The sequence below is a fragment of the Triplophysa rosa genome, linkage group LG18 (genome assembly GCF_024868665.1).
Source record: "Triplophysa rosa linkage group LG18, Trosa_1v2, whole genome shotgun sequence".
NCBI lineage: Eukaryota > Metazoa > Chordata > Actinopteri > Cypriniformes > Nemacheilidae > Triplophysa > Triplophysa rosa.
Window position 1 is genome coordinate 11,317,721 of NC_079907.1, and position 219,822 is coordinate 11,537,542.

The 219,822-nt window shown below is 38.6% G+C and overlaps 8 protein-coding genes across 29 annotated transcripts; 2 read left to right on the forward strand and 6 right to left on the reverse strand.

The window, feature by feature from the left end:
* Nucleotides 1-8,047: 8,047 nt before the first annotated feature.
* mkxa (mohawk homeobox a) lies at nt 8,048-36,494 on the forward strand. 2 transcript variants are annotated; one of them, XM_057359059.1, is made up of 8 exons: nt 8,048-8,184; nt 8,884-8,933; nt 9,031-9,310; nt 11,291-11,450; nt 12,839-12,992; nt 17,057-17,386; nt 34,061-34,094; nt 34,367-36,494. In XM_057359059.1, the coding sequence occupies exons 3-8, from the start codon at nt 9,135-9,137 to the stop codon at nt 34,557-34,559; spliced, it is 1,047 nt and encodes a 348-aa protein (XP_057215042.1). In that variant the 5' UTR covers nt 8,048-8,184; nt 8,884-8,933; nt 9,031-9,134; the 3' UTR covers nt 34,560-36,494. The 2 variants fall into 2 exon arrangements, with proteins under 2 accessions (XP_057215042.1, XP_057215041.1); XM_057359058.1 differs by lacking the exon at nt 8,884-8,933.
* A 20,708-nt stretch (nt 36,495-57,202) lies between these two features.
* On the reverse strand, nt 57,203-69,854 carry rab18a (RAB18A, member RAS oncogene family). 2 transcript variants are annotated; one of them, XR_008964796.1, is made up of 8 exons: nt 69,655-69,854; nt 69,213-69,268; nt 67,926-67,987; nt 67,467-67,539; nt 66,684-66,802; nt 64,950-65,016; nt 58,452-63,834; nt 57,203-58,355 (listed from the first exon to the last, which is right to left on the reverse strand). XR_008964796.1 is itself a non-coding variant. In XM_057358690.1 (7 exons), the coding sequence occupies exons 1-7, from the start codon at nt 69,720-69,722 to the stop codon at nt 63,662-63,664; spliced, it is 618 nt and encodes a 205-aa protein (XP_057214673.1). In that variant the 5' UTR covers nt 69,723-69,854; the 3' UTR covers nt 57,203-63,661. The 2 variants fall into 2 exon arrangements, 1 of the variants encoding a protein (XP_057214673.1); XM_057358690.1 differs by having other exon boundaries at nt 57,203-63,834.
* A 2,274-nt stretch (nt 69,855-72,128) lies between these two features.
* On the reverse strand, nt 72,129-137,193 carry afap1 (actin filament associated protein 1). Of its 4 annotated transcripts, none has more exons than XM_057359177.1 (18): nt 137,037-137,193; nt 99,535-99,663; nt 98,940-99,022; nt 89,736-89,844; nt 89,436-89,647; nt 88,138-88,317; nt 84,268-84,360; nt 83,536-83,611; nt 80,456-80,605; nt 78,445-78,656; nt 78,079-78,224; nt 77,803-77,920; nt 77,399-77,596; nt 75,763-75,883; nt 75,145-75,309; nt 74,357-74,547; nt 74,063-74,230; nt 72,129-73,954 (listed from the first exon to the last, which is right to left on the reverse strand). In XM_057359177.1, exons 1-18 carry the CDS (start codon nt 137,056-137,058, stop codon nt 73,928-73,930), a joined length of 2,400 nt encoding a protein of 799 aa, XP_057215160.1. In that variant the 5' UTR covers nt 137,059-137,193; the 3' UTR covers nt 72,129-73,927. The 4 variants fall into 4 exon arrangements, with proteins under 4 accessions (XP_057215160.1, XP_057215161.1, XP_057215159.1 ...); XM_057359178.1 differs by lacking the exon at nt 137,037-137,193 and adding an exon at nt 115,717-115,806; XM_057359176.1 differs by lacking the exon at nt 137,037-137,193 and adding an exon at nt 115,353-115,703.
* Nucleotides 137,194-137,320: 127 nt separating this feature from the next.
* ablim2 (actin binding LIM protein family, member 2) lies at nt 137,321-198,760 on the reverse strand. 14 transcript variants are annotated; one of them, XM_057359193.1, is made up of 24 exons: nt 186,950-187,220; nt 178,613-178,768; nt 164,609-164,792; nt 162,181-162,293; nt 161,926-162,052; nt 161,322-161,415; nt 159,748-159,835; nt 159,400-159,458; nt 158,857-158,907; nt 158,197-158,274; nt 157,558-157,701; nt 155,231-155,263; nt 154,753-154,870; nt 154,201-154,392; nt 152,509-152,589; nt 150,566-150,667; nt 149,540-149,593; nt 146,326-146,369; nt 146,107-146,212; nt 145,322-145,380; nt 143,679-143,736; nt 143,527-143,534; nt 142,575-142,655; nt 137,321-140,681 (listed from the first exon to the last, which is right to left on the reverse strand). In XM_057359193.1, the coding sequence occupies exons 1-24, from the start codon at nt 186,975-186,977 to the stop codon at nt 140,568-140,570; spliced, it is 2,172 nt and encodes a 723-aa protein (XP_057215176.1). In that variant the 5' UTR covers nt 186,978-187,220; the 3' UTR covers nt 137,321-140,567. The 14 variants fall into 14 exon arrangements, 13 of the variants coding, with proteins under 13 accessions (XP_057215176.1, XP_057215165.1, XP_057215164.1 ...); XM_057359182.1 differs by lacking the exons at nt 143,527-143,534; nt 143,679-143,736; nt 186,950-187,220 and adding an exon at nt 198,410-198,760; XM_057359181.1 differs by lacking the exons at nt 143,527-143,534; nt 143,679-143,736.
* A 475-nt stretch (nt 198,761-199,235) lies between these two features.
* On the reverse strand, nt 199,236-200,911 carry cdca9 (cell division cycle associated 9). 2 transcript variants are annotated; one of them, XM_057359084.1, is made up of 10 exons: nt 200,687-200,911; nt 200,465-200,596; nt 200,337-200,377; nt 200,204-200,255; nt 200,078-200,125; nt 199,935-199,995; nt 199,775-199,846; nt 199,627-199,693; nt 199,454-199,540; nt 199,236-199,364 (listed from the first exon to the last, which is right to left on the reverse strand). In XM_057359084.1, the coding sequence occupies exons 1-10, from the start codon at nt 200,814-200,816 to the stop codon at nt 199,314-199,316; spliced, it is 741 nt and encodes a 246-aa protein (XP_057215067.1). In that variant the 5' UTR covers nt 200,817-200,911; the 3' UTR covers nt 199,236-199,313. The 2 variants fall into 2 exon arrangements, with proteins under 2 accessions (XP_057215067.1, XP_057215066.1); XM_057359083.1 differs by having other exon boundaries at nt 199,935-199,984; nt 200,058-200,125.
* Nucleotides 200,912-201,019: 108 nt separating this feature from the next.
* zcchc4 (zinc finger, CCHC domain containing 4) lies at nt 201,020-211,032 on the forward strand. 2 transcript variants are annotated; one of them, XM_057358403.1, is made up of 13 exons: nt 201,020-201,177; nt 201,284-201,393; nt 202,431-202,513; nt 202,673-202,951; nt 203,179-203,259; nt 207,924-207,993; nt 208,070-208,220; nt 208,770-208,870; nt 208,951-209,072; nt 209,188-209,263; nt 209,416-209,467; nt 209,565-209,697; nt 210,377-211,032. In XM_057358403.1, the coding sequence occupies exons 1-13, from the start codon at nt 201,093-201,095 to the stop codon at nt 210,471-210,473; spliced, it is 1,440 nt and encodes a 479-aa protein (XP_057214386.1). In that variant the 5' UTR covers nt 201,020-201,092; the 3' UTR covers nt 210,474-211,032. The 2 variants fall into 2 exon arrangements, with proteins under 2 accessions (XP_057214386.1, XP_057214387.1); XM_057358404.1 differs by lacking the exon at nt 201,020-201,177 and adding an exon at nt 201,578-201,700 and having other exon boundaries at nt 201,283-201,393.
* On the reverse strand, nt 203,206-207,899 carry si:dkey-219e21.4 (E3 ubiquitin-protein ligase TRIM7). Its single transcript, XM_057358405.1, has 7 exons — nt 207,589-207,899; nt 206,975-207,138; nt 206,204-206,293; nt 205,733-205,963; nt 205,579-205,598; nt 204,150-204,292; nt 203,206-204,040 (listed from the first exon to the last, which is right to left on the reverse strand). The coding sequence occupies exons 2-7, from the start codon at nt 207,125-207,127 to the stop codon at nt 203,442-203,444; spliced, it is 1,236 nt and encodes a 411-aa protein (XP_057214388.1). The 5' UTR covers nt 207,128-207,138; nt 207,589-207,899; the 3' UTR covers nt 203,206-203,441.
* mfsd8 (major facilitator superfamily domain containing 8) lies at nt 209,567-218,877 on the reverse strand. 2 transcript variants are annotated; one of them, XR_008964780.1, is made up of 14 exons: nt 218,569-218,877; nt 218,065-218,138; nt 217,733-217,776; nt 217,292-217,532; nt 215,941-216,054; nt 215,663-215,807; nt 215,489-215,547; nt 215,276-215,384; nt 215,055-215,189; nt 214,397-214,500; nt 214,085-214,311; nt 213,506-213,762; nt 210,348-210,438; nt 209,567-209,678 (listed from the first exon to the last, which is right to left on the reverse strand). XR_008964780.1 is itself a non-coding variant. In XM_057358401.1 (12 exons), exons 1-12 carry the CDS (start codon nt 218,622-218,624, stop codon nt 213,556-213,558), a joined length of 1,515 nt encoding a protein of 504 aa, XP_057214384.1. In that variant the 5' UTR covers nt 218,625-218,877; the 3' UTR covers nt 212,897-213,555. The 2 variants fall into 2 exon arrangements, 1 of the variants encoding a protein (XP_057214384.1); XM_057358401.1 differs by lacking the exons at nt 209,567-209,678; nt 210,348-210,438 and having other exon boundaries at nt 212,897-213,762.
* Between the last annotated feature and the right edge of the window lie 945 nt (nt 218,878-219,822).

Here is a 219,822-nt window from a genome sequence, read left to right on the forward strand (position 1 = left end):
TCGTCACAGCAACTAATTTAACAATAACAATAAACGCTTTCTTCTCCCATGTGTGTACACGCCAAACGTTCCACACTTTGGACGGACTGAATTGGTTTAGAACATTGACACAATGCACTTACAACTGCAGCAGGTACTGATGTCCACACATCCGAATAACAGACACATCTGGTGATGTGGCTTTTGTTTAAAAAGCTCATGCAACCCTGTAATTGAAGGCTTTGTACAGATATAAAGCAGAAGCATTCACCATATTTTCCTTTCTCTCAGTTTATCTTTCATACTCACAAATACAGTTGCAATGCAGACATACAAGAGCATATACGCAAAAAATAAAATGGACAAAACAAACACATGGTTTTGGTTTCGTATTGCAAACAAAAACATTTCCATTAGTATTAAATTTTGGTCATAAATTCAATCAATTCTGACATATATGGACACAGTTTAAGTATACTTGGAAGTCCGCAGCACCAGGTCCCCTCTGAGCTACAAACATGAGTAAATATGATTGTGTACATAATTGACATAAACAGTCTCTGATGAGATATTATGCATTATTATTTGTTATTGCAAAAAATATAGTAATGGCTCCTTTCAATGTCCTCATTCATTTTGCCTGTTAAAAGTAGGCGCGTGTACGAGCGGGACCACCTGAACCGCACGGCAGCAGTGTGCCCACTGCTCAGACGGGCCTATAAAATACAATCTTTAAAAATAATCATCTTTTATATTCTCATCATTAATCCAATGTCCAGTATTTTCCAAACAAAACAAGCAAAAATACAATTACACAAACAGTGGACCAGGGGATGGAAATTTGATTTGTTAAACATTTGTAACTTTTTCTAAACCTGATGTGCTTCTAAAAATGACATTATCTTTTGTGTGATAGTTTTAAATATTATTTTGGCTGGAATGTAATTATTTAGATGTTATCACATGAAGCAGGTTTTTAGGTTGCGTAACAAATGTTTTTTTTAAAGTACAAAACATTTTCTCCTCTTTGGTCAATTTCAGAAGTTACCTTTAGATGATACATATTCAATACATCTATCCTTGCTGTGTCTTATTTTCATTATATATCATTTTGCTAAGCATTCAAAGACCGCTGAAGACATTGACACCGGGGTGAAATCATTTGTGATAAAAAAAGCAGTTCACCTTAAATGAAACATCTTGGCTCACATAATACAAGAAATCACATTCACAGTCTTTTAATGTCATTAAAAGATGTGAACTAGGAGACGAGCAAAACCTAATATTTGGAATCAATATCATGCTGCATGACAACGACTGACTTCCTGTGACTGTGCATACTTGATTCTCCTGTGTTGAGTCTATCATACAGTATATGGTTAAGTGCAGTTTTCTTCAACAGACCATAAACTAAAGGACTCTAAATGAGAATCATTGTCTTCCTAGTATACGACTCTAGTCCTCAAAAATAAATATGAGCTTTTTAAACACGAGCAGTGCAGATGTTAATAACCTTCTCTTTTTCTCTCCTCATCTCTCCACCTCTCTCTCTCTCCCTCTCTCTGAGGTTGAGGGCTAGTAGGACATGCCTAAGTAACATCATTAAACAAATGTTGCATGTTTGACTGAAGGACAGGAATTTATGGGATGGTCAGTTGAGGACAGCGGGCATGTTCTAGCAGTTGGGATAAGAATTAGTCTTACTGACCATTGCAGAGAGTAGCACTGCCTACGCTTTTTCAAACCCTATTTCACCTTATATATAAAAGCACTAATATAATCATATTTTTAGGACTGTGTAAGAGCTACTAAGATGATGATGTAAGTGTTGCTTACATCCCCTGTTTTCGCTGTGGCTCATTGAAGAGCTTTAAAGGCGTGCGCATATGTATCCACATACTTACACAAATGCCTTGAGGGTTTCTTATCTGATCAAGGAAATTATTCAAAGCTAATGAGAAGATTTGTCACCACATTATGGCAAACACTTTGTAGGAATGTAGGCCTTGATACTTGGAAAATATGTGGGGAGAGAAATATGTGGAGAAATATTGTGGTCGGAGTACATCATGCCTCACCTAAACCTCCATCTCCGCCCTCACCCAGTAATACTGCCCCATCACAACAACCAGAAAGTGTTTCCTTGTTAGATTTTGATTGAATTACATTAAATATAACATCATTTGTTTAAAATCATAATTCAGTGTGTTTACTTAAGGTCATGGAGGGAGGGAGGGATTTAAAGCAAGTGTGTGTGCATGTTGTATTTTCTTGTGAAAATGAAACTCGACGGTTTGAAGTGGAGAGATCCCGCAACTCCCCAGGCAGTTGGTTAAAATATTTCATAAGAAACTAATGACTAGTAAAATTCTCTTCCAAATATCAGAAGTGGCTTTGCTTTCCCTCAACGGGGCAAGAGGCTGTCTTTTAAGATAATGCCAAAAGGAGACCCCAGCATCAATGAAAGCGTGTGTTTTTATTTTCCTAGACAGACCAAAGATCCACCGGCTCAATGCACAAAATTTCCTTGTTCTCTTTTTTCCTATGTTTCCTCACACACACACGTCTGAATATGTGAAGGACTTGAGTTTGCTCAGTATGTTGCAACTAAGTGTTAAGTTTCCGTACTTTTGTGGTCGCAAACCCTCAAAATGTAATACGCTCTCAAAGGTTAAAAATGTCTTGTAATGCCCTTGCATAAGTAGATGGTTTGGTTTGCTTTCTCTCTCTCTTCTCTTTTCTGCTCCTTGCCTCTAATTCCCTCCCTCTGTCTCTTTTTCCTCTTAAATGGTTTCATTGCCTTAAATGAATTCTGACGTTCCCATCCATAAAGTGTAAATAACTAGCTGGCTTAACAATAAATAAACAGAGAAATGAGTGTGCAAATACCACAGTGTCTGGGTCGGCTTACAGACCTGTCCCCTATAAAGACCTCAGCAATTTTAAAAAACACTGCATTGGTCCTGACAGGCTATATGCTCATGGTGGAATACTTTACTGAGGACACAGAGATTACTTCAGAATGGGCAAATCGCTTGGAATACACAAAGATATCAAAATATAATGAGGATGTTAAAGTGATAGTTCACCCAAAACCAGCTAACTTAAGATATCTTACATTTGATTTAACAGCACTGAGACGTCTTACTGTTGCAACAGAAGTTAGTCACTTCACCTTAAAGGGATAGTTCACCCAAAACTAAAATTTCTGTCATCATTTATTCACCCTCTTGTCACTTCAAACCTGTATGAATTTCTTCCACAGAGCACAAAAGAAGATATTTTGAAGAATGTTGTTAACTGGCCCCCATTCACTTGCATTGTCCATACAATAGAAGTGAATGGGGGCCAGTGCTGTTCGGTTACCAACTTTCTTCAAAATAACTTATTTTGTGTTCTGCAAAAGAAAGAAAGTCCTACAGGTTTGAAATGAAAAGAGAGTGAGTAAATGATGACAGAAATTTCATTTTGGGGTGAACTATCACTTTAAAGCAGTGGTCACCAACCCTGTTCCTGGAGATCGACCGTCCTGCAGACTGCAGCTCCAACCCTGCTTCAGCACACCTGTCTGTAATTATCAAGCAAACCTGAACACCTTGATTAGATAGTTCAGGTGTGTTTGATTGGGGTTAGAGCTGAAATCTTCAGGACGGTCGATCTCCAGGAGCAGGGTTGGTGACCACTGCTTTAAAGGAACAATACGGCATTTTTAGGAGGATCTATTGACAGAAATGCAATATAATATACAAAACTATTTCTTCAGAGGTGTATAAAGACCTTACGTAATGAACCATTAAGTTTGTAATACCTTAGAATAAGCTATTTATATCTACATACAGAGCGGGCCTACATACATTGAATTCGCCGCCATGTTACGTACAGCAGCCCTAAATGGACAAACAACTCTACAACGCGCGTTTCCTCTCCCTCTCCCCTGCGGTATAGTAGTGAAACGGATCACAGATCGTTCTCTACGGTTCGGAATGCATGTGACCCGCGGATTAACTGAAAGTTTAAGAGTAAAACGCACTCTCGCTTGCTCTCCAGTTTCAGCTCCAACACGCTCTCTCTCTCTCTCTCTCTCTCTCTCTCTCTCTCCAGTTTCAGCTCCAACACGCTCTCGCTCTCTCTCTCTCTTTCTCCAGTATCTTTAATAACAATATTAAAGCGGTTCCAAATAAACAATGACACTCAAAACTGCTCCGTCACACAGCTAATATTACAACAACAACATATCTTGGTATGTTAATATGTTACTCACATACTGATCTGAATCAAAGCAACCTCCTCGGAGGTGATTTTTAGATGATCTTTCGCTCCAACGTCTCTCTGCTGGAAAGTATCTCCATAGATATCTATGAGTATCTCTGCTAAAAGCCTTAGTACCGCGGGTCCTAACGCGTCTCTGCTGGAAAGACGTTATTAACGCAGGTCCTAGCTCCTGCCTGACTTTTATCCTTCTTTTTATACTTAAAATCAAGACCTTTTATTTTATGTAATAAGACAGCTCTTTCTACAGTCTTTCTAATGCCCGCAAAATCTCTTCCCTGCGTCAACATGAGAACGACATCTTTTTGTACTGTGGTGGCCACCGTCGTGTTTGGACGGAGCGATTCGTTGCAAATATATAATACAACGCTAGTGGCCGCTGTAAATCAAAAACTGCGCCTTTAAGTGAAGTGACTGTAACTTCTGTTGCAATAGTAAGACGTCCCAGTGCTGTAATACTAAATGTAAGCAATCTTAAAGCACTCTGCCAATCAAACTCAAGGGCCGGAACCAACTGTTGAATACAATAAATGAGTCTGCTATAACACCATCCAGATGCATAGGTATATAAGTATTCCTCCTCTTATCTACCTCCCGCACACTTATCAAACGCACAGACATATTTAAGATCTGAAGCAGCATAGGCCTTCTCCTTTCTGGGTTCTAAACCTGCCTGGGAGGTTTGTGGCTCGAGACCAAGAATGATATTATCCTTGACTTTTCATCAGGATGTGTTCATCAAGCTCTCAGCACCCAACATGGGTGAGAGAAAGCGAGAGGGAGTGAGGTTTAAAGCAAAGAGACTGAGACGGAAAAAGACAGACAGAGGGAGTAAAGCACCAGGCCAACTGCTGATGATTATCTGTTTTTTTTCTTCTTAATATGTTTCGAGACTGTGTAATAGGAGCTTTTTGCTGTGGATTTTTACACAGCGGGAGAAGGAGGTGGTAACCGATCAGTCCCGATATATCAAAGCGTAACCAAAGCGCTGCCAATCATCTTTTATGGGTTTAAAATATTTAATGTACTGCTATTTTGCTTATAGCGCTATCTGTAAATCACATAATAACGGCGTGTCTAAGTGTGTGCTATCTGTAATGTTATATTGAAGTTCCTTTCTTCTCAAATCTAAAATAAAACCGGGCCTTTCAATGTGCACACTAGCCTGTTAATATGAGGTCACAAAGCGTCCAACCTCAATACGCCAACCACACGAATAAGCACCCACTTCAAAAAAGGAACAGTATTACTTCTCAAAACACTGCAACCTGAAAAGATAACGCCATGCCAAAACACTGAGCCGGCGACCTAGTAGATTACTAAACAAAACACAACAGGCATACTTCACAGGCATTGATGTATTTTAGGAAGCCGTCTTTAAAAGAAAAAGGAGAGGTGGGGAAAAGGAAAAATGTACCAACAGCTCAACACAATTATTCTCCAAGATGTTCTTTTTGCCAGGTTGAAAGACATTAATGCCATTCAGATTGGACACAGTTAGGTATGTGTGGAAATACTGTTGAGGATAAAGTGTCACGGATTGAATCATTTTAAGAGTTTCTAATATGTAATTGTTCAACGGTCATCAAATGTATATTTTCCACAGAAATCTCCATGATTTTCACAAATCTAATCTGTAGCTTCTTTAAATGGCCCTATATCAATAACGGCGGCTCAACTCCAATTTAAGGCCTGTGGCCGTTGTGAAAATGTCAGTTTAAATGTGGAATATATATTAATGACACCAGAAAAAGCCGTCAGAACGGGCAGTCAAGAGGAATTTAAGGTTTTAATGAGAAGACATGTTGACACGGAGGTAATTTCAGGAAATGAGAACCCTTTAACCTTAATGTGTGTGCGTGCACGGGTGTGAGTGCGCCCTGCGTCTGCGTGCCATGACAAACTGCAAAAGAACTACCTGTTAAATTCAACCCTGATCCATCGCTTTCTGATTATTATGTTACTTTGGATAAGCAGAGTTACAGAGATCTTGTCTGACACTAGGACACATGCTAAAACTATCCAGTTTCTCACCATTAAGTTAAATTAAACATCTTGGTTTGTCATCAAACCTCTGTCTGTCCTCTAAGAGGAGTTTGGGTTATTTCACATAAACACTTAATTGTTGTTTTATGCAGATATTGTTGCGGCAACTTGGCACATAAAACACCAGTATGGTGCTTTGGCAGAAAAGGAAAGAGCAGAATAGGAAAGTAGGCTAATGGAAAACACTTGTTCTGATTTAGTTAAAACCTTTAGATTTTCTAAATTTATTGTCAAAGCCCATTTACAGATAAACAATCGCACACTTTTCCCCAAAAGAGAAAAAGGTCCTTGGATAAAGCATCAGTACATTTTAGAATGGCACGTGAGCTGTTAGAGTCTTCCTGGCATTTGACGTGCCTATAGCTTGCTCACTAAGGATTTAGACACTCTTTTTTGCTTTGTGACAATTTCCACTGTAAAATGTGTTACACAAATAGAGCTGAACCGAATTAAATGATGCTTAAATAAGACCGAGTTTAACACCCAAAAACACCAGACGAGTTGGTCAAGTGCACTTAAAGGTCATTACCATGAGGTTCACCCTGCACATTATCTCTCCCTCTGACCACACTGGGCATCCCATGGTATAAACCACAGTTTGATATGACTATACCTGCCTGCCGCATTAAACAGATATCGGCTATCACGTGGAGATCGCACTGCTTTTGCGGGCACGCGGTAAGCTTCTGATAGACGAGGGACAGTAAGAGAGAGGACATAATTTCTCTGGTCGTTAGTGGTCGAGCAACACTTTCTTTTTCTCTCCATGAATTAAATTCACGAGGAGAGTGAGTCACCCTGGTGATGTCCGGGCGAGTTTCTTCATTAAATAGGTAAAAATACACCCAAATAAAAGCAACGCGCCAATTATACGAGGCGTAAGGAGCGCACATGTGCATTCGAGCTTAGTCACTTCACCTCCAAACACTACCCTGAATAAACCAAAAAGACACAGTCAATGGCGTTCAATGTGATGTGTAAGTAGTGTAATTTAAGAAAATGAGAGGGTATGTATCGATGCTCGCGAGGGAGCTCACGCAAACACGCGAAGTCTCCAGATAAAGCGTCGCACATGGCGTTGAAATAATTAATTTGTTTATATATTGGTTTATAGGGGTTCTTAAAGTGAACTGGAATAGAAAGTAATTGTAGACCTCGGTAACGCTGTTCGGAAAAGAGTTCGCTTGTTCAATGAAGTGATTCCGCTCTCAAATGTTAAGACAATAAAATGAGGTCTCTGGGGATTTGCTGTCCTAGAACAGTAAGCGTTTTTGGTGAAAGAGAGGAAATCAGACTTCCCCGCTATTATAGGGAACCAAACCACCTTGTGACAAGAAAAAATCATGAATTTACAAAGAAACTAGTTTATGTCGTTTACTGTATCGAAAACATTCCATTTTAGGCGTTTATTTGCTAAATAATGTTCTTTGAACATCTCAATTCAAGATCCTCAGATCGGAGGTCGTGTGTTTTCCACATCAGAGTCCAGTCAAGCTGCTTCTGATAAACTGCGTCCAATCACACCAGCTCTGGCTAATATTAGTAACTCTATACAACTATCGTGCAGTAGGGTGATGGAAGCGATCCAGACGTGGACTCGCACAAGGGAATACACTGTTGCACTGGCTGTCTCCCGGTAGCCTCCCCCTGCCGGTCCCCGGAACCGGCATAAAACAATCACGTTATGTTCGCCGTCTGAGCGGCTTAGCTGGGAAACACGAGACGAGTCGTTTATTCATGTTCCCGGGCGAGCTTGGATAAAGCGCAGAGGCGAAAGCGGTTCGTGCGGTTTGCGCACAGGATATTAGAGCAGGGAACATGTGAGAGGGGAATGGGAAACTGGAAACTGGATTACACTTTACAGAAAGACGCAGAAAGGGAGCTTGTGAGGTACCGTCAATTACCCTACATTTCACTCTTATTTTCAGTAAGCCTATGACTTTTGCGTGTTTTCACTTAATGCAATCGTGTCGTGTCACCTTCAATTAACTATTTTGCACTGGGTCGGTGAATTGTAGTTCAGTCCGTGTGTGAAAGAGATGATTTTTACAGCTAGATTTTTTTAGGTTAATTTCCACCACTCTCTACACTGTTTCAAGGATGCCGTGGATTTTACAGCCTTTTCCTAAATCTTTTTACTTATATTACTCTTTACTTCTTTTCATGTGGATGTAAGAGGTTACAAGTTATGTAAAAATACTAAATAAAAATATTTTAATTGAATTTTAAGTGTGGAAATTAAAGTAAAGTAAAATGGGCGATCAAGCATTATTATAGGCTAGTAGTAAAATCTTATTTTCGTGCAAATGCATTGTTTGCTCGTGTTTGGTTTGTCTTTAAGCACTTATGTTTCATTGACGTTGGGTCATAAGCGCTATAATAAAGCGTAGGCTATTGGGTCAAAAACGTATCATTCATAATTCTCATTCTGAGTTTATGCAGGTTTGTATGACCACATAATAAGCTATAGTTTACAGTAGTTTAAAAGTTGTCAGAGTTAAATACGGTTCATTCAGTTATGCTATCCTTACTCAGACATGCTTCACGCGCTCTCTGAGTTCTGAGTTTCTGTTTTGTTTTGGTGCGCAGTCTGACAGTTACAAGGGAGCGTTTGGACGCATTTCACAGTATATTATAAGGTACAGAGAAGATCCCTAAAATTATGGTTTCCACGAGTATGTTGGGGATAACTCGAGGGTGACAGTCAACAAAATTTCATCTTATTCTGTTTCACAGGACTTTGACAAGAACTCTGCGCAACGGCTCCATTGAATAGGACATATATTGTGGCCAAGGCGCTTTCAGCGGACACAGGGGAAAGAAGGACTAATAAACCAAAGATGAACACAATTGTGTTTAATAAGCTAACCAGCCAGGTTTTATTCGAGGAGAAGGCGAATGAGGTCGAGAGAAGCAGTAGAAATTATTTAGAAGTGATCGATGGACAGCATCCGGACCTGCTCGCCAGCAGCCAAGTCATCAAAGACAGCTCAGCTATCCGACACAGAAGACCTGGGTATGTCTGAAGCTGAAGTGTGTCTTTTGACAAATGTATTGCAAGCCTCTTAGAACAGTTTTGTTTATCTCAAATGAATAAGCTTAGATGTGAGGCAGATTTGATAACGTTGCGCATCTATGGTTTTTATTAATGGAATAATTATTTTGACAATAATTAACTGGAAAAAGTCAGAATTGCGTATATAATGCTGATAGTCTGTGCACTCAACAATTTAATGTAACCAACATTGTAGCAGTACAGAGAACATTGTTAAAGATAAACATCAAGTTGATCATTTTAGTGCTGACGAAAACTGTCCAACTGTTGATTGAATTTTTTCTAACAGTGGCGCTCATTTGTGGTTAGAAATCATGTGCTTTAAATTAACGACCCCTTCGCTTTTTTATGATCTACGATAGCCTTCGTTGTGATTTTAAAAAGAGATTCGCAGGAAATTAATATTCACAATTCAATTAAGTCGCTGTCGATGGTGCTGAATTAAGACAGTCTTGCGGTTCGGGTACGTCAGGTCATTCGTGTTCGGTAGCAAATTTAAAACACGTCCAGGTCTGTTTCTAATAAATAAACATTGTCTTCAACTTTATGTGTGGTCCAGTCAATCATGAATATTTTCTGCAGTGAGGAAGCAAAAGATCATCCCCTTTTTGCCCTCCTCCTCTCCAGATCCGAACCCAGCGCGTTTAGTGCGCACCGCCTCATCCGCCTCAAACTGTTTACCCCTAACCTGCGTTTTATTTACAGACGACACAGTGGTCCCTTATTTTACTACGATGTACAGCTACTCGAACCTAAAAGTGATGTCTTGTGAACTGCAAGAAACCTGTGCAAACATCCTCCGCTGCGGGCGCGTCTGGCTCGCGCCTATTGAAGGTCCGTTTGCGCGTGTAAGGAGAGCCAGTAGGATAACACTACAGCCGAGCCGGGTCTCCTCAAGGGGAATATCAGTGCTAATGAAAATTATTAATACAAATACAGAGGTGTGTTTCGCCGATATCAAGAACAGGGAGAAAAAACGTTTAAGGCTGTTGATACAGATCTGGGTTACAAGGAAAATATTTGCTGAACATGAACCACGGACGGACGCGAGAAAATATGTTAAATGTGCAGTCAGATTTTTGGAAGATAACAAGGTGATATAACAGCGCCATACTGACATCTACAGGTTTAAATAACCAGCTTCTGTATGTGCGCTTTAACTTGTGTTGAGAGGAAAGCTCAATGTTACCAGTTTTGGGGGTTTTAGCCTCTCAGCATCTTCATGAGATTACAGATGTTTACTATTATTTCAATGGAGTATGCAAAAATATGTTGTATTGATTAATTAATTGTGTTGGTGTGGATGTCAAGTTTTGTTTAATTAATCATTATTTACAATTGTCTGGTAAATTAAAATAAGCAAATAATTGACAAGCAAAAGGAAAAGTGTGAATCGAACATCCCTGATTAAGAGAGTTAATAATAAATACTTAATTTTAGTGAAGAAGACAGTAAAAACTAAAGACTATTGCAATGACCTTTCCTTCACCAATAGCAGTGTTTTACACTCTTTTTATTTATTTCAACCTTTAAAAAAGAATGACAATTAAAAAAAGCAATTTTACCTTGGAGATGAAGAGGGAAATAAAAAGGGGTGAAATGAAGGCTCTTGCTACAGGTAATCTCTAACATATATTAGAATATTAAATTATGAATACTATTTATAATACATATTAATAAAGAGTAATAACAAACAGTTATTGTTTTTTACTTCCTCATCGAGTCATTTTCTGACCATTTTACCAATAAAGAGCAAATACCAGATGCTCAAAAGAATTCAAATATAATTTAAGACCTCTGGAAAATATTTAATAAATGAATCGCATGAAATGTCGAATTTTGGAACAGTCCTCCACACGACTGCCCATTCTAGTCTTTTGTAATTGTGACCAGGCTACTTTGAAAATGTTATTTGTCGGCTTACAGTATGTTTCTCCGCAGGTCTCGTCAGAGCTCTGGAAAAGTACGACACAAACGGCAAGCTCTGCAGGACATGGCCCGGCCCTTGAAACAGTGGCTATACAAGCACCGGGACAACCCTTACCCCACGAAAACAGAGAAAATCCTCCTCGCACTTGGCTCACAAATGACACTTGTGCAGGTGAGCAAGTTCATTTTTCACAGCTGTTCCATAAGCTGTGCATCTGCTTCTACTAGCCTCAAGTAGAAATCATGCTGAAGTGACAATTCATTTTCTTTATAAATAAAAATGCCGGTGTTCAGTGCAAAAGCACATGCGGTATAAGGCTAAAATACTTTTTATCCATATTCCTGACACTCGGTAGTGACAGGGTTTTTTTTGTTGCAAAATTTATTTAAATTCCTTGTCTTTATGGCTTGTCTTCAGCTCTTTGTATGTGTGTCTTCCTGTCTGTGTGTAAGTATCAGTTTCTGTGTACATATCTGTCACAGGCTCTGTCTCTGTATACACAAAGACATAAACATGTTCTCTAAATTTGTTAAGGATGGGTCCAGCCTGAAGATGCTATTCTGGATGACCCTAGAAAACATAATCTGGTTTTAATATTCATGAAAAGGAGCCATTTATTTATTTAAAATGGTGAACAGGCTGCAATGCAATATAGAAAAAGGGCTCACATATACAAGCTATACCTGGTACTGAAGTTTAATTACTAAAATTACGATTGTCATTGCTAGAGTATTATTTCTTATTTAACCAGAAATGCTGTTGAGACTCTAAACCACACACATTCTCTAACTGCAGATGATAACCATACACATCCTCTATTATCTCAATGTCCCATCAGATTGTGTATGTTTCAACTGAACGTCTTCCAACGGAAAGTATGGTTGTTGGTTTTTGAGGACTTTATATTCTTTATATAAACCAGACGTCAGAAAGTTCAGGTCTTAATGTCTTTAAACGAATGGCACAGAACAGCGCCTGTCACAAGTGGCTTGGAGTCTATCAGGCATGAACTTTTTTCTACTGTAACATCAAATGGTCTCTGTGAAATGGAGAAGGCTGGGTTGAATATTGTTTTTATTGCAAAAACACAGACATTGTGCAGAGGAAAAAGAACATTATTAGGTGTGAGAGGCAGAAGCCAGAATAAGCTACCAAGTCGTCACCGTCTCAGTTGGAAAAGAATTAATGCAATGTTTCATTCACAATGTTCCCAACAGGGATATCTGTGTGTGGTAAACATTCGCCTACTAGTTTTTCTCTGGTTTCATAGTGTCCTGATAAATAATACAAATAATATCTGGGTCATTTAGTTCATGCACAAGTGTCTGTGTGTGGGCTTGTTTTTGTATTCATCTCAGGCGTTTTAGACAGAAAAACAGATGAATGAAACAAAAAAAGATACAACAGTTTTGTTTCATGTAGATACCACCAGTGCCTGCTTTGTCATTTTGTTCAGCTACTACAGGTTACAAAGACATGACCTGTATGTTTCGTGCTGTCTTTGGTATTTATTAGTCAAAATTTCCTCATTTCCATTCCAACATTCTTCCTCTTTCCAGGTATCAAACTGGTTTGCAAATGCTCGACGGCGACTGAAGAATACCGTCAGGCAGCCTGATTTAAGTTGGGCTCTAAGAATCAAACTCTACAACAAATACGTCCAAGGCAATGCGGAAAGATTGAGTGTCAGTAGCGACGACTCTTGCTCCGAAGGTAAGACTCACATACATGCTTGTCAAAAAAACACACAAATATTCACAGAGGTGCCATTCAAGACTGGGGGCGGGGCCAATGTGAACATTTAAAGGTAAAGTGTGTGTTTATGCACCTCTAGAGTCTGCAGTACAGTTTTTTAGACAAAAATTGGTCCCACTCCAAACTCGCGCTATAGGTTGAGCCAGTTTGGCCTTGTTGGAATGCTCAAACAAAGTGTTGATCAACAAAAAACGGTATTTATCAATGCTGGAGTTGAGGACACATCCTTTTTAAGGTCTGTTGTGGTTATGACAGGTTCAACATGCATTTACAAGAATGGCACAAATATTATACATATTTAATAAACACTGTCACTGTGAGAATATACACACTATGAATGAAACTTCTATTAAAACAATTAAACACAATTTTTTTTAATGAAGAGACCATTTCAAAGACCCTTTTCAGTTTTTCTGAATTTAATATTTATAGGTATGTGTTTAGGTAAAAGGATCATTTAATATATCATTTCAATTCATATTCAATATATAATTTTAATAATATTCAGTATAATTTTGTGAACTACTTACAATGTTTCTCTCAAATTTCAAATCAAAATATTAAAAACATTGTTTCGATTTGCAGAAAATGAAAACTGGAGAAACAGATCAAAATACTGTAACAGAAAAGATGCTCTGTATTTTTCAGACCTCAAATATTGCAATGAATGCAGGTTCATGTTCACTTACAGCAATACAACAGTAATATTTGGACATATATTTATATCTAAATTTTTTTCACAATTTTCATGTGTCTTGTCATGCTGTCATTGCTGTTGGATGACTTTGTCACTCCTGAGGTTTGATTTTGAGACACTGGACTGCAATGGCCACAATATATCTTGAAATGCTGATTAAATGAAAATGTGGGGTGGTCTCCTAATTTTTTCTGTGGCTGTATAATATAATATTAAATTAAATGTCTAATATTATTCCGCATGTAGCTGAGACAGGGTGCTTAGACATGGATGTTTTATTACAAAGCATTAAGTGCAACACTCTAAACATTTTTATAACTCCAGAGCTGTAAATCAGGGTGGGGGTGTGTTGAGCATAATGCTTGTGTGTGCATCCTCCCCTGTGTTTAACTTCACCAGACAGACTCACAGACAGTCATCCATGCTGTGATTAACACTCCCCAATGAGGCGTCAAGACTCCACCACAATACACTAACGTGCACTTAAAACACACACACACGCACACACACACACACGCACACACACACAAATTCTAGCTAACTATTTGCAGGCACCGTAATACATTCATAAGAACACTTATCATATCATTGTGCTAACCGGTGATCTCCAAACATGTACACAAAACACATACAGGCAGGTTCGTTTTACTATGTTAGTGATCTCCTTAACTTCCTTTCATACCAGTCTAATAATATTGTCTATCTCTTAACATTAACCCTTATACAAACCTGCTGACATTATTCACTATAAAAACTATTAAAAAAAACATGAATTAGCTGCGTGTCTATGACCAATTGAAACAAAACAGTTTGTGACATGTTTCATGATATTTCTAAGCATGTTAAAAAAATTATGCCACATAAGTATAGCCATAGCTGCACAAACAAACACACACCCTGTATTTGGTTCTTTGATAAGGTGTTTTGGAAGAGGACACATACACAGGTTAGAAAAAGAAAAAAACGTCTGTGCCTCTCACATGTGTCTCATTCTAGAAATAACTTGTCTAACACTGTAGAACATCATAGACAAGCTTAACCTTTGACCCCTGACTCCATAACCTCCTGGTCAACTCTAAACTTCCCATGGAAAAAAATATGCTAAATAAACCACCGGGAGACTGCATTTATTAGATATTAGTTACTAAAATAATCTTGATTGTTCTATAAACACCATGCACTGTGCTGTTTTGTACTTTTTTTGTGTTTTTCAGTTTTTCTTATTTTCTCCTGTAAAGCTGCTTTGGAACAATGCACATTGTGAAAAGCGCTATATAAATAAAATAAAATTGAATTGAATTGAAACGTTTCTTCGGGAAGTCTTAATTTTACATGCCAGTATCACTGCATCTTTGTCAGAAAGCATGTTGATATTTTATGGTTTTGGTGCAGTTTGCCATTCAGCCAACTCTAAAACAATACAGATAACAAACAATATAAAGATATAGTTTGAAATATCATTTTAAATCGAAGGGGATAGCTGATTGGACACCACAACTATAGCGATTTTTCCAGTTTATGAAAAAATATGAAACTGCAGCATTCAAGCTTAAACAATACTTTATCTATTGTCTTATTTACAGATTAAACAACTGTATCTTCTGTTGGTGTGGATGCTTATATAGTTATCATTATAGTTTATAGTCACTCAAATAAAGTGTGCTTTTGTTATACTACCTATCATGTCATACAAGTTGTCTCCTACTACAGGTATACATATCAACTGTAATACTCATATTTCAGTCACAAAAAATAACAAGTATGTTCTCATAGTTGTTTAGAGGAAGAGTTTTGTTATGCAGACGTTTCATCAGGTCTGTCATTCCCGTGTCTGGCCTCAGTAATTATGTGCTACACAGAAGATCTGAGCTTCAGACACACTCTTCACACCTCTGAGCCAAGATAGAGCATTGCTGTGAAATCCCAGCTCACTTAAGAGGCATTCACTCGCACAATCCTGACCTCGTATCCTAGGAAATATTGCGTTCGTGTGAACTGCAGTGTGTTTACTTTTGTTTCCTACATTATAGCATGGTCGTCAGGGCAATGTACGAAAAGAACGCTCTAAAGAGATCTTAAAAAAAGTTTTAGTTTTGGTTATGAAGAGGACAAAGTGGTGGTTCTAATTTGATTTAACCCACAAACTCACAAATTAATTCACGAATTCAAAAACACAAATGCAGGATCAGTGATCAGATAGATTTGATCAGATAGAATTTAATGAAAGGATATAAACAAATGATAAACCAAATACAAAGTGCAGAAAAGAAAAAGCAACCATTTCATTTTACATACAACGAGCATAATATTTTTACTTATTATAAGCAGTGTATAAACAGGCTACATCATAAGCAAAGCCAGATGGATCAAAATAAACCAGTGAACTGAATTTTTGTATACAAGCACCACTCCTGTTGTTAACATTCACACATCCACACACACGGTGAAATAGGAGGACAGAAATAATACCTTTTGGAAATCAAAAATATCATTTTTTTATATAATTATTACTTCTGTTTTTGAATACAGTACAAAAACCGGTTTTATGTTTCTTATTGTGGATCTTGAACTCAAATTTTCATGTTTTACCCCAAAAACCAAAAATGTTGTCATAGTTTACTCGCCTTCTTGGCATTTTAAACCTGTATGACATTCTTTCCTCCGCAAAACACAAAAGAAGGTATTTTGAAGAATGTTGGTAACCAAAAACCATTGGTCCCCATTCACTTCTATTGTATGGACACAAAACCAATACAAGTCGATGGGGACCAGCGGTTTTTGTTTACCAACATTCTTCAAAAATGTTTGTGTTCTGCAGAAGAAGGAAAGTCAAACAGATTTGAAATGTCAAGAACGTGAGTAAATGATGACAGAGTTTTCATTTTGGGGTAGACTACTACTTTAAGTATGCAGATTGCCCTCATTCATTCTTGATTTACTTGTTTTGAATTGACACTCTTAATTACCACAAACCTTTTCTTATTATATTAAAAGTTTTATTTGGAAATGTCAAGCAAAGCCATTCAAGCTGCTTTGCTTCATCCTCTGCAGTAGTGATGAGTCTGTCAGCGCCAAATTTGATCCAACACACTCACTTGCCGCAGGTGGAAGGCCTGTGTTTTCAATCCCTGTAATCCAATCAAGAGTTTTCAGTCTGCTCCAGAAAAATATGACCGTGTCTCTCCCTGCTGTGAGGGGCGAAGGGCAGGAGATCAAAACATTGACTCATATAGTTCAGTTCTATTATTAATCTGATCTCTATCTTTAACGTGTTCTCAAATGTGTATTGACACATTTTTACCCATCTGCTCTGCGTCACATCCAGATGGCGACCCGGCAGCACGCGCCCCGAGCGGAGAATTCAGCAAGCCCATGTACCAGAGCGTCATCAAGAAGGAGGGCGGGGCTGTGGGGGTGGGTCTTCGAGCGGCCGCGGAAGCCTCGTTATCAGACGATTACGTGTCTCCGCCCAAATATAAGAGCAGCCTGTTGCATCGTTACCTCAACGACTCGCTCCGTCACGTGATGGTGGCCAACGGCGTAATGGACGGGAGGAGGAGGAACCACTCGGGCTCCTTTAGCTCTAATGAGTATGATGAAGATCTGCTGTCACCGTCATCATCAGAGGCGGAGGCCAATTTTATCTACAGGACTGGTGAGTTTTTCATTCTTTCCCAGAGTTCTTGTGTTCTTGTGTGTGTTCATGTTTGTATATCCCGGTGGGGACCTAAACCTGAATGCACACCAACTCATGGGGACTCGTGTCACCGTGGGGACCAAAATTGAGGTCCCCACGGGCAAAAAAGTGAATAAATTGTACAGAACAATTTTTTTTTTAAATCTAAAAATGCAAAAGTGTTCTATGATCTTTAGGTTTAGGGGTAGGGTTAGGGATAGGGGATAGAATATACAGTTTGTACAGTATAAAAAAACATTACGCCTATGGACTGTCCCCACGGAGATAATAAACCAGACATGTGTGTGTGTGTGTGTGTGTGTGTGTGTGTGTGTTCATGTTTGTATATCCCGGTGGGGACCTAAACCTGAATGCACACCAACACATGGGGACTCGTGTCACTGTGGGGACCAAAATTGAGGTCCTCATGGGCACAAAAGCTTATAAATTGTACAGAACAATATTTTTTTTAAATCTAAAAATGCAAAAATTGTTCTATGATCTTTAGGTTTAGGGGTTGGGTTAGGGATAGGGGATAGAATATACAGTTTGTACAGTATACAACTCATTACGCCTATGGACTGTCCCCACGGAGATAGTAAACCAGACATGTGTGTGTGTGTGTGTGTGTGTGTGTGTGTGTGTGTGTGTGTGTGTGTGTGTGTGTGTGTGTGTGGTGCGCGCGTGTGTGTGTGTGTTGTTTTATCTCTTTTGTTTTGGTGTGGACGATGGGCATCTTGAAGCTGTTTCATGAGCCCAGTATCAGCTGTGTTTGTGTCCAGGATTTTGGCTGCTTGTTTCGCAACTAGAAGAGTATGTTTTCTCTGTGACACACACAACATTTCATAAAGCATTACATTTAACTTGGCACGTATGTATTCAGAAATATGTTTTTAATAATATGAAAATAGTGCTAGGTTAAAATATAGTGTATAGTCAATAGTTCAAACAATGTGCACTTTTGATAAAAAGTTGAAGGTTATGCGAGTTGAAATTTGTTCTTGCAATGACACAGAACAACGGTAAACATAGTCCTTGTTTAGTCTCCAGCATATGAATCAAACAGAATAAATCCCTCTTTAGTTATTAGGACAATTACTCTCTCTCCCGCATATTAAATATGTTATTTTCTCGCATATCACGTATGTCCCTTACGTTTTTTTTGCAAGTGTGAAGGTATACATCAGGGGTGGTGTACAGTGTGTAACAGGCACGTGCGTGTGTCGTTGTGAAACTACGTGTTTGTGTGTATGAAGCATAACTCTCTGCGGCGTCAAGCTTTGACCTGAAGAATTTCCTCCTGAGGTCCCACAGAGACATTAGATGTATTTAACCCCAAACTACATTACTCATCTCAAACACAGGCATGTTTCATCTGTCAGAGATGCAGATAAACCTCAGGGTGGCCTGAAGTGACTCGCTAGACAGAATCTGCAGACTTAGTTTGCATTGTTTTGTAATGATTTTGTTTCAGTTCTGTGGAATGAAATGTGTTAAATAAGTCTGAAAGCACTACATTGTTATTGGCAGATGGAAAATGATAAAATATTTATGCATTTAGCAGGCACTTATCTAGAAAGAGATATAGCTTGCATATCAGTATTTGTGTATAAGATCAAATACACATCTTTGCTAATGCAATGCTCGACAAAGTGAGCCACAGAAACACTAAAATCAAAAAAATTCTCAATGTTCTCAATGTGTGAAGGCTCCTTACTGGCCTACTTATAGGTCACTTTAGGACGTTAAAATACTTATCGAGTGGTTCCAGCTTTTAAAGAATTAGTGTTATATAGTAGATAAAGAGATCTTTTTGTATATTTTATCTTGATTCAGGACTCTTCATTTATGTGCATTTATTTGCTTGGAGTCACTCAGCAAAGAGCGTCTGCTGCAGTCGTCTGCATGTGCTGTTCAATATAAAATGATGATCAGTATAAAAATGATGGATATGTTTCAGGAGAGTGCTGGCAATTATCTAAGCCCTGTTCATCCTCATGTGCAAGAAGGTCAGGCCCTATTGATCATTTGTATAGGAGTTTATGTGAGATGTTGTTCAGTCGACTTGAGGCCGTAGAGTGCGTCTCTCTCTTTTCTTCAGAGCTGGTTTCTTCAGGTCAGAACATTGTGTCTTTGTTCTAACAGAATTCATAACTGATAACAATGTTTGCTCCTCACTTCTTTACTCAAATATTGTTGTTCACATCAAAGCCTCGGGGATATCGCTGCGCAATCTTTGTTTTACTTTGTTTCTCCTTTCATTTCATTTTGCCATTTCTTACTGACAAACGTGGCTTGCATTATCTGTAAATGAAAGAGTTTGGTGTTTTGGTTGTTTGTTTGTGTGCGTTTGCGCTTGAATCAGTTCTTCTTATAAAACGCTGTTCTAGTCTTAATGAATATTTATGTGGATTTTGTTATGTTTGAATAGACACTATCTTCACTTTGCTCTACTTCCATGGTAAATACCATTTCCTGGCTGAGGATTGTGACGGGCCCGTCAGGTAGTTGAAGTGTCTGTTTGTTATTTTGTGCATGAGTATATGCCACACGAAAGGTTTTCCACAGTTAGAGCTCACAATATCGCACACAGCGATCAACATTTGCGCAACATAATAAGGGATCAATCAGAACAAAATACAACAATAAACATTGAATTAAATTGATATTAAATTTGTCACTCAGTCGTTGGCGGAGATATGGCGTATCTTCAAGGGGTTTACATCATTTCCTCCTACGGTTTTAATCTCTCTTTTTGTGCAATGTTCTCTTTTCTTCCATTTGCTTTGTTATTGCATTCCAGAATATTTTCATACAGACATTCCTCAAGTTGTCATTGTAGAACACTGAGACCTTCGGTTAAATGTTACTTGGCAAATTGGAACTAAAGGGTTTCTCTACGTGCTATTGCTACTCACAGATCAGACGTGGCAACCTTCAGGCCAGCTCAACCTTTGATGGAAAACTAAAGAAGTTATTGTGTTAGAAAAAAACGTGAATGAAATGCAGTTGTAACCCTGATAGGAGTTTCATTGAAAACAAGAAAAACATTCCAAGGTACATGCCATGGTTTTTATATCAAATTGCTCTTTAATAGGATATTTAAGGGCAGGAATCTCGCTCAGTGCGTTTAGGTCTGTCCTGTATGATATAGATCACTATGCAGCGCTGTCAGAGCGGATAAGGGCTCACAGTGGACTGAGAACGTGATGGAAAATATTTCGGAGAACAATGTTGCTTCACGTGTATTTTAGCGGGTTGCATCAGAGGTTGGTTGTGGAGGAATCTCATGAGCCACATAGAAATGGGTCATGTGGGATATAAACTGCTGCTGTTGGACAGTTTACTCTGGTTATCTGTTATTTGTTATATCGCTTTTAAGATGAACAGGTTCTTTGTGATGCATTAAGCTGGAAATTATGTGTCATTCAGAGTATTTATTAATACAGGGCTGTATTCTAACAGTGTGATTACTTATTAAAATAATAATGATAATAAGATCTGTGCAATTAATCATGAACTTTAACCCATATGTGAACTCAAGAATAAATTCCTTGTTTGTGTGCCAATAATTAAAACAAATGTGTCCCTGAAAACAGTCCCTACTGTAAATGTACTTCTGACAGACTGACATGCTTTTTAAGCCTTTTTTAACTATTAAAGTATTTACTTTATTATATATTTATATATAATGTATTAATTATATATACATATATGAAGAGTTTGGTTCCAAAACTGATTCAAAAATCATGTTTTGTATTGTGTTATCATGTTTCTGTGTTTTATTGTGTTAGCTGTATTTTTTGAGTTATTGTAGCTTAAATAAAAACAAACCAACTGCAGTTTCATTGATATTAATTGTAAAACAATAAAAACAATAAAAAACATGATTTTTGAAAATTTTTACATTTTTAAAAAGAGTTTTCTCATTTTGGAACCAAACTATTCATATATATGTATTAATTGTAGTTAATTTCATAAATTATTCAGCATAATATTACAGTAATTATCATTAACATGTTTTAAGCTATTTGACAAATCTAACATTATACTTCAGTGAGCTGAAATAAATAAGATAAACATGACGTGTGGCACACATTTCTTTCATATTATTGTAATATTGAAATCTGATTTTGAGGTTTTTGAAAACTACCTCCTGCTGGATTTGACCACTAACATCTACTGCGTATTATTTTGTAATGAGGACAATGATTTCTTTTCAATGAGATGATCGGGGCCACAGTAGTGAAATGACTCCGGCTGTCTTCACGCAGTCTTGCTCTTTTATAGTTTGAAAGTTACTTTTCCATTGTTAAGAATTTTCTTCCATTGCCCAGAAATATAAAAAAGCAGAAATTCTTTATATGTTTGTGATCTGTAATGAGAGTAAAAATAACAGCCTAGAAATTTAGCCAAAGACAAAAAATTTGGTACACTTCTCTTTTTCCAAGCAATCCTCTGGCTGTGCTCGAGCGTGTCAGGCGTGCGCTGTGAGACACGGTTCTTCAGAGAAACGAGAGCGTCACCTGTGTTTTACGACATGAAAAGACCTTCTCATTCAAGGTCAGTGGACATTAAACAGAGACAGGAGTCAGAAATATGTTAAATGAAAACAGAGACGTTTGACAAGGCCGTGGGGGACTATAGGTGCCACTGCCAGTCACTTTAGTCCTGCAGAATCACTGGACTAATGCCACCAAGAGGAAATGCTTTAAAAGTCATTGTGAGAGAAACATCGAATATCTCAACCGAAAGCCATCAGGGCGACTTTTTAGCCCAGTCCCGCTGCAAAACTACGCGATTCATTCAAATCTCAATGCAATTGGTTATTTAACAGGCTAAAATAGGAGTGCATAAATTTGCCTGTTTTAATGTGCAGTCCGTGTGGTGTTCATCTTATGATTGACAAGCCTGTGTGTGTACAGCTGGAAACATATACAGTACACTTTTATTGCTGTTTTTGCACTTATCCTACCCCACACACAGTACATAAAAACATCTGAAGTCCAAAGCAATTAAAAGTTTAAGAAAATCTCTCTCTCTGAGCACTACAGGCTTTCACTTACATGTAATTTTAGGGTTGTTTGACAGTGAGTTACAGTAGAGGGAGAGGGATGTATAATTGAGAGGAGATGCCTGGCAGGAATGTGTCGTTTAAAGAGTACACGCTGAACTGCCTGATTTACGGTAGCTGACTGCTCGCTGACCACACAGAGCAGCAGGACCATGTCTGACACAGCTCAGCTGTGAAAATCTCACATTTATGGAAAAAAAAGTCTCTTTCCCTTTTCTGTCTCTCAATGCTTTGTTTGTTCAAAATGACTGTCTGTGAATCAAAATAATAAAGGAAAGAAACAAGGATTCACAAACGGAGGGTACCTTTAGAAGATGTACTGAAAACTAAAAAGATTTTCCTTTGCATGTTTAGAAAAGTTTTACGTAGAGATGACACTGTTGTCAAAATGATCCGCGACTGGTGATGTCACACTACAGTTTTTGTCGCCTATAGACGGTTTTAGCGGCAACAACATGAATGTTATGTGTCCCAAACGTAACTTCTGGTAGACCTCCCCAAAGAATCAATACCTGTTCAGTAGTTTTGATTTAATTGAATACAATTCATATACAATATTAATATTAATTTAATCGTGCAGCACGTGCGTCCGATGAAGACTATACACATAATTTGCATGTGTATGATGTCATTGTTTCCACAAATGCATATCATTTTTGACAACATGCACTTCAAATTCTTTACATTTCCAGGTCTTCAAAATGCTGTTGAATAAATAAATGGCCAAAACATTTGAAATCGGTGTTGTGTAAGTGCCTGGACTGTGTGGTTAGTGAATAAAGATTTGTACTGTAAGTATAGTATGTTTGACTTAGAATCATAGTTTTTATTTAAGTAATATTTCTCTCCTCACAAGGGACATAAAACTACACCAGTAAAAGACAAGCTGCATGAAAAGAAAGCTTTCATATATAGTTTTAGGGTCATTATAAATGACAACAGAATGCCTCCATTGACATCAAACTGTATTCCAGAGAGACGTGTAATAAATGACTTTAGTAGACATATAACACACTTTTCATACATACAAATGTGCTGAAAAACAGCAAGATTTCCCTCCGAGGACTGGCCTCTCGGAACAGCCCCTATTTCCCCTCTCCATCCTTCAGTAAGCAGGGAGGAGTAACTGAACGGTCCAAAAGAAAGAAGAGACTGAGGCCAAGACTCAGGCTGCTGTTGTCAAGTTGAGGTCTCATCATCCATCACCATAGGGAGAGAAGAGAGAATGTTGAGAGGAGAAAGGTGGAAAACAGAGAGATGAGGGATGAGCTGGAAATGAAGGGATGAAAGCTGAACTATTGTGAAAGAGGGAAAAAGGTGAATAATGCAGAGTTAAAGCCAAGGTAACCTGGGATGAGAAAATACATGACTCGTGTTGTCACCTACAAAAAATACAGTTTGATGTGATGCGGTACTTATACAATATTAAGAGAACAACTAGCATTATACTGCAGATTGTTTTTGAGGCTTTGTAGTATAAATAAATGGATATACTGCAAGTATATAAAATGCACATTTAGATATATTGTTTGACCACCTTTCATCATTTTCCTGAGCCACGAAAAAATGTTCAAGGTAAAAAATGCATTCACTACTGCTGTGTATAAACTGTACATCACATATTTCTGAATTGCAAATAATCAGACTCTAAAAGTGTGTGTGTAAGGTGAATTGTGTCAGCGGTAACCGTGAGGGCTGAGGTGTAAACAGACTGGCTGTATATAAGAGTGAATAGCTGACAGGAGAACAGAAAAAAGTGAATGAATGATGGAGTTTGAGATGAGTGTAATGGCTTTTAAATGGACTCCTACAGTACAATCAAATCATAAAAGAGTCTATGCTCGTGCGTATGTGTCTACAGCATGTTTTTGCCTTACTTGGAAAGCGTATTTGTGTTTGTAGGGGGAACACAAAAAAGAGGGAGTTTTCATAAAGATAGATTAACAGATGAAAATACAAATCAGTGAAAGAGCGAGAGCGATAAAAAAAGAGCCGACGTGCGTGTGAGCGAGCTCTGTTCAAACGTCACCGAAGTGAATTTAAAGACCAGTCCAGAATTATTATTTAGTCCAGAAAACAATTACAAACCCCTGACAAACGCTGTTTACTTTTCACTCACTGTTCTTTCACTAAGGTCGCGGTCGAAAGCTTTTCTGTATTTATCTCTCTGGGCAGAATTAACTCGCACACAAACCCACACTCGCTCGTAACGCGAGATCAAAACAAGATTTTCCATTCTGCTTTTAGAAAAACGGCAAAATCATTTGCAATGATTACCAAGTTGTTTGCTTTTTATCACATCAGACATTTTCCATTTGGAATGACACAAAAGCTCAGCCAAAACTGAATTTTATTGCAGTCGAAAAAAGGCTTGTGATGCGTTCTAGATGCGGTCGTATCTACGTCTGATAACACTTTAGTAAAATGCTTTCAACATGAGTCGCTCTCTCGCGCGAGCGCACTGTTTCTCTAAGTCTCTTGTCCTAATATACGTTGATACCGGTCTGTAATACCTCAGTGGTGAGCTATGGCAAGTAGCTACCGTGTTTGAAGTCTGTTCTTGGGACTACGGTACTGATACAGTACAGATTTAAATCTTTCGTCTAGCCATTAGCAAATGGCACATCCTGCCAATAACAGCTCCATGCCAAAAACATAAAGTCAATGGATGACCTCTGTGTTATTCTGTGGTCAAATATTTGGACTCCTCGCTGTGGCACCCTTGGCATTATAACAAAGAAACTAAAGAGGATCTTTGCAGTGTACTCTTGATCACTTTTGGAGACATTTTTGTCCCAAGCCCTGGTTCATTTCTGAACGGTCCAGCTCTGTTATTTGGCTGTGTTGTAATGCTTTGTGTGTTTACTTTCACCGGTAAATACAAGATTTAAAGGAAAGATGTAGCACATCCATACTCACTCGTGGATATGGTCACAATGTCATAAAATATAATCTGCTGTACAGACCCACATAAACCATGGAGATGTGTGCTTTTCTGTTTACAAGTGTGTCAATAGAAATTTATGCTTTATGACCTTAAAGTGACAGTTCACCCAAAAATGAAAATAATGTCAACATTTACTCACCCTCATGTCATTTCGTACCTGTTCTGATGAACACAGAGAAAGATATTTGGAAGAATGTCAGCATTTTTCAATTCTGTTACATCATTAACTACTGTTTTAAATTAGATTTATTAGAAAATTAATTAGCATATTATATGGTAGTCAAAGGTGCCCCAGAACTGTTTGTGTTACTAAATTCTTCAAAATATCTCACTTTGTGTTCAACAGAACAAAGAAAAAGATACAATATTTTTTTCCTACTATGGTAGTGGATGATGTCACAGAACTGAAAATTGCTAACATTCTTCCAAATCTTTGTGTTTAACAGAAAGAAATTTATACAGGTTTGTAACAACTTGAGGGTGAGTAAATGATGACAGAATTTTCATTTTTGAGTGAACTAGCCTTTTAATGCTCAAATATCACAGTATAACAAATTTTAGTTTCGCCCGACCTTTTTATAGTATACAAATCTGTGGTGCTAATTATTGTGGTTATATTTATTTTCATGTAGCATCGATGTTTTAGTGTATAGTTAGCTCAAGTAAATTTTGAGCTTATATACAGTAAATAATTACGATATATCGGTATATTGTAAATTAACAAAAAAACTGTACAAATATTGAAGATGTTTTAAAAATTATTTCCCAATTGTCACTGTCAGGGAAGGAGGGATGAAGCGATGATGGGTGACTACGTCTGGAACATTCAAATTTACTCTTCTGAAGTTTTGGACAACTCATTTTTAATAACTGCTATGTTAAACTGTTGTTTTGAGCTCAGTGTTATACCAGTACCTTGTAATTTCTGCGTACGAGTTCTCAAAAATGTATAAAGGTGTGAAAATATTTTTTTGTTTTTTCCGTCGATGGTAAAAAAATAATAATGTGATTTTCATAGTCAGCGTGTTAAACTTCATAAAGAAACAGTACAAAATCAAGCGAAACACAACTTTTAAAAAATAATTGTTACATTGTGTATTCTATAGCCACAATTGATAATAAGTGTGTGTATTTGGGCAGATAATGAACATATTGGCCATTCACTTGGTATTGGCAGCTCCGCCATGCACTATTGCTCTCTCTGTCTACCCCATACAATATTGCCACTGTTAGCTCCTTCGGCCCACCGGTCAGATCCATTGCCCAGAACATGTCAACACCCTCAACACAGTTTGATCCATCATAGATTAATGTGCTGGGATTCAAAGGCAGTCTGCTGCTGTGCTACTCACTCAGTGGAGTTTGTGATGCTTTAAAAGAACACCAGAAAACATGTGCCGAATCAAGATCTCATTCTTCACTCGTCTGTTGGGTCTCGTGGCTCTTCCGACCACACTGACCCAGGAACAGAAGATATCGTGGATATTTATAGCATAGCGATTACAGATAAAGCGGAATTGAGCGGAGAGGATGGAAGAATGAAGTCAGTCATGCGGCTGAGGATCTGATCTATGAAGACATTCAAATGAATGAAACCTCGACCGAAATTATGATGGGAAAGCAAGAACCCAGATATTATTTTTAAAAAACTGTGAACGTCAGAGATGAAGAGGGGAACAGAACCGAAATTATGATCACAGTCAGAAAACTGGAAGCAAACCAAAAGACAAACTCAGACAGCTTGAGATGGATTTATGTGACCAGGAGAGACAGACACTGAAAAGCGAGAGAGACGTTATAGGATGTTGAACTGGAGTGGAGCTAGTGAGGGTAGCATTGGCAACTCTTGAGAGACGGGTGCCAAATTCATCTTAACGTCATTCACAGACCTGCAGTGACATTATTAAAGAACGACATCTAGTTTTCTAAGGCAAAAAGTCAGCGACCAACAGTTGATGTCTGTCTGCTTGGGTAGAATCCAGTTTCTGTGAAAGACTGTGATATTGAATAAACCGGTAATAACAGACTGAGAATAGAGTCAGGGGTTTGAGGAACAAACAGAGCTGTTGCAACAATCTTTTCTCCAGTTATTTTTATGTGTGTTTTAAATGTAACAAATTTATTGACTGCCATGTTTTGCTCTTCACTAATTCTTGTAAGCTGAAGTGACAATAATGACTCCTAAACGCGACAGCTTTTCTTTGTTCTACATGGTTGGCTGTATCTCGAGAGCTTGGAAGCAGCGCGTCACACTCAGTCAAACACGTTACGGCGGATGAAAGTTGACGGCTTTTCCATTCTCGTCTGGATGGCAGCTCCAAAGCCAAAAAAGCATGACATGTTTCCCAGATTCCATTTGTCAGTTCTCTTCATGCAGCTGATAGATGGAAGATCAAATGAAAGAATGAACGGATGGATGGAGGTATATTTCCAGTTCTGACATGCATCTGAAGTGGATTCCAACCATGATGCCATTCTGACTCGGTTGTGATTGAGAGTTTGCACGGAAACAGATCTGTCGGCAGGTGTTTCCTTAGAAGAGAAATGGAGAGGCAGCGCCTCAAAACATTTGGATGAGAAGATAATCCGTAAAACAAAACAAACATAACAAAATATCAGATAAAACAGTGTGTAAATCACAGGTTTTCTGTGACACAAGGAGATACAGTACATTTTCAGACATTTTGGCTACATCAGTCTGCGGCGTAGCCAGAACTTTTTTTTAGAGGTGGCCAGGTAACACCCAGTGATTTTATTAGGGTGACCAAGAAATTCTTTAACTTCTACTGTAATTTACACCAATTCTTCATTACACATAGTTTGCTGGTCAAAAACATACACAAAAAACGTAAAGTAAACAATGTATTTGCAATGCTTTCATGTGCTAACATTATTTTAAAATAATTTGCTAGCTATCATTTGCAGTAAGTTAGCATTTTTTTTAGAAAATAAACATTGCAGTACCCCAACTTAAACTTTTGCGAAAATGTAATTAATGAATGAAATCCAGTTAAACAAGATGGTACACAGACAGTACACTGTCACGAAGAGGTTAGCAGCTGTTCAGCTGTAGCGCTCAGACTGTTTGCGTCAGTGCGTCAGCGTATGACATCATATTAACGCGAGAGTAATGTTCTCGTGTTACTTTCAGTGCATACCCTAAATGATCTTCGCAGCACTCCGTAAACTCCGACACACATCTTAAAACTGCTTCGCACAACAGAGGTGGCCAGATAGGTGGCCATCCATCATGTAAGGGTAGCCGTGGCCACCATGTAGCTACGCACCTGGTCTACATTCACATATCAAAGCTATCGGACTAAAACCTTGTATCTCCAAGACTGGCACTTTACAGGAAATAAAAAAGCACTATTTTCAATAAAAATTCTTGTGAATATGTTTATTATATGTGTTTTCTGACCTTATTTAATTACTTTAAAAATATGTTTGCAGAAACACAATTTTCTCGAAAATAAAAGCATGCGCATGCATGCTGCTTGTATATTATTATAGCACAGTTTGTGCTGAATACAGTGCAATGTGCAATTCATAATAAACTGATAAAATTACAAATGTCAGGGCATGTCAAATTTTCTGAAGGGCCCCAAAACACCTTCAGACCCAAGAGGGTTAAACATTAAATATTAAATGAAATATCTGCAAACCCCACAACCAAAAGTAATTAAAAACATGATAAATGGAGATACAACACTTTAGTCTGACAGCCACGATATACAAAATAAATTAAAAAACAGTAAAAATAAATTAAGATAATAATGGTACTGTAACACTCTACAATAAGGTTGTATTTGTTACAGTAAATGCTAATAAACTATGTTGCTTATTATTAGTTCATGTTACCTAATGCATTCACTTATGTTATTACGCGGCTCGTTGGAATGCTTGATTCTGATTGGCCACTCGCGACATTTGCAGGTTCGTTATTCCCAGATAACAACCGCTCAAAACTAAAAACACACCGTAACCCGGATGCAGCAAATCATTTTGACAGGTTTTTTTGACAAATTAAATATATGTTATTTAAAGACATATTTACATGACATTATATTTACAAATCATTAAACCAAATTGCCTGTTCGTGACATAAGTCCTTTCTTACCTTAAAACCGAAAGTAAATGGCTTTTCCTCGCGGAAGGTCTGCATTCGGTAAAAATGAGCTTATAAAAGATTTCAAATTCACATGTCATGTTCAGTTTTTTTCCTCATGTGGCAAGTAGCCGTGTAATAAGCGGGATAATATACAAGCAGCCGGTTCTTAACGCAGAAATAAGAAATATCTTATTTTGCGATAAGAACCGGCTGCCTGTACATTATCCCTTACTTAACAAATACTACCTTATTGTAAAGTGTTACCAAAATAATTTGAAAAACATAAGTTTACATTAAACTACAGGTTAAGAAACACACCAGTCAGTGCCTGTAGAGTTTTCTACTATATTCTGTATTTGACAAGCACACATCCAGCATGTAAAACAGCAACTGAACACTGTTTTAATTCATCTTAAATATTTAATAATGATTAAAAAGGTTTATCCAGACAATAGCTGTCCTTGTACTCTAGTATTTTTTTAGCTAAATTCCTGTTTTGTTCATCGAGCAAACAGAGAACAGAAAGATCAATGTGTTCTTCATGTTAGACAATGAGAAGGCCATTTTCTTTATCGGAGTAATCTCTGCAGCAGATACACTTGATTACGGTACTGACCCCAGTTCAGGGTGAAAGTCCTGGCTAGATAAACTTTTGAAAAGCGTTAGGAACAAAGTCTTGTGTTATTTCTGCTTAAAAGAGGAGCAGATGCTGAGATCATTGGACTTTTTGTGTCTTGGCAGATCTCGTTCATGCAATATTTGTGCGTGTGGATGTGTATCTCGAAGCATTTATTTCTTCCTTGTGCATCAGATCAATTATCCGTCAGCGGTTGCTGCGCTTGTGTGTAATGTTATGTCTGTTTGTAGCACCGTGTGCGTGTTTATTTGTCTGTCTAATTGAAAGCAGTTGTGCAGCGGTGAGCAGAGATGTTGCTGACCGTGCAGCTGCCGTGCAGCTTATTGAACCGGGCAGGTGCTCTCTGCTCGACGTCTCTCAGTACCTGGCGGCGACAGACAAATATTGTATTGTTTTTAGCACTTTCTTCTTTCGGTCCACATTTCCTGTGGTGTTGCTAAGTGCGCTGAGGCCTTTTCAGTCCATTGGACTTCTTTTACTCTGCAGCGCAGCAGTTTTATGAAGCATCGCACGAGTCCCACAGCTAACAGCCAATAGAGACGTTCAGTAGCAAAGAACACAGAGCTTTGAAAAATATAGAAAAATCCTCCAGAAAAATAGTAACCGCTAGCACATGGAGATTTATAGAGGATTTATAATTTCTTTGGCACAGCGATTGTTTTTAAAAATCTGAGTTTTAGATGTTTTAGGCAGCCGCATTTGGAAATTGTAGTGGGTCTGCATCCAATTTATAGCTGCGAGTTCTCCTGAGGGATTGGAGGGGGGGTAGAGTCTCGGTGTGCATCCAAGAGCTGTGTCGCCTGATGAAACGTGCAAATACTGTAGCATACTAGCATGAGCTTTGCGAGTGACAGTTTTAGCCACAGATGCCACGCCCATGGCCCGCCCATGAGTCATTGGAGGCTTATTGCATCCAAAACGGCAATATGCTTTTTAAACTTGTAAGCTCTATTCTGATTGGCTCAAAGTTTTGTTTTAGTACCACTGTTGATACAACATGCTAGGATAAAATAATAACAGGAACATATAAAAACAGCTTGATAGATTTACATTTCGGTCAGCAGTCTCTTAGATAAGTCTAAATAGATACTGAATAATCTACAGGGTTGCCAGGTGTACAGCTTTTTCCTGTTTATGTTGCCATGGGTTGTTTTGATTTCTACAGATTAAAAAGGATTTAACAGTGGTCATTTTTAAGGTAAAATGATTTTGATCATTTGTATGATCAAAATTATTTGTAAAAACATTCTATATTTTTGATTACTGCTATACGTTGATTTTCAATAAGAAATTGCGTCTAATGCGTGACTGTAAATTATGTATTTTATGTATAGGAGTGGCATATTTTTTGTTGTTGGGGTAGTTTTGATTTGGCCATTGAGCTGGTTTTGTGATGCAGATCTGGCAACCCAGACCTCCACCGTGTCAAAGGAGACATTGACAGTAATGATCAAGTTTCTGCCAGATATCAGAGAGCTGCGGGAATTCTTTTTATTTCTCTTTATCATTCTTTTATTTCCGTTTCTAATGAGTCCATCCGTGTCTCTTCTCACCTCTTCTCCTCCCTCTCCCATACATTTCTCCTGTTACTAACCATCAGGAGATTCATTCGTTATTTAAATAATTATAAGTGATTATAGATCATGATTTAGGAATGAGGAACTGGGGGATTTTGTTGTCTTTTTTGTTAGGGTTGTGGTCGTCATTAGAAACCAGTTCTGCATCTGCCAAGAATGTAAACATTGAGCTACTATCGCTACAGTAATAATGTCAAGCCAAAACATTTATTACAGTAGCTCAATCACACAATCTGAATAGTGTCCAATTTAAATTCATATTTGGCACCGGAGATGGTATTTCTTGGACTGTGAACTTACATTTTTTACAGTAGCAGTTTCTAAGCAGTCTTTTTTGTTTGTATTTATTATTATACAGCTGATAAATTAACATGTCCGAAGCCGAACGAGACAGTTACGAGAAGGTGGAAAGAGCAAAATTGGAAACGTGGACTATTGGAAAAGCACCAGTGTAATAATTTCAAGGTTTAATGGCATGTGAGGCTAAGGACTATACGCTTTTGACAAAAAGCAGATCTAGATGTTTAATTTGTATCGAGTGTACTGAGATCAGCAAATCACACACTGCTGAGAGAAACAGCTTATCTATCAGGGAACTGACAACCACAAAACCATATCCTGTATATGAAAAGATATGAGGTGGGGACAGACAGATATTGTTTAATATTGTGGTATTGTGGGATGATTTGGACAGACACAGATATTGACTGAAATCAAACACTAACTACACAAAAAATATCTTGATGAGGGACAGTATTATGATTATTAAACAGACAGTTTGCCCCAAAAAGAAAATTCTCTCATAATTTACTCACCCTCAAGTTGTTTTAAACATGTAAAAATGTATTTGTTTTGTTTAACACAAAAGAAGATATTTTAACAATGTGGGAAACAAAAAGTTCTGGGGCACTATTGACTACCATAGTAGTAGTTTTCTACTATGGTAGTCAATAGTGCCCCACAACTGTTGAGTTGCAAACATTCTTCCAATTATCTTTTTTGTGTTCAACAAAACTATAACAATTTATACAGATGTGAAACAACTTGAGGATAAGTAAATAATGAAAGAATTTTCATATTTGGGTGAACTATTCCTTTAACACGGATTTTAAACAGGGGCACCACAGCGGTATTGTAGGGGCTCTGTCAATAATATCATACAAAAATATATGAACTTAAATGCTTTAAAGCTAAAATTCAACTTGAAGTGTCATTGTCCTGCATTGAGTCTCTTGTCACAAAAGAGCCCTTATACTAGTTCAGGGCACCTGTACCCCCAACCTTTTCAATGCTCTCTCTGTTCATTCAATCTTCACATGAACTACATGTTTCCTCCCAATCACACACTTCATTTCTCACTGAACCCAGAACAGATCAGTGAGTATTGAGTGTGGATGAGGGTCACTGTTATTCTGGATTAGTGCTCATTCTCAGCGATATAAAACTATTACCGAACACACCGAGCACAACAGGATATTTCCTAATCAGACTCACGGCAGCCTGGGGCGGTACTGGCCCGCTGCTGCATCGCCTCAACACCCAATTGCCATTTGCCGCACATGTGAACGGTTTTTAAGGAAAAACAAGTTTAACACTGGCTCAGACGAGCCACTGGGGATGATTAGGTGCTGTTTGGCCCCGCAGGTGTCCGGGCGGTGCTCCAATGTCTGTTCCGGATCCGATGGGTGCATGGGAGCAGCAGGGTTTGGGTTGGGATGAGGTAAATGCATGAGAGAGGCCACCCTCAGGGGGAGAGCCGAGACATCGAGAATAAGACGTAAAGGGTTTTACTCACTGGACAAGCGACACTGTTGAGAATGATTGAGAATGATTCAGCATCTGTAAAAGACATAAAAATGAGACGGTCCTTCAAAATTCAGATTTAGGTGTTTTTATGTTATTAAACAGGTACATCTGTGTGTGTGTGGATATGCATGTGTGGTAGAGGAAATCATTACCATTAAGTACTTAGTCTTAAATGTGTGTAGTTGACCTCCGCATTCAACAAATAACATATTATCATTGTGCCAAGCATCTGGATGAAAAACATTCCACCGTTTTCAGTGTAAATGGAAACGTGAAGCTTCTCTCTCTTCCTGTCTGTTAGTGGACCATTTCTCCCCATATACACACAAAAAAAACTCGGTAGCACAGACCTACTGTGCACATAAACAATTCTTTTGGATGTTTACTTACTGTCTTTCTCGCCCTCTCTCTCTCTTTCCCTGCCTGTCACATCTGTCAGTATTAAGATTGTGAAAGTGTTCTGTTATTGACACTGACTTTGTTCTGTGCTTGTATTTACAGAGACTGTGGATCATGGATCAAATAAATGTGACAGGTGCGTATGACTGCGGCTGGCAAGCAGGGATCTTGTTTGTTTCACCAGAAAATCATTTTCCAAAGCCCCTCTAAAACTTGCTTCCATGTGACATTTGCCATCATTCATCATAGAATCAAGTAACACAATAGCAAACGTTAAGTAGTCAGATGACTTTTTTGAGTAATGCGTAGAGTGTTGCTTGTCAGATTTACTCTATAATTCAAATATAAATATTAATTAAACATAATAATAGTAATAATAAACTTTTTTATGCATTTGTATGTTTGCAGCGGTACACAGAAAGAGAAGGGACAGAGAAAAGACGAGACGTACTGGAGGGAGATCAACGCGGCCATGGCCCTCACTAACCTGGCGCAGCCCAAGGCCGCGGTCACCGCGGCGACCACCAGCTGCATCATTCAGAAATCTTCGCACATAGCCGAAATCAAGACTGTTAAAGTGCCTTTTCTGCACAAATACTAACACACGAAAATCTCCCTCTTCTACCTTTGGAATTTATTTGTTATTTTGAATATTGTTTATTAATTTGTGGTACTGATCAAAAATGTTTTCCGTTTGTTTTTATTGTTATTACGAGTACGATCGAGTGCCCTTAAATGCAGCACTTGTTTAGTTCATTCGTTTGTGCGTTCCTTTTGCGTCGCACAAACATTTTTGATAAGTGTTGATGAATTGTCTGTATGTCTGAACGAGACACTTTTTTGCTATGTTAACTTATTTTGATATTAATCAGAAATTTGTATTGTATCGCACCAAAGTGCCTTCATGTATTCTCGATAGAGATGGGTGAGTTTGTACAGTTAAAGTCCGCTCTGTCTTAAAACAGTTGAAATGACAAGAGAGAGAACAAGAATAGGTGGGCGTATTGCAAGGCGAAAAGTTGATGACCTTACAAAAACCAGCGCCCTCATAATTCACAAAGACACGCATGCCAACGTGAGGCCGGCTCTGAATGTTTTGTCTTGATATATCATGTGGCCATGACTACAACAATGTTATGTCTCTAAAATGGTACATTTCAACTGTCACCTGCCAACAACAGCCATGAGCGGATAGATAAGTTCAGTCAGCCAACAATCTATCTGCAGCAGAAAGAAAACTCCATTGACCCCTTCACCGTCTCAATCGATCACTCCACCCCGTTTTCTTCTCTCACTCATGACACTCTGCTCACAAGACAGCAAGCAGAGAGAGAGAGTAAGAGAGTGTAAGATAGAAAAGCGCCTTCAAGGTTTCGTCTGGATCTGTTTGAGACTAAGAGGACTGTGACCCAAAGGGATATTTATGACTTCACTATCAGTGCTAAATAAAACGTGTGCCTTCTCACAGTTCTACACAGAACAAGGTACTTTATGGAAGTAGATGAGTTGCCGAGCATTGTTGTACCCCATTCTCTTTCAGCTGGTTACAATTACTCGTAAATAGCTGTTTACAAGAAGTACTAGAGATACTTCCATGTCCATGTTTCAGAAACCATTACAGTATTACCACATCGCTGATTCAGTGATTGTTCAATTTTTTCTATCTCCATTTGTTTGTCCTGCGGTTTTAACTGTTTTAGTTAATGTTTTTGGTTTAACCAAGTTGTTTTACTCAGTCTTGTATTGACTGAATGGAAAGAGTTCAATGCAAACACCATCTATATATTAGTTTTACAGAAGAATTTGAAGAAACTGACTATTGTGTTGATTATTGTACTGTTTGTGCCAGAACAAACACTTTTATACTTTATGCTGTTTGGTCTTTTGTTTAAAAAATCTTCACTCGTTTATGGTTAGAAAGGCCAAAGAGATTTATTCAAACAAGCTGCTCTTATCCGACTGCCCAGTTTGCAGATCTGCACCCTTCTCTCTCTCTCGAATGCCTGAAAACAATTTAAAAATCAGTATTCAGAAACACTGATTGAGATGGAAACATACATGTCCCTGCTTTCCTGATCAACCGAGGAGCGTGGTCATTTTTTAAGACTATTTCCCAACTAAACGTGGAAAATGTACAGTCACAGCTGATGCGCTTTTGAATTTTCCTTTTGTTTTCTTGCTTTGATCCCTTCAAATCTCATTTGGCCTTTGCAATGAACAAAAAGAAGGATATCAACTTAAGTTTAATAAATGCTCGTGTTTTTTACTTTTGTTCCCTTGCACAATCTGCTCATGACAAGATGTGTCTGACAAAAAGACAAAACATTTTGTGCACACTTTAGAACATCTTTAAATGGTTAAAGACTGTCAAACAGAAACTTGTAATAATAGTCTGAATTTTGTTAAGTTATATTTGTGTGTTTTTTTTAGAGACTGGATGTTTATCCAATGAAGGAATGCATATCTCATTTATTATCGGATTGTTTTTTTCAGGAACCTTGTTTACTTTCACAGAACATTAAATAAAAACATTTGAAGATGATGTTACTTGGCGTTTCATTAAAGTCTGCAGTTCAGCGCAATCTTTTCTGATAAAACATGATCTGAGACATAATTGCTAACATTTAAACATGGTGTATTCATTTGGCTTTTAACTTCAGCACAGATTTGTTTTACTCTATTCATGAATAAACCCAACAGTTTGTCATTATTTCACAATGACAAAATTCCACAGAGAAATGGTTTCGGGCCAACATAAGATGAATAATTCACAGCGTTCAGACGAGCAAATTAAATTTCACTAATTCATCTTTGTGGTTTGACCCAAGTTCAGTTGACATGCTTCTCTCCGATTTTAGCCTCTGCATCTTTTGGAAAGAGGGCCTTGTTTGCCTTCACGCTGGTTACAGCGCAGTACATTCAAAGATGCCGCACGACACAAACAGAGCTGGAAATGCATGATGAGAATGGAGGTCTGTGTGATCTTGTCTTTCCTTAAAAGGCTTAATCCCAAACAAATGCTGGGAATGGACACATGATGCTTACTGTGGCACTAAGGTATTCACTGTGTACAGCATTGAGAGGCAGTGAGCTACGCCATTCCTTCAGCTAAACAAATCAGTCAATCAAACCCTCAACAACATCATTCTGAGACATTCTACTGGTACTTCACTCACCACAACCCCCCCCCCCCCAAAAACTAAGCATTAAGACGCATTTCATTTGAACCGTTTGCCCACATGTGTAAAGAGTTGATCTTAGCATGATGGTGATAGCATCAGGTTAGAGATGTGAAAGAGATGGAAATGTTTTAAACTTCCGTGGGGTTTTTTGTTGCATTTTTAGCTGTTTGCAAACTAAAGCAGACTGATTCTGCATAACGGTTCAATTTGAACTGCCCCCCGATGGTTGAAGCTGGAACTACCATTGATTCAATTGATTCATTGATTGTGTGTCACTCAGCTGTGCAAGATCAATGGAAACATGGGCGTTTTTTTATTTGTTCCAGAAGGACAGTTCGAAATCTCAGAAACCAGCGCCTGACTTCAGGAGACACAGAATTCAACCTAATGTTGATTTCCCAGAGACTGTGTTTAACTGAAGTGAAATATCTAACCAAATTGGGTACATTGGCATTAGGTGCAAATGCACACTATACACTCACAAACACGAGTATGTAAACACACTCATGTGTTTTTAGGCTTCAATACAATGCCCACACACATAATAAACCGTCCGCCAAAAAGAATATCAAACAATGAATGGCACACTGATAAAAAAACAAGCAACACGAAGAGTCCAAGAGTTTCTGACTGTTTAGGCTAAAAAATGTTTCACTGATTTATCTCTTCATCTTCTCATCTTTCTCGTGCCCCTCCAGCTTCTCTTTTTCACATTAATGGTTTTAGCATGCTGCTTGGCATGCTTCTAAATAATGTGGAATCTGTGGTTAAATATGCCAGTCAGGCAAAATACGGGTGAGACAAGATAGAGAAGATACCCAGAAATGTGATATTGGTTAAAGGCTTTATGTTTAATACACACAAACAAGAATTTAAAATCGTTGCTAAAGTGCTGTTGTTTGAAGGGATAATTCACCCAAAAATGAAAATTCTGTCATCATTTACTCACCCTCTTGTCCTTTCAAACCTGTATGACTTTCTTTCTTCAGCAGAACACAAAATAAGATATTTTCAAGAATGTTGGTCATCTAACAACAGCGGTACCCATTCACGGACACAAAACCGATGCAAGTCAATAGGTACCGCTGTTGTTCGGTTAACGACATTCTTCAAAATATCTTCTTTTGTTGTTCTGCAGAAGAAAGAAAGTCATACAGGTTTGAATTTTTGGGTGACTATCACTTTAAACAAAAAAAATGCAGAACGCTTTGCTACAGTATGTTCGATGTCTGGAATATCTTTAAGAGAAAAAATGATCATCATCACTGATTAATAATGATCAGCAATGGGTTTTGCAAAATGATACTAACAGTAGCTCAGTGAAGAAGTCATGACTGTGCTTTATCATGAAAAATGATTTCTGCTGACCAATCAGCACCAAGAATTAAAATTGGCATCCATTATGTCAAATGTTAATAGAGTGGTTACAATATAAGGGGATGCTGATGGAGAGAAACATCAAAGGTGGAAGAAAAGCTCTCGTCACAGCATTAAGTTCTGCCTCTGCATTAAAGGAAAATAATTTCCAAAGTGATCTCCGCCAAAAAGGACATCAGTATATAACAGACACTCTCCTCTATACCTGCCCTAATATTCTCTTCTCTCATCCCCATTTCTGTCTAAGCAGGCTGGCATAGGTCCGCAATCTGAGCAAGTATTTCCAGTAAGAACAAAACTATTTTTCTTTGCCATTTTGGTCCTGAAGCTCACCATTTGCTGAAAGGTTTGAGAAGGCTTTGTGAATCTTACCCATTATCTAGCTGTGGGACATGAACAGGTTGGGATGCTGGGCTGGCTAGTCGAGTGACACACTCCAGATGTTTCTCCACCCCTCTCATCAGGCACAGGGTCCAAATTACTGTCAAAAAAACTACACACACACACACGAAACCTTAGCGCAAAGAATTTCCAAAATCATCCGAACAGGGAAAAACTTATCCAGTCAGATGAGGAAATCTGACCCATGTTCCATATTGGAATAATTGGTTACCTTGCCTAGATGGTCTGTTGGTTCATTAATTAGCAATGGACCGTATGCAGTCTGCTGGATTTATATTCCAGAATGTGAGCACTGATTAGCCACTGGGATCGCCATTTGAGCCCCATAATGATCATAAATGCGTAATTATCATGCAATAATACATTTATTACATTTTTTTCATCTGTGCCTTTAGTGCAACCTAACAGAGCAAATAAGTCTTTAAAAGACTTACACCACCTAAGTCAGACAATAGATTAATTAATTTTTATACCACGGGGCTGTTGAATGCTTCAATCTGATTGGTTGACAAACGTTCTATGGGTATGCATTAACTTTCAGTTAAATGCACACCTATGAAGGTGTTCCAGGTCTGCTGACCGCATTACAGTTCTATATCACTTCGCCAAGTTTAAACAACAGAAAGGTTATAGTGTAGCCTACAGGCCATCACCGCACACTGACGTTTATAATGTCAAACTTGACTGTTAATGGAAACGCGTGCACAGTTTCGTTTCAATAAACAAAGCATTTAAAAAACAATATAGAAATACATATACTGAAATCGAATAAATAAAACCGATAGCCTACTGGTTCGTTTCCTCTTTCTGCTGATGATAGAAACAATACGAGGAATAAAGGCCTAATTTATTATCACCGGCTTTTCTGTCACATTAGCCTACTGCACGGTCTCTCACACACGCACACACACACACACACACACACACACACACACGCACACGCACACACGCACATAGCAGTGGCTCAAGCTTCCGAATCCGTTCGCTCTAACGGATGCTTGGAATGAGATGCTTAAGAAAGTAGTCCTACCATCAACAGGATTGTATAGGCGATAACTTGACTAATGTTGAAATTAAACATTTGAACAATGTCCTATGGTGTGGTAACCGTGTTATAAGCGGAATAATTATTCCTTACGTCGTTTATTGCATGTATTTAGCCTGTAAAATTATTTTTATGCCATCTCTTTTTCATTTCAAAATCATATAGTTATGGCATTTCCTAACCATATCACTCGGCTTTTAAGTAGGTACTTGGTCATTTTTCAAAACCAAACGAGAAATTTTTCCTTAACCACAGACTGATAGAATGTAGACGTCCTCTAATATATTCGTTAAAATCTTTTTATGTGTTTAAATGGTGCAAATACTACCACAGTCTGAGTCACAGATAATAAATCTGATTTATTACGATATCTTTCCTAATGGATTATTTCCTTTAGATCTTTTTTGTTTTGACTGCACAAAGCACAAATTGGTAGTCGCCATTGTCCTCTAGTAGTTTTCCTGTACTTTTGTTATTCTAAAGTCACAGATGTTTCACAAAGTCACACTCCTTGCTGTATCCTGGCGTAGACGCCACTCTTCAAGCCCTGCACACCAGGGAGACAAATGGGTTTCTGAGGAGCTACTCCAGTGAGCTAACCTGAGGTGCTCAATACATTTCCTGCCTTTCAGTTTTTCACTGTAAACCTCCAAGAAACCACCAAAAATCTAAACAGAAAAAAATCTGTGGTTTTAGGGGCATGTTATTAAAACATGTATGCACAATACACTGCTTTGTGCGCAGCTCGGTGAAGACATTTAACAGAGATGTTTGAAGGAAAAGGAGGCACTTTAATCAGAGAAATTTCTGAAATTTCCAGTCACACTGAATGTAAGATGTTGTTGTTCACTAAGGAGGGGAGAAGCACATATGACTATAAAACTGAGCTCAAGCCATAAGAGCAGACATTTAAATTATATACATTTAATAGCCTTATAGTTAAAATACATGTATAAGAAAGTTGGGAATGGTACATTTTACCATATGTGCTTGGTTGTACTGCGTCTCAATATGTTTTAATATTGCAATTATATACAATTTACTGTCAGGGTAGTGAAACACACGGATTCAAAAGCAGGTACAATGAGTTTATTGTGAGTATTGAATCTTACAGTGCATCTGCCTGTGTGTCTAGAGTCTTGAACTGGGAACTGCAGGCAGATGTCCACTGGTGAGAGTCGGCAGATCACATATGAGCTGGCGGCCAGGAAATCCAGAGTCCGAAGAGCCGGCAGCGCCGGCCGCGGGTGACGCAACATGGTGGAGAACAACTCCCAAGGGGCGCTAACAAAACCGAAGCAAAACCAAAGAAAACAAAGACTGGAGCCTGGGCAAAAATATAAGAACACGAGGGTTAAATGGTCCAACTAAACTGCAGAGTCTTAATTAAATCCAAGGGAAAAAATAATCCAATAGCAAAGGGTATCCACAAAAAGTCATACACACGACAAGACAAGATAATCTGTAATCAGGGCAAAAACTTGACTAGACAAGGAGAATAGGACAAAGCCAGGTACGGTCCAAACTAAAACAACAATCGCACAAAGATGGTGAGAAGTGGCTGTGAGAACCACGGTGTTGCCGCCAGAGGGAGGAAGCCCAGTAACAAAATCAAGGGCAATATGTGACCAGGGGCAGGGAGGGATGAGGAGGCTGGTGAAGCAGACCAGCGGCAGGGCGAATACTGGGTTTGGACTGGGCGCATGTCGAATCCCTGGATGGCAAACCAGCATGGCCGAGTGTCCCCACTGGAGGACCTCAGGACGCAGCGCAGCCAGAACAAACAATCTACCCACTGGGCACTCGGTTGGCACTTGCACCCCTCGGCCGGCCTCCTTTACCCCCCGTGGGGAGGATGGCGTCGGCCGAAAGCCTCTCGACTGGGGACTCAAACAGGCGGGAAAGGGTGTCGGGTTTGGTGTTCTTAGACCCAGGACGGAACGAGAGGGTGAAGTTAAAGCAGCCAAAAAAAAAGAGTGCCCAGCAGGCCTGACGAGAACTCAACCTCCTGGCTGAACGGACGTACTCAAAGTTCTTGTGGTCCGTCCAGACCAGGAAGGGCTGCGCTGCTCCCTCCAACCAGAGACGTCACTCTCCCAGTGCTAACTTGACCGCCAACAACTCCCTATTGCCGACGTCATACTTGCATTCTGCCGGGCTGAGACGATGTGAGAAATAGGCACAGGGGAGAAATAGGCACAGGGATGAACCTTCCCATCGTGAGCAGACCACTGAGATAAGACTGCGCCTACCCCGACGTCTAAGGCGTCGACCTCAAGAATAAATTGGCGATCAGGATCTGGAACAGACAAGACAGGAGCAGAGATAAAACGGCACTTTAATTTATCAAAGGCAACCTGAGCATTCTGATTGCACCTGAACGACAACTTGGTGGAGGTTAACGCAGTAAGAGGTGCAGCGATCTGACCAAAGTTCCTGATGAAGCGCCGGTAAAAGTTGGCGAACCCCAATAATAATAATAATAATACCCGTGGTGGATATTATGTGGCCAAGGAATGTCACAGACTCGGCGTGGATCTCGCACTTCTCCGCTTTGACAAACAGCCGATTCTCTAACAGGCGCTAGAGGACCCGTCTAATGTGCTGGGTGGAGAGAGGGAGAAAAAAAAAAAAATCGTCCAGATACACAAAGACAAACTGGTTGATCATGTCACCCAGAACGCTATTGACCAGGCTCTGGGAGACAGCCGGAGCTTTGGTGAGACCAAAAGGAAGCACCAAATACTCGTAGTGTCCCATGGGTGTGTTACACGCTGTCTTCCACTCATCCCCCTCTTGAATGCGGACGAGGTGATTGAATGCGGACGAGGCGTTACGGAGGCCTAATTTGGTTAAGACCTTGGCTCCCTGCAACAATTCAAAGGCAGAAGACAAGAGCGGTAGGGGAAACCTGTTCTTAATGGTAATGTCATTCAAACCACGATAATCAATACAAGGACGTAGGGAGCCATCCTTCTTCTGTACGAAGAAGAAGCCGGCGCCAGCAGGAGCGGAGGAGTGGAGAATGAGCCCAGACTGAAGAGAATCACAAATGTACTGGTCCATGGCCTCTCTCTCAGGACCAGACAGGTAAAATAACCAACCCCTGGGGGGAGAAGTGCCGGGAAGGAGGTCGATGGCACAGTCGTAGGGGCGATGAGGAGGCAGAGAGGTGGCCCGAGACTTGCAGAAGGCCACGCCGAGTTCGTAGTACTCCGCAGTGAGTGACCATGAGGAGGTGTGCGCCACCCAGTGACCAGGCCGAAACTGGACTGGAGAGAGGAACGGAAGGGAGCTGCCTCCACCAGGCCGTATCCAAGTCGATAAAGTTGCCCTCAGCCCCCGAATCCAATAGGGCTAGACCAGATTGCATGACCCCCTGGAACTCAAGTTTAAAAGACAGCTGGGTGTGGGATGAAGCAGAGGGAGGACAGAGAATTTGGCCCACCAGAATCCTCCATTCTACTGGTGGGCGTTGGCTTTTAACGGACACTTGATGGTGAAATGTCCGAGTTTCCCACAATAGAGGCAGAGTCCCTGAGACAGTCGCTGCTGCTTCTGTAGAGGGGTGAGGCGGAGCCGCCCCAGCTGCATAGGCTCGGACTCCATGGGAACAGGAGGATGCGGATTGGGAACCGGGGACTCAACTCGATGCCAGGGGTTGGATGCTTGTCACCGTCGGCGGCGGATATCCAGACGAGCCTCCATGCGCAGAGCCAGAGAAATCAGCTTGTCCAGTTCTGCAGGAATATCCATGACCGCCAGCTCATCTGCGATGGAGTCGTTGAGGCCCTCCAGGAACCGAGCTCTCAAGTTTTGAGAGTCTGAAGCTTGATGGCGTAGTCCGTGATGGACACTCGACCCTGTGTCAATCGAGACATCTTAGCAGCAGCTTCGTCACCCCGAACAGAACGGTCAAACAGCCTCTCCATCTACTTGCGAAATGCCGAAAACGTAGAACAGGGAGCCTGCGCATCCCAGACACCCATACCCCATTCTCTGGCTTGACCAGACAGGAGGGTGAGGACAAAGTTCACTTTTGGACACTTCAGAAGCGTAGCGACGGGGTCGGAGGTTAAACACCAAAGCACACTGGGACAAGAACGCATGGCAGGAATTCGGGTCGCCGTTGTAGACTGGAGGGCTGCTGACGTGAGGTTCAGAGTTGCGAGTGGTTAGATCCTGGGAAGGAGCCGGTCGGGCAGCCACCTCAGCTTGCATGGACTGAAGACGGGTAGCGAGCTCGGAAACCTGGGCATTCAACACTTCGACCTCATGAGAGGTGGTGTTGAGTCGGGTCACCTGTTGTCCCAGCAGGACTCCTTGTTGTGTAAGAACCACACGAAATTGGTCAGGTCCCGCTGAATCCATATGTGCAAAAAAAGCGGGTACAATGAGTTTATTGTGAATAGACACACAGGCAGATGCACTGTAAGATACAATAGAGTCTTGAACTGGGAACAGCAGGCAGATGTCCACTGGTGAGGGTTAAATGGTCCAACTAAACTGCAAAGTAAGGGAAAAAAGGGAAAAAATAATCCAATAGAAAAGGGTATCCACAAAAAGTAATATACACGACAACACAAAATAATCCATAATCCATAATCATGGCAAAAACTTGACTAGACAAGGAGAAAAGGCCAATGCCAAGTACAGTCCAAACTAAAGCAAGGATTGCACAAAGATGGTGAGAAGTGGCAGTGACTAAATGAGGAACTAATAAGCACCAGGTGAAAACACTAAGACTAAGGAGGGAATGATAGGTGGCAGCTGGCGGGGCACACTAACACGCAAACATTGAGCACGTGGATCTTTCAAACCATTCCTATGTGCTCAGGACATTCACACTCTAACAACAGACGGAACAAAACAGACATGTGTTAACCCTGGTCCCAACAATTTACAGACTCTTTTTAAAATTATAATTTTGGTCTACTTTCAAAATTACTTATACTGGACTAGCAAATACATTTGTCCTGTATTTTATTTGTATTCAGTTTTATCTGCTACTTTTATTTTAAAGGTCCAGTGTATGAAATTTAGCTGCATCTAGCGGTGATGTTGAGAATTGCAACCAAAGGCTCACTCCACCCCTCCCTTTCAAAGCACTACGGCGGCTGACACAGGACTAAGATGTCGTCACGTATTCGCTTCTTTGCCGAAGGAGATAAAGTATTTACAAAACACGCTCTGTAGAGCAGTTTGTCTGTTTAGGGCTACTGTAGAAACAACATGGCGAATTTCATGCAAGGGGACCCGCGGTGTATGTAGATAGAAATAGCTCATTCAAAGGTAATAAAAACATATCGCTTCATTATGTAAGGTCTTTATATACCTCTGACAGTTATGTATGTTATGTTGCATCCCTGTCACTAGATCCTCCAAAAAATTACACATTGAACCTTTAAATGTTTCCTATACGTTCACCTAAACATTTGATTATCTGTCTAAATCAGAAAATCACCTAAAATGCAAATAATAAAGAACGTTTTAATGTTGTTTATAAACTGCCTCCATGTAGCAGATACATATTGGTACAGTATTAAATCAAAGATTAAGACAAAGTCTCTGTATCTCCGTGTCTTGTGTTCTTCAGCATAAAAATAATTGCAAAATGAGGGTCCTGTAGCCCATAGCCCACGATGACAAGATCAGACACAGAGGCACGGGGTGTGAAGCCACAGGATGTGTGTTTCTCTGTCTAATATTCATAAAGTTGAATAAATTCCTCAGTGCAGTAAAGTGGAAGCCAGTCAGGATGGACGAAAGAATCTGGAATATGATCAGGAGAGACAGCCTAATAAAAGCAACGTCCTTACATGAACATACCTTTCATATTCTCCTCTAAAGAGTTCTGTATTTGTGTATTGTGTGTGTGTATGTGTATATTGGTGGGATGGATTTTTTTAAAAAACACTTAAAATTTTAAAGGTAACTTCTTCACGTTGGATAAACCCACTGTCAATAAACAAAACGTCTAGACGCCAGCTCAAAATATTGGTCTTTGGGTATGTTTTCTGACGTATTCTAGACTATACAATGATATATACAAAGAAATCACTTTAGATGCCTAGGTCCATTTGCCAAATGTTTTCAGGCAGACGATATTTACAGCATATTAGGGTATCATATCACAATGAAAAATTACAGACAAAAGTTTCCATCCGCCTAGGCCTTGCAGTGTTTCAGAACTGACCTCTGAATGGGGCTTATGATTTACAAATTACCATCTGTAATACATAACCTCAGTTCGCTTTGCTCCCAGCATCTTTTTTCCTTTCCCGAGCTGCCATTAGTTCAAGCATCTCTGTATCTGTAGTAGATCAGTAGCAAATGCTTCCCTCTAAGTTCTTCTCATTGTGTAACCTTTGTGATGTTTTAACAATTATTGTACACACACACACTTACCCCTAACGTGATATATTTTCTCTGAGGGAATCCACAATTGCAGTAAATTTGGCAGGCTGTGTGGCATCACTACGGTCGCCAACGGACGGTGCTATTTGGTATTTAAGGGCAGCGATGACACAAGCCAGCGCTATGACGCCTTTATAAATCCCAACGCTGATGGACACTTTCCACTGGAAGGCCCCGGGCCCTTCATACGCTGGTTTTCTCTCTAAGTCATTCATTTCTAAACATGTCTTAGTGTGTTTGTATTTTTGATATAAGCCCGATGTCTGGATTTACACTCCGCGGCGGGAGACTTGTGGTGAGCAGGAGTCACTTTACAACACATTAAGAGTGCTGAATGCTCTTTAAGAAATGGGAAACTTAACACGCAGGGAGACATTTCAAATATCAACAGCACGGCGGGTCCAAAGAAAAGTACAAGAGTTTAGTAAAGGCCTTATCGCTGAAGGAGACTTTTTGACAGTCAAACCATTTTTTTCAATTACGCAGTCACTCATCAAACAAAAGAGTTCAGTTCTCCAGGGAAAAAGAAAAGTCAGGCCAGACTGCAACTTTTCCGCTTTCTTTGTTTTGCTCCTGGAAAATGATTGATCGGCCAACATAACTGAATCAACATTGAATCTTTTTGCACATGCACATCACATTACAAACAGGGCTCTTGCTTTTTGTCGTCTAACCAAGGCAATAAAAAGACAATAAAAAAGTGCGATGTGCCTGGGAATCGTTGTATGTATTTCTGGATTCTCTGGAGTCCAGTTCACAAAAATCCTCCACTCTCCATTTGAATAATTATTAAATATCAAAGGTTATGTGAGATGTACACTATAACAGACAGCCTAATCCACACCTGACAACATCACAGACAGCTCTAAATCCTCATTGTGTACAGCCTCATTGATGGGAGGACTGATATTATTTATCTGAACACAACACTCTCAGCTATACACACAACAGTCCCACACACAAGAAAAACAACTGTTAAAATCCTTAAAGCCCTAAAATATAAGCATTGTGATTTATTTATACCAACACTAAATTTCTCCACCGATAGACGATTATTCAGAGTGATATTGGCCGATGCCGATAATTTGGTGATTATATTAACTAGCATTAACTAAATTCTGAAAATTTAAATTCTGAATGTTATTCATTCTTATTACACGGCTTGTTGGAATAGGCCTATTTGATTCTGATTGGCCAGTCGCGACTTTCCAAAGCTTTGTTATTCCAGATAACAACCACTCAAACTAATGACATTTAATTGACACTAATGACACTAATTTGACAAATTAAATATAAATATGTCTTTTAATAACATATATGACATTATATTTACAAATGATTAAACCAAATTGAATGTTCGTGACATTTGAATGTCGTTTCTTACCTTAAAACCGAAAGGAAACAGCTTTTCATTAATTTTATTAAACATACATTTTTAATAAGGTAAAACAATTAAAACTGTTCCTATTTATTGAATGCGCGCGCTTTAACACATATTTTAGTGATTTTCGATCGATTTGGCGCGTTTAAATGAACGGACCCTAATTTATGCGAGTGTGACTGAAGAAGCTTTTGATAGTTGTAATTAAAAAAACGGACATCCTGCTAAATTTGCGGTAAGACAAGAATATAATATTAAGTTTAAAGATAATATTTATTAATCTCTGTCAATAAATATCTTTAAATCCTCTACATTGTATTGAAGTCTTTGGTTATTTGTGTCATTTACTTCATTATCTGAATAAAGTGTCTGATGCTGATGTACAGTGCTCTGTGAAGTTTTATTAATCGTCATATACTTTGTATACATATTTACTATAGAAAATTATTTAAATTATGCATAAAATTGACTCAGATTACATCACAAATTAATTTAATCCTCCATGTGACGGACGATGTGTTTAAATACAGTTATAAATACGATTTTAACTGTTTGGTTTTTTGGATGTACACCTCACGTCCCATAAACGTTATTTGGTACGTTGCTGCGACGAATATGGTCCGTTCCATTTACGTCTTCAGGAGGAAATCATCAAGTCCCAGCAATGTCCAGTGTTATATCATTCCGACGAATATGGGAGTCACAAAGTTAAATCGCTGGAACGTTATTTGGTAAATCGTGGCAACGTGGTCCGGTTTTGTGCCGAGAAATGCACCCCTGCCAGATTATGCACCCCCTTCAATAACACGATGTCCGATTGGCTAATTCTAACCCCTACCCTAACACCTAATCCTCACCCTAACCCTAACCATTGTGGGGAGGGTGGGTGCATAATCTGGCAGGGGTGCATTTCTCGGCATTACACCGGTCGTCACTGTGGTAGCTGGGCGGATCCATTCAAGTGGCATTATTCCTTGTTGATGACCTAGACCGTTATAGGAAGCTTCATGGATATAAACTACTACATCTGAAATGTATTCAGGCTGGATTTGTTGTCAGTCAAACATTTATTAAATATGCTGGATCCGTAAATGCAACTCAGAAGAGAAATCGCTGTCTTGATTTTGGCTACACTGTAAAAAAGAAATCCCGTAAAAAACGGATAAAGTACTGGTAGAAAATTACCAGTACATTTTCCTTTATTTTATGGACATTTCCGTTAATGCTAAAATGCAATTTAATGCAGTGCAAAATGTAAAATACAGGTAAAACAACTGTAAAAATGAATTCAGAAAATTCCTTCATATTAAAACAGTATATTGTGCCCTATTTTTACGTATTTTTTTAGAGTGTAGCCTACCGTACAGCGGGCCGTGGTTCGAAAACATTACATTTTACCTATGTCCATCTAAAACATACGTCGCTTTCACGTACAGGTTAATGTGTAATTATTATGAGACGTCATATTATCCTTTTACAACAAGAAAATGATTTCGTTTTCAGTGTTGGGAGTAATGCGTTACAAAAGTAATGCATTACAGTAACATATTACTTTTTGCTGCAACGCAGTAGTGTAAGGCATTACTAATCAATTTTCAGTAATTTTACTCGGTACATGTTCAGTAATGCTTGCGTTACAACAAACTTTTCGCCCGCGAGACATTAACAAATCAAAAATCCCGCAAGTAAATTCTATTTTCTGTTGGTGAATAGACGCGTGTGGTGTCATTCATCTCCCTCTGGCTGGTGGAACTTTATTGTATTTTGTATCGTAACGCGGCATGATTTCAGCCTCTGAGTTAAAGGTCCGAGGCTATTGGCCCCGCCCGGTTCGCTGTTAGCGCCAGTGTTGCCAGGATCGCATTTTCCCGCACAATTGGGCTATTTTGAAAATAAAGTTGCGGTAAAAATTATGGAGTTGCGGGTTTTTGGGATACTTTAATAATGTACTGCGTCCGCCAAAATATTTATTTATAATCTAAGGATAAATGTTGATGAGATTCTTAATGTGTATTCATACTCAGATGAATACCTGGCAACTCCAGGACCGGCCCGTTCTCAAAAGTGTGGGGAACGAGCGTCTGTCAGGCAGGCTACAGTACAGGGAGGGACGCGGGAGCTCAGCTCAACCAAAGAGGAAAATATAGCGGTGGTATTAGACAATGCATCCGAATGATGTTTTTACCCAATGTTTCGTAAGGTGCATGTCACGTTGCACAATGAAAGAAATCACGCGTGAGTGTACATCAGTTGATTCTTCCGGCTGACAAATATCACGTTTGAGCAGCTATACGCAGTCTAGAACAACTAAAACATTGACGTGCTTGTACACATTATACATATGCAATACATTTAACCATGCTTATTTCTTAAGCAAGTTTTTGCATGTCTTACGAAGAGAAAGCACGTTTCTCATCCATTTCCGTGCGTGGCCTCGAGCACACATGGGATCTTTTTTAAAGGGACACTCCACCCAAAAACGAAAATTCTTCACTCTCTAGTTGTTCCAAACCTGTATACATTTCTTTGTTCGGTTGAACACAAAGATATTTGGTAGAATGTTAGCAACTGAAAATTCTTTGGCATCATTGACTACCATAGCAGAAAAAATTATAACGGTAGTCAAAGGTGACCCAGAATTGTTTGCTTTCCTAAATCCCCCAAAACATATTTTGAGTTCATCAGAACAAAAATATATACAATACCCAGGAAACCATTCAGATAAGTAAATATAGCAATAGAAACGTCTTTTGGCAGTTGTTAACGTTGATTTGACACCGGAAAATAATTGGGCTAGTTTTCATTCCCTTTGGGCGTGTTTTGAGGGGTCATTGGGCTGCTTTCAGGAAGCTAGTTAGCAAGATCCCTGTGACCAGCAGCAATGACAAGGTATGCTAACGTTTACATGATGACTAGCTAGAATTCTATATAATCTAGTTCAGTGATGAGATGGGACTATTTTGTATTTAAATACCTTTGAAAAAAATGTATTGTCTTTTGTATTTAAATGTGTTTACTCTTAGTATTTTTGTATTTTGAAACTTAAATACTTTTTGCCAATCAACCTCCTTATTAGACTGCATGGATGGGCAGTGTATTCAAATACATCCATTTGAAATACAAAATACTATTATTTTGTTATAGTATTTTGAATTTGAATGCATGATTTAATCTAGTATTTTTTTGTATTTATTTGTGTATAGCCTAGTTAATTCAAGAAATCAGCAGTCTAAAGAGGTTGATTGGCAAAAAGTATTTTGTATTTTGAAAATACAAAGACTTATTTTAGAATGTTAAGTTCTACTTCTGTAGTTATTTTGGTGAAAGTAACTCAAAAGTAATACAGGAGTCATGTAACGTATTACAATTCTGAGACAGTAATATTGTAAAGTAAGGAATTACTTTTAAATAACAGTAACAAGTAATCTGTAATGTATTACAGTTTGGAAGTAACTTGCACAACACTGTTCGTTTTAACGACATATTATCTCGTTTTAACAACATATTTTCTCGTTTTAATGACATATTATCTCGTTATTATGACATAATTCAGTGGAAAAAATAAAATGTACGTGGCAGCAATACGCCACCATAAAGGTGAGTTAGCAGCAGCAGTAAATTATTGTTCTTATAACCAACCGGTTAGAAAGCAAGGATTTCATAAATGTTTACTTTGTCCCTTTTTGATGAAAACGGAAAAACTGACATTTAAATAATAGAAAATTAGATAAAATAATTAGAAAATCCAATATAATATGTAAATAATTAAACACAAAGACACTGTGGCCTGGCAATAAAATGAAGGGGCCATTGGGTTTGCTATAGCCCCAGGGCCCATTGCGTTCTTAATCCGGCCCTGCATGCACATGTTGTACATAGGGTATGAAACATTGTTTGATCTGATCACTGGAATTACATTTGAAAGTATAGTTGAATAGCCTACAGCACATGTACAGTAGTGTCAACACCAATGTCTTCCTAAGTGTGCTGGATAATATTGAATGTCTTACTGTACTGACATCAATCAATCAATCAAGCATTAAGATGCAAATTCTCTTTGTAATAAAATGTTTACTATTGAAAAAATTAAAATAAATTGCATCAAGAGATGCTTTTGAGCTACATGCTACTACAGTATATCAGGTGTAAACATCTGTCTCGGCTGAGCACTTGTGTTTGGATCAACTGAAATGTGTTAATGCGAGGTATAAACAGGCCCTTCGAGTGACTTGTATGGAGGACTAAACCTGCAAAAATTATAAATAAATGAATGTATAAATAAATAAATATATAAATGTAATAATATGAAAATAAATACAGGAATGAATGGTTTGATAAAACAAAATAATTCGTTTTAGCTATTATTGATCCTAGCTTTAACTTTTCTTTTCATTTTTTAAATTGATTTATTATTTTTTGTGTCCATTTTTAATTATTTTTAATTATTATTATTTTTTATTTTTAGATTATTTTATTTATCCTTTCCTTTTATTTTTACATTTATTTATTTATACGTTTATTTATTTTTATATTTATTTATTATCGCATGTATTTATTTCCACTTTTATTTATTTATTCTTGTATTTATTCTTACTTTTCTGTGTCTTGTATGATAATTAGATGGGTTGGTCTTGCCTACTATTGGTTCAGCGTAGATTGAAGCGTTCGATCGATTACTCTTGACTTGTTTTGGACTAACGTCACGTCACTCACTGATCGTTTGCTTCGTGTATAACGTTAAGTAACTATGTCGGGCGCACAATTAGCTAGAGAGTTACAGCATTTAGCCAATGAAGTCGATAACCATGCATCAAATGACTGTGTGTCATTCAGATTAGATGCACTTATTGATGATTTATTACAGATTGACGGCGAGATAAATGACAAAGTTCTCCCTCGTTTGTTAGCCTCTTTGCAGCACATTCAAAGTCTGTGCGAGTCAGAGGGTGCTATGCTATGGTGGCGTTACAGTTCAACTGGTGAAAATCATAAAGCACAAAATGTAATAAGGTTTAACTACACAGATGAGCTTGTAAACCGAAGTCGCAAGCTAACGCTTTGTCAAAGTGATAGTTATAAGCAGCCTTTCGGTTAGAAAAAGCGTAAAGATTTAATGTAACATGATGTAACAATGTAAATGAATTGAGACATAGTGAACTTAAGTCACAAGTTAACACGGTAATGAGCATCGTTCTTTCACTACAGGGGCCATCAAATGGAAACCATTCCTTCTAAAAAGACGTGGTTACTAAACGGTACTCGTAAACTACATTACATAAGAGATAAATAACACAGAGGTCACAAGTTAAAACGGGCATATTCCCTTGATTCATCCAGCTGCATATTGTTGTGTGACATCTTGATATTATTGCAAAGATCCGCAGCAGCATTGCGAAATAGCTTAGTGTGATTGTTACCGTAGTGACACGCTGCCTCACTTTATTGTATGGGCACGAATCCCGTGTCAAATCGCTTTATTTATTTTTTCACCTCGCTTCAGCCGTTACGGGCGATCATACCAATAATTTTCAATATTAACAAGAATGTCAAAATCATGTAACAAGAAAGTCTGTGTTTATTAGGCATCTTAATATCAAGTCGTCTTGTGCTTTCAGAATCGACGAATCTGCTGAGGTCGTTCATGCACCTCTTTGGCAGAGGACCTGTAACCGGAACTTGGTCACCACCTTAGCACCCCCTGACTCGCACAGATTTTGAAGAACTTTGTCATTTATCTCTCCGTCAATCTGTAATAAATCCTCAATAAGTGCATCTAATCTGAATGACACATAGTCATTTGATGCATGGTTATCGACTTCATTGGCTAAATGCTGTAACTCTCTAGCTAATTGTGCGCACGCCATAAACGTTATACACGAAGCAAACAATCAGTGAGTGACGTGACGTTAGTCCAAAACAAGTCAAGAGTAATCGATCAAACGCTTCAATCTACGCTGAACCAATAGTAGGCAAGACCAACCCATCTAATTATCATACAAGACACAGAAAAGTAAGAATAAATACAAGAATAAATAAATAAAAGTGGAAATAAATACATGCGATAATAAATAAATATAAAAATAAATAAACGTATAAATAAATAAATGTAAAAATAAAAGGAAAGGATAAATAAAATAATCTAAAAATAAAAAATAATAATAATTAAAAATAATTAAAAATGGACACAAAAAATAATAAATCAATTTAAAAAATGAAAAGAAAAGTTAAAGCTAAGATCAATAATAGCTAAAACGAATTATTTTGTTTTATCAAACCATTCATTCCTGTATTTTTTTTCATATTATTACATTTATTCGTTTATATATTTATTTATTTATACATTAATTTATTTATAATTTTTGCAGGTTTAGTCCTCCATAGACTTGCAGGTAAAACCTTACTCAAGCAGAGATAGATGAAGTGGGTGAGTGCAGGTACAGCGTGGTGTAACCTGCTGTAGCCTCATAATGTTGTTGTCAGCGGCAGCACTATTTGAGCCGAGAGCACTTATGACCTCACTCTTGTGTAGGCGCTACTGTCTGGATCTTGATTGGCCGAATGTAAACATTTTAACGCTGAACTTTGCCAAGGGTGAAATCAGACTGCAGACCTCCAGCGGTGTAGGAACACTTCTAAAGCCAGAGGTATACGAAAAAATTACTTTCAATCGTAACACAGACTAGAATGCATTAATCACACTCAGTAGTTTCTTGTATTTTTATACAGCGTAAAAGATGAAAATGAGTCAACATATTACAGAATGCCCATTAATGACTTCACTGCGGTGAATGGTGTTGAATTCTGATGTGGTTTAATCAGAATAGGCTGTTAGTGACGGGAAGTAAAAACAGACAGGTAATCCACAACCTGGGCCAGACAAGTAAAAACAAAACATATAGTGATTTACTTCTTCATTCAAGCTCACCAAATATAGTGCCAGCATTACGCAATACGATGAGTTACACGGTATATTCCAGCAGAAGCAATTAAAAACACAGAAGAGATTCAACCGACCTCCGTATTACTGACTATAGAAACATCCGCCTTTTAAATTTCAGGCGGATCTCTGTGTGTTTAGTTCACCGGCACGTATAAATCCGTTCAAGATCAGACAGTCGAAGACAAATAAATAAAACAATTATTTTGCAAGGCAAGATTATTTGCACTGAATAAAGAATCTGTTACAGCGTCTGCCAGTCATCTCGTTCGTACGACCACCAAACTGCTTTTATCTTCTTTCCTTTCATTCCTTACGAACACAAATGTAAAACATGCGGTTTTTCCATGACACTGGCTCTCCATGCTTGAGGAAAGCTTACACCTTCTGCGTGTTGATACAATGTGATTAGTTTATTATAGAAGCCTGTGGCTACAGCACTCTATACTGTAGTAGTCAATCTGGTAGTCTTTATGGAGTGGAGTGAATGACAGAATGCTGCAGGAATTCCAGTCAAAAGAGCCGGGCCAAAGGTATTTCATACGGGACCCGAGTGAAGCCCGCAGACCTGCCGAAGATGAATGAAGCCACTAATTCATACTCTCGCATCCCATGCGCCCACTTTGCTTTCGGCTAAAAACTGACTTCTGAAGAGACGGACTTTTTCCGTTCCTTGTAGGGTCTTTTATTATTTTATCACTAAATCAATACGCAAGGACTAGAAGACGGATGGTCACGGTCACGTCGACAACCATGTGGTAGACATTGCGTTGTGGAATTTAGACAGCGTTATTAATTTCTAGTTCGTTTTTATTGATGAGGAAAGCACGGCTGCCCATCAGAAACAAAGCGGAGAGAGCGAGGCAAGAAGAGATGTGTGACAGGACATCAGAATTCTGTCAAATATAGAAATGGGAGCTTGAGAGAGTGGACAGCATGGAGGAATCTAAACTGTGTGCAACATATTTCACAGCCAGAACTGTCATAGGTCTAGAGCTGAAAATAAAAATCTAAAAGTGTGTTTTAAAGATTGAAGTCAGGGAGCAGCTGACGTATAGCTGAGTAGAGGCAAAGACCAGACCACAACCAGAAAAGACTGGTTAAGTCTGAAACCAAGTGCAGTTTTCTTTCCTGTGTTAACATACTTAAACCAAGGAAATGCGTGTGGTAAATACACAAGAATGTTGTTTTTAGAAATGGTCGATGGTCTTTAGTTACATCACAGTTTCTAGTCAGTTGGGTCTGGTACTAGGGCACACTGTATAAAATAAATAGTTGAGAAAACATCAAACGTAAGACAACCTGATTCGGCTATCAGTTGTCTCAGCGATTGTTTTACTTTTAATGCTTAGCCAACTTAAAGGGATAGTTCACACCAAAATGAAAATTCTGTCATCATTTACTCACCCTCTTGTCATTTCAAACCTGTATGACTTTCTTTCTTCTGCAGAACACAAAAGATATTTTCAAAAAAATATTTCCTGTGTTGAAAGAGCATTTTGCAAGTTGGATTTTTTTAAGTGGGGAACAGTTTTTACTAATAAAAAGCGGTGTAATGCCAAATAAGCTATGTTCCCAGAAAAAAATTTACATTTGTAATGCATACAGTATATAAACCACTTTGCAAGATGTAAACAAGATCAGATTCCAGTTACATTTTCTATCTTACGTATATAATTAAATCTTTAAGATATTTGCTTAACATTTTGATTTGGTTATAAATGTTTTGTTGGATGTATTCTGTTCCAATGTTTGTGCAGTGTTAAAAAAATGAAACAGGAAGTTCTTCTCAACTAGCGTTAGACCACCATTGTTTATGTCTTCCGAAGTGGTCTATAGGTCAGGTTTACTTTGATTTGAAGTTTAACTATTAAGATGCGTTCAGACCGCCAGCGACCATGTGACCATGTCGCTGTGTCTCCAGTCTCTCGCTTCGAGGCCGTAAGAGGGTGTTCTTAGCTTTGATTGTCCTAGAAACATTTATAGACAAACCCTGCAGTAACAGACGAGACGAATGACGTGAGCTCCGCTGCTGTCAACCTAATGGCAGTCGATCCCGAAAGTCACTTATCATTTGCATAAAGTTGAGCAAATCTCAAAATGTCGAGTCGCTAGACATGCCCACTTCCGTTTGCCAATGGTCGCGATCGTGTTGCTGGATGTCACCAGGCTACCATTGAAATGAATGAAATCGCCTTGCTTTGTCGCTGGGTGTCACTGGCGGTCTGAACGGGGCTTTAGAAGTATACTATAATGTAAAAACAAAAATTCAACTCAACTCAAAAACATTTCGACTGATTGCATCTAAATGTTTTCATTGGCTTAGTTAAAGTTTTGTAATTTAAGGAACAGTTTGTTGCCACAAGCAATAATTTCCAAATGTGTTTAAAAATGTTGATAACCAGTTACTACAAAATTTTAAATTGAAATATAACCCAAAATATTTTTTTACAGTGATATAGATGACCTCAAAGCTGTAGACATCAAAGACTTAAACCAAAAAGCCACAAAACGTAATTTTACTTTTTTAACATGTCACAAATCAGATGCAAAATCAAATAAAAATTAATCAGACTTCTCTGACATTTAAGATGAAGCATTTAACCAAGACCTAGCTTAATTCTGATTGGTTGCTCAGTAGAGTAGTGCCACAGTATATCAAGTTTTTCCTAATGAAACTAAAACTTATTACAACTGACAAGCATTGGACAAGAACTTGTTACCATTTGGGGGAAGTGAGACTTCACACAACAATGTCATTAAAAAGCTGCACAAAGCTTGCGAGTTGTGGATTGAGTATCAAAGCTCTGGACTATGACCAACACAACCTCAGATGTCAACGGTATGAATCCAACCTTTCAGAAAAGCTAATCATCTGGTAATAATAAGTGGTTATGATTGCAGTCTATGTACAGTATTTCCAAACCCTGGCAACAACTGATTGTGAAAGTTGCCCAGGATTATTACAAAAGATTGCCCATTACCCCAGACACTGCTAATCAACTTAAATAGCAAATCCCTCAGATCCAGACTTAAGAAGGATTGGAAATGGATTTCAGCCAAGCAAATTGCTATTCAGACCAATATTACAGTTAACCGTGGCTTTAACACCAGCCAAATGTGGCATTAAATGCTACAGAATGTGATGTACAAGAAACCCTGCATGCCAAGCGGCAGTTACTGTATAACGCTAATGAAAATGTTCCTTTGAATCTATACTTGTTGCACTGAAAAAAATTCTCTAGTGTAAAATACAGATTTAGAAATCATAGCTAAACCTGACCCTCAGGCGTTTTTTGTAGGCTATGTGCCCACCCACAACTGCTTGGCTCCGTTCCTTCGGCCGACACAGCAAATCAGTCAGACTGATAATGAGAGCGGTGATGTCTGGAGAACTTGACACCTTCTGAAAGCACCACCACCGTGTCAAAATGATCTCATGCAGGACAGTGTGATGAGTCCACAGAGAGGTCGTCCACGCACTGTTGGGGGAGACAGGGTTAATGGGACATGGGCTGATGACCTATGCAGAAATGGACAGATATAAAGCCCTCAGTTTGATGCATCAAAGAAAATGGATGAAAGAAGTGAGCAGGGTCAGGAAACCAGAATCCACAAGCCTTCATCATTCGATCATTAGTAGGCCCACAAGGAATCTGTGGTTGCAGAACAAGAAGAGAATAAGAAAATACTGCAGATACCTGCAGATTTCGCTAATATTCTGGTAAAGTATGTAATGTGATTGAACTTACCTGACTCCACTCATGACGTGATCAAAATAAATAATTTGATGAAAACTTCTGTCGATTAAGAACAAACAAACAAACAAAAATAGATTTGTGCACCTACAGACCAGCATATTTTTCTAGCGCTAAAACTAGCCTTCATAACCATTGGTCAACCAGTTTACTAGCAAGAACTGAAGCAAGTTTTGCTGGTGAACAAGTGCAGAGTCAATCAGTTTTGATGGTGTAAATGGAGAAATGCTTTTAGCGCATATATTTGTGAGGAATGGGGATGTACAAGAGTGAAAAGCTTTTTGGGCAAGATAATATGTTAAATTACTAGTAACTAAATATTTTTTGATCCCAAATGTGTATATTACATATTTATCTACTGAATTATAAAATCGTCAAATATAAAGGATCATTATTAAATTATTTTCTGCCGGAAACCTGCCTGTTCATAAAAAAGGAAGACAGTCTCGCAAGTTTCTCAATGGCTATCCGAGATGATCTCATGTCTTGGCTTAGAAAAGATAAGCTAACAAACTTCGTAGATTTTGGTCCATTTATGTTTTAATGCCTTTTCAAAAAACCTTGATGGAAACTCTTTTATGAACATAATAAATAACAAGACAACATAGACATACACTCACCTAAAGGATTATTAGGAACACCTGTTCAATTTCTCATTAATGCAATTATCTAATCAACCAATCACATGGCAGTTGCTTCAATGCATTTAGGGGTGTGGTCCTGGTCAAGACAATCTCCTGAACTCCAAACTGAATGTCAGAATGGGAAAGAAAGGTGATTTAAGCAATTTTGAGCGTGGCATGGTTGTTGGTGCCAGACGGGCCGGTCTGAATATTTCACAATCTGCTCAGTTACTGGGATTTTCACGCACAACCATTTCTAGGGTTTACAAAGAATGGTGTGAAAAGGGAAAAACATCCAGTATGCGGCAGTCCTGTGGGCGAAAATGCCTTGTTGATGCTAGAGGTCAGAGGAGAATGGGCCGACTGATTCAAGCTGATAGAAGAGCAACTTTGACTGAAATAACCACTCGTTACAACCGAGGTATGCAGCAAAGCATTTGTGAAGCCACAACACGCACAACCTTGAGGCAGATGGGCTACAACAGCAGAAGACCCCACCGGGTACCACTCATCTCCACTACAAATAGGAAAAAGAGGCTACAATTTGCACGAGCTCACCAAAATTGGACAGTTGAAGACTGGAAAAATGTTGCCTGGTCTGATGAGTCTCGATTTCTGTTGAGACATTCAAATGGTAGAGTCAGAATTTGGCGTAAACAGAATGAGAACATGGATCCATCATGCCTTGTTACCACTGTGCAGGCTGGTGGTGGTGGTGTAATGGTGTGGGGGATGTTTTCTTGGCACACTTTAGGCCCCTTAGTGCCAATTGGGCATCGTTTAAATGCCACGGCCTACCTGAGCATTGTTTCTGACCATGTCCATCCCTTTATGACCACCATGTACCCATCCTCTAATGGCTACTTCCAGCAGGATAATGCACCATGTCACAAAGCTCGAATCATTTCAAATTGGTTTCTTGAACATGACAATGAGTTCACTGTACTAGAATGGCCCCCACAGTCACCAGATCTCAACCCGATAGAACATCTTTGGGATGTGGTGGAACGGGAGCTTCGTGCCCTGGATGTGCATCCCACAAATCTCCATCAACTGCAAGATGCTATCCTATCAATATGGGCCAACATTTCTAAAGAATGCTTTCAGCACCTTGTTGAATCAATGCCACGTAGAATTAAGGCAGTTCTGAAGGCGAAAGGGGGTCAAACACCGTATTAGTATGGTGTTCCTAATAATCCTTTAGGTGAGTGTATACTCTGTACATGGAGGTGTTTTTTATTTACTTTTACTTATTATTTTATTATTATTTTAATATATTTTGTTTGTTTTATTTTTGGTGCTGTTGTTGCAATGGAAACTTCCCATTATTGCTCACACTTTGTCTTAATAATGTTTGACCAATAAAATCTTGTTACAAAGAATTTACATTTATCAGGCACTTTTATTCCAAGCATCTTACAAGAATTAGGAAACAATAAGCGATAGTGGCAATAATACGCGATGTGCTGAGGTTTTACAATGCTGGAATGGTTAGAAGGGTTTTTTTTAATAAAAAGAGCATTCAGTGTCTTCCCTGTGTATTCCAGTATATTTGCAGAAAATACATTTGTAATTGTTTTTTGAATGTCATGAGAGATGTGGCTGAACGGTTATGTGGGAAATGTTGTTTTTTTTGCTATTGGATGTTACCGGCTCTTGACTAAAGGTCTTGCCTCTTTTTAGCGTTGTGTAGCGCAAGCACTACAGCAAATTCATAGTCTTACGGTGCTCTAGTGTGAGCTTACCTTAAACCAGACTGAAAGTTTATGCTGGCCTAAGCTGTTTTTTACAACAGGTAATTATTGCTCCGTTAGTATATTATGTAATATAATATTGCATCTGGAATATCTGTTCCTGAGCCAGTACTGAAGACAGACACTCTGTTTGGCAGGTGGGAATATTTAGGAAAGACTCTTGTGGAAATAGCTTACAGAATGACATGACTAGCATGGAAAGTCATATAAGGATAACATTATAAACACTGCCGTTCATGTTTGATTGAGACATACTTTCTTCGAACAACTCTGTACTTGTAGATACCAATGTAGACTTCATTTGTCAACTAGGAATTACGCACTTCCTGGTCAAGCAGCCGTGGAGACATATCTATAGTGGAAACCCTGAACGATCGCTATGGTTTCCGCACCTGCATGTCTGTCCAAATGCAATAATTTGGATTCATCGCATCGGACAGGTGCGGAAACCGTACAATGCCGTTTGAACACACGAATAAGCAAACACTGCGCTCTGCTCACAACAGCATTCACACTGAAATGTAACGGGAAACGGCGAAATCACAGAGGCCTGGAGATGCATTCCTGTGGTGGGTCATATTTAACAAGAACTCATTGCTGGAAAAGGTACAAGAAAGAATAAAACGAGAAAGAGAGAGAGAATTATGAGACAAGAAATATTGTCATTTTAAGAGCAACATTATAACAGAGTCAGTGGAACATTAACATCAATATTACAATATATTAACATACAACCATTAATGTGCAATTAAAGCATGCAATATTGTTTAACACATTCTGGTGAATTGTAGTCATTATTCAGCACAACTGATGTGATGAATAGTAAGTAAAAGTAAGTAAATAAATGTGATTAAAGAATATTAAAGAACAACCCCATATAACTCCCATATAACAACACAAGTCATCAGATCATATGGAATGATTCTGCTATGCGGTGAACGGTCCAAAAATACACAATGTCATCTGACTGCTCTAAACACTGCTGAAGCACAAGATTCTTAAAGCAACAGAAAACACAACGGCAGACAAAACTGCATGCAACAGATAATAAGGTAAATATTTGATTTTCTAAACTAATGTATTCACAGATGAAAAGGAGTGTGTGAACTCTTGTGTGTCTTGCTTATGTACCATACACTTTCTGAAAGATTACCACTCAAAATGATTTTGCCACCCAATGCAGTCAATATAAGGCTTAAAAGGATGTTCACATGAAAATAAAAATTCTGTCATCATTTATTCTTTCGTCTGTAAAACAGAAAAGAAGATACTTTGAGAAATGTCTTAGTGGTTTTGTGTATACACAATAGAATTCAATGTTCTGCAGAAGAAAAAAATCATACAGTTTTGAAATGATTAGTAGGTGAATAAATGATTACAGAATTTTCATTTTTGGGTGAACTAGCCCTTTAATTAACTGGCACCCCGTGGATATCTAAAGTAAACATTAAAGGGATAGTTCACCCGAAAATAAAAACTCTTGTCATCATTTACTCAGCCTCTTGTCATTTCAAACCTGTATGGCTTTCTTTCTTCCGCAGAACACAAAAGAAGATATTTGGAAGAATGTTGTTAGCTGGCCCCCATTCACTCGCACTGGTTTTGTGTCCATACAATAGAAGCGAATGGGGTCCAGTGTTGTTCAGTTACCAACATTCTTCAAAATATCTTCTTTCGTGTTCTGCGGAACAAAGAAAGTCTGAAGGTTTGATATGACAAGAGTGTGAGTAAATAATGACAGAATTTTCATTTTTGGTGAACTATCACTTTAAACCACTAAATATTCCAGATTCAACACTCAAGACTGGAACTCAAGGAACTGATTTATTTTGCATCACTATTAGTTTGATTTGTCTAAATTTGTCTTTTTCTTCTATTTCGATATGTGTGAAAACAAGCTGTCTATGTCACACCCTGATAACTCACTTTAAGACTTTCATTTAAAGTCTTTCCTTCTTCCGAGACAAACTGACGGTACAGTGAGCATAGGCTGTGCATAAGGCTGCAGGCGAAAGATTTTCATCCCAGTTAAAGTAACTATAAAGAAGAAAACCCTGTTTTTATCTATTCTCTTATTTTGACCCTCTTTTTATGTACAATAGAGACTCGTTGTGCCAGTCGGCTTGATTTATAAACCTTTCAAAAGCGTGTTTTCAAGTGGGCGGTCCAAGTCAATAAAAGCAGTAAAACGCCAATCCAAAATCTTGGTAATTCTATTATTCTGCAAAGGGAGAGAAGGCTGATGTGGCGCACAGGGTGAAAACACAGAGATAGAAGCGAATTGAACGCAGATTCGTGTAGCGGGAGAGGAAAGTGAATTAACGTAAGTGACTGACAGGAAGAATAAGTGGAATCCAGAGATGGGCTGATAGTGAAAGAACACACACTGCAGACATCAAGCGAGGGCATGTTGATGGAAATCTGTGTTGTACTGAGGTCTCATTCCAGGAGTTTGAAAGGTTCAGTTGGGCTGATGACTGTTTACCTCTCCCTTAATATGAAACACAGGCACTAGGACAAAAAGTAAAACGCTACAAGAAGTACAGTACACAAACTGGTGAGCAAACCTATCTGAGGTGTAATTTTTGTCTAAATAATACGCATGTTTTCAATAGGTTTTGAATTGGAGAAGGTTTGTCTGATGTTCCAGAGGTCTCCCTAAAATGATAAATGATTTAAGCGATCATCACTGTCCAGGAAACATGTAATAGAACTTTTCCCTTATGGCAACTTGTGCACAGGTACATAAAGAAAAACAAAAAAGTTCACGTACCCTCTGTGTTTCTAAACTACTCTAACCTGTTCTGTTTAAATGCTGGTCTTTGTGTTAAAGAAGTGAGCAGTACGCTCCACAGCCTCCGTCAGAGGTTCCAGAGAGTTCAGACAGTTGGACTCCTCTGGTTTTGTGTACACTTTCCCATAAACCTGGAGTTTGTAGGATCTTCTCCACCAGCTCCTCGAACGTACACTGAACACCGTCCCTCGTCTTAGCGCTGGCCTCTGATGAAAGAAAGAGATCAAACAAATCATTTTAGCTACACAAGCAATGTGTTTACCCAGGAATGTGTCAGAGCTTAATTCGTAGCTAAATGCGATGTGAATTACATTTTGAGAGTTTCGCAAAAAGCGTAGCGGACATTACTCTTGATCTCTTCATCTGTGACTAGTTTTCTTGTAAGACAACAACTGCCATGGTGGAGTAACAGTTTTAAGAGAATCGTGCTGAGAAAATACACTTGTAAATGAGAATGTATGCAATGCATCGGCCAAGAATGTACGTCTGTGTACTTGCGCAAAAAACAATCCCAGGCTAAAAAGATTTAAGCCCAGCGTAACACATGCATTCAAACCATTTGACCTCAAAGCTAAATGCAATCTGGAGGTACGGATGAATACTGATGAAACTATGTCAGTATGGCATGCCGCAAAGACCCATCGTTCACCTAAAGTATCCATGTGGTGCATAAAAGACTTGGCCTTGAATATTAAGGAGTACGGAGCAAAGCAAAAGGGAATAGGAAACATAAAATCTGAAGAAAGAGAAAAGCAGCGTCGGCCCACAGCGTGCCGTCCATCTGCTGATTTCATTTGGTGTGAGGACTTAGCGGCTAATTCAGACAGATGGCTGCTTACATACCCACTCATGAGGCATGTCACATGACTTACAAACCAAACCCACAGCTCCGAAAAATGCAGGACGTCACCGGTAAATACATATACAGGACCGTTACGATTACACAACCACAAATGAGAAATAAATTAGAACCATTGTAAAGTCTGACTTGAATTTGCTGTCATAATAAATAAATGCTCAACTAGAATAAATAATCCATCTCCGTTAAATAACATAATGATTGCTTTTAACAAATGGGCCCAAGTGTTTAAAAATAGTAGCCTCTGTGTATTATGGCAGAAGAATAAACTAGCTTACGTCAAAAGTCAGATTTTTCATGTGTGAAGGTGATGAATCTTGAAAAGAAAAATGGGAACGAAAAAAAAACTGAAACCAAAGTAAAAGGGCAATGTATTTTTATGTCAGGCTCTTGTGTTATTAGACAGAATAATAAGGGCTCAGGCTCTTCTGCACAGGATAAAGAGAACAAGTGACAGGTCACCTATGAACAGCATGGAATGTTTCCTAGCAAACTTCAGGCCCACGTCTCGCTCAACCTCACGGTCTTCCTGCACAAAAAGAGAGAAAATGATTTCAAGTGACTGTCCTGAGAAACAGTCACGAATCACACATGGTGTCAGAGGAGCTAAATGTAGCTCTTTACGATGTAAAATAGTAATAGTAAGAAATAGGAAAATTGTTTTGAACTTCTTTAAAAAAGTAGTTAGCTACACTTCAAGCTACTAAATAAAATTATTATTTAATAAAAAGTTAAGAATATTATTAACATAAACAATAATATCCCAAGTATGTAGATAATGATTTAATTGTACAAAAACAAGAATGTTTGAAAGAAAATACAATCAAAGTGCGAGCTTTATTTATAGCGGAGGTAACATGCTATTTCATGCATCCTGACTTCTTTACACTGTTAAACGTGCTGGCTTCTCATGCTTAACATGGTCAACTTGTCAAAAAACGAGCTGAACCTATGACGTAGTATTTCTGTGCTCGATTCACTCCGCCAGCGTTCGTACAGGTTTTGGAAAGTTTTTTTTGAACATGGATTCCCGTTTCGTAACAAGGGTTCTTAGTCCCTTATTGGACAACTCTCCCTGAAAAGCACGCCCACGCGTCATCCAGCGAGCGACAGAGCACGCCCACGCACGAGCGTGAGAGAAAGAGCACGCCCACGCATCAACCAGCCAGCATGAGAAAGAGCCCATCAGTGCCGCTTCACTCAGCTGATGGAAGTTTAGCTGTGTTTGTTTGCTCACTGCATTTCGGTGATGAATGTTATATAAATGGTGGATATAACAAAGATGCTGGACATGGACCGCACATGGGAAGTCAAACTAAGTCATATGTCTGTGTTTTGTTGGCAATCAGCGTGTGTGTGCATAATGTAAACAACACACACTTATAGTGAATCAACAGTTATGCAGGGATAATGCAATGATGTATGCATTATCCCCTCCCGCACGCCTCCAGGAGCTCGACTTTTTTTTAATCGTACAGCTGTATCTGTCTTTTATAAATTTGATCAAACTAAATACTCTTCGAAGATACGAAGAATGCAATACTACTGTAGAGGTACTCAAGATTAATATGAGATTGGCAGAAACTGCGTGTGTTACCTCATCTTTAAAAAAAAAACAAATGATAAAATTACAACACAACATTTTATCAATTTATATAGACAGTTTCAGCTGGAACAACATAAACGTTATCTGGCCCAAACTTATCTTCCGGTAGACCTCCACGAAGAATCGATAGGCCCTACTGTTGAGTAGTTTTAATTTAATTTAAAACAATTAATGAACAACAATATAAGTTAAATATAAAATAAATTGTTATAATATAGCCAAACACAGACCGGAAGTTAACTTTAGGCCAGGCGTGTGCGTCTGAGGAAACCGTCTATAACCAAGCCAAAAACACAATAACAAATGGCAGAAGCGAATAAATAATGTGAATGTTTTTTGTTCAGGTGTGTGATTTACTTGAATGAAACTAATTTTCCAATGCTAAACATAAGACAGAGACAGGAGACCAATAGACATTTGACCATTGCTTCTCTGACAACAGTAATGTGTGCTATTACACTGTTACTTAACTTTTATTAATACAGAGTTAGCAATACCAGATTATTCTTCAATGCCTGCAAAAACATATTGTATACACAAGGACTAAGGTAGAGATAAATCTAAAATAGCAAACAGACAGAAGATCTTACCTGATCTATTTTGTTTCCCACCAGCATCTTGACAAGGTCATTTCTTGTACAGTATGTATCTAGCTCAGTCAACCAATTGTCCAACTTGGCAAAGGTCTCTTGCCTAGTGACGTCATATACTAGAAAAACAATACAAATGTGACTATATTAGGGATGTAACGATTCACCGTGAGCCGGTTGAAAATCGGTTATAATGAGTGACGATTCAAATCGGTTGAGGTGTGAACTGAATCGTAATACATTTTTTGAACAGCAGGGGCCGCTATTTTCACTGCAAACCTAAACGTGGACATGCTGATATTTCTTAAATGCAAAAAAATCCAAGAAAAGCTCAGACAGTATTAGTTTGTTTATATTAAAGAGAGTTTTTCTATTATTAATTTGTTATAAAATTGCAGTTTAGTTTTGTTATTTGAAATAAAACATTATTTTATTATACAAAGAAACGTGAAGCATTTAAGAAATAATGCAAGGGAAGTTGTTCATTTCTAACTCATTTTGTAAAAATAAATCATGAGTAAATCGTGAATAAATCGCATCGTGAGATCAGAATCGTGACTCGCATCGCATCGTGAGCTGAGTGAATCGTTACATCCCTAGACTATATGTCAACATAACAGCACATGATTTAATGTTCGAAAAAGGCTCAAATCAGTTCATCTCCTGTCTGATATTGTACTAGTTACATAAACAGATTGGTTTAACAAGGCCCAGAAGTGTTTTTAATGGCAAAGTGGCAACATAGTTGTGAAAACCTGTTGTGTTTGTTCGTGACTCACTCACCCAGTATAACACCCTGAGCTCCTCTGTAGTAACTGGGTGTCAAAGTTCGAAAGCGTTCCTGACCTGCTGTGTCCTGTAAACACAACAAAATTCATATTACATATAACATTGAAAATATAAGTAATAATGTATTTAATATTTGGTATTAAAAAAAGACAAAAAAGCATTTTAAAAGAGAATCAAAAACAGCTTTCAAACAGAATGACCGTCTTTGAGGGAAATCAACTAAAAGGATCAACACTCCCATCTACTGGTGTTTTAATGTAATAACACAAAAACGTCACTTGTAGTACGGTGCATTCGGTAATGTCTAAACTATTACACAAATGCCCCGGAGACCAGTGTAACTAACGAACAAACAAAAAACTCAGAAGACTGAAAACAGTATTCACATTTTCAAGCCACACTGCTCTGAACCAAATTTGTAAGAAAAAAAGATAAACGTAGTTGACTCCTCACCCAGATTGCTAGCTTTGCTTTGTTTCCATCCACAGCAAGGGTCTTCACTTTAAAATCTACTCCTAATGGCGAATAAACAATGAGCTTAGTAAATATACAACTCTTAACTCTTTAATAATAACAATATATTTTTAGTCTTTACATTGTCTCTTCCATATTTTTTCATGTGTTCATACATGTACTGTTTTAATCAATACGATTAAAAAGGATGTTTGTTTTTATGAGGATTATGGTAAAACCATAAATACACAGATACAATTTTTATTTTTGCAGGACCCAGACATTTATCAGGCAACAAGCCCAGAGTGCCTAAAGTTAGAAACGCCTGAATTTACAACTACACAGGGAATTGTGGGTTTATTACGAACAGATACATTTTAAAAATAGGATGACTCAACCGCCTGTCTCTTCACTCCACAAAGCCACATCACTTACAAACATAAGTGATTTATGTTTTCCAAAGAAAAATGATGAAAAAAAAGCATTTGTAAAGATGACAGAGGAAGACTTAGGAAATAAATCACTCAGCACTCTGTGTATGAAAGATCTAGAGGCACAGACTATTCCTCGATTTCAGCACAGCACTGACAGATTTACCAGAGGAGACCAGGGAGGAAGATATGGCCTTGTTTGATTTGGAATGGGGGTGCTGAGGAAAGAATATGTCCGGTACATAAACTCTCAGTCCGTACATCAACTATAAGTCCATAAGAGGCGATTTTGTCTGTCATTCCCACATGATGGCCACTGTTTTGACAACTGATGGTTCTTAACTATAGGAAGGTATATCAATCGATCATAAACACACAGAAACAAATCACTGACTTCAATTGAAAGGACACTTGACATATTTATCGTTGTACCCTTTGGATGTCTAGAATGGTAGAAAAGCTCTTTTCATATGAGACCAACACTATAGCAGCATGTGTGACTGATACCTTACTGTGTGGCCACAATCTTGAATCTTTTTTTTAAGAAGGTTATTAGAAATTTCACAAAATGAGTGACCCATGAAAGACCACACGTAAACAATTTAAAGATAACCTGTACACACAACTGGGTGGCTTTATCCATCCAGGCTTATAATAAAGAACATAGAGGCTTTCAATGAAGAACATGCGGTAGGTATTGTAGCTGTTTAGATGTCCTTGATAGTAAATTCTCACATCAAATTGATTAAAAAAAACCTGCTGGTTGCATTTTGTTCTTAAACCCAAAACAATATTTTTATGTTTTCTAGTTTAGGGGCTGAAAATACTACTGCCATACATGGTTTTCTAGACTTACCGATGGTTGCACCAATTTCTGGATCAAATGTATCATCCGTAAATCTCAAAAGAAGACTAAGAGACAGAGACAGAGAGAGAGAGAGAGAGAGAGAGAGAGAGAGAGAGAGAGAACATGATGACAAACAGGCACCCCTTCCTACGAGGGGAATGTAAATACTTAAAAATGCTTCAGCAATACTCATTCATTATTTGTCATGCAACTAATGCACATTAAACTGAAACTGAAAGAGTAAGATAATTTCTCTGAATATAAATGGTACTATTTATTGATAATATAATGTGAATGTAATAACGATCAATAATAAACACACCAAAATCACACTGAAAAAATAAAACACAGATCTAAACTGGTCTCTTAACAGCTATGCTTTTAATAAACGTGCTCTTTCAGCATGTGTTATTGTTCCATTAACTGGAATGCGAAAACTTCAGTGTCATACCTGGATTTGCCCACTCCACTTTCTCCAATAATTAATATTTTCAGAGTGGTGAGAATATCCTCATTCATCTTTACGAAGTGATGTCACTATGTGCGAATACTGTCGACTGGAAGTAAAAATCGTAAACAAACATAAAAGGCGAAAGTACTTATCGAGGTCTAAACGTTGCTGTCTTCTTCTGTAAAAAAACACACGATCGTGATAAACAATTGAAAAATATAGTTCTGCCCTCTACCGGTTTAAAGAGACATGGCAGTCTAGCTAATAATTGCTTTACATGCAAATTTAAAATCTGTTAATTCCCAGAACGTGAATGTAATTGCAGTCATATATTCCCTAAAATATACAATCGTTAAAATATATCAAAACCCACCACAGATCACTTAAAATGTAATAAAACCTAACCACAATGGACGATTGGACCATTCTGGCCATCGATGAAAAAAAGTAACAGAAACCACGTGACATGTCTAGGAAATTCTTTCACAGCAGCCTCCTAAATAATAATTTACATTTTATATATAATATGACATCATATAGAATTTATATATTTATTTTTACCCTGATAAACTTTAATAACGGGTGAAATGTTAATATATATTTAATATATTATCAAATAAAAAGTCCGCAGAAGAACTATGGCATAATGCGTCTATTCACAGACGTTTTGATAATTTAATAAATTACGAAATTGAAATCGGAAAATCATAAGACTACATCAACCTAAACCCAAAACTGTCAGTAACTGACAGTAAAATCCCACAGCTCTTTTCCGCAGGAGGTCGCCATTTTTCTATTTCAATAACTAATTTGAAAGGGCCGATATTACTTAAAGGGATGGTTCACTTCTCAGGGATTCTTCAACTTAGTTTGTTGAAGAGTGTTTTTAACCAAACAACATTGGCCCTTGATGTCCATTGTAAAGACACAAAACCATAGACAACGCCAAAATATCTTCTTTTGTGTTCCACTGAAGAGTTGCATATCTGTTTTATGTGACTTTAAAGGGATACTTAACCAAAAAATGAAAATTCTGTCATCAATGTCAAATTATCAAACTTAAACAAAACACTATTGACCGTTATTTGTCCAAATTTCATAAGATGAATTAAAATGGCATTATTATCTGAAAGATCCATGCATGTTCAAGCGCGCCACACAGTGTTCAATGAAGACATGTACAGACAGAGATGTCGCGCTGAGTGACACTTGCAGCGTGCGGATCCTCTCACATTGAAAGCGTTTATCTTAAAACTCAACAGTAACTTTCATTTTGATTTTAAGTCTTTCTTTATGTAGGATGTTTTCTCACATTGTCAAAACAGATGCAGCGCGGTGCTGAGCCACTAAGGGACATACCGGTGATGAAAAAAATAGGAAAGGGAGCGAAAATATTTTAAATCGTTTGCTCTCATTAAGAACATTGCATACCTTTAATTTTGCGTTTCCTTCGCAAGAATATTTTTCTTTCCCTCAGAAAACGTTCGCATTCCTCAGAGATTATTTTGCGCTCCATTCTGCAAACATGAGTTCCGACTTTGATGAGAAGGGTACCCATCAGCTCTCACCCATAGGAATGGCATTAGTTTTTTTTAATTATTATTCTGCATTAATGGTTCATATGGTTTATTTTCATATGCTTGATCTACATTACATGGAGATGAATCACGTTTAAAACGCCCATACGCTTATGCATTTAGCAGCACTGTACAGACAGCCACATATTGACTTTAATGCGTCCTCTCCCTCACTCGCTCCAAGGAATTTTTTATTAATATTCCATAAAATTGAACAGCACTGCATAACAATAAAATATAGGACAAGAATCAAAGGACAAGAAAATAAATAAATAAAAAAGGAAAATAAAAGGAAAGGAAAATCTCAATAAGTAAAAATTTTTTATCATAAATTTTGAAAAACTTGTTATTTGTTGTCTTTCTGGGGCACTTTTGACTACCATTGTATTTTTTCCTACTATGGGAGTCAATGGGGGGCAAAATCTTTCTTGTTATAAGCATTCTTCCAAATATCTTTCTCTGTGTTCATCAGAACAAAGACATTTATACAGATTTGGAACAACTCGAAGGTGAGTAAATGATGATAGAATTTTCCTTTTTGGCTGAAGTATCCCTTTAAAGTGAATAAATAATGACAGATTATATTTTTGGGTGAACTATATCCCTTAAGAGTGGAAGTTGTTGATAACATTACGTTTTGTATGTTATCTAAATCAAAGATAATGTTTTTTATCTTTTCATAACAGCTTTGGCTAGAACAAAATATCGGCAAAAATCATATATAATTCTATGTAATGTAATGCAATAGAGAATTGAACTGAACATCAGGACTAAGATTTACCATGAGAAGCATCATTTCTCCTTTTATCATTGTAGTTTTACAAACGCAATGTAAATGGTGCCAATAAAGCAGCATTCACATCGGATTACAGACACTGAAGCATAGACAGTCAGAGGCAGAAATCACTTTAAAAGCAGTTTAATTATTTCTATGTACAGTCCTTTAGTTGCCAAGCTGACAACAGTCAAGAGAAAAATAAAACTGGATATTAACCATAAGGTGCAAAACAAACAATAGTGTCTTTGAAAGTCCATGCTTCCATCATTTTCCCACCTACAAAGCCAAACAACAATATTTACATTCCACAACATTTGACCCTTATTTCTGCAATGACAGACAACTGCTTGGACCTAAAGGATTTAACTGTTTCAAATAAGAAATGTAAGTAAAAATAAAAATTCATTATCCGGTGCTGACTTGTACAAAATGACTGGACAAATATTAGCTCCTAAAAGTTATTGGTTCAGAATCTGTTAAATGTCTGAAGAATGGCATAAGCCTTCATATAGCATAGTTTAAAGATGTGTAGCATCCATACATGATAAACACGTTATAAATGTTTCTTGCACATGCATATGAAAGTATAGTCACATCCATGTCTATACTAAGCACCAAAACTCCATAATCTGTCTGAATTAGGAGTTAACAGTTAAAGCACTAAAAGCACCATTTTAGTATTTAAATTAGAAGTACTGTAACAGAGGTATGGAATGGGTTTTTGACTTTTACAGACATTCTTTCTTTCGACCAAATATTCGGTAACAAGGGCTTACAACACCTGCATATGAATTCAGTCTGAAAATTATAATGCAATATCACATACAGATGTTTCTGTTTTACCAAACAGTATGACTACAGTATAATTGTTAGTGTATTGATGTATTGCAGTGTTCTTGACGTGAGGATGTACTGTCTCTCACAGAAGTGAGTACACCCCTCACATTTTTGTAAATATTTTATTAATCTTTTCATGTGACAACACTGAAGAAATGACACTTTGCTTCAATGTAAAGGAGTGAGTGTACAGCTTGTATAACAGTGTAAATTTGCTGTCCCCTGTAGCAAAGTTTCATTTCTTCAGTGTTGTCACATGAAAGGATATAATAAAATATGTACTAAACTGTGAGGGGTGTACTCACTTCTGTGAGATACTGTATATATTCACACACACACACACGGTTGTTTCCATTGCAGCGTGTATGATGGGGGGGGGAGCATTAAGGGAAAGTGTAGCAGTATTTTCAGGCCCAGTTTCCAGAGCAGCCAGCCAACAGAGGGCCACACCCTGCCTAAACTGCCCTGTTCCCTATGGACTGCTGTTGCTATAGGAACTGCTCCAGCCAAACGTCTGGACAGATCTTCGTTTTCAAAGTAAAACGTCTCGTACAAAACTTTCATACGGATTACACTTTTTCTTTAAAGAAACTGAAATGTACATTTTTTTGTGATGTACATTTGATTATATTTATCTCATTCCCAATAGAAGCTGCTCTCTTTAACTAGCACGAAGCTGAATTAAAGAAAAACATTACTAAATGTCAACACAAACAAACACAGAGAGGCTTATATTTACTTAAACATTTACAAATAAATACTTGGAGATTTGTCTTCCATTGACGGCTTCTCGTTGAAGAACAGACTTTTCTAGACGTAGTGATTCCAGACCATAATCTGAGACATGAAGTGTATGAGTTACAAAATAATAATAAAATGATTTTGTCTCTTTTATCTATTTGCATGAATTAAAACAGCAAGCAGGTAATTTGGGTACTGGACTCGGTCAAATTCTGTCAGAACTTAATTTCTATTCTGACAGCTTGTGTCTATGGTTCAGTCAATTCGATTTCAACATCCCTCCGATATGGACAAAAATTAAATAAATAGATACGATGAAAGTAAAAACATGGTAAGGAACTTATGTGCCAGATTTCATCTCCCATTCCTGCAAAGAAAAGAAAACATGGGAATGACATCATGCCCTTAAATATACTGCATAAAAATAAACCTCAGTTTATCAGGTACGTGCTGTGATGGTAAAAATGTTACTGACCTTGGCTTTCCTGAGCACATGTCCTCGCACAGGTGAGGGTTTCGTTTGTTGCGTGTGTCTGCGCAGCAGAGAGGCGCTGTTGATGGGCAGAGAGCAGGTCTCAGTGTCACTGGTTTCACAGCTGGACATGGGCGAGTTGTCCACCGTCCTCCTCAATAACACCGGAGACTACAAACAGACGAGACACAGTTTGACTTTCTATGTCTTTCATCTCCAAAAACTGAAGGTGATCTAAACCTACTGTACAGTTAGTATTGCATCATTTCTCTGTAAATAGCTGCTGTTTTTACAGACCTGTGGGCTGGAGCTGCTGGTTTTGGGTTCAATGGTCAAGCCCAAAGTGACGCCTCCATTCAGGGCTTTCTTCAGACTTTCCTTTACCTCCGTCAGCTCCAGCTCCAGATTCACTCGCTCGTCCTCTTTCAGTTTGCATTCTTCCTCCACCTTCTTAAGTCTCTCCGTCAGAGAGGCTTGAGAACGCTTAGCTAGATGAAAAACTTACATATAAATTCACAGTGGTCATCTAAAACACTTTTTGATGTTATTTAGAGAGGATGCCAGACAGATCAAAGCCAATCGAAACATAACAAAGAACACATGACTTGTGTTTTTCACATGTGCATCTAATTTCTGTAGAAAACAGATTTAAAGGAGCAATGTCAAGATTTTAGTGGCATCTAGTGGTGAGGTTGCGAATTGCAACCAACTGCAAACTCCACCGCTCACCCCTCCCTTTTGAAGCACTACGGTGGCTGAAACAGGACAAAGATGTCATCAATTTTTCGCTTCTTTGCAGTAAGAGTTAATGTATTTACGTAACACGCTCTGTAGAGCAGTTTGTCTGTTTAGGGCTACTATAGAAACGACATGGCGAATTCAATGCAAGGGGACCCGCGGTGTATGCAGATAGAAATAGCTCATTCTAAGGTAATAAAAACAAAACGCTTCATTATGTAAGGTCTTTATACACCTCTGAAGACATATTTAGGTGGATCCATTGACAGAAATGCAATATAATATACATAACTATCACTAACAGCACCTTTTAAAGGTTAATGCAATAGTATTGCTCATATCCTCACCTGTATTGTTCTCTATAGCAGTGCGGAGATCTTTTTTGTCTTTCTTCAACTGGGTCAGGCGGTTTCGAATTTCCTGCTTCTTCTTCATCAACTCCTCCTCTTTCGATTGAAGCTTCTTGGCATCAGCCTCCACTCTGTTTTTCCCATACTTATACTGATCCACACCTGTGAAGGTTACAAGTAAACCATTACTAAATCTAACAATTTCTAACCTTTTAGTCACATTAAAGGCCTTTGAGATCACAAATGAGATTAAAAGACATGCAGAATATGTACCACATCTTAATATTTGGTAGTACGTGTAAATAGGCCATTGAATGGTTAGAAAGTCTGTGCGTGGACAGGCCGGGAATCAAATGGAATTTGGGGTGAGCGAGTTTACAAAGGAGCATGTCAACAGAGCCACTGCTGTCAAACAGCACTGCAATTTCCACATACCGGCATTCTCCGCAAATCTGTGTGGCTTTTTTTCCTTGAAACAAATTAGTGGTGTAATAGCCAGGATAACGAATGCAGACTTAATGTCTGCTTAGTTTAGTTTCAGCTGAACGTCCACTTGTAAAAAAGGAAGAGCTCATTTTGAGATTATCTGTTAGATACGGTTTCAAGATCTCTTACTAGAATTGTTGCGTTTTACTGGAAGAGTGCTGCTGGTTCCATTGGCCTTTTTGGGCTGGTTCTTGTCCAGTTTCTGCTTCGCAGCGATCCCATTGGTGACCAGGGATTTCTTTCCTTTCAGCTGATTAGCAGAAAGAAACAGCTGTGAGTGCAAAAGTAGCAGATAGTTGAGATTTATTGCACACACGAAAATTATATGAACCCCTGATAAGGACCACTAACAAATATTTGAAGACTTTCACTGTTAGCACCTGTTAACACTAAGAGTATTGTGATTTGTGAAGGTTAACACTTCATGCAATTACTTTCACAGACATATCAAAGGTTACTTCAGCAAACCACACTCACCACATGTGGCTTGACTAGCAGGGACATTTGTTGTAGTTATGCTTTAGCTGGCAGTGGCCCTTTTTGTGACTGAATGTCTGGGCCATAAAATTGAATCCACAGTAAATTAAGGCTTTATTACCCCATACAAGGTCATGCCACCCTAACCCCCCCCCCAAACTCACATACATGGTTAATATACGTATACTGTAGATCAAACGCAGTCATTATTGCAGCTGGGTGGTCCGTAACTCATACATTTAACATTGCAATACTTGTAAAATTAGAGCCAGAAGTAGCTTTGTAGTGTAAGTCAGAAAAAAGGACATATGTCCCATGCTGCCAAACGTTTAACATGTGCATCAGCACAAGCATTAATAGTTACGTTTGCAATTTACCACAGTTTTACAGAAACTACAAGCTTAGTAGTTTAGCTTTAATAATGACACATTAGCCATATAGAGTGGGTTGTACAATCGATAAAAACAGTAATAATATGAAATATAGAGACATAAAGTAGTGAAGTCTGTTAGACGATGAATACAGTTAAAGTGTAACACTTATGTTTTTGTAGGGCTGGGTAAAAAATATATATAAATCGATTTGATTTTAATAGGTCTTCAATTTAACGAAATAATATTGATTCGGGAAATGCCTAAATTGTGCTCTACTGTTAGTGTGAATGTGTATTTCATTAATGTAGCTTAGTAGGAGGGTTTCAGTGACCAGCATATATATTTAAATATGGATTCCATGTCTGCAAAACTAGCATTTTAATCTAAGTACTGATAACTAATCGATATTGAATCGAAACTAATCGAAATCGAATTGAAACCATATAAATAAGAATCGAATCAAATCGGCAATTTGGTCGCAAAACCCAGCCCTATGTTTTTGTATTTAATGATTTTACATCTATTTAAAATCTATGCACATTTTTTAAAAGCTGTATAAACTTAGTTTGTGGTTTGCTGAGCAATTAGGGCTCGTATTTTAACCCCCGCAAACAGGAAACGCTCTTAAAGCTTTGGCTAACATATAATGTTGCTAAAAATGTTGCTATATTAAATGAATCATTGCTAAAAGTTCTAAAAACGTTGGTATTAAACATTATTCGTACATTGTTGGTGGAACGTTTAAAAACACTCAGAATAATGTTTTTGTAATATAACGGGAATGTTAGCGAAACATTCTTATAATACAGTTTTGTTAACTAGGACAACTATAATGACAATTATATTCATAAGACAGTTTCCCATTTTAACTGTATTCACCCAACAGCATTAGACAAACAGTCCAGGTTAGTCACCTGATTAGTGTTAGTATTAGAAGATAAGGAAGAAGAGAGAGATTTAGTGGAAGTTGGTGTCTTGTAATGGCCCGAAGATGAGAGGCGCTTAGATTTGGGGGAGGGCATGTTTTCGTAAAGTTCTGTATTCTCATAATGAGCCTCCTCACTCCAAAGGTGGTCCCTTGAAGTTGGGGAAGAGTACTCAACACCTGGTGCCTTCCGTATCGCAAGCGTGCAAGCAAGAGAAGAGCAATTATGAGAGGAGATCGGAAGAGAGGGGAGGTAGAAAGCTAGACAGGACCAGAGTTGAGAAATTGTTAATGGTTTCAACACGTATATGAGTTCTATAAGCAAAATATTTTTGTATGGTTTTGGAAGCACTTTTAATAACGGTATTGATTTGATATGTGAATCTTATGTACCGTTCCATTGATGCAGGGTACATCATCATAATGCAGAGCAACACCTGATGGATAGGCATAACCATTGACCGGGTTATCCAGGTATGGGTTTGGAGAAACTGCACGCTTGCTGGTGAAACTGAGGATACAACACATATATACCATTATTTATTAGTAAATACACAAATGCGACACAAAAGCTTAAAACAATGCTCAAAACTACTGTAAAATTTCAATATAGAAAAGTTGCTAAATGATTTTTTTATGGTTTATGAAGATATCTGCAGCAGCACTCACCAAAACGACTGCTTGGCCAGCTGAATGACATTAGCAGTGGTTTCCACGTCAATGTAATCATAGTGCAGTGCAGCAGGATCTGTCGTGGAGCCCGTTTCTGCCAGCAACACCCCCAACCACCTCCCCATACTCTCCGAGGAGGACGCCTGATGGGAAAAACGAGCGAGGAAAGACGCAATGAAGGAGCGTCATCGGAATATGAGACAAGTGAAACTAATCTATGCAAACTCTGCAAATCTACTCTAAACATGATACGGCAATGACATCATCACGTGAGCCAGCCAACCAAACCATCCATCTAATCCCTTCCCAGAGGTCCCGTCTCAAACGCATTAATTGGCAAAAACTGGGATAGTTGGCTCGTACCTCCAGAACGGCTACCTCCTGTCCGTTGCGCAGCAGACGGAAGGCAAAGGGATGTTTGGAGTCCAGCCCTGGAATGACCTCACACCCCCGCAGGGGCAGAGAGGCCATGTGTGTCTTCAGATCTGCCCGGTCCTTGTGCAGAAACAACTGGTTGTCTTTCAGCTGGCACCAACGCTCTCTCCAGCGGTTGTTGGATAGCACGTTCAGATAGCCTGGAAATAAAGAGTTTCAGAGATTTATATAGCCTTCACAGACAGAGCCACACACAATCAGACCTAAATGAAAAAGTGTTTCAGAAGACTCTTGAACAGTAGATTGCACTTCATGTCCCCCCATTTTCCCCAAGTGTCCACTCAGACTTTCTCCTCAATAAACGATTTCAAAAACAACATAAATAGATGTATTTTCCTAAAACTAACCCAACATTTTTTATTGTTTTGCCTTATTTGAACGCCTATTTTGTCAAATCTTTGTCTTGAGAGCTACAATGAACATTGAGAATATGTTTTTGTAGCATAACTTTACATGTAAATATGCTCACATTGCATACCATGCTAAAGAGACAGTATGAGAGTATGTTTACGCAATAAAAAACGGAAAAAGTTTTCCTTTGCGTTTTTGAAAAGTTTCACGTACACATGACAGCATTATAAAAATGATCTGCATTTACATGGATCCGAGAAAACGAATAAAAACCCTGTATTATGCATGCCAGGCCTGTAAAGAAACACTACGCAAAACCTGTTTTAATCTAAAAGCGTTTTAAATACACTTTGTTGGCGTGTATGTGTGTTTATAGATATATAAATACTATATCTCAGCTGGTTGTAGGGGTGCAGTAAATCTGCTTTTTGCTGGAGAAATGATAATGAGTATGTCACGTGGCACAAATGTGCAGCATGGAGGCCGCCATTATTGTTTGGGGAATACTCGCACATGCCTACAGACTGAAGGCATCATTTTTGGAAAATGGCACCTTTACAAGGAGTTTACAAGGAAATGATAATGTCGTCGTTTTCAAAAACTGGCAATTTGAGACCCATTTTCAAAAGTTTGTGTTTTCAGTCCCCCAAAACGCCGTTTTCGTGTAAATGAACAGCCAAAACGCATAAAAAGTTTCTTGTGTAAACGTCCTCTAAATTGAATTGAACCAAACTTAATTGAATTTTATTCTAATTTTAAAGCAATTTCAGCTGGTGTGTGCTTTAAAAACAACAGTTAGGCCGGATTCACATTTCGCGTCTTTTCCGCACGCATATTCGTTATTTTAAATGCAGCCGCGCGGAAATAGGGGGCGACGCGGTCGCGATGCGCATGCGGTGCGACGCGCTCTTTTTTTCAGGCGTGTCGGCGTCGCATCGAGATGAAAAAATCTCAACTTTTCAGAAAGGCGCAAGAGCACCGCAGGTCATGTGACAACAACCAAGCAGTCAATATAGACAAGCTCAATGAAAATGAAGACACAGATGATCACAGCATAACTAAATCAATTAGCAGAGTTATTGCAAGGTATTTTCAGTGCATATAATCCAAATATCCTTTGTTTATACCTCCTCGTCTCAATAGCTATCGTGGCCCATGGTTGCTTAGCAACGGCAGACGCTCTGCGTGCGCAACTGCCGGAGCGCTTTGTAAAAAAGGAGAAAGCAGCGCATCTCGCGTTTTGCAAGCGATTTTAGATGCGAAATGTGAATCGAGCCTTTGATAGAATAAAAAATACCTTCAATAAAAACTAAAAACTCACAAAAAAAACTTCAATTCAAAGAAAGTTAGTGAAACAAAAAGGTTTTTTTATGGCCATTGTGTAGCACTTTTAGAGTGGCAAAACAAAATAAAACTGAACATACAAATTAAAACTAAAAATTACATTCAAATGTATTAACACCTTGGTTTATGCAGGACAATTTAAGACCCACACTTCTTAGTAAATATGTGCTCACACTGCTTGTAACCATTTGTGAAGCCAAAGTTATCACTAAACACATCAAAAACTGTGTTTGCAACTGCTCACCACATGTTGGGACATCCTCTTCTGCAGATGATGTCTGTTCATCAGTGGAAGGCTTCTTCTTGCCCAGACTTATGATTTTTGTGATTTTCTTTCCAGTCACCCGCCCCACGGTGCCTTTCTGCTCTGATTTAGAGTTCTTCTTCCCTTTGGCTGCAAAAAAAAAGGCAAATTAGCGTCAAGAGTATGAAATATATTTATGGGATTTCATAATGTGATATATTATAAAGTGATGCTAGATGTCAAGGGACGTGTTGGTAATGCAACTTTAACGGGATGGGATTGGAAAACATTTTGTGGATGATGGAAAATGATAAATCCACACATCTAATGGAATTTAACGAGAAGAAAATAATGTCGGTGATGTCCCCAGTTCTAATGGACCAGAGAGAAAGACATCCAACGATGTCTTTAGTGTGAGAAATCCAGTTCACTTCTCGCCACAATGTTTTGATGATCTTTTCTGATCGAGTGAGGAGTGTGGTCTGTGGTGCTTAATGGTTTTGTAAGAAAAAAAATCCCCTTTAGCTTTAGAGAGGAAACATTGTAAAAAAAACGTCTAGAAATCCAATTCCAAACCAGTGGAGACCATGGTGAGCAAACCAGAAGTTTCTGGCCTGTGATAAAATGTGTAAAACAACAAATTACTTCTTCTTTCTCTAAGAAGTCTGTACTACAAAGGGATGCAAAGATGAAGTATACATAACAGACAGTGAAACTTTTGCCCTTCAGAGGGTTTGAAGAGAGCTCCATTGCAGAAGATTACATTTTAGTTTGTGAATCCTTTAATTAAAGTTAAGCCCATGTGAAGTCAGAGGCCTCTACAGTTTCTCTGTCTCTGCACAGCCGCCTCAGGCATGAAAGCCAGAGCCACAGATGCTAAAACCATTGGCCCTTTTAAAGGGTCCATATGTACACAGTTCATTTTATCATGAGGGAAAATTCTCTGATCAGGCAATTTGATTTCACACAGTCTCCGCACTTACGAGAGCTGGAAAGAATGTAACTAATTTGATAAATCTGCATGGTTTCTTTGGGTTTTCTCTTTTCTTTCTTCAAAGAGGTACAGCAGTTGGGTGCTGGTGTGATGTAACAACATCTCAGGTACTTGTTACAGATTCAATGGGGATGGTTTGTGTTTTTATTGCCATTAAAACATGTTGGGGGGTATGGCTGTAATTACACTGTTCAGCCACAGGTGGCCAAATCTGGATTCATATGCGAGTTAGTCATGCATGGCCAGACCTATAAGGCTTGTTCGACATCATGCAGTGTCACTCATACCAATCGGTGTGTGACACCACAGAGAGTCAAGAGTCGACTGCTTCTTATGCTTCTGAATCATTCTTGGGGTACTTTGATGTCACACGCCAATTGGTTAAACATGAAAGTATGATGTCGGATGAAAGTATACTCCCTATCAGTTTTTATTCACCAAGGACCACCTAAAATGTGTCTGACTGACAGTGTTGGGTAAGTTACTCTGAAAAAGTAATTAATTACTAGTTACTAATTACACATTCTATAATGTAATTCGATTACTGTACAAGTTACTCTCTTCAAAAGGTATTTAATTACTTATTACTAATTACTTTCTATATCCTATATCAACCTTGATGAGTTAAGTGATTCAAGGATAGACATGAAACGGCTCTTTTAATTCATTCAAATAAAGAATATAAAACTACATAAAGTAGTATTATTAATTACAAATGTGAGAAATATACATTAAAGCACGGATTTTTAAGTTAGACTTTGAATTTTGATGTACATTCCTCTTCTGCACACACACATATTACACAAAGTATTTACTTTAATTACATCAGAAGTAACTGTAATTAATTACAAAAAATAAGAGTAATCCCTTACTTTACTTTTTCAAGGGAAAAGTAATTAAATTACAGTAACTAATTACTTAGTAACTAGTAACACCCAACACTGCTGACTGACACATAAAGCAACTAATCACACTTCAGCTTTTTTCCAGTTGGACCATTAAAGAACGCAGTACATCACAGAAATCCTGTAGCACTGAACCAGTGTGATGATTCTGTACCTTCACTGAAAAAAATGACTTCTTCCATAGTATTTTTATCTTGTTTCCAGTATAAATATCCGAATATTCCTAAATCAAAGCACATTTATTTAAGTAAAATGACATAAGATATAAAGAAACAAAATACTTCAACTTAATTCAATAAACTTAATAAAATTCAATCCTACCTACTGGCAAATATTTTTCTTGTTTTAAGCATAAAGTTAAATAATTTTTAAATAGACTTAATACCTTGTCATTTTGCTTCTCCAATAAGTGTTTCTCGATTTAAGATATTTTTAGATATTTGTACAGGAAAACAAGACAAAACACTTAGAAATTCATTTTCTGACACTTATATTATATATCATGACAAACACAAGTCTTTATTTTTAGGTTAACTCCCTCTTAAAAAAAGCGCACCAGTTATTGTGATTTGTGGTGTTGAAGCAGAGCTACTACTCATTAAAACATGCAGAAACAACAGGTTTGGAATCAGGTCAAATTAGGCAACATGTCTTGGGCAAGACCGTGCTGTGTCTCAAACCGTAAGAAAGAAAAATAATAGGGCAAAAAGGAATTCCACAGACCTGAAACAGATGTCCTGAAAAATTCAATCCCAGAGCGAGACAGCACAGTGTAAATACTGGATAAATAATCCTATTAGATTATTGAAGAAGATTCTTCTTGTCTAGTGTTTGGCATTGTTCGAACGATGCAATCTTTCAGATCAAATAAACATCAACATAATGGGATTAAATTTCCTGATGAGTGTTTTTCAACACGGTTCTTACGTACAAATGTAGATACTTAAAAGTTCAATAAAAACTGACATTTTGGCTGGTAACTGAAAGATATAGCACAAACACTGCCAAACATTTCATCCTTAATTAAAAGTGGTTCTTGATCTCGGTTGTGAACATTTTAGAACTACTAAAGTGCATTTAGTGGTTAGTAAATCAGATGCAGATTCTAGTGAATTCACCCCCAAGTCTTTTCATTGATACAGAGAAAACTGAAAAAAATATAAACAAGAAAACGGGCTCACCTGGATCTTTTCCATCTGAAATTCCATTCTCGTGGCAGGGCTCTCCATCTGAACTGGGTCTATCATAGGACAGTTTCTGCAAAATAAGTAAAGTTATGTACAGTATAAGCTTGGCGTACTACAGCAACCACTCATTACATCAGGAAAACAGACCCTGAAATCGAAACAATGTCATCGATTTTTAAATTCATGACAAAAGAACGCAGGCCCAGACACACAATGCATACAAGTACATAAGTCCATAGGCTTCCTCAGTCTACCCAAACAAAACTCAGAGAGAGCATCTGTTTGGAATTAAGTGTGAATAATTACAATAGGCTCACGCATGCTGTGCCAGTTTAAGAGGGTTGAGATCTGTCTTAAAAACGTCACAAGCGCGTGTAAACACACTATGCGGACCATAGCCACACTAACGTGATAGCATATCGTACGCTGAAGAATGTGTTGTTAAAAATATGATAAGATCACATTTCTTCCCACACCTTCTTAACCTTGCCAGCAGCACATATCCGTGGCAAGATGGAATTTGGTGCATTTTAATAGCTCTTCACGTCCTGGCAGCAAAGCCACCGTGGTCACAGAAAAACAGGAGGAAGGCATGCAGGGAACTAAGGTGTGGTGAAGCTGGCACACAGAGTCACAAACCTGCATGTAGGTAGACCGGCATATATTCTTTACGCATAGTAACTACACGCACACATATTATTAATTATTTTTGCTATGGATTCGAACCTTTTCCAGCTCTGATTTGTGAACAGTAGAACCAGATCCGGCTCCGTCACAGTCCAGTGCTCCGTTTCCATTAACACAGACTTCCTTCATCACCTTAAAGGAACCAGAGAACATGCATTAGTGCAAAATAAATCATTTAGACATAAATATTCTGCATTTATATGAAGCGGCATTTTATTAAGCCTAAAGCATAAATTGTGTTTCTTAGGTGTTACATTTTTCGAACATTAAATGTAAAATAATTACGAATACTGTTTTTTACGTAAACCTCACACAGGAGTATCACAAATAACAGTGTTTATACAGCATTACATTTTTCCCATGATTTACCTTTTCTATGGTTTTAAAGTCTTAAGTCCAGAAAAAAATCATTCCCTATAGACATTTTCTTTACAGTCTTATGGCCTTTTAACTCATTTCCAAAACTTTCCCTGGGATTGGAATTCACACATTTAAAATACCTTGTTATGCCCAGGTTGTCCATGACTACCTGGGCATCCAAATTTTTTCTTGCACCCATTCAGATGCCACAAAACACTCCATCACCTCCATGTTCTGCCATGCACATGCACTCGAAAGGATTCTGCACGTCACATGCAGTTGGAACTGCAAAAGGCAGCTGAAGGCTGTTACATGGCGTTGTAACACCTAGCTTTTTAGTGCTGCATAAAAGATTAAGGGACCAGACAGAGATTGCTTCAACACTCATGCGTCGTATGTATTAAATGCATATGGTGATATTTAACATTATACATGATCAAACTTAGCACACAAGAATAACAGTTCATAGATGCCAGAGTACATCCATCAGTTCTTAGATACCGCAGTGAGTATCATCCAAACTCTGGTGTCTTGGCCTTTCCGAGTAGAACGTGTGAAGTAGAAATATATTCCTCAATAGAAGTGGCAAAGTGTCCATATTAGCAAACAATTCCTTAGCTGTGCTGACCATGGCTTAGAGATGAATAATAGATGGTTGTTGGATGAACAAAGTCTCTAAGTCCTTAAGGCTTCAGCCTTGCTTATAATCGTGTTGTTCATTGCACACAAGAAACCCTCTGCATACAAAAACAAACAATAAGCGTGTGCTGAAATATACATACAAAGTCCATCAAATGCTAAACCTTAACAAACACTACATATGTACAAAGATAAATGCTTACTTGCATTTATGAGTAAGAACAAATTGTTCCTCAAATTAAGGCATCCACAAACAGAACAGTACAGTACACAAAGGTAACTGGTTACTTCCTTCCTAATGCTTATTATCTGCCATCTTTTATGCTATCAGACACTCCATTAGAGTGCCCTCTAATGACAGAGTTATAACACCTAAATTTACAGGTGAAAATGTGACAGTAAACTGTTACAGCGTCATTGCTCTCGTGGCTGTCTATGTGCTGAGCAGTGACTCTCGCTCTGAATGAGATATCCAGAGATCTCCTGACTGCACAGACTCCTCGCCGCCACATACGAGCGTGACCTCGGATGACCCATAGGTTACGTCCTAGAAAACCAAAACTAGTGGTGTAGAGTTGACCAGACGGCTACTTTAGGCCGTCACAGACACACATACAAACTCCACACACACCATCGCCATGTCTATCTTCCCCATGCCAAAAAGACCAAAATATATCCAAATATTCCCTTTGAGTTCCTCTAAGCGTCAAAACTTGACGCAGCACGCTGGGGTTTGGCACCCGGTTGACATAATTGGGCTCACAGGAAAATTGCAGGCTGTGGCCTCACTCTTTGGCTTTGACTGCAATGAAGTGGGTTTCTGGGATACGCTTAGTCAAAAAATCTTTAGCGAGAGATGTCAGGAGCTTTTCTAAGCATTCTCATTAACACATACTTTAAGCGAAGCATACTTATGTAGAAGTACATGTTCCAACAAAATGACTTGTTGAACAAACTGTGAATGTTTAAAATATGTTTGAGGAAAGGCAACAGAAATCAAAGTGGATCTTGGTGAAAGGAGAATCAGACAGCAGTTATATCATTAGGTCAAAAATGCACAAACCATTGGGTTAAACTGTTGGGTTAAATTAACCCAGAGAATGTCTATATTTGACCCAACAATGGGTTAAAACAGACAGGTGAAAAGGAAAATTCTGTCATCATTTACTCACCCTCTCGTGATTTCAAACCTTAATGACTTTCTTTCTTCTGCAGAACACAAAAGAAGATATTTTGAAGAAAGTTGGTAATCGAACAGCACTGGCTCCCATTCACTTCTATTGTATGGAAACAAAACCAGTGCAAGTGAAAGGGGGCGAGTTAACATCAGTCTTCAAAATATCTTCTTTTGTGTTCTGCAGAAGAAAGAAAGTCATACATGTTTGAATTGACAAGAGGCTGAGTAAATGATGACAGAGTTTTCATTTTTGGGAGAACTATCACTTTCACTTATAACCCAACAGATAGGTTTGTCCATTTTTGACCCAATGCTGGGTTGAAATAACCCAACATTATTAAGAGTGATCAGCAAACAGTCACCGGACAAAACATCTACCACAAACGATCAGAGAAACCTCTGGACGTCTCTACTGTTTCTTGAAAAAGGTTTCTTCTTGCCGTTTTCCCATCATTAATAGTGTCTGTCTTGCATATGAAACTGCAGTGCAGGAAAGGTGACAATGAAGCCTAAGCAACAGAGCAAAAGTGAGCGAGAATTACAGAGAGAAAGAAAAGGGAAAGACTTATAACACCAACTCAATATCCAAACACACTCCCTAAACATTTCAACTAAAAATATTCTAACACAACATCACGCTCTTCAAATTCTGAAATGTTTCAGGAACAACAAAACGTTTACTAGGTTATTAATCATCCAGATTGTAGAGGGAATGTGAGCCTTCGAAACTAATACGGAAAATAGCTTGGATATGGCCGTCCCTGCCCACCCTTGATTGAAAGAGTGGTTGTGTGTGTGAATAAAACACAATTCAACAAAGCACTTTTGGGGAGGGAGGTTTCTGTTTATCCCAAGCCAAAATCAATTACTCCTGTATGTTTTAGTAGACACGAGACAAAACCAAACAGCTCGGAGCTCTGCCCTTTCCTAAACAGCAATTACAGTTGTTGTTGCTTTCCAGGACAGTCTGATGTCCACACCCATTCAATGGTTTTGTGAAGCTAACTGCACTTGCCATAGTGCTCACGGATCAATACACAGAAGCTCATTACCTCATGGAAACAAGTAACGGATTCAGAAAATGTGCAAATGGCATTCTTATTTGGGATGTTGCCTGTCTTTATAAATCCAAGAGGGGTGCACCTCTGTTTATAAATGGAGCGTGATGGACAGTAATGAGGAAACAGCATCAGTCGATGTTGACTGCAGATGGTCTTTGTTGAAGTTTAAGTTGGCATAAACTCAAAGACTCATAAGAGAACACAGGGATGCTATGAATTTTTCTCTGTTTGTGAAAACTAAATGTGGAGGAAGAGATATAAATAGACACGCAACAGAGTAACAGGTTATCATTGAGTTCAAACTCCTGAGCCAATTTCAAATCCTTTGAACTTAGACCAAGAAACACGTGTTCACAAGAGACGTGCAGGAACTGTGGGTGGACATCACATTTAGAAATATGTAAATATATTTCTGCCACTGTTTATATAACTTCGTGAGCTGATAGTAAGCGTCTCAAAATCTTTTTTTAAACAAAGCTTCTCCCGCTCCTGCTATAAAGACCAGCAGTTGAATTGAAATGCTGATTCAGGCAGGTTTATGCGGTTTAGGTGGTGTACCAGTATAGCCATTTAAAAAACGTTGGCCAACCTGCACGGTCTTTATTGTGAACACTGACTGAGTATGTCTTGCTGGTTAATACAGAAGTATTGCGTAACCCTGTCTTAGTTTACCTTAAGCCACTCTTCGGCCTGTTCTTTGCTCTGGACGGCCAGCACCAGCGCATCGGCGCCCTGATGGACAATCTTCAATTCGTGCTTCTTCTTCTTGCCATCTTTGGGAATGTGTGTGATACTGCAGCCAGATAAAAGGAGCTCCATTTGTGGAGTCTGGTCTTTAGAGGACTTATAGCACTAAGAGAAAGACACAATCAAGGTTACGTCTGCACTACTAACAATGCAAAAAAAACTGTTTTCAAACATTTCCCACTCTCGCGTCTGTAATTGTTTGGAGAAAATGGTCTGGTTTGGATGTTCAAACAGAGCAATGTTTTGCGACGATCAATTTGACGATCAATCACATCAGACTAGACCATCTGACCAATCACATCAGACTAGACCATCTGACCAATCACAGCAGACTACACAATCTGACCAATCACAGCAGACTAGACAATCTGACCAATCACAGCAGACTAGGCTAGCGGGAAGGAGGGGATTGCAGGAATCAAGGACAGATGAATCGCAGAACGAATCATTTGAGAGTCAGGCAAGAAGTAAGGTAAAAGTAACTAGCGATTATTACGAAATAATAGTGTTTTTACACCTATGTGATTACATCGACCAATGATATTTACACCTCCTCGCCACAGCAGTGCAGTGTTGGCTTGCTCACCGGGAGACTGCATTTATTTATTTATTCATTTATTTATTAGATATAATTTATTAAAATGATCTTGCTTGGTCTATAAACACCATGCACTGTGCTGTGTTTTACCTTTCTGTGTTTTTCTTATTTGCTCCTGTAAAGCTGCTTTGGAACAATGCACATTGTGAAAAGCGCTATATAAATAAAATTGAATTGAATTGAATTGAATATGGACTTTTTATGGGAAATAGCCTAATAAGAGAAAAGTTTTAAGATCTAATTTATGATACACTTCAGGTCTTTTTAGGATAGTTCTCTTAAAAATAGAAATTTGTCATCATTTATTCACTTCTGTTCATGACTGTGACTGTTCTGTGGAACAAAAAAGAAGATATTCTGATAAATGTCTCAATGGTTGTCCGTACAATGTCAAAGTCAATGGGGGTCAATGTTGTTTGGTTCCCAACGTTCTTCAAAATACCTTCTTTTGTGTTCTGCAGAAGAAAGTCCTACAGGTTTGTAATGACATGACGGTAAGTAAATGATTTCGTTTTCATTTTTGAGTGAACTATGCTTATCTCAAAAGTCATTTTTACACACTACAACAAAAGCAAATACTGAGTCATAAACAAAGCAGTCTGTGTTTATATCCGCGTGTGCTCACCGCCAGTTTGTTGTCCTTTATAACACACAGCAGTTTGGTCCACTGTCCAAAGCGTTTCTTTCGCAACAGGAAGGCGCAGATACGTGCATCCTTCACCAGGTCCATGGAGGCCTCCTCAGACGGCCATTGGTGACGCATCTTTTGTCCTTTCCCATCCTCCTCTTCCTCGTCATATGACTCGTATGAGCTGCTCATCGCATCAGAGTCATAATCTGACAACATAGTGTAGATTAATATAAAGGTCAAATCACATCTTTATGTATCCAACAGGATGTTCAAAATGTATGTGTGTGTACTCACTAGAGGTGATGTACTCGGGGGCTTTCCCAGGACCCAGAGGTACGGCTTCCTCATAGTAACCTTCAGGAAGAGAGGAGCTTGGCAAGGGTGGAGGATCATTGTCTGGAGGCTTTGGAGAAGAGGGAGAAAGAGGAAGAATGGTCAAGTCAGTCACATACTGTAACTTGCGCTAACCCTAATCTTACATACGAGAGAACAAAAAATGTAATCTAGCAGCTCAATTGAATGTATGCAGTCGTATAACATCAAAGGCTAGTAATATAAAAACAAGCAATCTGCCATCATCCATTTTATTTAAAGTGTATCTTGGAGGTCAGCTGTTGAGATCTCTGTAATTTAAAAGAAAACAAAGCACCTTAGAGTGGGACCAACACAAACCCGTCACAGGCATCTTTAAAAGACGATATGAAATAACTGTGTGAAAAGCAGGATTTCAAAACAAACTTCTTAATCTGTGAATTAAGTCTCTTGTGTACTTTACACAAAGTGTACTATTTGTATGTTTTATTTATGAGTTATTCAATAGGAGGTTCTGTTTGCTGCCTACAAGGCTATTTTTATGCAGACTGCTCACTATGTTTTGGCACATAACCTGTATGTGAGCTTTTGATTTAATTCTCTCCATGCCTTTAAGTGACTTTACTCATACACACACATGCTCTGAGTTAAACTCCTGGTGTCTGTAGAGCACACTACAGAACCTTGTTATACTGTATGGAACTGTTTGAAAGAGAGATAAAATAAAGATTGTGTGTATATGTGCAAATGAGCGTGTCTGTGTGTTACAATGTGTTTAAGACTCTGATATGGGCTTTGGCTTGTTGGGCCCCACTGGCAACACATGTGACAGCCTGTGGTGGTCATGACAACTCGGGTCCTCCAGTGCCTCACTTATTTCACAGGCTGCATGCAAACAATTATGGCTGATGACAAACTCATATAAACGCATTTACAGCCCATGGAAAGTCTGACTTTATTTCTTTTTCTTTCATTTTAGTTCACAGAAAGTGCTTTTATGACAGTGGGCTTCTATGACCGACAGTTGTAATGCAGGACATATAGAATTATATGACACACACATGCCGCAGGACAGCTGCTTATAGAACAAAAGAGCAAAAGTAAAATACCAATTCATTTTCTGCATGGAGAAATAATGTATGAACCTTTCAAAACAGGACTATGAGCTACAAGATTTGTAAAGTGATAGATCACAGACAATAATTAAAGGGGATGTGCAACGATGTTTCATCTATTCTGACTTCTGGTTTCTCATGCTTGACATGGTCAACTTGTCAAAAAACGAGTTGGACTTATGACGTAGTATTTCTGTGCTCGATACACTTCCCCAGCATCCGTTTAGGTTTCGTAAAGTTTTTTTCGAACATGAAAATCCGTTTCGTAAAAACTTTTCTTAGTCCCTTATAGGGCTGTCACGATTATTAAACAATCGGCTCATCGCGATTGTTTGACCTCATCACGATGGTTTCAGATCATCACAATTATTGCACCTCTCTATAGAAGACACTAGGGGAAGCTGTAGTGCATTGCATATTTTAATGTATATATTGTAACTAAAGCATGGTAATACTTGTAAAATGTACCACCACAACACAATCACACAAAAAACTAAAACATATACCATAAAAATAACCTGAAGTACAATTTAATATTATTTCAGTGTGAAATCCAGTCTACCAAAATCTCATTAACATAGAAGTAAACTTTTATTGTAGTCTTGCAAGTGAGAAAAAAACAGACTAGAAGCTTTTCTATGACTGACAGCATTTTAATGGTGGCTTCAATTCACACCTGATCAATTTAAAAGTATTTGGCAGTTGTATTATTGACAGGTAAAAGCCTAAACCTTAAGTATGATGACCCAATTTTTTCCTATGTATTTCCAAGAAAAAGAATATAGTCTTTATATTCAGAACAATATGGTCGTTTAAAGCTGAATAAAAAATGTATGAGAATTAAAAGTCAAAGCTCTAAGACAGACAATTAATAGTCATAATCGCAATGATTTATTAGACAATTAATCGTCAGCCAAATTTCATAATCGTGACAGCCCTAGTCCCTTATTGGACAATTCTTCCAGAAAAGCACACCCACGCGTCAACTCGCCAGAGCGAAAAGAGAGAGCACACCCACGCGTCAACCAAGGAGAGCGGGAGAAGGAGGATGTGCACACGTCAACCAGCTGGAGCAAGAGAGAGAGAGCACTGCGTTCGCGAAGTTCAGCTGTGTTTGTTTGTTCATTGCAGTTCGGTGAGGAATGTTATATAAATGGTGGATATAATGCTGGATTTGGAGATCATTTGAATCTGATAGATGGAGCGGATTTTAGATCGAGCAGTACTTCCTACTGATCAAAGAGCTGTAGTTCATGGAAGAGCTGTGCATAAAACCTATGGGTTTTGGCAATGGCGCACGTGCTTTAGTTCTAGTTTGAGCCGCTTCAGCAAGAGTCTTCACATCGCACTTTCTGACTGGAATTCTGTCCTCCCTGCGGGCTCAGATGCCCTGATGACCCGCAACCATAACAGGCATAACATAGCCTTAGTCTGTGTTTAGCTGAACAGCTCATGCTTTGATAGGAAATTATTGATGCTAGGAAGGAACTGATAAATAGGGCTTCTGTTTTCAAAGAAATATTAGACTGTAAATGTTTACCATAAAAGAAAAACACTACAGTTTCTACTGTACCACAGCATTGAACATTTTTGGGGCTCTCATGCTGTTGGCTTTCCATGTTACAGTCTCTATTGCGCTGCGTCCTCCATGTCTTTAAGTTTACATCCTTCCTTGACCATGCCTCTTTCCATATGTTTTCAAAGCATGTGTGTCCCAGAATCTCAGGAGAAATCTGCTCTTGGTATGATTCCATTGTGTGAGTTATAAATATAGGATGAAATATACAGTATAGGGAACGTGGGGAGGGTTTTTTAAAAGGGAAAACTCTGGCAAGGAGCCAAATAGCATCAGTGAAGAAGGGTTTTTGTTATTTCTTGGTAAATACAAACATAGAAGGTCTCATCACAATTACCTCCGGAAAGGAAAATGGAGCAAAGTGCTCAGCACAAGTAAAAGTTGAAGGAAACCTTGTTTCCACTGTTATTTTCCTGTCTTATTTAACTTTTTTAAGTTAATCTTTAGGTTTTAAACCACCCCTGAGTAGAATTAAAGATAGCATATCATTGGGATATTTCACCCCAAAAAATTATCAGATGAGATGTTGCAAACATAAAGAAAACTAAAGAAACTAAACGGAACTAGAGCAGCTTGTGTATTCTTAGGCTCAGTTCCACGTCTGGTCCAAGCTGAATGCAGATCTGATCTTAGAAAAAAACTTACTTCCACCCATTCATGCAACATCAGCATGTCAACATTAACACATTAATATAGATATACTAGTCCAGTAGATGTATTGGATATATCTTTGCTGTCCTTCCGAAACCTTGGATGTCCAAATTCGATGTTTTCCCAGAAATGGAAAATGCACTGCATATTTAAAATGTTTAAATACTATGTTGTCATAATTGAAAAGCACCTTTTAATACTTTTTATTGGTTAGATATTTGGAAAACCCAGTGACAAATATAAATGGTGATTCATAATAACAATTTATGGCAAAAAAATAAAAATCACAAAATATGGAGATACAAGGGTTTAAAAGGACAGCAACGATATTCTGTATATAACCACAGTATAGACCCAGTATGTATGTATGTTGTATGTATACAGCATACATACTGGGTCTATGAACGTCATTTTTTTTTCAGACACTTTTTCTCAGACCATTTCACCTCATACAATTATATACTGCAAAAGCTTACATGTTGTGACTGTGCTGTTTGTGATAAAATGTGAGTGTAAACGCATGGACGTCTGGGCCTGTCTGGGATTATCGTATCAGAACTTTTACAGGGTAGCCAGGAAAACACACTTAAACACACTTACTTAATCTTTCAACCTCCACATTTCCTCTCTTGGCCACCTTGATTTGCTGTGTATTCATGCATTCACATGAAAACTATTCATCCACTGCAACTTGACTTCCTCCCCCACACACACACAAACACACATACTATAGACATACCTGTATTATTGCACCATTGTGTCAACTAACCTGACAAAAACTTTTGGCTTTGTATGTGTGTGAAGTAACAAATGCTGTTTTACTTTCAACAATATTTTCTTTCCTGACTAGTTCTTTTAAAAATGTCCAGCAGTACCACACTTAAAGCAGATGAACATCTGACAGCTCATTTTCCTGAATCCCAGTCTATATAAACTGTGACTTGCTATAACCTATAAAAGATGTTCCCATAACCATATGTATTGGTTTTCCATGGCAACGAATGAAATGCATTGTTGTGCATGAATCATAATTCATTTTCCTCCTTTTGTCCATGACACAATAAGAGATTAGGTCATTGCATTCCAGACTGCGGTTAACCCTCCACAAAAGGGAGGGGGTGGGGGTACAGTTGAGCCCTTTTGCTTTAGCACAACTGGATCTTGAGAAATAAATCTCCACCATCTGCCACTGTGGGCATAGAAAATGAAAATATTGATACAAAAGTAACTGATTCTCCTACACTGCTGGACTCTTGCCATAAGGGGTGACCTGTTCTTAAATTTTGGCAGGATTCAAGTATCAGTATGAAAAAAGCACAAAGTAACGAAGGATAAAAATTACTAAGGGAAATCTAAAATGGCTTTGATTAAAGGAAGGGAGATTCCTTGGTCCCTATGAAACAGACTCCACTTTGGGTTAACTTTTCACAAAAGCAGATAGCTAATGCGTTTGTGTGTGTTCATTAATTTGATATTGTGTGTTTGTGGTGCACATTTGAAGGCTGATGGGGAGGAGCAGAAGCCAACATCAACACAGATGGAAGTCATCATAGTCCCAGTGGAGTCTGCTATGGCTTCCCCATATTCTCTTACACACACTCTCGCTTTCGCTTCAGCTGTGAACGGCATGGAAGTCACTTATTGTGACAAACCAGGAACGTGCTCACACCACGACACAATCCACGAGGGTTATTGATACATGGCTAAATCATCTTCTCTATGCTTGAAGTACACTAAACACCCTCACAGGAAAGCACACAACACCACAAATGAAAGCACACACTCCAAAGCTCCATCAAATATGCAACAAAGTATATCATTGCACCCATGCATTAGGCAGACAAATGAAACTACAGCGCATTTAAGGTACACATTTGTGACACTGTCTGTGAAAATTCATTTTTTGTGATTTACTGTTTTCTATATAAAATCATTCTACATAATGTTAAGATAATTCTGTGAATATATATAAAATATATTGATACAACTACAAACATAATGAAGCAAATTTTTTAATTTTTTTGTATATACTTATGTTATTTGTGAATAAGATTAGCCTAAACATGCTGCTAGCAAAGATTTTGTTGACTGGACTTCAACACTTAAGTGTTTGGCCAAAAGATTGGCCAACTTTCTAAACTATGCAACCTGAAAAAAACAATTTTACATTAAACAATGAACTCAACGTCCCCAGCATGCACTGCAGCATGGTAAATTTGTTGGTTAATATTTTTAGACTATATTTAGACTATTGTTTGCTTGCTGTTTTTGTTGTCAGTGTTGTTTTTGAATGAATGATGTTTGATGATTGTTATGATTGAGGTTTGTGTGTTCAGTGTTGAGGTCTATGTGCATGACACAGCGCTGCTACTAGAGGAAATGCATGAATGTGCATCCAACACAAACGGCATGAGCACTTACTTGAAAAATGAGTAAAGGCCTGAAGAAAAGTGTGTATATAATGTGTAAGAAAATAAACAAATGATAATCTATGGAGTGGGATTAAGTCCTTTGTTGTGGAAATTCATAAATTACTTTGTTGCCTATTAATGTAAATTGGTTCAACTGTTTTTTTCTTTGTTTAGTTATTTAATAAACTGAGTTGGGTAAACTGCTTGGCCCAATGAGTACTCTCAAGCAGGTTGCCTTGAAAGTTAAGTTTTATTTTCTTAATACTTAATAAGGAAATGTCAAATATTGAAATTAACGTTTAGGAAGCCAACTTTCTGCATTTCTTGTGCAAAATAATAAAACATATATATCGATAGAGTCATTAATTGTTAACTTTTGCATACTGTATCTCAAAATCTATCATACATTTTATAATTTACAGAGATAAACACACAATACCTATTTTCACCATTTCATGGATATGACTACCTTGATGCTCCTAATCTCATAATTAGATTTTAAGACTTTTCCCTGGATTTCACTGCTCCTTCATCAGTATGTGTGTTCCCTGAGATTCAAGCCTACAACCTTGCCGTTGAGAGCACTATGATATGCCAGATGCACCAAAGAAACACACAAATAAAAACAGTTTTGTATTTTCCATGCATAAATACTGCTGTACATAAAATGTTAAAGGATAAAAAGAAATCCCCAACAAGACTACACAGCATTCAAAGTACACACATGTAAAATATTACAAGCACAGAGCAAACTTTGTGCATTTGTGTGTGTGTGTCTCTGTATGCTTAGCTTTAAATGATCTTTAACTTGTCTCTCAGTTATAGTCACTATTTGATGAAAGAAGTAGGTTAGCCCTTAATAAGCTATGCATCAACAGCAAGTCAAAATTTCCTCTCCTGGGGTCATTGTAGTACATGTACAAGATGCTTTACAGTTGTTTTACTGGCAAACTTCGAGCAAACCCAAAGCCAAAAAGTTCAGTTCAACACAAACACACACATCCAAAGAAAGTCTCCAGACATGATTCTTGTCCTTCTGTACTGTGGCGTCTGTTGTCCTGTCCATGGCCCTATCTCACCACCCACATGCCCAGCTTCTCCTATTATTCTTTTCTCCAATCCCTCTGGTTCTCCAGCTCTGTGGTTTTGACCACTCTTTTAGTAAGGACCATAGAAGGCTTTAGTCAGACACGCACACACTTTAAACGCGCAGTATTTGGTCTGGCAGTAACATGACTTGGAGTTTATAAAACTGGCTTGCCGATACAATACTAAATCACATAGCTAGAGAGAACGAAAGAGAATGACAGAAAGCACAGGGTGTGGTTGATGGAGAGCAGGAGTTAGAAAAACTAAACAGTGTAATGGAAAAGAAAAAAATACGGCGAATTTCGTGTTCTACCTTTTCCGACATTTTGCAGAGGTTAGACCTTGGACTGTTGTAAATGGATTTTTATTCTGTCCTTCCCTTCCTGATCTCCACATTCTGTCCCACAACGCCCCCCCCCCCACCCACACCATAGCTTCCTGGAAATAGGAACAACCACCCCCTTGCACACATACGCTGGGGTTATGCATGGATGACTGAAGTAGGAAAGGATGTTTCTAATTATCCCGTGTGCTGTAAAGTGCTGAGTGTGTATTGAAGAGTGGACTGTAAAACAAGGTCTTGGGACGTGTGTGTGTGTGTTTGTGTCGAGACCGACCAACCACGGTCCATGAACACCTGCTGTTTATCACAAACATCAGCATCTGCTGTTGCCTTAAACCAAAGATGATTATTACTTTAATTCTCACACAGATGTGTACACACACACACAAACGGTAATCTGTTTCACGTGTGACAGATGAGACCAAATCAGGGTCGTGTGTCGGCATCTATTCGGTCATATGACAGAGAGCGAACTCATGTGAACACTTCCTGCTGCTGTTTTACAGAGCTTGTAAAAAAACACTGAACACTTCACAAAAACAGACCATCAAACCGGCAGCCAGTGGTAGTTACACTTAACACAATATCCCAATTTAACAACACTGTTTTTGTTTCAGGACTAAGAGGAATTTCTGAAAAAAACTGCAAACGACCCTAAACCAACCGTAAAAAAAACACAGGTTTTCTCTGTTGACTGTTAGTTGTAGCAGTGTTTCCCACAGGATTTTGAAAGACTTGTGGCGCTCATGATGTCACACCCTTATTAGCATATATGTGACATCATCACGTCATGTTTGCATTTGTTCTAGTGTTGGCACTTGAAATCTGCTTCGCTTCTAGTCTCTGCTCTGACACATTATACTGTATTTTAATACAACTGAATGCTTCTCTCACATATTATCTGCTCTGTTGTCAGACATGAAACGAATATAAAATAGTGACTAAACACGACCCAATAACACCTCGTATTTAATACAACCAGTTGTCACTTTAACTGCTGCTAAAATCCTCATTTATAAACACAACATCGTCTGACAAAATAGTATTTATATTATATATTACTTATTTGCCTTATGTTGTTGTTGCTCCACTCATCAATGTGTTGCTATATTATGAGCGCTTCTTTGATTTTAAATGCGAGTGATAATTTTATTGTAGATCGCGTATAGCGCAGACAATTTGGAGCAAATTCAGAAATATGGGAAAATACACTGTTACATGGAGTTACAACTACACACCGCACCAAACTGACTGGTAGAGGGCAAGAAGAGCTCGCACACAGACACACCGAGCACATAGAGAAAGGGTGTGTGGGAGATGTGTTGGAAACACTGCTAACCTTTCGTCAAGTCCTGATAAACTCGGTCAGCCGTCATCTCTGTCAGTAACATCTGTGACTGTTGATGTTTACGTGGAAAGGCAAGTACAAGGAGGAACCCATATTGAAAACACCGCCACATTTTAATTCGTTCACTGTCATGTGAGAGAGTGGTGTTTAACGTCGAGGGCGGAGCTGCACGCAACATGAGAGAGAGGCGCTGAGCATCAACACGCTGCTCGCAACTGCAGCATGTTTAAACTGTTTTAAATAGTAAAATAAACATTTAAAGGGGAATCATGAAAAATCTATTTGTGGCAGCCAGTGTTGATAGTGTGGCGGGCCGCCACGAATATATCAATGTAAAGGTGTGAAAAACCAGACTGCAAACACAAGGAAAAGGTTTAAAAGAAAAAACATTGCAGTTGTTATGCAAAATTCACCTCTATAATAAGTAAAAATAATAAACTGTAATGTAATTAAAACTGAAGTGTTTCTGCTCCACTAGCTATACCAAATGGAATTGCAAAAAGTATATTTGTATGTGTTGTCTGTAATAACACTGGCTCAACCAATGGCATGAGTTTGGGTGGGACAACCAGTTCGGGAGACCGGCGAAGTGTTTGAAACTTGGTACAGAAATCACACACTGCACCTTTAAGATGGTATGATGCATGTCTTACCATCCAAGGATGAGGAATCTCTGGCAGGGGCATCTGGGGAGGAGCCGGGAGAGAGGTGTGTATCGCTGTCTTACAGGAAGGCTCTGCGATAACAAAATACAAATAAACTGATGCTATTATATTCAGAAGATTTAAAGGGACAGTTCCCCAAAAAATAGAAATTCTGTCATCTTTTACTCGCCCTGCAGGGTTGTCCCAAATCTGTATAAATTTCTTTGTTCTGATGAACACAGAGAAAGATATTAGAAGGAATGCTTGTAACCAAACAGTTCCTGGCCACCATTGACTACCACAGTAGAAAAAAATACTTTGGTAGTCAAAAGTGCCCCAAAATTGTTTGCTTTCCTACATTCTTCAAAATATCTACCTTTGTGTTCAACAGAACAAAGAAATTTATAAACCAAGTTTTCCAATGGTGGCCTTGGTTACAAGCATTCTTCCAAATATCTTTCTCTGTTCATCAGAACAAAGAAATGTATACAGATTTATAACAACTTGAGGGTGAGTAAATGAAGAGTGTATTTGTTTTTGGGTGAACTGTTCCTTTAAGATGGGAAGAAAGGAAGTAAAGGAGCTAAAGGAAACCTGTGCTTACCTTTAGTGGCCAGAACTCTGTGCAGGATGTTTAAAATTTGCTGTTTCTTTTCCCTTACTCCAGCTGTTAAATATTCTCTGTCCAACAGCTCCAGAAAGACCCGCAACTCTGCCAACAACTCCTCCATCGCTGTAAAAACACAATTTGATATTCAGTAAACGCTACATGCTATACGGTGTCAACCTCGGGTGGCACACCCACCGGTCCATTTACCGACTGTCTCATGCATGTAATAGAAAATGCCTGACTGCTAGTCTTTCTTCCCAGAGTTTGAGTCTGAAGGCTGACATTTGTGAGTTTAGCGGCATCAAATCACAAGAGGATAAAAGTCAACTGTGGTTGGTCGCTTTACACGTCAGTCAGTAAGTCTTTTTGTAGGTGGCCGGCCACAATAAGCTGCAAAGTGGACCTGATGGATCAAACTTTATGTGAACATTCAAAAGTCTGGCTTTGTGAGACTATCTGTGATATATCACATACGTCAATCCTGCAAGGCTGTGTTTTCTTTGTTTTGTTGACTCGCTCACATTGACATTCTACAGAGAAGTTGTGTGCCTTGCTCTACCCTCAAAATGTTGGCTGGTATGTGGCAAAAACAGTGAATTATGGGTATCTGTTGGCCAGGCACCTGAGGAATATCGAAGGCTATCAAATGTGAATTGCAGCCCTGGAAAATCAGATGACTATAAAACAGCATTACAATGGTCTCGAGCCCATACAAACACATAGCTGAGGGTTTACATAAGAAGGTTGGAGGGGGAGGACGACTGCTGGAGGGATGGTTTCTTGATGCAGGGCAGAGAATTGAGCTCACTGATTACAGCGTGCTTTAAAATTAACTGTAGCATAGCAAATTGAGTGTGTCACCGTTGTACGACTGCTGCTCTTGATTTCAGCCATCACGAGTGCTGTACTGACATCTGGTTGGTTGCAGTTCATTTCAATGCAGGTGTTACCCTCTAGTGCAGTGGTTCTCAAACTGGGGGCCATGGCCTCCTGGGGGGCCCCAAGATGGTTCCAGGGGGCCACAGATTTTGTGGCATTTTAAAAATATAGATATCTATCATACATTTTGTGCAATCAAACATCAGAAAAACAATGCCACCAACCAAAATAATTGATGTTTTAAAAGTGAAATTGAAGTGAAAATGACCTATTAGTCAGATATGGTGACCCATACCCGAAATGTGACCTCTGCATTTAACCCATCCTGAGAGTAGTGAACACACGTACACCCGGAGCAGTGGGCAGCTATTACTGCAGCGCCCGGGGAGCAAGCAGGGGTAAGGTGCCTTGCTCAAGGGCACCTCAGTCATTACCCGCCGGCCCTGAGAATCGAATCGGCAACCTTCTGGTCACGAGTCCAACTCTCTAACCATTAGGCCACGACTGCCCCTAGCATTAGCATTGTTTAACTGAATATTTTCTTGTTTTAATTAAAATTTTAAATTTAAGATTATAAATCTTTATAATCCGCAAAGCAAAGCAAATGCACTCTACACAAAGGGAGCCTTACAACAAAGAAGTTTGAGAACCACTGCTCTAGTGTCCCTTCTTCGTATGCTTCTTAGTTTAAAAAAATGCACTGGTGTCCATCCCTCTAACATGAAGTATGAGAAAGTACATAAACTATAACTGTTCTCCTAATACCAGAGTTATTCAGATTGCCACTGATTGATTTTAGAGGACAGTATGTTGTTCTTACTTGAAGACATTTCATTTCAATGGAGTTCTCTTGTTGATTTGCTGGATAATTCAATCACATGTTCTTGTTCTCGACTAAATAGACATTTTCCGGTTGTATGTGCTTGAGCTGCTTCTCTGTTCCTTTTCCCTTACAAAAAAAATAAATTTATTCAAGTGTGCTATGAGTGTTCTACTAACAATAAGAAAGCATACTTTTAGTCTACTATGCTGGTTTATATTAACATAGTTGTGCATTTAATACGCCATATATTGTATGGATTTTTTCCTCAAGGTTCAAAAACACTGTAGTGTCTAGGTGTCTTACAATAGTTAATGAATAAATGCTATACTGAAGTGTTTTTCATGTGGGAAAAAATATTACTATTGTATCGTAAAAAAACGGATTTCATATGGCCCTAAGAATGTTCCAATCACTATAGCTAATTTAATTTTTATATTTAATAAACAAACTGGCAAGGAATGGACGCTGTGCAGAACTTTATGAATAAGGGATTCTTTGCATGCAGATTCCGTGTGGGCCTGCTCATAAGAACTCTATTGCCTATACTATTTCCAGTTGTTGCTGTATCATTCCCTGTCCAACAGCTTGCACATGTCTGAGTGAATAAAGCTAATGAAGCACTTTCAGTGATGGTGGCCAAACAACATGAAAGAAAATACACTTTTAAAACCAACTGAGCAAACCAAATCGCTGCAGAGCACCAAGTGCCACGATGAAATGAGGACCACCTTTAAACAATGCTTGGGGGTAAAGTTGAGGGAGGGAGAGAGAAGGGGAAACCTTTAAACAATCACAACCAGCCACGTACACAACACTCTAGTCATTTAGAGGCCGTTTACACAAGACCGTTTTCAACTAAAAACATAAAACTTTTTATGCGTTTTGGCTGTTCATTTAGACGAAAACGGGTCTCAAAGTGCAACTTTTTGAAAACGACGGCATTATCGTTTCCGTGTAAACTCTGAAAGCGGCGTTTAACTATGACGTCATACGCATGCGTATTACGTTGTCAGTCTGTAGGCATGCACGAGTAAACAATACGCCCTTTTCACAATGACGTGAAAACTTCCGCCTTTTTGCAAAGCAGTGTATCATAACATCCGTCTTGCAACAAACAAGAAGAAGAAGAAGAAGAACTTCCGTTTTGCCGTCGCACTGGAATTTATCAACAGTGAGAAAAAAAACTGACAGAACACGTATTCAAGTACTTATCCTAGCACCTTCGCTAACACAAAAAGAAAACAAAACACTTACCTTCATAATCAAACAGGTACTGTTCAACGAAGAATTTGTATCCTTTCTCTAGCTTTGATCTTGTCGTTAGCGAAAATTTGTCTGCAAGACGTTGTACATGATCTAGACGTATTTGTGGCAGATGTGCAAGCCACTTGGTAAACTCCATTCTGAGGCGCTAGCGGAAGTAACTTCTTCTTCTTGAGTTTTACTGGCGGTTGGCAAATTAGCTTATAGGTGCATTAGCGCCACCTTATGAACTGGAGTGCTAGCGGAAGTAATGATACACTGCTTTTTTTTTGTAATGATACACTGCTTCACAGCAGAACAGAAGATGCGTGACGTCATGTGAAAAGGGCGTATTATGGCGGCCGCCATGCGGCATGATTTTGTCGCGGGACATATTTACTATACTTTCTCTGCATAATTTACTGCACCACTACAACCAGACATAGTATTTACATGCACACTACTATAAACACACATACACGGCGAGTCGCCGACAAAGTGTATTAAAAGCGCTTTTAGATCAAAACTTTTAGATGTGTGCAAGCACATAGGGTTTTCTTTATAGCGCAACAGCGCCATCCACTGGCCTGGCATGTATAATACAGCATTTTTATTCGTTTTCCCGGATCCATTTAAATGCAGATCGTTTTGATAACTCTGTCGTGTACGTGAAACTTTTCAAAAACGCGAAGGAAAAACTTTTATTGTGTAACGTGTAAGTTTTTCCTTTGGCAGTTTGTCCATGCCACGCCAGTGGATGGCGCTGTTGCGTTATACAGAAACCCTACATGCTTGCGCACATCCGCATATACTGTTTTAATCTAAAAGCGCTTTGTTAAGTATGTTTGTTTATTGTAGTGTGCATATAAATACTATGTCTCGCTGGTTGTAGTAAATCTACTTTTTCCTGGAGAAATGATAATATGTATGTCACGCGGCACAAACATGCAGCATGGATGCCGCCATTATTGTTTGGGGATTGTATGTTCACATACAGGTAACGTTAATAAAAATAAATTGTTCACATACAGGTAAAACTTAAGTAAACATTTTCATATGCAAAGTATACAATGCATACAGGATGTAAAAAGTATGTTCCATATCATCACCATAGAACATAGAAAAAGATTGAAATGCACAAAAGTAAAAGAGAAGAAAAAAGTAAAATAAATAAAAATTAAAACAAACCAAATATGAGGGTAAGAAATTAAGTTATACATCAGTTACAGTATATAAATTAAAGTGTTTACAAACTGAAGTCGATTTAATGGCTTTCTTATTTAAAGAAGGTGAAATAGAATCCAGGTATAACTTAAAGGGATCATATTGCATTGCTAAAACGAGGATTATTGTTTGTTTTAGATGTAACGCAATGTGTATACACCATTTAAAGTTTAAAAAACGTTGTATTTTACACATACCGTGCATGTTTGTATCTCCTCTTTGCCCCGCCTCTCTGAAACGCGCTGATTTTTTACAAAGCTCATCGCTCTGAAAAGCGAGGTGTGCCAGTTCACTCAACCATGATTGGCCAGTTCACCAGTGCATAGTGATTGGTCAAATACTGCAAGCATTTCACGGAAATGTAACGCATCTTACCATATTCGGAACATCAGGTTCCAAAGCAATTGTACTGACAGACGATACAATGAGATTTACAATTACGCCCACCTTAACTACGTGTAGATTTGGGCGGTCTTAGTCAAATCATGTTACGATGTCATGGCTCTGCTTCATTTAGTCATGTTTTTCTTGGTCCTGTAGCAGAGTCATGACAAAGCCTTTGGTTATGTGTGGAGAGAAACATATTATTGTCCTTTTGACAATAATATACGTTCTCTCCAGTGTCTTGTCATTGGCCCCGCTCCTCTCGTTTCCTTGTTATCTTTCCCTGAGTGTTTGATTTCCCACACCTGCCCCGTGTCGTTATCCCTCGTTTGTCTTTCCTTTAAATACCCTCATGTTTCTTTGTCTTGTGCTGTTGGATTGTTCATTGCGTTCTGTTTGTCCTGTAATTCTGCGTGTGATTATTCCTCGAGTTTCCTGCCTTGTCTTGCCCGTGTTTGTAAGTTTGAGTTTTGGATTTTTTAGTTCTTGGTCTGTCCCATTGTGGGAAGTTTTTGTTTCATGTTTACACTGCGTTCCAAATTATTATGCAAATTGGATTTAAGTGTCGTAAACATTTAATTTTATATTGTTCAATTAAACTTATGGATGGTATTGTGTCTCAGTGCTCTTTGGATCACTGAAATCAATCTCAGACACCTGTGATAAGTAGTTTGCCAGGTGAGCCCAATTAAAGGAAAACTACTTAAGAAGGACGTTCCACATTATTAAGCAGGCCACAGGTTTCAAGCAATATGGGAAAGAAAAAGGATCTGTCTGCTGCCGAAAAGCGTCAAATAGTGCAATGTCTTGGACAAGGTATGAAAACATTAGATATTTCACGAAAACTTAAGCGAGATCATCGTACTGTGAAGAGATTTGTGGCTGATTCAGAGCACAGAAGGGTTCGTGCAGATAAAGGCAGAATGAGGAAGGTTTCTTCCAGACAAATTCATCGGATTAAGAGAGCAGCTGCAAAAATGCCATTGCAAAGCAGCAAACAGGTATTTGAAGCTGCTGGTGCCTCGGGAGTCCCGAAAACCTCAAGGTGTAGGATCCTCCAGATGCTTGCAGTTGTGCATAAACCTACTATTCGGCCACCCCTAACCAATGCTCACAAGCAGAAACGGTTGCAGTGGGCCCACACATACATGAAGACTAATTTTCAAACAGTCTTGTTTACTGATGAGTGCCGTGCAACCCTGGATGGTCCAGATGGATGGAGTAGTGGATGGTTGGTGGATGGCCACCATGTCCCAACAAGGCTGCGACGTCAGCAAGGAGGTGGCGGAGTCATGTTTTGGGCTGGAATCATGGGGAGACAGCTGGTGGGCCCCTTTAGGGTCCCTGAAGGTGTGAAAATGAACTCTGCAAGGTATGTAGAGTTTCTGACTGAGCACTTTCTTCCATGGTACAAAAAGAAGAACCATGCCTTCCGTAGCAAAATCATCTTCATGCATGACAATGCACCATCTCATGCTGCAAAGAATACCTCTGTGTCATTGGCTGCTATGGGCATAAAAGGAGAGAAACTCATGGTGTGGCCACCATCCTCCCCTGACCTCAACCCTATTGAGAACCTTTGGAGCATCCTCAAGCGAAAGATCTATGATGGTGGGAGGCAGTTAGCATCAAAACAGCAGCTCTGGGAGGCTATTCTGACATCCTGCAAAGAAATTCAATCAGAAACTATCCAAAAACTCACAAGTTCAATGGATGCAAGAATTGTGAAGGTGATATCAAAGAAGGGGTCCTATGTTAACATGTAACTTGCCCTGTTAGGATGTTTTTGATTGAAATAGCTTTTGATTTCAGTAAATATGACCTCCTAATGCTGCAAATTCAACAAATGACCATTTTCAGTTTTTTACAACCTATGAAATGTTTTCAAACTCTGTTGTGCATAATAATTTGGAACAGTGCATTTTGAGTTTTTCATTTTTTAAATAAATACTGTTGTCAGTGGGAGGTTTGTTCAATAAAATTCCAAATGTACCCTAACTGTTGATTACTTGAAAATTATACTGACTGTCATTTGCATCGACAAATTAGGAAAACCAGAGAAAGATATCATTTGCATAATAATTTGGAACCCAGTGTATATCTTAGTTCTTTATTTGTTTATACCCCCTCGTGGGTTTTTTGTTTCTGTGTGTTGTTTGTCAAATAAAATCTTGTGTGTTAACCCCGTTCATTGCCGCTGCCTGCGACTTGGGTTCTTTCCTCCACCTTCCGTGACAGAATCCGAACCACAACTGAACCCAGCAGGCAGCCCATGGACAGACATCAAACCAGCCGGTGGCCGTGTACCGGCAATCCGGTATGGTGGGAGGCATATAGCTTCCCAGTCACACGCCGGAGGGGCCCGTTCCCGCCCAGTGCATCGGCCTTACTGGACTATGCTCGGGAGGTCGGAGGCCAAAGGGCATCCGTCCCCAGGTGCTGGTGAGTGCTACCTCATGGCCGGGATGGACTGACCCAACACTTTTCCGGAGCGGGAGGAGTTGGTTTACCAGCCGTTCCCACATTAGTGGAACGGTTGCAGCTTCGAGAGGAGTGTGGCAAAGACTCCCCCCCCAGCAATCATCCAATCTCCTCTCGTCCCGGTCTGGCGTCCATCCCGGAGGACCGTGTGGTGGGTACTCTCACCTTGGGGAACTCCACGCCATCATCCTCCTTCACCTCCTGCAGCCTCCCTACCACCAGTCAGCCTCGGTGGGAAGCGGGGAAGGCGAGAGTCCTGGGGGTCATCCTCGGAGGACTCCAACCCGGAGCCAACCGTACCGTTTGCCTTCTACTTGCAGCCGGCCACCGGGCGGGTGGCTAGACTCAAGAGAAAGAGGCAACTGGCGAGCAGCGAAGGTCGGGCCAGTCCGGTGTCCAGTCCGTTGTGTCCATCCGGCGTCCAGTCCGGCGATCCAGTCGATGCCAGTCATGGGTCCAGTCCGGTGCAGCCGGTGTCCCAGCCGTTGTGCAGCCGTCAGTCGGTCCAGCTGTCGTGTCTCAGTCCGGTGATCCAGCCGTCCTCCAGCCGGCGTCAAGCCCTGTCCAGCCGGCCTTCCAGCCGGCTGTCAAGCCTCTGTCCAGCCGGCCTTCCAGCCGGCCACCCTTATCCGGCAGCCGCCCCAGCGCACCCGCCTCGCCGGCTAGCCCCGGAACCCCCAGGGTCCAAGGACTGTCCCCCCACGGGACTCCCCCTAAGTCCCCTAGGACTACGCGCCCTCGAGCGCAGCCGGGGACTGGGACTTCTCCCCACCCCCATGGACTGCCCCCTATGGGCCCTGGTTTGGCCCTCCCCCCTCCCATGTTTGTTATTTTTGATGTCCCACCCTAGTCCTGTTGTTTTGTGTCTTGTCTGCCTTGATTTTGTTTTCTTTGTTTTGCCTTGTCCTGTCTGTCTCCCAGTCTGTCTTGTCTCGTCCGTCTACCCCTTGGTGAGCACCTGGAGGTGCTCATTAAAGGGGGGGCTTCTGTCATGGCTCTGCTTCATTTAGTCATGTTTTTCTTGGTCCTGTAGCAGAGTCATGACAAAGCCTTTGGTTATGTGTGGAGAGAAACATATTATTGTCCTTTTGACAATAATATACGTTCTCTCCAGTGTCTTGTCATTGGCCCCGCTCCTCTCGTTTCCTTGTTATCTTTCCCTGAGTGTTTGATTTCCCACACCTGCCCCGTGTCGTTATCCCTCGTTTGTCTTTCCTTTAAATACCCTCATGTTTCTTTGTCTTGTGCTGTTGGATTGTTCATTGCGTTCTGTTTGTCCTGTAATTCTGCGTGTGATTATTCCTCGAGTTTCCTGCCTTGTCTTGCCCGTGTTTGTAAGTTTGAGTTTTGGATTTTTTAGTTCTTGTTCTGTCCCATTGTGGGAAGTTTTTGTTTCATGTTTAGATCTTAGTTCTGTATCTGTTTAACACCCCCTCGTGGGTTTTTGTGTTGTGTTTAATAAAGTATTTGTTTTGTTAACCCCGTCACTACCGCTGCCTGCGCTTGGGTTCTCTTCCACGCACACATTGTGACATACGAACTGACGTAGATTTGTTGGGGTGTGGTTACACGAGGCGTTTCAGGCAAGTCTGGTTGAGCATTCGCTTTTAGATAGAATGCATCTTTTGTTCCCACACTTTCATTTGTGCAATTTTACGTGTCTAATCCATGCATGGGCAACTTATAACACACCAAAAACACGTACTTCCGCCATATGACCCCTTTAAGATCTTTTTGGAAGACCAGAAATAATGGCTTATTATAGGCGAATTTACATTTATGTATGTAAAATTGACAAAGAAAAAAAATTAAATTAACAATAAAACAAACATTGTTCAAGTCAGACTCATAATATCCCAAAATAATATCCTTAAAAGTTATTGAGAACCCACTCTCAATATTCTCTTTAAGAAATTAGCTAATATCTTTCCAAAAATTTTCAGTATAATGGCATGACCAAAATAAACGATACACTGTTTCTTTGCCAACTTTACAAAATGAACATCTTGTATCAATATCACTTTTATATTTCAACAAGAAGGCTTGACTGGGTAAAATGTATTAATTATTTTGAATGACACTTCCTTTACTTTATTAGTAAGAAAATATTTATGTTGCAAAGACCAAATCTTTTTCCAGTTCAAATTTATTGTTTGGGGAATACTCGAGCATGCATACAGACTGAACGCGTAATACGCATGCATATGACGTCATCGTTTTTGGAAAACGGCACCTTCAGACTTTACATGGAAACGATAATGCCGTCGTTTTCAAAAACTTGCACTTTGAGACCCGTTTTCAAAAGTTTGCATTTTCAGTCCCCCAAAATGCCGTTTTCGTGTAAATAAACAGCCAAAACGCATTAAGAAGTTTTCAGTTTTTAGTTGAAAACGGTCTTGTGTAAACGGCCTCTTACACACTCCCCATTGACAAACCATGGCGTACAGCAGTGTCATTTTCACGTACCACGTATCTTCTCTGGATCTGTTCCACAGTTGTGGAATGATCTGCCTGTTGCTACAAGATTAGCAGATTCTGTAGCCATCTTTAATGAATCGGTTAAAAACACACCCCAACACCTGACCTCACCTTTTCTACTTCTTATCCTATCCTTACCAAAAAAGGACTTTTTTGTGTACTGTGGTAGTCTTACTGAGACCAGTTTTATTGCACTTATGCTTTGTTGTCCTTGTGTTGTACTAATTGCTTCTTTTTTTACCTCATTTGTAAGTCGCTTTGGATAAAAGCGTCTCCGCTCCCCACTCACGTGGGTGTTCGCTCCTCCCGCTCAAAGTCGCACCAGACCGCTCCGCTCAATTCTGCTCCCCACTCACCTATAATTTCATCCCGCTCCGGTGAAATCGCTCCACGCTCGCTCAAATTTTAAATTCCCCTGCATGCCTAACACCTGCCGTTTTCAACCAAAGCCTTACCCCTCGTTTACACCGCACGTATCTGCGGCACATTACGGCTCCGACGAGGAGTCGCGGATCGCCACTGCTATGCTTGTATTTACACCAGATATCTCTCCTTCACAACGAACGATTTTTGAAGTGTAGGCTGACAGTTTTGTTAATTGTTGAAGGCACAGGTGAATTCTGGGTGGATTTGTGCATGCCCTAGACTCTTGGTGTGAGCGGTATCGGAGCGGAACTGGAGCAAGACAGAGCGATCGCTCCGGCCTTTGGATAAAAACCCGCTCCGCGCTCTGACTATATTTTGCACACTCTGCTCCCCGCTCGCTTCCCGCTCCGTTCCACTCACATGCTCTGTTTCAAATACGGTAGAACAGCACTTCTATATACCACTGCGGTGTGCAGTGTACAGCATCTGCTAAATTTAACTATTTTCTCAGTTTCCCATTTCTCTCTGCTTTAAGTCTCCCCAACCGGAAACTGCTGAGGGCTCTTCCTGTGAAACGTGGAAGTAACACGTGCATATAAGGCTGTGACGATAACCGCATCACCGCAGTAATGAGATGCCGACCGCGGTATTGAGGTCATCACCGCGCATTTTTTGTATTGTAGTGCACAGAAATGGATACCTAATGTTGATTTGGTGCACTGAGTGTTTTTTTCCATGCGCTGCTAGAAGTAACGTTAGTGAGGTTACGGTAGTTTGGATCCCCGGAAAAAAAGGATGAGCAGTTTTAGTTCAGACGGACGTGGATGTGTTTTACATTGCTCTTAGTTCAGAGTAACCTAAAAGTGAGTCAAAAAAGACTTTTGTCTGTCGTTCTTCAGACGCTTCAGTATTTTATTTATTTGCTGGTTAAAGTTACAGAAGTGCATATGGTGTGGGATATGAACTATAAACGCAATAATTAATTGTTAATCATAAATCTTTGGAAGCTCTTGCTAACTTGCTCAGTTACTCCTCTGTAAAATCAAAGTAATGATCAACTTTTGGAGAGAGCCGTTGTTGTTCTCCCACAGCTATGATGAAAAAAGATCAACAGAAAACAATAGTCTGAATGGTTTATGAAGTTAAATAGAGTACATCTGATAAGGTAATACTGATGCCATTTTTGTACACTTACAGCTTCTTTGTTTACAAAAACCTTCCTGAGATAAGAACTGTGGTAATGGGCGTTTCGTTTCCGACACGCAGTGTATGAAGAAAGACCAATCACAACTGATTGGGCCAGTTGGCCAATCGGCGCACACTGGACTCGCAGTAGGGAGGAGCTTAGAGAAGCGGAAAATTTGAACAGCTTCGGAGGAATCGTTTAGGGATCTTTGAGAAATGGATAGATGCTAAATGCTTATTTTACGAAAATAGCACTGTTTTTTACCTTTGATGCATTTAAACATGTTGTTGGGGACTCTAATACAACATTAGGACAGACATCTGCCCAGTTAACCGAAAATATATATCACGTGATTTATGCACAACTTGTGAGTGAAGTACGGTAAAATGCTGCTGCATCCGAAAGCCAGAGGGCGCTCTCGTGTAGAAACTCAAAATACGTACTACAGAAGAAGACCATAACACACGTAGCTCTAGGAAATGCCTATGGACATCTTTTTATCACTGTTACTCAAGCCTCATCAGGTATTTTTATGATAATAAAGTATATTTATAATGATCATGTTTGACAGGTGTTGCTTTTTTAAATGCACGTTATAAGCGACTCGAACTCGCACTGCTTTTAGATCGAGCAGCATTTCCTGATCCCAGAGCCGTGCTTCACGGACAAGCTACGCATTAAAAAAATATTTGATACCTTGCATTATCGCAGCCAGCTCGGTTTCAGTAGGATTTAGTGGTGACCGCGGTTAACCGTGCACATGTCTATAAGACACTTACAAAAACCTTTAAACCTGCTCTTTAAGTAATGTTCAGTATCGGTTTCAGCCAAGTGCATCCTGAAATTTCGGTATCGGTTTCGGCCCAGAATTTTCATTTCGGTGTATCACTATGATATACATAACTATGTCTTCAGAGGTGTATAAAGACCTTACATAATGACAATTTGCAACCTCACACCGCTAAATACCACTAAAATGTCCACATTGCTCCTTCAAGGGTATGTTAACACATTGCGATTAAAGAAACAAAGCCCACAAAGTAAGAACAGAGGTACTTTGTTGGTGGACCTTAGACTTGTTTTGCAAATGCCAGCCAAAAAGAAACTAATGCCATGCTAAAGGTCCAGTTTCAATGGCAAAGCTGATTTTAATTTAGTGTTGATGGAAAAGGAAAGCAAGAAAGAGAGAGAAAGAATGGTCTTCAGCTTCATGGTTGTCTAGGACCAGTTTGACAAGGTGACCCAGTAAACTCTGAGAATAAACATCCTTCACAGAACAAAAAAGCACATTATCCACCATTCCTCCCCAAATTCAATAACAAAGAGGGATGTGGTCTATAAAACCAATTGTAATGCTGCCAGCACGCAGGAACTAGTATTATCCGCTGATGCAGTGTGTGTGTGTGTGTGCGTTTGTGTAAGTGTATATGTACTGTATAAGTGGTTACGGTCTACCACCCAGGCTGCTGAGAAGCAACAACATCCTTGAAATTCACCGCCGCTAAGTACCAAAGGAAATATGTGAGCAGATTACAGAGTATCTTTCTCTCTCCACAATGTCATCCTACCCGCCTCTTACGTCAGAATTTAGACCGATTCTCTTTAATGAACTGTTCGAATCCATATGCACACGCATGATCTATGACCTACAGTACTGTATATACAATCAGACGGCTTTTTTTTTGGTTTCAAACCCATGCCAAGTTTCTGTGGCGTGCCCACCATCCAACATCTCTCTCTCACCCTTTTCTCTGCTTTCATCTCTCTCTCTTATACGCTCTTCTCGGTTGCTTTTTCAATTTCAGCTCAAGATGCCATTTCTTCACTGACAATTAACCTATGAAAAAAGAAGATAAACAGCTCTTTTGCACTGGTATGAAACCAAGAACATACACATGAACCTTTCTCTCTATCTCTCTCTTCTGAAGAATTAAGACTGCTCATCAAGCATGCTGCTGCTCTTTGAAGTCTGCTGACAGGATCCAGACAGAAAGCTGGTGATGACTGAGGCACACCACAATCTCCTCTAAGCTTCAGTCCAGTCTTACACATCGAGAGACCTTGGTGAAGAACACATGGAGGAATAAAGGAATGTACAAAGAAAAGATACAGATACAAAGATACAGCATAAATTGTCCAATATTTGTGTGTAACTTATGTAACAGCTTCTGAGCAGAGTTTGCACAAAACAAAACTCTTCTGTAGGTAACTGCATTATAAAAACATTATGAAAATGTTTGCATCATTCCTACAGTTACTGTACAGTGTTTGTCTTCTCCTCCTTATACTCCATCTAGATCAATCTCAACTTAGCTGACACTTATGAACATAACAATGTATATTTTATCAAATCTGTCTTGCTTTATCTAAAGTATCTGTTTCCCAGAAGAAAATAGCTGTTTGGAAGCTGGGCAAAGCGATGGGCAGCTAACTAGTCTGTGGTTTGTGAAATTAGCCTGCTTTACGGTTTGGCCTCATCATGGTTACCCCTTGCTACCACAGACTTGGGCACATGAGCACCACTTTCTAGTCGTTTTACACATGCCTGGAAAATAGTAGAAAACTACAGGGGAGCAAAAATATTAAACAGATGCTCCACTGTCCCACTAATGATGGGCTTCTATACCAGCATTCGAGTGGCTGCGTATATCAAACGCACTGGTCCTCATCAATGAAAGAGAATATCTTGCATACAGTATTTGATCTGTGTGTTTGATTATATGTGTGAAGTATGTGTCTGCTCCATGTATCCACATGAACATATAAGAAAAACACTGAGGTTTTGGTTATGAAAGGACTCTTCGAAATATACATCCATATATGTATACTTTTGTGCTTATGAGTGTATGGGTAATGACAGAGAACTAACTCTAAAACCGCAGTGGGCAGAGGGGTGGGAGAGAGGGGCCTGATCAAGAATGATCCTTCTAGAAGGCGGAGGAGACTCGACGGTGCCTGAAATACTGTGCAGAACAGTGTGTCCGTGCGTATGAATTTGTGTTTGCATACAACATGCATCAATTTGTTTTTGTGCAAACTTACAAACGTTATTATGTAAATATTCTGCACACAGAGATTCAATTATTGTAAAATATTTAGTTTTTACTTTTGAAATTAAAATGTCTGCAACACAAAGTCAGTAAGTGATGAGATACAGTCTAATTCATATTGCATTGTGGGAAAAGCAAGACAAGTTCACATCTAAAAATCTGTAGTCTAGACAGTCCCGTCCCTCTAGGACCACAGTTAACCTTTCCATCCCCCACCCCCCCCCACTTATCTCCATACTTAAAAATCTGGCTAATTCATGAATAATTCAACGCATGTTAATGTAATCCTTAAATTAAGCAAAAAGTAAACTGATATGCTTTACTGTCCATAAAGGAGTGTTTGGGCACTTTCCCTTAGGGACAATATGAAAGAAGGGCATTAACTCTATTATGATTGTAAATGTTTATGGCAGCCACTAAGAGAGGAAAAATGAGAACAAAAATGATAAATGACTCCAGCGGTGCCAAACGGATGACAGGGTGGGGGGAAAAGATGGAGGAGGGCACAGAAGTTAAGTTTTCTTCTTCCATGCCGTCTTATTTTGGGTCAGACATCTCTAGCTGGAAGGGAAGTGAGGTTTGGGGGGTTTCTGGCATGTGTAAGCCTTTAAAAAGTCATCAGCGTGGTATCTGTCATAAAGGAGACCCCCTTAAGCAAGGCCAAGTACGCTAACAGGCCAGTGCCCACATCACACACGGTAATAGACTGGCAATTTTGACTTGTTTGACAACACCGTGCCATTTGCATGAATGCCAATAAACACATTAACCACCACTGCAGCCTAGCATAAAAGTTCAAAGCCAAAGGAACAACTGGATTCATATCAACACATTTTAATGCAAAAAACTAAAAAAAGAATGCTCATACTACATATAACGACAAATAATGCGCAATGCCTTGGCACAACAACACTTGGCCCTTGACATATAAAGCCAAAGCTACACCCTTCGCCCAGATACCGTTAAACCACTGTGGACAATAGGGCTCTGTCATTGCCAACCCAGTGTGATGCACATACAGGATACCTGACACCTCACAGCTGCCTGCCAGCCAACCAATTACAGAGACCCTGCCTATACAGCTTATGTTGTTTTTTTTAAGTGCACACTTGTGTGACAGAAGATAAGAGGGCACCTGTATCACCCACCCTTGTAGATTTATGGGTGACTTAAATGTCTCTTTTCAAACTGTTTATAACTTAGTAAATACTATTATATTATTCGTATACTGTTTAAATTGTATTAAATAAAAATATACATAATATAAAAATGACTATAATTGCATTTCAATTTGCACTGTACACAAATAGCTGTCCATGACGTCTTTTCAACCCCGTGCCATAACATTTACCGCCTCCGCATTTACATTTTAACGTTAACTGACCTCAGAGGAGCGGAGAAAAGGGTGAGTTCAGTTTTTGAAACCAATCGAAACAATATTGCTGTTTAGTCATGCTAAATATAACATGTTTAGTCAAATTTAGCAATCTTCTTTACTCGCGGAATGCAAGCTCTCTATTAGAAATGCAAAGCTGGTTATCGTTATCACTATTGTCATACATTCACTGTTTGCAATATCTCACTATATGTACATTGTCCGATCAAATTCACTTTTGGACAAGGTTATATATGCTTATATTGATCGAAGGTCTCAAAGCATTGAACAATGAAACCAGCCATGCAGACACTGGACACTCACCCCTCGAGGCGAACAGTATGGGGTCGCTCCGCATCTTAAAGTCAAGCGCATCTAACTCGAGATCGCTAGGGGTGGCAGGCGTGTGTCAGACAGCTGCTGTATTTCATTAAAAATCCGCAGAACAGAGCCGTCTCTGTTTCCCCTCTTCCCCCTGTGCGAACACCGCTCGCAACCGCCCGGCAAAGCTTTCCAGTTAAATCTCTCTTCAAGATCCTGACTCGGCGCGGTTTAGTTCGTTCTCAGTCTATCGCGATCCCGACCAGCAGCCAACGGCTGTGCTTTCTAAGGGGAGCTGCGTAAAGACCGTAAAGAAAATATTTAACTTTCTCTCCATGTCGTGCTCCGCAAACGTGGGACCTCCTACCTTTTCTATGTAGTTTCCTCTCCCTCTTTTCTCCGCCCCGTAGCAACACATCTCCAATTCCACAGCTGGAAACAGCGCATGGGTGCGGGGAAGGACGAATAGCGAGGACGTGTTTAGTAAAATATATATGCATCACACACAGACACGCACGCACGCACAGTGAGAGCACACATTTAAGATAAAGGAGAGAGAAGCACAGGTCAAATATAACAGACTATAAATTCCTATATGCAATATTAGCTAAGTAAAACTTTAAACTTCTAAAATTCTAGAATTCTAATTCTATTACATCGAATAAAGAAGAGAAAAAGTTGTTAAAACCTGTTAGTATTGTGGAATATTTTTTCTACTATTACACAGCTGGGATCTTACACAGTTTTACTGAAAAAAATGTTGGAGAAAAGTAATGTCATCCTTTCCAGCTTCAAAATGTATTCTGTAAATCACTCGTCTATTACAAGTCATTAATCTAGAACGGTCCCCCAAAAGTCTGAAACTATATTCACAGCGTGCTGGACGTGTGATGAAAACAACAGGTCACTGACCTGGAGATGTGTCCACGGTGCATTGTGATACAGCTAAAGAATGCGTGTGCACAACTACAAGTCAAGGTAAACCCATTTCTAGACTGAAGAATGTGTGTATGCATGTGTGGGTGGCCAAGCAAACTAGTGTATGTCAGAAGGATATTGTATCTGGAGACTGATCCATTTATTTGGCCTTGGTGCAAAAACAACAGTATACTGACATCATATTTGGGAGAGAATCAAATTGATATGCAGACGTCCAGTCCACCCAAAGCCTGAAGCACAGCAGCTTGCAACAGTGTTGTTGCTTCAGACTAAGGTTTCAACACAGCCTACACTCCTCACAGTATCAGATTCAACACTATATCAGATTGAAAACATTTTTGAGATACTGAACTTATCTTAACTTATCTGTTAACATTCTCTATTGGGCTAAACCTCAAACCTAGTTTACAGATGTACTGTATATGCTGACATGCAGAGGCGATGAGAGAAAACAAGGTTATACTGCCACAGAGCTACATCCTTAAGGTCATTTTAACAGCATACAGTCACAAGGAGGATGTCTTTAGCGAGATATCCAGAAAAGATGAAATCTATTTAAAACAAAAAATAAACTCAGTAAAAAAGACACAACAGGGCTACGCCTGTGAATTGTGAAACACTCCAGCTCTGTCAAAAAATGAAATATCTCAAATATCTGCCAAACGCAAACTCATCTGAAGGAGACACCAATAAGTTAATTGACTCCTGGCAGGCAAATGAGTTATTAAGCTCCATTGAAAGATACATAAAATACACAAACAGAGTAGAAAAGAAAAAAATTAAAAATATTTTGTCTGAAGTTAACCACAGTTAAGTAAATGTATGTTATCCTTGATTAGTATATCCATCTCTCTCCAGCTCCAGACACGCCAGTCAAAACACAAAGTAATTCAGTGATACCCCTCTAACATGATTTAGCCCGCACACCACGTGCAAAGGTTCCTGGGAGTATGGCAGAGGCCCCATGCTGGCAAACAAGAAATTGTGAAAAAACTGCCTTAAAAAAACAGAACTGTAATGAAGCATTAAATAGCTTGGTAGCTGGCGTAGACTGCTTCCTCTTATGAGTATGGCATTCATAACGGCAAAGACAGGGCGTTTGTGGGGCAACACATACAGTAAAATGAAATCAAGGTCTTTGCAAGTGAATCTTACAGTATATATATATATATATATATATATATATATATACACACACACCTTTATTTAACCAGGTAAGTCAATTGAGAACCAGTTCTCATTTACAATGACGCACTATGTGCCTGTGTCAATCATCAGTTTTCTTTCGTTTTCAATGGGAATGTATGGTTTGCAGCAAACCTCAATGAAACACCTCATTACTAAATCGGTTTGCCTCATTGGCAAACTACAAAAATCAAAACAGGTCTGGTGCTGTTCTGCACACCACCTGCGAGACAAAGGGAAACATGTAAATGTAGCTCTCTGGAACAGATGTAATCAATTGAATTTCATGGGTAAATTAATGTGAACGCTCGAGAGGCCTGACTCACCAGTTTGTGTAGTCTCTTAAAAACTAGCATTTCTATTCAGTGCCCTGAATGAACTCTTCGATTTATTTCCAGCCCTTAGAATCTAAGGACTTGCAGAACCTTTATAATTGCTGGTCAGCGTTTCCAGCGTTTTTGAAAGCCTGCTGAGTATTTTTGATTCATTTAAAACCACCGAATATCAGCTCTGCGATCTGCACCCCCTGCTGCTCTCAGAATCTAAACAAAGACATTTGGCTGGACTGTGCCTTATTGCTACATGTACATAATCAGGCCAAAGCCTTCTTATGGAATTAAAAAAAAAGTAGACAGACAGGATTTAGGATCACGGGAGACAATCGTTCTAGTAAATACATTTACACAGTTTATGTTTATGCCCCAAAAGCATAAGACCAATGGATATCTCATATGACATCTTGAGATAAGCCTGCAGACAGGATTGATTGATTGATTAAGGAATGAATACTGTTAGCTTCAAAAATGTAAACAAAACATAGAATATTAAATGCAAAATAAAATTAATTCATTTTGTAGCCTTGTGTCAACGAGTAAATGAACAGTTCAGATGCAAAATGCGACATTTTGCTTCAATTTTTTTTATCAGAATCCAATGTTTATTAAATTTTATAATTTATATTGTATTCATTGCTAATAAAGTGAAATCATTGAACCTAAACAGGAGCCTGATAAAAACGGCAATTATAAAAGAAAATTTCAAATGGCACCAGTGTAACTTTTTAAATATGTACATATAATATACACAAAATTATGCCAGTTCTGCTGCTTAAAGGTCTTTGCACATACAGTCCGAAATTTTCGTATACGTTTTTTCTTATTTGCCTCTCGTTTGTACGGTGTCTCTGAATTGTTATAAATGGCCACTCAAAAATCTTGCTACGGATGCGAAAACGCAGAAAATCGAACCCGGTCCGAATTTTTTTATGACGGACGAAAATAACGGAGGCAGTGTGTAAATGTGATCGACACAACGCGAGGTCGTATTTATCTTTTAACGTGCGGAAATTTCGGACGCAAATTTCGGACACAATGTGCAATGGGCTTAAGAGTAACATGTATTTATTGAACTGCAATGCGTCCAATTCATAAAACAGTAAAACTAGGCTGTCAAATAAATGTTGTGAGAAAACATCTCTGTATCTCTGTATCTTCCAAAAAAAATATGGAACTCACTCATACACATTAATATTTATTTAGGATGTGAAAGTTGTCTCAATGCTGAATTGAGCATTGTCTGTTCAGTGACAATGACTCTGTCTTAGTTCAAACCTAAATCAATGGCAAAACCCTTGCTAGGCATCATTTCATTGGTTGTTCTTCAGCTTTACTGTTCTCCCCTGATAAGATGTTATCCCATGTACACATGTGGGAAGTAAAGCTAAACAGTGCAAAACACGCACGCACACGCACACATGCACGCACAGCACACACACACGCACACGCACACACACAGATGGACTTATAGGACATAGGCAGTAAATGTGCATAATGGAAACGTTGTGAGCTGGTACAGTACACTGCATCACATGCGGGAAATAAAGTAACCCAAACTGGTCTGGAGAAGTCATCACAAGCAATCAGACTTCATAGTCTGTTTCAGTTCTCATATGACTAAGAGATAAAGGTTGCTCAGCCACAGTTGCATAATTTGACACCAGAGTTTTATAGTGCTGCAAGACCAGAAAGCTGTAGCACATATGGACAGACAGTATGGAGCACTGGCTGTGGTCCAGTGAAGGAAAGCCTTGATGGAGGGAGAATAGAGCAATACTAAGGAAACTAGGTCAGAACCAGGGGTGCCTCACATGTCCTGAAAAGTGAAGCTGTGGGCTCTTTGAATGTCCCCTGGTGGCTGGCTGCAGTACAGGTCATAAACCCCGCCCTCACCATGTAAACAAATGGGACAGGAGCCAAACTATAAAATCCAATTACACTTCAAAGATTTTCCCCAAAGATTTTTTGTCGGTTTTTATCATGTTGATGTATGTCCAAGTGTTAGTTTTTTTTTAATAAGTTTGGTTTTAGTAAGTTTATAAAAAAGGGGTGTGGTAACATTATTACTTCGTTTACGATTGAGTCATCATGGGCAGGACCTTGATACCGGGCTCCACTTCGTGCTCACTACTGCACAGACTCTGGTTCCACTGACGATTCATTCTGCACATGCCCAGGCTCCAAACTGACGTTTGTAAAAAAACATGTCAGCGCCCATCGTCAGATTTTTACGCTCAATTCATTACAATGGAAGAAAGCGCCGTCACGCTGTCCATCTTTTTTACAGTCTATGGTCAGAACCATGACTGTGAGCATGACTGCCTTTTGACACATTGCTCACATGTAATATCCTGGCTGTGATTCACACATACATTAGTAGTGTGTTTGGGTTGGGCAGGGTCAGCTGAATAGCGCACTTAAAACCGGTCCAACGAGGGGGTCTTGGAGAGATACACAATCATATATCCTTGAACCCCCCTAAAGGGGCTTTGACAAAAAACAGCTCAACATTCCATATTAGATACACGGGAATGGTACAGATGAGGTCATGCTATGTTCTCTGTCTGCTTCCTTAGTCATCAGGGCATCTATCAATGACTACTGCACATATAAAATAAAATACACCTGGTTTGAAGGCTAAAACAATGGCAAAAACACTGTACAGTTATAAAAACAGTCCTGAGATAAATTCTCTCACGCTACTATTGGGGACTCAAAGTGACCCCCTTAATATTTTTTTATATCTTGCCTCAACAATAAATGTTTAATTCACTTGTTTATACAAACTAAATGTTTGTATACCGATCTTAACAACATAAACTGAGACTAAGTACATTTACAGTGTTGGCCAGTCAAGTCAATCCAGTGTTTACATCGCTGGCAATGGCATCTCCATGTTGTAGTAATGGGTAATGGAGCAGTCATTGGAGACAATAGACATTGGAGAATTTGGTGAAGGCCAATCTGCAAGTTAACAACAGCAATAAGAAGCCAAACGGCGTTTATCCATATATATTCTTTTATTGATTTATTGGTGAGCCCACTACTGCATTGATTCCCATTTCCCCATTGGTCACACTCTTCATAAATGTTCTGGGTTCTTGCTTTCCTCCAACCATCAATGAAGACCTCCTACTTCCCCTTGTTGTGTGTTTTATAAATCAAGTATCATTAACACCCCCACCCCCCAATCCACAACAAACAGATGGATGGATACATGTATGAAGGGGAGGATGACCCAGCAAGACAAATAATCACAATGACCAATACACACTTATGCCACCCCACCACGTTCAGCTCACTTCACCATCTGTCCAGGTCTTGGCCACAGACACTGTTGTTGGTTATGGCTGGAGTCAGCTGGGGGCCCTTTGGGGGGAGGAGACCCAATTAAGAAACCAATCTGCTTTAATACAAAATGCATGAGCCCTCCATCCCACAGTTTTTTCCACAGATTTTTCTCTGGCTCTTGTTCAATCGCTGAACACAGCAATCAAATACAAATCCTTGCAGCACATAGGCTACATCAGGGGTTCCCAAACTTTTCAGCCTGCGACCCCCAAAATAACAGTGCCAGTGACCCCCACTATCCTCGGAGGTGGTTAAAGTATACAAACGTTGTGCACAAATGCGCACATTCACATATTCTACCCAAACGCGCATAATGACAACACAAAAGAGCACAGTCTAACATAATATTATTTTATAGTTATTTACTCATTACTTTACTTGTTTTTATGCATAAACTATGAACTATTACTACAGATGGTCGAATTTCATCAAACTGATTCGAGTGCTGATGGATGTGCCTCTTTTCGTACCTGAGGACGATGGCCTCTCTGACTGAGGCGCTTCTCCACCCTCCCTGTGTTGTCTTTGTTATATTAATCAACGTTTCATTTCGACAAATAAGAATATCCTAAACTTAAAGCCTGAAAAATTATCTGCGTGCACATGGGACTGTTTAACGTGGTGCTGTAAATGGACTTGCTGCACCTAACCTAATGCGGTTGCTAATGTCGTTAATGTGACGTAATCACCACAGGTGTCATGATCGAGGGGGAGGAAATTCCTAAGGCTGATGGCTTTTTATTTGCATGGTTTTATTTTTAACTTAACTAATATTTTCATATTTTGTTACACTTATTGATTACATACGCTTTTTCTAATATAAAAAAAAGATTTCTGGAAATCATCTTGCAACCCCGCCCTCGTGGCCTTGCGACCCCCTAGGTTTCCTAGGATCAAGGCACTTTCCATCAGATGATTTTGATCAATGTTTCAGCCAGAACCACAGACATTGATTTTCGAGGAAGTCCACCCCCAGAGATCTAACAGCATGTATGTGTGCAGAGTGCTGATTTAGGATCAGATTTTCACATTGTTTAATGGGGTTTAAGCCAGTGCTGAGGAGAAGCTCTGATCCAGAAACAGCATTCCTGAGATGTGATTTTGTACGTATACATGGGCCTTGGCAAGGGCGTCGATTTGGGTAGGGACGGTAGAGAATATTCAGGGAACACTAAATTGTCCCCAATAATTTCGACTGAACAATCTATGTTTATATATAACCACTGATGTCCATCTGTGTCTTGTGTTTTTTACTTATTACTTCCAGGAATCATTTAATTGAAAGTTAAAAATCTCTTACAACTGCGTTCTGGAAAAATAATGCCGTCTGTGATACACAAATGGTTAAGTTTCGTTCTCTGCAAATGATGCAGGCGTGTCGTAAGTTCCGGTGACAAATGCGGCATTTTTCATTTTGATCCAATAGGATACAATCATCTCTGTGAGGGGGCTTTCATCACTGTCATTAGCAGGAAAAACAAGCCTCAGGTTCACGGGTAACCGCGGGATAACGGAAGCTAGACATCAACGTTAATAGCGCTGTCAATATGGATATTTACAGTATCTTAAACAAATGCATCGATTCGCTTTAGAAGACATTTGTTAAGACCACAGAGCCGTGTCGAGCAGTTCTTTGATCGATGGATGCACTTTTTGGAGCTTCAAACAGTTGACGCCCATTCACTCCCATTCTACCGCTTGGAAGTATAAGGATACGTGGTATTATAACTTCGATTGCATTATTCTTCAAGAAGAACACCTTATTCAGTTAGGATGCCTGCCTTGAGGGTGAGTAAAACATGGGGGAAATTTTGATTTGCTGGTGAAATAGGTTGAACTGTTACTGGGGTCTATTAAGCACTCAGTCATACATACAGTAGTTTTAATAATGTAGGCAGGCATAAATATATATGTACATAAAAAGTTGTTTTTATCCAGACTGTAGATGCGGTTGGACATACAGTAGTTAATACTGAGTGGCTAATTGTACATTCTGGTGTATTTCTAAGGAAACTGATCTTGCTGTAGTCAGCAATAGACAGTGTATCAATGACAACAATGAAGAACAGTGTAGAAAACTATTTCAAATAAAACTAATTTACGTATTGTTAAATTATTATATTGTTTAAGTCAACAAAAGTTGTATAAGTCAACTAAACGGCGCTAAACTTTAGTGACAATGCGGCTCTGCAGACCAATGTCCCCACGAATGTCAAAATCAAACTTACGCCCTTGGGCCCTGGCCTCTTAAAAAGGTTACTGACCATAGAAATTAACACAGATTTGATATAGAATAGTTGAAAAGGGACAATACAAGAATAGGAGAGAGGGAATGAAAGGAAGAGACACAAATTACCTAGCCCCGCCCCGCCCCTATTTTCAGGTAGCTGACCAATCAGGTTTTAACTGCCAGCAGTCCCTTGCAGGTTGAACTTTGACACAAATGAAAAAAGATGGATGATGAAACATTTTGGTCTTACAGAGATGTGTTTTTCTAACCCATAAAATGCTGATAACAAGAACCACTATTTTGAATCCAATTGAATTCAGTCAGCTGTAAACACCTGCTTGGACAAATAGGAAAAACTATTTTTCATTGATTTCTTTAATCAGTGTAGGGTGACAAGAATCTCTATTCATTGATCTTTGAGTTTTATAGGTCATTTTATTGAGCTTGAATATGTTTTCAACCCGTACTTTTTTGTATTTTGTAAACTAAGAAAACTTAGACTTAATCGCTGTGAAAATAGTACAGAATGTGGGGACTCAACAAGCAGCCAATAGCAGTGCTCGATAACACCATTGAGAAGAGAGGAATTACGGGAAAAGCATTCCAAAGAAACATCTGCAAAGCTTCAAGTGCAAGAGCACTGAATGACAGCAACAACAAACAGTTATCATACACACACTAAAAAGAAAGGGAGGATAAAGAAGAAGGTGAGACATGGAGGAGAGGAGATAGATAACCTTGTGTGTGATTTAAAGTGTGTTGATATAACTCTCCATCGACAAAGCTCTCACACACATACTTAAGGCAACACACACATGAACTGTCCACACAAATGGAAACACTTACAAAATAGATAAAGTGACATCTTATCTCTATCACATTCTTATTAATATTGGTTGAGTCAGTGGTTATTCATCGCTACCTCTGAAGTGTGGATATTATATGTAGAAGAAGGGAGTGTGACTGTGTGTATGATGCTTTGTCAAAAGGTCATTTCATATTTTTGATGGTTTTCATTTTTAGCATTAAATCGCGATCAAGTACACGTTTCACTAACAGTGTCTCTCAGCTGCAGTGGTCAACACAGTACTAAAATTGTTTATCATACAAATGATAACAAAAATATTAGCATTACGTTCTTAGTGGAAATTATGCAAAACTATTAACAAGACATATTGGTCTAAATAAAACATTGACTATATTGGTTTTGAATTTCAATGGTTTCCTGCTTTCAACAGCTAATTCTTCACTACACAAAACACATTATGGTTGGCTCAAACTATGTTTATCCTCGCTATAAGTGAGCTTAATGTAGTCTGGTTCATTTTTTGTGCCCTGCATAGTTTTGAAGATGAGCTAGTGTCACGCAACCTTGTCTGTGGTTGGCATCTACTTCATTTGCCAGATGAATTGCCACCAGTACCAATGGATGTTTGATTGGATATAGACTTTGACCGCAAAGCATATGTGAAGCGTTTTCTTGCCTTTTTACCATTCTGTGTTTCTGTGTAGGTTTACATAGTTTGGTTTGGTCCTTGAAATATGTACTGTAGAAGCTGCTAAAGGTTACATTGAGCACATGCAGTCACACAAACACACACATTCAGACACTGAAAATTGACTTTTGATGGAATTTCCTATGGATCAAATAAACCACCTATTTCAACACAAGATATAACACTGAGGACTGCTGTTTTTGGAACAGACATCATTTAAACTACACAAGCGGAGTGGAAATAATGGCCATGTGAATTTATTATGGTGAAACGTGGCTGTACCATGCTGTGTTTTCCACAATCTTGGATTAGGTGCTGCTATGGGTATGAACCAACCTGTTGTGTTTCTGCAGTACTGCTAATGAAATGCAGTAAAAATGACTTAATTGTAAAACATTACAACCGCAAAGTGTTCAAAGGCATTCTGAAGTTTCTCTAATACAAGCTTTTTCATATTTACAAAAATGTTACATGATCCTCTCTTTAAATGTGCCTAAAAACACATGTACACCTTGATTTCATCATGCATTTGAACCTTCAGACCTCATATGAAAGGCTCAACTTCTTCCTGATCTTAGATATTATAAAAAGTCAACACTGAAAGAACAACACTGGGCAGTGTCTGGACATTTTAGACGACATAAGATGATAGACACAAAAAGAAACAGATTTTCACATAAAATATGTAATACATATTTCAATTAGATGATTCTTCCTGTTTAACTATAGGCTATACATAATGTATTATATAATATTATGTAAGACAACTTAAAGCTGTTAAATTAAAGATACAGTACATATAAAATGTTTTTGTATTATGAACAGAACTCACCAGACGATCTAAGCAACCTGAAGATATAAGCAGTGTTGGATACAGGGAAAGGAAAAAGTATAAACCATAACACCTTTGCATTTGCTTAAATGTCTAGGGTAAATTTAGAAGTATGTCACTTCTAGAAAAGGTGTGCAATCAAAATGTAAATGGACCCAAATGCTAGTCTAAACACATTATCCGAAATATGACCAGAATTGTGCTACACCTTAAAAGCACATGGCATTGAACACCTGGTTATTTTTTACCAAAAGATCTATTCAGCAACATACACATAAGCAGCCGTTTAACTACAGAAAACCCTGAAACCACTATTCCAAAAACATGTGCTAACAAGCCTGTACTCTTGGCTATAATCCAAACTAAGCATTTTACCCAAATACCCAAAGGGCAGACCCAAAGTTGCCTTCATCATCACCCAAATCTCACACGCCCCGACCAAAAATAAATTTCAATCGATGGAAAGAGGGTTAAAATAACATAAGTGGGTGGAACAGCTTAAAACAGAAAAAGATGTATGAGTTTATTTCTAAGTGTGTGACACTCAAGCACACAATTGTTATACATTCTAAAATATATGCACTTTCTTAGGAATTAAAAGCTCAAACCCTGACTCGCTCTTACTCCTTCTTTGACATCAAAAATCAGGATGTGACATCATCTATTAGTCACTGTCACTCTTCACATGGACTGTAATGTGAGCGCCTTAAAAATGCATCACTATTGCATTGCATCATTGCATTGGGATTTTGTGCAGTTGGTGAATGTGTGTTCTTTACTTCCTGTCTCTATTTATTTAGCAAGTCAAAAAGAAGCCAAGAAATTGGTAACGGAAAGTAGAAAATAGGCAAGAAAAAGAGAGTCAGAGATAGAAAGTAAGAAATAAGGAAGATGAGAGGGCTGCCTCAGGCCCCAAATACCACAGCTTCAAAATACACCTGCAAGATCAAAAAACTCAAAACACAGATGGTGCTTTCCAGAACAGGAGGAATGTGACGAAAAAGAATGCGCATATTGTCGCTGTCGGGCGGAAACCTCCTATGTCCAAATTTGGTCAATTTCATATTTTTTCACAAATCGATGCTATTGGTCAGTCCCCATGTGGGTCTGTATTTTTACAAATTATTAACCAATCTAAAGTGTTGAAAATAGCTTGAGAGCAAATCTCTTAACTCCATTGGACATTTCAACTGTCTGAGAAGTCTCGTAACTCCACCTCTTCTTCACTCCGCGGGAGCCTCTCGGCATTACGTCTCCTGATTGAAAGTTTTTTAGACAATAACGAGTGAAAATAGTTAGGTTAGATACATTTGAGTAGGTCTGTTTTGTTAAAAATCGATAGCTGTAATGCTTCGGTGCAGAAGGAAGCCCGTGAGCCACGAAGGTAGGGTTTGCGAGCAGATTCGGCTAATTTCCGCCTATTAGACAGCCTAGTCAGCTCATCAATTTTTATATTACATCACTTATAGTTCTTAAACCTTTAAAATAGAGTTTAGGAAGATGTATGTAACCACAGTCATTAGCTTTGGTTAACAATTGAAGCCTTTTCTCTTGTCAAGAGGCTCAACGCGACCGCCGACTTTATTTGCGTGCAGATTAATTTCCGCCTATATTAGACAGCCTGTTTAACGTTTTATTTTGGTATTGCATCACTCATAGCTCTAACGTTTAAAATAGAGTTTAGGAAAATGTATGTAACCACAATCATTTGCTTTCATTAGCTCTTAAAGCCTCGTCTCTTGTCAAAGGCTCAACGCGAACGCAGACTTTGATGAACACTGCTGGCAGCAGCGACGTCTGTGTCCGTAACATTCTTATCAATGACAGCGTAATCTCGTATCTCCCTGCTCCCAAGTCATAAACCTTGTATCTCCGATTTAACATGGTTTTGGGGAAATGTTGTGTTAATGTTGGTACACAACAGTATATGATAGCAATATAAGGTATAATAGCAACTTTAACGAAACAATGTTTAATAACTCAAAAAATATGCAGTTTTTTTAATTTCCTGAAAAATAATGGTTTTGGAGATGCGAGGATTCTGCCCGACAGCGACGATATGTTCTTGTGGCTGTGTCATTTGTCATATTGGTGATTTTTGTACCTCAGGGCTTTAAGACGACAGTCCATACCTTATCTCTCTCACTTCCACATTTACAGCAGAATCCATACATCCACCCACTGACATTTACAATTACTGATGGTGGATTGCTGAGGAAATTGTAAGTGAAACAGAAAAGTGTGCTGTGGAATGGTGAAGGGGTTTATGTCACAAATGTATCTCTGTATAAATACTGAAATACACTACAGCTGAAGTAAATTTCAGTACACATGCATGTTAATTATTTATGCTACATTCTAGCATCTGCTAACTATAAAACAACTTTACAGAAAGACTGTTACCTTGGTTACAACAACATGTACTAAACATGAAATACTTATCCAGAGTTTCCACCCCATGAAAATAAAAGCACCAACCACATCAGTCTAATCAGATTTCTCTCTGCTTGTAATGTGGTCAGGAGTGTTAAGAACCACAACCACTTTCATCTTCACTTTATCATATGCTTCTTTGCCACAATTTCCACATCCTCATAATTCAACCGCTTTCCCCTACCTCTCTTTCTATATCACACACACATAAGGAGAAAGTGTAAACAGAGAATGATTGAAATCAAAATTACAGTAATGCTGTACTTTTAGATAACAGTGATTATTCATTAACGAAAGAGAGAGAGAGAGAGAGAGAGAACTATGATAAACGCTTTCTAAAGAGCCGGAGGCATCCGCGTACCCATTCATTGATTCTGGGGTCTAGAGTTCATCTTGGTTTACATCAGAGACACTTGAAGTCTGTGTTCTCTGTTGGGGGATTTGAAGTACGAGCAGCTCCTTCATGAACACAGACAAACTTGAGTGTATAACACAAGGGAAAAAAGCAAAGTCTATATCTCCCCCGGATGTCTCTATATGAAGCCCTGATGGGAGAACATACTCAAAGGCAAAAAAGAGCCGTTGGCACGCACCACCACCTTTTCATGGTTTTCTTAAAGATTTACAACTCCAATCATGTTTCTGAGCCTCAGGGAGCATGGATGACTGACAGCTCAGGAGAGACAAATCGCACAGCTCATGTGTGTGTAGTAAATACAGTGTGTGACTGTGCAACTTTATAAAAAAGGAATATAAAATCCAGTTTAAACACTTGTCTTAAGTGTTGATCTTCAAAAATACCCGGGGCGAGATTATAGATCGTCCTGGGACATCCCCAAGACTGCCAATGGAAGCTGGACCTTGGGAATCTTAGTGCCTACAGTGTTAACTAACAACTAGGACCCGCAGGACTTTCACCAGAAAAAAAACTGTTGGGATGTCATAAATGTTTTACTGTACAGTCAAAACTCTGCAATAGTCCTGAGGAAATGTGGACTGAAGAAGAAATCTGTTCAATTTAGGGTTTCTATTACTGTAAGTGAACATTTTTGTTTAACATCCTTTCAAATTCAAAGAATATAAGTATGTTTGTGAGTTTAAACAATTTCATACTCAACATTTTCAAAATATTACAACAAACATTCCAAGATTAACATAAGAACCCTCAAAAGAAAGGTTTGTGGGGTATGCGGATGATCCAGCACTGATTTTGCCTACCCATCAAAGCCTGCATTCAAGGCGCTTCAAACATTAAGCATCAGCCAGAGCCGTGGTCTCAGTACACATGTTCTGACAATGAGTTGTGGTACTCATGTGAGTGATTATGTATTTAAACCTGGCTTATTACAATACAAGAACATATTCCCACCATAGTTTACTGTGTCCTCTGTAAATCTTTTTGTCTTTCTTTATGTATCACTAGATGTAATGGAGGATGTGGTTTGGTATTCATTATGACAAAGAATTTCAGTAGCAGCTGTTTACAGCTGTGTCTGACATACACACACAGACATACAGCATCCTGAGGCGAACTAATACAAACTTGAGACTCTGAATATCTGTCTGTAAAAACTATCCTAAGGCACAGACTGCTAGACTATGTCCACAAGAGAGGAAAGGCAGCTTGGATGGTAATGAAAGTCAGGCTAAAATTAAAGAGAAAGCTGTAATGTATTAACACTATATTAGCGGGCACATTTATTCTAATAACTTTTTAAACAGATGTCATTTACTCACCCTCTTGTCATTTCAAACCTTTATGACTTTCTTTCCTATGCAGAACACAAAAGAAGATATTTTGAAGAAAGTTGGTAACCGAACAGCACTAGACCCCATTCACTTTTATCCCTTACAGAAAAGACACACGAAATTCACATGTGCAAAAAACACATGTGATCACATGTGAAATGTGTGTTTTTGGAACATTTTGGTGTGAATTCCATGTGAATTCCCACGTGAAACCCATGGGATAACATGTAAAAACCCATGGGATAACATATGCGACATGTCTCCACATGTGATCACATGTTCTTCACGTCACCACATGTTGCACATGTCATCCCATGGGTTTTTACATGTTATCCCATGGGTTTCACACCAAAATGTTCCAAAAACACACATTTCACATGTGATCACATGTGTTTTTTGCACATGTTAAACACATGTTATCACATGCGAAAAACATGTAAAAAACATGTGAAATTCATGTGTCTTTTCTGTAAGGGATTGTATGGACACAAAACCAATGCAAGTGAATGGGGTCCAGTTAACAACATTCTTCAAAATATCTTCTTTTGTGTTATGCAGAAGAAAAAAGGTCATACAGGTTTGGAATGACAAGACGGTGAATAAATTATGACAGAAGTTTTATTTTGGGGTGAACTATCACTTTAAGCTTAATACTTACAGATGTGTTGTTTTACCGTTGCCCATGTGCATAAAGTTATATGGATTTAGCAGTTAGTTAAGATTATGTCATATGTATAACTTATATTAAAATATAAGTACTGTATAAACATTAATAAAACATGTATAGACCGTTTCATTGGACCCGCGCGCACCTGACCCCTAGTTACCTTCTGGTTTGTGTTCGGCTAGTGTCTAATAATACAACTATTTATATTTAATTTAATTAATGTTAATATAAATTTGTATTATTGTTTTAACTAAATAAACTATTTGTTTATAACAAATAAAAATAAATGATTTGTTGAATTTTGTTGTATGTTCATTTTATTAAATAAACAATTTATTTAATAAAGGAGTACACAGCATCAGTGACCAGCTACATCAGCAAGTGCATCGATGATGTCACTTTTTCCTAGATCCATCACCACACGCCCCAACCAGAAACCGTGGATGACTGCAGAGGTGCGTGCACTTAAAGACTCGTGACTCCGCCTTCAGAGCAGGGGACAAGGTAGCCCTAAGAACATCAAGGGCTAAACTGTCAAAAGAGGCAAAGTTCGCGCACGCCCAGAAAATCCATAATCACTTCATGGACAGCGGTGACACACGGCGCATGTGGCAGGGCATCCAAGCCATCACCAAATACAGGACATCATCACCTACCTGCAACAGTGATGGCTCCCTTGCAGACGCGCTGAACAGCATTTATGCTTGGTTCGATATGCAGAATGACATGACACCAAGAAAAACCACCCCCCCTCCAAGCGACCAGGTACACGGCTGATGTGAGGATAGCTCTACTCAAAGTTAACCCACGGAAAGCTGCTGGACCAGACAACATTCCTGGCAGGGTGCTCACTTTTCTGCCTTCTGGGAAAAGGTTTCGGAGCATTCGTGCCCTCACCTCCAGACTGTGCAACAGCTTCATTCTACAAGCCAGACGACTACTAATTAAAAAGACTCAGGACTAACACATATACAATGTAACACCCTGTTTGCACATTTGCACCAATAACAATAACTTCACATATTTTTACACCAACACTGCTGCTAGTTCCTCATTGAATGTTTACATTTACAGTAGTATGATTACATGGAAAATGTTTCACTACTTATTTGCAGTCTGTTGTTTAACGCTGTGTACTGTGGTTTATGGTGTCACGTTTGCTGTCACGATTCTCGTGGCTGAAGAACCCAAATGCAGGCAGGCAGTGAAGGGGTTAACAAACAAGACTTTTATTTCAAACAAAAACAGAAACAAAAAAACCCACGAGGGGGTAAAACACAACGACACGGGGAATATAATAACACAAACTAAACAGGAACACTCACTAAATAAACTAAACTAAGACAACACTAGACAAAGATACACTGACTAAACTTACTTGATCAAAAGACACGGGCAGGAACACGAAGCAATCAAACACAGTACACAGAACAAAACGCAATCCACGAACACAAGACAATGAAACATGAGGACTATTTAAAGGGTAAGACAAACGAGGGATAACGAACGAAGGCAGGTGTGGAACATAAAACACTCAGGGAAAGATAACAAGGAAACGAGAGGGGCGGGGCCAATGACGAGACACTGGAGAGAACGTATATTATTGTCAAAAGGACAATAATATGTTTCTCTCCACACATAACCAAAAGCTTTGTCATGGCTCTGCTACAGGACCAAGAAAAACATGACTAAATGAAGCAGAGCCATGACAGTTTGCACTAAATGTCTGGGGTTTCTTGCATTAAATGTTGTACTTGCACAGATTTGCATATGTGCATGTTATGTAGTCTGTGTGATTATGTCTTAAGTATGTATAGCACCTTGGTGGGAATGTTTCGTTTCACTGTGTTCTGTACTGTATATTGTTGAAATGACAATAAAAGCCACCTGAACTTGAACTTGGAAGGGGTCCTGTAGTTTGGTCGCATTTAAACAAACCATATGGTACATTGACATAGCAGTTGAGCTTGGTATCGGAGTCTAAATATAAAATATTGGAAAGACAAGTTAAGCCAAGTAAAGGTTCTTCTCGGCTTCTTTTGATTGTTATCAGAAATAATCTACAGGCACTCTATTGTTTTTGAATTTGTGCCGGAAGTTCAGTTGGGGTCACAAAAGTGCGCATGGGCACTTTTATGTTGTTAAGATGAAACTGTCAATAATCATATGTATTCTTATTATATATAATATAGAGAAAGTATTCACATATGCATAAATGTACAGTCAAATACATAACTTGTATACCACTGGATATGTCAAATCAAATGTAGATAACATGTTACAGGTGTACAGTAGTTTAAAAGAAAATTCTCTCATCATGTCCTAAATTTTCATTTTGGTTGAACTGTTTCTTTAAAGTGATGATAATTAAGTCTGTTTTGAGTTAGGTNGACTGGACACCGGACTGGACGTTGGCTGCACCGGACTGGACGCCGGCTGCACCGGACTGGATACCGGCTGCACCGGACTGGACACAGGACTGGACACAAGACTGGACATCGGACTGGACACCGGACTGGACGTTGGCTGCACCGGACTGGACGCCGGCTGCACCAAACTGGATACCGGCTGCACCGGACTGGACACAGGACTGGACACAAGACTGGACATCGGACTGGACATCGGCTGCACCGGACTGGATGCCGGCTGCACCGGACTGGACGCCGGCTGCACCGGCCGGGTTGGAGTCCACACTGCCCGCCGCTGCCTCTTCTTCTTCCGCCGAGCCACCCGGCTGGTGGTCGGGTGAAGGAAGGAGGTAAAAGGCACGGCTGGCTCCGGCTGGGACTCCTCGGAGGTGGATCCCCAATACTCACGTCTCCCCCGCTTCCCGCTGAGGCTTGCTGGCGGCGGAGAGGACGGTGTGGCGACGCCCACAACCCCGATCTGCAAAGGGACCGTCCTCGAGGATAGCCGCCAGCCCCGTGAGAGGCTCCGCCATGGACACTCCCCTGGGCTCCTCACGATTCATCGCGAGTTCGACCTGGTCCGCGAAGCCCAGGTGTCTCAACCGGCGCATCTCAGCTGGCTCGAAGGGTTCATCGAGGCAGCTGTTGAAGATTACCTTCAACTCTGCCTCGGTGAACCCCGAGTAGAGCGCGGTGGACAGGAAGTCCATGGCGAAGTCCTTCACAGGGGTCCCCCTCTGGCGGAAGCCGAACAGGACGTGAGCCTGGCGGCTCCTGTACGCCTCGTCCGACTCCATGCCTGCTGGGTTCGGTGGTGGTTCGTGGATTCTGTCACGATTCTCGTGGCTGAAGAACCCAAATGCAGGCAGGCAGTGAAGGGGTTAACAAACAAGACTTTTATTTCAAACAAAAACAGAAACAAAAAAACCCACGAGGGGGTAAAACACAACGACACGGGGAATATAATAACACAAACTAATCAGGAACACTCACTAAATAAACTAAACTAAGACAACACTAGACAAAGATACACTGACTAAACTTACTTGATCAAAAGACACGGGCAGGAACACGAAGCAATCAAACACAGTACACAGAACAAAACGCAATCCACGAACACAAGACAATGAAACATGAGGACTATTTAAAGCAGTGGTCACCAACCCTGCTCCTGGAGATCGACCGTCCTGAAGATTTCAGCTCCAACCCCAATCAAACACACCTGAACTATCTAATCAAGGTGTTCAGGTTTGCTTGATAATTACAGACAGGTGTGCTGAAGCAGGGTTGGAGCTGCAGTCTGCAGGACGGTCGATCTCCAGGAGCAGGGTTGGTGACCACTGATTTAAAGGGTAAGACAAACGAGGGATAACGAACGAAGGCAGGTGTGGAACATAAAACACTCAGGGAAAGATAACAAGGAAACGAGAGGGGTGGGGCCAATGACGAGACACTGGAGAGAACGTATATTATTGTCAAAAGGACAATAATATGTTTCTCTCCACACATAACCAAAAGCTTTGTCATGGCTCTGCTACAGGACCAAGAAAAACATGACTAAATGAAGCAGAGCCATGACAGTTTGCACTAAATGTCTGGGGTTTCTTGCATTAAATGTTGTACTTGCACAGATTTGCATATGTGCATGTTATGTAGTCTGTGTGATTATGTCTTAAGTATGTATAGCACCTTGGTGGGAATGTTTCGTTTCACTGTGTTCTGTACTGTATATTGTTGAAATGACAATAAAAGCCACCTGAACTTGAACTTGGAAGGGGTCCTGTAGTTTGGTCGCATTTAAACAAACCATATGGTACATTGACATAGCAGTTGAGCTTGGTATCGGAGTCTAAATATAAAATATTGGAAAGACAAGTTAAGCCAAGTAAAGGTTCTTCTCGGCTTCTTTTGATTGTTATCAGAAATAATCTACAGGCACTCTATTGTTTTTGAATTTGTGCCGGAAGTTCAGTTGGGGTCACAAAAGTGCGCATGGGCACTTTTATGTTGTTAAGATGAAACTGTCAATAATCATATGTATTCTTATTATATATAATATAGAGAAAGTATTCACATATGCATAAATGTACAGTCAAATACATAACTTGTATACCACTGGATATGTCAAATCAAATGTAGATAACATGTTACAGGTGTACAGTAGTTTAAAAGAAAATTCTCTCATCATGTCCTAAATTTTCATTTTGGTTGAACTGTTTCTTTAAAGTGATGATAATTAAGTCTGTTTTGAGTTAGGTCTATCCCTCTTAACTTTCTATTAGGCACTCACTTTTACTGCTGCTACTGTTGTTTTTCAATTCTTTCTCAAGGTGGATTGTGGGACCGACATGCATCGTGATCATTTAATAAAGGTATATGAATTCATCCGGCATTTCGCCATTAGATGACCCCACCTTATGGTTTTGTCACAGAATTCTTGAAATAGCCTAAAGCAGAACCAAACAGACTAACACAGAACATACTATATAAAGAGGGTGCAACATGCATGCTTTTTCACTTTGGAAACACAACCTGCCAATTTCATATCAAACAATTTTGTTCATGGTTTTCATTGGTGTCTTTGCCAGATCGATATAAAATAGCCAGTAACATCAGCATTTACTTAAGAATTGAAGGAAATTATATTTTTAAAGGGTGGGATTCGATAAAGCAAATAAGGGGTTTTGTTTGTGCTTTGGTTAGGAAGCAAAACACTCTGACTTGAACCGCCTGCTTGTATGACCAATTGTGCGGTGAAAGTTCAACTGAGGCTCTATCGCTTATTTTCCCAGACGGTGCCTCACCAACATCCACGGACACAGAGAAGCACAAAATGTTAAGTCACACCCATCTAAACACTAAACTGGCTATTGATCAAAGACGCTACCAAAGCTTTGTCCACATGCTTATCCAAACGATCACATTCCTGGCCATGCCTTTGGCCCACCACAACCTGTTCCAGTAGATACTTATTATCTTTACCTGTTTCAACTGTTTTGAGACAGTCTGAACACTGACATATGAGATGTAGAAGGCTTCTTTGGTGGCTTTTTATGTTTCTTATTTTCTCTTCTCAGTGCCAAGAGTTAGAAAAGGCTACAATGCACAGGATGAAAGCTATTGTCCACTCCATTGTCAGTTGTTCTCAGAGGAATACGGTGGAGTAAACTGGAGATGGAACAGACACTTCACATGGTTCAAGACTCTACAAATAAACTTCCGTTTTCAGCAAACTTCCTCTGAATTTGCAAAACATTTCCACATAAGAATAACAGGACTAGGGTCAACTAAGGAACTGTACTTCAAAGGGACCTTTTCCACTGACCAGCTTCGACTGGGACTCGAATCATGCCGGTAGCACGCCGCATATACCAGCGAAATAGAAATCAATACCGTTGCCACTGACAACGTTTCATAAAAAAATATCGCACAAAAACTTAACGTGATCCATCTACACTTTTCCAGCTTAGAGGTATTCACTCCATAAACTCAAATCAAATAAACTGATTTTTTCCCCATACTTCAGCTACAGTATGCACCCCTCCCCCCTCAGCATCATCTGTGGACCGGGCTCGAGACGCCAGCTGATGCCTCAAGGATCGCGCTATTCAACACAAGACCCCCACGAGCGCTCCACATCATCACGTCAGCTTATCAAGATGCCTCGTGCGTCTTTGTGCTCACACACAGTTTAAAAACAATAAAAAAAACCTCATGGCAACACCAAAAAGTGCCTAATATCAACACAGAAAGATATCAATGCAGAACTACACGGCTGTGGTGTGTTGTTTATTTAGCATTTATTGTAAAAACAACAATGAAAAGCAAACCGAGCACACTTACATTTACAAGGAAGAATTCGGCCTATACTGTTATAAACAGGTTCTTATAACAATTTTGCAAAGTTCTCGAGGAATGTTGATTTGAAAGACGCACGTCCTATTTAAATAAATCCCCATGCATGTTGAAATAGATATATTTTACAGATGACGAAGACTCACAAACCTTTCATAACGGATTCATAGAAATAGCTGAGAAATATTTGTAATAGCAACATCTTACCTTCCCCGTTATTTTCTGCCATAGCCTTGTTACAAGACAATGGGACTGTCCTGTTTTCGCCACCGTTGTTCCTCTGCCCCGTCCAGCTTCCTCAGATTCATATCTCCGCTCAGGGGACCGCTATCCTGCTGTCAAAACTACTTGTGATTGACAAGCACGCCAGCCAATCAGGCAGCGTCCTGCAAAAACGGCCAGCCAATAGAGCTAGGAGGCGTGATATTTAAAGTGTCTTCCATCTATCTCGTTTTTACGATCTGCGTGACTAGCGTAGTTACACCTTTTCTTTGCAGAACAACACTTATGTTAAAGTAGTTGTATTTATTGAGATGAATATCAGGTTTTTTTGCAAAGCAAGTGAAAGCCATTGTGGGTGAAAGGCTGCATTTACATTTCCCCCAATTCATACAGTACACAGTCACATAATAACAGTTATATTTACTTAGCATACAAACACAAAATCAAGCACACAAATAGGAAACTCAACAAAAGTACTTAATGTTACCACAAATACAACTTCTCAAACATTCCATATACGTAGATAATAAAATAAAAGTATTTTATATCTAAACAGAAGTAAAAACTGGAAAGCAGGTTTGAAAACTTTTGGGTCAGCGTTCTCTCAGGTCACAGTAATATATCTGCACAAAGGTATATTTACAGAACACAAAGAAAAACACAGGATTTTTAAATATACTATTTTTAAAGAAATAATAAAAGAACGAATGCAGATGCGGTTACACATAAGGTTCTTCCAAGCGATGCCATACAAGAACAATTTACTCATATGTCCTAAAGCACTGTTTCCACTACAAAGAAACTTTTGTAAAACAGTAAGGTTCTTCTGATGCTAAAAGTTCTTCATGGAAACATTCAGCCAAAAATAGTTCTTCTATGGCATCACTTTTATCAAAGGTGCATGACCTCCTGTCTTGTTTAATTCTGACTTAGGTCTGCTTTTAAGGTTATAATAATGCTGTAATATATAATGAATAAGATGACAGAGCACACACTCCTCTGAACTCACCCAGTCTGAACTATTGGACCGCTGAACTGACAGCTAATACCATACACGCCCACATGCGTTCCCTTTTCTCCAGCTGTTTAAATAAAACTAACACATTCGTCCTACGCAGCTCAACATTGTTCATCAGGGAAGGTTTCCTCATACGCATTCAGACACAGTCAATGCATACACTACAGACCAAAACACAATGTGTTGAAGACAAGCTTTACTGTATGTTTCCCAGAACAGTGGATTTTGGGATGACCGGTGATTGCTAATTGAACTGCATGAAAATGTTTACATTATGGTCTAACAGAAAAACAGATTCTATGTGCACACAAGTTCACATACTTTTACAATCAACAATGAAGAAAAACAATCTAGCGATTTGTGCAGTTCAAAAAAGATGCCATGATTTTATACAAGATAAAGGCATGTTATACATTTTTGTTAGTCAAAAGAGTTAAGTCAATGGTTTTTTTGCTGAAAGTTCATCTTTTACTAATATATTTGTATAATTGAACGAAAAATACTTTCAATTTGTCTTGAGCAAAGGAAAAAAAAAGAAAATCTTGAACGAAAACAAACACTGATTTCAGTCTCAATTACCAAAAGATCTCAAGAAATGAAACGTCATAATTTAACTCTGAAGTTCAATTCCATATTAAGCCATTACAAGATGCTCCTACTATATTCTGTGCATGCTCAACAAGGTGACAAGATCAGAGTAACAAACATTTATTATACTGCACACACATTAAAGAATTTAAAAAAAGTTGAACACATTCAATCGTATTTGGGTGTAAAATGAAGCGCCACTGAACTGCATGCTTTATTAAGTCTTGTGTTATATCAGCGTTGCTAATTGCTACAGAATATTTCACCTTTGGCATGGCTCCATGCTAAAGTCAATGCTTCAATTATTTGCAAAGAGCAAATAAAATATCCAGCAAACCTCAGTATCAAATAAAAAAGGTACAAAAATATTCTGAAGGGTTTGCTTTGCTGTGAGCACTCTGAATTGTGTAGAATAATGTCAAAGATGAATGCATTGTCCAATGCCTGATGCGTTTGATTAGATGATGCTAATATTATACTGCACAACGCATAGAGAGAATATGTTTTATTGTCTTATTGATAACCTTGGATTAACTGTCATATAAATCGAATAATGTATCTCACATAGACCTGAAAAACGAAACGAATACATATTGTAACACAGTAACGTTTACGTATTTTTCCAGCTATCAGCGCTCGCAGGAACAGTATTATTAAACGCATCAACTATAAGGTGCTTTGATCACAAGATAGTTGACTCCTTGCTCTGACTGAGTCTTTGGTCATGCTAAAGCAATGAATGAAAAAGCTTCTGTAAAGCTGATATTACATGATCGATATTACAGTCCAAGCAGTGACTGGATATTTGGAGGACTGGAGAGAAACAAGCGAGACAGAGTGACAGAAAGACGAAGCAAACTGAATATGAGGTGAATTCACGAAACGCTCACAACCCGGGTGCTAAACACGGTGGAACAGCATTGCACTGCATTTACGTTAGGTCTCTTTATACTGTATGTAAATAACAAATGGTGCAATTTATTCACAAAACAGAAGCAATTTGCACTACTAAATCACAAATGAATTTAATTTAAAAAAGAGGTGTTGTATCGATCATAGCAGAAATTATTTGTTCAATTATGATGAAAAGCAAGCATTTAGATTTTTTAATAGCAAACTTAGATCCTGGAATTACAGTTGGTGGAGTAATGCTGTACATTTCTAGTACAGTACGACAGAGTAGGGTGTGCCACACCCCCTAAAAGTCCCAAATGAGAATTGTGGCATGCAAACTGTGTTAAGCACAGATTTTTTGTTTGTGTTTGAGCGATTGCCCAATCTCCATAATTGATGCATCTGGTGCTAAATCAAGAGAAAAACCGGGCACTATGAGGCATACACATATCATTCAGTGAATTCCCACCCTATGAGCAGACAAAGACTTTAAATAACATTCATAGCAGTCAAAAAAAGGCAAACAATGACACATACAAGGAGACCTCTATATGGGCAGACAGACAGTATTACACAGCTTAAAGACAGACTTTTAAGCATAGCTGAACGGCCACATTTGTCAGCAGTAGAAAATGTAAAGAAGGGGTTTATATCAATATAGAGTGCGAGAACAACGCAGTAGTCACAAAGACAGGAGGGGGAAGACAACCCAAGAGGAGAAACTAGGAGAGCCGTGGAGAACTCAGTTCAGTTCTGACTCCAGTCTCTCTGACATCAAAGTGGCATTCAGATCGCGTGGTGAGGCGTTCACACACGAAGCTAGGTGACAAACATCGTCAGCGTTGTGAAAGCGGTTCAACGTACTCCGTCTTACTCGGCGTGAGATGGGATGACAGCAGTTATGCAGCAGAATGGAGGTGCATATATATTTCTCACTCTCATCCCTCCTTGCACACAGGGCGCGAGAGACTGGGCTTTCTCTTTATTTTTGCTTTCCTTCGAGAAATTCGGCACGTTTAAAATAAGCGGGCTTTCTTCTTCAGGTCATTTTTCTTCCATAGGGCCAAACGGTCAAACTGTTCAATGGTCATCCTAAACACTTTGTAGAAGTCCTCTGGTGACAGGTGTTTCTGAAAAGAGAATTTGAAAACGTTTTACTTACTTTACATTAGGGGTGTCACAATATACCAGTATTGTCAATAATTGTGATATTAAAAACCATGCCTATTGATCCTGTGTTAAATCCACAAGTGATAATATTGTAAATAATGCATCACCTGTTTAAAGTTTTGCCTTAAGATGGATACACAATGGTTACAAAAGGAGAAAACTTAAAACAAGCTATTAAAGTTGAATTTGACTATAGCATTATTTGATCATTTAATAAAAATGTAAATGAATATCGTGATAATATCTCACTGTGAATTCTTTTGACCACAAAACAGTGAAGTTAACTTCTGAAACTGAGACCATATTTTGAGATTTCTGGGTCTTTTTCTCAGGAGAAATATCTGAGACACAGGGGGGGAAAAATGTGCTCCATTTAATCTCATTGATTTCTAATATAATTAGATCTCACCTGTGATTTTACAATATAAATTATTAAAATTCTATGACCACATATTGAAGAAAAAAATTGGCTATAATAAGAGAAGTAATCCACCTGCTTTAGCCCTGTCTGTAATACGATTTACCATGACATTTTGGTATAAAATGTTGATGGCACCATTGCCATAACCATCAACTAGGCCCTATATTTAGACACATTATACCCTGCAAAATGGCAAAAAATGATAGTACTTTGCAAAGTACGTAGAATAGCTCCATGCTAATGCAACAAACTAGACCTAAAATAACCCTGTCAAAGGGCTACAGAAACCTCTATCAGAACAAACCCAGTGGACATCTGCCAGACTTCTAAGCACTTTGTTTATTCTGATAACAATATCTGCATGGAGCCAACATCAATATAAATTCAAGACAGAGGGAAAAGTGACATAATTTCAAAATAATTACAACCATCTATATGCATGTGTCAATAAGCTTTGCGATTGTTGAGGACACTTTTTACACAATCACGGTTATGAGAAGCACTGTTGTTGCCAGGCTTTAAAGCCTGTGACCTCAATTTGGTTTTAAAGCATTCCAGAATGGATTTGTATAAATCTTTATTCTTTCAGGCCCTTACGTACACGGTACTGTAACACTTGCAGATGTGTGGGTATCTTGCACTTTTCAGATGCTGAAATCACTCATTGGAAAGTTTACATCCCCCGCTGTGAAACTGTCTCTAATCACGCTCAATTCAAACAGACGTGACAATGGGGTTATATAATAGACTAACGCTCGCATGCATTTTGTGATATTGCATTTTCGACCACAGCACTTCCAAACGAAGAGTTATAGGGAGTGGGTTCTATAAATCAGCATCTCCCGTAACTCACACTGAAGGTAAATGCGGGCCAGACATATCTCCTCCCTTTTCCATTTAAACTAAACCCACTAAAGCAGTGACACAATGTTCAGGAACACAGAAGATATATTATGTGTTGGCCGTGGGCATGTGGACTGTGGTCCAACAAAGCCAAAGCATCTGCAAAATAACCTCACCAGCATCCACACACACAGGCAGATGTGCATTCATGCATACACGCAAACATACACTAAGAACTCCACGTCTGGCTGCCTTCTGCTGTTCTTTGACCCAGTTACAGATGAATGTTGACAAAATTATAATGAAACACCTGATCAACTTAAATCCAAGAATGGGAAGAGAACGTGTGCTCCATAATGAAGAAGGTAGCGCAGCTTATTTTATACGGAAATATCATAACATAAGTGTCATCAATCATACAGTAAATATAATTTTAGTTTGGGATGGTGCTGGTGTGCTTCAAAGTGCCAATGTTGTCACACTAGTAAACAAAACCTACCAAACATAAACTAGCGACGTAATTCATCTGTTTTGCTTAAGAGCCAGTCTCAAACAGGCACATAGATAAAAACACATATGTTTTACCTACCTCCAGTCTGGTGCGGTCCACATCACGTGGTAGTTTTAGACGGACCCGGTGAGTCACACCCAGCATCTCATAGGGGTAAACCTGCAACACACAGATGTACAAGAAACTCAACAACACAGCAATATCGGCAATTTTATTAACAATGATCAATTATCCAGGTTATATGCTTTCATAAAACACAAACGTACAATAAGTGTTAAAAATCTTTCCAAATTGAAGTCCACTTCACAAATATACATTGAATGATATAATTGGATTCACTTTAAAGGGGTCATATGGCGGAAGTACGTGTTTTTCTGTGTTTTTGGTGTGTTATAAGTTGCCCATGCATGTATTAGACACGTAAAATTGCACAAATGTAAGTGTGGGAACAAAATATGCATTCTATCTAAAAGCGAATGCTCAACCAGACTTGCCAGAAACGCCTCGTGTAACCACACCCCGGCGAATCTACGTAACTTCGTAACATGATTTGACTAAGACTCATATCTCATTGTATCGCCTGTCAGTACAATTGCATTGGAACCTGATGTTCCGAATATGGTAAGAGGCGTTACATTTCCGTGAAATGCTTGCAGTATTTGACCAATCACTACGCACTGGTGAACTGGCCAATCATAGCACACCTCGCTTTTCAGAGCGATGAGCTTTGTAAAACATCCGCGCGTTTCAGAGAGGCGGGGCAAAGAGGAGATACAAACATGCACAGTATGTGGAAAATACAATGTTTTTAAACTTTAAATGGTGTATACACATTGCGTTACATCTAAAACAAACAATAATATTCGTTTTAGCCGTGCAATATGACTCCTTTAAGAGCAATTTTTTTTCCAACTGATGACTGCTAAAACATTGACAGCTAATCAAATTCGATTTTAAAGTCACACATTTAAAAAGTGCACAAGCTTAGAAAAAGCATAAAAAAACATTATCGTCTATTATTGTTGCTTACCTTGTACTCTGAGAAGGAGCAGAAAACAGGAATGAGATCGACGAAAACAAATGAAAAGAGGACCATAGAAAATATTACCATTAACTCTTTGTATATGAAACAAATGTAATCTCATCTTCTGTTAATATACAGTAAATTCAATTCACACTCACCTCTCATTCCACTCCACGTGGAGTCCTGATCTACATCATCCTCACCAAGATCTGCTGCCTAAAAATGACCAAGACATGACGACAGTATTTAATGGTCAGGTTAAGGCTGCATTTTATGTTCACACTGACGATAAAGCAATTGTTCAGTATTTAATGCCACATAGCTCCCGCTATTGAGTATAAACAGCAGCTATTAGGAGTGTATGCAAAACCGTGGGAGTAACAAAATCATGTCTAAACAGAGTTCTTAAAGGGGTCATATGACACGGCTAAAACGAATATTATCGTTTGTTTTAGATGTAGTGTAATGTGTATACACGATTTAAGGTTCAAAAACGCTGTATTTTCCACATACCGTGCATGTTTGTATCTCCTCTTTGTCCCGCCTCTCTGAAACGGGCAGATTTTGAACAAAGCTCATCGCTCAAAAAAGCGAGGTGTGCTATGATTGGCCAGTTAACCAGTGCGTAGTGATTGGTCGAATACTGCAAGCGTGTGATGGAAATGTAACGCCTCTTACCATATTTGGAACATCAGGTTCCAAAGCAATTGTGCTGACAGGTACGCCCACCTTACTTGCGTATACATTTGGGCGGTCATAGTCAAATCATACCACCAACTGATGTAGATTTGTGGGGGTGTGGCTACACGAGGCGTTTCAGGCAGGTCTGGGTGAGCATTCGCTTTTAGATGGAATGCATCTTTTGTTCCGACACTTTAATTTTTGAAATTTTACGTGTCTAATACATGCATGGACAACTTACAACACACCAAAGACACAGAAAAACACGTGCTCGCGCCATACGACCCCTTTAACACAGAAACTGGCTGCAGTGACCTTTAACCTGAGGAAATGAAAGAAAAACCTTCACAGCTAACGTAGACAGCAGCTTGAGTCTTTAGGGCTGGAGCCTGCTGGTGTGTCTGGTTACAAATATTGATCGACGAACCACTCCTTTCACATGACTCGTAGGTAAAGTAAGGGTGAAGAAATGTGACAGAGTCCAGATTAGAAATAAAGAATATTTTAGTTTTCAAGTAGTTTATTTTCCTGGGGCGACAACAGGTTACACACTGCCACCTAGTGCACAGGAGAGACTTGCAGAACACAAGCATCAGAGATAAAAGATCTGAATTTGATTTGTTAATGAATGAGTGTGTCAGGGCTTTCTGCAATGGAAACGGATCTAGTTCTTCTTTGCAGTGGATACGCTAATGAGCCATCCTGTATAAGGGGCCAGATTTCAATTTCAAGATCAAAGTGAAACATGGAAAACAGCCAAAGGGTGGGAAACTAGATGTGCTCCTTAAAGCACGCGAGCACACGCGCATTGACATTGGCTTTATGCATCAAGACATCCTCAGCTAAATCTTCAAACTGTCTGAGATGTAATGTGTGTCATGATCCATGTGTGTGATTAGACCACCATATTGTGTCCCAAAAGCTAGATTTGACAACTCCAACTAGGATCAAATATTAGGATTCTCTATTGCGGAGAGAGGGAGTGACAGCATGTGACCACAGCTCACGTACGTTCCAAAACACGCAGAACGAAAGATCACAAACAGATGCACAGTCGGAAGGGTTTGCAGAGTGTGTTCCTGTGTAATTATCCTGATTGAGTATTTATAGACAGATTTACCTTAAATATGCCATTCCGGCCGTATCCTGGCAATGAAGCAGACTTGTTGTATGGAAAGTCTGTAAAGAAGAGTTTGGTTACACAGTTTACATTATACAGTAGGCCTATATACAGAAAAAATTAAGAGACCATTTCAAAGACCATTTTCAGTTTTTCTGAATTTACTTTTTATAGGTATGTGTTTAGGTAAAATGATCATTTTTGTTTCATTCTGTGAACTACTAACAATATTTTTCCCAAATTTCAAACACAAATATTGTTTCTGTTTGCATTCATTTGCAGAAAATGAAAACTGGAAAAACAGGTCAATATAACAGAAAAGATGCTCTGTGTGGAAAACAAGCTCATATTCACTTTTAAGCAATACAACAGTACTATTTGTACATGTATTTGGGAAAAGTTCAACATTTATTTTTATCGATTTTTATCACAGTTTTCATGTCTCTTGTCACTTGAGTCTTTCATATTGCTTTATGTCACTCCTGAGGTTTGATTTAGTTGAAATTCAACAGACACTGGACTGAAATGGCCACAGTTCATCTAGAAATGGTGAATAAATAAAAATTTGGAATGGACTCTTCATGTTTCTATGCGGCTGTATATACTGTATATATTTTTCTCTAACTAATTTCTATTAAACAATTTGTCAGAGTAATATTTCTTCTTTTTGCCATTTTTCAAATCTCCCAGAGCTAAACTTTCATTCGTAAGATAAATATGAATCTAATGTATTACATTTCGATTGTGACGTTATGTTTTATCACTAATCACTTATGTTTACTTACTGGGCTGGGATATATCAGTGGGCAAGCTATGGGTGGAGGTTCTGGGGTCCATGTCTGGAGACTGTCCATCAATGTCTCCTTTTAGGTTCATCCAACTTGTTCTGGTCTATTGACAAACAAACAACAGGCAGATATATAAAGCCAGAGAAATACAACTTTTAAAATAATTACTTAATTTGGCAGTCTAGACACAGATGTTTGCATAAATTTATAAATCACCTTTCTGTCTACGTCATCGCCATCTTGCCAGGAGGTTCTCGAAGCTGCAGCAAAGTAAAAAGGTTTAAATAAGCCCTAATGGAAGTTTTCAGTGTTTTTGAGTGACACTGACACATATTACACCATGCAAGATACAACACAACATCGGGCAAGGACTCACAACAAAAATGTGAATTAACATACTGTATAAATCCCATAAATCATATGTCACTTGATTTTATCGCAGTAGCCTGATTTGAAATGATCAACAGATCTCAGAAGTCATTAAGGGAGAAACAGAAATCAACAAGCAAGTGAAGTTACACAACTGAACGTAATGTCGTAAGGATGAAGGTGCAAGTTCAGGAAAAAAGATCAAAAGAACCGATTATGTGATTAATACCTCCACCACCTAATCACAATGAGCTACAGAGATGCCTTCAAACCAATCACAATGAGTTACACAAAAGCCTTTGACTTTGCACTGAACCATTGAGTTACATAGACACCAAACGTTGTTTAACATCTAAATCACAAGACCAGAGACAAATGAGACACTGTGGGCTGCAACTGACAAATGAGTATGTTTGGATGAAGAGAGGCACAAAACGAAAATAAAGAACATGTCTGACTGCTGTTTCCATGTCAGGCTAAACCAGTACTAGAAATTTACAAAAGAAATGTACAGATTTAGATCTTGTTGATGGAAACATATCAAAGGCATAATTTACAGTACATGTAACAACTGAAAATTCATCCAAAACAACTATGTGAAATAGTTCTCATAATAATTCTAGAATTATTATTTACTTGCCTTTAAACAAATAAGACATTTTATTGACGTAGTTGTCCTTTTCTATGCACGTACAATGAATCAAAGTATGAAAGTATGCAAAATGCATCAACAAGGAATCATAAAAGTGGTCCATAAGAATCATAGGCTATATTCCAAGACTTTTTAAGTCTTACATAGCTGTGTGTGAAAAGACCAAAATTTAAATTGTTATTCACTATTGTTGTATATAATTCACTGTTAATGCAATATAATCAGTGTTGGAAATGGTCGAGATTCACTGGGGGGACTCTAGTTGGGGACATTTATATAATTTTTTAACCTCAAATGCAGAAAATCTATATGTACCCTTTATGTATGTGTGAAAAGCTGGTCTGAATGATCCAGTCACAATGGGTAGAAGCAATAGGACCTGCGAATAACACCTTAAAATTGGTCCGTTCCTCACACAAAGCCATTGTACGACTTCAGAGGTTGGAATACTTTGAGAATACTTTTGCATGCTTTTTAAAGGCAAGAGGGCAAGTATCATTATTAATATCATTTAAATTTTTAGGTGAGCTATTTCTTTTAAAATCAACTTAATAAAGTTAAATATGAGTTTTTATGAACTATGAGATTCGCATGTTGTCAAACTATTTGTATATGTATAATCATTACTGTAATAGTATAGTGCACCAAAAAAAATAAAATTCTGTCATCAAATACTCACCTTCGAGTTGTTCCAAATCTGTATAAATTTCTTTGTTCTGATAAACACAGAGAAATATATTTTGAAGAATGCTTATAACCAAACAGTTCTTTGACACCATTGACTACCATTGTCACAGTCACCAGCTGGAGTGCCCTCTCAAATCCACTAGAGGGCACTCACACTACATTACCCATAAACCATTGCCCGGACTCATTATCCATCATTACTTTCACCTGTGTCCTGTTAACTGTTCTTTGTCTGCCTATTTAAACCTGGTCTTCTCAGTTACTCATGGCTAAGACTTATTTTGTGTCACACTGTAATTATAAGCGTTCTCTGTCTGGATTTCTAGTTTTGTCTTGCCTTGTCGTGTTTTGGATTACTCTTAGCCTTTGCCCTGTGGATATGTTTGTTTGTGTTTGGACTGACCACCTGTGTTTGGATTTATGCCTGTTGTTTGGATTTTGTCTTTGGATTACCCCCTAATAAACTGCACTTGGATCCCAATCCGTGTGTCTTCGTACAGTTCGTGACAGACGACTTAGCCTCAACATGGATCCAGCAGTTCATTTACCCCGCCTTCACCAAGGTAATAATTCCCACGAGGACCATATACAGACTTTCCTGGACATTGCCCATTTCTCTAAATACCCGGACTGTATTCTCATAGAACTATTTTTGGACAGTTGAAATAATCATAACAAACACAGCATATCCCGTTATGGTCCTCGAGGGTCCCTTGCTCAATTCATGGACTATGCATTATTGTCTTGTGGGTCTCCCTTCACTGTGGGAGAGGTGGAGGACGAGGCTGCCCCTAAATGTTTTTTGGGGGAGGGCAGCAGACCTTAGACTCCGGGGGCCATGGAATCTGGCCAATCGCGGAGGCTTGCATGCTCCACGATAATGGTGGCCACGCCGTTCATCAGGGCCACCTCACCAGAGCCTGCTCGCAAGATGGCCGCCAAGCCAGAGTCTCCAGCCGTCGCGGCCGCCAAGCCAGAGTCTCCGGCCGTCGCGGCCGCCAAGCCAGAGTCTCCGGCCATCAATCCCAGCGCCTCTGTGCCTTCCAGCCCTGCCAGCGCCTCCGCTCCGCGGCCCAGGTCCACCTCTGCTCCACAGCCCTCCTGTTCCCCTTCACGGGCCTGGCCCGCCAACCCTCCCCCGGTTTTGCCTTCTCTCCACCGCCCTCCTGGACTTTATTTTTGGGGGCGTCTGGAATCCGGATCTTTGGATTACCCCCTAATAAACGGCATTTGGATCCTAATCCGCGTGTCTTCGTGCAGTTCGTGACAACCATATTGGGAATGATAACTTTATATATACTTTGAAGAATGTAGGACAGCAAACAGTTCTGGGGCACTTTTGACTACCATTGTAATTTTTCCTCTATGGTAGTCAATGGGGTCCAAGAACTGTTTGCTTACTAGCGTGCTAATATCTTTCTCTGTGTTCAACCAAACAAAGAAATGTATACAGATTTGGAACAACCTGAAAGTGAGTAATTCATGACAGAATTTTAATTTTGGGGTGAACTATCCCTTTATTTCTATACTGATTTCTGCATGAAAAGTACCTTGTCAAATCCAAACCTTTTGTGGGGATTTGTAATGTTTACAAGGAGCTGAAATGGAAACCAGCAGACAGAAGAAATGTCAAAGGTAACACGGTTCCATGGTAACAGGTACCAATGGTGACATGCATATGAGCATGCAAAGAGACACTGATGTACGAAGACTGGACTGTACCATGCTGTTTGTAGATAGGGGGTTTTCTATAGATATTATCTTTGACTTTATTCTCTGAGAATGGAAGACAGAGAGAGAGAAAATGTGAGCGGAAATGAGAGGAAAAGCAAGAGAATAAGAAAGAAAACATGAAGATATATAAAAAAGCATGAGTTATCATAGAATGGAATTGAATTGAAAATGCTGTATATGATCTCATTTCATTATCATGTCCGGAGATTTTCACGGTCAGCATGCAACCATCAAGCAAATTCCTGGGCTTGGATTTTAAACGTGGATTTGTCTTCAGTCTAAATTCAAGTTACAGTATATATATAATAAACGCTTCTTCTTCATTGAGAACATGCTATGCCAGAGACTCCAGCACTGTGCGTACGTAAATGTCACCCTAAAATAAACCGAAGCCAAAAGGAAAACGGGCAGATAAATGGTGTAATTGCAATGACACAATATCTTAACAATTAACTCAGTGTGTGTATCTCTGCAGCTTGTTTAGGTCATCCCAACCTCACGTCTAGCTTCTAAGCCATTACTGCTAGGAAAAATTAGTCACGTAATGAAACACATGTGGGTCATTTTAAGAGCCGTTTCAGCTTGTGCCAGCACTGGAAACAATAGACGTCATTAAAATATAGGGAAAAAATGGACAGAAAACACATGACAATGACAATTAGGTTTATTTGAATCAACTCCAGGACCAATGAGAATAACAGTGTCATAAAAATAGGGCTTTGCTTCCAACAATAAATAACAATTGCATACTACTGACGCAAATCATGCAATGGATGCAGGGTACAAACATGGCCGTGATCTTTAGAAATAGATTTGACAGAACACGGCTTAGAATTTTTATTCTCACACAAATAAACGGCATATATGTCATCAAAAAAGAGAGGATTTAGCATTATTCAGGACAATGAAAAGGTCAGAGGAGGATGTGGAAAGGATCAAATTAGGTTTCACAGCACATAATACAAATGCTGCTTTAAACAAACAGCTGAGGAACAAGGACTAAAGCAGACCTACCTGGGACATGGAAATGTCGTGGGGCAGCCACATACGCAGTTGATGGAGATTTGCCATCAGAGTAGGTGGAGAGACTGGGGGTGCTCCGCCCACTTTCACTGCCTCGGGTGGGTAAAGGTCACAGCAGACACAGAAGAAGAAGAAAAAGAAGAGTGGAAAGGGTTGCTAATAATTTGACTTCTGTTCAAATCACAAACCTCAATAAACCTCACAGTGCAGCCTGAAATGCACAAATGTATCTTTGCATTTGAGCTTAAAATAATTTGTGTTTGTAGTACTGATGGCATGTGTTCCAGTTTTGAGAGCCACATGCAACTCAGCATCGGGAATCGCTGTAGATTCAATCTTGTGAAAGAGCCGTCTGGGTGCATGTAAACATAGCTAATGACTGTCACTGGCAGGCTGAACTGTGAAGTTATCTGCACCTTAGGGAAAGAGATCAAATATTGATAACACACAATATTTTATACCGATATTTTAATATATTTATACAAAGAGAAAAAGAAAGGGAGAGAGAGAATCTCTCATTCAACTCTATATAGCCAAATTCTATTTGTTAAATGGTGCAAATTGGCAATTTCAGTACATAAAATAATTATAATCATATACTGTATAAAATAAAATATTACACAAATATTAAACTTATTCTCTGTCTAGTTATTCTTTTCCTCCATTTCTTTCACGCACGCACACACACACACACACACACACACACACAGTTTCATTTAGAAACATGCACACACCATTAAATACACAAAGTGCTGTTAGTCAAATTTCACCCTGGATTATGGGAAAACCATACTTTCAAAAAGAGAGCCTATAAAAATAGTGAATAGAGATACACATCCGTCTCAATACCAACACTGCATTGCATGTGTCGAGTTCTGCTAGCAGTAATGCAGCATGTTGCATCTGCAGTATTCCTTGTTTTTCTTCCTTCCCATGATAAGATCCGAGTGCCAACTTCACAAATGACTATGCTGGTCCTTAGCCAAAAAGAAGTCAATTAGACGGTAAGTCAATCATAAACAGAACTCTCCAAATACAACCTCAACCCTGGGTTTAAACAAGACCGAAGCTTCTGCCGCCGAGACCGGCAAACCAGCCTAAAATTACAGCTCCTCAGTTTACCCCTTTAATCTTTTCCTGCGAACTTTATTCCTGCTCTGTCTACTTACAACAGAGAAACCACAAAACCGAAATCTCAAGTCTGATTTATAGTCAGTGAATGTAAAGAATTCTCTAAGACTGCGTTTTCTTGTTTTTTTCCAGAAAAGTTATCTGGCATTATAGGCTATGTTAAGTTTAAAATTATTAGTGTCACAGTTTAGAGAGAGTGATCTCTCATACAGTTTATTTTTGCTGGAGGAATGATTACATTACTTTCTGAATGAAACTTAAAGTTGTTATGCTGATAATATCATTGCAAAAAATACATTATCGCAGACTTCCGAACCTCAGTGTATCTCCACTTCTAAACAAATACCAGTCTGAGTAGTTTTTTTGTTGTAAACATTGATGGAAAGAGCGTGCAAACGTTATGTTTGATAAAACATTCCAAAAATAGAGAATAATAAATGGAGAAATGACAAACTGAATGGCAACACTAGCACAAACATACAAACAGTAACTCTCAACATCAAATGCATTGTGAGAAATTGCACCTTCCACAACATCAAATACCACAAAAAAGTGCATTCTGATTCTCATCTTACACCTTTGTTCATAAAGTTACTCTTTCTACTAAAATATGAATATCCACAAACTACAGTATACATGCAAAATCACTTGACGTACTGTACAAACTATTTATAACCACAATAACAACAAACATAAACAACAGTGGAATCAAGACTGAACCTTGCAGTACACCTACAATCTTACGTCACTGTAACACATTGGTGATACACAGCGAAAGAGAGACTGGGACTAGAGGGGTTTACCGTGAGAAGGCAAATTGAGGTGCAGGGCTGTCCTAGGCCTACATTCAGACTTTCCCTCCTGTTTGAATCCTGTCTCAACTCCTGTTCAGGAAAGGTGATGAAGGATACGGTAGTGATTTAAACTCAAAATAGCGCACGCAAACAGTTGCAGAGTTTTAATTGTTAAAGGAGACATCAGATGAAAACCCCACTTTTTCTGTGTTTAAGTGCTATAATTCGGTCCCCGGTGCATCTAGCAGCCCAGAAAACGTGAACAATAAGAACCCAGTAAGTTTGTTTTGGTGTGCCTTTCCCTGCAAGCATGTGACAAATCGAGCCGTTCAGATTTCGCTCCGATTGTGACGTCCAAAGCGGATTTTATTATAATGTTACCGCCCCTTAATCTACACAGTTGCACCCACCGCGCTCCGCCATTGTTGTTTTCACAAGTGACAGCGGTGTACGTGACGCCATGGCTAAAGTTCGTGGACAACATGCAATGTAGTCGCTGCACAGAGTCCAAACCTAGGAAGAGACAGGAGTGGATTTATTTTAATTTTAGTGGAAATCCATCAGAAACCACAAGTAAAAACCTGCTTGTTTGCGCAGATCCCTTCAAACCGGAGTGTATTTTCAACCTGGGACAGTACAAGCAGGATTAGCTTCAAAGTTGTTCCTCAAGACGGATCGAGACCGACTGAATGAGACAAAACTGCCGATGTAAGTAATATTTATCAACAGTCTGAATTGACGTAAATGTACCGTATATATAGGAGGATAACGTTAGCATATGATAGCGAAGGGAGCTTAGTCAGTCACGGGCTAAATAGAACATTCAAAGCCAGTGTTAAACTTACTGTATATAAGTGTAGATGGGCACTTGGAGTTTAGCTGTATGAATGTTAATACATTATGTGTGTTAATATGTTTAGCTGCGGCAAGCTGTTTGTTTTGCTAATGAACAGGGGCGAACACTGGGGTTAGTTTCGTTTTAAACGTCTCAAATCATTCGTGTTTAGGCTGAAAAATCTGTCACAGAAAACTAGCTCTCACATTGTGTGTGTAACGTTATAACTTGTCAATGACAAGCGCTAAAATCCATGTAATTCAGCTGAGATCTGCAGTGGATTCCGTGGATTTTAGCGCATTAGCTGTTTGCTGTGACTGATTATTTTGTCTCCGGACGAATGATTTGAGATGTTTAAGATGAAACTAACCGCAGAGGAATTCAGGAAATATAATTTAGCTAAACCATTGCCATTACACGCGTGTTGTGTTGACATGCCGGACAGAAGGGGGTGGGGTTCGCTGTAACTCATTATCAGTTAAAGAGACATGCACCAAAACGGGTTGCTGTGAGCATAGCTGTTTTTGACGAGGCAAGAAGGGTTTCGTTTACACAGCCATTGAGTGTTTTTAAGCAAAATGTGTTCCAGACATTTCATGAAGACCCTAATAAATCATACCAACTTGTTGAAAGTGCTCGTCTGAGGAGACCTTTAAGGGACTCGATCTGTGGCTCAGTGTTTCAATCCAGAGAACTTCATGCACTTTGTGACGTTAGTTGTTTTGCTAAAACACCCTCATTTGCAAACAAGGGAAGTTGTACCAATCAAAAAATTCCAAGCACTCATTTAAGTACACTGCACTAAATTTCACACAGGTGCAGCACTCGTTGGATTGGTACAAAGCCTTCGAGCAAAGATGTGGTACCTCTGAAATAAGGCATGTAGTTGTGCTGTGGGAGAAAAGCCAGGGTAGTGGGGTTGAGGGGCGGGGCAACACCACAGCTCCCCGCCTGTGGAGTGTTTCTACCACTGCTAGGAGGGAGTGGGGAGGAGTCTCTGGCAATGCCACGGGCGCTATTCCTACCCGAAGTCGGTACGTGCAGGGTGTTGGAATAATCTGGAATGGTAGTATATTTGATGCTCAGACAGTGCCCTGAGCAAGAGACCCAACCGGAAAAAAAACAGCCGTAATACAAGATAAGCAACTACACTAAAACTGTGATGATGCTCAAAACATTTTGTTCGGCGAATCACTGCCGAGTTGCTGCAAAAAGCATCATTTGATACAATCTGCATCATATAAGTGATTTAATTTCAGAATACAACACTTTTGATGTTTGATGGTGTAGGAAAACAGTTCATGATTTAAGATCCATTACACCAAACACACTGAATAGATTCGCATGTAGTTACACAATTAGATAGAATCACATTCTGGAGTGTCTGAGTGAGCATCAGTGTGTGCGTGGAGGGATACCTGGTCTGCTATAGGTCTGTGGTGAGCGGGAAGGTGTATATCGGCCGTATCCTCCTAAAGAACTGGTGGAACTTGGGCTGGAGGGCCTTCTCTGACGGGGAGACCTTTCCCCCTCTCCCTACAAACAAAGGGAAAGAATTTTAGCCTGCAATTACAAGACTCAATTTACTCACAAAATGAAATTAAATGGTGATCACAAAGGCACTGGGGCATACGGGTGAAAACTAAACGCCTGGAAAGGAAACAAAGACTAATCACTACATAAAACCACTACCTGGCTATAATCAGTCCTCTATTACTTCACTTGTAATAGCCTGATCGTTGGGTGACCACAAAACAGAGATTTCAAACTGAGGATAATGACAAACATACACCACTGTGTTGTTCATGACATCGAACAACAACAATGTTCACAAAGGACACAAGGAATCACAGAGACAATAATAGAGCCTGGTTCTTCGTGTCAATTCTACTGTACCTCACTTGGTGTAGGGGTAGGTTGCTGGGGTGACTGTAAACAAAGAGAGCAAATGAGTAAGATGGACTGGAATGCAGTGACAGAATGTTCATGAAAAAACACTAAAGCCTGCATGACTGTAACTACTGTAATGTAAAGTGAGTTTAAAAAAATCAATGCTTTTGTTAGGGATAATTATGAATAACTGACCACCAGTCAGGTGTAACACCAACTAGTTGACTGGTTAAAAATGAAAAGTGAAAGCAGTGCAAAAAGTTTTATACTGTATAAATACAGAGATAAATAGATATGTTTTTATGTGCCCTGATGGTCTTGGTCACAGTTACTTTTAAAATGCATACTGTTATTTTTTTTGACATGGTTACTGATGTAAGTTTAAACAAAACTAATTATTCACATACTAGATGTACTTTGATGTGCTTTATACATCTTTTGTGTAAGCTCTTTTGTCACAGTTTTATTTATAATACTAAGATATAATAAAGTGTTGTTATCCATGCATTTTCTAATGTACTTTTTTACAAGCAGGCAGAAAAAAATAGTAAAGCACTTAATTTTTTTATTTAGATGCCCACTTACAGTTATTTACTTGCAGTCCTTAATAGAAAAATAAGTTTAAATGGGTGAATTATGCTTGATTCATTTCTGACTTTTTAAATTAAGGTATAAAAACTTTCATAGTTGTTTCAGTTTGTTATTTGCCTAATAAATGATCAAATCTTTAATTTTAAAAACATTTTTGACAGATTCCTAAAATATTTTTGTTTCTGTTTACTATGATAGGTAGGTGGTCTACCACATTTGTTAAGGAATGTATGTTCTATTTAAACTTTTTTTTCCTTTAATTTTGCAAGGTAATCAATTTCACTTGTTTTTATGTGTTACTTAACTAAAAAAATACTCATGTCCATCTCTACTTTTTGGCAAAGCCATGCTGGAATGATGCTGGATGATAGTTAGAGATTAAAGATGATGAGATTTAAAAATGATGTGGTTGTAACAGCCAGGCGCAACGCACAGGCTTGCCTAGGGGCCCCACCTGTTTAGGGGCCTCTGATTGGCAAGATCTTTTTTATTTTAAATTTACTTCAGCGTGAACAAAAAATAGACTCTCATTGGCCCTTAAGAAATAAAACAAAAAATAAGCCAGTGATTGGACAGATGTGACATTTGGGTCACATTTGTCCAATCAGCTGCTGGTGAAATCATGTCAATCATTTTCATTTACGTCACTGCTATTGCTAGACGGCATAGCGGCAAAATGTCCAAAAGAAAGTACAATAGTAGAGCACAAAAACAGATTTTTTTTTAAATAAAAAAATTATATTTTACGCATATTATACAGGTTGGTTTTTAATCATGGCTTTGTTTTATACACAGTTTATGTAATGCACAGTGGTTTGTGTCTCAGTAAAGATCCACCAAGGTGTTTTTATGGGCTGTTCATATTTTGCGTATACTTGTATAAAACTGGAGCTTGCCCTCTCCTGGTGTTTGCCGTTGCTAAGCTACCAGGAATGTAGAGGAAACACTGTAGTATTTGCTGTCTCAATGTGTGTATATCCGAGTGCGATTGTTCCCGACGCCCCTCGCAGCGTTGGTTTGGTGTCTCAACCTGATTCTATCAAACCCTGGTGCGTTTACATTCAACTTACGTGCATGACACATGATAGTAAACAGAACACGGGTCAATACATTGTTTTTTATTCACTTGATGCTATTATGCGCAACCAGAGTAAACAGCGCTTAGTCTTACTGTATGTTCACTTACAGAGCTTTCTGCTGCTTGCAAACAGACTATTTATCAGGACTATTTTTAAATCTGGAAACATACCATTCATTTGCCGCTCTGATTCCTCTCGCAAAGCGCAAAAAATGCAATCTCACTCTCGCTCAAATCTAAGGTAAATTACCAAAGCTTTCATCTCTTAGATGTGTTTTATTGAAGTAAATACATTGTAATCGGCTAAAGCGCATGCGCAGGGTTCGGTACCCTGGTGCGCACCTGAGTTTGCGTGACAGCTTTTACATTAGCGATTTTTCATGCAAACCGTGCCCCGTTCCGAACTAAACTGCAAGCGTGAAAGGCACCTGAAAGCCACCTAAGGGGTGGGCCTCACCCACAGAGCAGCCTAGGGGCCCCTGACCACCTTAATCCGCCCCTGGTAATAGCACATACAGTAAGTACAAAAATGCTGTCGCTGTCAACAGCATATTATGCTATCGTGCATGATTTATTCTCTCACCTGTAAAAACGAAACACACCAGCAAAAAACCTGAAAGTTACTCCCACTTATATGAAAATGCATAAGAGTGTGTGTTCGTACCTCCCCAAAGGTTCTGTCCTCCACAGGGTAGCTCACATAGGGAGAGTATGAGAGCATGTCTGGCCTGTCAATGTTGTAAATCGCTTTGATTTTAGGAAGAGCGGCCAGGTCCTTGTAGTCCAAAAATTCATCACCCAGTTTTGCCTTCAGAAAGAGAATATAAAGCAGACAGTTGCCAAACATACAATTATTTGCAGGCTTGTGTGTTGCTGCCCACTGGTGGTGCTTCCATTCAAATGAAAAGCAACAACCAGCATATAGCATGATGCATGCATATAACAATAATGAACAGTAAAGACAGGAAAACAAATATTTTTAAAGGGAGAATAAAACACCTCTCTACTGTATTTTGGTGCAAATTTGTGTTATTTGTTAGCTATCTAACCAAATTGTCATGCTTGTCGTCCTCAAAATCCATGAAAAACTATGCAAAAAAATACTTATTATCACTTTTATTATAGAAATCATTTATAATAATGTAATAATAATCTTTTTTAAAGATTTACCTTTGTTCATTTTAGTACAATATGTGTTTTTGTGTTCGGTATGCTTGATATTCAATATAAAATCTGTCCTGAAGCAAAACCACTTCAAAACCACCGTTCCGCAGAATAAAATAGCTGTCAGAAAAGCACTTACATAGATAATTCTGCTCGGGGAGCCTGACGTGCTGGATGCAGGAGCAGAGGTGATGCTCTCTGAGGACGTTCTGGTCACCTGGAAACAAATGCAAAGTGAGAATAAACCAAAAAGACATTAAAGCATAAAAGGGCAGCAAACAAGTAAAAAAGTATGCTTTATTCACCTGAATTCAACTGAGTTCATATACTCATGTATCAAGTGACCATCATGTTATGATCACCACTGGTGAGTTTTTAGAGATTCCTTTGGGGCTGTTACTTTTGTGTAAATGTAACAACAGTTTTCACTGAAGAATAGTCAGCAAAGTAGACTTGTTTAGTGTTTTGCCATACACGGCTTGTTATATATCGAGAAGTACAGAAATACACTTACACTTCTGCAAGTCTGACTTTTTAAAAACAGCAACAAACACTGTACAGAGACAGTGTTGTGATATTATGAGTTCATTAGTAATGCAATCATTGCTGATCAAAGTATATTTAGATCACTGCATCAGTCCGCAGCATGTAGAGATTCTTTAATTAGGATCAGGTGGGTGTGGCAGTAGTCTACGGTGGCCCGCGAGACCCCAGTGAGCGTTCTACAGTATTAAAGCTGAAAGCAGGTTGGGAGGTACAGTAAGCCCATGCAAAGAGAGAGGGGCCGCATGTCACACACCTGCTCAGGTACATTGGAATGGAGATCACTAAGCCGAATCTGCACCTGTTTCTGCAGGGAAAGGGTTATTATATTGAAGGGATAGCTCATACTGCATATCACCTTAGTATGCAACTGTCTAGATTTTCTGTTAAAAGTCTAAACTTTTGCATGTTTCTGAGCATGTCAGGCACCTAAACTAGTACCATTTTCATTCGAAACAACTGTGTGTGTGTTTGAATTGCCACTGTAAGCTATTATTAAATCCTACAGCTGTGCTGACTATCGCTCTACCTGCGATTATAGATCAAAATAATCTTCATGTGCATTAAAGACTTTCAAGTGTCTAGGGGGGATTCAATAAGAATAAACTGCACTGACTACTGTTGTCTTTTATTTGCATACAAAATCTGGGTTGTTAATGCTCGATTCACTAAAGGAACTATACAAATGGTTCCACACCAACACGGCCAAAATCTATTGTCAAATTTCTATTTTGTCCAATAGATTTAAATTAGGCTAATTCTTCCCTCTGTTTTCAGCCAGTGGTTTTATTTTTTTTACCTTGCTCTTTTCCTCCACGCGTGCTGCCTGTCTGCAAAGTGGATGCCAAATTGAAGAACCTGTGTAAAAAAAAGATTAAGAGAGCCAAATACATTAAAATAAACACGTACATTTCCCTGTCGTGTTATCCCATTAAAACTCTCATGCACAAACTAGCACGATCAATCATGCCTTGTGCTATATGAGTCAGCAGTCTTTTATTTTAGTCCAATACTAACAATAAATATCCTCTGAAACACTGCAGTGCACTTAGTAAATCACTGGGTGCAGTCTCAGGAGACACTGAATTATTTAAACGTTCTAGGTGTCACACAAGAAAAATATATATTTAAGTGATATTTAAGTTACCTTGAAGGTACATCTCCTCCCCTTCCCCAAACATCTTATCACAGCGTGCACATCTGGCACATGTGGGATGGTAGTGCTTCTCTCCAGCCTTCAAAACAGAAATACTGCCTTGATACCAATGCTGAATATGCAATAGCGGTGTTTGAACAGTAGGGGGAGCACAGACAGAGCCAATACTCTCATATTTCATTTCTGGTGCGAATCAAAATATCTTTAAAATGTCATATGACTGGATTAAAATATTTTTAATTATTTTTCACTCATATACAAAGACAACTCCTATCCTAGATATGTACTATTTTGATATGTACTATTTAATGAATCTAATGATGAATAATCTTGCACATCAGGCTGTATTGCGGCACAAATCTGGGAACTAAATCATGTGTTCCATATTCACATAAAATTTATTTAATCTTTTATGTTTTCCTCACAAGGTCAGCCATATTTTATGACCTTCATTAAGTACTAAAGGCTTTGATATTTGACTATCTGAAATCTTCAGCATGGTTTGTCACAACACCTTTTACTGTAAATTTAATTTCACATCCATGAAATGGAAAATCCATGCCTTCCCTCCTTCCTAAAGCTCATCCCTCTACATAGACATCGTCACTGAACACATTTAAAGTCTTGCCACTCTAAATGTCATGACATTCCAGCCTCGCAGGTACGAGTAAATTAAACACAAAAGTTGAATCTTAGAAATCATTCTGCGCTGCTAGAACAAATACAAAAGATGGTACAGGAGTACTTTAAGTATTTAACTATAAGTTTAACTATTCAAAACCATAAAATAATATGACCTCTGATTACCCCAATACCCCTGATGCTGTCTAGGCTTGTAAAGTGACATTAATCTAGGATGAAAATTCAGCTAGTGTCAGCAAGACTGCATTCATCTTATATCTGCTTTGTGTTTCTCAAAGTTCATTATCAGGCTGCAGACATGATGTCTGTCTGTCATTAATATAGGCAGAAAGCCCATGTTACTCAAAAGACAGAGACACTATGTCACTTCCTGAAATATCACAGCGCATGGTGGCTTGATCTAATTTTGGCAGTAAAATGGGACAGAGTCGCCATAGCAACAGCGTGCCACTCCTGACAAAGACCTGGCATAAACGCACAGATACACACATTCTATAAAGCTTTGATATGCACCTAGATATACAAAAAAGAATTTGAGTAAAAGAGAACAAAACAAGTGAGAGGTAGAAATGAGGCAATATGAGAGGATATAATGTTCTATACTGTAACTATGCTTCATTGGTGAGGTTGTGAACACCCACAATCCTCTGCACCCACTGTCCCCCAGTTTGTACCATCTCATTACAAACTGAAATACGTAGAACCAATTATTTGGGGCACGGGTGAAGTCAACATGAAACACTATTTGTTACTCATTTCACAATGAGAATAGAACATTGAGCAAAGAATAGTTCATTAAGGTAAGAACTAGGATACAATAATGAATGTGTATAAAGAAAGTAAAAAGAGTACTATCTTGACTTTAATGTTATTAATAGTCTTTCATCTATACAAACTAACTAGTATTAAAATAACACACAAACCTCAAGTACTTTTCCGGTAATGTATTTCTTGCAGGTTTCACACTGGATGCCAAACATGGCATGGTAGTCTGCTTCACAGTAAGGAATACCATCCCTGCAGAGCATCAAGCCACATGAAATGTAAGTCAATTTACTGGAATCAAAGATGACAAGATGGGGACAAACATCTTGTTTACCCTCCGGCCCTGATTTCACCCAATAATGCAGAGTCAATCCATGCTTCAGCAGGCTTGCATTGGGTTTCCATGTTTTATGGGGACTTTACATAGACATAATATAACTATAGATTTGAATTGAAACTAAAAATGTAAATAAATAATGTTTCAAATGAATAATAAATAAATACTTCAATATTATATACCTTTACACTACCGTTCTATTCATTATTATTTATAAATATTATCTTCTAATATTAACATGAATATGATTTTTTTGTTAACTGAAAAAATGAAAACACATGAGGATAGCCTCAACATCTCCAATAATAAACATAAAAATTATTATGACATGGTATCCTGATACTGTTCTTCAGCTGGTTTTGTACCATAAGACATAACCAAGCACTTATCAACACATTCATGCACTTAGTAAAACTGGGACTGACTTGCTGATATACTCTGCATTAAGCACTTTATTGCACACTTTGCATTTGAAGCAGCCAAGGTGCCAGTGCTTGTCCAACGCCACCAGAGATTGTTCATTTTCAAACTCCTTTCCACACCCACAGCAATCTGCACAGAGAGAGAATGTGTAGAAACAGTGTATTTCAGTGTAAGACGCACAGAGGTTTCATTGCAAGCATTTAGAAAGAAGAATAACATGAACAGGACAGATACGAGCAGGAAAACAGAGCACTCACTGTGCACAGCCTGCGGGGGTGCCTTGCTGTTGACCGGCACGGGCTGAGTGCATTTCTCACAAATACACTCTTTCCCATTAAAAGTCACGCGGCCCCCAGCTGGAAACGGCTGTCTGCCAGAAACACACACACGACTGTCGGCTCATCACTGAGTATTACCAAGGTCATAAAGTCAGTTACATAGAAGGATGGACTTTGATCATCCACTTTCAATTAAACTTGAAAAACTTAAGAAAGGATGAATCACCAAAGCATTATACACAGTTAAATAATACATAAATAATACAAATATATTTGTATTAAAAGTAAAATAAACGTATGAAACAACATAAGGGTGACTATTTGTTTTTGTGTTCCTTTAACAATTATTTTCTTGCACTTAACAATAAATAGGGCCATGGCAAGAAAAACCCATCTTTGGCTTTGATCATCAGGCCATCATTGGTCTGGATTGATGGCACATGTCCAGTCGTCTCTGTGGCTGACATTCAGCATGAGAGCTGTTGATCTCATGGTATGTTGATTAACCAATGGAAGAGTGAAGCACACTTTTCACTTTTGAGAATACACAAGGAGAAGAATAAGTCTACATAAATGCTGGATCCAAACTTCTAAGACCACTGGCATAAGTGTTTTCATTTTTAAACTTTCATGACAAATTGTATTATTATCATAACTGTTGAAGTATTAAAGTTTAATAAAATAAAATTAATCTTAGTGTATAACTTGGAATATAAACCATATTTCTGCAAAAATTACCTGATGTGCTTTATTGGAAAAAAGGGAATTTGACCTTCTGTACAAAGTAACAAACATTCTTTCAACGTCACAAATTTGCTTACATTTGGTTAGCAACCTCAAAGCAGTGCAAAAGTTCATATCTATTTTACACTGTAACTTTGTTAAATTTTTGATCATTTTTACTATTTTATGATTATTGAACTGTTAAAATAGGTTAAAGTATACATATAGTATAAATAAATATAATGCTAACTGCTAATATACTAAATCATCACTGTTCTTCCGAAACCTCGAATGTCCAAAATGTTTTTCAGGAAATGAAAAAAAAACACTGTAATTTGTAAATGATTAAATACTGTGTTGTAAAAGTTGACAAGCACTTTTTAATACTTTTAAGAGTCAGATATTTACAAAACCCAGTGACAAACATAAAGGGAGACCAATAATAATGATTCATGGCAAAAAAATAAAATTCATGAAATACTGTATGGAGACATACAAAGTTTCAGAAGGACAGCAGTGAAATATAACATCATTCAATTTGTGTGATATTGCTTAAACGAAGACGTTGTTTTCACCTTACTTCTGCGTTTACACTGTGGTCCTAAACATAAAAAACAGATCATTGTTGACTGTGTTCCAGTTTATGTTGTGGCCTCGCTCTCCAATAGACCTGGGTCATCACACAAAGTCCTGGCATGCTTGGACTAATTTAGCTGATCAAAATATGACCCACTGTGTCAGTTAATAGGCATGCAGTCTCTGAAGTGTGAATTCAGTCATAGCGCCAGAGAGACTGTGAGATTTGCAACAAGTACGTGCTGAATGCTTTCTGTGTTTAAAGTCATACAAACCCAAATCTGATTGTAAATACTGCTTGGTTTTGTAAATAAAATGCAATCTATAATAAATCTAAATAGCACTGCAGGCGTGTTTGCACTGAAAACACAACAAAACAATAGCATTTAAGCACCTGGTTAAACTGGATTTAAGGTGGTAAGTGAAAAAGAAACAGATTTTTGTGCTGAAATGTCTAGTGACTGTCTCGTCATTTATAATATGTAATAGGAGAAACTGGATAGAGTCACCCTGAATAACTACTAGTGAGATATTTACGATGTGATTTAAGCTCCAGTCGCACCCAAGAGATCAGATCGGGTACACCGTGTGCAAAGAAACATGGGCATCGCTATGGAAATACAGGAGGGACTCATCGTGAGCAACATGTCACATGCACACACACACAGCATCCATTCAGAGACTAAGGGTCACCCTACACCACTCTGAAAATAAGTGGCCTGGGAGCAGAACGTACACTTAACATTCTTACTGAGAGTTGATGGGTCTCCTTTCCTTACTCTGCCAGAGGAACAAGAGTGTTTCCCATAAGATTCACTCACACATTCAGAGGCAGAAGATTTTGAAGTAAAGCAAAAGGGTAGGCTGCTACACAAGCTTTCATGAATGCAAACACCGACACTCTTATGTAGACTTTTCTAGGCCATTTTTTTCAGACTACAGTCTTTATCTCAGATATGGACTGCACTTCATTCTATTATATCACTTTTAAGTGCACAAATGCCTTAAATATTCCTTCAAATGTATTGAAAGCTAATAATAAGTCTGGTTACATTTCATACTCCAAAGAAACCACTTAACACTCTCAACACAAACATGTTTGTCTTACTTGCAGGCGGCACAGACAAAGCAGCGAGGGTGGTAAGTCTTGCCCAGGGCGGATACAACTTCCCCTTCAATAAACTCTTCGCAACTGAAGCAGCGGGTCCCATAGAGACGCTGATAATCCAGAGTGCAGATAAACTCGCCCTGTCGCACGAAAAAGCCTCCCTGTGCCAAGTCACAACCACAAACTGCAGAGAAAAACAAATGGAAGAGTTACAGCTTCATTGGCAATACACTTTCATCAAGGCAGAAACAACCAATGACAACATTCACTGAAATCATTTACTGTACACAGCTGTGGAAAAAAGAAACCATTCCAAATTTTCATTTAAACAGCATTTCTAGATGTATAGTGTACATTCCCATCCAGCGTCTGTTGAATTTCAACAAAATCAAACCTCAGGAGAGACAACAGCAATGTGAAAGACTGACAGCATGACCAGACACATAAAAACTGTGCTAAAAAACGAGGTTATCACATAAAAAACAACTTCTAAACATTTCCTAAGTACATTAAAAAGGTATATGAACCGGTTTTCTTAGCAGTATTTGAGGTCTGAAAAAACAGAGCATCTTTTCTGTTATTTTGACCCGTTTCTCCAGTTTTCATTTTCTGCAAATAAATTAGGTCTCCTATAATTTTTGCCATGGTGGTATGTTTAACATATCTCCAAATTTAGTCATTCAGGTGAGGTTTATGGTGCTTCAGTGTGTGGTTACTGTACTGTGAGTCCGCTGATCAAGTGGATAATCCTCAAATAAGCCAATTATTTTCAATAAAAACAGATAATGACAACCACAAAAACAGTAGTCAAACCACATATTTTGGTGCGTGTATTTGTTAATGAGTGATTCTTGTGTGTGTCCTGATCATTATCGCCACACCATCATCAAGAGCATAGAGGACGGAGATGGGCAGGTGCATGACTGGATTTATTATCCACTTGATAAACACAAAACTGAAACTTGCACAAATTCTCCTCCCTCCTTCCTGTTCTCACAGCCCTTTTCCATTTAAACAGGAACCATGCAAGAACACAGTGCACACACATACAGAAATGCTCCGATGACATCATCCTCAGGGCCGATCCATTTTCCACCTCCTCTGAGGTAAACGATAAACTGTGGAATGTCCTTCTTTCCCATGCTTTTCTTTTTTTATTCAGAGCTGAGATGATAAAATGTTATACTGCAGTAAAGAGTAGCTTATGTTGTAGGAAAACACTAAGATAGACAGTAAGAGAGATTTTTACCCAAGTCTCAAGTCTGAGACGAATCCAAATACAACCACGAACGTGCACACACACAATTGATTGATATGCAATGTTCAGCTCATAGTAAAACAATAACATAGGAATGTTTTTAAGAAAATGGCAGACCTTTTTCCATGGCTGCTGAGGTGCGATTGGTTGGTGTGTTAAATTATTATAGTCAGTTGCATGAGATGCTTCTAGGAAATATGATTTGCACCATCAGCTTCCACTAATGTGGCACACTTTTGACTTAACTAGAGATGAAACATTCACCTTATACATTTCGCAGAGACTTTTATCCAAAACGACTATCCAATATTCGCTATCAGACGTATACCTGTAACTGAACCAAAGAATGTAACAAAACCCCCAGTGATAAGAAGTCGTCTATGCTAGATTGTAAACAACACCTAGTAAGAGGGGTAAGGAATGATTCCAAGCAAGCCTCTCATCACACACATGCTGAAATCTAACCATCAACCTATACTACAAATACAAGTCATAATGATTCTCAATTTTGTTATTCAAAGGATGTTTTCATCCAAAACAACACGCACTATAACAATTCCAGGATGTGTCCGTTCTGAGCAACATTGGGTTAAGTGCTCCTAAGGGACACGCCATCAGCACCTTGGGAATAAAACTTTTGCTTTGGTAGCTCCATGTCAAACCTACTGGGGGGGTTCAAATAAGGAATGTGTTTAAACACAGAAAAATTATACAAGCATCACTTGACTAACAGCAATAAAACATGGGAAATGATGTGTATAGATTTTGTGTATAGAGAAATTGGGAGGGTCAGTGGAGTGATGTTGTAACTGTTTCAGATCACTGGATGGATGTTATTACCTCTGAAACCTAAACTAAGATAGCAATTCAAGAAGCACATGTAAACATGTTCCTACATTTCAGTGCAAGATTATGAAACATGTTCCAATGAGGCTTGCAGGTGGCGTTCCAAAGTAATTTCTTGACACATTCTTGGCCCATTTCTGTTATAAAATATTGCTGCTGTCCTTCTGGAACCTTATATCTCCTTATTTTATGGATTTTTTAATAAATCATTATTATTATTCACCCTTTATGTTTGACACCGGGTTTTGGAAATATCTAACCAATAAAAAGTATTAGAAAGTGCTTGTCAACTTTGACAACACACTATTTCATAATTTAAAAGATACAATGTTTTTTTTTCATTTTCTGAAAAAGCAAATTTAGACATTGAATACCCTTATTCTATTTGTTATCATAATATATTGATAAAATGTTTTGATATCTTGTGCCAGATTCTGTTTCCTTTCTATAATCAAATAGTATCAATAGTTTATCTCACTCTAAAACATCAACAAAACATTACAACAAAAAAACTAAAGCTCTTTCCATCCTGTTGAATCCTGGTAATTTTCTTTGTATTTTGTAAATAGTCGTGTTATAATTAAAGGCTTAAGTGCCTAAACCTAAAAATCCTTTTATCAAATTACTTTCTTAAACCACACAAGCTTATTCATTGGTTAAAAAAGGGATTGAAATAATGTGCATAACAGGATTAAGAACACATCTTCACATAGTTGACCAAATTAAAATGTATTTTTATATTGCATAACAGTAGAGTTTCAAATAATCAAAGCTGCATCAGTCAAATAATAAATACAAGCATAAACAAAAGTTAAGATTAGATGCATGATGTGTGTTACGTTTATGTATACTTCTTTTAAATTTAAGAGTAAAGTTACAATATTTATTTATATTATAATCTGTGCAACCGTGCCGTTGGCGCTGCCTTTCTTTAGAGACGTTGCAGGGCATTCCAATTGAGCGTTTTTTGTCAGCGAAGTCCACTTCAACAGATATCCCGTGCTCAGGGAGTAGGGAGCAAAAATCAAATGGAACGCAGCTACTATCTGTGTTTTCCTCAAGGTCAAGACTAGCACCACCGACATGAAATTATCTGGTCTCACATCAACAGAAAACAGCACTGTATTCCTTAAGGGTAATATAACCCTTCTGCACACTGTTTAAGCCAACACAAGCTAGCTGCAGTGTTCTCTGGCAATGTAAAATGGTGCTGGATTGCATGTTTTGAGGGAGTTGGCTGGACAGCAGTCAGGGTCTGCACATTCTCCACATGAGAGGATCTGCATTTTCTTTGCCTGAGATCACACTTTCATCAAAGATCAAGCGGTCAGGCTACTGCCTTAGATAAAACAATTAATATCATATGCAATCCTCTATAATCATATTAAGTACTCTATATAAATGCATTAACTCTGATCCTGATCATGTCACATAAAATTTGCACAAGCATGAGTTTCCTGCTGTATACTGTTATTAGCTAAATTGGTTTACACATTTATTAATATGAATGGGAGCATTTCTTTAAAAAAAGGGAAAAAAATAAAAATACATTTAATAAAAAATAACCAGAAACAAACAATAAATAAATAAATATTTGCTGATATTGTAAAAACAACCAAAAATAAACTTAAAATAAAAATTGCTGATGATATTGTTCAAATTAATTATGTATTGTTTGTTTGTTTCTGGGTGTTTTTCCCTCTCCAGCATGAGTGGGTGCTCTAAGTCACACCTCTGGCACAGGAGTAGATCCAGATTCATTGCAGAATCTTGCCTGGGCAGATACAGCACAAACAGAACATCATGTGCTACCACTCTCACAGCCTCATAGTCTTAACAACTTTTTCAGGAAGTAGTTAATAATACAGCAGATAGATAGACAGACAGACATACAGATAAACAGATAGATGGCACTGTTTGTAGGTAATACTGAGACTATGAACCTCTCGTCTATTGCCTGATGAACAGAAAAACACCTGCATCATCATCACCTCCATCTGGCAGAGGATCACGTGTGACACCCAGCTGTGACATTCACCTTGATAGCCCTGGTCCTTCAATTGCCTACAGCACACACGGTTCTGTCTCTAATGACTGTGGAAATACACACTGACTCATTAACTATTTCACAATCATAGGGCTCTATTTTAACGATCTAAGCGCATGGTCTAAAGCGCAGGGCGCAAGAGCACATCTGCTAGTTAAAGGACAGGATAAATAGTCAGCACGCCAGGCGCATGGTCTAAACGGGTTGCCCCTATTCTCTTAATGAGTCATGGGTGTGTTTTGGGCAAAACGTGCAGTAAACCAATCAGAATCTCATCTCCTATTCCATTTAAGAGCCAGTTGCGTTCGCGCCATGGTGGATTTGCTATTTACACCACAGAATTTGCAAGAGCAAAGACTGGGCGCATCTGCTTGTGCACGAGGTCAAAGCACGCGAGCAGACCATCTACAGGACAAGCCGAATTTTTTTATCTTTATGTACACAATAATAATCTTTTACATTTTAATCCATTTATTTTTAATATTTGGGCATGTTTGTGTGCTGTGTGCGTCCCTCTCTGTGTAATAAGCAAAATGTACGCCATTGTGCACCCGCCTATAGGCGCATTTACTAACGCGCTCTTTAAATAACCAAAAACATATTAGACCGGGTGTGAGTTGGTCTATGGCGCAGTCTATTTTCAATTCCTCAAAATAGCAATGCGCCAATAATGCGCAATTTTTTAGACTAGCACGCCCATGGGCGCATAAATGGGCGCAAATGCATTTGCTATTTAAACAACGCGGCGCAGGGTGGGAAAATGAGAACTACGTCGGGCTGAAACAAGCAAAAACACTTGCGCTGCTCCTTGCGCCGCAGTGCTCTAGGTGTACGATAGGGCCCATTGTGTAGTAATGTAATAAAAGGAAGACAGACATGTAACTACATGGCTATCTGCACGGCACAGAGATTAGGGTATGTTGAGTTAACACAACTCAAGCACAAGAAAGAATATCCAAACCACTGCACATGAAAGGTCTGGGCTACTGGCCAAACAGGACTGGTGCAGTGAATATAAACTGAGAACTTCTGAAACAGCATAAAAGGCAAACAGACACCCACACATTTCACAAAAAATACCTATAGACCATTTTTATTATAAAATGCATATTTTCCATACTGGATGCTGACTGGTCAACAGTTGATAAAGTCAAAGTAGATCTTTGTCTATATATGTTAATGTTGTTACGTAGATTATTTGTTTAACCCTCATATGATCCTTCTCTGTCTATTGCTGTATTATTGTTATACAATATGTTGTCATGGCTCTGCTTCCTTAGTCATGTTTTTCTTGGTCCTGTAGCAGAGCCATGACAAAGTCTTTGGTTATGTGTGGAGAGAAACATATTGTTGTCCGTTTGACTATAATATACGTTCTCTCCAGTGTCTTGTCATTGGCCCTATTCCTCTCGTTTCCTCGTTATGTTTCCCTGAGTGTTTAATGTCCCACACCTGTCCCATGTCGTTATCCCTCGTTTGTGTTTCCTATAAATACCCTCTTGTTTCTTTGTCTTGTGCTCGTGCATTGTATGTATGTGGTTGTTCTCGTGTCCTACGGTCCTTGTTCCTGTGCTACTGTGTTTGCTGATGTTCCTCGTTTCCTCCCGTGTCTCTTGTTCCTGTTATCATTTGTTGTAGTAAGTGTTAGTTTAGTTTGTCAAGTGTTTATTCAGTCTTGTGTTTAGTCAGTCTTCGTTCTGTGCTTGTTTATTATTTCTTGTTGCTGTTTTACCCCATCGTGGGTCCTTGTTTTGTGTTGTTTAATAAATATCTTGTTTAACCCCTTCATTGCCATTGCCTGCCTGCATTTGGGTTCCTCTGCCAGACCGTGACAATATGTTATGTAGAATGTGCGCTTAAGATCAGCTGCAGGCTGTGAAATAAGATAACAAAACAAACAATATACCCATTTATTATGTGGAACAGAAGACAGGTGCGTGAGAGTGTGCATTGTCTGAGATGTAAGGTTGTCCCATCACTATGGTTGTGGCACCAGCATAGCCAAGAACACATATAATAAAAATGGGAGAAATCTAAGACTGTCATTTAATTACATACAGTACATTTTGAAAGACAAATTCTGAATGTACTATTAGTGGGACAATTAGTTATTAGTGGAACATAATGAATAGATTTCCCCTATGGGTACTAGAAAATGGGAACTAAATAAAGTGTGTCATTTATTAAATCTGGGCATTTATACTGCAGGGTTCTTTATGAGGTCAAAACTAAAACTACACAGGGAAACTCTGTACACTTAACATATCTTTCTGCACACAAACACATTGTGCTTTGTCCTTCAGTTGGAAACAATTTATTGTTTGCGTGTCGTTCAGATGCAGCCTGGCATGATTTAATTTAACTGTGAAATATGTGCTTGGAAGCTTACTAAAACAAAAAACTGAAAACTACTGAAACGAAATATGTAATTACATGCTTGTTTATATACTTGCTGTATATATACTTACACTGCTATATGTGAGCATGTCTATGCATATTTTAGGCCTATAAGCAAAGGTTTACCTGTCAAATACAAGATAGACCCCCTGGTCCCTACGCTGATTTTCTGAAAGAGTTCGCGGACTTCTTATCGGACCTATTGGTTAACGCTGATAAAGTACTGATTGTCGGAGATTTTAATATCCACGTACATAGTGCTAACAATGCATTAGCAGTGGCGTTTACAGAGCTATTACACTCTTTTGGAGTAGCACAACACATCAATGGACCCACTCATCGATTTAATCATACACTAGACTTGATTATATCTCACGGAGCCGATCTAACCAATATAGATATAATACCTCAAAGCGACGATGTCACAGATCACAATCTTATAACATGTACACTGCGCACTGCAGAAATAAGCCGTTTAACTCGTTATCGACAGGGTAGAACAATTACCTCGACTACTAAAGATAGTTTCGCAAAGAGCTTGCCAGATCTGACTCCTTTAATAACCATACCAATAAATACAGAATCGCTCGATGACATGACCAGCAAATTGGGCACTATTTTCTCTAATACATTAGAAGCTGTCGCACCTATGAAGTCAAAAAAGATTAATGAGAAAAACATAGCACCATGGTACAATAGCACCACTCGCGCCCTTAAAAGAGAAACACGTAAACTGGAGCGCAAATGGAAACAAACCCAATTAGAGGTCTTTAAAATTGCATGGAAAGAGAGTGTTAACTGTTATAAAAAGGCACTAAAAGCAGCAAAGGCTGAGCACCTCCGTAACCTCATAGAAACTAACAAAAACAATCCAAGGTTTTTATTTAGTACAGTTGCTAAATTAACAAATAAACAGACATCACCTGTCCTGGTTATTCCGCCGCACCTTGGTAGCAATGAATTCATGATTTATTTTACAGAGAAAATCGAAAACATACGAGACAAAATAGTAAAAACTCAACCTCCAAGTCTGTCCTATGAATTAGTACCAACCATAGCCCCAAAAGAAAGGCTACAGTGTTTTTCACCTATAAAACAGGAAGATTTAATTAAACTTATTGCAACATCTAAACCTACAACTTGCTTATTATACCCCATAACAACTAAATTATTAAAAGAGTTATTACCCGTTGCAATTGAGCCCATTTATAACATTATCAACTCGTCAATTAATCTAGGCCATGTCCCAGGACCCTTTAAGATGGCCGTCATTAAGCCTCTTATCAAGAAACCAAACTTAGACCCCAATGAACTAGGAAACTATAGACCGATTTCAAATCTCCCTTACCTGTCTAAAATACTAGAAAAAGTAGTGTCCACTCAGTTGTGCTCTTTCTTACAAAATAATGACATACACGAAAAATTCCAGTCAGGCTTTAGACCGCATCATAGTACTGAAACTGCGCTCGTTAAAATTACAAACGACCTGCTTATAGCATCAGATAAAGGTAACATCTCACTCCTAGTCCTGCTCGACCTTAGTGCTGCGTTCGATACTGTAGACCATAAAATACTTCTAGATCGCTTACACAATTATACCGGTATTCAGGGACAGGCACTACAATGGTTCAGATCTTACTTATCAGACAGACATCAATTTGTCCATTTAAATGGGGAATCATCAAATCTAACGCAAGTAAATTATGGATTACCTCAGGGATCGGTTTTAGGACCCTTGCTATTCTCCATATACATGCTGCCCCTTGGAAACATTATTAGAAAACATGGAATTAGCTTCCACTGTTATGCAGATGATACTCAGCTATATATCTCATCAAGACCAGATGATTCCTTCCAACTATCCAAATTGGCAGAGTGCATCGAAGATATAAAACATTGGATGACTTGTAATTTCCTTCCTTTAAATTCTAATAAAACAGAAATATTACTTATCGGACCAAAGACACGTGAGCAGAATATTTCGGATTATAACCTGCAAATTGAAGGCTGCAGCGTTACTCCAACAAATACAGTTAAAGACCTAGGCGTTATATTAGACAGCAACCTGTCATTTAAAAATCACATCTCAAATGTCACAAAACAGCCTTCTTCCACCTTAGAAATGTTGCCAAATTACGAAATATTCTATGTGTTGCTGACGCAGAGAAGCTTATTCATGCATTTGTGACCTCAAGACTTGACTACTGTAATGCACTACTTAGTGGTTGTCCTGCACTATCAATCAACAAACTAAAGTTAGTTCAGAATGCAGCTGCCAGAGTTCTAACCAGGTCCAGAAAATACGATCACATAACCCCAATGTTATCATCCCTTCACTGGCTACCCATTAAGTATCGTATTGACTTTAAACTTCTTTTAATCACTTATGAAGCCTTAAACGGTTTAGCCCCTACCTACATAACAGAGCTTCTACCACACTACAACCCATCACGCTCTCCAAGATCTCAAAACTCCAGACTTTTGATAACACCTCGAATAACTAAATCAACCAAAGGGGGTAGAGCTTTCTCATACGTAGCACCAAAACTCTGGAATAGCCTTCCCGATACTATTCGAGGGTCAGACACACTCTCCCAATTTAAATCTAGATTAAAGACACATCTATTCAGCCAAGCTTTCACTTAATGCAAAATATGCTAAATAAACCACCGGGAGACTGCATTTATTAGATATTATTTACTAGAATAATCTTGCTTGTTCTATAAACACCATGCACTGTGCTGTGTTTTACCTTTTTTGTGTTTTTCAGTTTTTCTTATTTTCTCCTGTAAAGCTGCTTTGGAACAATGCACATTGTGAAAAGGGCTATATAAATACAATTGAATCGAATTGAATTGAAATACAAGATGTGCCAATGCCAAATTAAAGGATAATATGGATAATATATGCAAAAATATAGCATACATTTTTCTAATTTGTCTTTTTGTAGTAACTTTATGTTAGTCATTGAGTCAATAAAAGTGTAATTTTGTAGTAACTAAATTATTATGTTTTTATGTTTGTATGTTTTCTATTATTCTAAAATGTGGACAAAATATTAAAAAAGGATAAGTAAATGACCAAAAACTTTTAAATAGTATTATATACTGTATGTCCTAATAATATGCACTGACATGCGCACATATGGTACAAGCAGTGTATTAGCTGTATTTTAATAGTATACAATGTATACTATACTACAACTGTACTTGTTCTGATATCACCTCTTAGAAAGTCTATTCTGATTTTGTCTAACAACATATAAACATACAAATACATGTGAACATTACATTAAGTCATTAACATTTAGTCATTTAGCAGACGCTTTTATCCAAAGTGACTTACAAATGAGGTAAGCAATAGAAGCAATTGGAACAACATAAGGACAACAAAAATCATACAGTAAGTGCAGTAAAACTGGTCTCATATAGCCTATCACAGTATACAAAGCTAAGGTTTATTTTTCTTTAAGGATAGAAAGAGTAGAAGTCAGAAGTCAGAACTAATCGGTCAGGTGCATGTTGAATAATCAAAATATCACTATGGCATTCAGGCAAACAAAAGACAGCTGTGTAGAGTGCTTTCAGCAGGGTGTAGGACACACATTTTAGGAGGGGTGAACTCACACACAAGCACTCACACATACAAAATGTGTATATTTTAGGTCTTTAAATTACTGATATTTGATATGCAAAGCTTTATAACTATTCAGTTTGAGCAATTAAAACGGATATATCTCTTCCATTTATACGTTGCAAAATTCAGGTGATAGTTCAGTTATGTACCAAAAGTCCATTAAGTTGCCTTTAAAGGAGAAATGTGTAGATTTTAGAGGCATCTAGTGGTGAGGTTGTGAATTACAACCAACGGCTCACTCCACCCCTCCCTTTCAAAGCACTACAGTGGCTGCACAGAACTAAGATGTCATCACATTTTCGCTTCTTTGCAGAAGGAGATCATGTATTTACGAAACATGCTCTGTAGAGCAGTTTGTCTGTTTAGGGCTACTGTAGAAACTACATGGCGAATTCCATGTAAGGGGACCCGCGGTGTATGTAGCTCATTCTAAGGTAATAAAAACATAACGCTTCATTATGTAAGGTCTTTGTATACATCTAAAGACATAGTTATGTATATATTCCATTTCTGCCGATAGATCATCAAAAAAAAAAACACACACACACTGGACCTTTAAAATACTGGGGTACAAAAATCTGTGACGATTGACGACTAGTGAAAATAATTATATTTTGCATTTTCAAATATAGTAATACAAAAGCTGGCTATATGTTTTTTTAACATAATTTGATAATGTTTGTCTACAAAGCACCATATGGGATTCATTGGAACGAAGCACAAAGAAATTACCATGATCAATGTAAAAAATATAGAAGAAGCGCTGCATTTTTTTTAAAGCATATTTTCAGTGATTTATTAGAATGTTTTATCCTAGTCTCACATATTTGAAACAGGTTTTGGGCGTGCTCAGTCCAGACTTCATGGAGAAATGAACTCCCCACTGTGTTAAATATTATCACAATGTTGTCATGGTGTGCAGGAAACAAATACAGGCGGTTCTGTGATAACCATATTTCCCCACGAGTCCCTGCATTTCTCCAGACCGCCATACGAAGGCTCCCAAACATCTTGGACTGATGCAATATCATCTGGTTTGTTTGATGTTTTACTTAACAAATGAGTTGAAGGGGGTGTGATGGCACACTGAGGGTTGGAAAGACACACACCCACACTTCCTGTAAAAACACACATACACACACACACACACACACACACACACACACACACACACACACACACACACACACGCACACACACATACTAAATGTTCCTCCTATAACTTAACATTATAAAGCTAATTATTTATGTTAGTATATAAGAACAGCTTTAGAATGTGACTAAATTGCAAGCCTGTTTTGTTATGTTCTTCTAATCTCAACATTTGTATAATTTTATAAAATATGTAAGGTGTAATAAACACTACAAATGCAAAGTGTTTTGTCGGTCACTTATACTGTAGGTTAAAATCTGGGAACAATTTTAGGTGCCCCAATGGTTTAAGAGGCCCCCTATAATTCCAGTAGGATGTAAGTGAGAAAGATTGACCATGTGTTTTACATTATAATAAAAAACACAAATCGCACTCTACATGATGTAAGTAGTTCAATACTTCAATCTATATTTTCTAAGAAATGTGATTTTATCAAACAAATCATATCAACAGTAACAGCCAGTAGGTTATAGGAATTTCAGAAACAGCAGACATGCCATTGCCCATCTAATCTAATTTAGCCCGGCCACGAATATAACATAACAGTCCAATTAAATCAGCATTTTCTGAGATAGCCACCACCATTGTGTGCTTGACATTCCAATCATGTATTGCAATCAAATTAAGAAGATTTTGAGGAAATAAAGAAATGTCTTGAAATGTGCATTTCTATGTTTTTGTCAGCACAGTAATGCGTTATGTGAGTGCTCCAGACCGCCTCAGACAGCTCTGTAGGAGTTTTCAGTGTGACTCATGAGAATCCATAGTACAGGTCACATTAAACCTGCACTGACATTGCAAAGCACTCCGGTTCCATTTTTTAATGTATGCATAATTCTAAAACAATGCAGTATATTTCAACTAGACACAGATTCTTTCATGCAAAATGTGTTTGAGCCATATGTAAGGATGACGCATAGACTAATGCTGCACTGCTGTTTCAGCTCTGCTTCTGCAATGTGAGCATGCGCTGATAACACATACATTGTAAATGCTCTCTAACCTGTTTACATCAGCGGTGGAAAAAAATAACGTGCTGCTAACATGCGCTCCGCTAACACGCAGCTCACATGTGCATTGAGAAACCGGCTTCAGCAGCGTCTGGAACTGCCCAATTTGGTATCTATGTTCTTATGTAGCCTACAGTACTATCTATGGTCCGAGCTGACACGAATTAGTGTTATTATTACTTAATTAAAACAACCCAACTGTAGTTTGATTGAAATTACTTGGAATGCACAACAAAATTTGTTCTGTTTTTGATAATGAACTCATATACTATTAAGATGTTCAAAGATGAGTGGGACTATAATAATAAGTTACACTATAGTAGAACTTATTAGGTCCCTGCACAAAACCATGTTCCCACATCGATGTCCCCAAGTAGGTTGCCTTACTTCAAGCTAATATATAAATATTGTAAAAAGATAGAACGGAGTCTTCTTTACTCTGCATTTACCCCTCTTATACAGGTACATCTAAAAAAATTAGAATATCGTGCAAAAGATCAATATTTTTTGTCACTCATTTCATTAAGTGAAACCCATATATTATATAGATTCATTACACATTGATTATGGATTATGATTATTACATTGATTAAAATCTAAATTGTGTTACATGAAGCTCAACACTTTTTAAGACCTCCTGGCGTCTTCGGAACACAAATAAAGATATTTTAGGTGACATTCGGGGGGTCCTATGAGCGGATGGACCAATCTGACGATGTCTTTAGTACTTTTCTGGACCTTGACAACAGCTATAACCGTGATGTCTATGAGGAGGACTGGAAATCTCTCGGATGTCACCTAAATATCTTTATTTGTGTTCCGAAGACGCCGAGAGGTTTTAAAACATGTTGAAAGTCATGTGGGTGAGTAAAAAAATAACACAATTTTGATTTTGAGATGAACTTTTCCTTTTAGTAAAGTTGGATTTACCTTAAATTGCCCTCTGATTACTGTGTGATAGATACATTTCAAAACATATCATGACAACAAACAACCCGAAACTAAAAAAATACACACCCACTCACAAAATTAAGGCATACCAGAACCCTCTGTTCTAGCCTTAACAAGCCTGCATTAAATCCAAAATCCTTACTAAACCGCCCTAAACCGTGACGTAAATACAGACAATAAGAGTTAGATGTAATTTGACTAGCGGTACCACACTGACTGGCGCTCTGAGTCAAGAATAAATGTAAAACTCTAAAAAGAAGCTCATAATGTCTGAACCCAGAGGTCACCTAGCAACTGCTGTCTGTATTTACAACATTATCAAACTGAAAACAGCCGGTGGGAGGTACACACAAGCCAACAAACACATTAACACACACACTCGCAGACAAAACAGGAAACAGCGGTCACCACCTTGCCATTAACTTTAGCTAACTTGTTGAAATCACATAGCAAACAAATCAAACAGTCACTTCTATGTTGTTATGCGGTTAGAATTTGCACCCCACCCTTCACGACCACAACAAATGATTTGGTTTATTAGTGTGACACCAGTGCTGTGCTTGACAATACTGTTCTAGTGTTCACTCTCCTCAGATTTGACCTTGACATTGTCATCACCTTTGTTCGAGATTCGTAAAAGGCATTATAAAAGTTTCAGCAAACACAATATGAATGCAGCTGAATGGACTGGGTCTTGACGCTTTACCTTTGCAAACAAAGCACTTGATGTGGAAGTGTTTGTTCTGCACTCGCAGGACTTCGCCTTTGCACGGTTTGCCACAGTTCTGACATGGGGTGGGGCCGCTCTGCCGCTTGCCCTTCTGCTGGTCAAGGGGACTGTGAACAGCCTGCTGGTGAAACGCTGTGGAGAGAGAGAGAGAGGTGTCAGATTCATACAGAAGAATTCACGCACGCACACACACATATACAGTATATATATTGAAGCTGTGAAATCTCTAAATTGGTATGGTTGTAACTACATCATATATTACAAGTCCGTGTTCTAAGCAAAACACATCACTTCTAATTTCAGATGTGAACTTTCACCCTTTTAACTACTGAGAAGTTGAACAACAACGCTGTTCGCACGATCCTCACAGGATGTTCACAAAAGACGTGAATGACGGCAGAAGTCTCCTTTGTCATATGTTTAATCCGTCATTTGCGGCTGTTTGTACCCAGCCTTCACACCTACTCCATTACAAAGGCATGCAAACTTTTCATAATACAGCCCAAGACACAGCTAGAGAAAGACCTGCAACCTCTTGTTTTAAAAGGGCGGGTAAAACTGGTTTCTGTTGGACATCCCATTCCATTCTGAAGCGGGATTTACACAACAGGTGTATACGATGTAAATAGTGCACGGGATTAAGTGCCATACAGTGTTTCCCATTATATTATTGTTTCCCAGCTGCCCGCCATAGTCTAATTTGTTCCGCCATCGTTTCAAAACGAACCAAATTTTTTTTATACTTCTCATAACAACATATCATTGTGTTGTCTGTATCCCATTCATTGATTTATGCGTCAAGGCTTGCCACACTATCAACACTGGCCGCCACAAATAGATTTTTCATGATTCCCTTTTACATTTTTAGTTTACTATTTAAAACAGCTTAATTCATGTTGTGTGCAGCGCCTCGACAGCGCCTCTCTCTCACATGACAGTGTACAAATTAAAATGTGGCGGTGTTTTCAATTTGCAGTCCTCCGCGTACTTGCCTTTCCATGTAAACGTCAACAGTTAAAGATGTTATTGACAGAGAAGACAGCTGATCGAGTTTATCACGACTTAATGAAAGGTTTCCCACACGCCTTTTTCTCTATGTGCTTGGTGTGAGTCTGTGTGCGAGCTCTGGCCATAGCCCTCCCAGGTCAATGTGGTGTGCGCGCGTGCATGTGTTCTGTATTTATAACTCTGTGTAACAGCAACAGTCCATTCTCCCATATTTCTGAATTTGCGCCGAATTGTCTGCGCTATAACATTACGAACTCTACAATAAAACTATCACTCGCGTTTAAAATCAAAGAAGCGCTCTAAAACATCAACACATTGATGAGAGGAGCAACAGCAATAAAGGCTGTGTGCTGCATGAGAATTGATGAGACACATAAGTAGCCTAATGTAGCCAAAATCAGTGCATATAGCCGCTCTTTAAAGTATATGTATGGTGATTTTGTCAGACGATGTCGCGTTTACAAATCAGGATTTTAGCAGCACGAGGTGTTATTGGGTCGTGTTTAGTCACTATTTTAAACTCGTTTTATGTCTGACTACAGAACAGATAATATGTAAGAATAGCATTCAATTGTATTAAAATACAATATAATGTAGACAGAGAGTAGAAGCTAAACAAATTTCAAGTGCCAACACTAGACCAAATGCAAACACGTGATGACTGTAACAAGCTCTCCACTGCCGCCAGCCACGCCCCCCGCATCAGCGTCTTCACCCAGCTTCACCCGTTCTCATTCACCGGACTTTTAACATTACGGACTACACTTCCAAGTTCCCATAATGTCTTGCACCCGATTACCACCATGACTGCACTCACACCTGTACCTCATTTCCAGAACACTATACATGCCATGTCTTTTGTTGTGTTATGCTTTGCACTAGTTAGACCCTTTTTTGATACCTGTGGATGGTACCTGTCGAATTATACTTACCCGTGGATGTTACCTGTTATTTGTACTTACCTGTGGATGTTACCTGTTGTTTATTTTCTTACCTGTGGATGTTACCTGTTACCTGGGTTGTTTCACCTGTCTTCTGTGCAGCTGTTCTCCCTGCAATAAACCAGTCAACTTCAGCTCTCCATGTGGCATCATCCCTCAGCCTGTAATTGTTGCAATGACGTCACAAATTAGTCTCTCAAAATCCTGTGGGAAACACTGGCCATATAGAGAAATTTTTGCTTGTTCTCGTAGCCTAGGACCTGTATCTGTCCCTCATTCATTAAAAATAAATGTTTTTTTACCATTCATCCAACATTAAACATTCACAATTGACGCAAATGTGCTACACTCTGTAAACTCACACCACACCGACATGTTTTTATAGACCCTTTGAGAGAAGTTTTCACTTCTAGAAAAGCATGCAGGGAATGTTTAAGGCTCCTTTGAAGCTAAAACTATTTCCTGCTCTTTCTGGCAAAGTCAAACACTTGTACTATAATCCAACCTTAAAACACACAATGGCCGTCGCCACCCTAAAGTCAGTAAATCAATGTGGAGACTGGCAGCTTCCACAGCTCAGTTCAGATGAGGCAAAACATTTAGCAGATGGACAATTCCAGCGTTATGGATGTGACATTTTCAGGCAAAACTTGAAATCTAAATACTCAGAGAATGTATTTTTTACAAATATATTTACCCTTGATGATAGAATCCAGACATCTGAAAAATATCAGTCTATCTATGCACAAGTTTTCTATTTTAAAAGAGAGAAAAATGTATGAGCTATGGAGGTGACAAAAAAGGACACACGTTTTTGTGGAACAACATTGTAGGATTTCTGTGAATTAAAATGTATAAAACAGAAGCAATAATACCCAACAAATGGAGAAGGGATGCCTCTTCACAGACCACAAAATAGTTTTATGTTAATTTTCGTTAAAATAATGAAAGAGGAATATAAGGAATATGAGGAATATGGACTGTTATGGATGACAGTTCCGTTATGAGTGTTACAATTCACTTTGGAAAACTATGCTTTAGAAACTTTAACAAAGACTTCACGTGGGTATTTAAACCACCAAATATTGACATCTGACTTATAAGTATTGTGAAAACCTTTGGTAAAAACTTTTCATCTTAGAGGGGAATTTCACCCAAAAATCAATTTTGTGTCATTTTTTACTCACCCACATGACGTTAAACATGTTTAGAGAACTTCCGGCGACTTCGGAGCACAAATAGAGATATTTAGGTGACATCCGAGAGATTTCCAGGCCTCCTCATAGACATCATGGTGTCAGTTTTTGCCAAGGTCCAGAAAGTGCTAAAGACATTGTTAAATTGGTCCATCCGCTCATAGTGGCTCAGTTGAATTTTTTCGAAGCGACGAGAATGCTTTATGTGCTAAAAACAAACCCAAAAAAATACTGACTACTGACTAATCGATATATTCTCCTCTGTCTTGTCAGTGTACAGTATGGCGCGCGTTCACAATAGCACTTCGTCGTCTTCTTGGACGAGGGCACTTCAAAAGTAGACAGGTTTGTGCGCCGAACGCCGCATGGGGCTTGCCCCTATTGGATGCCGGCGCTCTGACTCACAACGCGGAAGCGCAACTCTGTGTTTACACGCAGAAGACGAAGAAATGTTCTTGTGAACACGCACCATACACTGACAAGACAGAGGAGAATATATCGATTAAAGTCAGTAGTTTGGTTTGTTTTTAGCACATAAAGCATTCTCGTCACTTCAAAAAAATTTAACTGAGCCACTATGAGCGGATGGACCAATTTAACGATGCCTTTAGTACTTTCTGGACCTTGGCAAAAACTGACACCATGATGTCTATGAGGAGGCCTGGAAATCTCTCGGATGTCACCTAAATATCTCTATTTGTGCTCCGAAGACGCCGGAAGTTCTCTAAACATGTTTAACGTCATGTGGGTGAGTAAAAAATCACACAAAGTTGATTTTTGGGTGAACTTCCACTTTAAGGTTGACATTTGCATGGAATTGCCCACATGATTATGCATTGTGAGGTTATAGTCATGTGAGACTAGTATTTTCATAAACAGTACAGTGAATGTAACCCACAGCCTTCAGATAGCTTGAGGAAAGTTTGATAGGTGCTCTACAGGTGTTTAGCAGAAAGGTTGTTTTCAATAAAGAAAAGATTGCTTGAAGGGCCATCAAGCCTCAAAGAGATCAATGAGATCCAGGTTCACTATAAGACAACACTGCAGTGCTGTTATCAGTTTCTATAAGAAAAGCCAAGACAGACCAATGGTGACAAGACCAGTGGACTCATCTATAAGGCTTTTCTTACTTGGTTAATGTATGAAAATATGAAATGGATAAATACATGTTTTTCATTAATGCAGCGCTAGAATGTAATGCGAGTTGCTAATCATAAACTAATACAACGGTTATATCATTGAATATTAATGCACATTTTACAATCATAGACACTTTTATTTATGTTCTGGCATATAGGGCAAAGTTACACTTGTTGAAAAGTAATGGTATGTGCATGAAATGTATTGATAAAAAGGTATTAAAGGAATAGTTCCTATTAGTTTTTTTTTTGCTCAGCTGAATAAAATAAGTCATACACATCTGGGAAGGCATGAGAGTGAATATGACATTTCAACAGATGGACAAGCAGGCATTGCTTGCCTGTTCAAACAGGACAAGACTTTTATAGGCTAACAAACTATAATCGTAAACCTAAGAAAATAATTTATGTATATTTATAGGCCTAACCACAATCTTTCTGCTAAGCTCCAAACAAAGGTTGAATCACTGAAGCTCTCATAAAATACGATATAAAAACAATCCACCTTGTTCCTTTAATCACGAGCCAAAGATTTGTGGTTAGGAAATGGAGGAATAAATAATGAAGCCGTACTGTAGTAGTAAGTTCCCTATCACTCTCATAACCTGTTCGGTTCATGCTTTAGATGTCCACATCATATATCACCAAATCCCTTACGATCCCGACCAGCTAAAGGTCAATGCAAGGGAGGGGTTTGTTCCACGTGTCCCTAAACACACATACACTACCCTTTGCGTTTGTAGAGACAGTGTCATCCATATTTAAGCAGGTTTTCCATAAATAGAGCATCCACTGAACCCGTGGGGATTCCATCATGCCCTGCTACATTCTGCTTGAGGTCCATGTGAATGCTTGACATGTCTGTGTGTTAAAGCATCTCGGATTTCCACCCGAAAGACCTTCAGCCACTCATTTGACCACATCATTTGAAATTCACCATTTTTGCAATAAAGCAGATTTTGGGGTGAGATTGTCATATAGGAATTCTCATTAATGCTAAAACATTCGACCCAAACAGCAAGTTATGTTAGTTATATAAGACCCCTGGTAACTCAAATATCACACGGTGCATATCAAAGCTGTTTGTCGTTCCTTCCATACGGTGAAGTTTACATTTGCACCTGTCTGCATTCATCCACTGTTCACTACACATTAACTGAAGCATACCAGTTCACGCGTACAAGTCAAGTCTTCTATTTGACCTCAATGTGAACTGATACTTCTGCTGACATCACTCAAAAAGATGGCAAGAGCCAATGAACAGCATAGACAAATGAGAAAAATGTAGAAAGAAAAGTAAAAAAATAGAGAGAAATAGTTAAATGAATGCAACAAAAGATTCTAGAAAAACCTGTTCACATACAACATGCCATATGTAAGTATGTGGGTACCCAAACAACACACCCACACAGCATGCATTTAGAAAGTGGTCCCTTCCTTTGTAGCTGTATCAGAAAGGTTTATTAAAATGTTGGAATATAATGGCAGGCGTTTCATCCCATTCAGTCACAAGAGAATCAGTGAAGTCAGACACTTGTGCTGAGTGATGAGGTCTGACTCAGTTGGCGTTCATCCCAAAGGTGTTCAGTAGGGTTAATGTGCAGTTTTCATGCAGGCCAGACAAAAAAAGGTGCAAGCACACTGCATGGTTGTCGAAAATGCTTCATTTTAAGCAAATTCTTGGGTGTAGCTAGGATTGCCAAGCCCGTTACTTAGAAGGGAGATACCTTCATTTCGAGACATCATAATAATAATAATTCAAAGAAACAATGACACCAGATTTCAGAACTGCACCAACACAACAGCAATTACTCAAAAAGCCAAGTCGAGTTGGTAAATGTCTAAAAGAATAACCAGAAGAACCAAAAACATGCATTCCATGCAGCTCTTTGTAATTATCTGTCAGTAAATGTCTACAACAATGTCACAGTTGTCCGTACAGACTTTTTTCTGTCTGGAGATAAACGTCTTTTCACAAAAATCCCAAATGATTGTAGATGAAGTTGTTAATTCATCATCAGTACAACGGGGAGGGAAAAAATCATGTCCATGAAAAGATGCTGGGGGTAAAAGTCACAGCAAATATGCACTCCAGAAGAAACTTCACGCAGATGTGCATGTGGGTGAGGATGATCCTCAACCATGGCAGGCCGATTAAAGGACTTTGAAGCAAATTACACAGTCGTAAGCATGGAGTGCCCATTTCGAGGCAATCAGAGTTAAGTCTATTTCACCAGCTATCTGTCTGGGAGGACTAAAACAGGAAGAACAGTAATGGATTCAAAGCCACCCATAGTGGAAGTGTAAAGGCGAGCTGAACAACAAGACTCAATGCTGCATATTATATTTGCGCACTTATGTTTATTGATCTCCTAGTTTTGCACTTTGAAACAACATTATTCTCTGTGCGTTCAAATGTACCTCGGAGGCACCGTTCAATTATGCACAGTAGAACTTAAACTTTAAAAATCCTTTCATTACAGTTTAAATCTGCTTAGAGCCAGAAAACCATTGGATGTCGTATTTCATTTCTCCATCACATCGAGATCTGTTGTCCTGCATTAGAGTAGGCTGAAAGTTTGTTTACTGTCGCAACGATCCGTGCTAGAGGCATTTCAGCATCTACTGAGACTTCCAGCAGTTATATCATGGATGTGTTTGCCCTTGTGGATGTGTGACAGCAATACGATCTGCTTCGTGATCTCATAGACAGAGAGGTGCCAATGGTTCTCTGCTACTGTATGTGATGGGCTCACAGGCCTCACATACATACAAAAAATGTGACAGTGCCTTTGAAAACCCAGCCAAAGACTTATTTTGTGATTTACTGTTTTCTACCAAAATGCATCATAATGTAAAGAACACTCTGTGGAAAATAACCTTGATATATTTTATATTGTCTGTCTAAAGCCATGTCAAAGACTGAAATCTATAATGACTGAAATCAAACTTTAATGCGTATTATATCATGATTCGATTTTAAGACTTTAGCCTGGATTTCCCGTATAGGGTCACAATTTTACATTTCTGACTGGCATATCAACTACAAGGGCAAAAGTCTGGAGATGCTTGGCTGTTTGAAGATTTTGTTTCTGTTCGTTTTGGCTAATTAAGAAAAACTAATTGTACCAACAGCCTTGTTTTTTATTTCTACCGCATCATGCTCATAAATTAAAGTCTAATGTATTTTATAACCAATTATTTATATTAAAAGTTATACTACATGTTGAATCATTCAAAAGCAATTAACTGTCTGCTCTCACAGCCAGACTTCATTGTGTAGAAACATGACAATTAAAACAGCTGACACGTTCTTTTAACCTCAGTATTAAGCATGCAAACTGCAAACATATATCACATTTTTTAATTGTCACCCAAGAAAAAATAATGTTAGCATCTCTACCCCTCCCCCCTTGTTTCTCACAAGCACAAAAGTCTATACTGTGGTCCAAAGAGACAGATTGCATGTATGCTCCCTGTGCGCAACAGTGTGTCTTTCTGCCAGAATATTATTCACTAGGGTGGCAGTTGTTGAAATAATAATAAATAATCATAATAATGTTTGCTTCGGTGCCTTAACTAACAAAAGGCAAAATCACAAAAAGCATCATATTTTAATATATGAAATACAATATGACATATGACATAAAATATACAAGTTGCAGTTGTGATTTCTCATACTGTTAGGAAAGTTAACCATGGTTTTATTATAGTAAAACTGTAGTAACCATGATATTTAGGCGGATTATTATTTATATTACAACCGTTTCACTAGCTAAACATATAAATATAAACTATGTTCACTACAGTGAGACAATTATGGTAACTTTGTGGGTTTATGGATTCACTATAAATGGCATAAACGAATCTGTAGCAAAAACATGGATCATTTTCAAACAATAAACCGACAACACCGCAAATACTATTATAAATGGATAATATTACACCAGTAAATGTACCCACTGACAAAAACACCCACCCGTCATAATAAAATCTACGACCTGAACGCCAAAGCAAACATTAACGTACCTTTCTCTTCAGGCATCGTATCGCGCATTTAAAGTCACTGTCGTCTGTTCTGAAGATATCGACTGAAGTGAATACTCTCTGAATAGATACCCGATGGTATTTCAGTGAAGGGTCTGATTCATGTTAAGGTTGAGCTCCTCTCGCTGAGAGCGACGGAGAAATACGTCGTACAGAGGTAGCGCGCTCGCGCCCGTGTGTCAAGAGATACTACAGGAATGAGCAGCAGCGGGTCATATGATTCCCGCCTCAATGTCTGACAGAGCGCACGCTCGTGCTATTGCAACAGTCTATTATAAATAGAAGCGTCTCCATCAAAAACATGACACCCCTGCCCAAATATCCGAGGGCGTTCACCGTATTTTCTCTATGTGAGGTGCGCAGCAGGATTATCACGGAGTCCAGTTGGAACGCATGTGGAAACAGTCTATCAACTTATAAAATATATTACATAGATTTAAATGTGTCCTTCTAACTGCATCAATGGTTTGGTTTTATTTAAAGCACATTTGATGTAGCTTTCATTTTATTTGTTATCTATTACTGTATCAACGCCACTTGTTGCAAACCGGATGCTCATATTACAGGAAGACTAATGCACAAGCTCTCCGTAATGACAAAACGTTGCATTAACTACTGTATGTGATATGAAAAATGTTCATGAAATCCCGAATGTCTTGTTTTAACTTGTGTTAGGCCAGACTCACATTTCGCGTCTAAAACAGTGCGTTCTCTTTTTTTTCCAACTTTGCGCTCTCCTGGCGTCTGTCGTCGCTAAGCAACCATGGGCCACGATAGCCGTTGAGACGAGGAGGTATTAACAAAGGATATAGGGATTATGTGCACTGAAAATACCTCGCAATAACTCCGCTACTAGATTTAGTTATGCTGTGATCATCTGTGTCTCCATCTTCATTGCGCTCGTCTATATTGGCTGGTTGGTTCTTGTCGCATGACATGCGGTGCGCTTGCGGATTTCTGAAAAGTTGAGATTTTTTAATGAAAAAAAAGAGCGCGTCGCCCCCTATTCCCCTATAAAATAACGAATATGCGCGCGGAAAGACGCGAAATGTGAATCGGGCATTAAGTTTTCTTCAATTTTCCATCCCCTTTTTCTTTGTGGTGGTTTGAACATCTGTAAAAACAGTTACGAGTTTTACATGATGTCATCAGACCTTCACACTCCAGTGCTGATGTTGTAATGAAAGTTACGAAATATGAACCAAGACTTTTTACAGGTCAAGGAGGTATTTATGAACCGAAGAACATTTCACACACCCAGTCAATTTCATAAATGCATTTATAATGGCCTGAAGAGGTCAGAAGTGCCCATCTTCACTTCAAAAGCCGCTTACAGTAACTCTGGTTCTCTGTAGCACACTTCACTCTTTGAAGTCTAATCAAAGAACGTTAGGCAATGTCATAATTGGCTCTCGCTCTCTTTCGCATGCCCTTCATAAGTCTTGAATAATGATCAGGCATGTGGACAGTCAGCTAGCACCTGTCTGAAGGGTTGCGTGGTCCAATTTTCTCATTAAACTAAACTTACAAAAGGGTGTAGAATTGATTTCTCTCAAAATGTAAAAAAAAAAAAACACAGAGACTCAGAGGTGGACAGTAACGAAGTAAATTTGCCTGAGTACTGTACTTAAGTACACTTTTTGAGTATCTGTACTTTACTTGAGTATTATTTTTTCTGAGTACTTGTACTTTAACTTGACTACATTTGAAAGACAAATATCATACTTTTTACTCCACTACATTTATAAAAAGGTCCAAAAGTAGAAAATGGTTTCTATGCAGCGGGGTTTCCTGTGTGCGCAATTTATCTGGCTTGCGATCTGCCAGGACCTTTTACTGTTGCCAAGTATTTCAGTTTTTCTAAGCTCGCGGTTTTCCGGCAAGCTTTGAATGGCCATTTGGCAGATTTTTTTAACGCAAATCTGGCAACTCTGGGATCTTCCCCGCTAAACTAATGTAAACGTAGGCGCTGCTACATCGTTGATAGCGCTCTGAAAAGGCAAATAGAACATTAAAAGAGGAAAAAGGCACATGTTAAAGTGTGGTGTAATCATCTGTGGGTTACGATCAGTCAAAGATCGTAGAAACATTGTCATGAAAATGATCGGCATAACGGCTAAACGGTAAATAAGCATCACATACACCTTGAGCTACACGTGCGTGTTAACTTCTGATCTGCTGCTATATCATTTAAAGCGATTTGGAAAATGAATGATGTTTTTACTGAAGTAACTATAGTTGAAGTATTCCTGTTGAAATAAAAACAATAGAACCCTGCCCAAAATACAACATAAAATGTAATGGATTTAATGGTTATAATGGGAATTGTACTGTGGATACTATGTTGTCTACTTGTATGTGATGGATTCTATTGCTGGGATGGTAAATCCTATTGGAATAAAACCCAAAACACACTACAAAGAGGAATTTAATTTAAAAATCTCATTCTAATTAAAAAATTCATTGTTTTTTTCAGCAGGGATGGTATTTGCATTAAAACCACAGTATCCACAAATTTACCATTTTCTAAATATAGGAACCATACTCCAATTAATAATCTTTAGTAAAACCACAGCAACTAAACATACCATAGTTTCATTATATTCATTATTATACTAGCTATAGTTTATGTTTGTAGTTAAATTATGGTAATAAGTCCAACAAACACATGGCTTCTACACTTTACTATTTACAAGAACCTTACTACTTACTGGTAAATTGCTGCTAAAACTGGTAAAGGGAATATACAAAATAAAAGAACACTGCTCATAAATACATATAGGCCTAGGGGGCTAATGAGGATAATTAGGCTAAATGATCATACAGGATTATATCTAAACTAAACATATATGTGCTAAACATATAAAGCTCTTAAAGGAGTTGCTCACTGCAAAATTTGCCCCCATTGACTTTCCATAGTAGGAATAAAAACGACTATGGAAAGTCAATGGGGGCAAATTTTGAAGTGAACTACTCCTTTAATACCACTGATTCTGTGAGCTACTCGGTGTATTCAGTAGGGTGCTTCAGAGGCACAAGGTATACGACAATAAAACAATATACAACTGACATAAAGGAAATTTACTTTTAATACTTGAGTACTTTTAAAAGCACGTACTTCTGTACTTTTACTTAAGTAAGAATCTGTCTTTACAACTTTTACTTGTAGTGGAGTAATATTTGACCAGTAGTATCTGTACTTTCACTCAAGTAAGGAAGTTGTGTACTTCGTCCACCTCTGCAGAGACTTTCACACGATATGCGAGTACAAATAAATAATCCACTTATATGATTTGTCAACTGTTCCACTGCATATTCCCTGCTGTATGCATCGAGTTTCAGTTTATGTCAACATCGTTAAACTTTGTTGTTAAGCAACTGCTAAAAATGTGCCGGCAAACAACGGAAAAAAATATGATGAAAGACCCATTGTTCTGAAGTGAGAGATGGGAAGAGAGTAAAAGAGAGCCAAGCTTGGCTTTCAAAGAAAAAACATTACATAATTTCCTTTGTATGGATTTGCAAGATAGAGAACATCTGCCAGACTAATCTAAACTCATTTTGCTGTCCATATGGATGATTTAATATTCAAGTTTTGACACCTTGCGGGCGTTGTCCTCTGCATGTACCGACATCTGCTTTTACAACTTTGCGTGCAGAAATACATACAGCATGTTTTCAGGGTATTTATTAACTATATGTCACATTAATTGAGACGGAATTGAGACACACATAAGGGAAAGCTTATGTTCTCGCATGCTCTGTAGGTAACGCACTACACAGAGCTGACACAGCATAGCCTGGCCTGCACTCTTCAGCGTCCAAGAAAGCGCACACACTTTATTCCGAGAACATTATTACCTATATTTCATCATACAGTATAACCTCTTCGGTGGGCCTTTGATGAGCTAATGGAGAGAGGAACAGAGGCTGGGAAAGAGTAGTGATAACACTGTGATATGTACTCTGCTCGCTCTGCACAAGATTCAAGTTATGAATAATTTATGTTATAAGTGTCCTCTACTCTCACCACGTAACCGGAGACTCGTCTAAAGCACAGCGGAGGTGCTCAGGTGTCAAATCTCAGCGCTCTCTAAAACACACACACACAGTTATGGGTGACTGGATCATGTAAATCCATGCAGGACCATGAGACACATATACTGTATTTACTGTACTGTAAGTGATGAGTATGTTATCAGTGCTATGTCAAATTAACGTTAGATGACTCAAAAATGTCTTAAAAATGTTAAATGTAGTTTGAAATAAAGCCATGAATTGTTGAATCATTTGTTTAGGCAGTTTCACTGATGCTCAGCAAAACATATAGATGATCTGGAAAAAACAACAGTTCCCTTTGCTTATTTACAGCTCCTAAGTTTAGAACACTGACGGCCATAACTCCAGACCTGACCTATCAGTTTAACACAAGGATGCTACATTCTGGATGTGTTCCAATAACCTCGGCTCTTTTCTAGTTGCCATGGCAGGATGAGAGCGGTGATGGGAAGACGTTCATGACACTCTTCTGTTACATTCCCTTTCCAGACCAAAGATACTACACATCAACGCACACCGCAACACTAAGAACTTTTTATCGCAAAGACAAATCAAGAACCATATAATATTGGTTCTTGAGCTGTTTTTTTCTAAACGTGAGGTATTTTAAGTAACAGCTAATATCACTTTGAAGGTAATACTGTGACAGTTCAAACAGTTTGGATATTTCTAAACACTAAATACTTGATACTAATTCTAAATGCATTCTTTTACTCTCCTCATGTTACTTGCTAAATGTTTATAGACTAGCTAGCAGTCTTTTCATACATTTAGATCAATTGTATTATTTCTTACTATCATTGGGTTCGTGTAAATAATATTTATAATATGCATTACACACGCAGCAATTGCAGGAAGTGCAGCACAAAATATTCGGCTGGACAGTACATTAAGTGCTGACTTGCTCAATAATATTAACCCGTACATGCTCTAGCGTGAAAAATGCCAAAAGTTTATAGGAATGAGTGTACACAGATGCGGTTCCTGACATGCCCTTGTAAAAACACACCTGCTGCTGATAAAATAGCATTTCCTCAGCATGCATCCAAGAAAGGCTCGATTAACATAAGCAGCAGGGTTGATGCACACGTCAAAGATAAAGATTTCAAACACAAAACACACAAAATTTGTTTATACTGCATATTGTAACCGCCCATTGTGCAGATACTATGGCACTATGGAATATTATTCATTAAGTCTCACTTTCTGGAGATCATCATAACTTCAGTTCACCAAAGCATCTTCAGACTTATCTGAAAGATAGGCCATTCAGACTATTGCCATAAAAACCTCAACAAAAAAGCGACCTTAAATGACATTATTTTTAGGCCACTCATTATGGCTCATGCTCAGTGGGTAAACTGGAGGCCATTTCAGTCCTTATAAAACCAGGACAAAGAAAATGTCACAAGACCACTCTAGATTTCAGGACAATTTGCTAGTGCCTCTTTCCCACACAGCAGCAGTGATATAATCAGCTTTTTCTCTAATTCCAACAGCTGTGAATCATTTAATTCACAATAAACCCACCATTGTCTCTAATAGTGCAGCTAATAAAGTCTCTATCAACTGGTGGGTCAAAAGCCAAATAATCTGTCAAAAGTTAAAATAACCACTAGGGCTGTCACGATTATGAAATTTGATTGACGATTAATTGTCTAATAAATCGTTGCGATTATGGCGATTAATTGTCTAATAAATCGTTGCGGTTGTGGCGATTAATTGTCTGTTTTAGGGCTTTGTCGATTATGACGATTAATTGTCTGTTTTTGAGCTTTGACATTTAATTCTCATTCATTTTTGATTCAGCGATTGAAACGACCATATTGTTCTGAATACAAGACTATGTTTTTTTCTTGGAAATACATAGGAAAAAATTGGGTCATCATATATTTAAGGTTTAGGCTTTTACCTGTCAATGATACAACCGCCAAATACTTGTAAATTAAGTAAATTGATCAGGTGTGAATTGAAGCCACCATTAAAATACTATCAGTCATAGAAAAGCTTCTAGTCTGTTTTTTTCTCACTTGCAAGACTACAGTAAAATTTTACTTGTGTGTTAATGAAATTTTGGTAGACTGGTTTTCACACTGAGATTTGCTTAAATAATATTAAATTGAACTAATTCAGAAGGAACCCTCCATCACTTCCTCCCCTCACCATCCTGGACAGCACTGTGGATACTGTGGAGTCATTCAGGTTCCTGGGCTCCACCATCTCTCAGGACCTGAAGTGGGAGTCCCACATAGACTCCATTGTAAAGAAGGCCCAGCAGAGGTTATACTTCCTCCGTCAATTGAGGAAGTTCAACCTACCACAGGAGCTACTGACCCAGTTCTACTCAGTGGTCATCGAATCTGTTCTGTGCACTTCAATTACTGTTTGGTATGGCTCGGCCACCAAATCAGACCTACGAAGACTACAACGGACAGTTCGTAGTGCTGAGAAAATTATTGGTGCTCCTCTGCCCACACTTCAGGACCTGTACGATTCCAGAGTGAAAAACAGGGCAAGAAAAATCATCATTGACTCCACACACCCAGCACACAAACTCTTTGATCTGCTGCCCTCTGGCCGGCGCTTTAGAGCACCAAACACCAGGACTTCCAGACACAGAAGCAGCTTCTTCCCCCAGGCAATCTCCCTCCTAAACAGATAACTGCTCCTTAAGAGCAATATTCCACTTCCACTACTCCTATAGTGTGCACTACTGTGCCTTATTATATCTACATCTTATGTATACATGTATATAACACTACCTCTACTTACTAAATTATCCATTTGCACAAGTGTACATACAATCTGTTAATATGTTTATTCTACTATATACTACCCGGTACAATGTCTCTTATATGTTATTATCCCCCATTTTCTGTAAAATAGTCTTTATTTTATATATGCACAATTTAGAATCTTTTAGACTGTAAATCGTATTATATTGTATTGTCATTGTGTTAAATGTCTGTACTAGAAGCTTCCAACACCAAAGAAAATTCCTTGTGTGTGCAAGCACACTTGGCAATAAAGCTCTTCTGATTCTGATTCTGATTTTTAATAATTGTACTGCAGGTAATTTGTATATGTTTTAGTTTTTTTTTAAGTGATTGTGTTGTGGTGGTACATTTTACAAGTATTACCATGCTTTAGTAACAATATATACACTAAAATATGCAATATGCAGATGCACTACAGCTCCCCCTAGTGTCTTCTATAGAGATGTGCGATAATTGCGATGATCCGAAATCATCGCGATGAGGTCAAACAATCGCGATGAGACGATTATTTAATAATCGTGACAGCTCTAATAACCACATACACAACTAAAAACAGCACAATAGGCTTGTTAACTTTTGGAGAAGAAAAAACTAAAAAAGATTTATTTGATGTCAATAACTGTTTTCAACATGCCTTAATCCTAAAACCCTAAAATGTATTAATAAATTGCCAACCTGACTTGATCAAAACATGTTGCAATCGACAACCATGGATTGTGCCCACCACATAGTGTTGTGCAGTGATTTATTGGCCTAATAAATTCTAAAGAGCAAGTAAAGTGGTAACTCTACCAAATAAAAAAATCCAACGTAAAATTTGGGACATGAATTAAACCTATGGGGAACCTCTGTTAATACAACAGAGCCAGACAAAGGACAGCACTCTACACTGTAAAAATAAAAGGTGCCTCAAATATCCTGTTGTGTACTCAAAGAACCTTAAACTGTATTTTAAGTGCTTCAAAACTCTTTTTCTCATAATAGGGTTATTGGTGGAACCATCTATAGTCTTGGTGGTTCTTCCAAGAATTTATAAGATTCTTGAATAACCCCATATCCAGCTCTGAAGTTCTGGAGTCACTTTTTCACTACACTGGTCCACAAAGTGCTTTGCGGGTTATTGAAGGAACTCAAAAAAATGGTTATTGTAAGATCCGTAAACATGTAAGTGGTTCCTGGAGAATCTCTCTTGTATAGGACAGCATCTAGGAACCCACGAAATAGGGATTTTTAGTGTCTGATTATTTTGATGTTTTATAAGAATAAGAGTAGTCCAAAGTTAGCTTTTTGGCACCTGATCTGTGAACATACATTTAAAAATCATGCACATGATTAGAAAAGGCTAAACGTTATTTAAACAATTATCAGCAAGCTTGAGATTTCACAATTAATTATTTTATAGTTCTTACTATTAAGATTATAATAATTGGAGACAAAACATTTTTATTCTACACGTAGACTGAAATCTGTTGAAAAATGTAAACGGATGTATGTAAAAAAAATGGATGCTTTCCATCCAAACAAAGCGCAGCTTTCCCAGTACTGTGGCGCTGTTGGCCCATTGTCACAGCATCATTGCATTGCATGTGTTTAACTTTTTCAGCTCTGCGCAGACTGATCACCGTATGACAAATCAAAGCATACAGCATTTCTAAAGCATACGGAGCAGTTCATAAATAGCTCTCACTGTACTTTGATTCCATGCGGCGATTGGTCTGTGATCAAACATCTGTCTGTGGTACGAGGCGGCTGCAGTACGAGTGCTCTCCTATGTTGCGTTCGGACGACAGGCGGAAATGGTTTCAAAATAACGGATCTCTCCTCAAAGCAACAACCTCTCTGTATGACTGCCCCATTATAGGTGAGTGAAGTAAAAAAATAATAATACTAAATGTATACTATTTATGTGCACGTATACTCTGACAAGTCTGATTGTATGGCTGTTTTTTGCTGTTTAAAGTCCCAGTGAAATTATAAATTAAATTTCTTATTTTTTCATGAAATATTGCAGCGTTTATAGTAAATAGTTAATCAATGTGGGTAATTTTCTTTTTAAAATTCATGTACCCTCATAATCTTCAGTTAAAATCTGAAAATGCACTTCCGCCCTGAAATGACTATCCAACTTCCGGTTCACGGGGACTTTAACCTTTCATTTAGTACATAGTGTAGACAGCGCTTGTTTTAGTCGAGATGCTAACGAATATGACGCTTGTGGGGCTAAATGTTAGATGTTAGCGTAAAATAACCAATAATGACTTTTAGCTATTATGCTAACTTTAAGTGAATTTATTGCTTTTTTATTAACTAATTTTTGTTTGTGTTAAATGGTTTTCATACCCGTGTTACATAAATTGTCTGTAATTTAATATATTTTATCATATTCAGTTCTGAAAATAGATAAAACAGTTCTGCTTTTATCTCTTTTCCAGTTGAGCAGCAAAAATGTAAGTATTATATTTATTAAGATATTGCACATTATGAGTTTTTATTATTATGTTAATTGTTATATTTGCACATGTAAAAGTATATATATACTGATATATATATATATATATATATAAATCATATTGACTGACTACATGGATCCTCACAGCACCTGGTGATAGCAGGAAACCCATTGTGCTTCATGTTTTCTTGCTAGGAAGGATTTGCTTGCAGGCATATTAAAAGATTACCATGGGTGTAGGCTTTGCTATGAGAGACTACTTTTTTGCTGGACTTTCAGAAGCAGAGCATCAAGTTATCTTCAGCTGTCTTGAGTCTTATCAATTATGTTAAATGTCCCATGTAAATAATACCAATGTCCAGTGAAGATTTTACTGATTTCATTGTATATTGTGGTAAATTTGAATTCCACTTTTTTTACAATTGTACAAAAGTACCTGAAATTTGTCATTATTTATTTTTAAAGTTAAAATTTTGTGTTACAGTTTTGTTAAGATAAAAACTTCATAAAAATATTACAGTATTACCAACACAATATCAATTATACATGTGATTTCATGAATTTAGAATTGTAATGTATACTAACTATTCAGTGAATATTTATTATATGAAAATTGTTGTTCATCAACAAACCTTGTATGTGGTTTTAGTATTAAAATATTCTGCTTATTAAAATATTGTGAATGGCAATACAGCAGAACAATACACTACAGGGGTAAACAAAAAAAAACAGGACAAACTAAAATGGTGCCTTGAAGCACCCAAGGTGGTTCCAGACCATTTTAATAAAAGGGTTCCTCAAGATCCTTGAGGGTTCCTCAGAGAACCGCCCTTCGTGAAACTGTGCCTTTAGTTTCCCCTGAGGGTTCCGCCGGTGTGGCAATGTGAAGAACCCCAAATGTTTCCTCAAAGGCGGCCTGCGAATGCGTAGCAGTCAAGCTTAACCATCGCATTATAGATGCATTTAAATTAAATACATTTTAGGACTCAAATGGAATCAAAAAGCATCCCAGTCAGGATTTATCACTTTGGTATACACGGCCTGGTTTTACAGACAAGGCTTAGTTTAAGCCAGGACTATGCTTCAGTTAAATTAGGACATTTAAGTCACTTTTACTAAAATACAGTCGATAAAAACATTACTAGTGTGTCTCTTGAGACAAAACAATGGCACTGACATATTTTAAGGTATGTCATGTCAGGGCAATTTGTTTTTAGTTAAAACAGGCAAATAAGTTTAACATCGGACTTAAATTTCAGACAAATTTGTTTCATCTATATTAAACACGCAATTATGCATAACTTTGTTAGTATCTACACATTTATTAGAATCTAACAACCCTCAAGCCAATATCCAGCCTTTATGCTAAACTTTACTTGTTAACTTAAACTACTACCACAAAAGATTGGGAATAACATGAAATTTACCTACTGTTCACTAACAGTGCGAGGACCCTTAGTTGTACAAGAACCTGCATTTCAGCCAGCATATTTAAAATAAATTTAACGACAGTTAAAAATACGAGAAAATGACAATTTTGTAACTCAATTAAAGGGATCATTTACATGAAAAATCTGCTTTCATTTACTCACCCACATGTCATTCCAGACATGGGTGTGCAGAACACGCATGATATTTTGAATAACGTTGGTAACCAAACAACATTTGCCCCCATTGACTTCCATTGTATGGACACAAAACCACGGAGATCTGATTTATAAAGCTGTAAATGAGAAGGGCTAAATAAATGACTATTGTTAAGGAAGACTTTAAATCAACATGGAGAAGTAACAACCAGTGTCAAAACGATTTAATCAGCCTTTTATTTCGATGTACAGTAAACGGTGCCAATCAAACCTGTCCTTCCAGTAGTTTTAAGATCAGCAGAGGTGAATCCATTTCCCCAACAAGAGTTATAAATAAATACGTTGTGCCCTTACCAAATACATGTATAAAGTCTAAAAATGATAAACATTTGACAGAAGCACAATTACGCAATCCCGTAAACTACAACAAGGCTGCAATGCAACAATGAGCGCGCGCTAACAGAGCTGGTGGGTGGAACCAGGCTAACGCATACGCAAACAGAGACCAATACCCAGGCCGTTATGTTCACCAGTATCTAGATACCAAATTTGCACACCTAATAACACTTACCAGTGCTCATTGTTACCCTCGGACTTTATCAATGGCCAATGTCAAATACGCGTTGGACTAGATCCTCATTCAGTTGTGCACCGCTGAGCCTTCATCTCTGTACATCTCGCAACCCCCAATGCTCAAGCGCCTGTGCCAGCGTGAGAATAAAAGGACCTCGCCAAAGATGCGCACTTTATAGCTCGGCCTGAAGTCGAAATAATGCTGTAGGATCGCCTATAACGTACTGCGCAGCGTCGCGGGCGTATGCACTAGCTGGGTGTTGCCGAACGGCCGTGATGCGATCGTGCGTATTTGCCTCAGCACCATCACTGCACTAGCCGGCTGGTACACAACGACATGCAGCAACAGAAGGACTATGGGAAATGGAGTTGCGGGTACCAACCAACCAAGTTTAAACACTATGATTTGGACGCGGTTTACCAAATGCAACTGATGATAAAAAAAAGTGTACATTTTAATTGTACGACTGGGCACCGCGTATTTACATCAGGAAAACTGGCGCCATCTAGTGTTATCAGTATGTTCTTTAACAGATAAGTTTTATGGCTTTTAGTTTACGTCGATAGATGTTATGCCATTCATCTCCATATATCTTAATTGTTAAAGGTTTCAGATTCCTAAAAAAAAAAAATACGAAAACCATTAAGATCCATCTATTCAAGCAAGCCCATGGTAACATTATACGATACAATTTAGTCTTTGTTAAGTATTTGCCACAACTGGTGTCAGGCAAATAGTAAACTACTCGATCACAATGCAAACTGGAAATCTGATTTATCAAGTCATTACTATCAAATCACCGGACACAGACAAAGTAAAAACCAAATAAGTTTATTACCTTACATAGTGGACATAAATGGTTATTTTAAAACTGACTACAATTGATCACATTAAAATCACATCAGCGAGTGTTATTAAACACTACTTTGTTACAAAGATAGTCCATCAGGTCCTGTAATAGAGACCACACAAACATTTGGTCATGCTACACAACGTCTCTAAATAGGCACATGAAATTATGGTACTTTTTAAATTGCTGACCTTGATCTTTCGCATTTGTATTAAAGCAGCATCGTCAAGTAGGTCAACATTGATTTCATCTTTATTGTCCTCAGAAATGAGCAAAGGCTTGAGGGGGGAAAAAAAATGTTAAAATGAGCATAAATGTTAAAAGGTGTTGCCAGCAAACTCGACTACAACATCTACATACTTACTTCTCCGAGAGATGTTACTATTGTGGCTGAAGCCATCATTTCATCACCAACTGAACGACTCACTTGTCTGCCGGTCAACAGAGAAGCAACAAATTCAAATCTGACAGCATTCGCATACAGCCACAAACAGATGTAAATCGCAAATTACCTTGATTTACCTCCCAACCCAAGCTTGACAACCCGTCCTAGAGTTCTTTTTGCACTGATAGTTGAGGCACATCTGTCAAAGTGAGTCGATAAACTAAAAACACACCAATCCACATAAGTCCAGCATGGTCAAAATTAATAAATTAACATTGGGGGTTTACCGTAGACTTCCTGTACTGTTACTGGAGTGCAGGGTCTTCTTTGAACCTTTCTGTGACAAGGCTACAGTAAAACATATTGGGGAAAAAACTAAAAAACAAGATCATTAAACGAAGGGTCTGTACCTTATGCCCTTCCACTGTACTTTTGTTTGAAGCTGATGATTTTTGCTGTATTCCAATGTCACTGAACCCTAGAAGTAAATGAGGGTGGATTAAGGAGAAATTTTAAATTTAAGTTAAACCTCTTAATTTATACACTGTCATTAAACCTTTCTTGCTTGGCTTTCGAGTTAGGGGTTTCCGAATTTCTGGAGATGCACTCTATAAAGGAAAAAAAATCATTGTAATGCTGTAACGCCGTTACCTATAGCAAACACTAGATGGCAGCAAAAACAGTTTTACCGTGATAGCCATAGTGACCTCGCCTACGGAGGTGTCGTGACCTGAAAAACCTTAAAGTAGTAAGCTTACATCTTCTCAAGCCAACATAAATGTAGACATTCAGACAATGAAAACAGCCATTGTTGTACCACTCATGAGATCTTTCATAAGCGTGGTGTGAAGGGAGTGAGGCATCTTCATCAACTCTATTTTGAAGACCCTGTCCACAGTTGCCAATAACTTGTGCAGATTGGCCTCCATTTCATTTATCCGATCCTGAGCTGTTCCGGTACAAGATATTTATCATTACACCATTATAAATTACGTTAGTATATTATATTAGTATGCAAAAAGGAATCGAAGCAACACACCTTCCTTTTCAAACTGTTGTATGAAAAGCTCTTTTCTCTTGTTTAGTTTAATATTTTGCTCATAGTTTTGTTGCCCGTCGGGCTGATCATCTGAATTCTGACGGACTTTTCTAGTTCGTCGTAGAGCCATGGCATTAACAAACTATTTGCTCTGGCGCCCCTCTTAAATAAGATTATAAACGACAGCACAGTTGCTCCCTAATTACCTTAATAACTCATGCAAAGCACTCGCGGAACTCATGCATAGTACTCGCGGTACTTTGATGTCATGCACAGATCGGTCTGCGCAGAGCCCCATGCAGAGCTTGTGACGTTATACGTGTGCGACAGATCTACTTGTCTTGCAAGCGTCCTGTCAGGCACGTGAATGGTGTTTTGATTCTCACATGCAAGATTTCTGGAAAACATGAACAGTGATATTGTGGACAGCGGTGGTATAGAAGTGGTTATTCAAAATGAGATGGACAAAACAGCCCCACGCTGTGTACATGGTATAAGACGACTTTTGTTGATTTTTATCACTGCCGTGTGAGCAATAAAATAAAGTTCTAAAGTATGATTATAACATAGGCCGTTGTTGTCATGCTGTTTTTGCAGGACCAACTCTGTTATTTGAGAAAAAAGGTAATAAAGGAAGGAGATTTTACGCGTGCTCTGCCTGTCGGGACAGAAAAGACTGCAACTTTTTCCAGTGGGAGGACGAGAAGGTTAGTTTTATTTATATATGACCAAGCTGGTACTTATGTTTTATTTGATTATTTTATGTAACACGGCTGCTTTTTAAAAGTAAGTTACATCCCTAAGAGCACTTTACTGTAGAACCACGTTGTTCAACACAGTAACTGTATGAATGAATGAGGAATTAATATAGCGCTTTATTGTGTATTGCAGTACACCCAAAGCGCATTACAATTATATGAGGGGGGTCTCTCCTCAACCACCACCAGTGTGCAGCATCCACTTGGATGACACACCAGCTTTAGTTGGAGAGGAGAGATAGAGCCAACTCAGAGGGTGGGGATTATTATGATTATTATAATGGTGATCTATTACAAGGTGTGCAAAATTCTGCTGCCAGAGTCAGGAAATCAGAGCACATCACCCCTCTACTTGCTGACTTACTTTGGTTACCTATTTCCGTTCGCATTCAGTCTAAAATTCTCTTGTTAGTATTTCAATGTTTACATGGACTTGCACCTCACTATCTCTCTGAACTCCTGCACCATTACTCTCCTCCTCGGTCCCTTAGGTCTACTGATGCTAAATTGCTTACTACACCACGTTTCCGTCTTTCTTCTATGGGTGGTAGATCATTTAGTACTGTTGCGCCTAAACTTTGGAACTCCCTCCCACTAACTCTTCGCGAACTCTCTTAACCTCCTTTAAATCAGAGCTTAAAACCTCTTTTCAGCAAGCATTTACACTCCTCCTCAGTCTAGTCTTTTATGTTTCAGTTCTTGTATGTGTTAACTGTTAACTTGTTTTTGTTTATACTCATGCCTATGTCTAATCTGCTTGTCTGTATGATACTTGTATCTGTGTCTGACTTGATGTTATCCACTACCTTTGTACGGCGACCTTGAGCTTGGGAAAGGTGCTTTATAAATAAAACGTATTATTATTAGGTGTTACTGTCACAACCACCGTTAGGTGTGAAACTATATAAATTTAAGAAAGGAGAATTTAGAAAGTTTGGGAACTTTGCCTATGGATGACCTACCAATGGGTTTGATTCACACTTCAGATATCGGAGGAAAGGATGCTTGCTAGAGAAGAGCAGATCCGCAGCAAGATGCCTCCTTTTTCTCACAATGAGTACTGCTCAAGGTAAAAAATGCCACCGTACACTCCACATACAAAATTTCGTCATGTTGTATTCAGTTAAAACAGCATCTCAACTAGAACTCATTGGGTCCGTCTATCCTTAACTAGCGTGAAAATAACCTTTCGAAATCTCTCCTATATGTGCATTTGTTGGTTTTACAGATTTAGAGAGTTTGTTTCTCTGCCACTGGAGCAGCGACGGTTCTGTGTGGATTGTCAACTATTGATCTTCCCTGAAGAATGGCAGACTCATGAAAAACACAAGAGACTTTCTGAGGATGTCACAGCTCAGCGGTTGAGAAGGCCCAGTCTGTTACTGTGTCCTCTGGAGAACAAGAAGAGTAATGCACAGTACCTGTTTGCAGACCGCAGCTGTCATTTCTTACTAGATATGCTGGCGGGGTTAGGCTTCCAGAAAGTTCTGTGTGTGGGAACACCACGGTAGGTTGAAATGTTACTGTTAAAGATGGAAAATTTGTCCTTTGATTGTCATTGTTAGTCCATGTGCATTATTAAACTGCACATATCAGAACACATTAAAGAATAAAACTGAAATGTTCAAGTGTGTCCATAGTGTTCCAGTTAATGGAACGTGTTAATGGAAGTTATTTATCTTACTATATTTAACTTACTAAACTGATTTTTTCTGTCTTTTTCTTAATTAACAGACTACACGAGTGTGTTAAGTTGCGGAATATGGATGACAAGAGACATACCATGCAGAGTTTATTGCTGGATATTGATTACAGGTAAACTTAATAAAAGGCTTAAAACTGTATGCAAAAAAACTTAAAGCCATAACACAAAGACAGACTTAAATCACATTAAGATGCTATTATGATTAAAAATGGTGGACTTTCCCTTTAAGACATCATTACTTGAGAAAGTAGATCCTGTTTGTAACATCTCAGTATAAGCAAGGAATATTTATTTAAAGACTGAGGTCACAAATCTCCAAATGGTTATGGCCTGTGTGTCTGTCTCTGGGTGAGAAGAAGCGGAATGCTGGGTAGAGAGGTTCAGTAAACTGATGATAGGCTCTGTCAAACACAGCGGTTTGCACTGCTGAAAACTCCTGCAGGATTCTCATAGTCTCAGCATCATAAAACACAACACGGCCCTTCTTATAGTTAACAAACACTCCCACCCTGTTCGGTGCTGCCCGGGCTGCCGTGACTGGAAGGGCCACGTGTCGATCGTTGTGCCAGGCCGTGAGGTGCCCATCCTGAAACTCAAGACTCCACGAGCACCTGTTCCGTCCAAGTTTGGCACCTTTGTCCCGCCCTCTCCTTTGTATGCTGCCGTAAGCGACGCCCACAGCCCATGCTGGACAGCAGTGCACATCCACCTCCCAATAGTGCTTACCAGTTTTGATTGCAAAACAGCTCAAGGCACAGTACAGCTGATCAAACCTCAAAGGGTCTTGGGGAACGGAGCGGTCCTCTGTGGATAGGCACATGCCCCGCCCATCTGAGGACACCATGATCTGTTTGTGACAGGTCTGTTTGTCGATTGCCACATTAGAGGAATCTGTGGAGGTAAAATATAAGAACAGGACAGTGATGAATTATTTATGCATTTCTAGCTAACCCTCTCAGTTTATAGGTATATGTTTAGATTTCTATGCATGAACTTGTACCCAGCAGCAGGGTCTTTTGTTGTAACTGAGCTTTTAGATCTTTGGAGATGTTTCTAAGAGCCTTCATGAGCTTCTGAACCCTCTCCTCATTCATTTTTATCTCTTCTTCAGCCGGGTCCAGTTTCTTACGACAGCATGTCATCCTAGTCGAAAATTATATTTGGAATTCCATGTTTTAGTAGATATTTCTGTCATTTAATAAAGTTAATTTTTTTATTCAGTTTTGATTCAAATCATATGATCAGCTTAATAAAAAAAACGTAATTTGCTTTTAAATTCATAGTTAAACTAACTAAATATTTTATAATAAAATTAATTTCTAAAAGCTTTGTAAATGTAATTGTCAAATCTAAATTCAATTCTATTTTAATTGATGTGGACTTTTAAATTCTGTGATCATTTACTCACCTTCGAGTTGTTCCAAATCTGTACAAATGTATGGAACACAGAGAAAGATATTTGGAAGAATGCTTATAACCAAACAGATCTTGTCCCCCATTGACTCCCATAGGAAAAATTACTTTATCATTTTTTTTGTTACCATATTTTGAAGAATGTAAGACTGAAAACAGTTCTGGGGCACTTTTGACTACCATTGTATTTTTCCTACTATGGGAGTCAATGGGGGGAAAAATCTGTTTGGTTATAAGCATTCTTCCAAATATCTTTCTCTGTGTTCATCAGAACAAAGAAATTTATAGAAACTCGAAGGTGAGTAAACGATGACAGAATTTTCATTTTAGGGTGAAGTATCCCTTTAAGGGACATTTTGTATATTGCGTATTTTAAAGAGTAAATAAAATATGTGCTGTAAATTACAAATAGAAATGGTTTCGACACATTATGTTGTTTTTATGTTATAATATATATTCGCATAATTCACCCCAAATAGACATTTCTGTCATCTACTCTCTTGTCATTTCAAACCTGTATGAGTTTCTTTTGCAGAACAAGATATAAGATATTTTAAAGAATGTTCCAAACAACGGCAGTACCCATTGACTTGCATTGGTTTTGTGTCTGTACAATAGAAGTAAATGGACTGTTGTTCAGCAACAAACATTCTTCTAAAAATCGTATTGTGTGTTCTGCAGAAGAAACTCATACAGGTTTGAAATGACAGCGAATGATAACAGAATTTTCATTTTAGGGTCAACTTTCACTATAAGGGCCTTCCACAAGTGTAATGGACTAAAGGCTAAAATACACTACAAGACTTTTGCCCAGATTTTCAGTCTGGACTTGTTACAGAAAGTCTGTGCCAGTCTGCAGATTTGATCAGTTGGTGTGTTTCTACCTGAAACTTACAAAAAGTCTGCAAGTGTATGATGTCTAGTTTAAAAAAAATCTGTTCAGATTTTAAAAGTCTTGTAGTGTATTACAGCCATAAGACAGTCATTCATAATATGGGGAAAAAATATGGCCTTACTTAAAATCCTCAGGAAACAGCTGAAAGTAGAGAACATGCACAAAACAATATATGTGATCCTTATGTGATAACGGTCATTTTGTCAATAAAAAGATGAAAGGCACAGTTGATTACTTTATGAGAAGCATTTTTTCGTCTGATGGTTTGAGAGTACCTGCTTCAGGGACTCGACTGGGCCATCTTGGGCAGATTGCATAACGGTGATGTGTTTCTGCAGGAGAGTGAGGTGTTGATTCCAGTCTTGAAGTATTCGGTTCAGTTTACTGCTCGTCTCTCTGTGGTCTTGCTCTATCATGTCCAAAACGGCCTGTTCATCCTCCTGCAAAGCCATGTGTAGCCCCTCAAAGCACTCCTGTATCCGCTGCTTCATTGTTTCTGAACTTTTCTGCAGGAGACGTTAATGGGTCAGGTCAGGTGTGCGTTGCATCGTAAGGCATTTACAATCTAGATGTGGTTTTTAAAGTTAATATGAAAAAATAAATTGTTTTTATTTTCCCCCGTGATGTCCAAAGACATGGTTAAATTGGAAATTGTCCGTAGACGCGAGACTGTGAGTGTGTGTAAAATGAGTTATGATGCGACTTTTATTTCATGTTGACTTGAAAGGAAGTGGAATTACACTTACAATTAAGTTTGTTTGACGCTTTTTAATAGATTCCAGATGAGCTTCAGTTTTTTTTTTCTCCTTCTTCAACTCCTCCAACCAGACCGGCAGCTGTGTTTACAAGGACATTTTAGGTGTTACGTTTTTCTGCCTTATCTCATTTTTATGCTGTACTTCTTTTAAGTGATAGATAACTGTTAGTAAACGTTCATCATTCAATAATTCTCCTATATTTTTAATCTCTTTCTGCCGTTGTCTATCTTGTATGTGAGTTAAATAGTGACAAATGTATTTGAAGCAAAAAACTGACTGAAAAAAAATGCATTAAATGAACAGTGCTTGCATTTTAAGGTTCTGCAATTCAACATGGTTGCATATTTAAGCTGAATTATTCAAGTGGAAACATCATGTTTATATAATGCATTTATTTCAGTTAGTGCTATTCAGCACCTTTTTGCTTCAAATACATTTGTCACTATTTTACTTCCATAATCTTGTAATTATCATGTCGTCACCTTGGAATGATAAGGTTGTATCTGACATTTTGGTCAACTTACTGTATATACATAATGTGATGTTTTTTCTTTACATTGTAGATAAAAACTTGTTTTCTAAAAAGTCCCAAAATGTGCACAAAGTCAAATGTAATGCAAAGACTTTGAAGCTCAATATCTCGAAACTGCTCAGAATGCAGATAGACCCTTATAATTCCAAGGCGACAATGTCCATAACAATTGGCCTTTTACACCTACAGTATTTTGTACAGAAGAGTTTTATAAAAGCTGTCATTACCTCGGAAGGTTTTGGAGAGTTCCCTGATGGTTTTCTGATCAGTTTTGGAGAGCGTGGGAAGGGCTGGGCGACTTGTGTCCCTGAGCGAGCCTCTGTTGCCAAACAGAAGAATCCGGCTTCTTCTGATAGAGGATTGAAGTTTTCCTCAGCCATCTCTTTTACTTCTGAAAACAAATTATAGGAGCTGAATTAATTTGCAGCTTTTGCATCTATATTAAGAATATGGCATAAACAGCATTGTAGTTTTCAGTTCTCATAATCAGCTCTCAAAACTCACATCTGGTCACATACCATTGCAGTATCTACAGTAACACAAGACATGCAAAATAGCAAACTAGTTCCTTCTTAATAGATTCAGATTGTGAAAGTCCAAAATGCCCTGACAAGCCCTACCTCAGCTGATGCCTAGATGTACAATGTAATCAGTGTAGTTGGTAATAAAGCAGTAAGTCAGCATTTTAATTGTGTTTAACTTATGAACAGCTTGCACATACATCTGTATTGACAATGCATTACAAACTTCATATGCATTATCACAATTGTTAAGTACTTTTTGGATTGTAAATCAGTTTTTGCTCTTAGTCAAATCAGCAATAAAAAGAATAGTTACTTACCTTAGCGTTTGATAAAAGAAAGTGTGGTGGGTTGTCCTGTTATCACCTCTGCAGTTTTTCTCTGGAATGTGTTAGAAGAAGGTGTGCAGCCTCGTATAACATGCCAAAGCCTGCTACATATGCACGCGTGCGTGTGTGTACACTTGTGGGTTTGTGCATGCAGCGTTCATAACTGATTGACAGGATTATGTTTGTTCTAGACTTGTTGACCTTCAGGGTTTGAAAACAAGAGCTGACGTTTTTTATGTAGCTGTTCTGAAATGCATGTTTACACTTGCATTTGTTTAGTTGTGCATTGCTTATTGACTTGTATGGTTTGTTTTCTCCCTTCTTAGATACTGCCAGTTTTATGGACAAGACGAGTTCTGTCACTATAATATGTTCAATCATCACTTCTTTGAGAAGGTAAAGAAATGGCTTCCTTTGATGTCAAATGTGGTCACTGTACACTGAGTAATCAAAATACGCCACTGTTGTGCAGGAAGTGGTTAAGCATTATGAGGACTTTCTGTGTGAAGAGGGAGGAGCCAAAGTAGTCATGGTAACAGACCCTCCTTTTGGAGGACTGGTGAAGCCACTAGCCGACAGTTTCATGAGGATATCAGTGAGTTGGAAAAACCGTCAAAATAAAGGTACAGTATGTCAGATTGCATGTGTAGCTCCGTCACTTGTTTCACTGTGTGTTTATCAGCCCTCTTGTCCCCTTGCAAGGAATTCCCCACGTTGTTTCTACAGTATGCCTAAATGGACAAACTGCTCTACAGAGCGTGTTTCGTAAATACGTTATCTCCTTTGGCAAAGAAGCGAAAATGAGACGACATGTTAGACTAGTCCTTTGTCAGCCTCCGTAGTGCTTCAAAAGGGAGGGGTGGAGTGAGCCGTTGGTTGCAATTCGCAACCTCACTGCTAGATGGTGCTAAATTTTATACACTGGACCATTCAAATCTGTACATGACTGTTGTTTTCTGTGGGACACAAACAAAGATATTTTGAGACGTCTCAGTGGTTTTGTGTCCATACAATGGAAGGCAATGTTGTTTGGTCACCAACATTTTTCAAAATATCTTCATTGGTGTTCTGGAGAAGAAAAGAAGTCAAGTTCGATCATTTCCACAGAAATAAAGTAGTTTTACCACAAATAAAAGAATGTGATCATTCTCACCTGTTGATATATTATTTAGACAGCGGTGCAGCCGAGTTGCCGATGATCTGGATATTCCCGTACTTCTTTGAGTCTCGTATCCTTGAGTGTTTTCCCTCCTTCTCTATGTTGGACTACCAGGTAAATGAACATCGTATCAAACAATTTGTAATGATTACAAGCCTAAAGGGATGTTGCACGGTGTTGTACTTTATTCTCAGGTCGATTACGATAACCACCCTCTATATAAACACGGAAAGACCGGCCGTAAGCAGTCACCAGTTCGACTTTTCACAAATCTGAGTCCCAAAGATATTATTCTACCAGCGGATGAAGGCTACAGGTACACAAAACACAATACTGTTCTCAGCCATCTATGCATTTAAATGTATGAAATTTCTATTGTACTGTGGGGTGGGTTTAAGTCAAGATGTAATATTTTTAATCCTTCATCTCAGATTTTGCAGTGTTTGCGAGAGGTATGTTTCAGCGGACAACAAGCACTGCACAAGATGTAATACATGCCCATCAAAGGTAAGTGCTGATGCCTAAGAGTAAGCACCTTTTTATGTTGTGCTGGCTGAAATAGAAGTCCCCATCACACATACACTTATATTGGAAGAAAAAGTAGAGAGTTCTTAAATTATGTGGAATGAACAAACTTTCAGTGTGGATTTATATGACAGGACGGGCGAGAATGGAGGCACTGCGATGAATGCAGACGGTGTGTAAAGCCTAGTAAGGAAGAGTTCATATTATGTTTTAATGATACATAATTGATGTCATCTATGTTTACTTCCTACTTTCTTACCTGTTTTCTGCTGCTCCTCTCCAGCATGGAGACATTGTTCCTCATGTGGTCACTGTGCGTTGCCTGATCACCCATGTGGACGGAGCCAAACCGGCTGTTTCAACTGCGGCAGTCAGAAACACAAACTCAGAGCCTGTCCTAAGAAACACAACAAACGGTAAGTAAAAGTAAATATAGATTATGATTTAAAAAACACAATCGTAAAATGTGATGTATCATCTACACGTTTAAAGGTGTATGAAATTTAGCGGCATCTAGCAGTGAGGTTGCGAATTGCAACCAATGGCTCACTGCACCTCCCTTTCAAAGCACTGCGGTGGCTAAGATGGCGTCACATTTTCGCCTCTTTGCCGAAGGAGATAACATATTTCCAAAACGTGCTCTGTAGACCAGTTTGTCTGTTTAGGGATTCCATGCAAGGGGACCTGCGGTGTATGTAGATAGGAATAGCTCATTCTAAGGTCATAAAAACATAACGCTTCACTATGTAAGGTATTTATACACCTCTTAAGACATAGTTATGTATATTGCATTTCTGTCAATAGATCCTCCAAAAATTACACATTGTACCATTGACAGTGGTTAAAGCAAACATAAATTAATATTATTTAAAGTCCTCTAATGCATTAGTCTGCACACAAAACAAAGACTTAAGTCTACAATTGCAGACTGAATTTACTGTAGTGACTTGCTCCTACATGAATAGAAGGCACTGAATGTGAAGTCTGCAGAAATATTGACACGCTGGCTCTTTAAGTCTCTCAAAAAGTATACATTTATATACAGTCTCTGTATTTATTGGATTACCCATTTGCTTGATTCTTGTCTGCCAACAGAATGCTTGTAGGAGGCCGTGGAGGAGCTGCAGGCTTGTTAAAACATGCTGCTGTTAAACCCACTGCCAAAAACAAGAGGAAGAAAAGAGATACGTGAACTCTCACTCGATGCATCATAGAAATGGTTTTGAGGCTGCAAAAAATTGCATCACACAGTGACTCAAGTGTGAAATGTCTGGTAGTGCTATGCATACAGAAAGGTTATTTTGTATGTATGTCTTTATTTCGAATGTTTTTTTAAGCATCTCTTTTTGGTAAAGCATACAATCCTACCACATTGAAATCTTGAGGGTTATTACAATAGGCACCTTCTCAATACAATAGTGTACAAATGACAAATGGAATATCATCTATCAACTGTGTATAATGGTTCAACGAAACTGTGCCTCTAAGTCCTAATGAAATCCATATTTACCCTATTGACTTTGTTCTGCACATTACTAATTTTGAGTCAAGTGAACAATTCTTCTGTGCAAGTCAATCCAGAAAAATGATCTTTGTAATAAAATAAATGCACATATGCCCTGAAATGGCTTGGCCAGAAAATCTGTTAAACCCTCTCGTTCAACTGGCAGTCTGCTGCAAATTCGTTTCTAAATGAAACTACTTTTCTCCATTGAATTCGAAGAGGAAAGAAAACAGTCCACACCCTTTGTTTATCTTTCGATATTCCATTTCACTCGAAAATGTCACAATACAGAAGTAGATTGCAACTTTGGACTCAGTAGATAAGTAGCTGTCATCGTTGATCAGTTGTGAATACAGTAACTGTGATCTCAATTAATAAACTGGATGTCATATTCACATCCTTAATGAAAGAAAGAAAAATTAAACAAACATAACAGTTTAAAAGTATATGAAGTATTTTAAAAAATAAAGAGATCTCAAAAACAGGAACAATTTACGGTCAGTTTAAGACATCTACAGGTGCTGGTCATATAATTGGAATATCATCAAAAAGTTGATTTATTTCACTAAATCCATTCAAAAAGTGAAACTTGTATATTATATTCATTCATTACACACAGACTGATATATTTCAAATGTTTATTTCTTTTAATTTTGATGATTATAACTGACAACTAATGAAAATCCCAAATTCAGTATCTCAGAAAATTAGAATATTGTGAAAAGGTTCAATATTGAAGACACCTGGTGCCACATTCTAATCAGCTAATTAACTCAAAACACCTGCAAAAGCCTTTAAATGGTCTCTCAGTCTAGTTCTGTAGGCTACACAATCATGGGGAAGACTGCTGACTTGAAAGTTGTCCAAAAGACGACCATTGACACCTTGCACAAGGAGGGCAAGACACAAAAGGTCATTGCAAAAGAGGCTGGCTGTTCACAGAGCTCTGTGTCCAAGCACATTAATAGAGAGGCGAAGGGAAGGAAAAGATGTGGTAGAAAAAAAGTGTACAAGCAATAGGGATAACCGCACCCTGGAGAGGATTGTGAAACAAAACCCATTCAAAAATGTGGGGGAGATTCACAAAGAGTGGACTGCACCTGGAGTCAGTGCTTCAAGAACCACTACGCACAGACGTATGCAAGACATGGGTTTCAGCTGTCGCATTCCTTGTGTCAAGCCACTCTTGAACAACAGACAGCGTCAGAAGCGTCTCGCCTGGGCTAAAGACAAAAAGGACTGGACTGCTGCTGAGTGGTCCAAAGTTATGTTCTCTGATGAAAGTAAATTTTGCATTTCCTTTGGAAATCAGGGTCCCAGAGTCTGGAGGAAGAGAGGAGAGGCACAGAATCCACGTTGCTTGAGGTCCAGTGTAAAGTTTCCAGTCAGTGATAGTTTGGGGTGCCATGTCATCTGCTGGTGTTGGTCCACTGTGTTTTCTGAGGTCCAAGGTCAACGCAGCTGTATACCAGGAAGTTTTAGAGCACTTCATGCTTCCTGCTGCTGACCAACTTTATGGAGATGCAGATTTCATTTTCCAACAGGACTTGGCACCTGCACACAGCGCCAAAGCTACCAGTACCTGGTTTAAGGACCATGGTATCCCTGTTCTTAATTGGCCAGCAAACTCACCTGACCTTAACCCCATAGAAAATCTATGGGGTATTGTGAAGAGGAAGATGCGATATGCCAGACCCAACAATGCAGAAGAGCTGAAGGCCACTATCAGAGCAACCTGGGCTCTCATAACACCTGAGCAGTGCCACAGACTGATCGACTCCATTCCACGCCGCATTGCTGCAGTAATTCAGGCAAAAGGAGCCCCAACTAAGTATTGAGTGCTGTACATGCTCATACTTTTCATCTTCATACTTTTCAGTTGGCCAAGATTTCTAAAAATCCTTTCTTTGTATTGGTCTTAAGTAATATTCTAATTTTCTGAGATAGTGAATTTGGGATTTTCATTAGTTGTCAATTATAATCATCAAAATTAAAAGTATATAAATACACACAGACTGATATAAAGAATGAATATAATATACAAGTTTCACTTTTTGAATGGAATTAGTGAAATAAATCAACTTTTTGATGATATTCTAATTATATGACCAGCACCTGTATATTCTGCTTTAACAACCACCAAATAAAGAACCCTTGGAAAACTGTTGGGACAGAATTATGTCTTGAGGATAATAATCGTCAGTGATATACTGTCACGCTTTAGGATATTTTACTTTTCATAAGCATTATTCTACATTCTGAACGTCTTGTGTACATTTTATGCCTAGTGTTATTAAAAAGAACATGTTTTAGACTTCTTTCAACAGTGCATATAATTAAATGAATTAAATTCTAGTTAAAATGAATAGTGATTAAAAAATAATTATTTGTCAAAACAATCCGTAAAGCATTGTCTTAAAAAAAACATTCACTTTAAAATCACAAGCTTAATAACCCTCAGAGCTGCCAAATATCTAACACTGCTGTTCACATGAACCTGAATTATTTCCACCCTATGTGGAGGTTTTAAAACTGTCAAACATTATAACTCGGGGCAGCGGATCCATCCACGCTGCTCTATTAGTAGTTAAAATCAAAATGAAGGTAACAGTGTGAACTTTAGTTGAAATACATAGTATTTTCACACAGAAACCCCATCTGAATCACCATTATGCTTACAAAGCATTTAACACAAATGTCTATAAAAGAAATATAAATACAATAGTGGCTTTTCTTCTAGTTGACTGTCGGTAGTTAGTGGAAGCACCAGTCAGTCCTCTATCCTTCCATGGCGTACAGAGAAGGCAATGAGTCGTTTATACATTGCACTGAGGAGAATGACAGCGGCTAGTACTATTGCACAAATGATACTGAAGGCCCATCGGGGTCCCAGGATGGTGTACACATGAGAAACAAACACAGGCCCAAGGGTCCGTGCACCACTTCCTGATGCTGTGAGCCAACCCATGTAAACTCCCTGCATAATGCAGAAAATAAATGGCATCAAATATAATTAATCATGAACAACTATCATCTAAAAGGCTAAGGGGTGGTTTCCCGGACAGGGCTTAAGACTAGTCCCAGAATAACTTAAATGTTAAAGGTGTCTTGATCGAAAACAACTTGACATATTTTAAAAAAGATCATTGCCATTGTTTTGTCTCGAGATGCACATCAGTAATGTTTTTTTATAAGGTATGTTTTAAAAAAAAACGTAAATATCCCAATTGAATTAAGGCCTAGTCCTGGTTTAAACTAATCCCTGTCTGGGAAACCGCCCCTAAATGTTTGTATTGTACCTGAGGTTTGGTGCCCAGTATCTTCGAGTATAAAGTGTAGGACATGACGTTGCATGTCGGATAACCCACTCCGATCAGGATGTCAGAGATGATGTACTGTGCCAGATAAATTACGGGGGTAAACAAGCACCAGGTCTGATCAGACGGACATCCAGTGGGCTCCACCGAGGCATTAAATGCCAGGGTGGGTGCCAGTCTTAACGCTGGCATAGTGTTATTATCAATGTCTGTTTATAGGGAAAATAAGGTTAAAAAACTCAGTTATTTCATAAATGTATGTTTATACTGAAAAAGGATGGTATGTTAAGTTACCTGTCCACTGGATTTGAGGATATTGATTTCCCCAAGGCAACAAAATAAAGAATCCTGCAAATATAACAATCAAGCCTCCGAGAAGCAGAGGTCGATCCCCTATCCTGAAAAAAACAACAAAGAAAAGACCAGTTTGATCTGAGTTCTGATAAATCAGCCTACACCAAAAACACAAGGAATTAATGCGTTCACAAACCGCTGACACATTATATTTACAGTATGTGTCAGATCCAGAGGAAAAGCAAAATGATGACAATAGAATTTTAATCAAGTTCTTCAAAGATGACTTTGCAAAATTTTACAATAGCTGGAACAACAAGTAGACCGAGTTAAGTGAAATGTTTCTTTCTTCCGCATAACACAAAAGAAGATATTTTGAAGAATGTTGTTAACCGAACCAAATGAGTGGTACTCATTGTTTGGTTACCAATATAAGTCACAATCTCTTCATACAGGTTTGAAATGACAAGAGGGTGAGTAAATGATGACAGAATTTCTATTTTTGGGTGAGCGATCACTTTAAGGCTAGATCCACTGTGAGATTATAACTTACTTTTCTTGAGTAATGTACAGTACTATTATGCAAAACACAGCATTGCTGACAAATCCTTGAGTACGCCTTGAGACTTGAGAAAGATTCAAATAGAAATCAATTTACCGTACTGAAACAACCTTCACCACCAGAAAGATGATGATGGACTCGAACCCAATGGCAGCCAATATTATGCCATTATACAAAACTGCATCTTTTCTTGTCCATGCAAACATGTCCATTGATAGAGGGGTGGATATACTGTAAATAAAAAATATTTGATTGGTGATTTGCTAAATATCTTTAAATAGGAGGTTTATCGTAAGATAAGATTGAAGATCACTTACGTTTCAAAAACTGCAAAAATAAAGAGAACAACAAAGAAAAGGATGTTGGACGTCAGCACTGCGATCTGGTCAATATCACCTTCCACCGCAGGAGCCACAGGTACTTGATCTGAGGAGAAAACAGCAAAGTCTTGATGAATCTTACAGCATATAACAAATACACAGAACATATTAAAAAGGAAATACTGTAGTAGTGAAGCAATAAAAGGATACCTTCTGGGGTGTAGTTGATTGAACGGATGTCCCTCCCTTTGTCATCTACAAAGTGCTCCCTAAAAATGAATAAAGCAGTTTACGTTGAAATACAAAAGCACTGAGAAAAACCATATATTTGTATATGTATTTATATGCACAACTGTTGTTGGGTTGCCTTGGGTTAAAGATTACCTCAAGACGAAGATAACCAGAAGAATGTTAATGACACCAACGCAGGCCGCCAACAGCGCAGGAGCAGTGTACATATTAACTTGCAGCCGAATGAGCTTCACACTAAAGCCAGTCTCTCCAATGAAACACAATGCAGCTTGCAGAGCTAAAAAAATATATAAACAGGAAACAAAAAATCTTTTAATGTTCAGATCATTTTATCACCATCAAACTATCCTATCCTTACAGACAGATTATGAAACACATATTTTGAATGTTTTTGTCATCTTGTTACAAACCTGGGCCAAGTATAAAGCCGAGAGCTTGACAGGCACTCATGTTAGCCATTGCACTGGTTCTCTCCTTCAGGGAAGTGGCACCTGCCACATAGGACCTCACAACTGCTACATTACCTACAGAGCCGGAATAATAATCATTAAGCGGGTTTCCATCACTCTGGTTTTATTCGCATTTTGAAGTTTCGCATCAGAAACAAGTAGCCGGGTTTCCATCCAAAGTTGCGAATTTTGTTTATGCGCAAAATTGGAATATTGCATAAAACATTTTGCGAATAAGCACCGTTTCCATCCAGCTAGTCAACCGTCACTTCCTAATTAACTGCCACTAAATATCAGTAAGAAAAGTAAGAGAAGCCACTGAATTAGGGATGTAACGATTCACCGTGAGCCGGTTGAAAATCGATTATAATGTGTGACGATTCAAATTGGTTGAGGTTTGAACTGAATCGCAATACATTTTTTGAACAGCAGGGGCCGCCATGTTCACTGCAAACCTAAACGTGGACCTGCTGATATTTATTAAATGCAAAAAAATCCAAGAAAAGCACAGACAGTATTAGTTTGTTTATATTAAATACTTTTACTTATACTTTTTCTATTATTAATTTGTTTTAAAATTGCAGTTTAGTTTTGTTATTTGAAATAAAAAAAAATATTATACAAAGAAACGTGAAGCATTTAAGAAATAATGCAAGGGAAGTTGTTCATTTCTAATTTGTTTCAACTCATTTTGTAAAAATAAATCGTGAGTAAATCGTGAATAAATCGCATCGTGAGATCAGAATCGTGAATCGCATCACATCGTGAGCTGAGTGAATCGTTACATCCCTACACTGAATATAATAATTTTCATATACAGTATAATAATACTTGCGTAAGCAGACGATTAAGAAACACAATAAATGCGCTGCTTTTGTGGATGTCTGCTGTTTGGGAAACACAGTCGTGACAGTTCTATGAGGCAATTACAGAAATACTTGACGACTTTGCTCAGGCATTTAAGAATGACCATAACAACATTTCTCATGCTGTGTAACAAGATCAGTAACGTTACTCTGGTAAGTCAGGTTACGCCTTCTCATTGTGCAGTTACGTGATTTTTGGAGGAATTTATTCGGCAAATGCGTTTCCATCTCCCATTATTCGCATTAACCCTTTTTCACAAAAATGAAAAACCACCTCAAGCGAGCGTAAAAACCTTTTTGCGAATTAAGGGTTTTTAATTCGAAATTTAGCAAACATCATTACTTCAGCTGCATCTGCTTGCTTGACTTTTTTTGTTGTATAGTAAATTTTTTCGAAAACCATTTCTTACATTAGATGGCTGTGATGTTTTATTGAATGAACGTACCTGCTCCGAAGCCCACAAACGTGCGAGCCAAAAGCATATGAATTTTGTTGTGCGAGGCAGGCAGGTCAACATAGGCATAGTAGATGTTAGCAGAAACGTTGATGAATATAGAGCAGACTAGAGGCTCCCGCTGAGGCCTGTGATTGGACCATAATCCGAAGAGGGGCGAGGCCACCATCTGACCCAAACTATATGCTGCAACCACCCACCCCAGAAAACTGGCGTCCGCGTTGTCATCTATCTAAATAAAGAACAACAACATGGGTGATATGCTTATTTTGTCCTCTTTCTTAGAAAACAAAATGCTTCTTACGCATGAGACCAGTTCCCTTTTTCACTTCCAGTTTTTTTGCCAATTATAGCTCAGGTAGTCATACTTTGTACAGAAATAATTTTCAGAAGTCACGTTTTTTTTTGTCAGAATAGCAAAAGCATACTTACTTTCTTAAGGTATGGCCAAATGGACGTGATGACAATCGTAAAACCTACGAAAAAAGACATAACGATGCAATCACTACTACATTTTATAAAACGCATGCATTTATTTTGAAATGTGAAAAAAATGCAGTTTCATTGATAGTGTGCTAACTTATAAAATTTTGAAATAATATAATCAATTTCAAAAGTGACATCATGTGACTCCCAGATATCTTTCACTGTTACTACTAAGATGTCAGTTCAGCTGCACAATGCACAATATCAGAAGCAATTTGGACATTCCAGCAAACGTGTATAGGCAAAAGCAGTCCGAGTCTGAGATGTTTCCTGCTCACCAACACTGCTAAGGAACATGGTGAAGTACATGACCCTGATGGACCTCCACCGGCTCCTGTCTGCATTCTCAACCCTATACAAGAAATATAAAAAACGAATAAACAATAACATACAGAAAGGTCGAGCTTTTGACTGCTGGCACTGAAGCATAAGTATTAGCCTTTGATTAATTATAATGCATTAAGTTACACACACGAAAGCCACAGACAACAGCTCATGCCAAGTATTACAGCAAAAGATAAAGTTGGTGTAGGATCTTCACTGCTGTCAATAATGACTCTAAACTTTAACATTTACTTTGACGTAAAATGCATGTCGAGCATCACAGACAGAAAGACTCTGGCACACGGTCAACATTGTTATGAGTTAAATACTTTAACATAGCTCAGACGTTATTTAAGAACAACAATAACAAAACAATGTCAACCCAAAGAGGCATGTTGTTCGGGACAAGATTAACGTTAGTAACTTAGTAGTTTGTTGAAGCAATTGTGATAACTTACCCTTCAGTATCGCCTCTGAGGAGAGGGGTATTTTCGTCTGATTCCATCAACGACATTATTATTAGTGAATAATCACGACGACGAGACTTTTATTGATTACACGCTTATTACACAAGTCTTTTGCCCCTTACAATCAAGTGAATGTTTTAAAAACCCTGGAGGTGACAGATGCTAAAAGCCCATTCAGGCGTTTAATCAATGTTCCCATTTTAGGTGTTAAAAGCTGACTAGTGTTAAGAGAGAGTCGGCGTGGTTTCACCCAGTCTGAAGTCCAACTGCGTTGTTGACTTGTCGATTGATTCAGCTTGAATCACAATTCTCAAACACGAACCACGTGAGCAAATGAACGTTTAGCTTGCCTTTCAAAATAAAAGTCATGTTTGGCGTATTTATATTTCTGCTAACCACTCAAGTGACGTTACGTATTTATTTATACAATAAAATGTACTGATTTAGAATTGTCTTTAATGCCTAAAACACTAACAGAATAAGTGAAATCGCAAGAGGTGATCCCAATGAACAAAGACTAACATAAAAATACAGTATTATATTTTTTGTGCGTTTAAATCTGCTGCATGGTTTTAATTTTTCCTACTACGTGTAGGGGAATGTGCTACATTTGAATAGAACATTATGTATATTAAATTACGTAATTTGCAAAGCTACTTTTAAGGTGGAGGCGTTAACTTAAGGCATTTAGAATTTTTTGTTGTTGGTTTTGGGGGAGTGTGAAGACTAGCAATAACAAATATGCATCTTTCATTTACTTGCACAGCATTTATACAAACACCTGTATAAATCGTAGGACAATGATGCGTTTAATTTTCCTTTTCTCATATTTCCTTACGCGTTGCTATGTCAAACTTTTTACCAAAAATGACCTGTTCGTTTCATTGAAAATTATAATATATCATTTTTATGTCATATGTACAAGTAATGTAATGTAAACGTTTGTTTATGTAAAGTACCTACATTATTTATTTGAGCAAATGCTAAAAACAAAACTCAAACAATTGTATTTGTTATTATTACTGTTATCAGCTTTTCCTAAACATCCCTTCTTTCTACATGCGTCCCAAAAAGAATGAGGGTTATATCATGCTAAAACATGTTTCAATATCCAGTTCGATTCAGCTCAACTCAGTTTAATTTGAATATCAGATTTGTTAAAAAATGACATCTTGTGGTTACAAAAATGACTCACAAAAAAAATGCTGCTTTACCATATAACCATAATTATGATTAGAATTATAC

What these genes read in the sequence shown, in the direction of transcription:
- mkxa (XM_057359059.1), top strand. Translation starts at nt 9,135, where the DNA reads ATGAACACAATTGTGTTTAATAAGCTAACCAGCCAGGTTTTATTCGAG. An exon ending in ATCCGACACAGAAGACCTGG is followed by an intron (nt 9,311 to 11,290) that starts GTATGTCTGAAG and finishes GTTTCTCCGCAG; the next exon opens with GTCTCGTCAGAGCTCTGGAA. An exon ending in CGACGACTCTTGCTCCGAAG is followed by an intron (nt 12,993 to 17,056) that starts GTAAGACTCACA and finishes CGTCACATCCAG; the next exon opens with ATGGCGACCCGGCAGCACGC.
- rab18a (XM_057358690.1), bottom strand. Translation starts at nt 69,722, where the DNA reads ATGAATGAGGATATTCTCACCACTCTGAAAATATTAATTATTGGAGAA. An exon ending in AGAAATTGGTGCAACCATCG is followed by an intron (nt 67,988 to 69,212) that starts GTAAGTCTAGAA and finishes ATTCGCCATTAG; the next exon opens with GAGTAGATTTTAAAGTGAAG. An exon ending in TGGGAAACAAAATAGATCAG is followed by an intron (nt 65,017 to 66,683) that starts GTAAGATCTTCT and finishes CTTTTTGTGCAG; the next exon opens with GAAGACCGTGAGGTTGAGCG.
- afap1 (XM_057359176.1), bottom strand. Translation starts at nt 115,386, where the DNA reads ATGCGGAGCGACCCCATACTGTTCGCCTCGAGGG. An exon ending in CAGAGTTCTGGCCACTAAAG is followed by an intron (nt 99,023 to 99,534) that starts GTAAGCACAGGT and finishes TTGTTATCGCAG; the next exon opens with AGCCTTCCTGTAAGACAGCG. An exon ending in CCAGCAGCTCCAGCCCACAG is followed by an intron (nt 74,231 to 74,356) that starts GTCTGTAAAAAC and finishes GTCTGTTTGTAG; the next exon opens with TCTCCGGTGTTATTGAGGAG.
- ablim2 (XM_057359193.1), bottom strand. Translation starts at nt 186,977, where the DNA reads ATGCGCGATACGATGCCTGAAGAGAAAG. An exon ending in ATTCCAATGTACCTGAGCAG is followed by an intron (nt 158,275 to 158,856) that starts GTGTGTGACATG and finishes ATTTGTTTCCAG; the next exon opens with GTGACCAGAACGTCCTCAGA. An exon ending in AGGACAGAACCTTTGGGGAG is followed by an intron (nt 155,264 to 157,557) that starts GTACGAACACAC and finishes CTTTGTTTACAG; the next exon opens with TCACCCCAGCAACCTACCCC.
- cdca9 (XM_057359083.1), bottom strand. Translation starts at nt 200,816, where the DNA reads ATGGCTCTACGACGAACTAGAAAAGTCCGTCAGAATTCAGATGATCAG. An exon ending in ACAACAGTTTGAAAAGGAAG is followed by an intron (nt 200,597 to 200,686) that starts GTGTGTTGCTTC and finishes GTACCGGAACAG; the next exon opens with CTCAGGATCGGATAAATGAA. An exon ending in TACAAATGCGAAAGATCAAG is followed by an intron (nt 199,365 to 199,453) that starts GTCAGCAATTTA and finishes TCTCTATTACAG; the next exon opens with GACCTGATGGACTATCTTTG.
- zcchc4 (XM_057358403.1), top strand. Translation starts at nt 201,093, where the DNA reads ATGAACAGTGATATTGTGGACAGCGGTGGTATAGAAGTGGTTATTCAA. An exon ending in TTGCTGGATATTGATTACAG is followed by an intron (nt 203,260 to 207,923) that starts GTAAACTTAATA and finishes CTCCCTTCTTAG; the next exon opens with ATACTGCCAGTTTTATGGAC. An exon ending in TCTCTATGTTGGACTACCAG is followed by an intron (nt 208,871 to 208,950) that starts GTAAATGAACAT and finishes CTTTATTCTCAG; the next exon opens with GTCGATTACGATAACCACCC.
- si:dkey-219e21.4 (XM_057358405.1), bottom strand. Translation starts at nt 207,127, where the DNA reads ATGGCTGAGGAAAACTTCAATCCTCTATCAGAAGAAGCCGGATTCTTC. An exon ending in ACTCTCCAAAACCTTCCGAG is followed by an intron (nt 206,294 to 206,974) that starts GTAATGACAGCT and finishes TTGTAAACACAG; the next exon opens with CTGCCGGTCTGGTTGGAGGA. An exon ending in ACAAAAGACCCTGCTGCTGG is followed by an intron (nt 204,041 to 204,149) that starts GTACAAGTTCAT and finishes TTACCTCCACAG; the next exon opens with ATTCCTCTAATGTGGCAATC.
- mfsd8 (XM_057358401.1), bottom strand. Translation starts at nt 218,624, where the DNA reads ATGTCGTTGATGGAATCAGACGAAAATACCCCTCTCCTCAGAGGCGAT. An exon ending in AATCAACTACACCCCAGAAG is followed by an intron (nt 215,385 to 215,488) that starts GTATCCTTTTAT and finishes TTTTCTCCTCAG; the next exon opens with ATCAAGTACCTGTGGCTCCT. An exon ending in TACTGGGCACCAAACCTCAG is followed by an intron (nt 213,763 to 214,084) that starts GTACAATACAAA and finishes TGCATTATGCAG; the next exon opens with GGAGTTTACATGGGTTGGCT.